The 288358-nt window shown below is 40.2% G+C and overlaps 1 protein-coding gene and 2 pseudogenes across 5 annotated transcripts; 1 reads left to right on the top strand and 2 right to left on the bottom strand.

The window, feature by feature from the left end:
- Positions 1–153543: 153543 nt before the first annotated feature.
- LOC145505379 (mitochondrial adenyl nucleotide antiporter SLC25A24) lies at positions 153544–220897 on the bottom strand. Of its 3 annotated transcripts, none has more exons than XM_081487229.1 (10): positions 220569–220897; positions 195648–195774; positions 191520–191607; positions 183650–183761; positions 178543–178701; positions 175653–175805; positions 169463–169570; positions 167859–168026; positions 157075–157225; positions 153544–155618 (listed from the first exon to the last, which is right to left on the bottom strand). In XM_081487229.1, exons 1-10 carry the CDS (start codon positions 220749–220751, stop codon positions 155434–155436), a joined length of 1434 nt encoding a protein of 477 aa, XP_081343355.1. In that variant the 5' UTR covers positions 220752–220897; the 3' UTR covers positions 153544–155433. The 3 variants fall into 3 exon arrangements, with proteins under 3 accessions (XP_081343355.1, XP_081343356.1, XP_081343357.1); XM_081487230.1 differs by lacking the exon at positions 220569–220897 and adding an exon at positions 211827–211946; XM_081487231.1 differs by lacking the exon at positions 167859–168026.
- Positions 220898–235612: 14715 nt separating this feature from the next.
- LOC145505380 (mitochondrial adenyl nucleotide antiporter SLC25A24-like) lies at positions 235613–287728 on the bottom strand (annotated as a pseudogene). Its single transcript, XR_014052976.1, has 7 exons — positions 287651–287728; positions 260201–260352; positions 254768–254920; positions 245732–245839; positions 243028–243195; positions 237660–237810; positions 235613–236523 (listed from the first exon to the last, which is right to left on the bottom strand). The product of XR_014052976.1 is annotated as a mitochondrial adenyl nucleotide antiporter SLC25A24-like (transcript).
- On the top strand, positions 258338–259893 carry LOC145507838 (small ribosomal subunit protein eS6 pseudogene; annotated as a pseudogene). The gene has a single exon (XR_014055154.1). The product of XR_014055154.1 is annotated as a small ribosomal subunit protein eS6 pseudogene (transcript).
- Positions 287729–288358: the final 630 nt, after the last annotated feature.

The raw sequence follows: 288358 nt of genomic DNA, 5'->3' as shown, positions 1-288358 counted from the left end.
CATTAGTGCTTCAAAATTTGAGCACACAGACCCTCGCTTTAACATATCAAAATGGGTGGGTCCTTTTCCCATCCCCTCAGGACCCTGCCCTCAGCATAGAAAAGTGAGAGTGAGCTAATCTGGAAAACCAAGCATGACGCCAAAAATGAGGCTAAGGGCTTCTCTTCTCATCCAGTTATTTGAGTGCACTTCAGCTTGGCCAACTCAGGGCCCTTTTACATGCAGTTTCCTCTCCCTGGAACGCTTCCCCTTCCCCCAGTCTGGACACTTCAATTTAGCCTCCAGGTCTCAGATGGAAGCTTGCCTGACTCCTTAAGTCTGGATCAGATCCCCTAATGCCCCAGCTTATGCCTTTTATAGCATGTATTACTCTCTGTTGACCTGCCTTTTACCTGTTAAGACCCGCAGTGTCCAAGGGAAGTTTCTCCAATGATGGAGAGCTTCTACGTCTGTAGTCTCCAAAATGGTAGCCACCAGTCATGTGTGGCTACTGGGATGCTTGAAATGTGGTTAGTAGGTCTGAGTAAATAAATCTTAATTTATTTAAATTTAATTAATTAAATGTTAATAGCCACACATGGCTAGTTGTTGCCATACCGGACTATGCAGTCTAGACCTTATGTCTGTTAAACACGAGGGCTGTATTTTATTCACCTTTGAACCATTGGTACTTAGCCAAGAGCCAGACAATAAGTAGAGGCTGGATAAATATTTGTGGAAAAAATGAATTTGGGGGGAAAAACCCTGTTTTTCAGACTGACAGACTTACAGAATGAACTTAAGGTTTTTGCCAGGGGAGAAGGGTGGGGGGAAGAGACAAGGAGGTTGGGATTGACATGTACACACTGCTATACTTCAAATGGATAACCAACAAGGACCTACTGTATAGCACCAGGAACGCTGCTCGATATTATGTGGTAGACTGGATGGGAGGGGAGTCTGGGGGAGAATGGATATATGTATATGTAAGGCTGAGTCACTTTGTTATGTTCCTGAAACTATCAGAATATTGTTAATCGGCTGTACTCCAATACAAAATAAAAAGTTTAAAGTAAAGCTCTGTTATTTCACCAGAATAGCTTTCACAATGGGACCTCTAGGCCAGGTAGAAAGAAAGAGGTGCCTTGATTGACAAGGAGGAAGATTTTAAAGGGCCAGATTGTCACCCAGAAACACCTCTATGCAAAAGGACAAGGGTGCTGTTGGTGCCTCTCTCTTTCTCGCTCAGTACCCTTTATCCCCCACTCAGGCGTCATTAGTTTCCCAAATCCTTAGTCTCCCAAGGCCAGTCCTTCTGGTCTACCCAAGCCCTCACAGGGACTCATCCCAGTATCATTGAGAATAATTGGTTGCAACTGGCAGAAGCCAACTCAGGCTCACTTAGGCAAAACGAAAGCCGAGAAGGATATGGGTTAATTCAAATAACTGAAGAAGAGCGGGAGACTTGGACTTCAGAACAGACAGGAACCAGAGCACCTCTGGAATCTTAGTGCCAGTTCCTAATGAAGAGTTGTGGGGTGGCAGGGGGGGAGTGCCCTTTTGATGATGGGATCTATTTCTTTTCATCTCTCCCAGGATTAAAATCTATGAAGGATATATTTGATTGGCCTGGCCTTAGACAGGAAAAGGAGACAACCTGATGGACTGTTGTTGCTGAACATAAATCCAACATGAGGCAGAGGTTCCCCCAAACCAAAATCAGAGTGCTCAAGCTAGAATAGATGCTGGCAGGCAAAAATGATGGATATCCATGACAACTTCCACTAGCTTCTTTGCCATGTACTTTCTTTTCCTGTTTCATCTTCATCTCACCCCCAATCTAGTCCACCCAAGAAGACCCAAGTATCTCAATTCCTATTGCTTTATGGAATTGAAAAGTTTGCCTGTCAAGTCTTTAACAACCTTGTTTTAATCTAGAATACTTATGGTTGAAAAATTAATTAGTGTGCAAAAATACAAAGATTACTTTCAATTTAAGAAAGGTCGTCTTTAAAACCTCTCTTTAAAAGAGTGGTGTAAGAATATCAGCCACTGTGAGGGGCCAGGTGGAGAAGGATTTGCAGGTAGAGGAACTTTGAGACCAGTCCTTCAAATCCACTACTTGGTCTACAAGTGAGTTTTGTCTCACTTCTCACTCTCATCTCCTCACTATAAGGGGGGAAAATCATCTGCAATTACATCTACAAAGATAATAGCTACAAATATTATGTGTGTATACAATACAGCAGTTCATACATTAAAGATTCTATACTTTTATTTAAATACTTTTAATCCATTGATGAGAGTGGTTAGTCAACTTCACCCATCACCAGAAAGGGACCTGAGAAGATTTAAAGGAAAATCCAAAAAGAAAGTGACCTGTGAAGGGCTAAAACAACTCTGCCAGGTCCCCAATCTCTGCTTTATTGGCTGAAACACTCCATCTTTGAGGTCTGGTTCTCTCAAAGTTGAAAAACAATGCCCCAAATAAATAGCGCCTAGAGCCCAAAAATTATTCTTGCAGGAACTTCCAACCAGGTCTCTGCTGAAAATGTCTACATTCCCTATAGCAAATGGTTCTCCACACCATGACCAAGGTGAAGACTGTCAATTAAGAACCCATTCAGCTTCTAGCTTCCCTATGCCAGCCCTGGAATAGAGGAGCAGCAGAGGAGGCCCGCAGAAGCTGATGATAAGACCTCACCAGACCAACAGATTTGCTCACACATTCTCTGAGGATAATGTAAACCCAGCTGTTTTGTCTCCGGCTGGGTGGTCAAGCCTCTCTCTCCTGCCCACAATTGTTCCAACTGTCAATTATGGCCCGTGAGTCACCACCACAGAGATAAGCATTGTGCTACAGAGACAATCCCAAGGGTCATCCTGGGAATGCTTATCTTTTTTTTTCTCACACCACAAATGTTCCACTTGGCTTCTTCCATCTGGCATTTCAGCACCTGAAAAACTTCAGACTTGGAGTGCAATGCACAGTGGGCTTCTGAGGGCTTTGAATCTCTTTGGAGGCTTCTGAATCTTATGATGTTGCAGGGCACTCATCACAAAGACCAGTGATCACTGTACGTTAGTCAGTGCCCTACTATGGATAAAGCCCTGTGTTATGGTGGCTGTAAAAACAGTATGGCACCCAGCATTGTAATGTCGCAGGGAAAGATGTCGAAAGGTGATAGAATTACATAGCAAATGAGTCTGAAATGAACAATGACTATCTTACATGCTATAGAAATGTAAACAGAGACAGATGTCCCTCAAGATGAGATGACTGAGGGAAACAGGGAGAGTAGACATAAGAAGGACATAACATACCTGAAAATATACTCTGGCATGGATGACCCATGAAAACATCATGCTGAGTGACAGAAGCCAGTCACAAAAGAACTAAATGTTGTATGATTTTGATTTACAAGATATGTCCAGAATAAGCAAATTCATAGAAAGTAATGAGTGGTTTCCAGGGCCTGGGATGAGGGAGGAAATAGAGAATAATTGCTAATGGGAATGGGTTTCTTTTGATGGGGGTGAGGTGCTGGTTAATGAAAGTATTCTACAATTACACTGCAATCATAATTAAAAATTGTCACAATTGGTGATGGCTGTGAATATACTAAAAAACATTGAATTGTACACTTTAGATGGGTGAATTATAATGGTATGTGAAACACATATCAATAAAACTGTCTAAAAAATGTTCTGGGAAATTTAAAAAAATAAACTTTTGATAACTCAAGTTGTTTTCATACTATTTCTTTCATTACTCTAAAAATCAGCTGCCGAGAAAAATCAAATTAATCACAGCTTTATTTTGTATTCTATCAATTGGAACCAGGAAAGGTCTCTGGACACCCACAGCACAGTTGCCAGTGTTACAAGCTGCAGCTTCTAGCCTGTAACACTCACTTTCTTCATCCTCTCACTAATTTATATAGCAGCTTTGTGTGCCTGCAATGTCTAGGTCCTGAGGAGATAGTGCTAAATGAGAGACAAGGTCCCTGGAGACTCAGAGCTTTAATTTCAGTAAGACAGGTGGGGAGAGGTAAGTTCAGTTCAGTTCAGTCACTCAGTCATGTCTGACTCTTTGCGACCCCATGAACCACAGTACGCCAGGCCTACCCAAACCCATGTCCATTGAGTCGGTGATGCCATCCAACCATCTCATCCTCTGTCGTCCCCTTCTCCTCATGCCCTCAATCTTTCCCAGCATCAGGGTCTTTTCCAGTGAGTCAGCTCTTCACATCAGGTGGCCAAAATATTGGAGTTTCAGCTTCAACATCAGTCCTTCCAATGAACACCCAGGACTGATCTCCTTTAGGATGGACTGCTTGGATCTCCTTGCAGTCCAAGGGACTCTCAAGAGTCTTCTCCAACACCACAGTTCAAAAGCAACAATTCTTCTGTGCTCAGCTTTCTTCATAGTCCAGCTCTCCCACCCATACATGACCACTGGGAAAAACATAGCCTTGACTAGACAGACTTTTGTTGACAAAGTAATGTCTCTGCTTTTTCATATGCTGCCTAGGTTGGTCATAACTTTCCTTCCAAGGAGTAAGCGTCTTTTAATTTAATGGCTGCAATCACCATTGGCAGTGATTTTGGAGCCCAGAAAAATTAGTCAGCCACTGTTTCCCCATCTATTTGCCATGAAGTGATGGGACTGGATGCCATGATCTTTGTTTTCTGAATGTTAATCTTTAAGCCAACTTTTTCACTCTCCTCTTTCACTTTCATCAAGAGGCTCTTTAGTTCTTCACTTTCTTCCATAAGGGTGGTATCATCTGCATATCTGAGGTTATTGATATTTCTCCCAGCAATCTTGATTCCAGCTTGTGCTTCCTCCAGCCCAGCGTTTCTCATGATGTACTCTGCATATAAGTTAAATGAGCAGGGTGACAATAGACAGCCTTGACGGACTCCTTTTCCTATTAGTGTGTGTCAAACAGTCTCTGGGAACCTGAGGTGTAGAGAGCAGCTCTGGAAATATTTGACCTGAAAACATTCAGGAAGCCCATGAGATGGATTTTGGTCATCCATTGTTGTCTTCTGCTATGAACTGAATGTTTGTGTCTCCCCTAAATCCATGTTGAAACCCTAATCCTCAGTGGGGTAGTGTTCAGAGATCGGGTCTTTGGGAGAGAAGTTTCACAGATCACATGACCTAGTTTTATGTCTCCCTAGAAGTCTATAACTCCACCTTGTTGATCACTTAGCTTGGATCGTGAGATATGTACATTTATTTTTATTTTAACTCAAAAGTCCCTTAAATTTGAAGAAAGCCATATATATACACTACTATATATAAAATAGATAACTAACAAGGACATTTCATATAGCACAGGAAACTACACTCAATATCTTGTATCATCTATGAGGGAAAGAAATCTTAAAAAGATTATATACATATTAAATTATATATACACAAACACAACTAAATCACTTTGCTATATACCTGAAACTAACACAACTTTGTAAATCAACCATGCTTCAATTAAAACAAATTTTGATGGGGGTCTTAAGCTACATTAATATATTTTTTCTAATTTGATAGAATCTTGCCGTCTTTCATGTTCTTTTGATGCTGCAACTCTTATCCATATTTAAAATTATATTCACTGAATTTTGGACACCTCAGATGGTTCTGACTCTGTTAAACTGTATGAGAGCAAAGTTAACAGTGCAGTCAATGGTGTGTCCAAGTTGAGAGGCACGTGAAGTAGTGGTTGGGAGCACAGACTGGATCCTGGCTGAATAGGTTTGGATTCAGCCATGCCTTTTACTGATTACGTCACCTTGGACAAGTTATTTAACACCTCTCTGCCTCACTTTTCCCATCTGAAAAATGGGTTTGCCATAAAGAAATGAACGAGGCTACATGTGTCTCCACCACCTTTGAGTACCATTCCAACTCCTTTGTGCTGTCCTTTTGCTCTAACTACCTCTCTGGTGAAAGATTTCCTTCAGGCTTGATCAGCTCCCCCTAGGGGTATCGTGAGGATACCTCACTCCTAGAAGTCTTTGTGTATCTACTGCTTCCTGTCACAGAGCTTCCCTGGTGGCTCAGACAGTAAAGCGCCTTCCTGCAATTTGGGAGACCTGGGTTCAATCCCTGAGTCGGGAAGATCCCCTGGAGAAGGAAATGGCAATCCACTCCAGTACGCTTGCCTGGAAAATCCCATGGATGGAGGAGCCTAGCAGTCTACAGTCCATGGGGTCGCAAAGAATCGAACATGACTGAGCGACTTCACTTTCACTTCCTGTCACAGAGCTTCTCTAATGCTCTAGTGGAGAACACCCATGGGAACCCACTCTGAACTGGTGGTATGTGTGCAATCGAAGTTCAGTAGAGACCCACTCTTGATCTGAGAGGTAAAGAAATCATGGATAAGTATCACCACTTTCCTTGGGCAAACAGTCTTGAAAAGCATTTTATAAGGTGTCCTGCAGAGGGCCAATTACCCATGGTGGTCATCAACTCAGTAAGGCTTCCTTGTATTGACTTTCCCTCCTTCTCTATTTCATTGGCCTTTGTGTTCCTGACTCCTATTCTCTGGGATCATTTCCCAAATAAACTACCTATATATAAGTCTTTGGCTCAGCTCAGCTGTAGGGGAACCCAAGTTAAGATCACATGGAAAGTGCTTAGCACAGTGCCTGGTTCACAGTGAGTCCTACATAATAACTAGCTGCTACTATTTTGCAAAGGAGTGATTGTCTTGATGGGCCATGAAACTTAAGCTGGATTAGGTGGGAAATGAGGAAATGATAGAGAAAGTGAAAAAGTGTGGTGCCAGTAGATTGAAGATCACATGAAATATGGAGTGGAGGTAATAGACCAAGTGAGCTCGAGGTGATCAAATACTCACACTCTTGAAATCAGTCTTTCAAGCTGGTACAGTTATTGATGGTAACATAGTCTAGAACACAAACATGGAAATAATCGGTGGCTGAGGTTAGAGGGAAGAGAAGATCATGAGAGGCAAAGAGGTCAGTGGTTCAGAGGCCATGGTGTTTATCCATGAATGAATTATAGAGCTATCACTCCAACAATCCTGTATGACAAACTACCTCAAAACTTCATGATGCTACCCTCAGAAAATCATAATTCAAAAAGACACATGTACCCTGATATTCATTGCAGCACTACTTACAATAGCCAAGACATTGAAGCAACCTAGATGTCCAGCAATAGATGAATGGGTATAAGTTGTGGCACATATATACCACAGAAGTTGTAGAACATATATACAATGGAATATTACTTAGCCATAAAAAGGAATGAATTTTAGTCAGTTAAACTGAGGTAGATGAATCTAGAGTCTGTTATATAGAATGAATTCAGTCAGAAAGAGGAAAAAACAAATATATTAACACATAAATATGGAATCTAGAAAAATGATACTGATGAATCTATTTGCAGGCAGGAATAGAGCTGCAGACAGAACAGACTTGTGGACAGTGAGGGGAGGAGAGGGTGGGATGAACTGAGACAATAACATTGAAGCATATATATTACCATATGTAAAATAAATAGCCAGTGGAAAGTTGCTGTATAACACAGGGAGCTCAATCGGGTGCTCTGTGACAACTTAGAGGGGTTGGTGAGGGGAGGGAGGCTCAAGAGGGAGAGGATACATGTACATTTATGGCTGATTCACATTGTTGCACAGCAGAAACCAACACAACATTGTAAAGCAATTATCCACCAATTAAAAAAAAAATTAATGATGCATACCACCACTGAGCACTTGGCATCATGTTCACAGGCCTGCAGTTCAGCTAGCTCATCTGGTCTGGCCCCAGTCAGCTAGTGTGTTGGGTTTGGTTCAGGTCTGTCACAAATGTGTTTGTTCTGGGGTCCAGGCTGATGGGGTACTACTGACTTGGGGCACGCTCATCTCCTGCAGATCATCATGGCAAGAGCCAAGCCAAACCCTGCAGGCATACTCACCATATCCTCCAACTTTACATGGCCCAAGTAAGCCACATGGTGCCAAACCCAACACCAAAAGTTCAGGAACAAGAGTGAATATTTGCTGAAGGATAATCCAAACTATCACAAAATGAATGCTGAGGTCACCAAGAAGGGCGATGTAAATAGCGGTGAAAAGGAAGACAGTGAACCAGGGGCAATGAAGCAGGATTTCCTCCCGTTGCTCTCATTCAATACATTTCATGCAGCTGTATTTTCCCTTAACTCATTCTGAAATCTTAAGTACACGTTTTTCAGTTACTATTAAATAATAGAGGCATCCCTGGTGGCTCAGTGGTAAAGAATCCACCTACAGTACAGAAGATGCAATGCAGAAGACACCGGTTTGATCCCTGGGTCGAGAAGATCCCCTGGAGAAGGAAATGGCAACCCACTCCAGTATTCTTGCCTGGATAAATCCCATGGACAGAGGAGCCTGGTGGGCTACAGTCCATGGGGTTGCAAAAGAGTTGGGCACAACTGAACACTGACCAATATTAGATAACAGTCTTTTGTTTGCTTTTAACTGCATGATGCTTGAGTTTTAGTCATTAACGTGTCCGGTTCTATGTAATAATCAAAACACCAAATTTTATTCGAATTCAAGTTTCTCTCCTTCCTGATTTAAACCTTCTGAAGGTGGGAAGCCCGCAGCAGGACTAGGGGCAGGGAGTGGCTTCCCTACCTGTCTGCCTCCCCTTCACCTGGCTCCTGTAGGATTGAAGAGGTGGCGAGAACCAAGCAAGGAGATGTGAAGACAAGTAGGGCCTCACCTGACTAGCACTGGTAAAACTGGCGTTGGTTTCCTCTGACCATAGTGGATGTTTAAATCAACTGATATTGACAGATGTTTAAAGTTGCCTCTCTCCAGGACTCTAGTAGTTTCTTTAGAGGCATTCCCACCTCCTGTTTCCTAGCACTTCTGACTGTCAGTTTCTTTATGGAAAGCTGTTCCTCCTCTCAGCTGCTTACAAGTTCCCTCCAAGTTCCTAGTTTTACCCCACACTGGCTCTCTCTGTTGGGATCCTGCTGCCTTGCACATTCAGGTTTCTTAGTCACAGGTCCACCACCCACCTCAGTACCGCCAGGGACTCCAGGGGACACTGGTCAAACTCCCTGAGTGGTTTCCTTGAAGTTCTTCTCAGTAGGCTTAAAGAGACAGGAATCACTTTCACCCTTACTCCATGGGGGAGACTGAAACCTACAGCACACTAACAATTCTCTCCAGAAAACATTCTCTAATCTCTTATTCCTTTCTCAGAACTGGATGACTAGTCTCCTGAAGGTTACAAACCCAGTTCTCAATACTCCTGCCTGGGTGATCCAGAAGCAACTGCATTCACTATCTTGGAGCCTCATATTTTTGGGCCGCACAGCTTATAGGATCTTTGTTCCCCAACCAGGGATCTAACCTGTGCCCCCTGCAATGAAAGCACAGAATCTTAACCACTGGACCACCAGGGAAGTCCTTCAAAGCCTCATTTTAATGTCCTTCTGCTCATGAATGTAGGAGAGTCACTGAGATGGCACAAATGGAGTGTTGGGTGGGTAGAGACATGATTTTCACTCTGCAGAATCAGGATTCCATAAGAGAATTGATTTTCCTCCTTAGAATTCTTTCCCTAGATTCCTCATTAGATTCCTGCAGGAGCCATCAGAAAAGAAGTACAGGGGGTTACAACTTATCTGCTCATATTAGAAAATGTAGAAGGCACTTTTATCATTTGGTGGTAGAAAATTCATTACAATTTGAGCTACAGGAGCTCAGAGGAAGAACTATAATGAAAGTTCTGAGTCATGAGACAGTAAAGACAAGGACTCTTCAGGCCACCATAAAGAGGAGAGGAAACTTATAGCCTGCATATTTTATATATAGAAAACCAGAAATCTAGATCCCATATGAAGTGAAAAATCAGAACCAGCATGTGGGAAAACCGTGGAGTAAGAGAAGTTCAGGTTTCAGGGTACACCCACCACTCCCTTCTGAGGTCACCCTCTCTCACTTCCCTGCACTCAGGAAGTTCTTCATCTAGGCGAAGTAAATCTCTTCTGAGACGTCAGGGGCAGTGGGGTGATAAATTGCTCAGATTACCAAATACACACTACTATATATAAAATAGATAAACAGCAAGCACAGAGAACTATATTCAATATCTTGTAATAACCTATAATGAAAAAGAATCTGAAAGAGAATATATATGAATAACTTTGTGGTACATCTGAAACTAACACAACACTGTAAATCAATTATACTTCAGACAAAAAAAAAGTCAGGTGATAACCTTAAATGTTTCTCTTATCCAAAGCTCCTCACTGACAAAGTCAAAGCCAGAATCAAAACAATGGGAGGCATCAAAGGGGTTTAAGCTAAGTCAAAACATGGTCATGTTTACATTCTCAAATGATTACCTTGGTCCTAGTGTGGAAAAATTTGGGGATCAGTGAGAGGTGGAGAAAGGGACTCTGTAATTCAGACCATGTGTAAATTGAACTCCATGTCCTTTGGAGAACAAATATATGATGATATTCACAAAGCTATTTCAAAACAAAACAATGCCATGGTATTCTTGGATTTTAAATCATTTATATCACATTTGTAAAAGTAGATATGATGTTCTGGTTGTCCTTGAACCCTTGGTATCAAGTATAGTGCCTGGCTGCTAAAGGACGTTCATGAAATTGAATTGAACACATGGAATAATCAATATCTAGATTTTAAAAAAAAGTTTCAAGGTACTGTTTCTTAAAATGTTCCTTTGATGAATTGCTGTATTTGATCTTTTCTGATGGTGAGGGTTATTGTTTACATAGTTTCCCCTTTTGCCTTGGTTATCAGTTAGCTTAGAGACCACTAATTGTTTTAGCCTTCAGTTTCAGTATAATTGCTTCCTTCTATTTTTGAAAAGTCTCAACAGTTCTTCCTATCTAATGAATCTTATAAAGTCCCTTTATATAATTTTGTAAAGGAGGCAGGGTACAAATGAATCACATCTCTGCCTATGTTCTTTGCTCTAGAATAAGGATATGTATCAAGATCCGATTGATGGTCAGCGCCTGGAGTTGAGATGGCTGCTTGAAGACACGGGCAGGGCAGTTTCCCTTCTAAAAAAGGGGAAAAGATTTTTAACAAGTTACTTCCCTTGTGATGAGTGCTAGAAGAAGAAGTACATGTTGCTATTTTTATGACTAGTGAGTGACCTAATTGAACTCAGAGGGTTGAGGAAGAGATATTTAAGTAAGACCAAAGGATGATGAAGAATTAGGTGGAGGAAGAGTGGGACAACTGTTCCTGGTGGAGAACTGTGTGTACCCAGCAGAGCCAGGGTGAGGAGGAATCAGCAGGAGGGATGGAGGAGGCAGGAACTCCCTGGAGCCTGGCAGCTCAGTACAAGTTGCTCTAAAACAATGGGAGGTAAAGGGCTTAGACAAGATACTGACAAGGTCACATCAGGGCTTCCCTAGTGGCTCAGAAGGTAAAGAATCTGCCTGCAATGCAAGAGATCTGGGTTTTATACTTGGGTCAGGAAGATTCCCCGGAGAATGGAATGGCAACCCACATCAGTATTCTTGCCTGCAGAATTCCATGGACAGAGGAGCCTGGTGGGCTACAGCCCATGGGGTCACAAAGAGTTGGACACAGCTGAGTGACTAACACACTGACAAGGTCACATTGCATCCTGAAAGGATCCTAGCGTGGAGCATGAACAGAAGCTGGCAGGCCTGGAAGCAGGGAGAACAGGAAGGATGATCCCTTTATCAAGGCTGGGGATACACAAGAGGGCGAGGGCAGTGAGGGTAGGGAAAGGTACATGGAATAAGGATAGCTTACTGGTTGCACGTGGGAGATGAAGGAGAGGGATGAGTCAAGGATCAGTCTCAGATTTCTAGCTTAAACCTCAGGGCGAAGGGTGAGGTCATTTTCTTAGAAAGAGAAAGAAGGAGGTTAGGAGTGGAATGAGAGGGGAAGACCATGAATTCAGTTTCATACAAGCGGAATTCGAGGGGCCTGTGAAACAGTCAAGTGGATGCATAGCAGAAAAATTTGGACATGGGGGTTTGCTCTGATGACCATTATATCTACTACTGTGGGCAAGAATCCCTTAGAAGAAATGGAGTAGCCATCATAGTCAGCAAGAGAGTCCGAAATGCAGTACTTGGATGCAATCTCAAAAACAACAGAATGATCTCTATTCATTTCCAAGGCAAACCATTCAATATGATAGTAATCCAAGTCTATGCCACAATGAGTAATGCTGAAGAAGCTGGACAGTTCTATGAAGACCTACAAGACCTTCTAGAACTAACGCCTAAAAAAGATGTTCTTTTCATTATAGGGGACTGGAATGTAAAAGTAGGAAGTCAAGAGATACCTGGAGTAATAGGCAAATTTGGCCTTGGAGTACAGAATGAAGCAAGGCAAAGGCTAACGGAGTTTTGCCAAGAGAACGCACTGGTCATAGCAAACACCCTCTTCCAACAACGCAAGAGAAGACTCTACACATGGACATCACCAGATGGTCAATACTGAAATCTGATTATATTCTTTGAAGCCAAAAATGAAGAAGCTCTATATAGTCAGAAAAAACAAGACCAGGAGCTGACTGTGGCTCAGATCATGAACTCCTTATTGCCAAAATCAGACTTAAGTTGAAGAAACGAGGGAAATCCACTAGACCATTCAGGTATTACCTAAATCAAACCCCTTACGATTATATACTAGAAGTGATAAATAGATTCAAGGAATTAGATCTGATAGAGTGCCTGAAGAACTATGGACAGAGATTTGTGACATCGTACAGGAGGCAGTGATCAAGACCATCTCCAAGAAAAAGAAAGGTAAAAGGGTTGTCTGAGGAGGCTTTACAATAGCTAAGAAAAGAAGAGAAGCTAAAGGCAAAGGAGAAAAGGAAAGATATACCCATACTAATACAGAGTTCCAAAGAATAGCAAGGAGAAATAAGAAAGCCTTCCTCAGTGATTAGTGCAAAGAAATAGAGGAGAACAATACAATGGGAAAAGCTGGAGATCTCTTCAAGAAAATTAGAGATACCAAGGGACCATTTCATGCAAAGATGGGCACAATAAAGGACAGAAGCTCTCTACAAACAAAGCTAGCGGAGGTGATGGAACTCCAGTTGAGCTATTTCAAACCCTAAAAGATGGTGCTGTGAAAGTGCTGCACTCAATATGCCAGCAAGTTTGGAAAACTCAGCAGTGGCCACAGGACTGGAAAAGGTCAGTTTTCATTCCAATCCCAAAGAAAGGCAATGCCAAAGAATGCTCAAACTACCGCACAATTGCACTCATCATATACATTAGCAAAGTAATGCTAAGTCAGGCTTCAACAATATGTGAACCATGAACTTCCAGATGTTCAAGCTGGTTTTAGAAAAGGCAGAGGAACCAGAGATCAAATTGCCAACATCCGTTGGATCATCGAAAAAGTGAGAGAGTTCCAGAAAAACATCTACTTCTGCTTCATTGACTACGCCAAAGCCTTTGACTGGGTGAATCACAACAAACTATGGAAAATTCTTAAAGAGATGGGAATACCAGATCACCTTACCTGCCTCCTGAGAAATCTGTATGCACATCAAGAAGCAACAGTTAGAAGTGGACATGGAACAACAGACTGATTCCAAATCGGGAAAGGAGTATGTCAAAGCTGTATATTGTCACCCTGCTTATTTAACTTATATGCAGAGTATATCATGAGAAATGCCAGGCTGGATGAAGCACAAATTGGAATCAAGATTGCCAGGAGAAATATCAATAACCTCAGATATGCAGATGACACCAACCTTATGGCAGAAAGTAAAGAACTAAAGAGCCTCTTGATGAAAGTGAAAGAGGAGAGTGAAAAAGTTGGCTTAAAGATCAACATTCAGAAAATAAAGCTCATGGCATCCAGTCCCATCACTTCATGGCAAATAAATGGGCGAAATGTGGTAACAGTGTCAGATTTCATTTTCTTGAGCTACAGAATCAATGCAGGCAGTGACTGCAGCCTTGAAATTAAAAGACACTTGCTCCTTGGACGAAATGCTATGATAAACCTAGACAGTGTATTAAAAGGCAGAGACATCAATTTGTCAACAAAGGTTCATATAGTCAAAGGGGTTTTTCCAGTAGTCATGTATGAATGTGAGAGTTGGACTATAAAGAAGGGTGAGTGCCGAAGAATTGGTGCTTTTGAACTGTGGTGCTAGAGAAGACTCTTGAGAGTCACTTGGTCTGCAAGGAGATCCAACCAGTCCACCCTAAAGGAAATCAGTCCTGAATATTCATTGGAAGGACTGATGCTGAAGCTGAAACTCCAATACTTTGGCCACCTGATGCAAAGAACTAATTCATTGGAAAAGACCCTGATGCTGGGAAAGATTGAAGGCGGGAGGAGAAGGGGATGACAGAGAATGGGATCACTGACTCAATGGACATGAGTTTGAGCAAGCTCCGGGAATTGGCAATAGACAGGGAAGCCTGGTGTGCTGCAGCCCATGGGGTTGCAAAGAGTCGGCCACAGCTGAGCGACTGAACTGAGCTGATCTCAAAGGAAGAGTCTGGGCTTGAGATAAAATTTCCAGAGTTCTTTGACTATAGGAAATACAGACATACCTCATTTTATTACACTTTGCTTTATGGTGCTTCATAGATACTGCTTTAAAAATAAACAAAACCAAATTGAAGGTTTGTGTCGTTAGATGACAGCATTTTTCAGGGAATTCCCAGGAGTTGCTAGTGGTAAAGAACTTGCCTGCCAGTGCAGGTGACCTAAGAGATGCAAGTTTGATCCCTGGGTTGGGGAGATCCCCTGGAGGAGGGCATGGCAACCCACTCCAGTATTCTCGCCTAGAGAGTCCCATGAGCCTGGTGAGCCTGGCCGGCTATGGTCCATAGGGTCACAAAGAGTTGGGCACGACTGAAGTGACTTAGAACAATACAGCAATTTGTTAGCAATAAAGTATTTTTTAATTAAGGTCTGTACAGTTTTAAAGACATGATGCTATTGTACACTTAACTGATTACAGTGTAGTATAAACACAGCTTTTATATGCATTGGGAAATTTAAAAATTCACTATAGCACTATTTGCTTTATGGTGGTAGTCTGGAACCAAACCTGCAAGATTTCCAAGGTGTGCCCATAAATGAAAGATTCAGGACTGGATGAGTTCACCTAGGGAGTGCAGCTTGAAAAGGGTCTCAGATGAAGCCCTGAGAGTCTTTGAGTTTTAGTGGGAAAGGTGGCAAAAAATCAGAGAAGTAGATGCCAGAAAGGTTTAGATTGGTGTTTGTTCAGGAAAACAGGCATCACTTGAAAGATCTTGCATAGGAAGTTACAGATTCAGGCTGTGAAGGGCCAACTCATTGGAAAAGATACTGATGTTGGGGGAAAATTGAGGGCAGGAAGAAAAGGGGGTGAGAGAGGATGGCATGTTTGGATGGCATCATCGACTCAATGGACATGAGTTTGAGCAAACTCTGGGACATAGTGAAGGACAGGGAAGCCTGGCATGCTGCAGGGGTGCAACCATGCTACAACCATGGGGTTGCAAAGAGTTGGACATGACTGAGTGATTGAAAAACAACAAATAGATCCAGGAAGATGGGTGCTCATAAACCTATCAGAAAGTAGGAGAGCAGGGAAAATTGCTCTCAGATTTATTGCTGTCCTTTAGAAAATTAGAAAATTGTAAGAAATTGCAGCAACTCTTGGGATGGTTACATCTACCTGTGCTTGGAAGTGGTGAATTTTCAACAGTATTGGAGATAGCTACAAACCTCCCACAAGCCACGTGCTGTTGGGGGAAAAATAACTTGTCTCATTTCTGCCTTCCTAATCTCACACAAATGCCTCTCATTGGCAGGAAATTAAGGTACAAACTTTCAGGCAAGGGAATCTGGAAATCTAGTTGCACAGATTATAGCCCTGTAATACAGGGAGAGCATAAAAAGCCCTGGGTTTGGATGCTGAATGCCAAACAAAATCAAAACAACAGCAAAACCAACAACAGCAACAATAACAACAATGGTATCCAGCCTGGATAGAAAAGTGTTGTGTCTCCAACACTCAGGAAAGAGTTTCAAAGAGTGGAATTTACTCCTTCAAATGTTTTTAAATTATCCATTCCCCTGTGCTAAACTTTTTACTGTTTGTAATATCCAAAGTGATTTCTATTTTCCGGAAAAAATGACCTCCCTTACAGCTGCATCTCTGTAGTTCTGCCTCCTCCCCACCCAACATGGTGACCATTTTCCAGAAGAAGGATGAGAGAAACTAAATTTGTGAAGGATTATAGAGCTAGCAGTAGCAAAATTAACATTTTAACCCAGGCTAATCTCAATCCAAGTTCCAGGCTCTTTGGATCACACTAGTCTTTTGTACACAGAGGGTGGAAAACAAAGACCATACAAGAAAGAGAGAGAGAGAAGCACAAGAGAAAAAGTAAAGTGATAGACAACAGCTCCATGAAAACAAAAAGTACAGAAGAAGAAACAATAGCATTCCTTTCTTTTCTCTCCCCACTCCAAACCATCTCCTTGTCTTCATCCTTACTTAATGGTCCCATGCTCACCCTGTATCCACTTACCAAGTTCTTTCCCTTTGCCCTCATCTAAATTCAGGTCATCATTTCTTGTCTAAATGATTGTAAATTCTTCCCTGTTATCCAGCTCTGTCCTCATCCAGTTCATTCTTCACATTGTCACCAAAGTGAATTTTCCAAAGCAGAAAACTGACCTTTTCTGTAACCTTTCAAAAGGGTCTCGTCATCTTTTAATATAAAGTTGTAGTAGTAGTTAGTCGCTCAGTCATGTCTGACTCCTTGCCACTCCATGTACTGTAGTCCACCAGGCTCCTCTGTCCATCGGATTCTCCAGGCAAGAATACTGGAGTGGGTTGCCATTCCCTCCTCCAGGGGATCTTCCTGACCCAGGGATTGAACCCATGTCTATTGCATTGCAGGCAGATTCTTTTACCGTATGAGCTACAGGGAAGTCCCTTATATAAAGTTAAAATTCCTTCAAAAAACAAAGATCATGGCATCCGGTCCCATCACTTAATGGCAAATAAATGGGGAAAATGTGGAAACAGTGTCAGATTTCATTTTCTGGAGCTCCAGAATCAATGCAGACAGTGACTGCAGCCTTGAAATTAAAAGACACTTGCTCCTTGGAAGAACAGCTATGATAAACCTAGACAGTGTATTAAAGGGCAGAGACATCACTTTGCCAACAAATGCCTGTATAGTCAAAGCTGTGGTTTTCCAGTAGTCATGTATGAATGCGAGAGTTGGACTATAAAGAAGGGTGAGTGCCGAAGAATTGATGCTTTTGAACTGTGGTGCTGGAGAAGACTCTCCAGAGTCCCTTGGACAGCAAGGAGATCAAACCAGTCCATTCTAAAGGAAATCAGTTCTGAATATTCACTGGAAGGACTGGTGCTGAAGCTGAAGTTCCGATCCTTTGGCCACCTGGTGTGAAAAGTTGACTCATTGGAAAAGACCCGGATGCTGGGAAGTCTTGAGGGCAAGAGGAGAAGGGGGTGACTTATGGTTGGATGGCATCACTGACTCAATGGACATGAGTTTAAGCAAATTCTGTGAAGGACAGGGAAGCCCGGTGTTCTGCAGTTTGTGGGGTTGTAAAGACTCGGACACCACTTAGTGATTGAACAACAACAACAAAATTCCTTAGTCTGACTCAGTCTTGTCCTAACCAACTTCAGTTCAATTCAGTTCAGTCGCTCAGTCGTGTCTGACTCTTTGCGACCCCATGAATCGCAGCACGCCAGGCCTCCCTGTCCATCACCAACTCCCGGAGTTTACCCAAACCCATGTCCATCGAGTCGGTGATGCCATCCAACCATCTCATCCTCTGTCGTCCCCTTCTCCTCCTGCCCCCAATCCTTCCCAGCATCAGGGTCTTTTCCAATGAGTCAACTCTTCGCATGAGGTGGCCAAAGTATTGGAGTTTCAGCTTCAACATCAGTCCTTCCAATGAACACCCAGGACTGATCTCCTTTAGGATGGACTGGTTGGATCTCCTTTCAGTCCAAGGGACTCTCAAGAGTCTTCTCCAACACCACAGTTCAAAAGCATCAATTCTTCGGTGCTCAGCTTTCTTCACCGTCCAACTCTCACATCCATACATGACTACTGGAAAAACCATAGCCTTGACTAGACGGACCTTTGTTGGCAAAGTAATGTCTCTGCTTTTCAATATGCTGTCTAGGTTGGCCATAACCTTCCTTCCAAGGAGCACGTTTCATTTTCCTGCCATTCATCCATTCCTTTGTATGTGTCCTGTGCGCCAGCTGTACCAAATTCCTCACCATTCATACCCAAGTCAGAATTCCTTTCACTTCAGAGGAATCTACTGATGCTTTGGCTCCACTGATGTTATTCTCTCTGCCTGGAATGTCCTTCCCTTTCTCCTCACTGGTCTGATTCTTACTCCTTCTTCCTTCAGTGTTCTGCTTGGGAAGTTTTCCCTGACTTATTAGGCTGTTGTTGACATCTCTCTTTTCTCAGGCACTTTTTGCTAACTTCTGTTAGAGAACTCACCACACTGCATGGTAACTATCAAGTAGCTTTTCTGGTTTTCCCACAAGCTGTAAGCTCTTTATGGCAATAAATCCTCTGTTTCCCAATAATAGGTATTTTATGTATAGTCAATACTTAACTAGTGGCTAAATGAATGAATGAAGCTGCTCATGAGGATTGTGCAATATGGAAAGACTACTGCCATAGTAACCTACTAATATGAATAAAAATATTTTCATGAGATGATGATTAGTTCAGCGAATGAAATCAATGAAGATATGATGGCATATTAAAAAGTTGATCAAAAGTCAAGAAGCCAAAGAATGGCCATCAATCAGTTACCAGCTCTCAAGTAAGGAGGAATTGGTGAGAGGTCATCTTACATTTATGCACTCTGTTTATGGTAATATAAGAATATAATGAGCTACATATGTTTGTTTTGATTGCTTAGTAAATCTGTTTATGATTTTGTCCATGCTGTATAAATTGAATTATTGTGAAATAACCCAATTTGTTAAAATTTTAAAGTTTAAATCTCTAACTAGACACTGAAATTAGAAACCACCGACTCTAGATGCATCCTGTCAACCATCTAATGACGACATCTTGGCAAGAATAGACTGCTCTACAGGCAGGCCCTTAGGTCACCACCTGGTGGTTGGAGAAGCAGGTAGGGAGGAGGTAAAAATGTTTGTATTTGAATAATAATAACAGTGTGTCTTGAGGACTTTCCAGATTCCAGGCAGTGGAATTTCCACTCACTGTCTCACTAAAGCCTCACCTCAGATCTCTGGGATTGGTGTTATTATGCCATTTTACTGAGGGGGAAAGAGAGGCTATGTGAGGTTAAGCAAATTTCCTCAAGTCAAGAACTGTCAATGGCAGCGCTCTGTTTCCCAGTCGTTCTGTGTTTTCCACAGCTCATTTGCAGCAGAGATGTTTGACTAAGAAAAAACCAGCACGATAAATGCCATATGGATGGGTCGTGATTACTTCACAGTAGAGTCACCTAGGGAGAAAGGATTTTGTTTGGCCTGGAAGGTTGAAATTCACCGCCCAACATTCAGCTCAAGGGGCCCCTCCACTGTGGGTGGGGCCCCCCTCAGTGCTCTTACATAAAGCTGAATGTTCCTCCTCTGTTCGCATTTCTGTATGTCTCTATAAGGAGGTTTTATCATTTTGTTTTTGCTCTTTAACCTTGCATTACAGTCTACATGCCTGTCTCCTTAATAGAACTGTGAGCTTCTTGAAGGAAGAGGTGATGCTTCATCCTCCCGTCCCCAGCACCTCCCACGGTGCCTGGTACTTACAAACCTAACAAATGTTTGCAGAATGATTAAATGCCTGAGTTATATAAACAACAGAGGTGGAAGTACAATCTGAGATAAGGGAAAAAATGAGAACGAGCATCTGCCAGCTTTTGCACACAGGATATGACCTAGACTTCCTCGGCTTGAAAAGTGATGTTCATAATTTGGAGTGTTGCAGGAACAAAGGAAGAAAATAGAAGATACCAGAAGGGCAGAAGCAGGAATTTTCCCGTACCTGGGCTCTCCCTGGGAGGGTGGGCTTTCTGGTTGTGATTATATTTAGCACTTTCTACCTCAGGACACTGCTGCTACACAGAGGGGGCACCTTCTTATGAGATATGTAATATCAATTCTGAAAACAGGGCTCTAAGCGAAATAATATACACACACGAACCCTCACAGAATCCAAAACAAACTCAGCACAACTCAAGAGGCAAGCCAATCTGTTATTTCCACATTTGCCTGCTTTCTCTGTAAACACCTCATGGTCAGATGACACAGGCATTCTTAGAGCTGACAGTCTTTTCAGAGTCAGACATGATGCCAACTTGGAAAACTCGCCATCACCCAAAATGGAGATCTCCTAAATCAACATGACCTAATTTTTAAAGAGAAGGAGAGGCCTTCTGGAGCCCAGGCCTCCCTGGTGTATCCTAGAAAAGCCCTTCTGTCATAGGACTTGGCACAGAGATAGTGCGCTTAAACTGTTTAATGTTACAACCACGGTTTTCAGTCCCATAGACTAAACTTTGGAGAGAAAAAAAAATGAATACTAAATACCTGCTGTCAACTCTGGTACTCGGAGCTGCTGGAAATGAATCTCTTTCCCACGAGAAATAGAAATAAAAACAAACCACTCAGAGAGTCCTGGCCTTTATTTTGGCTTATGGTCATAGTCCTTCTCTGTTTCTCTTTTTCTGTCTCTTCACAAATTCCCTAAGTGGAACAGGTTCACCTTAAGCAAAAGTGGTCTCGACAATCTAATCAAAGCAGAAGAAAGGGCAACCTCCGTCTCCAGGATTTTGCCACATCCAATATAAATGTTATTTCTTATGCTTTACCAGTGCTTCCTTTTATCCAACAAGAAGTACAAATGTATACAGTGCTAGGAACAGCACTATTTTGGAAGTCCTTTCCTTCCAATTGAAGATGAAATGGGACCAAGATTTTTTTTAAAGTAAGTTAAGTCACTTGATTACTGAAATAGTGCTGTTCATAGCACTGTATACATTTGTACTTCTAATGGCTACCCACTCCAGTATTCTGGCCTGGAGAATTCCATGGACTGTATAGTCCATGGGGTTGCAAAGAGTCGGACACGACTGAGCAACTTTTACTTTCAATCACCTCATGTAACAATTGTTCAATCTTTTAGGGTCTTTGCTATATCGATCAATAAACAATACAGTTTTCTCAGTAAAGGGTGGTGCCTAACATTCAGTAAGTGTTCATGAATGAATAAATAAGCAGACAGAGCAGTCAACCATAAAGATAAGGATGGCAGATTTCATTAAAACTCAATAGTATTATTATGGTCTTTTATTAGCTGGAAAACAAACAAGGAAGTGACCTGAACAGAATTGTAATTACAGACCTGCCACAAATTTGCAGGGTTTTATGAGAAATGTTCGGAGAAGGCAATGGCACCCCACTCCAGTACTCTTGCCTGGAAAATCCCATGGATAGAGGAGCCTGGTAGGCTACCGTCCATGGGGTCGCTAAGAGTCGGACACGACTGAGCGACTTCACTTTCACTTTTCCCTTTCATGCACTGGAGAAGGAAATGGAAACCCACTCTAGTATTCTTGCCTGGAGAATCCCAGGGATGGTGGAGCCCAGTGGGCTGCCGTCTATGGGGTCGCACAGAGTCGGACACGACTGCAGCGACTTAGCAGCAGCAGCAGCATGAGAAATGTTATTTGTTTCTTGCATGTCTTTTTATAATGTGAGCAAGGTATTTATCTCTTTCTTCCTCATAAGGATATTATAATTCAGCAGGTTATTGGTATAATTCGTCAGGTTTTAAATTTCAATCTGTAGCTTAAAACTGCCACAAGCTAAAAATTCAGCTAACAGGTAATAATAATCCTGAAGGGTCCTTTATATATTCAACACCAGTTCAAAGATCCCACTGTGGACTCAGTCCCCACAGGTCGCTGGGACCTCCTAGGAGTCAATAAGAAAATCCAGCTCAGTCCCCCCAGGACTCTCCCTGAAAGTCTACATTCTCACAGTGGGCCTGTCCTTGGGCCAAGAAAGCCAACACTCTATAATCTATAACTGCAAGAGAAATTTCAAGACACACTTTCCATGAGAGTTTCACCAACTTCAATGAGCATTATCTGGGGTTACCTGGGCATCTCATTACAATGTGGTTTTGGATTTAATAGACCTAGGATGGGGCCTGAGATTCTCTTTTGCTAATAAACTCCTAGGTGGTGATGATGATGCCTCCAGTCCACGGATGGCCACTCTGTAGTCACAAGAGTCTGGAGTTTTCTGGAGCCACCAGAGTGCCTCCTAACTCACCTCAGGATAGCAATCACAGAGATGCCAAATGGGCTCAGATCAGAGAGAGTCTATGGAACAACTTCCTATCTAAGTAGCAGCCCTTCAGAGCATAGACTCTGGAGCCAAACAGACATGAACTGGGATCCAGAGGCTCCCACGTTCAGGAGCTTTGTCACCTGAGGCCAATATTTTTTGGCTCTGTTTCTCCATCAGTTGTTGTTGTTGCTCAGTCACTAAGTTGTGTCCCAATGGGGAACACATGTAAACCCTGGCTGATTCATGTCAACGTATGGCAAAAACCACTACAATATTGTAAAGTAATTAGCCTCCAATTAAAATAAATTAATTAAATAAATAAAACAAAACAAAACAAAACTTACCAATTGCACCTAATTTGAAACCCAACTCTCCCCTTTGCTCTTACTAGCTATGATACTTTAGAAAAATCACCCAACTTTGCCAAGCCTCAGTTTCTCATCTGAAAAAGCAAAGATATTAATACCTAACATGCAACGTTGTTTTGAAGATTAACTGAAATAACCCAGTGTCCCTAATATTGGATGCATCCCTGAGGTTTGCATTTATTTTAAAATATTATGAATACAGGATTTTAGAGGAAACAAGTCATAAAGCTAAAACATTTACAGAGTAGGTGAGAATGTTGCCATTTTTTTAGACAAGTCAGATCATAGAATATAATTCTCCCTCTCTTTGTCTAATTCTTAGTCTCCTTTAGGTCTCAGTTTAGATGTCATTATCTCAGGGAAATCCTCACCTTGGGCCAGGTTAGTCTTTACATTCTACAGTTACTGACGTCCCAGGTGGCTCGGTGGTAAAGAATCCACCGACCAATGCAGGAGACAAGGGTTCAATCCCTGGCTTGAGAAGATCCACTAGAGAAGGAAATGGCAACGCACTCCAGTATTCTTGCCTGGAAAAATTCCATGGACAGAGAAGCCTGGCAAGCTATAGTCCATGGGGTCACAAAGAGTCAGACATGACTGAGATTTGAGCACGCACCACCACCAATCTTTCCTAACCCTGGGCCAGTTTAATCTCTACACTCTACAGTCATTACGGTGTTCAGTACTTGCTACTATAATTAGGTAATCTGCCTCCCACAATGGTCTCTATGATCCATGATGCTGTCACTGTCTGCTTTGCTCACTGTTGTGTCCCTCAACCCTAGCATGGTGTCCAAGTAGATATAAGCCATTCTCTTCATATTGTTTGCATAACTGAATTAAATAGAATTCACAACTCAAGTGGCCAGCTTTCAAAATATACCTGAAAGGAGATATAATTTTTCTTCTAAAAGTTATACATAAAATATAATAATTTCCATCATTCAAGTCATAGGAATTACCAAAGAGTAACAGCCCTTGAGACCTGCAGGAGACTGAAGGACACAAGCATGAACAAGTCGCAGGTCTGTAACTCCCAGAATAGCAGGGTGATTAGGTGGGATAGGCATTATTATTGAGATCAGTATAAGAGGTTACTGGACCACAGATGGGGCAGCCATTTCTTCTTCAGGGAAGGAGTGGGGAGGAAGCAGAGGGAACTGCAAAGGAGAGGACAGTTGAGCTGGATCTTGAAGGATGAGCAGGAATTAGCTTAGTGAACCTCTAGATGCAAGATTATTTGTTTCATCCTAACAGTGCTTCCGTCCATGGGGTTGCCAAGAGTCAGACACGACTGAGCGACTTCACTTTCACTTTTCACTTTTGTGCATTGGAGAAGGAAATGGCAACCCACTCCAGTGTTCTTGTCTGGAGAATCCCAGGGGCGGGGGAGCCTGGTGGGCTGCCGTCTATGGGGTTGCACAGAGTCAGACACGACTGAAGTGACTTAGCAGCAGCAGCAGCAGCAACAGTGCTTCCAGAGCAGATTCTGAAACCCAGTTCTACCACTTACTATTAGGTAAAAACTTAGACAATTTACTCAACCCCTCTATATTCCAGTCTCCTCTTCTGAAAATGGGATTAACAATAGAATGTACTTCATTAGGTCTTTCATGAAGATTAAGTCAATTAGTACACATCAAGTGCTTTGATGGAGAAGGCAATGGCATCCCACTCCAGTACTCTTGCCTGGAAAATCCCATGGACGGAGGAGCCTGGTAGGCTACAGTCCAAGGGGTCGCTAAGAGTCGGACACAACTGAGCGACTTCACTTTCACTTTTCCCTTTCATGCACTGGAGAAGGAAATGGCAACCCACTCCAGTATCCTTGCCTGGAGAATCCCTGACCCAGGGATTGAATCCTAGGGACGGCGGAGCCTGGTGGGCTGCCGTCTATGGGGTCACACAGAGTCAAACACGACTGAAGCGACTTAGCAGCAGCAGCAGCAGCAGCAGCAGCAGCAGCAAGTGCTTTGAGCTGTGCCTGGTATTTAGTAAGAGTAATATAAATGTTAGTTGGTTTTGCTGTTGCTGCTGTTATTACACTTAGTTGTAGCCAAAATTATTTATACTTACTAATCAAAATTTGTCTTTATATCTGTAATAGATTCAAGTTCACTTGTGTATCTGGGCACACCAGATGAAAGTAACTGATCTAAAAAAACAGAGGGATTTCCCTGGCAGTTCAGTGGTTAAGATTTTGCACTTCTAATGCAAGGTGTATGGGTTCAATCCCTGGTCAGGGAATGAGATCCCATATGCTGTGCAGTGGCCACAAAAGAATCCCAAAGAGCTGGATACAACTGAGTTGACTTAGCACGCATACACAGAAGAATTCAAAGAGCCAAAGCAATCATGAGAAATTAGAAAAAACTGGAGACTTCATACTTCAAGATTTCAAATTCTATTACAAATCTATGGTCATAAAAACAGTTTGGTATTGACATAGAAAAACAAAAAGAATGGAGTAGAGACAAGAGTGACCAGAAGCAGGCAAATTATATATCAGTAGGTGACTGCAGTAATTCAAGTGAAAAATTCGGTCTTCTCCTGGACTGCAGACAGAGCCATCAGCACTTTGGGGTGTTATATTGGAGAGTGCTGGGCTAGTGCTACGTAGGAGGGTGGAGGCCTGAAATCTGCCATGCATATTTAAGTGTGAGTGTCAATCAAGCAAAGAGACCTTCTAAGAATGGTTTCTTTTAATGGTTATTTTTTGCCTCACAATCTTTAAGGCAGGAAGATGGCTTAACACATCAAAGAAACATCATTCATTCTGTATGCATTGCTCTGAAGTAATCTCCTCTATCAATTTTTCATGAAACAGACTCCCCGGAATGAGAGCGCAGACTGAAGGTCAGAGAGGGTTAGTCACTGCAGACGTTGAAAGGCTCATCTGAAACCTACTCATGTCACGTTCAGAGGCTGTTTATAATTGAAACAAAGGATACAACATCCCAGAGCAGAGGTTTAAAGAAAGAATTCTAGAGAGGCATCTATTTTAGAAACAAAAAGCCATGCAGTATTCGTTACATGGTCCTGTTCCCCTACTCCGAATGGTGTTCCCCTACTCCGAATGGTGTTCCTGTTATTACTCAGCTCCTGGCTTTTCCTATTTCCACTGATTAATGGTCAGATGATTCTTAACCATAAGACAATTTTGTCATATATGATGGTCTATGATTGCTACATACTTCCTCCTTCCACATCCAAACTTCACCAATGTGACAGAATAATTTTGGTGAAAGTCTCAGAATTTATGACAAACTCTATCTCAGCTGTTTTCTAAGGCTTTTGGTTTTGTGATTTTTTTTCTTTTTTAATGCGAAGAACAGAAGGTACACTAGAGGTAAACTGAAGAATGGTCAGTTAGGTGTCCCAGCCTTTCCCCAGGCATCATCGTCAACTCCCAAGAACAAAGAGCCACATCCAGTTAGCTCTCCTTGCAACCATCTAGCCCAGGACCTATTCATGCTTCTATTTTTCACACTTGATTTAGATATTTTTTAAAAATCTTTATTATATCTCAGATGTTTCCATTGATACCTCTTGTTTCAATTTCGCCTTATTAATAGAGTTATTCTTTCTGGGTCCTCTCTACGCAATGAACCCTACCGCAAAGCAGTAGTTCTCAAAATGTGACCCTGGATTAGTCACATGAACATCACCTGGGCACCTGTTAGATATGCAGATTCTCCAACCCCACCCAGCCCCACTGAATCAGAGACTCTGGGGAGGGGATCTAGCAGCCTGTGAGTGAACAAGTTCTCTAGGTAATTCTGTTACATACTGAAGTTTGAGACCACTGCTCTAGAGGTATGAAAATTCATTTTCAAACAAGTTACATTGAGTCCCAAAAGGTTAACTTCAATATATCTGTTTTGTTGAATCTTCCTTCATATGTTAGTTTATCTGCTTGACATCTTCTAGTGGTCCCCATTGCCTACACAACAGAATACAAGTTTCTTAGGTTGGTCTACAAAGATATCTGCAAGCTGGTCCCCTACCCAGCCTTGCCTCCCTACCAGTCTCCCTACTCCTGGCCCTCTCTCCATGCTATACAAACACTAGGTCTTCTCACTAAAATACTCTTCCCCTCCTTCTTCACTTGGCAGACCCCTCTCCTTTTAGACAAAGTTCTGATATCACCTCCTTCCCCAACTCCCCCAGGTAGAATTAGATGCCGTGTCCTCCATGTTTCCACATCTTCTTGTTCACGTATCTCTAGCAGTGTCTATTATTTTGTAATGTATCCTCCCAAAGCCACATCCCCTGGGATAAACAGTGAGCATATCAAGAGCAAAGGCTGCATCATATTGGTCTTTGTAGTCCCAGAGCTGAGTTCAGTGCCTGACCTTATCAGACGTTCAACAAGTTTGTTAAATAACTGCCCAATGCCAATTTATCACAGTCACAGAAAGAAGATCCAAACATTTATATATTCTACACTAAGACAAGTACAACTAAGGTCAAGAAGGGAGTTCTTAGGAGTAAATTCTTGTTTTATGGACCTGAAAGTCTGTATAAATGGAATTTAACAGTAAAAAAAAGCAAGCGTTTCCAAATCAGAAAACATGGGTTTTGATTCCAAGTCCTGAAGTTCTTGAAACTTGAGCAGACAAGTCCATTAGTCTCAGTTCCCTGTGTGTAGAATCGGATGGAATAATATCTGCCTTGTTACCTCACTAAGGCTGTTGTGATGATATAAGCTCCTGTAGGCTGTGAAAGGTATGATTATCCTGTAGGGGACTTCCCTGCTGGTCCAGTGGTTATACTTCCCCTTTCGATGCAGGGGGTGTGTGTTCAATCCCTGGTCAGGGAGCTAAGATCCCACTGTGCCTCCCGGCCAAAAAACAAAAGAAAACAAGGCATCAGCAAAACAAAACAGAAGCAATTTTGTAACAAACTCAATAAAGACTTAAAAAAATGGTTTTCACATTCTAAAACTAAAAAAATTACTTTTCACATCCAAAAGCTAATCTTAAAAAAAAAATCAAGTTTCCTCCACATGTGGCTTGATATTATTAAGTATTGCAATATTAATTGAAATACTGAAGTTCATAAAACATGAAGATTTCAATCCATCTACTAAACATGGTGCACTTATAAGAGGACAGACGAAAGGGGAGAAGTTCACAGGTTGAGAAACACTGCTTTGAACTTAACCTAGCAAAGGTGTCTCAATCCAGGAAAACTTCCTACAGATATGTATTCTACAGAATAACCATTTTGTTTTTCTCTATCCCTCTCCATGCTTCCACTCTTCAAATATCCTCTGACTTCTGATTTCTGAAGGTGAAAGCTACAAGGAGGGCTTAGATTTGTGGTTTTCTTCCCCACCTGCCTTCTAAATACTTTCTCTCCTTGTTCTCCACCTCTGGGAAGGCAGGGGCAGTCTGCCAATTAGGTTTATCGTCATTCTCCCAAGAGCCTCACAATTATGCCAAGCTTCAGACTGCCTGCAGTCAGGTTATCAGGCTACTTTCAACTCCTTGCTTTTTGGCAGATATAAGGCATCTGGCCTTACCGGGCAAGGTTTTTAACTCTCAGCCTGCTCTGCCAAAGACAGCTGATGCTTAAGGCAAGAGTAAAGGAATTTGAAATTGACTTTGGCTCTAGAAATTCTGTTTAAGGGATGTCAGCAATTTATGAAATTTAGTCATTTTAAAATAAAGTTTACTCCTTTTGAGGGGTGCTAATCTGTAATCTCCTTTAACAATATTTTCAGCCTATTTTGATAGCCCTGTTCAGACTCCATTAATCATACAATATTGATGACTTTCCTACTTTTCAATGTTGAAGATGTTTCAAGGAAAGTCTGTCTCCCCAAGCACTTCCCTCTTACATTGTAAGCTGCTTTTTACTATGAAGACAGCTGTCAGATCAAATGTGGGCTTTATTATCCTGGCAATGAACACAGATATGGGCCACGCTGGCCTCACCTCCTGCTATAAGAATGGTGAGCAAACAGTCTACGCAAAACGGACAAAACTGAAGCAAAAAGAGGAAATAGGAAAGTGAGAGAATAGAAGTGTGGGATGGAGGGCCAGACAGGCAATGCGTGAGGTCATAGTAAAAGGGAGGTGTTCCGTGAGCAAAGCAAGACCTTTAGAAGGGGCTCAGGTGCACAGACAGAGAACACACAGGACTGTTCTCTCCAGCAAGACAGAATAACTTAACAGAAATTTCTAGACTAAGGTGGAGTCCAGGAAATTCACTGAAGCTTGAATATCCGTGGGATATTTCAACCTGGAACCAAGCAGTGGACCTAAGACCTCTACAAAATTTATGCTTCTTCCCTGAGAAGAATGAGTCATAATAGTTTAGAGTAGGTAGAGGAAAAGAAAGAAAGAGCAGTCTTGGAAGAGTCGGTTGGCCTATTAACTTGTGTTACCTAAAATAAATCATGTAAGATGCTGTCATTACACCCCTCGATGTAGAGCCTCTTGTGTGTACCCTCTGTCCCACCATCGTTTTTACCTTTTAATAGGTTGACAACGGATGTGTCCTGCATCACATAGGACACTGGGCAGCAGCAGATCTCTAAAACAAGTGACAGGAAGCCCTCCTGTCCACAGGATGGTGACAGCAAAGATCTATGTAAATACCGCTTGTCAACTGGCACTGCCCAGACTCTAATAGCTAGACAAGATTGATTCAATTCCCACTACATTAATTGGGAATTTCCATGGCCTCTGTAACATTTCTCAATTCCTAGAGGACCTGGGAGTTGAACCTCTTGTAGTCTCTTCCAGCTCTGAGTTCCCACTTATACTGAAAAGTTCATTTTAGGGATCACCATTTTACAGAGCATCTCATCATGTCAATTATGTGATCTTAATTCTTAATCATATTGACCCAGATATTGAATTCAACCATTTTCCTTAACTTTCATCACCCCTCAATCAAGAAGCCAGCAAAATGAATGAAATCATCACAGAGGTATTTGCAAGAACAGAAGCCTTTGTCAAAGTTTAGGCAATGGCAGATTGTACACAACAGATATGCAACTTAAAAGAATATGTAAATATAGAACTGAATCACTTTGCTGCATATTTGAAACTAACACAACATTGTAAATCAACTATATTTCAATTTAAAAAATTCTTTGATTGATATTTCTATTCCTAGAAGTCTCTCAGCCACTTCTCAGACTTGGCCTCCAATCTTCTGCCATATTGTGTTCCTCTTTTCTCTCTCAATCCCACATTCAAAATATTCTGTTCATTTCTAATGCAGAGAAGGGCAATTATCTCTTTTGTTGTTCTGGCTCTTACCAATCCATCTTATTAGGGGCTCAACTTCCAAGAAGCAAGCTTAGATCACATACATAAGCTATTCTACATTCCTGGTCAAAATGTCACTTCAAAATTTATTAAGGAATTATATATTTAATGTCTCCTGTTTGCCACAAGTTCAAATGCACAAAGATTTTCAGATAACCTCTCTAATAATGCAGAACTAGAAACACTTAAATTCCAACCAGAAGGGAACAGGCAAATTCATTATGATTTTGTCACTCAATAAAGTAGTGTGTTCAGCAGGGATCACAAAATTTAACTCACAGGTATGACTCTTATGTACCAAAAACTCTGATTACTTAACCTCTAATTCCTCTGGTTTTGCTCCACTGTTTGGGAGAGGGGAAAGATAACACATTTTCCATCTGCCTTAAAGTTTAATCTGCACTGATAATTTAGGTGGTTCTTGGTCTCCTTGACGAAAAGGGTTAAATCTCTCACATGGTTTCACTTCCCTGACTTCTCTCATTAAGGAGGCATCTGGGGTAAGTGGGGTGCTGACATGTCCTTTTGGCAGCAAAACTGAGGTGCCCTGGAGCAGTGTTGGCTCCCTCCTCTGGGAGGCTCTGGGTCTTGCTACCATTCCCAGGAGCAGACGGCTGCTCTGCTCCTTCAGCTCAATCTCATCTCTGGGCTTGGCCAAGCCTCCATGCTCTCCTTGGCTGACTAGACCCTGCCTCAGCTTCTTGATGGCTGAACACAGCTAAGCGGTTGTCTTAGGCCCCATCCAGCCCCTGGCCTGCATTCCACCCCTAGGCTTTGCTGCTGGCTTCCCTTGTTCAACCAGAACAAACCATTACAGGCTCACTGGCAATTGAGGGGTTTCCAAAAAGTGCCAACCAGACCCTTTTCTGGTCCAGTCTGACCACACAGTTCCTCTTTGTAATCAGCCAGAACCACTCTGCTATGCACAGAAGTCTTCTCCCCAAATTCTAAACATATGGGGGAGGGGAGAGGTATGGGGGAGCTTCCTGGAGCTGCTTTGCTCCCTCCAGTCATAAAATGCATAGTAAATTAGGACCCATATTTAATTCTTTCACTTTCTTCTCTTCCTCTCTCCTCTCTGCCTCATCTCCCTCTGGGACAAAAAGAGAGTAACTTTTTATTGGATTGGCCAAAAAGTTCATTTGGATTTTTTGTACCATCTTATGGAAAAACCTAAACACACTTTTTGGCCAACCCAATATTTTGCTTCCTTTTGTCTTAAACAAAGCCCTGCATCAGGAGAGCAGAGAGCTTTGTGCTCTGCTACTGAGGACAGAAGAAGTGTCTCCACCCCCCAGGAGGATTCTACAGCCCAGGTCATCCACATTTAGTTGCAATGTGCAAGAAAGGGCATCAGCCAAAAGAAGAGCAAATTCTTTCTCCCGCAACACAATCCTATTTGCATGTCACAAACTAAATATGACCTCAGTCTTCCTCCTTACATGACTCCCATGCCAAGGAGGAAGGTATCTTGGCCAAAGCGAAAAAGGTGAAGGCCAAGTACTCAGGAAGACAAAGGAGAAAAGTATGTCAATAATTTAAAACATATCTCCGTTATAGAGTCACCACTTAAAAATATTCTTATGAAGGTTTAATAACACAGAAAAATTCATATGTTATAATGTTATTAGAAAGAAAGCAGGATAAAAAGTTATGAGAGAAATTAAATCACAACTGCATTGAAACGTATCTAACGGCAAGTTTGAAGGGAAAGATAGCAAAATGTTAACAACGGTGATCTCTGAGTAACCAAACTATCATCCCTAACTTCTCTATTTTCCTGATTTTTCAAAATTTTCATAATGAAGAAATCTGGTTATAAATTAAAAAAATTAATTTAAATATTTCCCTGCAATTTATTCAATATTCAACCATATTTACTGAACACCTGCACATTCCAGCTACTGCTCTAAATGCTGTGGGTCATGGGTACTAACATGCCAAGCCCCTCTTGGAGATGATTATGCTAAGTGAAGTAAGTCAGACACAGACAAATATCATATAATATCACTTACATGTGGAATCTAAAAAAAATGATCTGAATGAAATTATTTACAGGCTTAGAAAACAAAATATGCCCATGGCTCAAGGTTACCAAAGGGAAAATCTGCCAGGGAGGGATAAATTGGGTTTGGGATCAACATGTACACACTACTATATTTAAATAGATAATCAACAAGGACCTACTGTTTAGCACAGGGAATTCTAATCAATATTCTATAATAACCTAAGTGAGAAAAGAATTTGAAAAAGAATACATACACGTATACGTATAACTGAATCACTTCAGTGTACACCTGAAACTAACCCAAGATTGTTAATCAATTATACGCCAATATAAAATAAAATTTTTCAAAGTCCCTGCTCTTGTGGACTTTTACATTCTAACATGAAAGAGGAGAGATGATGGTAGCACCAAAACAGACCAGTCAGCATTAAATGAATTACAGAATATCAGTACAAGAGACTACTACAATCAATGGAACAAAATAGAAAGCCCAGAAATAAATCCACGCACCTATGGACACCTTATCTTTGACAAAGGAGGCAAGAATATACAATGGAGAAAAGACAATCTCTTTAACAAGTGGTACTGGGAAAACTGGTCAACCACTTGTAAAAGAATGAAACTAGAACACTTTCTAACACCATACACAAAAATAAACTCAAAATGGATTAAAGATCTAAACATAAGACCAGAAACTATAAAACTCCTAGAGGAAAACATAGGCAAAACACTCTCTGACATAAATCACAGCAGGATCCTCTATGACCCACCTCCTAGAGTAATGGAAATAAAAGCAAAAATAAACAAATGGGACCTAATTAAAATTAAAAGCTTTTGCACAAAGAAGGAAACTATAAGCAAGGTGAAAAGACAGCCTTCAGAATGGGAGAAAATAATACCACATGAAGCAACTGACACCGAATTAATCTCAAAAATATACAAGCAGTTCCTGCAGCTCAATTCCAGAAAAATAAATGACCCAATCAAAAAATGGGCCAAAGAACTAAACAGACATTTCTCCAAAGAAAATATACTGATGGCTAACAAACACATTAAAAGATGCTCAGTATCACTCATTATCAGAGAAATGCAAATCAAAACCACAATGAGGTACCATCTCATGCTGGTCAGAATGGCTGCTATCAAAAAGTCTACAAACAATAAATGCTGGAGAGGGTGTGGAGAAAAGGGAACCCTCTTACACTGTTGGTGGGAATTCAAACTAGTACAGCCACTATGGAGAACAGTGTGGAGATTCCTTAAAAAACTGGAAATAGAACTGCCATACGACCCAGCAATCCCACTGCTGGACATACACACCGAGGAAACCAGAATTGAAACAGACACGTGTACCCTAATGTTCATCACAGCACTGTTTACAATAGCCAGGTTGTGGAAGCAACCTAGATGTCCATCAGCAGACGAATGGATAAGAAAGCTGTGGTACATATACATAATGGAATATTACTCAGCCATTAAAAAGAATACATTTGAATCAGTTCTAATGAGTTGGATGAAACTGGAGCCTATTATACAGAGTGAAGTAAGTCAGAAAGAAAAACATCAATACAGTATACTAACGCATATATATGGAATTTAGAAAGATGGTAACAATGACCCTATATGCGAGATAGCAAAAGAGACACAGATGTATAGAACAGTCTTTTGGACACTGTGGAAGAAGGTGAGGGTGGGATGATTTGAGAGAATAGCATTGAAACATGTATATTATCATATATGAAACAGATTGCCAGTCCAGGTTTGATGCATGAAACAGGGCACTCAGGGCCATGCACTGGGACGACCCTGAGGATGGGATGGGAAGGGAGGTGGGAGGGGTGATAAGGGTGTGGAATACATGTACACCCATGGCTTATTCATGTAAATGTATGGCAAAAACCACTACAATATTGTAAAGTAATTAGCCTCCAATTAAAATAAATGAATTAATTTTTTTTTAAAAAGAGACTACTACAGTGGAATTGACAAATAGATTTAAGGGACTAGATCTGATAGAGTGCCTGATGAACTATGCACAGAGGTTCGTGACATTGCACAGGAGACAGGGATCAAGACCATCCCCAAGAAAAAGAAATGCAAAAAGGCAAAATGGCTGTCTGAGGAGGCCTTACAAATAGCTGGGAAAAGAAGAGAAGCAAAAAGCAAAGGAGAAAAGGAAAGATATTCCCATCTGAATGCAGAGTTCCAAAGAACAGCAGGGAGAGATAAGAAAGCCTTCCTCAGTGATCAGTGCAAAGAAACAGAGAAAAACAACAGATTGGGAAAGACTAGAGATCTCTTCAAGAAAATTAGAGATACCAAGGGAATATTTCATGCAAAGATGGGCTCGATAAAGGACAGAAATGGTATGGACCTAACAGAAGCAGAAGATACTAAGAAGAGGTGGCAAGAATATACAGAAGAACTGTACAAAAAAGATCTTCACGACCCAGATAATCATGATGGTGTGATTACTTACCTAGAGCCAGACATCCTGGAATGTGAAGTCAAGTGGGCCTTAGAAAGCATCACCACGAACAAAGCTAGTGGAGGTGTTGGAATTCCAGTTGAGCTATTTCAAATCCTCAAAGATGATGCTGTGAAAGTGCTGCACTCGATATGCCAGCGAATCTGGAAAACTCAGCAGTGGCCACAGGACTGGAAAAGGTCAGTTTTCATTCCAATCCCAAAGAAAGGCAATGCCAAAGAATGCTCAAACTACCGCACAATTGCACTCATCTCACATGCTAGTCAGAGAAGGCAATGGCACCCCACTCCAGTACTCTTGCCTGGAAAATCCCATGGACAGAGGAGCCTGGTAGGCTGCAGTCCATGGGGTCGCGAAGAGTTGGACACAACTGAGTGACTTCACTTTCACTTTTCCCTTTCATGCACTGGAGAAGGCAATGGCAACCCACTCCAGTATTCTTGCCTGGAGAATCCCAGGGACAGCAGAGCCTGTTGGGTTGCCATCTATGGGGTCACACAGAGTCGGTCACGACTGTAGCAAGTTAGCAGCAGCAGCAGCAGCACACGCTAGTAAAGTAATGCTCAAAATTCTCTAAGCTAGGCTTCAGCAATACATAAACTGTGAACTTCCAGATGTTCAAGCTGGTTTTAGAAAAGGCAGAGGAACCAGAGATCAAATTGCCAACATCCGCTGGATCATCAAAAAAGCAAGAGAGTTCCGGAAAAACATCTATTTCTGCTTTATTGACTATGCCAAAGCCTTTGACTGTGTGGATCACCATAAACTGTGGAAAATTCTGAAAGAGATGGGAATACCAGACCATTTGACCTGTCTCTTGAGAAACCTATATGCAGGTCAGGAAGCAACAGTTAGAACTGGACATGGAACAACACACTGGTTCCAAATAGGAAAAGGAGTACGTCAAGGCTGTATATTGTCACCCTGCTTATTTAACTTCTATGCAGAGTACATCATGAGAAACGCTGGGCTGGAAGAAACACAAGCTGGAATCAAGATTGCCGGGAGAAATATCAATAACCTCAGATATGCAGATGACACCACCCTTATGGCAGAAAGTGAAGAAGAACTAAAGAGCCTCTTGATGAAAGTGAAAGAGGAGAGTGAAGCAGTTGGCTTAAAGCTCAACGTTCAGAAAACTAAGATCCTGGCATCTGGTCCCATCACTTCATGGCAAATAGATGGGGAAACAGTGGAAACAGTGTCAGAATTTATTTTGGGGGGCTCCAAAATCACTGCTGATGGTGATTGCAGCCATGAAATTAAAAGACGCTTATTCCTTCAAAGGAAGGTTATGACCAACCTAGATAGCATATTTAAAAGCAGAGACATTACTTTTCCAACAAAGGTCCGTCTAGTCAAGGCTATGGTTTTTCCAATAGTCATGTATGGATGAGAGAGTTGGACAGTGAAGAAAGCTGAGTGCCGCAGAATTGATGCTTTTGAACTGTGGTGTTGGAGAAGACTCTTGAGAGTCCCTTGGACTTCAAGAAGATCCAACCAGTCCATCCTAAAGGAGATCAGTCCTGGGTGTTCATTGGAAGGACTGATGTTGAAGCTGAAACTCCAATACTTTGGCCACCTCATGCGAAGAGTTGACTCATCGGAAAAGACCCTAATGCTGGGAAGGATTGGGGTCAGGAGGAGAAGGGGATGACAGAGGATGAGATGGTTGGATGGTATCACCAACTCGATGGACATGGGTTTGGGTAAACTCCGGGAGTTGGTGATGGACAGGGAGGCCTCGCGTGCTGCGATTCATGGGGTCGCAAAAGTCGGACACGACTGAGCGACTGAACTGACTGAATGAACTGACAGAGAGTACAGAATATACCGTAGGAAGTATACTATGTTCTATAATACACTATATTGCAATATACACTAGTATTATGCTATATCATGTAATACACACTGGTATTATGTTATATAATATATAGAACATACTGATCTCATAGTATATCTCTAAATTTCTATAGTTGTTTTTAGTCACTAAGTCAAGTCTGATTCTTTGAGACCCCATGAACTATAGCCAGCCAGGTTCCTCTGTCAATGGAATTTCCCATGCAAGAACACTAGAGTATGTTGCCATTTCCTTCCCTAGGGAATCTTCCCAACCCAGGGATCGAAACCAGGTCTCCTGTATTGGCAGGCAGATTCTTTAACACTGAGTCACTAGGGAAGACCCATATCTCTAAATATAGATATATAAAATATATAAATAACATAGTAGTAAACTATAGATATATAATATACAAACAATACTATGCAGCTCTTAACTATAACAAAGCAATAACCCAGAGAAATTAGAACAATGTACAGAGCACGCTGCACAAACATGTCCTTGTTTGGGTGTATCTCTTTCTGGAGGAATATTTAAGAAGCCAGTTGTAGTGGTTGCTTGGGGGAGGAGTCACAGAGAATTAGAGGATGAACTAGAAGGCAGACATGCTTGGTATATTTGGATTATTTAAGATGTGCTTCCAATGCTTATTTTCAAAAAAGAATAATTTAACATATTTTTTAAAAAATATGTCCATAGGAACCAGGCAGTTTGTTCCATCTCTTTGGAACAAATACTTGAAGATAATTTTAACAGATAAATTTCACTCTGTGAAAAGAGTGCCAATGTTCAGAGAAAGCTATATTTAGATGATGCTAAATATCCATTTAGTCTCTCAAATACAGAAAACTTTTGGACTCTTAAAATTATCTTTGCAGAATATTTTTAGTCACATCTGCCTACTATGCTAAAACACTTCTTGGGCAGGGAGGCAGGGATTCATTTTGGAGGGTCTGAAAAATAGGAACATGGAGTTGGAGGGGACTCTGTGGGGCATGAAATGCAAACCCCAAACCAAGACTCCTGTAACATGCAGTCCTCTATTCTTCAGATGAAGGCCACCAGAAGCTCCCTCGCTCATGAGGCAACCCAGCCTGTCTGGGGGTAGCTCAACTTACCACAAAAGCCCTTCAGACATTAGGTAGAAACCTGCTATCACCAACTGAGTTATATCTGATAACTGGCCCGTCCACCCTCTCTGGCACCACCTCTCAGAGATCTGCCAGTTTTTCTGGATGCAAGCCCAATGTCAGAGTCTGCCTTAGGCTTACACTACATGCTTAGCACATGCGAGCTCAGTTGTTTGGTCAGTACTCTTTGTGACCCCACGGACTGTAGCCCGCCAGGCTCTTCTGTCCGGGGAATTTTCCAGAAAAGAATACTGGAGTGGGTTGCTATTTCCTCCTCCAGGGGATCTTCCTGACCCAGAGACGGAACCTGCATCTCTTGCAGTTCCTGCATTAGCAGGCGGATTCTTTACCAACTGTGCCACCAGGGAATCCCACACACCTTAGGCTTATCACTGGCAACCATGCAGGCCAGAGGCCAGGTCCCTGGGGGTAGATGCACACTTTTTCCTTTGAAGTGCCTTATGCAAGGAGCACACAGTAGGTGCCCAAGTTTTGTCACACTGAATCAAGAGCTCTCTATGTCCCATTTGCCCTCTGGACTTTTAAGCAAATAGCTCAGCAGTGTAGAAAAAGGACACCCCGAGGCAGTGGGACCATCCCAACTACAAGGATGAAGAGGGTGTAACAGACGGGAAAACAGATACTTTCACTCTCCTTGTGCAACAGGGCCACTCACGGGGCATCCGCAGGCCCAGCAAATGGAAGACTTTCCTGCAGCGTCCACACCAGGTGTCGTAGTTAATGCTCCTCAGCTGTGCGACAGAACCCACAAGTATGATCTGCCTTCATCCTTATCTAATCACTTTATGGGGCATTAAGCTGCCTTTGGCTGAACCGGTTGCCAGCTGCAACAACACTCCAGGAAAGGACACCGTCCCCTCTCATGATAAAGCGCGTCACACTAACAGAACCCATCTATATGTAGCTCTGCTCAAGAGCTTATATAATTTATCTTGGGCTCATCATCCCTCTCCTCTCTGGGGCGTGGAATTACACCCACTCAGCTGGAGGCAATTGCTTTTTGATGGTGCCTGTGCTAAAGCATTATTAGGATAAAGTTAGTCAATCTTTTCCCCTTGGCAATGTAACTCTCTCAAGGTGAAATACAGACAGCGAGTTATAGATAGAACTATAAGGCAACAGTTCCCCAGTTTGTAAAAGCTAATAAGCCCAGTTTACCTACAAACAGTGGTTACCTTGTTGGCGGGATCAGCCTCCATCCGTGGAAAGATGCAGAGCCTTCTGGTAACCAAAGGCATCTCAAACGTGTTTTTGCTTGAAGGGGTAATTGTGGCGTGCCTCTCCTCATCCTCACCCTCTTATCCACTTGCTCTGCTTTGCTGCCGGTACATGTTCATTCTGCAACTCCTGGCAGCTGCTCCTCACCGCAGTAGGATTCCAGCAGGTGAGGAATGTATATTATGCAAACTGTGGCAACGAGAAACACCAACATCTTCTGTACTCTGTGAAAACCAGTGAGCACAGTCTTTGCAACAGTCCCTGTATAAGAACACTCCGAGTCCTCAGAATTCTGAGCCATGAGCCTTGACAGCGAGGAGCAATGTGGCAAAGTGCCTAATCACACTAGTATGGGAGCCAGCCTGGATTCGGATCCTGGTTCCAAGTCTTACTAATTGTCTTAACCTGAACAAATCATGGAAGCCCTCTGTTACCTCAGTTTCCCCATCTGTAAAATGGGGGCAATATCTCAAAAAGCAGTTATGGAGGTTAAATGAGTTAATACAAGTAAGGTGCTTAGAACTGTGCCTGGCACAGAATAAACCCTAAATACACATTAGCTCGTCAGGAAGACAATTTCATCTAAGCCCAAGTAGTTATCCTTACAAGCCCGTGATACCCAAAGTTCTAAATCTGGGGCAGACCTCTCCTGAGTGGCTAATGGAACATCTCCGCCAGACTTCTCCGAGGCTCCTCAAACGCAGCATATCCGACACCAAGCTCAGGATCGTTCCCCACCCAATCTGCATTCTCTCCAGTGCTCTCCGCCTCTAGTTCAGCACCACCATCCATCCTGCAGTGCAAGCTGAGACCCCTGCCTCTCCCTCCATCTCCACACCCCCAAATCCAAACTTTCTTCCAGGCTCTGGTGGAGACCACGCCAGCCCCTCCCAGGCTAGTCTTTCCTCATCTTCTCTTGACCCTCTCCAGTCTCTTCGCCAGGCAGCAGCCAGGGTAAATGTCTGCTGAATCACAGAGCTGCTCTTATCACACAGACACCCTGCCCCAAATCCTCCAGCATCTCCCCATCAGCTATTAGCATAAAAGTCCTTGTAAGGCCTTGCATGGTCTGGACCTGACTACCTCTCCAGCTTTGCCTTGTACTTTTTTTTTTTGCTCTTTGGGCTACTTTCAGATCCTTGAACACAACGTGTGCCGTTCAACCCCAGAAACTTTATACTTGCCAGTTCCTTAATCCTACTTAACACTTGCATATCCTTCAAATCACAGGCTAGGTGCTTTCTTGAACTTCTGGTTAAAGGCAGGCTTCTTTGTCACACATTCTCAAAGAACTCTGCACCTTTCTGTCAAAGCTGTGCTTCTAATTAGAGGTACATTTCTTGTGATTATTTGAATAACATCTATCTTCTCAATAAATCAAAAACTCCACAAGAACAGGGACTTAGGACAGTAGCCAGCCCATGGTAGGTCTCAGTAATTATTTTTAGAATTAACCAATAACAGACATTTACTTAGTACTTTCCATACATTATATCATTGAGCCTTCATGCAAACCTTTGAAGTATGATTTTCCTATTTTAACAGATGAGGATACTGAGACTGAGAAAGTGGATGATTTGTTCAGAATCATGCAGAGAACAAATAGATGAACTTAAATCCAAGTATTCAGACTTAAATACCTCTTCCCACATTTACTTTTGATAGCTTCTCTTAAATAGTCCTTTTGCACAGCTCAGAATCTTTGGTTAGGGAGCTCTTCATGTCTGCACTGAGATGCTGAACTGGTCTACACCAGAAGCATATGTACCCCACTCACATCACCGGCCATCCTTCTAACAGCTCCACCATGCTTGCACGTCCTGGCCCAGAGAGGGAGAAAACTCCTGCTAAATGGAAGGCGGGGCCTCAGCTAATCCTGAGTAATCTCCCAAACGTGCTCGCATAGTACTCTCCAGTGCGGACCATCAGTACCCAGGCATCACCACTTTACCTCATTAGTCAGACACCAACCAGGAAAACAGCAAACAACTTTTTGTATTTCAAACAAAATGAATTTGATGCCAGGAATTTGTTATACAAGTGACAAAAGAGACTGATTGGCCAACCTGGGAACAGGGTGGCACCCAGTGGTTAGCAACAGCAGGAAGTCATCACCATCCCCAGGCCAGAAGGATGAAGGGAGCAGGAGCCTTATCGGAAGGCAGGGGCCCAGGTCACCTTGAGTGTGGATGGGGAGAAATGCCTTGGTGTGCAAGGAAGGATAATGCCACCCCCTCTTCCAAAGATGTCCACATTCTAATTGCCAGAAACTGGAAGTATGTTACCTTACAGAACAAAAGGGACTTTGCAGCTGTGAGTAGGTAAGGCTCTTCAGGAGGAGAGAGTATGCTAGATTACTCAGGTGGACCCAGTGTCGTCTCTAGCATCCTTATAAGAGGGATGCAAGAGTGTCAGAGTCAGAGAAGGCAATGTGACGACAGAAGGACAGGTCAGAGTGATGTGGTCACAGCCCAGGAAGGTGGCAGCCACTGGAAAGGAAACAGGTTCTCCTAGAGCACCCAGAAGGAGGGCAGCCCCGCTGACATCTTGATTTTGGTCCCATAAGACTTATTCCAAACTTTTGATCTCCAGAATTGAAAGGTGATAAACATGTCATTTAAGTCAATAAGTGTGTGGTAATCTCTTAAAACAGCAACAGGAAACTGAGACACTTGGCTTGTCCTTTCTTCCCACACTTCAGTCTTCCCACTGGCTGAACCTGACAGGAAGCCAAGTGACAGGAAAGTCAGGGAAACATGGTCTGCCAGGGAAGGACCAGGAGAGGATCTGGGGGAACCTGCTGAAGATCACTGCAGTCACTTTACCACTCCTGTGAGAAGCTCATGCTATAACGGACATCTGAAACTCATTCTTCTGAATCTCATTTTAAAATTCTATGAATATAAATCATCCTGTTGAGCTTGTTCTAATCTATGTGGGGGAACTACTGGCATATTAAAATCTCTGCAGCATCAGGAACATGTGTATAATAAAAACAAGATTTACTCTCTTTTGATTTATTCAAATTCATCATTAATTATTAGAACCAAGGAACCACATCTGGTCAGGGAGTAATTTTAATGAGATGGTCTGGTAATTTTATGGGCTCCATTTGATTTTTCTTATTTTATGAGCATGTAAATCAAAACAGATGACATCACCTTATCTTTCTCAACTGCACCAGGAACAGAACACAATCTATAAAATGAACATATTCCATAAAAACTGAGCACTCCCCAGATTATCGTGGGTGCAGCTGCTGCCCACCGCTCCCTTCTTTGAGCCATTCCCCTGATGTGACTTGGCACCCCATCTCCATCAGCTCTGTGGTTGAAAAAAAAAATGGGTCATTGCACTATGACAAAAGTACATTCACTGCAAATACAGCAATTAAGAAAAGTTTGAGCTCCAATGGTCTCAAATGCCCAAAGGAAGCTTGTCCTTGCTATGTGTGGGTGCCAGAAGCAGACAGACTGACAAAGCAACACAAGTTCCACCAGCAGCAGCAGAGACACGTGTAAGAATTCAATCAGACAGAAGGAAGTGGCTGAAAGCCACTGATGAAGGGGACACGAGGCCTTGAAAAAGGCTGTTTTCTACATTACTAGCATTTAATTGAAACATTCTGGAACCGCCAGTCCCAGGACCTAAAAATAGGGCATTGCAATAAAAGACTCAATGGTAACATTTTCATTTAGAAATTTTTGTGTATGTGTGCCTAAATAATATGGAAGCGTGATTTCCCAGGTAGCATAGTGATAAAGAATCTGCCTGCCAATGCAAGTGACACGGGAGACACGGGTTCGATCCCTGGGTCGGGAAGATCCTCTGGAGGAGGAAATGACAATCCATTCCAGTATTCTTGCTGGAAAATCCCATGGACAGATGAGCCTGGCGGGCTACAGTCCATGGGGTCGTGAGGAGTCAGACATGACCGAGCAATTGAGAACGCATGCACAATATGGGAGTAGATGGGACTCAATATTATGTAAAGGCCAAGTTGCACTGGTTTCCTCACACACACGCAGACATGCACACAAAATTGGAAGAGTTCACAGATGAAACTAACTAGCAAAAAATTGATAATTGTTGGAGCTGCATGATCGGTATATGAGTGTTCATTGCATTAGTCTTTGCTTAGAATTTGTGTTTTAAATTTTCTGTAAAAAAGAAACAACAGTGTTGATTCTTGGATACCGAAGAATTTTCATAGTTATTCTTCTCTCACATGTCTCCTTTTATAAACATTTTCAGCAAGCTTCATCATACCCTGAAATCACAGGACCCGCAGGCACTGCATGCATGCGTGTGAAGTCGTTTCAGTTGTGTCCTGCTCTTTGCAACCCCTGTAGCCCTCCAGGCTCCTCTGTCCATGGGATTCTCTAGGAAAGAATACTGGAGTGGGTCGCCATGCCTTTCTCCAGGGACTGCAGATATTGCTACGTCTGCTCTGATTCTCTTGTGCTTCTGTGGAAAGCAGAATTCTGCTCTGGCAGAAGAAGGGCGGTACCCAGGCACACGGCATGGGAAATGAGTGGGCAGCAGGCTGAAGGGGCCGAAAAAAAACAGGCAGGAGCAGCACCCCCCACTGAAGTGCACTGGGAAGCTACCCAGTCTGGGAGCAGCTCGCCTGCACTAAAGGGTCCCCAGCACCCCACAGAGCAGTTAGACATTAACTCAGGTTCAATTCACAAAGCACAGACTGAACATCCATCATGAGTCCAGTCTGAACACTGAGCACAGAGCATGTGGCTATGAGTAAGTGCTGCCATCAGCAATAGCTAAAGCTACATTGTTTTTAAAAGTTGAAGAACATCAACCGAATCATCTGCGAAGTCAATGTTAACCTGAGGAAGAAAAACTTTAAAAGACAAACTCTCCAAATGTTGCTGCTCCACACCACCTCCACCGAGTGCAGAGCCAGTGAGCTGATGACACGCTGGCCTCCCTTCCGAGCAATCATTTTTAAAAAGCAAGGTCAAGCTTTGCTTTTCTAGAGAGTACGAAGATGGGCAAGATATGCACTGCTGACGGGCTGACTCATTTTCGGTGCTCGTAGCACATAACCATGAAGTGGAACACAGTGAGAAAGATATTCGTGCCAATCCCATTTTGAAACAAATGTTTGAAAAATCACAAGGGTCATTAGCTATGGTCATGCTTGGTTCTGTCGCTGTAGGGAACGGGGAAAGGCATTGAGAGGAAATAAGCCAGGATTGATGGTGGACAGCGCAATGCCTTATCCATCTAAAGCAAAGGTCCCTTCCCCCTCCTTTTCCCTCTTGACAGCTGGCCCAAAGAACCTAAACTTAGCAAGGGCGAGGTGTAGGAAACTAGATAGTGCATTCTACAGTTGGATAGGAAATACTGGGCTCAATGTGTTTAAGGTTAAGATTAATTCCTCACTTCCTCTGAATCTATTTTAAAAACAGAGCAGAGGATGGCATATGCTTTCTTCTAACAAAATGACAGATGATCAAAGGATAAACATGATCCGTATGTCAAACCCTCCTACTGCTGTGGCCCTTTGCCCACAGACTTTTTTTTTCTTAAGTATTTTATCATTGTGGTTAAAACTCGGTTGCCTGTGTTTATTCAGAAAACTCAATAGTGGCAACAGCCAGAAAAAGAGTGAATGGTGATTGGTGGAATTGACTAAAGCCAGTAGAACAAAGGAAAATTTTAGTGGTGTTGTTCTCAAACATCTACTTCATGGCAATAAACAAAGACCACAAAGCTCTCTCTTTCTCAAACCTGTGCGGTATGGTGTCTGAAAGTAGAAATCCGCCCTACTGTTAAAGTGGAGAATCACTTTTTCTGATTTGCAATGGCAATCCTAATTAATGTTGCCTCATTATTATTCCTTGTGTTCTGTAAACAAGAGCTCCCTGTCTGCATAGTCACTCATTAGGGCTGATTTAATTGAATTTCAGAGGGAAAAGCATGACTGCCTCTGGAAGCAGAGAACTGGAAGCTTCTGCGAGCAGCCTTTCACAAGTGACTCATGAGTTCCGTGGTGTCAGACCCGTGGGAGGGAGAAGCAGCAGACCCTCTCGCCTCTCTTTGTTCTCCAGGGTGGTGTACAGGGCTCAGCACAAATTGTTTTCTTCACTGCCAGGCTTCGCCTTCCACCACTGAGGCCATCATTTTTTATGTCCTTCGACCTACGGCTCTCATCGAGTCTTTAGAACTCCACATATCTAGGAAAAATGCTCTTCAATCCAGGATCCTTTTAGTATATTTTTTCCTTTAGAAAAAAAACTAGCTCAGAAATTGACAGTCTAGGAACTGCCTTGGTGGTCCGCTAATTAGGAATTCGCCTTCCCATGCAGGGGATGCAGGTTTGATACTGGTCAGGGAATTAAGATCCCACATGCCTTTACTACAGAGCTCACATGCTCTGGAGCCCACACACGGCAACTAGAGAGAAGCCCACAGTGAAAGATCCCGAGTGCCACAACTAAGACCATATGCAGTCAAAAAAACAAAGAAAATAAAAAAATTAGAAATTGACAGGCTGCAAGATTCTATCGATTCCAAATTCCATCATTAGTACTCCAACTAAAGTGCTTTTTTCCGTATAGGCACTTTTTAACTCTGGTTGAAACAATCTGTCTTTGAATAGGGTATCATATCAAGACCATTCAATCATTCATTCATTCTACAAATACTTCTAGAGTTCCTAACACGTGTTGGGTTCAGCTCTGGACACTGGCGGTTAATGTTGAACGAGACACAAAAGGTGCTTGCTGTCAGGGAGATTACACCCCAGTGCAGAGAAACAGAACAATAATGTGAAATCAAACAAATGAACAGAAGGATGATGCCGCACAGAAAATAAAATAAGACGATGCAGTTACAACTGTCAGGTGGGTTGATTAGATTGGGTCTTCAGAGAAGGCTCCCTGAAGCAGTCCCATAAGGATGATGTGAAGGAGTCGGCCATGTGGAGGAACATTCCAGGTGGGGTCACCCCAAGTATGAAGGCTACAAGGCAATAACAAGCATAGGAAGTTCAAGGGGCAGCAAGCAGACCAGCAGGGCTGGAGTGCTGGAAGTGTGGGGGAAAAGAGGGCTGTCATGAAGGAGGTGACGCCAAACCTGACCAGGCTTTCCTCATAGGCGGTAGCAAGGAGTTTAATGCAGTGAGAGAGCAGTAGTGGAAAATGGTCTTAAACAGGAGAGTGACATGATTGGCTTTGAATGTTTAATTTTCTGGCCACTATATGTAGAATATATTGGAGAAAGAGGAAGAGTGGAAGCTGTGAGACCTACTTAGGAAGCTATTACAATACACAGGAAAAATAATATGAAAATAACAATATAAGAACCATTAGCATGCGTTGTATACTGACTATATACCAGATATCGTGCTAAACCCTTGGTATGTGCCATCTCCTTTATTTCTGCTAAAGTCTCTGCAAGAAGTTGAGAGATTAAGTAATGTGTCCAAGGTCACTAGCTGTGGATCTGGATTCAAACCCAGGCCATCTGACTCCCACATTCACCTGCCTTGGAACTTTAGCAATGAGCACTATGTGAACCCTCGAAATATGTCCATTTAAGACTATCTTTATACCCCTTCTTACATATCTGACACAGTCCTAGAATTGGAAACTACTGATTCTGTCAATTCTGATTTAATTGTTGTTACATTGTATGTCTTTGTGGATATGTGTATAATTAAATAGCTTACACACTTTTCTGCCTAGGAACAGATTAAGCTTTGAGTATTTTCCCGAGACATGCTTCCAGCCTCTGATGGAAGCAGGTGAACACTGTTGGAAATCTCAGCCATTTTTTTAACCCAAACAATCAAAAACTTAACAGTCTCCATCTGGGTAGCACCAAGATGGCAGTACCTGCTTTGGAATTTCCCCTGAGTGTTTCTGGGGTTCTCTGAGGATAGTACATACACTCTGCAATCCCTGCTGGGACTCACTGGTCACCTTGGCTGGCCATCTGCTCTCACCTGGCTCTCTAAGCTGAGACCCATCCCTCTCTACAGCTTCCAGGACCTCACCCCATCTGGGGTGCCTGGCTCCCAACAGCATTCCATGGGGGAGAAGAGGGCTCAGCCTGACTAAGAGAAGACCCAGACTCTCGACACCTGAAAGTCCATCTCCCAAGGAGACAGTAGTTATCAGTTGAGACATTCTTACTGGTATTTTCCTTGTGGTCTAGTGGTTAAGAATGTGACTGCCAATGCAGGGGACATGGGTTCAATTCCTAGTGCAGGAAGGTCCCACTTGCCGTCAGACAGCTGAGCCTGTGCTTCACAACTGAGCCTCTGTGCTGCAACTACTGAAGCCCATATGCCAGAGGGCATGTTCTGCAACAAGAGAAGCCATCCCACTGAGAAGCCTGCTTGCTGTAAATAGAGAAAGCCTTCCAATAGCAACCAAGACCCAAGGCAGCCAAAATAAATAAATAAATGAATACACACTTACCATCTGAGTCTGAAGCATTTGCCTTTGGTTTACAGCACTAATCTGTGGGTTTTCCCAGAATAATCTGTGTAAATTTATTCTAAAATTATGTGACAGTCACGTGATGGGAACTAAACCAGTGGGCTCCTCTGTGACTGACCTCCTCATTCTACGGCTAGAAAAGGCTGGCAACTTTAAAGAAGGCCCTCTCTCTAAAACCCATTTAACAGAAGGCATTCTGCTTCATTCATAATAGAAAAATTCAAAAATACTGCCCAATGAACAAAGACTGGCAAAATAAGTTATGGTATATCTTACAAGAAGAAAAGTAGTTGACCATTTTTGAAGACTGTCACATAACCTAGAGGGGTGGGACAGGGTGGGTGGTGGAAGGGAGGTTTAAGACGGAGGGGACAAATGTGTATGATTCTGCTGCTGCTGCTGCTAAGTCGCTTCAGTCGTGTCCAGCTATGTGCGACCCCATAGACAGCAGCCCACCAGGCTCCCCCGTCCCTGGGATTCTCCAGGCAAGAGCACTGGAGTGGGTTGGCATTTCCTTCTTCAGTGCATGAAAGTGAAAAGTGAAAGTGAAGTCGCTCAGTCGTGCCTGACTCTTAGCGACCCCATGGACTGCAGCCTACCAGGCTCCTCTGTCCATGGGATTTTCTAGGCAAGAGTACTGGAGTGTGATAATTGCCTATTATGTTGTACAGCAGAAACCAACACAACACTGTAAAGCAATTATCACAGAAGAACACATATGCCACAGAAAGATATTTATGACATGTTGGAAAGTATAGATAATTACAAAAAAGTGGTATATATTCTTTCATATATATTTATGTATTCCTGGTCACTCTATTAAAAATTTATAATCCACATTTTCTAGTATTTTATAATGGAAATTTTTTACTTTGTAATATGTAAAAATTGTGTGGTAGTTTGAGCATTCTTTGGCATTGCCTTTCTTTGGGATTGGAATGAAAATTGAACTTTTACAGTCCTGTGGCCACTGCTGAGTTTTCCAAATTTGCTGGCATATTGAGTGCAGCACTTTCACAGCATCATCTTTCAGGATTTGAAATAGCTCAACTGGAATTCCATTACCTCCACTAGCTTTGTTCATAGTAATTCTCACTACTCATCTCACACGCTAGTAAAGGAGTGCTTAAAATTCTCCAAGCCAGGCTTCAGCAATACGTGAACTGTGAACTTCCAGATGTTCAAGCTGGTTTTAGAAAAGGCAGAGGAACCAGAGATCAAATTGCCAACAGCCATTGGATCATCGAAAAAGCAAGAGAGTTCCAGAAAAACATCTGTTTCTGCTTTATTGACTATGCCAAAGCCTTTGACTGTGTGGATCACAATAAACTGTGGAAAGTTCTGAAAGAGATGGGAATACCAGACCACCTGACCTGCCTGTTGAGAAACCTGTATGCAGGTCAGGAAGCAACAGTTAGAACTGGTCATGGAACAACAGACTGGTTCCAAATAGGAAAAGGAATACGTCAAGGCTGTATATTGTCTCCCTGCTTATTTAACTTATATGCAGAGTACATCATGAGAAACGCTGGGCTGGAGGAAGCACAAGCTGGAATCAAGACTGCCGGGAGAAATATCAACAACCTCAGATATGCAGATGACACCACCCTTATGGCAGAAAGTGAAGGAGAACTAAAGAGCCTCTTGATGAAATTGAAAGAGGAGAGTAAAAATGTTGGCTTAAAGCTCAACATTCAGAAAACTAAGATCATAGCATCTGGTCCCATCACTTCATGGCAAATAGATTGGGAAACAGTGGAAACAGTGGCTGACTTTATTTTTCTGGGCTTCAAAATCACTGCGGATGGTGATTGCAGCCATGAAATTAAAAGACGCTTACTCCTTGAAAGGAAAGTTATGACCAACCTAGACAGCATATTAAAAAGCAGAGACATTACTTTGTCAACAAAGGTCCGTCTAGTCAAGGCTATGGTTTTTCCAGTGGTCACGTATGGATGTGAGAGTTGGACTATAAAGAAAGCTGAGCGCTGAAGAATTGATGGCTTTGAACTGTGGTGTTGGAGAAGACTCTTGAGAGTCCCTTGGACTGCAAGGAGATCCAACCTGTCCATCCTAAAGGAGATCAGTCCTGGGTGTTCATTGGAAAGACTGATGTTGAAGCTGAATCTCCAATACTTTGGCCACCTGATGCAAAGAGCTGACTCATTTGAAAAGACCCTGATGCTGGGAAAGTTTGAGGGCATGAGGAGAAGGGGATGACAGAGGATGAGATGGTTGGATGGCATCACCAACTCAATGGACATGGGTTTGGTTGGACTCTGGGAGTTGGTGATGGACAGGGAGGCCTGGCATGCTGTGGTTCATGGGGTGGCAAAGAGTCGGACATGACTGAGTGACTGAACTGAACTGAACTGAATATGTAAAAAGAAAAGTAAAGTATTTTTTAATTCATAAAAAAGCCTCAGCCAGTACAGGAGATGAAGACCAGGTCTGAGATCCACACTGGCCCTGGCAGTCCTCAAGGCAGTGTTAGTCCATAGAAATATAATAACAGGAGGCACAAATAGAAGCCATTTAAGTCATTTGGAATTTTCCAGTAGCCACATTTAAGAAATAGAAAGAAGTGAAATTATTCTTAATAATTTGTTTTATTCAACATATCCAAAGAGTTATTATATTTCAATATGCAATCAGTATAAAAATATTGAGACATTTTGTATTCTTTTTCTTACTAAGACTTGGAAACATTTACCCTTATGGCATATTTCAAGAGTTCCACAGGCACCTGTGGCCAGCGACCACCATCCATCTGTCTGTGAAAGCAGTGAGGAGAGGGGAGGGGAAAGCCGGGCTCCAAGAGCTTCAAAGAAAGAAGATATCTCAGCACCAGAGAAAAGATGCTAAGTAGCAGAAGGAAGCTGAGAGAATGTTCTGACTGCCTCCCAACTCTTTGGTCTTTGGGACCTGGGAGAAACAGCAAGCTCTCTATGAAACCCCTGTCCTTGGCAGAGAGCGGCGTTTCAGTTAAGGTGAGGAAGTGGAGGGAACATTCTGTGACAAACAAGTGTGTGAGGGGGTGGGGGGTTTACAGCTGGATGGGGATTGCAGAGGGCAGGCGGGGAAGGTTGGCAGAGGCACAGCAGTGGGAGGATGAATCAGGGGCTAAACTGCTCAAAACAACACAGGGATAAGTACATTCAAGGAAGCGTGTCCAGAGGGCTTGCGTTTTGGGAGGTGGCCAGGTCTAACAGAGATGAGAGGCAGGAAACTAATTGGGCTTGTGGTTCCAAACAGACCTTTGATGAGCAAGTCTCTCCCAGTCCTGCTGGGGAAGCATTTAGAAGTCTCTGCAGCCAGTTCCCAGTCCTGCTGTCCTTTACCTGCCTGGTGTCAGCCCACATTAGCACAACACACATAATTTACATGCTTGAAAGAGACAGATGTTCCAATGAGCTCTGTATGTATAATCTGAGAATTCTGAAGTTGAATTTTTCAGGCTAATCCCTCTCAAATCATTCTAGATCTCCCTTCTCTCTAGGCCTGTCTTGATGAACAATTTCCTCAAAGGGTATGAACTTAAAATTTGGAAAGTGTGTGTGTGCATATTCAGTCACATACAATGGACTTTGTAAGCCCATGGACTGTAGCCCACCAGGCTCCTCTGTCCAGGGAATTTTCCATGCAAGAATACTAGAGTGGGTTGCAATTTCCTTCTCTATGGGATCTTCGCTTCCCAGGGGTGAAACTTGAGCCTCCTGCCTCTCCTGGATTGGCAGGCAGATTCTTTACCATTGCCCCACCTGGGAAGCCCCAATTCAGAAAGTATTACCAAAGAAATGTGATAACAGAGAGCAGTGGGATTAAATGGAGCTGGACATTGACAAGATGTTTTACTGCTTTTCTAAATTATAGATCTATATAATTGACCCCTAAATTACTTTGCCAATTTTCCCAATAAATTCAGGAACTCACATAGTAATTATTAAGGTAATCTTGGTATATATCAAGTACTCAATAAATATTTGAAGAAGAAATGAAGTAAATTTATATATATCCTATATTTAATCCCATCAAATGGCTATGTTGGTGTTATTGTAGGCTATTGCCATTTTGGGTCTTCTCAGATGGCAATAATGGTAAAGAACCTGCCTGCCAATGCAGGAGACATAAGAGATGTGGGTTCAATCCCTGGATCATTTATTTGAGCACGTTAAACAAGTAAAGAAGTCCAAGTCAAGTAAATACCACATTTATATTTGTTAGCAAACTCTAGTGGAGAATATCGGAGAAGGCAATGGCACCCCACTCCAGTACTCTTGCCTGGAAAATCCCATGGATGGAGGAGTCTCGTAGGCTATAGTCCATGGGATCGCTAAGAGTCGGACACGACTGAGCGACTTCACTTTCACTTTTCCCTTTCATGCACTGGAGAAGGAAATGGCAACCAACTCCAGTATTCTTGCCTGGAGAATCCCAGGGACGGCGGAGCCTGGTGGGCTGCCGTCTATGGGGTCGCAAAGAGTCAGACACGACTGAAGCGACTTAGCAGCAGCAGCAACAGTGGAGAATATTGTTCATTGTATGATTCAATTTTCCTTGCAGCGAATTGTTAAAAAATCAACCTCCCAAATCTATCACTTTCTTGAGGAACTAATATTCCTCTTCCTTCATGATCAGAACAACCTCAGAATAAAGGAATCCTCCTTTACAGAGGAAATGTTTCCTTTGTAATGTTTCCTCCTTTGTAATAATGAGAACTCTTATTTAGACAGTTTCTCTTTTTGCTGTGATTGCCAGGAAACTCTGAGCATGCTCTGATTTTCAAGCAGAAGTTCATGTTATGTTGGTTACTCTTGTCATCCATGCTTCTAATTTTCTATTTCTAATATGTTATTGTGCCTACATATACACAGACATGTGCATATGCAACTATATCTTTTCGAAAGGGATAGGACACAATTAAATGTTTTTAGTTAATTGCTGCATAATGGAAGATGCCCAAGACGAGAGCTGACCACAATGTTCATCTTGCCAGATGCCAGCTGAGTGACTTTGGGCAGTTCACTTACCTTCTCTAGCTTCCTTATCTACAAAATAGCTACCCAGTCTCTCCCTCATGAAGCTTTGAAAATTAAATTAGATGACACGTGCGAAAATAAGTAGCAGATAGTGCTACTTCTCCCTATGTACCTCTCATCCTATTGCAGCCATTCACCTGCCCTGGTTACGCCCCAGGGCCAGATTTCAGCAGATCCCATTCCAGATCTACTGTACCAGAACCCAAGGGTCATGGCTTAGGTATGTGGACGTTTCACGTACTTTACTAATACAAGTACCAGAACTCAGTGTGTTCACGAAATGGGGCCACCTAGAAGCCTCCTGATACACGTGTTATAGCCCCCAACCCTACAAGTCCATGAATAAAGGCTGCTCCCTGGCTCTCTCCAGGACTTCTGGGAAAATCCATATCTTCTGTTTCCATCTCCCTCCTCAGTGAGCAAGAGTCTTAAGCGCTGTGGCCCAACCGAGGTGTGAGGGGCAAGCCTCACCATTAGGTACTGTTACTCCAAAGAAGACTCCCAGTGCCACCCACCTTGATGCCCTGTGCACTGTAAGTTAGGTGCCCATTCTAAGTGCTCACCTGCCCCTGTGCGAGTTTCTGCTCTCATAGCCTTCAAATCTCACATTATTTCCCTCTAAATCTCCCTTCTGAGAATGAGCTCCTTCAGATTGGAGAATGTATCTTAACTCAGAATCCTTAATACATCTATCACAGATGTTCAGTGCATGATAAAAAGTCGTTCCTTCCCTCCATCTTTTCATCTCTTATTACCTTGTCTTGGAATATGGGTTATACTCTTCCTGCTCTTTTGAGAGTAGGGATAGAAGATGCTCCAAAAAAAGAGGGTGAGATCGTTTTGCTGAGGATTTGGGGACATGGTCATTAGGAAGGAAGCCAGGCGAGGGAAGGACACTAATATTTATTAAGCGCACTCTGTCAGGAAACGTTAGGGTCACCCTTAGCTGCATGTCTCATTTAATTCTTCCAACCCCTCATTCCTAAATGCTTGTGCTCTCATTAGAGCACTCACCCATTAACCCACACAATGACTTCAAGTCAAAAAAGTGACTGAGTTTGAGCAAATTACATGAGCAAATTAATTACATGTTACAGGAACACTGAAGTAGGTTTTCGGAATAGAATGACACCCATTCAACTGATCCCCAATCCCAAAAGAGCACATCCAACATCAGAAGTCAGGAGCCCATTATTTGTGTCTGGATCATCTACCCTGGGCAATAAGTCAGAGAATTAAGATAATTATATACTCTCTGGCTAATTATCTGAGATGAAACATCCTACAGATATGTAAAATGTCAGTGGAGCTGTAATCTGGTACAAGCCATCACAGGAATCTGCTACAAATTTCCCTGATGCTCAGCAATGATCAAACAGACCATATATCAGAGTGTGCAGGGCCAGAATCCCATCCACTGCTGCCTGCCCTGCTGGCCACCCTTCTGCTTCCATTAGCTGCAGCCTCACTCTCAACCTTCACCTGGGCCTCCCCCTGTCTGCTCTCTCTGTGTAGGTCTCTGTTCCTTGCACATACGCCACACTACTCATAGGCTCAACTTCACCTTCACCAATCATTATTCAGGGCCCTTGGAAATTAAGGGTAGTGAGCTAAAAGCATGAAGAGGGAGCACCCCCATCATACACACATGTGAACAAAATACCTTCCATCACTTCCCTTCCAATTAGATCTGTGGTCGAGTTTCTTGGCCAGAAAAGATGAGGTGGATATTACTGCCTCCCTAATGCATTCTCATCATCCTCTCCTTTGCTGACAGGATGTAAGATGCTTTTACCCCTGAGCAGCCAGAGGCTCAGGGATATAACATAGTACTTGCCACTAAGAGGGAGTCTGCTGGAAGCCTCAAAGAAAGGTCTCCTCCCTAATAAAAAGAGACTCATGAAGACAAACAATCCTTTCTGCCTTTGGACATTTTCATGTGAGGACCTAATGCTCGTAACTGCTGCAGCCATTTTGTGCCTATGAGGGAAAGTCCAACAAGTATGAAAGAAGCTGACCTGGGACCCAGTTACCTAATTCTGATACTATGTGAGAAAGCTGTTGTTTACTGGTTAAATGATTTTGAGTTGGGTATTCTGTTACCCAAAAGCATCCTTGCTGAATCAGTGGAAAAGCCAGGAACTTATAGTTTGTTATTCATCCTAATGGGCTAGACAGAGAACAAGACTTAAGTAACAGTAAAGTAAATCTCTAATTTTGGCATTTCTGGTCTCATGGCAGGATTTGAGTTTCTTGAGAAAGAAAGCCTTCCTTAGACCAGACCCCTCCGTGGCTCTTGGAAATGGAAAAAAAAAAAAAGAAAAGAAATAGTAACTATGACTAGCCTCTCTCTACCAACCTCAGAATCTCAGAACCCAGTGCAATATTGAAAAACCATATACTGTGCAAAAGTTTTTCAGTTAGGAGAGAATTCTATACCAGAAAGCATCAATTATATTAGAAACTTATTCTTCTGGAGTACAGAAATGATGACAGAAACTACAGAATCCTAGAATTCTAAAGTTGGAAAAAAATGTTGGAGATTATCAATAGCAAACCTTTTATTTTACAGCTGCTGCTGCTGCTAAGTCACTTCAGTCGTGTCCGACTCCCAGCAACCCCATGGACTGCAGCCCACCAGGCTCCTCTGTCCATGGGATTTTCCAGGCAAGAGTCTAGAGAGAGAATAATCTCACTCTCAACTCTATTTCCTGCCTGCCCTCAGGAATCACAAGTTTCTACAGTTGAAGTGAAGGCGAGACCTAAAGAAAGTTTTCAGAGCTGTAACAAGCAACATGGATTAAATTCTTATCAAAATAATAATATTTGTGCTTTGACAACGTACATACATACTAAAAAACTGAACTGAATTTGAGACGTTTTGTAATCTTACATCTGATAAGTTCAGAAACAAGATAATTATAAAGGGAAAAATCTAAAAGTATCATTTACCTTGTACTGAGAGAGGTGGGGGAGCAGGGAGAAGGGGGGCAGTTTCTTAGGTGGTGCTAGTGGTAAAGAATCTGCTTGCCAATACAAGAGACACAAGAGATGCAGGTTCAATCCCTGGGTCTTCCTGACCCAGGAGTAGGGAATGGCAACCCACTCCAGTATTTTTGCCTGGAAAATTCCATGGATAGAGGAGCCGGACAGGTTGCAGTCCATGGGGCTGCTAAGAATTGGGCGTGACTGAGCATGTACATGCACACACACACAGACACACACAGACACACACACTTTATAGTGAACACCAAATTTATAGCCAAGAAGCCACCATCCTAGGGCAATTTCAAGAGTATAAGAATTTGAGAAGATAAGACTTTAGTGCAAATATGCATGCTCATTTAAGTGCATACTCATATCAAATATGGACAAAATTATTTCTGAACTCATCTGTCTAGTGTGGACAGAAGAAAGCCTGAGTTGAGGAAAAGAATATGTAGGTGCTGAGAAGTGAAGAAATGAACAGCAGAAAATGGATCTGAAATAAAGGAATTCTCCTTTCAGTCTACTTCAAGTTTTTAAATGTGACATTCCTCAGGGTCTTCAGAATATGAGTTCCAGGAGCAGACAGTGCATTCCCTCCAAAAAGGTGGTCTGTCTCACCAATCTCTAGGCAGCAAGGCCAAGCCACTTATTTGCATTTATCTCTAGGCCATAGCTATTAGTCAACACTTAGAGGTGTTTCTATGAAGGAGATGAGCAAATGGAATATGTGAGGATTATTACGCAATAATAAAGAATGTATCTAGTCTTTGGTTCCTAGCACAGAGCTTCAAAAACCTTTAGGATTTCCTGAATGTTATGGACTGAATTGTGTCACCTCAAAATTTATAGATGAAGTCCTAACCTTCATTACCTGAGTCTGTGACTGTCTTGGGAGAGAAAGTCTTTAAAGAGGTAATTAAGTTAAATGAGGTCATAAGGCTGGGGCCCTAATCCAATGTGACTGGTGTCCTTATAAGAAGAGAAAATGAGGACACAGACACACACAGAGGGAAGACCTTGTGAAGACAGGGAGAAGAGGGCCATGTACAAGAAAAGGAGAGATGCCGCAGAAGAAATTAAGCTTGCTAATCCCTTGATCTTGTACTTGTAGCCTCCAGAACTATGAGAAAATAAATCTCTGTTATTTAAGCCACTCAGTCCATGGTATATTTTTTAAAAAATTAATTTATTTTTTTATTGAAGGATAATTGCTTTACAAAATTTTGTTGTTTTCTGTCAAACCTCAACACGAATCAGCCATAGGTATACATATATCCCCTCCCTTTTGAACCTCCCTCCCATCTTCCTCCCCATACCACCCCTCTAGGTTGATACAGAGCCCCTGTTTGAGTTTCCTGAGCCATACAGCAAATTCCCATTGGCTATCTATTTTACATATGGTAATGTAAGTTTCCATGTTACTCTTTCCATACATCTCACCCTCTTCTCCCCTCTTCCCATGTCCACAAGTCTATTCTCTGTTTCTCCATTGCTGCCCTGTAAGTAAATTCTTCAGTACTATTTTTTCTAGATTTCGTATATATGCATTAGAATATGATATTTATCTTTCTCTTTCTGACTTACTTCACTTTAGGTTCTAGGTTCATCCATCTCATCAGAACTGACTCAAATGCATTTCTTTTTATGGCTGAATAATATTCCATTGTGTATATGTACCACTACTTCTTTACCCATTCATCTGTCAATGGACATCTAGGTTGCTCTCATGTTCTAGCTATTGTAAATAGTGCTGCAATGAACAATGGGATACATGTATCTTTTTCATTTTGGTTTCCTCAGGGTATATGCCTAGGAATGGGGTTGCTGGGTCATACGGTGGTTTTATTCCTAGTTTCATAAGGAATCTTCATAATGTCTTTTATAGTGGCTGTATCAATTCATATTCCCACCAACAGTGCAAGAGCGTTCACTTTTCTCCACACCCTCTCCAGCATTTATTGTTTATAGACTTTTTGAGATGGCCATTCTGACCAGTGTGAGGTGATATCTCATTGTAGTTTTGATTTGCATTTCTCTAATAATGAGCCATGTTGAGCATCTTTTCACATGTTTGTTATACATCTGTATGTCTTCTTTGGGAAACGTCTGTTTAGGTCTTTTTCCCACTTTTTGATTGGGTTGTTTGTTTTTCTGGTATTGAGTTGTATGAGCTGCTTGTATATTTTGGAAATTAATCCTTTGTCAGTTGTTTCACTTGCTATTATTTTCTCCCATTCTGAGGGTTGTCTCTTCACCTTGTTTATATCTTTTGCTGTGCAAAAGCTTTTAAGTATAATCAGGCCCCACTTGTTTACTTTTGTTTTTATTTCTGTTACTAATCCCAAAGAAAGGCAATGCCAAAGAATGATCAAACTACCGCACAATTGCATTCATCTCACATGCTAGTAAAGTAATGCTCAAAATTCTCCAAGCCAGGCTTCAGCAATACGTGAACCATGAACTTCCAGATGTTCAAGCTGGTTTTAGAAAAGACAGAGGAACCAGAGATCAAATTGCCAACATCTGCTGGATCATCGAAAAAGCAAGAGAGTTCCAGAAAAACATCTATTTCTGCTTTATTGACTATGCCAAAGCCTTTGACTGTGTGGATCACGATAAACTGTGGAAAATTCTGAAAGAGATGGGAACACCAGACAATCTGACCTGCCTGTTGAGAAACCTGTATGCAGGTCAGGAAGCAACAGTTAGAACTGGACATAGAACAACAGACTGGTTCCAAATAGGAAAAGGAGGACGTCAAGGCTGTATATTGTCACCCTGCTTATTTAACTTCTATGCAGAGTACATCTTGAGAAACACTGGGCTAGAAGAAACACAAGCTGGAATCAAGATTGCCGGGAGAAATGTCAATAACCTCAGATATGCAGATGACACCACCCTTATGGCAGAAAGTGAAGAAGAACTAAAGAGCCTCTTGATGAAAATGAAAGAAGAGAGTGAAAAAGTTGGCTTAAAGCTCAACGTTCAGAAAACTAAGATCCTGGCATCTGGTCCCATCACTTCATGGGAAATAGATGGGGAAACAGTAGAAACAGTGTCAGACTTTATTTTCTGGGGCTCCAAAATCACTGTGGATGGTGATTGCAGCCATGAAATTAAAAGACGCTTACTCCTTGGAAGGAAGGTTATGGCCAACCTAGATAGCATATTTAAAAGCATAAACATTACTTTACCAACAAAAGTCCGTCTAGTCAAGGCTATGGTTTTTCCAGTGGTCATGTATGGATGTGAGAGTTGGACGGTGAAGAAAACTGAGTGCCGCAGAATTGATGCTTTTGAACTGTGGTGTTGGAGAAGACTCTTGAGAGTCCCTTGGACTGCAAGGAGAGCCAATCAATCCACATTAAAGGAGATAAATCCTGGGTGTTCATTGGAAGGACTGATGTTGAAGCTGAAACTCCAGTACTTTGGCCACCTCATGCGAAGAGTTGACCCATTGGAAAAGACCCTAATGCTGGGTAGGATTAGGGGCAGGAGGAGAAGGGGACGACAGAGGATGAGATGGTTAGATGGCATCACTGACTTGATGGACATAGGTTTGGGTAGACTCCAGGAGTTGGTGATGGACAGAGAGGCCTGGCGTGCTGCAATTCATGGGGTGGCAAAGAGTCAGACACGACTGAGTGACTGAACTGTACTGAGGAGATGAGTCATAGAGAATCTTGCTTTGATTTATGTCATTGAGTGTTCTGTCTATGTTTTCCTCTAAGAGTTTTACAGTTTCTGGTGTTACATTTAGGTCTTTAATCCATTTTGAGTTTATCTTTGTGTATGGTATTAGGAAGTGTTCTAATTTCATTCTTTTACATGTAGCTGTCCAGTTTTCCCAGCAGTATTTATTTAAGAGGTTTTCTTTGCCCCATTGTATATTCTTGCCTCCTTTGTCAAAAATAAGTTATCCATAGGTGCATGGGCTTATTTCTGGGCTTTCTATCTTGTTCCATTTGTCTACATTTCTGTTTTTGTGCCAGTACCCTGCTGTCATGATGACTGTAGCTTTGTAGTATAATCTGAAGTCAGGAAAGTTGATTCCTCCAGCTCCATTCTTCTCTCTCAAGACTGCTTTGGCTATTCAGGGTCTTTTGTGTTTCCATATGAATTGTGAAATTTTTTGTTCTAGTTCCGTGAAAAATGCTGTTGGTAATTTGATAGGGATTGCATTGAATCTGTAGACTGAGTTTGGTAGTATAGTCATTTTCACAGTATTGATTCTTCCTACCCAGGAACATGGAATATCTCTCCATCTGTTTATGTTGTCTTTGATTTCTTTCATTAGTGTCTTATAATTTTCTGTGTACAGTTCTTCTGTCTTCTTGGGTAAGTTTATTCCTAGATATTTAATTCTTTTTGTTGCAACGGTGAATGGGATTGATTCCTTAATTTCTCTTTCTGATTTTTCATTGCTAGTGTATTGATTTTATATCCTGCAACTTTGATAAATTCACTAATTAGCTCTAGTAATATTCTGATACTATCTTTAGGGTTTTCTATGTACAGTATCATGTCATCTGCAAAAAGCGAGAGCTTGAGGGGGGAAAAAAAGAAAAAAGGAAAAAGGAAAAAGAATCCAAAAGAATCTACAGAACAAGTCAAAACATAAGAATAATAAATGTTTTTCTTGAGTCACTGCTGTCAGAATCCTTTTCCTCACTGGGGGTCACAGTTCACTTCAGCTCCCTAGAATGCCCTCCAACACTGTGCTGATCTCTGGACCTGCTTTGGGGGCAGCTCAGATTGTAACTACTCCTGTATGTTCTTGCTTCCAATGTCCACAGCTATCAGAACTAGTGTGTTTTCTTTTGTGGGAGCTTTCAATGACCTTTTGTATATTCCATAGACGTAGAGTCTGCCTAGTTGATCATGTGAATTTAATCTGCAGTTTGTACAGGAAGGTTTTGGGTCTTCTTCCTTAGCCACACTGCCCCTGAATGTCAATTGTGGTTTTTCTTCCACCTCTATATGTGGATCGTCCACTGGGGTTTGTTCCTAAGGCTGCCCTAGAGGACTTGGTCTTGCCCCTGTGAGGGCCAGATGTGGAGGTGGTGCAGCTGCTTGGGTCACAGGGGTTCTGGCATCACCAGGTACGCAGGGGAGTTGGCGGCTAGGGCAGCAGGAAATATAGTGCTCTAGAAGGGTATGGCAACCAGTATTGGCCAATACACTCCAATATTCTTGCCTGGAGAACCCCCCTGCATGCACTGAACTACAGAGAACACCCGTCCCCAACAGAGAAGCCTGGCAGGCTACAGTCCACAGGGTCGCAAAGAGTCGGACACGACCAAAGTGACACTGCGTGCGTAGATGCAAGATTTTCTTGCCTGTGGCAGTTCTGCCCTGGAGAAGGGGATGGCACCCCACTCCAGTACTCTTGCCTGGAAAACCCCATGGATGGAGGAGCCTGGTAGGCTGCAGTCCATGGGGTTGCAAAGAGTAAGACACGACTGAACAACTTCACTTTCACTTTTCACTTTCATGCATTGGAGAAGGAACTGGCAACCCACTCCAGTGTTCTTGCCTGGGGAATCCCAGGGACGGGGGAGCCTGGTAGGCTGCTGTCTATGGGGTCACACAGAGTCGGACACGACTGAAGGGACTTAGCAGCAGCAGCAGCAGCAGTTCTGCCCCAGTGGGAGTTGAGTGTGACGGTAGCACAGCTGCTTGGCTTGCAGGGAGGCGCCAAGTGTGCAGGGACATGGACTGCCTCTGCCACAAGAACTATGGCCCTATCAGAGTCTTTTTTAAAGCCTCCTGTGGCTGGCGATCAGAAGGCCTCTTTGGCCAGTCTTTCTCTGTAGCTCTGCCCATTCAGGAACTTAGAAGGCTCCCATGATGGGGTCCTTCTCTGTTGTTTGGCATGTCAGGCACGTAAAGGGGCACCCTGGGTGGGTCCTACTCTGTAGTTCAGTGTGTCAGGCGTTTCATGGGACAGCCTCTCTATTGTTCAGCTGCCCAATCTGGTGTGTGGGGAGGGAGAGGCTATGGTGATGGCTCCACACCGTATGCATGACTCAGCCTTGCTTTCATGACTGCCCGGCTTTCCTCCACAGGCATTTCCCACCACAATCTCCTCCCTCACATCCCCTCAATCTGTCTATCTGCAGTCAACAGCAGCCCTCTCCTTAGGATTGCTCCACAATCCGTAAATTCCAGCTCCCAGCCACTACGCCTTCCAGTGGATCTGTTATGTATGTCTGTGGCAAGGACTGTCTGATTCTCATTTCATTTAGGCTACCACAGATCAGCTGTTTCACTCTCAGCCTTAAATGTTTCTCCTCTGACACAGACAATTTCCCCGATGTGGGGGTCAGACCCCTGTTTTAGTTCCCCCACCTGGCAAGGGCAGGTCCAGTCCCACTAACACTCCCGTTTTTCCTCCTAGTTCCTTCATCCTACCAAGTTTTGCATGGTTCTAGATATTCTTTTCCTCTGGTCAGGTACTCCTGTCCACTCTCAGCTGGGGCTCTGCATGCACTTCTGTGTCTGAAGGTGTGTTGCTGATGTATGTGTGGAGAGAGATGTCCATGGTATACTCTTTTACAGTTATCTCAGTTATCTCACATTAATACACAGAGTGAAAGAAGTGTCTTTTAACTGAAGTGGCTCCTGGTGGATGCCTAGATAACTTCAGGGTGAGCGCTGGCCATCAAAAAGAACAATCACACAATTAGAGGGTTGGAACTTTAGGCACCTTGACCTCTGGAGAAGGCAGCGGTGCTGGAGATTGAGTTCAATCATACAGCCAATGATTTAATCAACCATGCCCAGGAAAGAAACCCTAATAATAACTCTGGACCCAAGCTTGGAGGAGCTTCCTGGTTGGTGAACATAGTGGTGTGCTGGGATTCCAGGAGAAGAGGACGCAGAGAAGCTCCATGCCCTCTTCCTCTGACCTTGCCCCGCATATGTCTTTCATTTGGCCGTTCCTGGTCTGTATCCTTTATAATGAAACTGCAATGGTGAGTATAATGCTTTTAGTGAGTTCAGTGAGTCGTTCTAGGAAATTCCTGGATGTGAAGGAGTCAGAGGAACCCCAAATTTATGACTGGTCTTTAGAAGGGAAGATGGCCTCTGAGACTTGAGGCTAGAGTCTGAAGTGAGTGTAGTCTTCTGGAGGACTGAGCTCTGAAGACTGTGGGGCTTATGTTTAATCTGGGTGTTAATATTAGTGTCAGAATTGAATTGCAGGACACCTAGTGGGTGTCAGAGAATTGGTGTCAGAATAGTAATAGTCTGAGAATCCTGTTGTTTGAATTCTTTTCACAGAACACTTTTTTCTACTATCCCAAATGTAAAGCATTCCTTTCTTAGAAGAAACATTTCTCTAAAATTATTTAAGGTTCTTAAGACATTTTAGAAAATACACCTGAGTTACTGCATAAAAACATTATATTGTTAGCTGACTAGATGATTTTTGTGATCTCAAATTAAATCAAATGTTAAACATGAAATACCAATTTTAGATTATTTTAAGAATTCTTCAAACTCCAATAGTTTAACACGAATGGAAATAACATTTACTGTTGTATAATATTTGCTTATAATATCAGAGTGGAATGGTCTTATGACATGTAACTCTAAAATAAAAATCACACATACTACTGCCTTTTTATGATGGTACCTATTTTTCATGATAGTACTTAGGTCATTTTTTTTCTAAGTAAGACACACTTGTGACCAAAATTTATGGTGGGAAACAATGGATTCAAACACTAAGGTAATTTATTATTTATTCAAACAATAAATGTTCATTGTTGGCTTTTTAAAGATAAAATAAGATAGAGAAATGCAAATCAAAACTACAAAGAAGTACCACCTCATACCAGTCAGAACACCCATCATCAAAAAGTCTACAAACAACAAATGCTTGCGAGGATGTGGAGAAAAGGGAATCCTTCTACACTGCTGGTGGGACTGTAAACTGGTGTAGCCACTATGGAGAATGGTATGGACATTCCTCAAAAAGTTGAAAATAGAATTATTGCATGATCCAGCAATCCCACTCCTGGGCATATAACTGGGCAAATTTATAATTCAAAAAGATACATGTATGCCTGTGTTCATAGCAACACAAATGTCCACTGACAGATGAATAGATAAAGAAGATGTGATTTTAAATACACACACACACACTCATACTCACACATACATATACATGGGGCTTCCCTGGTGGCTCAGACAGTAAAGAATCTGCCTGCAAGGCAGGAAACCGGAGTTTTATCCCTGGGTCAGAAAGATCCCTTGGAGAAGGGAATGGCTACCCACTCTAGTATTACTGCCTGGAGAATTCCATGGACAGAAGAGCCATAGGAGAATATAGTTCATCGGGTCACAGAGTCCAACACAACTAAGTATATATCTATATATATATATATATATATATACATACACATATATATACATATATATATATACACACACATACATACATATATTTTTTTTTTTGAGAGAGAGACCCACATATATATGCACACAATGTAATATTACCTAGCCATAGAAAGGATGAAATAATGCAATTTGCAGCTACATGGATACTATAGATGGACCTAGAGATTATCATACTAAGCAAAATAAGTCATAAATAGAAAGACAAATACCATAAGATATCATTTATAACTAGAATCCAAAATGTGACACAAATCATCTTATCTACAAAACAGACAGACACTCAGATATAGTGAGCAGATTTATGGTTGTCAGGGGGAAGGAGGGATGGGGGAGAGTTGGACTGGGAGATTGAGACTAGCAGATGCAAACTATTCTATATAGAATGAATAAAAAGCAGAATTCTACTGTATAGCACAAGGAACTATATTCAATATCCTGTAATAAATGTAATAGAAAAGAATAAAAATAAGTCAATAAAACAAAATGTGTATGTATACACAGATAATTGGAACTGTATTATCTTAAACTCTCGATTTTTCTCTAAATACACCCTTGTATCAGTATAGCCAAAGCATTTGGATGAGAAAACCTGCTTATAGCTTTGCAATAAATGTTGATCTAATCTGAAAAAAGTAAAGATAAAATAAGGATACTTTAAAACAGAAATGGATGAGGTTTTTTACTCTAAATAAAGCCAGGAATTATGCTAAAAATAAGAGGATTACTCGAGACAATAAAAGCTCTAGATAACTCTGTGAAATATGTTAAATGAAAATACTGGCTATGATCATTGGTTAAATAGAAATTTAAAGTCTTGAGATGGAAAGAGGGAATAAAGCTTGAGAATGTCCTTGATAAGAAAGGGATTTACATTTAGAAAGACATACTACTTTTATTAGGATAATGACCATGAGAGTTCTCACCTAGGTGTAGGGTGAAGCTGCTTCCTGAATCTTTATCCTAATTAGAAATGGAGAAAAGCAGGAAGAGAGAGGGAGAATAGTGACCACATCTTTCTCCTAAAGACTTTCTTAAGCAGTATACTTAGCTCATCTAGACAACTCAAATTTCTGGGAAGAGCAACCATCTGACTTACTAAAAGTCAAATTTCTAGCTTGGAGATTTTTGCTGAACTCAAATTTTTAAGTGAAAGACGTGTGATTGGGAGATAATTTGTCACTCTGAAGTCAGAGATTTACAGCAAAAATTCCAATGCTTTGTTTACTTGAAAACTGTATTTTTATCATTCTTATTTTAAAATTGAAATATAGCTGATATACAATCTTATGTTAATTTCAGGTAAACTATATAATGATTTGACATTTGCACACATTATGAAATGATCATCACAATAAGTCTAGTAATCATCTGTCCTCATACAAAGTTATTACAATATTATTGACCTTATTCTTTTATGCTGTATATTACATCCTTGTGATCTGTTTATTGTATAACCTGAGGTTTGTACCTCTTAGCCATCTTCACCTACTTCCCTAATCCCCTTACCCTTCTCCCCTCAGACACCATCTATTTGTTCTCTGTACCTATGAGTCTGTTTTTGTTTTGTTTCTTAGATTTCACACATGAATGAGATCATGTAGTATTTGTCTTTCTCTGTCTGACTTATTTTGCTTAGCATAATATCCTCTAGATCCTTTCATACTATTACAAATGGCAAGACTTCATTTTTTATGACTAATATTCTTGTGTGTGTGTGTGTGTGTATACACACATTACATACCATATTTTCTTTATCCATCTCTCTGTAGACAGGTACTTGGGTTGCTTCTGTATCTTGGCTATTGTAAATAGTGTTGCAATAAGCACTAGACTGCATATATTTCTTTGATTAATGTTTTTGTTTTCTTCAGAGGAACACCCAGAAGTGAAATTGCTAGATTATATGGCAGCTCTATTTTTAATTTGGCAAAGAACTCACTACTGTTTTCCATAGTTTCTGTACCAACTTACAATTTCAGCAACAGTATACAAGAGTTCCCTTTTCTCCAAATCTTTGCCAGCACTTGCTATGTGTTGTCTTTTTGATGATTGCCATTCTAACAAGTGTGAGGTAGTACCTCACTGTGGTTTTGATACTTTAATTATTTTAAGGTTGACATCAGTTGGTTCTAATCATGACAAAAATTTTTGGAAAAAGTGAAAAAGAGTACCCATAATTCCTTTTGTCAGAGCAAGGGCAAAGGAATTGCATAAGTGTGTATTAAGTTAAATTATGTCCAAATTATTTTTTCTGAGAAAGAAACAAAGCAGCCAAGAACTAGCACAAATGTGGTACAAATATGACAAGATAGAAAACATCAAGACCAAAGCAATTACTCCTTTAGTCTCCTAGCATGCAAACATCACTGTAACAACTTGGAATGAGAATTGACCCCAAATTAAATGGAAATTAAGTGACTTCCAGGAAACTAGTTAAGAAATTGAAAGGAATGTAGAGAGTATAGTTATTAAAATAAAATTTAGTCAAAATCAATTATGTGTTTGAAAGAGAAAAGCGATTGTTTACAGATGTTCTAGTGGGGAGAAGGGCCTCAGTTTACAGTGACCTGAAGCACACCGATAGCTTTTAAAGGAGAGAAAACCCATATAAAACAAAATGTTCCCCAACTCCAGCCATAATTTAATGATTCTCAAGAAACAGAAGAAATGATATTAATTGTCTCTTTTTAAAGTCATTGAATAAAAATTGATTATTTGCAATTTATCTTAAAATGAGTCATCCAAAAAATCATGTATGTATGTATATTTTGCTCAGTCTTGGTTGTGAGTATATAGGTAATCACTGGACATTTCTTTCTACAATTCTTTGAAAATTTTTTTATGAAAAAAGTCTAACGTTCAGTTAACCATGCAAAAAGTATTTGAAAACAAATGTACAATGACTAAATAATTCAAACACCCTATCTGTTGTTGTTTAGTTGCTAAGTGGTGCCCAACTCTTTTGTTACCCCATAGACTGTAGCCCACCAGGCTCCTCTGCTCATGAAATTTCTCAGGCAAGAATACTGGAGTGGGTTGCCATTTCCTTCTCCAGGGCATCTTCCCAACCCAGGGATCAAACTCATATCTCCTGCACTGGCAGGTGGATTCTTAGCACTGAGCCACCAGGGGAGCCCAAACACCCCATTACTGGTGCAAAAACAACCTGAATATCATTATGATCCTTCCTAAAACTTGATTAAAAATTGCTAATAAAGACTACTTTCCACCTCAGGCTTATTATGAGAGTTTATATATTTTTATTACATAATGAGAATTGAGACCGCTGAGAAATAAGTAAAGCAAATACATTTTTTAGAAATTAATTAAAATAAGGATATTTTGGTGTTTGTCTTTATACCAAAGAGACAGTACTTGTCAATGAATACAAATTCTAAAACCAATAGCTATGTGGCCAGCAGTGTGGAGGATAGACACCTCTAGGGGATTTATACTTGGACAAGAAAATGAGACTTCCACACAAAATAATTAGAAAGAATATAAAATATGAGCTAAATTGAATATGCGGATTAAACTGTATTACAGATACACAAATATAAGGTGTATCTGGAAGACAAAATAATGGTCCCCCCAAAGATCCCCACATCCTGATCTCCAAACCCTGGGAATGTTTTACCTTCTATGGCAAAAGAAACTCTGTGGATGTGATTACATTAAAGATCTTGAGATGAAGAAATTATCCCGGATTATTCTGGTGGGCCAGCTGTAATCACGAAGGTCCTTATGAGAGAAGAGAAGGAGAGTCAGAGATGTGACAAAAGAAGCAGATGTTGGGAACTTCCCTGGCAGTCCAGTGGTTAAGACTTCATCTTCCAATACACGGGATGCAGGTTCTATCCCTGGGCGGGTAGCTAAGATCCCACACATGCTTGGGAGCTAAGAAAATAAAACATAAAACAGAAGCAATATCATAATAAGTTTTAAGAAAAAAGACTTTTAAAACTGGTCCACATCAAAAGAAAATGTTAAACAAAAAAAAAAAGAAGCAGATGTTGGAATGATGTGGGGAGACAAGCCAAAGAATGTGGCAGCCTCTAGAAACTAAAAAAGGCAAAAAAAAAAAAAAAAAAGGATTCTTCCCTAGAATCTCTATAAAGAATACAGATTTACCATCTCATTTTAGATTTAGTCCAGAACCGTAAATAACAGATTTCTGATATTTTAAGCCACTAAATCCATAGTAATTTGTAACAACAGCAACAGGAAACTAATTAAAACATATTATAAATGGGAGTGCTGCAGTGGTTAAGAAGAAGAGAGATTAATATTTATCAAATAGAGAGGGCGTCATGGGGGAGATGAGATATTTGAAAGGGTCTAAAGGTTGTGTGGATCACAACAAACTGTGGAAAATTCTGAAAGAGATGGGAATACCAGACCACCTGACCTGTCTCTTGAGAAACCTGTATGCAGGTCAGGAAGCAACAGTTAGAACTGGACATGGAACAACACACTGGTTCCAAATAGGAAAAGGAGGACGTCAAGGCTGTATATTGTCACCCTGCTTATTTGACTTATATGCAGAGTACATCATGAGAAACGCTGGGCTGGAAGAAGCACAAGCTGGAATCAAGATTGCCAGGAGAAATATCAATAACCTCAGATATGCAGATGACACCACCCTTATGGCAGAAAGTGAAGAGGAACTAAAAAGCCTTTTGATGAAAGTGAAAGAGGAGAGTGAAAAAGTTGGCTTAAAGCTCAAGATACAGAAAACTAAGATCATGGCATCTGGTCCCATCACTTCATGGGAAATAGATGGGGAAACAGTGTCAGACTTTATTTTTTGGGGCTCCAAAATCACTGCTGATGGTGATTGCAGCCATGAAATTAAAAGACGCTTACTCCTTGGAAGGAAGGTTATGACCAATCTAGATAGCATATTAAAAAGCAGAAACATTACTTTGTCAACAAAGTTCCGTCTAGTCAAGGTTATGGTTTTTCCCGTAGTCATGTGTGGATGTGAGAGTTGGACTGTGAGGAAACTGAGTGCTAAAGAATTGATGCTTTTGAACTGTGGTGTTGGAGAAGACTCTTGAGAGTCCCTTGGACTGAAAGGAGATTCAAGCAGTCCATCCTAAAGGAGATCAGTCCTGGTTGTTCATTGGAAGGACTGATGTTGAAGCTGAAACTCCAATACTTTGGCCACCTGATTCGAAGATTGACTCATTGGAAAAGACCCTAATGCTGGGAAGGATTGGGGGCAGGAGGAGAAGGGGACGACAGAGGATGAGATGGCTGGATGGCATCACTGACTTGATGGACATGGGTTTGGGTAGACTCCGGGAGTTGGTGATGGACAGGGAGGCCTGGCATGCTGCAATTCATGGGGTCGCAAAGAGTCAGACACGACTGAGCGACTGAACTGAACTGAAAGGCTATGTCAGTTGGGATTGTCTGTCTGCATATAAAAGAAAGCTATTACAATGACGCAAACAAATAGAGCCGCTTACTGTTTTCGTAACACAGAGTCTGAAAGTGGGCAAGCAAGACAGATTACAGCAAATCCATGATGTCAAGTCTTTGAGATCATTTTAATTTTTGACTTCTCCATTCCTAACATATGACTTTCAGCTGTATGGTTGCCTTATAGCCACAAGATGGCTGCTCCATCTCCAGCCTAACATCTTTATCCTCGATAGGAAAAAGAAAGCGACAGAGAGGGGAAAGGTGGTACCTATATCAAGAAAGCAAAAATTTACTGGAAATCTTCAGCAGATAAGTCAGAACTGTGTCACCTAACCATTTCTGCCAGGCGCCTCTGTACACGGAATTCTCTAGGCCAGAATACTAGAGTGGGTACCCATTCCCTTCTTCAGGGGATCTTTCCAACCAAAGGACTGAACCCAGGTCTCCAACAGTGCAGGAGGTTGCTTTACCGTCAGAGCCACCAGGGAAGACCTAGCCCTAAAAAAAGCTGACAAAATGTAAAATAATGCCCCAAACAGAACTACTATCCTGCTAGTAATAAAGAAGAGGTTAATGCATATTAGGTAGGCAAGTAGAGGCATCTGAAGCAAGGACCTACAAGTTCTAAACAGAAGCCAAGATGGCATTCTAAACAAGACAGTGCATCACAGACTCAGGCAGAAGTAAACTTTGAAGCAGGTGAGAGAGAAGACTGTTATCACTGTCCTCCAATACATGATTTTCTTTCTTGGCACTGTTTTCAAGTCCATTAATTTGCTATAGTTACCTTTACTCTTTGTGATATTGAATGTCAACAAGAAGGCACCTCCACTTTCTACTCCCCCACCATGTCAAAATCCCCTGCTCAAAGGAAATTTCCAGGATTCTTTTTCTTCCTCAATTTTCTGTCAGTCAAGAGGAAACTTTCCTTTACTTTTCCTCTATCTGATTGTTAAGATGATGCCAACAGACACATGAAAAAAATGTGTGTGCTGGAGCTTGCCACCTCTTGTTTTTGGAACCCCTTTGGCATCACTCAAACAGCCCAAGTCAGATTCTGGAGGAAGACAAACAATTTTAACGACTTAGCTACTCCCGGGCACCCTGGCTGAAATCCCTGATACGTGAGAAAGGCCATTCCAGAACATCCACTCCAGCTGAGCCAGCCTTGACCAAAAGAACTGACCAGCAACCCACAGAATCCCAAAGACTAATAAATGTGTGTTGCTTTAAGTCACTAAGCTTGGGGATCATTTTTATGGAGCAAAAACACTAACTGATGCCTGTAACAGTGAAGAGTATCATTTCCCTGGCCTTGTTCTGTGGATTCTACAGTGGGGTTAAGGAAGAGAAGTACCACATCACAGGATTTAGGTGTTTGGATCTCAGGCCAAATACAACCACTCAATCCATACACTTACAACTATGAGCAGAGTTAATGGGAGAAAATATTGGCTAAGTAAAATGGAGCCAAATTGCATGTATGCATGCTTCAGTTCAGTACAGCTCAGTCACTCAGTTGTGTCCCACTTTGCAACCCCATGGACTACAGCACACTAGGCCTCCTTGTCCATCACCAACTCCTGGTGTTTACTCAAACTCATGTCCATTAAGTTGGTGATGCTATCCAACCATCTCATCCTCTGTTGTCCCCCTCTCCTCCTGCCCTCAAATCTTTCCCAGCATCAGGGTCTTTTCAAATGAGTCAGTTCTTCGCATCAGGTAGCCAAAGTATTGGAGCTTCAGCTTCAATATCAGTCCTTCCAGTGAATATTCAGGACTGATTTCCTTTAGAATGGACTGCTTGGATCTCCTTGCAGTCCAAGGGACTCTCAAGAGTCTTCTCCAACACCACAGTTCAAAAGCATCAATTCTTCAGTGTTCAGCTTTCTTAGTGGTTCAACTCTCACATCCATACATGACTACTGGAAAAACCATAGCTTTGACTAGATGGACCTTTGTTGGCAAAGTAATGTCTCTGCTTTTTACTATGCTGTCTAGGTTGGTCATAACTTTTCTTCCAATGAGCAAGAGTCATTTAATTTCATGGCTGCAATCACCATCTGCAGTGATTTTGGAGCCCAAGAAAATAAAATCTGTCACTGTTTCCATTGTTTCCCCATCTATTTGCCATGAAGTGATGGGACCAGATGCCATGATCTTAGTTTTATGAATATTGAGTTTTAAGCCAACTTCTTCACTCTCCTCTTTCACTTTCATCAATAGGCTTTTTAGTTCCTCTTCACTTTCTGCCATAAGGGTGGTGTCATCTGCATATCTGAGGTTATTGATATTTCTCCCGGCAATCTTGATTCCAGCTTGTGCTTCTTCCAGCCCAGCATTTCTCATGATGTACTCTGCATGTAAGTCAAATAAGCAGGGTGACAGTATACAGCCTTGACATACTCCTTTCCTTGTTTGGAATTAGTCTGTTGTTCTATGTCCAGTTCTAACTGTTGCTTCTTGACCTGCATACAGATTTCTCAGGAGGCAGGTCAGGTGGTCTGGTATTCCCATATCTTGAAGAATTTTCCACAGTTTGTGGTGATTCACACAGTAAAAGGCTTTAGCATACTCAGTGAAGCAGAAGTAGATGTTCTTTTGGAACTTTCTTGCTTTTTCGATGATCCAACGGATGTTGGCAATTTGGTCTCTGGTTCCTCTGCCTTTTCTAAATCCAGCTTGAACATCTAGAAGTTCACGGATCACATACCGTTGAAGCCTGGCTTGGAGAATTTTGAGCACTACTTTGTTAGCATGAGATATGAGTGCAATTGTGTGGTACTTTGAGCATTCTTTGGCATTGCCTTTCTTTAGGATTGGAATGAAAATTGACCTTTTCCAAATTGCATGTATGCATGCTTAGTCGCTCAGTAATTTCCAATTCTTTGCGAACCTTTGGACTGTAGCCTGCCAGGCTCCTCTATCCATGGGATTTTTCAGGCAAGAATACTGGAGTGGGTTGCCATTTCCTCCTCCAGTGAATCCTTCTGACCCAGGGATTGGACCTATGTCTCCTGTGTCTCCAGCATTGTAAGTGGATTCTTTACCCACTGAGCCATCAGGGAAGACCTGGAGCCAAATTATGGAGATATTATGAAGAGCTTGTTATTAAAGAAAGACAGGAAAAGGACATAATAAAAACTATTTGAAGAAGATACATCTACTGAGGCCCTTTAGGGTATATTGGCAGAACTATAAACTACAAGCAAGGAAGCCGTAATGACACTGTCATCATAATCCAGACATGACAGGAGGCAGTGATCAACACCACCCCCAAGAAAAAGAAATGCAAAAAGGCAAAATGGTTGTCTGAGGAGGCCTTACAAATAGCTGAGAAAAGAAGAGAAGCTAAAGGCAAAGGAGAAAAAGAAGGATATACCCAGCTGAATGCCGAGGTCCAAAGAACAGCAAGGAGAGATAAGAAAGCCTCAGTGATGAATGCAAAGAAATAGAGGAAAACAATAGAATAGGAAAGAGTAGAGATTGCTTCAAGAAAATTAGATACTGAGGGAACATTTCATGCAAAGATGGGCACAATAAAGGACAGAAATGGTATGGACCTAACAGAAGCAGGAGATATTAAGAAGAGGCAGTGAGAATACACAGAAGAACTGTACAAAAATGATCTTAATGACCCAGATAATCACAATGATGTGATCACTGACCTAGAACCAGACATCCTGGAATGTGAAGTCAAGTGGGCCTCAGGAAACATCACTACAAACAAAGCTAGTGGAGGTGATGGAATTCCAGAAGAGCTATTTCAAATCCTCAAAGATGATGCTGCGAAAGTGCTGCACTCAATATGCCAGCAAATCTGGAAAACTCATCAGTGGCCACAGGACTGGAAAAGGTCAGTTTTCATTCCAATTCCAAAGAAAAGCAATGCCAAAGAATGTTCAAACTACCACACTATTGCACTCATCTCACATGCCAGTAAAGTAATGCTCAAAATTCTCCAAGCTAGGCTTCAACAGTACATGAACTGAGAACTTCCATATGTACAACCTGGATTTAGACAAGGCAGAGGAACCAGACATCAAATTGCCAACATCCATTGGATCATATAAAACATGGGAGAATTACAGAAAAACATCTATTTCTGCTTCATTGACTACTCAAAAGCCTTTGACTGTGTGGATCACACCAAACCGTGGAAAATTCTTCAAGATATGGGAATACCAGACCACCTGACCTGCCTCCTGAGAAATCTGTATGCAAGTCAAGAAGCAGCAGTTAGAACCAGACATGGAACAACAGACTGACTCTAAATTGGGAAAGGAATACGTCAATATTGTCTCCAAATTGGGAAAGGAATGCATCAATATTGTCAGCCTGTTTATTTAACTTAAATCCAGAGTACATCATGCAAAATGCCAGGCTGGATTAAGCTCAAGCTGGAATCAAGATTGCCGGGAGAAATATCAATAACCTCAGATATGCTGAAGACACCACCCTTATAGCAGAAAGCAAAGAGGAACTAAAGAGCCTCTTGATGAAAGTGAAAGAAGAGAGTGAAAAAGCTGGCTTAAAACTCAGTATTCATAAAACTAAGATCATGGCATCCAGTCCCATCACTTCATGGCAAATAGATGGGAAAACAATGGAAACAGTGACTGACTTTATTTTCTTGGGCTCCAAAATCACTGCAGATGGTGACTGCAGCCATGAAGTTAAAGACGCTTGCTCCTTAGAAGAAAAGTTATGACCAACCTAGATAGTATATTAAAAAGCAGAGACATTATTTTGCTGACAAAGGCCCATCTAGTCAAAGCTATTGTTTTCCAGTAGTTATGTTGGATGTGGAAGCTGGACCACTAAGAAAGCTGAGCACTAAAGAATTGATTCTTTTGAATTATGGTGTTGGAGAAGACTCTTGAGAGTCCCTTGGACCGCAAGGAGATCAAATCTGTCAATCCTTAAAGAAATCAGTCCTGAATATTCATTGGAAGGACTGATGCTGAAGCTGAAGCTCCAATACTTTGGCCACCTGATGCGAAGAACCAACTTATCGGAATGACCTTGATGCCAGGAAAGATTGAAGGCAGGAGAAGGGTATGATAGAGGATGAGATGGTTGGATGGCATCACTGACTCGATGGACATGAGTTTGAGTAAACTCCGGGAGTCAGTAATGAACAGGGAAGCCTGATGTGCTGCAGTCCATGGGGTCACAAAGAGTCAGACACAATTGAGCGACTGAACTCTGAAAATTAAAGCAAAATGCAGAGCTCTCAACAAATCTTATATTTATATCACTATATAAACAATTATAGCAGAGACTGGCTGTCTGTTTACCAATTCTGTTTCTCTTTACTCCTAGACTTAACAGCCAGTCTGCATTTCCCAGACTTATTTGCAATTAGGTATAGCCATGTGGCTGAGTTCTGGCCAATGTAATGAGAGCAAAAGTAATCTACTCCACTTGCAAATCTGACTCAGAAAAACTGTCTGTGGGATTCTTTGCTACTTTCTATCTTTCCTTATCTACAGGCTGAATGGACAGGATTCTAAGAATATTCCACAAGACTGAGCTGACTAGGTTTCCAAACAACCATATGGTAGCCCATCCACTAAGTAGAAAAGTAGAATTATCTGCTATGGACTTTACTGGGCAAGAATTAACCCTTTATTCTATCAAGACACTGAGATATGGTGGTTTGTTTGATATAGCATCTAGCACTTCTTACCCTAGGTAATTTGACTATGTAACTTCAAATCTACTGACTTATAATATTTTAACAAAAAATGCTATATTTCAGAGCACAGTGACTAGGGAACAGCCTTGGTAAACAAGGAATTTTCATGGAGTGTAATAAACACAATCTGAGGCTTATAAAAATGGAACTCATAGTCCAATATTGGAAGTGTTTATCTTATTAATAAAAAGCAACTACACAAGAAAGGAGGCAGAGAAATGGCAACAGTCCAGAGTAAATCAGTAAAGTGCTCTCTGGGAATCCAGGATTCTGATAATACATGCAAATTAGAAAGTATTTAGTTAGGGATAAAAATAGAAAGAGCAAAAATTAAATGGTTGTGGGCATGCTCCGTAGAGCACGAAGCTAGATGAAAGTTACACTTTTTCTAAAAGAGATAAAAAATTCAGGGTAGAGTTCAATTGTACCAATGACATCAACAGCTTCTAAAAGTTCCCTTCTGCTGAAAATCAAGTATCAGATTCAGTCTTTCCTTGCCCTGCTGGTAATTTCATCTCTTGGAAGCCACAGGAAGCCACAAAAGGAACCGATGTTCCAGACCTAATTCTGACAAATAAGGGAAATGTGGTTGGTGATTGGATATGACAGGAAGTGACCACATCATTTTGGAGTCTTTCATATCTTTGAGGTATACCTGTAGGCATCACCATCCATGCATCTTTCAAGTCTTTGATAGTAGCATTAATCCCTACAGTTCCTCTAGGGATTCAATATTACTTTCGGCTCACAAATTTGTCATTTCTACTATACTAAACTACACACCAGAGTGAATATTTTGCTAGTTTCTTAACACGTCTATTCCAAATATTCATTTAGGTCCTAAGGAAATAACTATAAGACTCTGTGGATCCAGGGAGCTCACTGTGATGAAGACTTGGGTAAACTCCATTTAACAGCTACGTCAGTCAAAATGGTCTAGGTTATGCAACAATAGCAAATAACCACAAATATGGGTGTCTTAGAAAAACAAAGCATAATTACTTATTTTCCATATCATCATTGATTAGGTATGACTGTATCCCACAGTATTTCACTCCAGGACTCAGGCTAGTAGCTTCTCTCTGGACCACTGCCTACTTTATGAGACAGGAAAAAGAAACATGCAAAACATTAAAAAAAAAATTGTGTCTGTGTCTTAAAGCTTTTGCTCAGAGTGACATATGTCATTCCTGCCTGCATTTCACAGTCAGAGCAAATCTACATGCCACTCTGGAGTTTTTCATGTTATAATTCTGCCGTCTTGAAGGACTGCAGGGAGAGAAAATGGAGTATTTGGCAAATAGTAATAAAATACACTACGTCATCTGACCTGCATGGATTGCCATGCTAACCGGTAAGAACGTCATGGCATTTTTCATGGTTCTTTCATTCCAAAGAACCCTAGGAAGTAGTGTCATCTCAGAGGCAATATACAGAAATCCCAGAAATGTCTGGAGATTTTTCTGTAGATGTCTTACAATGTATGGTTGTAGCTATGTCACAGGATTCTTCCTCCAGGAGATAGGCCTTTCCTTCTATTCATGGGGTTCAATATTTGAGAACCAGCTCAGGTCTGAGAAAGAGAATAAATAGCATTAATTCCTCATGGTGATAAACATTAAGCCTCCAATCACAGACCTAGAACTTTTATATTTTATATATAAAGTAAAACGTTGTCACATAAAAGTAAAGCTGCTCATCTATTTTAGCCTTAGGGACACCACAATCACTTGGCCATATTCAGAAATGTTTGTAATTAAACCATTCTAATTATCACTATTCAGCTTATCTTGGCTTGGCAGTATCTACTTGGACCATCACTCTGAGATCCATCAGTTCAGTTCAGTTCAGTTCAGTCGCTCAGTCGTGTCCGACTATTTGCGACCCCAAGAACTGCAGCACGCCAGGCCTCTCTGTCCATCACCAACTCCTGGAGTCTACCCAAACCCATGTTCATCGAGTCGGTGATGCCATCCAACCATCTCATCCTCTGTCGTCCCCTTCTCCTCCCGCCCCCAATCCTACCCAGCATCAGGGTCTTTTCCAATGAGTCAACCCTTCGCATGAGGTGGCCAAAGTATTCGAGTTTCAGCTTCAACATCAGACCTTCCAATGAACACCCAGGATTAATCTCTTTTAGGATGGATTGATTGGATCTCCTTGCAGTCCAAAGGACTCTCAAGAGCCTTCTCCAACACCACAGTTCAAAAGCATCAATTCTGCGGCGCTCAGCTTTCTTCACCGTCCAACTCTCACATCCATACATGACCACTGGAAAAACCATAGCCTTGACTAGATGGACTTTTGTTGGCAAAGTAATGTCTCTGCTTTTTAATATGCTATCTAGGTTGGCCATAACCTTCCTTCCAAGGAGTAAGCATCTCTTAATTTCATGGCAGCAGTCACCATCAGCAGTGATTCTGGAGCCCAAAAAAATAAAGTCTGACACTGTTTCTACTGTTTCCCCATCTATTTCCCATGGAGTGATGGGACCAGATGCCATGATCTTAGTTTTCTGTATCTTGAGCTTTAAGCCAACTTTTTCACTCTCCTCTTTCACCTTCATCAAGAGGCTCTTTAGTTCTTCTTCACTCTCTGCCATAAGGGTGGTGTCATCCGCATATCTGAGGTTATTGATATTTCTCCTGGCAATCTTGATTCCAGCTTGTGTTTCTTCCAGCCCAGCGTTTCTCATGATGTACTCTGCATAGAAGTTAAATAAGCAGGGTGACAATATACAGCCTTGACGTACTCCTTTTCCTATTTGGAACCAGTGTGTTGTTCCATGTCCAGTTCTAACTGTTGCTTCCTGACCTGCATACAGGTTTCTCAAGAGACAGGTCAAATGGTCTGGTATTCCCATCTCTTTCAGAATTTTCCACAGTTTATTGTGATCCACACAGTCAAAGGCTTTGGCATAGTCAATAAAGCAGAAATAGATGTTTTTCTGGAACTCTCTTGCTTTTTCGATGATCCAGCGGATACTGGAAATTTGATCTCTGGTTCCTCTGCCTTTTCTAAAACCAGCTTGAACATCTGCACAATTGAGATCCATCATTCACATTTAAATCAAAGAGCCTATTTCTATGCCAGTATCTTCAGCTGGAAGGACTGATGCTAAAACTGAAGCTCCAATACTTTGGCCACCTGATGCGAAAAGCTAACTCATTGGAAAGGACCTTGATGCTGGGAAAGATTGAAAGCAAAAGGAAAAGAGGGCAGCAGAGGATGAGATGGTTAGATAGCATCACCAACTTAATGGACATAAATTTGAGCAAACTCCAGGAAATAGTACAGGACAAAGAAGCCTGGTGTGCTTTAGTATATTGGCTCGCAAAGAGTCAGATACAACTTAGCGACTGAACAATAGTAACATCTTCAACTCTCAGCCCCAGCCTTTAAGGAAAGCTAGTAAAGAACTTTCCAAGAAAGCTGGTGCTCCTGTGGCCAATGTCTTTCCTCAAGTTTTGATAATGGTAGTATTCTCTAAGAGGATGTATTAGCTTTTTAGGGCTGTCATTACACAATACCACCAATGGGGTGACTTAACAGAAATTTATTTCCCATGGTTCTGAAGGCTGGAAGTTCAAGACCAAGGTATTGGCAGGCTTGGTTTCTCCTGTGGTCCCTCTCCTTGCCTTGCAGATGGCTGCCTTCTCTCTATGTCTTCACATTGCCTTTACTCTGCACTCACTCTTCCCTGATATCTCTTCCTCTTCTTATAAGAACATCAGTCATATTGGATTAGGGCCCCACTCTTATGACTTTGTTTAACCTTAACTGTCTCTTTAAAGTCCCTGCCTCCAAATACAGACACATTATTAGTTAGAGGTTCATGAATTTTGGAGTGACACAATACAGTCCATAACACACTCTTTCCTATTATGTTTCAACTTTCACATAGTAGACTTTGTAAAGTAGTGAATTCACTTGTTTTACAATTATTCAATGTGTAAAAGAGCAAACTTTAAGTCTGGTTTTTGGTTACTTTGGTCCTGTAATTCTAAAAGATAAGATTTCTATGACTGGGGGCAGTCATAGAAATATTCTGGTTTTCTGAGGATGTCTTAAGCAGACATTTTTAAATCCTGAGATCATTTCTTTCAGTAATCTCTCCAGTGCCCTAGGAAATATCTGTGGTTCCCACTCCAGTGATATTCACATATTGCAGCAGTTACTTGGTCTTCCAAAACTGTACTTTTACTATTAGGCACTTGATTCTATTCAATTAAGGTGATAATTTATATAACTATTTGATCATTAATTGATATCACTACTAAGTAGGTCATCACTGTCTCAAAGATAGCAACTCCAATAACAAAGCTTAAATTCTTATTTTTGAAGGTCTTTTTCTTGGAGCCACTCTTGTTAAGTGTTCAGTCAAGAAAAAAATCTATTATAGGTAGTCTAAGCAGGAAATGATCTAATATAGTGATATCACACTGTTGAAAGGTCTAAAGAGGTGAGTTGGAGCCACCCAGCAATCAGGAAACCACATAAATCTGCCACTAAAACTGCAACTGCTAGATCTAATAGTGAATATGAGAAAGCCACTTGCAGAAGCTCATGTTAATCTGCCACCATGTCTGACGGAAGAAGAAAAATTCTTTCTCACTTTCTCCTCCCAAATGTTATATGGGCACCTTTCATTAGGCTACACTAAACAAGAACTGTTGGCAAAGAATTCTGGGAAATGTAGTTCTCAGGATTCTAGCCTGTATCATACAGGGAGAGAATGGTACTGAATGCCAATAGACATGTATCTGGCACATATCTCTTTCAGAAGCTTTTGGAGGATATGCCTCACAAAAATGAAAGATTAAATAAAAAAAAAAAGATGAGAAAGTAAGATCCTAAAAACAGAAAATTCAGGACAGAAGAGAGGCAAAGAATTTTCCAAGATAATGGAAACAGGAAGTCCTGGGATGACAGCTGTGTTAGCTGCCTATAGAGCAGCCAGCCCAGATTAGAATAGGAGGATACAGGAATTTAACAAAGGACTCCAAGAAAAACAAATGGAACTGATAGAATAGTTTGACTGTATTCAGAGGATTTGTACAGTTCTGTTGGAGAGATAAGGAAGAATAAAGCATAGGTCTAGGTATATAAAAATCTAAACAAATAAAAAAGCAAGGAAATAATTAACTCCAGGAAAAAACTGTAAAGTGCACTACTTGGTTTAATGAACAATGTTTATAGTCATAAACTATAAATACTAAATATTAGTTTAATCAAAACTGTATATATAATTATGTTGGAAGGAGGGGAGGGAAGGAAAGTCAAAGTGTGTAAAAAAAGTTAAATTATTACTTTCTGTGATAAGATGTATAGGCTAGTTCTAAAATGGATGCATCTATAAATAGCAATATGATCATATTAACTTTAGAGTTGGAGGTAAATATTAAAAGAATTAGCTAAAAGTTGTAGTTCATTCACAGAACTGACTTGTGGGGATGAGGAAGAATAGAAAGGAGTCTGTTGTTTTTTGTTAAGAACCTCATAGAATTATTTGATTGCCTAAACTACACACGTACATGCATTAGTTAGTTATAAAATACAATAATTTTTTTTAAAGTCTGAATGGGAGATAAGGAAATGAAGACACAAGGTGTAGCCCAGTGTCTCTCAAACTTTAATATACATACAAATCATGTAAAAGTGCAAATGCTGCTTCAGTAGATCAGGGTGGGATCTGAGAGTCTCCATTTATTTCAAGCTCCTGGTGCATGGACATACTTTGAGTAACAAAATTATATATTATTTTTTGTCCTAGAGAAAAGGAGAGAGGAAGAATTAGAGAGATACAGAGGATAAAATGAGGTTTTGATTGTGAGAGGTCCTCCTGTACCGCTATTATTTCTTTTTATTCCTTTCTTGCCTGAAAATAAATCATATACCATTTCCTCTGTGAAACTTCCCCAGGTGGCTCAGAGGTAAAACATCTGCCTGCCAAGCAGGAAACATGGGTTCAGTCCCTGGGTGGTGAAGATCCCCTGGAGAAGGGAATGGCAACCCACTCTAGTATTCTTGCCTGAGAAATCTCATGGACAGAGGAGCCTGGTGGGCTATAGTCCATGGGGTCGAAAAGAGTTGAACATGACTTAGCAATTAAACAACAGCATTTTTCCCCTCCTAGTCTGAGTCTGAAGCAAAATTAATTATTTCTCAGGTTTGGAGCTCCCATAAAAATCTTTACCTATAAAGTCTATGTTTCATTGTATTTTTACAGTTGGTGTCTTGTTTGCTTCCTGTACTGAGGTGTGGAAAAATAAATCATGATCTTCCCCTTAAATTTGTATAGTCCTTGAATTTAGCATAGGTATTATAAATTTCAAAGTTTAAATAAGTGCTTAATAGAAATAAATCACTAAGGAACGAATATAGTCACCAATTACAATCATTAGAACTGTTTGGAAGGTAAGTACTTGCTCATTGGTGACATCAGAGATCTTTATATTTCATAGAAAAATGATGAACCTATAATTCTCCTAAGTTTCCATAATTCTATGCCCTGGATGTTATGAAATAAAAATAATATAAATATTTGAAATAATACTTCCAATGAAGATATGTTATCATGCATTCATTAATTTATTCTGGGGAATATTTTTAGCTTTTAACATATCTAATTACAATTGATAATTAGTAATAGAAAAATATTCTCTTATATGATATGTTGTTATTTTAGTCACTATGTCATGTCCAACTTTTTTCAACCCCATGTGGTTCACCAGACTCCTCGGTCCTTGGAATTTCTCAGGCAAGAATACTGAAGTGGGTTTCCATTTTCCTCTCCAGCGGATCTTCCCAACCCAGGGATTGAACCCAGGTCTCCCGAATTGGCAAGCAGATTCTTTAACACCAAGCCACCTGGGAGTGAGTGAGCGAAAGTCGCTCAGTCATGTCAGACTCTTTGCGATCTCATGGACTAAACAATCCATGAAATTCTCTAGGCCAGAATACTGGAATGGGTAGCCTTTCCCTTCTCCAGGAGATCTTCCCAACCCAGGGATCTTCTCAAACCAGGGATCAAACCCGGGTCTCCCACATTGCAGGTGGATTCTTTACCACCTGAGCCACAAGAGAAGCCCTTAATAAACTGTCACTTAATGTGGTAAAAATATCCTCGAATAGGTTTTAGGTTTTAGCTGTCAAGATCAGTTTAGTAAGATTCAGATCCCACAAACAAAACTGACCTCAGCTTGGCAGCTTCTGTACCCTATATTATAGCACTGAAAAGAAAGTCAATACGTGCTAATTAGGGTGATAACCAGCTGTTAGCAAATGGGCCTAGAGAGGGCACACTGCCAGCACCAATTTTTAAATAACAAGTTCATTAAAATGATAAGGAAAGAGCACTGAGGGACTGACACATAGTTCCAGCTAGTCCTGAGAGGTGGGACATGCCAGCCTCAGGCTGAATGTATCATTCCAGATTCTGGATTTAAGGCTGCAGATGTCTTATGATGCAGCAGCTAATGATCCTAATTAGAAAAATAATTAGGAAAAGAAATAAAATAACAAGGGGAAGGAGCTGGGACAGCTGGTAGTCGGTCATCTGTCAAAATTCAGGTTCAATTTGTACTTCAGGTCTGGAAGGGAACCTACAGATCAGTTACTAGTCAGTGGTTTTTGTGCCTGGGTGCACGTTAGAATCACTTGGATTCTTAAAAAAATGACTGATGCTCGAGTCCCACAACCAGGCATTGTCATTACTTGGTTCCCACTGGGGTCTGGGACTCAGGGTCATTAATTTGCTCCAGATCACCCAGTTTTTAGTTAGTTGTAGGCTGGAGATGATCACTGTTGGTATCCAGGTGTGCCTGTGTTTTCTCCTACCCAGCTTCTGTTGTACCCACCCCCTGATATGCTGCAGATGCAATGGACAGCCTTATTCAGCATTTTGAGAACATCTTTCGTGGTGAAATCAAATGCATACTCAAAACCATGTGTGGCTCAGTCCAACTGGAGAGACCATGTCAAAAGAGCCTTGTCTCTATGGGGTAGAAACTTGTCCGTTCCTCTTCTTTCACATCACAGGCCAATTTTTCAGAAACCAGGAAGTTCTGAGTAAGGTCTGGGCAAATAAATAATAATTCTATAATTCCCAATTGGCCTGCTTCATCCTGTAAACAAACAGCTGTTGTCCGCTTGCTGAGTGTATGTGCCTGCCCCCCCCCCGCACCCCCCCGGCACACACACACATACACACACAAACCTTAACTCATACTCAGCTATAATCAGGCAGTTCTCTAAAGCCATTCGCAGCTGGTCCTAAAATCCAAAATGATTTTATCATTGATGTAATAGCACTTACCTAAGAATATCAATACTTAATTGCATCTAACCCTGATAAACACCTTGACAACTACATTATGAAGAAATCTATTTGGCCAATAATTCTTTAAGTATATTCCAAATGGACAAAAATGCATCATGGTAACTATGACTCATTGAGTTACCATTCCATGACAAGGAACCTGCTTCTCAATCTAGCATCAGAGAGCTTCTTGCTATACCTGACCTATCCAGCCAAGTGGACAGATGTCAGAAAAACCACATTGCAAAATTCACTAAGATCTCATGTTTGCTTTTTAGTATATTAAAAAAAAAATACTGACTCAATGTTTGGCAGAAACTAACACAATATTATAGAGCAATTATCCTTCAATTAAACATAAATAAAGTCTTCCCTGGTGGCTCAGATGATAACCAATCTGCCTGCAACACAGGAGACCTAGGTTCAATCCCTTGGTTGGGAAGATCCCCTGGAAAAGGAAATGGCAACACACTCCAGTATTCTTGTCTGCAGAATCCCATGGACCGAGGAGCCTGGTGTGCCACAGTCCATGGGGTCACAAAGAGTTGGACACAACTAAGGGACTAACACGCACATACAATTATAAAAAATATACTGACCATTAAGAGGTCTAGAATTTAAGGCATCTTTTGGCTTTGAAGCATTTTTGATATAAGTGGTTTTCATTCATCAATGTATATCAGAATTACCTGTAGAAGCTAGGAGTGTGTATTTTTAAATTGATTTATTAATAGACTTTATTTTTTTAGAACAGTCTTAGATTTACAACAAATTAAAGTGATAATACAGAGAGTTACATATACATGTGTTTCCCATATACACAACTTCCCCTATTAACAACTTACACTAGTTTGGTACCTGTGTTACAATTAAAGAATCAATGTTGATATCTTATTATTAACTAGTATCAATAGTTTATTCAGATTTCCTTAGTTTGTACCTAATTCCCTTCTTCTATTCCAGGATACCACATTATGCATGTGGTTGTCATGGGTCTTTAGGTCCCTCTTAGCTGTGACAATTTCTTAGACTAGTTTTGTTTTTTTTTTTTCTTTTTTTTGTCCTTTTTTTTAAAATAAATTTATTTATTTTAGTTGGGGGCTAATTACTTTACATTATTGTACTGGTTTTTGCCATACATTGACATGAATCAGCCATGGGTTTACATGTGTTCCCCATACTGAACCCCCCACCCACGTCCCTCCCCATCCCATCCCTCTGGGTCATCCCATTGCCCCAGCCCTGAGCATTTGTCTCATGCATCGAACCTGGAATGGTGTTCTGTTTCACCTATGATAATATATATGTTTCAATGATGCCCTTGACAGCTTTGAGGCATCCTAGGTATTTGGTATTTGAGGTATTTGGTAGGAAGGCCCTCTACTGGAATTTGTCAGATATTTTTTCTTGTGATTGAAGGTGGGTTATGAGTTTGGGGAAGAGAATCACAGAGGTGAAGTTCCAATTTCATTATAGCGTATCAAGGGGACATACAGTCAACATGATTTATGACTGCTGCTGACCTTTATCATCTTCCGAGATAGTGTCTGTCAGGTTTCTCTAGTGAACAGTTACCTTTTTTCCCCTTTCCACGTTGCACTCTCTGGAAGGAAGTCACTTTGGGCAGCCTGTAAGGAAGGAGTGGGGGTTAATGCCCCCCCTTCTTCACGATGAAGGATTCATAGTTTAAATTTGGGTGGGAAATTTGTCTCTCCCCAATTTATTCAATTATTTATATCAGTATGGACCTGTCGATATTCATTTTAATCTATTTTATACTTTGGATTATAATGTAAAGGCACTTTGTTTTGTTGCTAAAATGTTCAAGCTATGACATTCGGGAGCTCTTTTTGTTGGCTTCTGTACACATTTAACATACCCCTTCTGTGTGTGTACATATCTATAAATATTTCTATATTAATCATCTGTATCAATGTTAATATGAGTTTTTACAAGAGCGTTCAATTCTAATCCATTACCATATGGGTCATTCTCTCCCTTTTCTGAAATCTCCCACTCTTAACAGGAAGATACTTGGAACCCACAATACACCATTCATTTACTTAACTGATTCCAACATGCACGTACTACAGTGTCAGAACTGTTAACACTTAGCCTACAGGAGAAACAACTTCTTTGACTAGAGTACGCATATGCACTCCATTTTGCCTTTGGTCTTACAGACTCCATCCATTTCCAAAGTAAGCTAAATCAGGATCTTTTCCCTCATTCCTTCAATGAGAGCATTTCATAGGCTTGTGATACAGTTAGATTCTCTTGTCAAAGTCTGCAGTCTTTCCTGGGCTCTCCTGACCTCCTAAATAGTCTTTCTATTTGCATATATTAAGGTTCACTTCTTGTGTTGTAAAGCTGTTACAGGCTTTGACAAATGTATAATATCATGCATCAACCATTACTGTATCAGACAGAATAGTTTCATCACCCTAAACATCCCCCCTGTGCTCCACCTATTCATCCTTTCCTCCCACTCCCCAAGCCCTTGACACCATTGATCTTATATACTGTCTATATAGGTCTGCTTTTTCTAGAATATCAAATAATTGAATTCATGTAATATGTAACCTTTTCAGATGGGCTTCTTTCACTTAGCAATATACATTTAAGGTTTCTCCATGTCTTCTCATAGCTTGATGGCACACTTCTTTTTATTGCTGAATAATACTCCATTGTATGGTTATATCACAGCATGTTCATCCAGTCACCTATTAAAAGACATCTTGGTTGCTTTCAGTTTTGGTGAATTACAATTAAAGTTGTTGTAAACATCTTTGTGCAGATTTTATATGCATATAAATTTTTGACTCAACTGAATAAATACCTAGGAGTGTGATTGCTGGATCATATGCTAAGACCATATTTAGCTTTGTAAGAAACTGCGAAACTGCTTTCCAAAGTGACTGTACATTTTGCATTTCCATCAGCAGTGAATGAGGATTTCTGTTGCTTTCATCCCCATCACCATTTGGAATCATCAGGTTTTTTTTGTTTGTTTTTTTTTAGTTTTAAAGTTCTGTTGTAGTGATATCTCATTGTTAGAAATTGCAATTCCCCAGATAATCACGATGGTGTGATCACCTAGAGCCAGACATCCTGGAATGTGAAGTCAAGTGGGACTTAGAAAGCATCACTACAAACAAAGCTAGTGGAGGTGATGAAATTCCAGTTGAGCTATTTCAAATCCTGAAAGATGATGCTGTGAAAGTGCTGCACTCAAAATGCCAGCAAATCTGGAAAACTCAGCAGTGGCCACAGGACTGGAAAAGGTCAGTTTTCATCCCAATCCCAAAGAAAGGCAATGTCAAAGAATGCTCAAACTACCGCACAATTGCACTCATCTCACATGCTAGTAAAGTAATGCTCAAAATTCTCCAAGCCAGGCTTCAGCAATACGTGAACCGTGAACTTCCAGATGTTCAAGCTGGTTTTAGAAAAGTCAGACGAACCAAAGATCAAATTGCCAACATCTGCTGGATCATCGAAAAAGCAAGGGAGCTCCAGAAAAACATCCATTTCTGCTTTATTGACTATGCCAAAGCCTTTGACTGTGTGGATCACAATAAACTGTGGAAAATTCTGAAAAAGATGGGAATACCAGACCACCTGACCTGCCTCTTGAGAAACCTGTATGCAGGTCAGGAAGCAACAGTTAGAACTGGACATGGAACAACAGACTGGTTCCAAATAGGAAAAGGAGGACGTCAAGGCTGTATATTGTCACCCTGCTTATTTAACTTCTATGCAGAGTACATCATGAGAAACACTGGGCTGGAAGAAACACAAGCTGGAATCAAGATTGCTGGGAGAAATATCAATAACCTCAGATATGCAGATGACACCACCCTTTTGGCAGAAAGTGAAGAAGAACTAAAGAGCCTCTTGATGAAAGTGAAAGAGGAGAGTGAAAAAGTTGGCTTAAAGCTCAACGTTCAGAAAACTAAGATCATGGCATCTGGTCCCATCACTTCATGGGAAATAGATGGGGAAACAGTAGAAACAGTGTCAGACTTTATTTTCTGGGGCTCCAAAATCACTGCAGATGGTGATTGCAGCCATGAAATTAAAAGACGCTTACTCCTTGGAAGGAAGGTTATGACCAACCTAGAGAGCATATTTAAAAGCAGAGACATTACTTTGCCAACAAAGGTCCGTCTAGTCAAGGCTATGGTTTTTCCAGTGATCATGTATGGATGAGAGAGTTGGACGGTGAAGAAAGCTGAGCACCGAAGAATTGATGCTTTTGAGCTGTGGTGTTGGAGAAGACTCTTGAGAGTCCCTTGGACTGAAAGGAGATTCAAGCAGTCCATCCTAAAGGAGATCAGTCCTGGGTGTTCATTGGAAGTACTGATGTTGAAGCTGAAACTCCAATACTTTGGCCACCTCATGTGAAGAGTTGACTCATTGGAAAAGACCCTAATGCTGGGAAGGATTGGGGGCAGGAGGAGAAGGGGATGACAGAGGATGAGATGGTTGGATGGCATCACCGACTCAATGGACATGGGTTTGGGTAAACTCTGGGAGTTGGTGATGGACAGGGAGGCCTGGCATGCTGCGATTCATGGGGTCGCAAAGAGTCAGACATGACTGAGTGACTGAACTGAACTGAACTAAACAATGAATATTGTTGAGCATCTTTTCACATGTTTCTTTGCCATCTGTACATCTTCTTAGGTAGTGTCTGGGAATGTATGTGTTTTTTAATAAGATTTTTCAGTGGTTTGGATGAAGACCACCGTTATAGGGCCTTCATTCATTTGCCACCCATTGTTTGCCACTCACCTCGACTTAATTCTTTGTCCCCATTACAGTCATCGTAGATAACAACAGGGATATGTTTCTTTTTGTCTGATTTCACAGCTAAACATGTTTTGTCTTTGAAATTTCATCACTTACCTGAAAAGTGATCTATACCCAAAGGCCTGAGATAGAGGTAAATATGAAGGTGCTTGTGCCTGAGGATGGCTTCTTGGTTCATACTTGCTACTTAGAGACACACTAATTTCTATACTTTGACAACTTTGTACCCATGGGCCATCATCACTTGGTCCACCCACCCAGGATCCTCTTAGGTGGGGATATCTGGTACTATAGCTTTCAGTTCATAATTCAGGACACACACTCTTTCTGTGGAGATGTAATGTATTGTGTAAGCCCATTTCATTTACATGTGTGTCACCATTTGTATACAGTGTGACACACAATTTAAAATAAGGCTTAAAATTTAAGAATAAGCAGATAGCTTCTCTTCTTACACTATAAACATCAATTCTTAAACAATGACCACTGAATCAACACTGTTTCTATTTTTTATTTGAAGAAGAAACTTTCTACTTTCTCTGCAGTCAGAAGTCAGAGCCTGTGTAACCCAAACTTCCCAGAGACTTATCATTTCATACTGTGTTTTCAGGAGCATCAGAGACATTATCATCTTTCTAGAAAAGGGGTCCTTCATCTCTTTACCTCTCCTGATCCATAGCAGGGTGTTCTTACACCTGCCCATATCCTCTCACAGAGAATTAGCAGTTTGTTTTATATTCTCTATTTACTCTCTTTAAACAGTGAAGTTGTATGCTAAGTTGCTTCAGTTGTGTCTCATTTTCTGCGACCCTGTGGACTGTACCCCTCCAGGCTCCTCTGTCCACGGAATTCTCCAGGCAAGAAAACTGGAGTGGGTTGCCATGCCCTCCTCCAGAGGATCTTCCTGACCTAGGTATTGAATCCGCATCTCTTACGTCTCCTGCATTGGCAGGCAAGTTCTTTACCACTAGCACCACTTGGTCAGGACAGACCAAAATAATAACAACAGTTTGCATAACAAAACAATTATACATTCCTTAACATCTGCAGGTATCACTAATTGCCGTCTCCTTCCACCTCCAAAAAGGGAAGCTTTGCATTCTTAGAGGTCAAGTTCCTACTCGTCCAGTTACCATCCCATGATTTGCAGTTCTGTGCAGCTGTGAGAATTTTTGCATCTAATTACACAAAATTATCCAGTAATTAGCTCTGCTATATCCTCCTAAGGGCTTCCCTGGTGCCTCAGTAGTAAAGAATTTGCCTGCCAATGCAGGAAATGTGGGTTCGATCCCTGGGTGGGGAAGATCCCCTGGAGAAGGAAATGGCAACCCACATGCAGTATCCTTGCCTGAGAAATCCCATAGACAGAGGAGCCTGGAGGGGTACGGTCAACAGGGTCATAAAGAGTAGTACATGACTTAGCAACTAAACAATAACAACAACATCTTCCTAAAGCCACCCCTGGCTGGTTGTTTTCATTCCACTTTTGACCAGTTATGCCTTAAAATTTTTTTCAATTTCTCCAAAAGTTTAAACATGTTTACAGTACAGTCATTTGTAAAGGGTTACAGTGTAGTTTCTTCACAAGGTCTTAAAGATTCCAGCAAAGAAAAACAAGGTTATATCTACTGCCTCACCCTAAAAAACATAAGCCATCTTCTTTCTGTATTAATTGTCATCTGCCTTGGTTTATGTGGAAATCCATTTGAATAGGAACTATATTTATCTATATGCTCTGTATTATGTATTCAGCTGTTATAACTCTCAGAGCTGTATACCTGTCAAATTATGGCAATTGGTTATTTTTGGCTACAGTGCTGACTTAAGCTATGACCTTCCTCAAGTCACATAAATTTCTCTCTTTATCAAGTTTCTCCTGTAAAAGTACTGACCTACTTATATAGAAACACTGTGAGGATTAACTAAGAAATTGTTCTGAAAATGCAAGGGCCTATAAATATTGTTATTAATGTGTTAAGCTACAGATATACACAATGAAGGAAGCATTTGCTTTTTAATTTCAAAAAAGGACCTGCCAGCTTAAATAGTTTAATAGTTACCTGTATTTACCAACGGAGAAGGCAATGGCACCCCACTCCAGTACTCTTGCCTGGAAAATCCCATGGACGGAGGAGCCTGGTAGGCTACAGTCCATGGGGTCGCTAAGAGTCGGACACGACTGAGCGACTTCACTTTCACTTTTCCCTTTCATGCACTGGAGAAGGAAATGGCAATCCACTCCAGTATTCTTGCCTGGAGAATCCCAGGGACAGTAAAGCCTGATGGGCTGCCCTCTATGGGGTCGCACAGAGTCGGACACGACTGAAGCGACTTAGCAGCAGCAGCAGCAGTATTTACCAAGTGCAATGCTAGATTAAAAGAAAAAGAAAACACTTTGTTTTCCTCAAGACAATGGCCAATATATACCAAGAATTTTTTCAGGTTTTTTGTGTTTGGTTTTTTTTTAATGTTCACATCAAAGAATTTTCTAGAATCTAGGATTAGGACGAGATCATAAAGATGATATCAAGTCTCCCGCTCAAAGTAGTGCTGTAATGTTCTTAAACCTTTTCAAGATCTGGCTGCCTAACCTCTTGGTAAAGTCTAGAAGAAAGCTCCACTTCACACGGTGACCCTTTCAAGTGGGTGGAAGCTAGTTGTTAGAAATGTCATCCTTTAAATGGAGATGAAACCTTCTTTCTTTGAATTCCTACTCTTTGGTGTGCCTTCTGGAACTCAGCACAGTGTCTAATCACTCTTCCACAGGAAAGCCTTTCAACTCCTTGATGACAGTGGTCAGAGCCACTCAAAGCTTTTTCCTTCTCCCAATTCCCAGTTTCTTCTTTCCTTCCTAATGTGACATGACTTCCAGAACTGCCTCCTTCCTGTTTGCCCTCTCAAGACAGGCCCCAATTTCTCATGGTACTTTTCAAATGTAGTAGTGAGGACTGATGACAGAACTTACTAGAAGTAGCCCCCCCGGTGGGAAATATGGCTGGGGCCCGCCTCTCTTCCTGTCCTCCCTCCGGCATGAGCTCCCAGCTGCAGGCAGAGATAAGATGCTCTGCACCCGGTCCCCGCTTCGCTTCCTGTCCCCCAGCCAAACGCTTCAGCTGCAGACAATCCGAGCTCTCCAGATCCGGGGGCCCCATTATACATCCTGCTTAATGAATCCCAAATGCAGATGCCACTCGGCATCTACCCCCCACACCCACCTCCATCTCCCAGAGGCCCCATGTCAGCTTCAGCACTGAACCTCTTTCTTCTCGAGGACTCCCTGCTCACCAGTGATTCACCTGACTGAACAATGGAAATCCCTAGGGGTCCTTTAGAAATTGCTGCTGTTGCTGCCCTACTGATGATGCTGTCAGAGATTCTGACAGCGTTGGGCTGGCATAGGAACTAGGCATGGTACTTTTTAAAAGCTCTCCTGGGAGTTCCAATGTGCAGCCAGGGTTAAAAAATTGTTTAGGAAATCTGTCTCCTTCCTATGTGAACATGTTTGATCTCCCCCACCCCACTGACCATTCAGCAGCACGGGGGTTCCCCAAGTTATGCTCCACCCATGCTCCCAGGTCGCTATTGTAGGCCCTCAATATTGAATACTGAATGAACAAATCACCTCATTTTCCTTTGACCCACACTCACCAAGAATATCAACCTCTTCTCTTCATCCCTGCAATATACCCACCTCTTCTCAATTCTCTCAAGTCCATCATAAACTTGGGGGTCATCATTTTTCTCCAATCTTGTCATCGTCTGCTAGGGCATCAATGCCCACATTGACTGTGTTTCTACGTCTTGGTCTCCACTTCCTTGATTTCAGCTCTGGTGACTTCATCCTACTCACCCTTAGCCCCCCACTGCCAAATCCACACTCAGACTTTGTCGTCATTCACAGCAGCTCTCCTGAAATTCTAAAAGCCCACTGTCCTATTCTAACCATTCTCTATCTAGTTTTCATATTCTCTTTTGACTCCTATCCCAGTCTCTCTCTTTTTATTTTCCACAGTCAAGCTTCAGAAGAACAGTTTTGACCCATCAATACCCATCTACTCCACAACTCACTTCGCTTTGGTTTCTCACCCCAGTTCATCACAGAAATTACTCTTTCCTGTGAGTGAGTGAGTGAGTGATGGTCACTCAGTAGTGTATGACTCTTTGTGACCCCATAGACTGTAGCCCGCCAGGCTCCTCTGTCCATGGAATTCTCCAGGCAAGAATATTGGAGTGGGTTGCCATTTCCTTCTCTTTCTAGGAATACTTCTGAGTCATCCACTTGCAGTACTTGGTGCTTAGTGATGCTTCTCAATATGTGATGCTTCTCTTTTAAAACCATTTCCTTCCTCAGTCTCTTGAGCACTCTCTGGCTTACCTATTATTTCACTGATGACTATCTTAAGGGTCCTTTGCAGGCTCTTCTCCTGTCAGACTCTTGTCGCCCATCCCTAAGGCTTCAGTTCGGTCTCTTAATCACCTTTAAGCTGTTTTAATCATATCCATTACTTCAACTACTGCTTTGACACAAACAACTCCCAAACCTAGATCCCTTTTCTGATGTATGAATTGAATTTCAGTTTATTACATACCTCCAAAAGCAACATCCCACAGTCTTTTCAAATTCAGTGTATTCAGAGCAGAATTTACTATCTTTTCCCCACTATATCAGGATTTTAAGGCTGAAAGGAGCTGTATAGTCTGTCTGATTCAGTCTCCAATCCCACAACTTCAAGTACTCTCTAAGAATACAAGCCTTAGTGCATAAGAGCTACCTGGTGATTCATTCAACGCAGTATCATCCTAGGAAGCGTGCTTTTGGAAAACACACCCCTCTTTATCCCCCTCCCAGGCCCCCTAACTTAGCATATGGCATCATCTTCACCTAGTTGCCAAAGCCAAAAACATGGGGATGCTGCGGGTTTCACCCTTCTGTCTCAATTCCATGTCCAAGTAATCACCAAGTCCTGTTAATTCTGCCTCCCCAAGCTCTCTCATCCTTATCCTTTTCAGTGCTTCATCCAAAAATAACTACTGAACATCTATTATCTTCCAGGCACTGTTTTAGACTCTGGAGACACACAGAGTAGGAAATAAGAAAGTTATAGCCCTGCCCTCACCATCTTTATATATAATATCAGTCAGGATTCAGTCAGAAAAGTAGAACCACTCAGAGTAATAAGAGATTGGAATTTGACCATATGCAGTTTAGGGAACTGATTAAAGAGTTATATACAGTTGATGCTCCTTCATTTGGTGCTGGCTTGAAGTCAGTAGGGCAGGAAGTTGGGAATGAAAAATGGATAGGAAGTGGGAGAGCAAGGACAGATGGGAACCCGCAGGGGTAAGTTGGAACTTAAGAGGGAAACTGGGGTGTTTGTCAGTCTCCCATTACCTGAAAGCCTTCACCTTTTATTTAGAACCTAAACCATGGTTGGCCCAGAAGTCAGAGGAGCTGAAAGAGGAGATCGTCAGTAGTAGAAATAGTTGCCATCCCAGCTGCTACCTCATGCAAAGAAGGTGAACCAGCAGATACTAGACTACGTGTTTGAACTATACCAGCACCCGACCCCAAATCAACTTTCTATGTAAACATGGCTGCTGCTTCACTTTCCCCTTCCGAATCTTTCTCTTGAAGCCAGTCCTAACTGAGAACCATACAGAGGAGGAAATTCTGGAAAGCCAAATTCCAGTTTAACTAAGCTGATTCAGTATAAAACCACTACATAATTATGTGGTTCTGCCCATGATAAATCTGTCCCATTCAATCCATCCTTCACTGGGTCTTTAGGAGATGGTTCTCCCATGTGATTCCAACTATGTTGCTACCTCACCTGCAGCAATTCCCTACTGCCTCTCCATCAGCAATAGCACAAAATCTAAACTCACTTGCATAGTGTGTTAGTCAGGATTTGGTATGTTTGCAGGGAGAAAAACTCAAAAAATTTTTGTTTAAACAAGTTAGATATTTATTTCTGTCCCAGGTAGACATTTTGGTAGGTGGTCTGGGGCTGTAAGGTTTTCCATGGTATCAGAAAACCAGGGACCAGCTTATCTTGTTCTATATGGTTGACATGATTTGCTTTTCAGAATTTAGATGGAGAAAGGTACAGAGACTAAACAAACAAAAAGGAATGTGCTCATGCTCCAGTCTTTAAGGGCCTAAGAGTAGACTTCCTGGAGCAGGTGACACAGTTTACAGAATTAGTTACCTGGTCACACCTAGCTTCAAGGGAGCTTAAGAAATGTAGCCTTTAATCCTAGCAGCTATCTGTCAGCAAAAAAATGCCTGTAGCTAATTGAAGACAAGAGAAAACAAGTATTGGGGGACAATTTCTCTCACATGGGACATATAAGACACACCCATCACCTACCCCTGCCTATTTCTCTAACTGCATTTCCTGCCCATCCACTCCTCATATTTTCATAGCAAAATTAGAATACTTGATGTTCCAACCCAACCTTCCACGAACCAGTATAGTTTCATGACTTTGCACATGATGTTGCCTTGCCTGGAAATCCCTCCTCCACTTGCCAGTTTATCCTCCATCTATTTGCCCTCTAAGACCTCATGGGCTATTTGTCCAGATGTTCCACCTCCTTAACTACCTCCTGCCCTTTGAACAAATATTCATTAAAATAACTATATCCTCATATAACAATTGTTTGTTGCCACGTCTGTCTCCCTTCCCTGAGTTCCTTACATGTGGGACTGTCATTTTAGCCGTGAATCTCAGCATTTGGCCCAGTGACCAGTGCATAATGCATAGGAAATGTTTGCAGGATGAAGACTTGCAGAGCACACAGGGATGGGTGTTTTATTCATTCCATATGCTGTATGTTTAGTAATGCAGTCTGAAGTAGCTGGGGGCAGCAGCCAGTCACAGGCTTTTCCTGGCTGTGGAATCACTACACTGCTTTTTACTGTTTACTAAAGAGAGATCAAGGCAGAGGCTGGACAGAAAAAGAGCTTGCCTGAGGAGAGAAGTAATTGCTTCTTTATCTCTTTAAACACAGTATTGAGGACAAGCACAGATGGTTTCCTCATTCTTCCTGTGCCTTCAGGGAAAAAGACAAAATGTCACAATTCTAGAGCCAAAATACTACAGAAAGTATAAGAAGGATAGAAGAGGGTCCCAGGAGACACACTGAAACCCAAAATGACAAACATCACTCTTCATTAAGACAGAGTATTCTTAAGGCTACATACAATCTGATGGGCAGGAGGGGGAGACAACCAGCCCTACCCCCCCAAATAAATACTTCCTGGCCTCTCATAGACATCTCCCCAACGGGAAGGCCTTTCAGATGTTATTTTGTCCCCACCCTCACCCCATCATATTTGTTGTGCTTTTGAAAGGATATAAAGGCTCTTCCTTTGACACACAAACACTCAGAGAATTAGGGAAAGGCCTTCCTGGCAAGTTATTAGTATTACAGCTGTCATTGTGTTTTGCTGAAAAGCAAATATTAAAAATATATTCAATAAGAGATATTTTGAGACAAAGCATTTAACTAAACTGTACAATCCTAGCTTGTTATTCAGAGATTCAGTAGTAGCCACATGTATGTGTGTGTGAACAATTGTAAGCCTTGATTGCTTTCTCTTACAGACCATTTAAAAGAAAAACCACTGGAGGATGTCTCTTGAATTATTTTAGGTGAGTACTGACAGCCCTTTGCAAAGCCCCCTAAGCTACTGATGTTGGTGTAACTGGAGTGTCCTTTTCCCCAGCAAATTCTTCTTCTAGGAGATCATCCTAAGGAAACAATCAGTGATGTGCGCAAAGATGTTTATAACAGGGCATACATCTTATCATTGTTCATGATAGTGAGAAAATTGAAATAAATGTCTCATATTAAAGGATTAGCAAATTATATTATGCAGCCATGAAAATTATGCTGTAGAAAAACATTTATTTTCATGGAAGAATGTTCATGAAGTAAAAACATGAAAGCTATAAAAAGAAAATATTCAGTGTGATCATATTTTACAAGATACTTTGGCGGGGCAAGTGCTGGCCCAGACTCAGGAAAATGACAGATTTGCGTTATGTCTTGCTCAGTATGTCCATTTGTGTTAAAGCTTGAGAATTAATGAGTGTCTGACCACAATCTTTATGTAGCTATAAATTAAGAAAGAGAGTTAAAGGCTTCTGAAAGTCTCCCAAATCCTTCTTCTTGAAAGATTTGTAAATTGGTTGTAAAAAAATCAAAGTATTTGTAAATTGTCTGATGGATTGAGAATGAGAGATTCTGAGTTTGAACTTAAGAAAGGGTAGTGAAAATCCTAAAAGAACCTAACCGTGTAGGTGGAAGGAATCCAGAGCAGTAGATTGGTCTTGGCATTAAGGCTAAGGCTCAGGATAGCAGCCTCTGACTCAGAACTCCTCCCCAGCTCAGCTACCCTGGAGAAGACTTGTGTTAGAAGGGCCTTAACCCTTGGGGCCCAGGGTGGATTTCTGTGGGACACAAAAGACAAGGCAGAGAGAAGATGAGTCCTTCTCCCCAGGGGGTTCCACTGCTGTCATTTTCCCTCATGCTGGTGGATAATGAAGAGGGGCAATGGGGTCTGCAAAAGTAGGAGCTCAGCTGGCCAGATCCCTGCAGGGCTGCCAGGGCCTCCACAAAGTTGGTAGTGGCCACCCAGTTTGTCTCAGTGGTAGTGGCCAGAGCCACTTCACTACAGAAACAAAATTCAGTGAGCACAAACAACCTTGCTTAGAGGCTTGTCTCTACCACCACCCAGATCTCATTCAATAGAGTCTATCGTAGGAGGAGCTATCCCCATGACAGTGAAATTTGGATCTCTGGGTTGGTAGGCAACACCAACATCCGGGCTCTGCCAACTTCAGAGCAAGCTATTCTCAGTTGGAAGCTAATTCCTATGGTCAGTGGGAGCCTCAAGGAGGTGTCTGAGTTTCTAAACTACCTGCAGGTACAGGTGACCCTTGAATAACACTGGTTTGAACCACAGGGGGTCTTCCCATGTGCTTCAGTGGTAAAGAATCTGCCTTCCAATGCAGGAGACACAGGTTCAATCCCTGGGTCGGGAAGATCCCCTGGAGAAAGAGATGCAACCCATTCCAGTATCGTTGCCTGGAAAATCCCATGGACAGAAGAGTTTGGTGGGCTACAGTCCAGAGCTACAGTCCATGGGATCCAAAAAGTCAGAACAACTGAGTGACTAACACACACACGATAGCACTACAGGATCCCTAGTTGGTTGAATCCACAGATGCAGAACTCTGGGTAGGGAGGAAGTATGTGTAAACTCTATGCAGATATTGAACAGTTTAGAGGGTCAGTGCCACTAACCACCACAGTAATTCCAGAAATACCAGGGAAGAATGAGGCTGGGGAAAGCTGGACTTTTGCTAGTCTGGCTAATGGGATCTGGGGGTCATCTTTTGAGTTATCCATGTAAGAATGACCAGGATGGGGGTAAGCGAGTGGGGAGGGCACTGTCCAGAATGATGATGCATCTTTGTCCCATTTACTTTTGCCCTACATACTAATTACTGTATCTGAAAGAAGAATTGTTTGATGTTTGGAACAATTGGATGCACTTTTAGTGTACAGAAGAAATATGGACTTTCAGAGGTGACAGGTGGACTCCACTGAAAATGAAGTTAAAGGAATATTACAGACAGCTCTCAAATATTTCCTTATAAAAGGATCAAGAGAAATAAGGAAGAGTTTAGCACTATTGGAAAAACAGAAGGGATCTGGTACTCTGAAGGTCTTAACTGGGACAAATGACCATAATTTAAAAATCATCCTGATGATCACCTAAGCCCCTCCCTTTGCAAGCATCCTATGAATGGGGATTCCATGCCCAAGGCCAAATGCTTTCCTCTTCTTCCTGGTATGTGAGGGTGGATCTCCTGCAGAAGGGTGGGGATAACCAGGAGATGGTTACAGCAGCAACTGCATGCCTGGGTTGGGGATGGGTGTGTAAGGGGTGATTCACCAATAGAGGACAACCCAGCCCATCTGAAGGACTTGCCAGTACTAGAGGTGAGAGACTGGGGAGCTTCTGGATATTTTTCTCATCCTTATCTTGAGTGGAGGTTCTAGCGAAAAATAGAAACAGTTTCCTCTCCTGAAGCTTTCACAACTGGGACACTTAGTTTAATTCTTGAGAACTTTTGATTTAAAGACTCTTCAATCCCCAGAGAATGGAGGAAGACACTGAGGAGGAAGATACAAGCAAGGAGTAAGGTTATGTCCTTCCTGAGTGTAATAGCATCAGTGTTGAGGGAAAGAGCATAAGACAGGTATAAGAAACTTGACCCTGAAAATAACGTGATAGAGTGCTCTGCCTTCAGTTAACATCTTGTTACAGCCAGTGATTAATGACATCATCTCAGGTGTGATCATATACTTCATTGTCCAGATCAGGATAATTTGAACATGAAAGGAGACCCTATTAATATTTACACCCAAATAATAGGCATAAAATTGGGTTTGCCTTAGACCAACCAGAATATGTGGGTGCGTGCGTGCGTGTGTGTGTGTGTGTGTGTGTGTGTGCAGGCACGCTCAGTCACTTGGCCATGTTTGACTCTTTGCAATCCTATGGCATGGATTGTAGCCCACGAGGCTCCTCTGTCCATGGGAATTTCCAGGCAAGAATACTGGAGTGGGTTGCCATTTCCTCCTCCAGGGGATCTTCCTGACCCAGGGATTGAACCCGTGTCTCTTGTGTCTCCTGCTTGGCAGGCAGATTCTTTACCACTGAGCCACCTGGGAAGCCTCTAGTATATCTATAGTACCAATTTTATCCTAACCAGAATATATGGTCACCTAATTGTTTCTAAGTCCTGTAGTCCATATGGCCCTGTTGGGTGATTGCAGAAAACAAGAAAAAATTTAAAGGTTATATGAACTACTGCATTCTGAATAGATGTACTGAAATAGACCTGTGTACCAAAGCCATAAATTGAGGTTGCTCCAGACCAAATGCTAGGAAGCCAGTTGTTTTCAAGAACTGTTTTAAGAAGTGAGTGTCATCAAATGCATAGGACTTACGAGGATAAATAAAAAATGGTATTCTTTATCTCATAAGGGTCCAATATAAAAGCATGGCCCAAGGGATCTTGGGGCTACTGCTATTTTCTAGAAACTGATAGTAAAATGATTAATGACATAAAATATATGAAAGTTTATTTATTTGACCTAATTTTATTGGCAAGACCTTGGCGGTTCACAAACAGAACTGCTCTCCATCTGGGAGATTGGAGCTTACAGTTACACCATGACAAATACTGGTCCTGCTGGGTCTTGAGTTTAAAAAAAAAAAAGTAGGAAATCATAGAATTGCAGCAGTGATGAAAATAGCTCTGCCACTGCTGTCAGCCCAGGTTCATCAGTGATAGAGAATGAAAAACCTTCAAGTTCAGGGGTCTGAGTGGCAGCAATCAAGTCATGACTGTGACACTACTGTGGAAAGACAGACAAAAGGGGCAGCCCAGGGACAGGAGCTCCCAGAGGAAACCTGCTGCCCCAGCCCTTCTGGCAGCATTGTGGGGAAAGATTTATGCACATTCATTCAAAGCCTCAGCAAAATTCTAAATCTGAGTTCATGAGCCAGCATTTGCTGACACACCCACCCTCAAATCTTTTATTTTACACCTTAACTCTATCTCTGAGGGTTCGGAGCTGTGCTTTGTCCAGATAATTTAGAGAAGAAGAAGCTCAAGGTTTTTACCAACTAGTCTAAGATTGAAACTCAATAGGATGATCATAAATTAACTTTCCTGCTGCCAAGGTACAAGCACAGCTGAGAGTCAGGAATGTGTTTATGGAGTGCTTCTCTGGATGTGGAATGACAACAATCCCCTAATGTCTGTGACCAGTGTCAAACTGGATATTATTGGAAGGTAGTTGTGTTAGCTGATCTGTCGTGTCCAGCTCTTTGCAACTCCATGGACTGTAGCCCATCAGGCTCCTCTGCCCATGGAATCCTCCAGGCAAGAATACTGGAATGGATTGCCATTCCCTTCTCCAGGGGATCTTCCCGACTTGGAGACTGAACCCAGGTTTCCTGCACTGTAGGCAGATTCTCTACCATCTGAGCCACCAGGGAAGCCCTTACTGGAAGGTGGTAGAATACAAAAGGGAAGGCAGAATCCTAAACCTGATTTAGGACTCTGCTAAGAATGTATAATGCCAAGTCAAGGAAGCAACTCTTTGCACTTTATGTAAATGAGATGAACTCTTGCCTCATCGAGAACAAATGAATAACCTCAGCACAACAACATACAGACAAAGTGAGGCAGATCGCCATGGGAGACTGCACCACAGAAGCAGGGAAGTATCTCCCCAGGGCTTGCTGGTCAACTTCAGCTGAGCAGGTATATCCAGAGCAACAGAAGAAAATGGCATTGGGGACACTATAGACTGAATGTTGGTGACCTTCCAAAATTCCTGTGTTGAAACCTAATCCCGAAAGTGATGGTATTTGTGGGTGAGGCCTTTGGGAAATAATTAGGTTATGAGGGTGGTACCCTCATGAATGGGATTAGCCCTCTTACAAAAGAGACCCAAGAAAGCTCCCTTGTCCCTTCTGTTACATCAGGACCCAGTGAAAAGACAACCATCTATGAACAGACACTGAATCTGCCAGCACCTTGACTTTGGACTTCACAGACTCCTGATCTGTGAAAAATAAATTTCTGTTGTTTAAAAGCTACCCAGTATGTGGTACGCTGTTACAGCAGTCTCAAAGGACAAAGACAGAAAATGAGGCACCTGAGCTTGCTGGGTTCCCAAACACCTACCAGTTGTCCCAGTGGCTCCATAAACAGATGTGTAAGCTTCTTTCAAGCAGTGGAAATTCAGAAAGAGCAAGAAGGATAAATTTTAAAATATTGTCCTGATGTGGCTTTGTTAATACTGGTTCTACAAATAAGACACTCTTTTCTTTCTTTTTCCTCCTACTTGTGTGATTTTGTAAATGATATTTTTAGTTATGATTATATTCAAAATAACTCTGTTTTGATTACCCATTATTTTATCTATTACCAAAACAAAAGCAGACTACAAAGCAGTATGTGTACTGTTAATACAACAATCTAAAAATATGCAAGTGTAAGGACAAAAACTAAAAAAATATAGAATTGTTTTTAACACTTAGAGACATATGATATTTAAAACCAAAATTTGTTGTCTTGATATGTTTCTAATCATGAGAGTTCTGAGTCACTGATATTTCAGAACAAATTTTATTCAGAAATCTTTTATCAAAGAATATAGAAATACTAAATCTTTAGAAAGATTACTTTCTCTATAAAAATGTTAGATTTGGCAATTGATTATATGCTAATATCTTAGTGAGTCCCACCACCCCATCCTCTAAATGTTGGATAGTAGCTTCAAATGTGTCAGGAAATAGGATGTACATCTGAGTGAGAAAAAATGATTCTTAAAGGAAATGGGTTTTTAAAATGTGACTCAGTACAATTGATTATTAAATGAAAGGGCAAACTCGTAACTGTGGTCTCATGTCTCCTAGCCTAGCACCATTCCAAACCCCTCCACTGCTTTTCAGCACAACTAAACCCTCTATTGTTGTGCTGTGGTGTTGTTGTTCAGTAGCTACCTCATGTCCGACTCTTTGTGACCCCACGGACTGCAACACACCAGGTTTCCTTGTCCTTCACTCTTACTTCCAAAGATGTACACATTCCTCATTGGACCATGCCAAACCTGATGGTCAAACAGTACATAGGAAGTATTTATGCCTTTCATGATAAGAGATTCCTAGAAATGAGAAATAGTCATTCAACCCCAGTAGACTAAATCAACTGAGAATGAATGAACCATTTTGGATATCAGTGTACTTAGATATACAGGATTCCTCCAGAGATGATGAACTGGCAAGAAGACTTTCCCTAGAAAAAGTTTGTAATATTTTTCATATTTACATCTGTTTATAATATTAGGAACCCAGAGCACTGACCTTATGAGAAGCAACTTACACCATTTCTCACTTTAGCAAATAGCAAGCCTCAGAGATTGGGTCAACAAATAGGACTCCAAGGAATTGTTTTACATCAGTGCAAGGTCAGGGTCTTCAGACAGCAAGGTATCAGCTGGAAGCTGCACTTGGAAGTCTAGTGTGAAAGCCACCATGCGTCCTAATTCTCTTGCCAAATAAAACCACATACTCTTCCCCCAAGACTCTGGGTCCCTCTGCATCTGTTTGTATACCATATTCAAGAAGTTCCTCAAAATCAGAAATCTAAGACAAAATAAATCGATAGATAAATGAACTGTATTTTATAGTATTCAATGCCTAACACAAACATTTGCCCTTAGGGAAATAAATGAGTGTTCCTGTAGGAAGAGAATGCAAGATCCAGTGAAATCAAAGCTGTTTTCCAGGATAGTGAGGGAAAGGCCCCACCTCCTTTCATCACGCAGATGAGCTGTGACCCAGAGAGGCAGCCAGAAGGATTGGGAAACCAAAATATTTTTATGTTTATGCATAAGTCTACCCAACCCATCTCTCTATCTGAATATTCTCTTCATCTTTCCTCCCACTCCTTGAATGATATGCCCACAATGTAAAAAGGGACAATGGAAAGAAGTTTGAAATTAATCTTTATTGTACACTAATTAAGTGCCAGAAATTTTAATAAGTGCTTCATTCATTCAAAAATATTTCAAAGCATGTTCTAAATGTGGGGCACAGTACTAGATATCAGAGATATCCAAGAAAAAGACACTCACTGGCCTCAAGAAGACGCATTAGAAGACAGACAAATATGCAATTACAATACAATTAATGGCTGCTTTCTGGAGGTATATGTGAACTATGATGGAAGTATAGTAGGAAGGAAGTACCTATACTCACCCTTGGGAAGTCAGGGAAGACTTCTTAAAAGAAGCAGCATTTGAAATGCTATTTAAAGGGTGAGTGGGAGTTTTGTTGAGGACATTGTTTATCAAAATTCTTGAACATCATCCTTACAACCCTGTGGAGTATGTATTTATCATCCCCATTCTTCGAGTGAGGGACCTGAGAAGCAGAGATGTTGTTTAAAGTCCCCCAACTACTAGGTAGCAGAGCTGGGTGAAAAAAAAGTGAAAGTCATGTCCGATTCTTTGCAACCCCGTGGACTGTAGTCTGCCAGGCTCCTCTGTCCATGGAATTTCCCAGTCAAGAATACTGGAGTGGGTTGTCATTTCCTTCTCCAGAAGATCTTCCTGACCCGGCGATCAAACCCTGGTCTCAGACAGATTGCAGATTTTTTACCATTGCAGGCAGATTCTTGACCATCTCAGCCACCAGGGAAGCCCCAGCAGAGCTGGGACTTGAAGCCAATTCCATCAGATGTCAAAGTCTATGCTACTTCTAGGGAGAGCATTTCTCTCTTCAAAGCTATAGTGTCAATGATATGCCCCTGTTGTGTTGGTTTCTTTTTTTTGTCATTATTTTCATTTTGTATTTTTTCTCTTTTATAACTGCTCTTGATGTTCATTTTAATCTAATTTTACTTTATAAAGAATAGAGAAAAGGATGATCACGAGATGTGTTGTATGGTATTGTGCATCTAAAGCTGATGCATTCTGAAGATGACTTGGGCCCTCTATCAATCAACCTAGGAATGATCTGGAATGAAGCATCTCACCCAAAAAACTAAGACTACCTGATGGTGTCAAAGAAAGCTTTACTTACTCCATTTTTCTACCTGGGGACTCCCAGTCTGAAAGTTGACTTTATAAGACTGCTCTCTAAAAATCAAAGAAAATACAAGGCATGCCCTGTAGCCAGATAATTTTTTCCTACTCTCCCCCCAAAATCAGCTCTTCAAATCTCTTACATAATAACACAAGGTCCTTAATATAACAGGCTTAAAAAATAAAAAAGAGGCAGTGGTGATATCTGTCCAGTTCTTTCAGTAACTCTTTACGTAACTTCTACTTTGAGGCTAATGATGTCTTGATATCAGTTGCAAGTAATTTTTCCAAGTCCAGAATCTTTTAGGATTTCTTTTTCACACTGATCAGGAACTACTTCAGTAACCTCTTGTTTTGAAAATTAAACTAACCAAACACTTGCAAGAGGCAAGCGTGATCTAAATTCTCATACAACTATTAAAATAATGAATGCCAAGTCTGCATCACATGACTGTTATTGAAACTTCAGCCAGAGTATTTCTTTAGAATGTTTTCTAGTAGTATACATTTTCTTCATCCCTAATGTGAAAGTCCAATAGGAGAAAGTAAAGAGAACACTTTCCTATTCATTTACCCAGCATAGCTAACTACACGTTGAAGTGGGTAATCAGAGGTAGGAATAGAGTGATAAGAGAAGAAATAGATAGCCTAAAGCTGGAATCCCCCACCCCCTGCACCTCCTCCTCCTTCTCTGCCTCTTCCTCTTATTTCTCTTCCTTTCCTCCTCTTTATCCTCATTCTCTTTCTTCTTGCAACTTTCCTTCTCCTTCTCTGTCTCTTCCTGCTCCTCCTTAAAGTGAAAGTGTTAGTTTCTCAGTTGTGTCCCACTCTTTGCGACCCCATGGACTATAGCCAACCGGGCTCCTCTGTTCATGGGATTTGCCAGGCAATAATGGAGTGGGTTGCTTATTCTCCTATTATTGTCTTTCTTCCTCTCTTAATTCCAGCTGTCGCATAAGATTGATGTCAACTTGGAGTGAAGACTCCTAGATTATGACTCAATACTCTTGGTCACAAAACTTTCTATCTTCAGTCTAATCCCAGGAATGGATTCTGACCTGAATATCCCACTAGTGACCCTGAGTCTCTACCCATATCTGTCTCCTCCCAGATAAAAATACTAGCTACCTTCATTCCCATCTCGAAGTAAATAAGGAGAACACTGGCAAATAGTTAATTCCCCCAACCCACTCTAAGTTTCCTAGCCACCTCAAGTCTTCATGTTTCCATTATAAATACAGTGTTTAAATGATCCGCTAATGCTTCCCTTTAACTACCTGTGAAGGTTCTCTTCAAGAGATAACTAAGAAAATTTTCACCAATAGATAGCGCTCTTTTCTAACACAAAGCCTCTACTACTCCTTACCTCAGCTGCCCTCACCAAACCCCTTGTACTTGTGTTAGCCACTCAGTTATGTCTAATTCTTTGCAACCCCATGGACTGTAGCCCGCCAGGCTCCTCTGTCCATGGAATTCTCCAGGCAAGAATACTGGAGTGGGTTGCCATTCCCTTCTCCAGGGTAACTTCCCGACCCAGGGATTGAACCCAGGTCTCCCACATTGCAGGCAGATTCTTTACCATCTGAGCCATGTGAGAAGTCTAGTCTAGATATACTACACATAATATAGATGTACCTAGTATTGTATAAATAACCCAAAACTTTCAGTCCATTCTCATGCAACCTCCAGTCAGCTCTCAGTTCTCATACTCTCAAGAGCACCCATACTCTGTCGCATCTACTCCACACTTACCCACACACACTCAAACTCTTCTTATTACTTTGTCACTTAACTCCCACAACCCAAATTCCTCAGGACAATTTCTAGTTCTTCATTGCAATATTCATACCATATCCTCTCTACCATCTTCCCCAAACTTTTTTCCCAAGAATATACATGCCAGCTGCACTGCATTCTGTCCCCCCACCTTGCTGTTATTTATTCATAGCCAGGATCACCAATTTTATTATTATCATGAACAACTTCAACATCCACATGATTATACATTCAACAACACAGACTCAAAATTTATTAATATTCTTGGTTGTAACTAATTTCACCCACAATCTACTTTAAGAACTCACTCTGAAAAATAAGGAGACTCTAAACATTTGATTCTGAAGCTCTAGGGAAAACAAAGTGAACTCTTCTAGCCTATCTTTGTCCTGCCTTTTCCGGAAATCAAATGGGATACAAGTTGTCAGAACCTTTATTCAAAGAGTCATGGCCTCAATAGCAATCTCTCTTCCATCAAATTATACAAATAATCACTCCAAGAAGACTCTTCACTCTCAACAACACAATTTAATCAACCACCAAAGTCCTGCTGACTGTATCTCCTAAATATCTCTTTAATGTTTTCCTTACTTACTATCCTTACTTTCATAAAATCAGTTTAAGACTTCATTATCTGTTCACCTCATGATTTTAATAATCTTCTAGTTTGTCTCCTACCTCTACTTTTCCCCCTCAAATCTGTTCTCCACTTAGACATGATCATGTGTATCTGAATTGTATATCTGATCATGTAAATCTTCCTATTTAAGTGTGGTTCTAGACAGCCCAACCCTTGTACTAAGATAAGGAAAAGAATTAAGAAGCATAAGTAATAGCAAGAAAAAGTGACTTATCATTACTTTCAGATGTTATAATTGTCTATCAAGAAAATAAAATCAACTGAAGAGCTATTATAACTAATAAGAAAAGTCACAAATGTAAACAGTTTTAAGCATGGACAGAAATTAATCACTTTCCTATATACTACTAATAGTCAGATAGAAAAACAATAAAAAAATCATGGAAAGGAGATATCATTCACATTAGTAAAATAGATATCTAGACATAAATGTTGAAAGATAGGTACATATTTATAATTTTTAATTTTTTAATTAAAATTATTTTTAGAATTCAAAATAGAACTACCATATGATTTGTCAGACATGACTGAGAGACTGAATTACTGTACTATACTACTATACAATATGATCTAGCAATTCCACCCCTGAGTATTTATACAAAGAAAAAAACACTAATTAGAAAAGATACATGCATCCCAATGTTCACTGCAACACTATTTACAATAGCCAAGATATATAAATAACACAAGTACCCATTAGTAGATGAATGGATAAAGAAGATGTGATTTATATATATTGGACTACTACTCAGCTATGATGAAGAAATGAAATCTTGTCTCTTGTGACAACATGGATGGACCTAGAGGGCATTATGCTAAGTGAAATAAGTCACACAGAGAACGACAAATATTTTATGATTTCACTTATGTGTGGAATCTAAAAAACAAATGAACAAAAAAACAGAAACAGAGTTATATGTACAGAGAACAAACAGATGGTTTCCAGAAGGGAGGGGAGTAGGGGAAAGAAAGAATAAGTGAGGGAGATTAAGAGAAACAAACTTACAAATGAAATTTAGTGAGTCATGGGTATGAAATGTACAGTATGGGGAATATAGTCAATAACCATATATCAAAAATATCTTTGTATGGTGATATATCATAACTAGACCTGTGATCATTTTGAAATGTTTACAAGTACTAAATCACTATGTTGTATAACAGGAACTAACATAGTATTGTAGGTCAATTATACTTCAAAAACAAACACATAGAAAAAGAGATAAGATTTACAGTTATCATAGGCAAGAGGAGTAGAAGGAGGGGGAATTGAGTAAAAATATTTTGAAACAATTTTTTTTTATAAAAAGTCATGAGCATCATTTTTATGAAAAATAATTTTTATTTGTGCTAAAAAAATATAATTTTGACAAAATGTGGTCCACTGGAGAAGGGAATGGCAAACCACTTCAGTATTCTTGCCTTGGGAACCCCATGAACAGTATGAAAAGGCAAAAAGTTTGGACACTGAAAGATGAACTCCCCAGGTCAGTAGGTGCCTGATATGCTACTGGAGATCAGTGGAGAAATAACTCCAGAAAGAATGAAGAGACAGAGCCAATGCAAAAATACCACCCAGTTGTGGATGTGACTGGTGATGGAAGCAAGGTCTGATGCTGTAAAGAGCAGTATTGCATAGGAACCTGGAATGCTAGGTCCATGAATTAAAGCATATTGGAAGTGGTTAAACAGAAGATGGCAAGAATGATCATTGGCATTTTAGGAATCAGTGAACTAAAGTGGACTGGACTGGGTGAATTTCACTCAGATGACCATTATATCTACTACTGTGGGCAAGAATCCCATAGAAGAAATGGAGTAGCCATGATAGTCAACAAAAGAGTCCGAAATGCAGTTCATGGGTGCAATCTCAAAAACAATAGAATGATCTCTGTTTGTTTCCAAGACAAACCATTCAATATCCCAGTAATCCAAGTCTATGCCCCAACCAGTAATGCTGAAGAAGCTGAAATTGAATGGTTCTATGAAGACCTACAAGACCTTCTAGAACTAACACCCAAAAAGGATATGCTTTTCATTATAGGGGACTGGAATGTAAAAGTAGGAAGTCAAGAAACACCTGGAATAACAGGCAAATTTGGCCTTAGAGTATAGAATGAAGCAGGGCAAAGGCTAATAGAGTTCTGCCAAGAGAACACACAGGTCATAGCAAACACCCTCTTCCAACAACACAAGAGAAGACCCTACACATGGACATCACCAGATGGTCAAACCAAAATCAGACTGATTATATTCTTTGCAGCCAAAGATGGAGAAGCTCAATACAGTCAGCAAAAACAAGACAGGGAGCTGACTGTGGGTCAGATCATGAACTCCTTACTATCAAATTCAGGCTTAAATTGAAGAAAGTAGGGAAAACCACTAGACCATTCAAGTATTACCTAAATCAAATCCCTTACGATTATACAGTGGAAGTGAGAAATAGATTTAAGGGACTAGATCTGATAGAGTGTCTGATGAACTATGGACAGAGGTCCATGACACTGTACAGCAGACAGGGATTGAGATGATCCCCAAGAAAAAGAAATGCAAAAAAGCAAAATGGCTGTCTGAGGAGGACTTACAAATAGCTGTAAAAAGAAGAAAAGCGAAAAGCAAAGGAGAAAAGGAATGATATACCCATTTGAACGCAGATTTCCAAAGAATAGCAAGGAGAGAAAAGAAAGCCTTCCTCAGTGATCAGTGCAAAGAAATAGAGAAAAGTGATAGAATGGTAAAGACTAGAGATCTATTCAAGAAACTTAGAGATACCAAGGGAATATTTCATGCAAAAAATGGGCTCAGTAAAGGACAGAAATGGTATGGACCTAACAGAAGCAGAAGATACTAAGAAGAGGTGGCAAGAATGCACAGAAGAACTATCCAAAAAAGATTTTCATGACCCAGATAATCATGATGGTATAATCTCTCACCTAGAGCCAGGCATCCTGGAATGTGAAGTTAAGTGGGCTGAGGAAGCATCTCTATGAACATAGCTAGTGGAGGTGATGAAATTCCAGTTGAGCTATTTCAAATCCTAAAAGATGATGCTGCGAAAGTGCTGCACTCAATGTGCCAGCAAATTTGGAAAACTCAGCAGTGGCCACAGGACTGGAAAAAGTCAGTTTTCATTCCAATCCCAAAGAAAGGCAATGCCAAAGAATGCTCAAACTACTGCACAATTACACTCATCTCACACGCTAGCAAAGTAATGCTCAAAATTCTCCAAGCCAGGCTTCAACAATATGTGAACCATGAATTTCCAGATGTTCAAGCTGGTTTTAGAAAAGGCAGAGGAACCAGAGATCAAATTGCCAACATCCGATGGATCATCGAAAAAGCAAGAGAGTGCCAGAAAAGCATCGACTTCTGCTTTATTGACTATGCCAAAGCCTTTGACCGTGCAGATCACAACAAACTGTGGAAAATTCTGAAAGAGATGGGCATACCAGACCACCTGACCTGCCTCCTGAGAAATCTGTATGCAAGTCAAGAAGCAACAGTTAGAACTAGACATGGAACAACAGACTGATTCCAAATAGGAAAAGGAGTATATCAAGGCTGTATATTGTCACCTTGCTTATTTAACTTATATGCAGAGTACATCATGAGAAATGCTGGGCTGGATGAAGCACAAGCTAGAATCAAGATTGCTGGGAGAAATATCAATAACCTCAGATATGCAGATGACACCACCCTTATGGCAGAAAGCAAAAGAGCCTCTTGATGAAAGTGAAAGAGGAGAGTGATAAAGCTGGTTTAAAACTCAACATTCAGAAAACTAAGATCATGGCATCTGGTCCCATCACTTCATGACAAATAAATGGGGAAACAGTGGAAACAGTGGCAGACTTTATTTTGGGGGGGGGGGCTCCAAAATCACTGCAGATGGTGACTGCAGCCATGAGTTAAAAGATGCTTACTCCTTGGAAGAAAAGTTATGACCAACCTAGACAGCATATTAAAAAGCAGAGACATTACTTTGCCAACAAAGGTCCGTCTAGTCAAAGCTATGGTTTTCCCAGTAGTCATGTATGGATGTAAGAGTTGGACTGTAAAGAAAGCTGAGCGCCAAAGAATTGATACTTTTGAACTGTGGTGTTGGAGAAGACTCTTGAGAGTCCCTTGGACAGGAAGGAAATCCAGCCAGTCTAAAGGAATTCAGTCCTGAATGCTCATTGGAAGGACTGATGTTGAAGCTGAAACTCCAATACTTTGGCCACCTGATGCAAAGAGCTGACTCATTTGAAAAGACCCTGATGCTGGGAAAGATTGAGGGCAAGAGGAGAAGGGCACGACAGAGGATGAGATGGTTGGATGGCATCACTGACTCAATGGACATGAGTTTGACAGCAACTCTGGGAGTTGATGATGGACAGGGAGGCCTGGGTTGCTGCAGTCCATGGGGTTGCAAGGAGTCCAACACGACTGAGTGACTGAACTGAACTGAACTGAACTGAAAAAATATAAATGAAGACCCAAATAGATGGAGATTCAGGCCATGATTATGGTTAGCAACCTGTGGTATCATAACAATTGAATTTACCCCCAGCTTCATCTATAAGTTTAATATAATTCCATCAAAATCCCAATGGGAGAGAAGGACTTATATTGGAGATTGCTAGTTTGCCCCCAACATATGTTCTTTGAACTCTCTTCCTTAGTAATAAAGACTCAAAATATAGGCTGGCACCTGGCCTCATAGAACTTCCCAGATAGCTCAGTGGTAAAGAATATGCCTGCAGTGCAGGAGACCTGGGTTCGACCCCTGGGTTGGGAAGATCCCCTGAGGAAGTAAATGGCAACTCACTCAAATATTCTTGCCTGGGAAATCCCATGGACAGAGAAGCTTGGTGGGCTACAGCTCAGGGGGTCACAAAGAGTTGGACATGACTGAGCACAGCTCTGCTAGCACCTTGATTTCAGACAGCTAGCCTCCAGAACTACAAGTCAATAAATTTTTTTTGTTTTCAAACCACCCAGTTTGTAGTACTTTCCTGCTGCAGCGCTAGGAAACTAATACAATCTCTCTCTTCAAAAACCCATATCTAATAAGAGACGAACAAATATTTACAACATGGAGTAATAAGACCAAGAAATAAAAATTATGCACAGCATTCAAGGGTAGTACCAAGTAGTGGTTAACTCTACTGGGGATCTAGGTTGGGGAGAATTCAGGTAAAACGTGAAAACTTTACAGATACGGTGATGTTGATTTGGGACATGGATAATTTATCCATTCCAATTACTCAGCCATAAATAGAAATGAATTTGAGCCAGTTCTAGTTGAGGTAGATGAACCTACAGCCTATTATACAGAGTGAAGTAAGTCAGAAAGAGAAAAACAAATACTGTATATTAACACGTATACTTGGAATCTAGAAAAATGGTACTGATGAACCTATTTGCAGGACAGGAACAGAAACTCAGACAAAGAGAACATACTATGGACACAGCAGGGGAAGGAGAAGGTGAGATAAATTGATAGAGTAGCATTGAAACGTATACTTTACTATGTGTAAAATAGATAGGTAATGGGAAATTGTTGTAATAGTGCAGGAAGCACAGTGTGGTGCTCTGTGACCCTAGAGAGGTGAGATGGGGTGAGAGGGAGGTTCCAGATGGAGGGGACATGTGTAGACCTATGGCTGATTCATGTTGATATATGGCAGAAACCAATACAACATTGTAAAGCAATTATTTTCCAATTAAAAGTTAATAACTTTTTTAAAAAAGAAATTTATCCATACCAAGATGAAGAAGTGAAAGTCAAAGTAAGTGTTAGTTGCTCAGTCGTGTCTGAATCTTTGCAGTTCCATGTACTGTAACCTGCCAGACTTCTCTGTCCATGGATTCTCCAAGCAAAAATACTGGAGTGGGTTGCCATTCCCTTCTCCAGGGGATCTTCCCAACCTAGGGATCGAACCCGCATCTCCTGCATCGCAAGCAGATTCTTTATTGATGAGCCACCAGGGAAGCCTACACAAAGATGGAAAGCACTAAAGTTTTAACAGGTAGAACATGGTCAGATTAGAAAGGTCACCCTATGGGGCAAAGTGAAGAAGACATTTGGGTAGAATATGTGTCACAAGCCAGACAGAAAGACAAATTGACAGACTGGCTTCTTTTTCCATTCCTCATGATGCTTTCTCTTTCCATGCATACCTTCTACCTCTCACCCACTTGAAGTCCTGAGGGGACCACTGTACATCAGGTTTTTATGTGGGAATAAGATTATTTATTTGTTTCTGTGCTTCTAGGTTGTGATTAAGACAAATTGGTATAAGTGTGAGAGAAGATACAAGAACAAAAGAACTTGTCTCATTAGAAAGAGCTTTATAATTATTGCAGCATTTTCCCAAACATGACCTTAGTGAAGGGCAGGGGGCGGAGTAGTTCCATGGCCAAGTATTTAGAAAATTCTGAGTTAAACAAAACAGAAAATATTCCCCATTAAGATTTTTGCAGAGCTCTTATTACACTACTTTACATGATGACTCTCCAAGAGGGGATAATTTTATAAAATGTTTCCCTGATGTATTTGACCTCAGAACTTTTTCCTGCAAATTATCACTTCCCAAAATAAAACACACTTTGAGAAATGTTGAGGTGAGTTGGAATTTTCTGATGAGGTAGTCATTACCCTTTTGCTGGCATGTTTTAGAAGAGATTAGCCCTCTTAAGGATGGTGTAAAAGGACATTTCTCCACTGAGCAGGGTATTAGATTAAACTACTTCTGAAGTCACTTTCAACTCAACATGCCATTGTTCTGTGGCTATTGATGATTTCCTCATGCCTGAAATCTGATGTTTTACCTCCAATATTTCATTTTATTATTGATTTTTAAAGGGTAAGAAATTTCACCCATTAATTAAATGGTAAATTTAACTGAGCAATGATGATCGGATTTTTTTTTCCCTCAACCTACATAAGGTCATTCAGTCCCAGGATCAGACTACAAGAGTTTTCTTAGGCAAGAAAACCAATCCTCCTCCCACTCCACCCTGAAGAGCGGCCCAGTTCCAACACCATGCTCAGTTGTGTGGCTTCCTTTCAGAAATGCATCTACATGACTCATGTAACCTAAGCTACTCCTGATTTTTTTTCCAGGGAAAATTAAAATCAAATACTTTACTGTTTCAAAGAAATGCTGTCATCAATAATGTAAGGAGGGTTGGGAAGGAACAAAGCCAGTCACTGTCTAAGGAGATGCTAGAAGGACACACCTACCTGTTGCCACTGGAATAAGAAGAGAGGCCATGTGGAATGGAGTCATTCAGAACCAAAGATGAGGGACAGGAAGAAGGGCAGGAAGAAATTGAGGAAGGAAAATCATTTCTGTGCCGACTGAAGAAACTGCTAGTCTTTCACAATCCTGCTCAGCCCAATGATGCTTTAGTCCTTGACCCTCTTTCCACTTAACTCAGTTCTGAGTTACACAAGCACATCTGTTTGGCAAAATCTAAATTACAGCCATAACCTTAAGGGAATCTTAAAAATGTGATTTTTAGCTTTCTAGCCTCTACTGCACAGGAATGCATACTAGAAGAACATTACAATGGCCATGGAGAAAGCCAGACAAACACAGCATTCTCCATACACATAGATACAATACTTCCCTGGTAGCTCAGATGGTAAAGAATCTGACTGTAATGCGGGAGACCCAGGTTTGATCCATGGGTTGGGAAGATATCCTGGAGAAGGGAATGGCAACCCACCCCAGTATTTTTGCCTGGAGAACCCCATGGAAAGAGGAGCCTGGAGGGCTATGGTCCATGGGGTCTCAGAGAGTCGGACACGATTGAGTGACTAACAACACACAAAATGCAAACAGAATGAGTTGAGTGGGGTTCAATGACAAGTTATAATCTACTTCAGAAAGCTCCTGGTGATCCATTTATCCTACCAGCCATTAATAGCCAGTCACACTTAAGGTGAGTCTGAGTAAGGAGGGAAGATGTATAGCATACATTCTTCCACTTTCCCCTCCCACTCCTGTGGCAGACATTAATAATCAACCCCATCACTTTTGTGCTAAATCTAGACTCAATTTCAAATGTCTTTTCAGAACAACACATCAGGCAACTAGTAACATCAATCAGAATTAACAGAAAAGTTGAAAACTGTCATACTTCATTCAATCTTTGTAACATTCTACTTTTAAAAATTTAGGAAACTCCTATCTATCATCTATTGCCATAAAATGGTAAGGAAACAAAACAAAAATCTCCCTCAAATTCAGAGATTTAAAGCAACACTCATTTACTATTGTTAATGCATCTTCATGTTGACTAATCTATATTAGGCATGATTGGGAAAGCTCTGTTCCCCAGGTCCCTTATTCTCCTTGGAACAGTGGGCTAGTCCAGGCATGTTCTTCTCATGGCAATGACAAGGGTATAAGAGGTGCTATGTAAATTCCCTGCCTCGGTTTGGAATGGGTATACTACTACCTCTGTGCATAAGCCATTAAAACAACCAAGTTGAGCCCAAAGTCAGGAGTGGGGAAACAACTTTCAGCCATAATAAGGCTACAGCAAGGGTGAAGAAGCAAGAAGTGGTGAAGAATTGGGTGTAAAAATGCAACAAGTCACAGGTCCTCATCCAGGATCATTGTCAAAATTACATGTAATCTCTAATTTTTGTTGCCAAGAACTTTGAAAACTTCTTCCCTACATTTTAAGACACTGGCCTTTGTCAATTAAGAATGTAGATCCACATAGAAGTGCAGATTGATCCTAGAAGCATTAAGGTGAGCGTGAAATCTGCTAGTTGAAGATGTGATACTCTTAGAATTCGAAGCTACAGTGAGTGATGGTCATACTAAAGTGACCGAGATAAGGGCCATATGTACTTACAGCAGCTCTATTTGCTCTCAGCAAGACACTCACCATAACATCAGAAGCATGCAACAACAATCACTTTCATTTAAAGGCACCAATTTGCTACTATTACTCAGCACTATTTATGAAGGAAATTAATAAGCTTAAATTTGTCATTTTGATAATCTTAAAAACCAAATAAAACTTACTGGTAATAATAAGTACTAGAGTATATAGGGTGCTATAAAAAAAATTTTGTTTTGATGCCATAACTAAAAAAATTTGCTAAAAAAATGTTTTAACCATTCAATATGATGAAAACTAGATATTTTAACTGTAAGTCTTCAAGATAAGCAACTGTATAACTTGATGTTATATATTATATTTATAATCACTATTTTGATATCAGTTAGAAGAAAAATATAAATACATTATGTGAAACCCCATGGCTCAGTGGTAAAGAATCCTCCTGCCAGTGCAACTGTCACAGGAAACACAGGTTCAGGAGACATAAGTAAATGTATGTTCAATCCCTGGGTCAGAAAGATTCCTTGGAGGAGGGCATGGCGACACACTCCAGTATTCTTGCCTGGAGAATCCTCTGGACAGTGGAGCCTGGTGGGCTACAGTCCATGGAGTCACAAAGAGTTGGACACAACTGAAGTGACTTAGAAAGCCGGCATAAAAACATTTGTTGGATCCACCAATGCTATAAATGCCTTTTAATAATTTTGCTATCAGTAAGACTAAATTTCACAACACTTGGTGTTCCTAATTCCTTTCAAGACAGCTTAGTCTCAGTACTTTAATTACAGATTATTCTTTCTTCTCTCTTCTTTTATGCTCACATTTATAAGCACTAAAGCCCATTCAGGGTGGGGAGAAGGAGGAGAAAAGATGTTGGTTTTAAAAACTAGTGGCAGAATCCTTATAAGAGAAAAATATATTATATTTATAGCATCTTGATTGGCCTCTGGCCATAGAAAGACATTCCTTATGAGTGCAGGATGGGCAACAAGTGAAGAAAAGAGGATCAAATTGCCCTATGTAATAAGAAGTTTTTGTGGAAGAGGGCGTGGGGGGTGGAGTCTGAGAACAAGACAGAAACTGAGGAAGGAGCTAAATGAAGATGGCATCAACCAAAAAAAAATAATGCAAGAAGCTGCAAATAGGAAGAGTTTATTTGGGCTCTTACAAATTGTTGTTCCAGAGATACAGATTTGGGTTACCCCCAAAGAGTGTTCTGAGGAAGAGAAAGACCCAGGGGCTTATAAAGACAAAAAGCCATGAGGATGGTAAGGTGCCCAGTGAGACTTGTGATTGACTCTGACTTGAGTCAGAAAATATTCATTCCATGGTTGCAAGGATAGTTCAATGTATGCAAATCGAAGTGAAATACCACATTCACAAAAGGAAAGACAAAACCACATGATCATCTCAATAGACTCAGATAAAGCATTTGACAAAATTCAACATCCATTCATGATAAAATCTTTCACCAAAGCGGGTATAGAGGGACCATATGTCAACATAATAAAAGGTATTTATGATCAATGCACAGTTAAGGTATAATACTCAATGGTGAAAAGCTGAAAGCCTTCCCATGAAAATCTGGAACAAGACATGGATGCACTCTCTCACCACTTCCATTCAACATAGTATTGGAAATCCTAGCAACAGCAATCAAACAAGAAAAAGAAAAAGATGGTATCAAAATTGGAAGGGAAGAGATAAAACTGCCAAGATTCATAGATGACATAATATTCTATATAGAGAACCCTAAAATCTCCACACAAAAACTATTTGAATAAATTAATTCAGCAAGGTAGCAGGACACAAAATTAATATGAAGAAACCTGCTGCATTTCTATATACTAACAATGAAATATCAGAAAGAGAAAATTTAAAAAAAAATTATGTTCAAAATTGTGCCAAAAACTTTTAATACCTAGGAATAAATTTAACCAAGGAGAAGAAAGACCTATAAGCTGAAAACTGTAAAACACTGGTAAAGGAAACTGAAGAGGAGTCAAAGAAGTAGAAAGATATCCCATGCTCTTGGATTGGAAGAATTAATATTGCTAAAATGGCTATACCACCCAATGCAATCTACAGATTTAATGATATCCCAAACCAAAATACCCATGACCTTTTTCACATAACTAGAATAATCCTAAAATTTATATGGAATAACAACCAAAAAAAAAAAGCAAAAAACCCAGAATTGCCAAAGCAATATTAAGGGAAAAGAACAAAGCTGAAGAAGTAACATCTCCATACTTCAGACAATACCATAAAGCTAGAGTAATCCAAAGTGCGGCATTGGCAAAAAAAAAAAAAAGATGTATAAATCAATGTAACAGAGTCCAGAAATAAACTGACACACATATGCTCAATTAATCTACAGTAAAGGAGGCAAGAATATGCAATGGAGAGAAGACAGTTTTTCAACAAGTGGTATTGGAAAAGCTGGACAGCTATATGTAAACCAACGAAATTAGAACACTCCCTCACATCATACTCAAAATGGCTTAAAGATATAAATATGACACTATACCATAAAACTCCTAGAAGGGAACATCGGCAAAACATTCTCAGATATAAATCATAGCAAGATATTCTTAGATCACAGTCTCCCAAGGCAAAAGAAATAAAAGCAAATATAAACAAATGGAATCTAGTCAAACTTAAAAGCTTTTGCACGACAAAGAAAACCATCAACAAAACAAAAAGACAACCAAATGGTAGGAAATATCTGTGAATGATGCAGCCACCAAGGGATTAGTTTCCGAAATATACAAACAGCTCATATAACTCAGTATCAGAAAAATAAACAACTCAATCAAAAAATGGGCCAAAGAACAAAATAGACATTTTTTTTTCTAAAGAAGATATACAACTGGCTAATAAGCACATGAAAATATGCTCAACATCACTAATAATAGATAAATGCAAATCAAAGCCACAATGAGGTATCACTTCACGTGGGTCAGAATGACTATCATCAAAAAGTCTACAAATAACAAATGTTGCAGGGAATTCCCGGATAGTCTAGGGGTTAGGATTCCATGCTTCTACTTCAGGGGGCATGAATTTGATCCCTGGTCCGGGAACTAAGATCCCTCACACCACATGGTGTGGCCAAAATAATAATAATAAATGCTGGAGAGGGTGTGGAGAAAAGGGAACTCTCCTACACTATTGGTGGGAATGTAAATTGGTGCAGCCACTATGGAAAACAGTATGGAAGTTCCTAAAAAAACTAAAAATAGAGCAATCATTTGATCCAGCAATTTCACTTCTGGGCATGTATCCATAAAAGACAGAAACTCGGATTTGAAAAGATACATGCACCCCCAAAGTTTGTAACAGCATTATTTACAATATCCAAGACATGAAAACAACCCACGTGCCCATCAGCAGATAACTGGCTTAAGAAGATGTGGTATACACACAGTGGAATATTACTCAGCCATAAAAAAGAATCAAATATTGCCATTTGCAGCAATATGGATGGACCTAGAGAATATTATACTAAGTGAAATAGGTCAGAGAAAGACAAATATGATATCACTTATATGTGTAATCTAAAAAATAGTACAAACGAATTTACCTACAAAACAGATACAGACTCACGGACACAGAAAACAAACTTACGGTGACCAAAGGGGAAAAAGGGAAGATAAATTAGGAACATGAGATTAATAGACACAAACTACTCTGCATAATAAACAGCAAGGATTTACTGTGTAACACAAGGAATTATATTCAATATCTTGTAATAATTTATAATGGAAAATGATCTGAAATATATTAATATTATTGTTATATTATTTCAGAGTCTGTGTGTATATATATATATATATAGAACTTAATCACTTTGTTATATACCTGAAACTAATACAATATTGTAAATAACTATACTTCAATTTAAAATAAAAATCAATATTTGTCCTTAAGGAATCACAAGTTGTTTTAGGGTAGGGGTCCGGTAAGTAGATAGACTGTCACAAGTAATTTTAGGGTAAGGATCTGATAAGTGTCTTGAGTTTCTGGCAAATGTTCCAGATGACTTCATCAGGTCAAAGGTTCGATTCCATCCAGGCTGAGACGAGCAAAAGTGATGCTTCCTTAATGGCCTCCCAGCTCCATTTTAGAGAGCTCATTTAGCAATACCAACTCCATTTTGATTTTCCTTTCATCATAGAGAGAGAAGGCTGGTAAAGCAACAAGAGCCCAGAGAACAGATAGCTGTGTATAAATTCAAGGTTGTGGGCATAGCTGTGGATCTTGAAGAACAAGTATAGCTAATATCTATTTCAAAGTGCTTCCTGAGCTCTGCTGCAATATCACACAAACCTGACATCAACCTCCGCAAATCATGAGTAAAACGCCTACAATATGTTTCAAAGAAATCAGAGAACTGTTCCCTTTAGGTTAACCAGGAGCAAAGAAAAGGGAATATTCATGAAAGGTGAAACAGAAAGAGGAAGAATTTGTGAGCAGAAAATATAAGCATGAGGTGACTAGGAGAAATGCAAGCAGGGTTACTAGATAAAATAAAGGACACTCAGGCAAATTTTAATTTCAGATCACAATTTTTTTTGGTCTAAGGATATCTCAAATATTGCCTGAAACATACTTATATTTTAAAAAGTAGTGTATTATTTGCTAAATGTAGCAAGGCTCCTCCACCCAAGAATCTTTTGATCTGTTGTAGTAAGCATGTGTTTCTCTTTTTAATTTGAAATCATTAAACATTTCTCCCAACTTTCTAGCAGATAGGAGGACCTGAGAAACTCCACACAAGTGACTAATATGTAACACATCCATTTACCTTGTTACTAGCTAGTAATCTATACTAACCCAGTCATCTATTTCTCACATCTTTTTAGAGTACTTTAAAATGGGGACCATTGTCCCAGCAACTTCTTTCTGGTGCTACAGAAGGAATAAAAAGTAAAGACTAGAAGTAGTCTTCCTTTTCTGGCATTATGGACAGATTAGATACTCTGAACAATCTCACAATTGAATTAACTAAAATGCAGGATAAAATGTTTCTTAAAATACTTTGAATGCTTCTGAGTCGCATTCACAGGAGTCTATAGAATCCAGAAATGAAATGAGAGCAGGAACTCTGAGTGGTAAGCAAGTATGAAACTCTGCCTGGAGGGTTTGTGCTAATTCTGGAGACACATTCAATAAATCTGCAGGATGCATGGTAGAAAGGAAAACCCCAGATACTACCCAAGGTAGGGTATCAAATAGAAGATCTCTGTACCAAGTTGAGATGGCAAAGGTCCACACCCCCAGGAAAAAAGTAATGAAACCAAACCTCTCTCTGCTGGAAGGAGCAATCTACTTCCACCTGTATGCTGGCTGGAAGAGGAAAAAAATTCCGCTTAAGACCTCATAACCAGAGGACTCTCTCTCATGGGTTCACAGGGTAAGTTCACATCAACTCTGTGATGCAAAAACTCAAATTTAAAGTGGCCCCAGGGGAATTCCTGAAAAAGAATGATGGCACCATCATGAAATTATTGATTCCCTCCAAAACTCACCATGAAACTAAATTGGACAAGCTAAAGATGCTGGCGAATTCTCACCACCAAAGATTCCCCACCCAAGTGGAAAGCTGGGAAGCAGACTTGAGAATGAGTGTAACTATGAGGAACCCTCATGGGCTACAAATCTTGGTGCAAAAATGACACGTTGGGGGAGGAAGAGGATTGTAGTCTCTGCCTTTCAGAATCTCGGATACCCAGGAATTGCCCTCTAGTGTCTCCCACTGACAAAGCCATGAGGAAGCCAGCCGACATGGGAACCCATGAAACAGGGCCTTAGGTGTCAGCTCCCTACGTGACAGAGCAAAGCAGGGGAGGGGTAAAGGAAAGGGCCACAAGCAAACATGTAAGTGACCAGTGCAGCCAGCCCTGCCCTTACTGCTGTCATCCTGGCAGCGCCTGTCAAGGAGTGACTATGAGGGGGAAAGCCTCTGCCCATCGACACTGACCTCTCAAAGCTGTGTGAAGCCACCCGACATTTTGAAGTCATTTGGTACTACAGCACAACCCAGGCTTACCTTGAAAGACAGAGAAATTGGTATTCTACCACTTAGAAGGAGGACTCTGCTAATAAGAAAAAACCCTCAATAGGGGACATTAGCTTAGTAATGTCCTTTCCTGAGTAATGTCCTTTTCTAGTAGTCATGTATGGATGTGAGAGTTGGACTATAAAGAAAGCTGAGCGCCGAAGAATTGATGCTTTTGAACTGTGGTGTTGGAGAAGACTCTTGATAGCCCCTTGGACTGCAAGGAGATCCAACCAGTCTATCCTAAAGGAGATCAGTTCAGTTCAGTCACTCAGTCGTGTCCAACTCTTTGCGACCCCATGAACCGCAGCATGCCAGGCCTCCCTGCCCATCACCAGCTCCCGGAGTTTACCCAAACTAATGTCCATCGAGTCGGTGATGCCATCCAACCATCTCATCCTCTGTTGTCCCCTTCTCCTCCTGCCTTCAATCTTTCCTAACATCAGGGTCTTTTCAAATGAGTCAGCTCTTCGCATCAGGTGGCCAAAATACTGGAGTTTCAGCTTCAACATCAGTCCTTCCGATGAACACCCAGGACTAATTTCCTTTAGGATGGACTGGTTGGATCTCCTTGCAGTCGAAGGGATTTCAAGAGTCTTCTCCAACACCACAGTTCAAAAGCATCAATTCTTTTGTGCTGAGCTTCCTTTATAGTCCAACTCTCACATCCATACATGACTACTGGAAAAATCTTAGCCTTGACTAGACCGACCTTTAATGCTATTATCTGAACTAAATATCACTTACTATATGGAAAGCAATATCCGCATATGTCATTTTCCAACAACAATTCTCTAAATCCCTGATACCAGCTGGGTATTCTACAATTCATTCATATTCTGACACTAACTACCCAGAGTTAGCATCAGACTCCATAGATATAAGGGCTCAATCACATTAAGACTGCATTCACGTCAGATACCAGTCACAATTCCTGGGTCCTACCCTTCTGTCAGACTTCTCTAAAATTCAGGAGCTCCCGCAACCTACCCCTACCCTCAGCTTCAGTAATTATTAATAGAATGATTCATCAGTTCAGTTCAGTTGCTCAGTCATGCCCGACTCTTTGTGACCTCATGAATTGCAGCACGCCAGGCCTCCCTGTCCATCACCAACTCCCGGAGGAGTTCAGCACTGGGTTTTCATTGGAAGGACTGATGTTGAAGCTGAAACTCCAATACTTTGGCCACCTGATGCGAAGAGCTGACTCATTTGAAAAGACCCTGATGCTGGGAAAGATTGGGGGCAGGAGGAGAAGGCAACGACAGAGGATGAGATGGTTGGATGGCATCACCGACTCGATGGACATGAGTTTGGGTAAACTCCGGGAGTTGGTGATGGGAGAGGGAGGCCTGGCATGCTGCAGTTCATGCAGTCACAAAGAGTCAGACACACTGAGTGACAGAAGTGAACTGAGTAACAGGGAAATTAATCAGAAGCTAGGATGGCACTCAGTTGCATACAATGGGAAGCATTTGGTAGAACTGTCACTGAAGTAATCTGGAAGGCAGATAATGTATCTAATGAATTTATAACCCTAGGGGAAGAGTTCAAAAAGCAAAATGTTAGTCATATGTTTTAGTTACAATTGGCTACATTCAACAAGTTGCCAGGCAGAAGATAGGAGCTCACAGAAATTTGGCAGGTTTGCAGAAAAGGGCAAGAAAGAACAGAGTCCACAAACTGAGGGATTTGTACAGTGTCTCTCAACCTTGGGGTAAGATAACATTCACGAAGTTTTGGTACAAGAAAGGCCAATTAAAACTCAGCTTTGGGGCAAATACCTAGTCTAGGGACATCTGAATTAGTCATCACTACTTTCAAAATGATAGTAGAGGTTGTCAGTAGAGGTTGAATCAGCAGTGTAATAACCAATAAATCCTCTCATTGGAACAATGGCTCAGGGTAAAGATAATGTGCTTATCTGGGATTTGGGGCTATTTTTTTAAACACAGATTCCAAAAAGAGAATGTGATAAACAGCTTTTTGTAAATTTGAAAAGCATATGGAACAAATCAATCCCCAGGGGGAAATGTCCTTACCAACAATAACTGAAGGAATAGAAAATCTGAATATCCTTATAATCATCAAATAAATTTAATCAATGTTTTAAAACCTTTCTACAAAGAAAACTTTGTAGTTTGTAGTTCACTGGGTTGCAAAGAGTAGAACATGACTGAGCGATTAACACAGACACAAAGAAAACTAGATTCAGAGAAATTCACAGTCAAATTCCATCAAACATTCTTATAAAAAATAATTGTAATCTTACATTAATTCTTCCAAAGCACATAAAAAAATTATTCCCCCCCTCCACAATTCATATTTTGAGGCTACCATACCTAACCCAGACAAAGACAGTACAAGAAAGGAAGCTGATCACCAAGTTAGGCTCTGCTTAAGAACAAAAGAATATCCTAGGGAAAATACTGTAACCCTGAATCCCAAAATTTATAAAATGATGATGTAACATAATCAAGTTAATTTTCCTTATCAGGAATAAAAGTGTGACCTAAAATTAAATATGATTAACCTAAATATTATTTCAGTAGATTTAAGAAGGGGCTTCCCAAGTAGCTCAAATGGTCAAGAATTTGCCAGAGATCTGAGTTCAACCCCTGGTTCAGGAAGATCCCCTGGAGAAGGGCATGGCTCCCTACTCCAGTATTCTTGCCTGGAGAATCCCATGGACAGAAGAGCCTGGCAGGCTACAGTCCATGAGGTCACAGAGTCAGACACGACTGAACAGCTAATACTTTTCACTTTCAGATATAAGAATTAAATAAAATTCAAAATCCATTTATTAGTTTTGAAAACCTTAAGACACTAGAAACAGTCTCTAACTTATTGAAAGGTATCTAAAAATAACCAATAGCCAGCCATACTTAAAGCAGTGGTTTCAGGACAAATATTGGGAATACCCTGGTGGTCCAATGGTTCAGATGCCACACTTCCAGTGCACGGGGCATGGGTTTAATCCCTTCTCAGGAAACTAAGATTCCACGTGCCATGCGGTATGGTCAAAAAAAATTTTTTTTAATTTTAAAGAAAGAACAAATACTGTAAGATTTCACTTACATATGAAATCTAAAAGCTAATAAACATAACAAAACAGGAACAGACTCATAGATACAAAGAAGAGATGTGGTCGCCAGAGCAGGGATAGTATGGGAGTGGACAAAACAGATGGATTAAGATGTACAAATTTCCAGTTATAGAATAAGCCACGGGAATATAATGCATAACACAGGGAATATGGTTAATAATATTATAATAACTTTATATAGTAATAGATGGTAACTAAACTTATTATGGTGATCATTTTGTAATGTAAAAGGACATCAAATCACTATGCTGTACACCTGAAACTAATACAATATTGTAAGTCAATTGTATGTTAATAAAAACAAATATATAAATAAAGATAAAATTTTTAAATGTACTGCTTTCAGCATTTCACTCTCAGTCACTGACTGGCCCAAGACATGGATGCGTACTTACCATAACTTCTATTTAACATTGTATTAGAGATCTTAGACTACAGGTAAGATAAGAAAAATATTTTTTAAAGGATTTGAAAGCAATAAATAGGCCAATATTTGCATATCATATGACTGTCCACATATAAATTCAAAAACAGTTACAAATCAGACAAAATACCCGTGAAAATGTCAATCACATTGCTCTGCACCCTCAATAACCAGTCAGAAACCATAATTTTTAATGGATACATTTTAATATACTTTTTAAAAAAGATACATTTAGCTAGGGGAAAAACTTAACAAAAGATGTACATCTTTTTGTAGAAAAAATATAAAACTTTATTGCAAGAGTGTGAAAGATCTAAAGAAATGGAGAGACATGCCCTATTCCTGGTGAGAAAGATTTAATATCATACTGAAGATAATTCTTATCAAAATGACCTTCAGATTCACTTATACACTTTACAGATTTCCAAAATATTGTTCAGAGAAACATACAAAAGGAAAACAACTAGGAAGAAAATACCTAACACAAATTTTTAAGTATCTATGTTTGGGTGGGGTTGAGAAGAGAATTGAATTGGGAAGGTATTCTTCCCAAGGTATTGGAGGCTTCTGAGGTTTTTGTAATGTTCTGTTCCTTAAACTGGGCCATAGTTCTGTAGGTATTTCTTATTTTTCATTAAAAGGTACATTTGTGAACTTCCAGAGGTTCAAGCTGGTTTTAGAAAAGGCAGAGGAACCAGAGATCCAATTGCCAATATCCGCTGGATCATCGAAAAAGCAAGAGAGTTCCAGAAAAACATCTATTTCTGCTTTATTGACTATGCCAAAGCCTTTGACTGTGTGGATCACAATAAACTGTGGACAATTCTGAAAGAGATGGGAATACCAGACCACCTGACCTGCCTCCTGAGAAACCTGTATGCAGGTCAGGAAGCAACAGTTAGAACTGGACATGGAACAACAGACTGGTTCCAAATAGGAAAAGGAGTATATCAAGGCTGTATACTGTCACCCTGCTTATTTAACTTATATGCAGAGTACATCACAAGAAATGCTGGCCTGGAGGAAGCACAAACTGGAATCAAGATTGCCGGGAGAAATATCAATAACCTCAGATATTCAGATGACACCACTCTTATGGCAGAAAGTAACGAAGAACTAAAGAGCCTCTTAATGAAAGTGAAAGAGGAGAGTAAAAATGTTGGCTTAAAACTCAACATTCAGAAAACTAAGATCATGGCATTCGGTCCCATTGCTTCATGGGAAATAGATGGGGAAACAGTGGAAACAGTGGCTGACTTTAATTTTGGGGGCTCCAAAATTACTGCTGATGGTGATTGCAGCCATGAAATTAAAAGACACTTGCTCCTTGGAAGGAAAGTTATGACCAACCTAGACAGCATATTAAAAAGCAGAGACATTACTTTGTCAACAAAGTTCGTCTAGTCAAGGCTATGGTTTTTCCAGTGGTCATGTATGGATGTGAGAATTGAACTATAAAGAAAGCTGAGCACCGAAAAATTGATGCTTTTGAACTGTGGTGTTGGAGAAGACTCTGACTGCAAATAGATCCAACCAGTCCATTTAAAGATCGGTCCTGGGTATTTATTGGAAGCTGAATCTCCAACACTTTGGCCACCTGAAGCAAAGAGCTGACTCATTGGAAAAGATCCTGATGCTGGGAAAGATTGAGGGCAGTAGGAGAAGGGGACAACAGAGGATGAGATGGTTGGATGGCATCACCGACTCAATGGACATGGGTTTGGGTAGACTCCAGGAGTTGGTGACAGACAGGGAGGCCTGGGGTGCTGCGGTTCATGGGGTCGCAAAGAGTCAGACATGACTGAGCGACTAAACTGAACTGAACTGACATATGTGTTTTACGCACTTTGACTAAAATGAATTTCAGAATTCAAAAAAACAAGAATATTTGCTCAAATTGTCCACTAGCCTATATAGTTCTCTTAAAAACTTCTGATAATGTTAACCCATTAAACTATGTAAGTATTGAGATTTAGTTGGCTCTAAATCTTGTTCTTCATACTTTTTTCCTTATCTAGTACGGGACCTTGGATGAAAAAATAGCTCCACAAATTATTTTAAATGAGTGAATAAACAAAGCCTCATTAACTCTATGTAATGGCATGCATCCATCCCAAAGTCAATTATTCTAATCCTATGAACTATGCTTTGTGTTCACATATCTCTAAGCCTTGCTGGTGTTCCTATAGTTTCCTGCCCACTGTCTACTGGATTTCCTCTGCTGAAATGCTTGACTCACTTCCTCATATAAGTTTAATGAAGCTGTCAGCAAAGCCCTTTTTCATCAGACAGCCTAACTTGTGTTTCACTTAAGGTCTTATTAGCATGCCTATTCTAATTCTTGAAACAGTTAATTAACCTTCTAAATCTGTGCATATGGCCTGGCATCACATTAAGTTTGCATCTACCACCAAGGGAAGTTGGGGAACCCAAACCATTTCCTGGGACTTGAGTAGTAAGGCAAGAGCACCTGGAGCTTTCTGGTGAGTTCATGAAGAACGGATTGAGGCGGTAGTTGGAGCAATGTAAATTGGGCTCAGCTTTCAGCAGCAAGGCAACCCACTCCAGTACTCTTGCCTGGAGAATCCCATGGACAGAGGAGCCCGGCAGGCTACAGTCCATGGGGTCACAAATAGTCGGACACGACTGCATGATTAACACACACTCAGCAGCAACAGTGATAGGAGCTCATCTGCTCCAGCCTGTGGCAGCAAACTCCTGAGTCCACCCTCACTCTGTGTTTCTGGGTTTAGTCCCCATTAAAAGCTTCCACAACACAGGTTATTTCTCCCCAGAAGATTACTACATTTTTTAAAAGAGACTGATGGTCCCCTCCATACCTCTTAGGGGCTCATGCTCATTAGTGACTCTAACATGGGGTTTCTTCTGATGTCTTTGACAGAATAACATCAAGCAACTTGAGGGGGTTGGTTTCATGACATTTTGGGAGAAATTGGGGGCCTGGGGAAGATGAAGCAAAGCTAACAGGTATCCAGACTAGCCCACTCTCAGGCAGCTAGAGAGACCACCTGACTATCAGAATCTCCTACCTCCTGTTACTTCTCCCCTCCCTTCCCTCCAGGGTTAAGAACTACCAGTGTAAACTGAGTTCCTGCAATACACCCAGAGTTCCCCATGGAAGAGGTATGGATTAAACTCTAAATGTGACTCTGAGCTAATTCCATACATAAATATAACACATTCAGAGTAGGAAAATAAACTTAACAGAATTCTAGTTCTTGGGTCTCAATTGCTTCCCAAGGTACTTTATGCCCAGAATCATGAACCTGAGGCTACATCCTGCCTCTAACAGCATGTCCTCTCAAAGCACCAGCAATTTTCAGCCCTAGGGATGGAATGCAGTGGTACTATTTTATCTGGCAACCCAGGCTGCCTTCTGGACCCAGAAGATGCATAACTTTGAGCATGTCATGCAAACTTCTTCACTCTCCCTTTTCTCATCTGTAAAGTGAGGATCACACACTACCCTGCCCCCTTTTTGGGTTGTTGAGAGGGTAAATGTTACTACATATATTAGGTGGTTTGAGAAGAGTATGTACCCAGTAAACTGCAGCTACCTGACTTAATGGGCTTCCTTGGTGGCTCAAAGAGTAAAGAATCTGCTTGCAATGCAGGAGACCCAGGTCTGATCCCTGGGTCAGGAAAATCCCTTGGAGAAGGGAATGGCTACTCACTCAAGTATTCTTGCCTGGAAAATCCTATGGACAGAGGAGCCTGGTGGGCTACAATCCATGGGTCGCAAAGAGTCAGACACAACTGAGCGACTAACAAACATCTCACACACACACACACACACACACACACACCTGACTTAATACTATCATTATTGTTCCATCTCCCTCTCATATCACACACACACACACACACACACACACACACACACACACACACACACACCTGACTTAATACTATCATTATTGTTCCATCTCCCTCTCATATCACAGAGATACTCTCTCCCTTTCTTCCCAGAAATGCTCCATGAGACTAAAGCATTGACTGTGAGTCAGAATGTCCTGGATTCTAGGACTTCTCTGGTGGTTCAGTGGCTAAGACTCTGAGCTCCCAGTGCAGTGGGTCTGAGTTTGTTCCCTGGTCAGGGAACTAGATCCCACATGCTACAACTAAGACTTGGCATACCCAAATAAAAATTTTTTTTAAATGTTCTGGGTTCCAATCACAAATATGCTGATTGATAGAGGTACAACCTTCAGCAAGCCACTTATCTTCTCAAAACCCAGTGGAATAATCACTCCTCAAAAACTTCTTACCAGATAATTTCTGGAAGTCAGTCAGTTCAATTCTCAGTAAACAATACTCTTTATTACTGTTTCAATTTCTCAAATAAAATTGCTAGTATCCCAATGCAGATTATCTTAATTTATACAAAAAATTATTAACATATTTAACCTTCAGAGTCAGTTATTTGTAAATCATGAAAAATTTCTCATTTGTGGGAACACTGGAAAGATATTTTTCAACAGGAGGTCTCCCTGCATCTTTGGGGCTTCGCTCCATACCCACACACTTTAAAGAACAGCTTAACAACTGCTCCTGACTTCTAAGAGGAGCCTGACACCTGCCCTGAACCAAAAAAACATTCATGTTCCTATTCTTAAAAGTGTAGGACAGCATGGGGTGATTAAGCAATTATTTCCTTGATGCAATGCTCTTTTCTTTTTGGTGGGTGTTCCCTCTTCTCTTAATTTGGCAATTTAACATCTCTAATTAAAGTTACTTCTGTAACCTAGAACTACTATAACTTGCGTATCTACCCCGGGGACACATAAGGGTATTTCCAGGACTCGCTTTGCCTGTTGCCCTCTGCCTGATGGGAAATGGGGTGTGGGAGGGTGTCTTTGAGGCTATGTGTGGGCAGACTGATCTGGCTGAGAGCTAGTGACTCTTACAGCACTTTTCCTTCATAGTAAAATTCCTTAACATTTGTCATAAACTGATTTAGGGATTTCTCTCTTTACTGACCTTACTCCCCATTGCCACCTCCAACACACACACACACACACACACACACACACACACACTGGTTATTACTTCTGTGATGCTGGATTTGGTCACCACAACATATCCAGCACCAAGCACCACATTGTGCACCTAGTATGCACTTACTAAGTATCTGTTGAATGAATGAGCAAATTTAAAGTTTCCTGTGGAAGAAGATGCTTTATGTACCTCTCTCTTTTGGAATAAATTTCATTTTAGGGTTAGATTTTAGGGGTCATTAGTTCAGAGCCATTGAGGTGAGGGGGAAGTCATCAGACAGCCTTATTTCTGATGTCACTGGACTGGAGCATATGGTGTGGATGTGTAACTACATGGACTTTCTAAGGCCTGCAGAACAAAGAGACTTACCAGTGACTTACCCACTCCTCACCCCCAGCTGAACAATCATAGGCCTTCCTGAATGGATCAGGCCACATGGTGTATGGCAGAAATCAGATCAAAATAAGCCTATTCTATGGATGAGCAACTCCAAAAGAGTGAAAGTGGAGGGAGGCTGGCTGGGTCAAACATGTTCAGTTCCTTCTGAAGTCAATCAAGTAAGTTGCTTCCTCCCATTCCCCACATATGGGGATGAATGAGCTGAGCCATGGATTAAGTACAAGGCCAGATACATCATTTTGTCCTGGAAAGACCCACCTCCATCAGATCAGCAATCACTTAGCCAACGGTCTGGTGAACCCCAGGCTGGGGTCATGACGCTTAGCCTAAAAAGGGCTAGCCCAGCTCAGAGTGACAGGTGACCAAGAGAAGGCCCTCCACACCAGGCCTGAGCTGCTGCAGCTGTCAGAAAACAAGGAAAATGAGGTTTTCATGTTGTGAAGCAGGCTGATACCGTTTACCGTGCCATCAGAGACAGAAAGGCACACATACACACACAGAGAGAGAGCTTCCAGGCCCCTGTCTAGCCAGCTTGGGAAGTGTTCCCAGGTTCCCAAGTAAATGTCAACGGAGCTACTCACTGGATCGAGTGAAACAGTGGCCACAGTCTGAAGGTCAAGTTTGTCTAGAACTGAGACCCTTATCAGAGGTCCTGAAGGGCGAGGAGGGGGTAGGCAGGTCCTACATACTCTATAGCAGTCAGTCCTTAGCCTCCTTCTCATTCCCCTCCTTCCTTCTGGCACCTCGTCTCCTGCCCCAAGTTGGCAGTATTCTTGCACTTTCAGCTTTCCAGAAGCCACCCAGACCTGTTCTCTCCGGAGTGTCCACCCAAAATCACAAAATTAAGTCTCTATTTTTCCCATCATTATTCCTGACCCCAAACTCAAGCTCCCTCAAGGAAGCTAAACTAGGTATCAGGAAGAAAACATATCATTGAGTTAATTTACACAAAGGCTCTCCTTTTTTTGTCCAAAACACAACTTAGTAGAATTACACAAGCAGGTGTGTCCCCTCTGAATGTAATTTCTGGGATGTTACTGCAAATTATAATCCCATGGGACACTAGCCTTGGGCTGGAGCTGACACTGATGATAGCACAATAGAAGGAGAAAGGAATCTGGGGCCTCAATGACATAACTGAGTTGATGATTATAACATGCCTGGAGCCTACCTTTTTCTTCCTATGGATTTCTTGTCATGTAATACAGTAATTTCTTATTATTATGTTACTCATGTATCTGGTGGTAATAGAAAGTTTGATGCTATAAAGAACAATATTTCATAGGAACCTGGAATGTTAGGTCCATGAATCAAGGTAAGTTGGATGTGATCATACAGGAGATAGCAAGAGTAAACATCAAAATTTTAGGAATCAGTGAACTAAAACAGATGGGAATAGGTGAATTTAACTCAGATGACCATTATATCTACCACTGTGGGCAAGAATCCCTTAGAAGAAATGGAGTAGCCCTCATACTCAACCAAAGAGTTCAAAATGCATCACTTGGGTGCAATCCAAAAAATGACAGAATGATTTCGGTTTCTTTCCAAGGCAAACCATTCAACATCACAGTAATCCAAGTCTATGCCCCAAAAACTAATGCCAAAGAAGCTGAAGTTGAATGGTTCTATGAAGAACTACAAGACCTTCTAGAACTAACACCAAAAAAAGATGTCCTTTTCATCATAGGGAACTGAAACACAAAAGTAGGAAGTCAAGAGATACCTGGAGTAACAGGCAAGTTTGGTCTTGAAGTAAAAAATGAAGCAGGACAAAGGCTAACAGAGTTTTACCAGGAGAATTCACTGGTCATAGCAAACACCCTCTTCCAACAACACAAGAGAAGACTCTACACATGGACATTACCAGATGGTCAATACTGAAATCAGATTGATTATATTCTTTGCAGCCAAAGACGGAAAAGCTCTATACAATCAGCAAAAACAAGACTGGGAGTGGACTGTGGCTCAGATCATGATTTTGTAAGTCTGCAAAATTCAGGCTTACACTGAAGAAAGTAGGGAAAACCACAAGGTCATTCAGGTATGACCTAAATCAAACCTCTTATGATTTTACAGTGAAAGTGACAAATAGATTCAAGAATAATTCAACAAATAGTTCTTCAGAGTGCCTGAAGAATTATGGATGGGGGTTCATAACACTGTATAGGAGGCAGTGACCAAAAACAATCCCAAAGAAAAAGAAATGCAAGAAGGAAAGATGGTTGTCTGAGGAGGCCTTACAAATAGCTGAGAAAAGAAGGGAAGCTATAGGCAAAGGAGAAAAGGAAAGATACACACATTTGAATGCAGAGTTCCAATGAATAGCAAGGAGAGATAAGATAGGCCCCCTAAGTGATCAATGCAAAGATAGAGGAAAATTAAATAGAATGGGAAAGACTAGAAATCTCTTCAAGAATATTAGAGTGCCAAGGGAATATTTCACACAAAGATGGGCACAATAAAGGACAGAAACGGTATGGACCTAACAGAAGCAGAAGATAATAAGAAGAGGTGGCAAGAATACACAGAAGAACTGTTCAAAAAAGGTCTTAATGACCCAGTTAATCACAATGGTATGATCACTCACCTAGAGCCAGACATGTAGGAGTGAAGTCAAGTGGGCCTTAGGAAGAAATTGCTATCGACAAAGTTAGTGGAAGTGATAGAATTCCAGTTTTACTATTTCAAATCCTAAATGCTGTGAAAGTGCTGCACTTAATATGCCAGCAAATTTGGAAAATTCAGCAGTGGCCACAGAGTTGGAAAAGGTCAGTTTTTATTCCAACCCCAAAGAAGGGCAATGCCAAAGAATGTTTTAACTATAACACAACTGCCCTCATTTCACATACTAGCAAGATTATGCTTAAATCCTTCAAGCTAGACTTCAGCAGTATGTGAACAGAGAACTTCCAGATGTACATGCTGGATTTAGAAAAGGCAGAGGAACCAGAGATCAAATTGCCAACATCCGTTGGATCATACAAAAAGTAAGAGAATTCCAGAAAAACATCTACTTCTGCTTCATTGACTACACTAAAGCCTTTGACTGTGTGGATCACAACAAACTGTAGAAAATCCTTAAAGAGATGGGAATACCAGACCACCTTACCTGCCTCCTGATAATCTTTTATGCAGGTGAAGAAGCAACAGTTAGAACTGCATGTGGAAAAATGGACTGGTTCCAAATTGGGAAAGGAGTACATCAAGGCTGTATATTGTCACCTTGTTTATTTAACTTATATGCAGAGTACATCATGCGAAATGCCAGGCTGGATGAAGCACAAACTGGGATCAAGACTGCCAGGAGAAATATCAATAACCTCAGATTTGCAGATGACACCACCTTAATGGCAGGAAGTGAAGAAGAACTAAAGAGCCTCTTGATGAAACTGAAAGAGGAGAGTGAAAAAGCTGGCTTAAAGCTCAACATTCAGAAAACTAATATCATGGCATCCGGTCCCATCACTTCATGACAAATAGATGGGGAAACAATTAAAACGGTGACAGACTTTATTTTCTCAGGCTCCAAAATCACTGCAGATGGTGACTGCAGCCATGAAATTAAAAGATGGTTACTCCTTGGAAGAAAAGCTATGACCAACCTAGATAGCATATTAAAAAGTATAAACATCACTTTGCCAACATAGGTTCACATAGTTAAAGCTACTTTACCAATAGTCACATACAGATGCAAGAGTTGGACCATAAAGAAAGCTGAGCACCAAAGAACTGATGCTTTTGAACTGTGGTGCTGGAGAAGACTCTTGAGAGTCCCTTGGATTGCAAGGAGATCAAATCAGTCAATCCTAAAGGAAATAAACCTTGAATATTCACTGGAAGGACTGATGTGAATTTGAAGCTCCAATACTTTGGCCACATGGTGGAAAGAACTGACTAATTGAAAAAGACATTGATGCTGAGAAAGATTGAGGGCAGGAGGAGAAGGGCGTGACAGAGGATGAGATGGTTGGATGGCATCACCAACTCAATGGACATGAGTTTGAGCAAACACTGATAGATAGTGAAGGACAGGGAAGCCTGGCATCTTGCAGTCCATGTGGTCACAAAGAAAAACATATTACTCATTACAAAATTCTCCCAGGATTAGGGAAAGTGTGTAAATTGAGCAAATGTAAGATCAGATTCTGACTTCATTTAAACTTTCAATATTTTATTCATTGTGGTTTTATAGGGAGAGGGTGAGATAAACAGGGAAGGTAGCAAGGATGCATATAGAATAACATATGTAAATAGATAGCCAATGGGAATTTGCAGTATGACTCCAGGAACTCAAACTGGGGCTCTGTAAAAACCTAGAGGGATGGGATTAGGTGGGAGGTGGGAGGGAGATTCAGGATGGAGGGGGACATATGTACACCTATGATTAATTCATGTTGATGTATGACAGAAATAAAACTAATACTGTAAACCAATCACCAATGAATTAAAAATAAATTAATTAGTTAAAAATAGTTGAAGTGAAAAAGACAAAATAAAAACATTGCATTTAAATGATATTAATCTTTATTACTGATTTTATTATTTCTTTTGGTGCCCTCTCCCAAATCTACACCCAAGGCAAGTCCCTCAGTTACTTCACCCCAGTCGCAGTCCTGCTATTTCTTTAAGACTTTTTTTTTATATGAATTATTTTTTTTTAAGTCTTTACTGAATTTGTTACAGTTTTGCTTCTGGTTTATGTGTCGGTTTTTTGGCCACAACACATATGGGATCTTAGCTCCCCAAACAGGGATCAAACCTTCATCACTTGCATAGGAAGGCAAAGTCTTAACCAGTGGACCTCCAGGGAAGTCCCAGTCCTGCTACTTTCAGTTGCAATTTTGTTACTCACAGCAAAAAATCATTCTCAGATTGAATAAAAGAGAGGGAGAATTGCATAAAGGTAGGGAAATTGGCTACGGATATGAGGTAAATGCTAGTGGAATTCTAACTTCAGATAGGCCTGGGAAATGCCTACATGCTAACTCTGTTTCAGGAAGGAGAGAAAACAAATACAGGGAGGTGAGAGCCACAGCTTTGCAACCATACAGCTCACTGCTTGGTCTTGCAAGATGTCTCCAAAAGGGCAGTATGAAACCACTGTGTCTTAGAACTCCTTGGAGGAGGATGGGCAAGCAATCTAAAGGCTGACTTTCCCCTTCGTCTCTTCTCTGTCTTGGTAGAAATCCACCTGCTGGAGTTTGACTCCCTCACGCTCCCTGGTTGTGTGTCCTGCCAGGCAGCCCCTGGAGAAGTCCAAGCCCCCTCCTAGGTTCCATCTAATCGGGGTGCAGGTATGATGGACTTTCCTCAGTCAGTGCCAAGTAAGAACACCTTAGTCTATGGCCTCAGTGGCCATGGTGTTATGACCATGAGAGCAAAAAGAGCCATCACCAGGGTCACTCTGGCCAGGAAAATGGGGCAGGTGGCCAGATCCAGGCCAAGCCAGGGAGACCAGGAATGGCACAGAAGCTGGCTCTGCTACAGATCTCCACATCCCATTTTACACAAATAATTTCCAGGGCATTAAAGGCTTAACTATTCTTCAAAGAATAATAAACCATAAAAACACTAGAGGAAAATAAAAGAGCATAGCTATGCTATTTGGGAGTAGCAAGGGCTTTCTCAAGATGCAAAAGAGCAAAATCATAATAAAAAGCCCTTTCAATTTAATTGTACTAATAATTAAGCTTTGCCCCCTGGAGGACAGTCAGCAATACATTTTCACCTGCCCAAACTTGGGAAGTGAGGGGGGATAATACTGGCATCTAAATGCATTGAGGCCAGGGCTGCTGCTAAACAATCTACAATTTACAAGACAGACTTCACAACAGAGGCTTATCTAGCCGAATCTGTCAATAGTGCCAAGGTTGAGAAACCCAACCATAAACAATGTCAACAGACAGGTTAGAGAGAGAGAAAAGCTGTTTGGTATATATATCCCCAATAAAAGATTATAGTCTAATATGGAGAGAGACTTACAAATCAATAAGAAAAACATTCCTCATTCTTTTGCTTGGTAAAATTTAAAAAAAAATCTAATAGTATCAAGTGGTAATGAGAATTTAGGAAACAAAGACTCTCATATACAGCTGGCAACCATGTAAATAAGTACAGCTCCCCAGAACAGAAAGTTATTTGACAGAATTATTTTTAGATTTGAAATGGTCATAATCCACCAATGGAGCATCAGTGGAAGTGAAGGTGTGCATTTGTAGGTCTGTTCTTGAGAATACAGGTGTAAGCTCCTCTAGGCATCTTCCTGACAATGGGATTTGAAACTATCTCTGACCTAACTTCAACCATGAAGACAGAAAAAACAGAAGGAAGTTCTGCTATTGGCTGTGTGGACAAAGCCACCTTTCTACCTAAACTGTTCACCTTGCATCTACTATGTGAGAAAATATACATGTCTGGTTTTCTTTAATCAGCTATATTTGGGGTCCTCTTTGCTGAAGTAGCTTGATTTTACCCCACTAATACAGTTGACCCTTGACCAACATAGGGGTTAAAGGTGCCCACTCCCCCTGCAGGACCTCACATCCATGGTTAAACATCCAGAGATTTATGTACATATTTACAGATTCTTTGCTACATATTTAGTGAAAAAAAAAAATCCACATTTGAGTAGACCTGCACAGTTCAAACCCAGATTGTTCAAGAGTCAACTGTACAATGTGGGTATGTGCAGTGTGTGTAAAAACACAAAGAAAGATCTGGAAGACTACACACAAAGCTCACAGTAGTTTCCTCCTGGCTGGGGGATGGGTTTGGGATCAGTGGTCAAAGAACTCTTTCTGCAATGTTTTTCTTTTAAGTAAGAGAAGCTATTCACACAACATGCATTTTTTAAAATATCTTTTAAAAACAATTGACAAAAAAAAAAAAACAATTGACAAAGATCATGTTTCCCAAACCCATTCAGCAAATGGTAATTGCTATTGGTAAGGGCAGGTGCAAGGTAACTGACAGCATATGCCTTGCTCTCAGGAGACCCACATCTGTAGGCACGTCCCAAAGTCAGCTGCCAGACCTTAGTCAAGTTGCTTTATCTCTGAGGCTAAATTTCTTCAGGCACGAAATACGCACAGTAATGCTTCCCTCACATGGCTGTTGTGAAGAATAAAGGAAAGAAAGTATGTAAAATGCTTAGAATGATGCCTGTCATTTGAAAAGCATTCAATAACTGGAAGCAATTACTATTACTATTATTATTATTATTAGGATATGTGTGAAAGCCAAAGAAAAGCTCTCTGTTTTACTAGAAACATATTTGTGAAAATAAAAATGAAAGGGTTATATAGCTGGCAAAGAAGGAAAGTAAAAAAATTTACTTTCATTTCACATGCATGTATTAAGCACCTATTATGTGCTAGATAAGTATGACCTAGTCTCCTGCCACTAAAAGCTCAGAATCTAGTTGTGGAGACAAGTGAAACTGAACCTGTAGATACTATGTAGAACCTCTAATCTATGCAACAAGAGAAACTGGCCATGCCTTCTATAGTTCATTGGAGAGATTGGAACAGAGAGAGCTTTCAAAGGGAAGATGATAGAAAACATGAATAGAAATATGAATAAGAGGCAGAAAAAGTCAGGATAAGGGCAGTATGGCCAAGTGGAAGTCATATGCAAAGAGATGAGAAAGGGCACCACCAATGTCTGCCAGAATCGAGACGTGGGAGTAGTCACAGGGATGAGAGAGAAGACTCTAGAGGCATCAGAGGCCCAAACAAACAGGGAGGTCTTGAATGCCATCTTTAAGACCTGGCAGCCAGGTAGAGAGCAGATATGAAGAGAGTGAAGCTGGGAAGTAGGAGAAAAAGGAGGGAGGTAGATGAAGTCTATTTACAAGCTCGGTGTAAGAACAAGCCAGTCGATTGCTGTGCTGCCAGGTCAGAGGTGTGAATGCTTGGGTGCATTACCAGATCCTGTAGTCTGATGCTGGACAAGACAGCTGCTGGCCTCTGCTCTCCACAGAACCCTGGAATGGCCTCCACCTCATGGCTCATGACCAAGTGCTTAAATATACCCTTGAATGGCTCAGCTCATATCTAAATGCAGAAATGTCTTTCACGAGCATTTCTGCTTTCATTTAAACCTTATCAGCTGCAAGGGTTGCAGAGACAGAGGGAAATGTGTTATCCTGTATTAGAGTGCCTGGTATGCATGCGCCTAATCTTTAATATTTTCAATTAAATCATGAGGAAATAATTATGCCAACCATAATTTCACCATCCACAGGGAAATTATTAGTTTATTATTCTTGAGAGGTTTGTATTAGGGCATCTAAATTTTTAGATAAGGAGCTAATTTAATTTTAGTTCCCCTTCTGCTAAGATTTCATCATACTCTGGGGTAATATATACAAAAAAGGGAAAACATGTGAGGCCCCTGGGTCAGGAATACTATGATCATTAATGAACAGAAATTTAGCTGTTTTACTTCGTTGTTGTTCAGTCTTTAAGTCGTGTCTGACTCTTTGCAACCCCATGGACTGCAGCTCGCCAGGCCTCCCTATGTCTCCAAAATTCCTTCTTACACACAATCTCATTTATTTCTAAAGACAATATAAAGTGAAAGTTTCAAAAACAAAATACCTAAATCAGACTTGAGTCAAATTTTATGTGGGGAAAGCCTTATTTTACATATATATATATATAAAACACCAAGCATATAACACTTTTGAATTGTAGAGTTCATGGCTGAAAGGGACCATTCCACAGAGCATCACTCATTTTAAAAGGGAAATGAAGGCTCAGAGCAGGTGGACAACTTAGTGAAGCTCACACAGTTGGGTCGTCACCAAGAAAGGACTAGAGCCCAGGACTTCTATCATACATTCAGCATTCTCTCCTCCACCCCACCCTATTGCCCTTACTAACATTTTTCATTCTTTTAAAATGCACGTTTCGATTTTAAAACTGAAAATGTTTCATTATCCCTAGTCAGCCAAACCCATCTCTCTTATCTGTCTCTACCCACTGGCTTGAACCTCTGCTGTCTGCTGGGTTTTCTCAAGTTCATAACCTTACCACCTTTTCAAAACAAAACAGCATCCCTCTAATCCTGCCTCCCCCTCAAGTTCCTCCCTCCCCCCTCCTCGCTTCATAGACCAGCTTTCCGAGCAAATGTCTGCCCTCAAGTTCTCCTCTTCCTTCCCCCCAGTCATTCCTCCAGGGCCACCTGGAGCCTGCTGGTGCCATTCCTGGGAACTCCTCTTACTGCAGGCACTTGGGACCTCAGTCCTGGCAATGCCCAAGGACCTGTCTGTGCTGGGCTTCCTGCTGTGCCCGTCATCCTTTGTGACACTCTCTCATCTCAGGTTCTATGATGCCAGCTCTTTGGTGCTTCCTTCTTCCTCAGCCTCCTCCCGGGCCCTCTGCTTTTACGAGTAGGCAGGGCGGCGGGGCATGTGTGAGTGGAGCTGGCAAGGGACGGACGGGAGACACAACCACCCTCATATACAGCTTTTCTTAACATCCTGCATCCATCACCCCAACTCAGTAGTCCTGCCTTGCCTTCCTTCATGTATTCTTCATTTTACATCTGTCGAGCACCAACCATATGGCAAATAATGTTCTTGACCCTGGGGACGCAGACATGAAAGACGAGAGCATAGTCTCTCTGCCTTCAGTTTTTGAGTGAGATAGTGTTAGTTGCTCAGTAGTGTCCGACTCTTTGCAACCCTATGGACCGTAGCCCACCAGGCTCTTCTGTCCATGGAATTCTCCAGGTAAGAATACTAGAGTGGGTTGCCATCTCCTTCTCCAGGGGATCTTCCAACCCCGGGATCGAACCCACATCTTCTGCATTGGCAGGCAGATTCTTTACCACTGGGCCACTAGAGAAGCCTTCAGTCTGTACCTGCCACCAATTCACTCCCCTCCTACCCATCCACCTTCTGCAAAGATTTGGTAGGTCCTGTTACTCCCTTCTGATAGAATTCCTCCAATGGCTCTTTTTAAACACAACTCCTCAGAATGATACATAGCTGGTTGGTTTTAACCTATCTGTCTAGCTATTATCTCCAGAAAACATTCCAGTCACATAGAACAATTCACAATTTCCCAAACACACCATTTCATGCTTATATGTCTTTACACTACCTCTCTCCTTCTCTCTCTGAAACACCCCTACTTATGTTCTCTGTTTGGCAAAATTCTCTTCATCTTTCAAAGACTGAGCAAAAATGTCATCTCCCCTAAGATGCCTTGTCAACACCCCATCTGTTGTTCCCAATGTGCATTGTACAAACTCATTACAGCACTTATCACTTTAAATTGAAATTGTTTTTTCATGTCAGCCTTTTCAATAGACTGTGAGCTCTAAGAACAAAAGCTACACATTATTTATTTTCACACATGTCTAATGCCTAGCATAGTCCCTGGTAGACTGTTACTAGCACAGACATCAATAAAAACGTGCTGAATTAATTATTCTATTTTCAGTGGTACCACAAATCCTTGGTGCTTGGGCTTTCCATCAGCATTTAATATGTCCTAGGTTGATTTCATGTTCTTTACCATTGTCTTCATCTCACTGCTTCCTTTTGTTCTATTTATGTACTTCAAGAGGAAACGGCAAAACCTGACCTCTTTTCTTATCCCTCAGGCTCTTCTTCTTTATTAAATTGAAATCAAAAATATGAAACCACGAAAGACTTTTGGCTCAAGCCCCTCCTCCTGTAGATAGCAATGAGGACAGATTTCCTTTCACTAGATTTATTTCTTCATAATGGAATAAAAATTAACTTCACGGAAACAGTACCTATAGCCAGAGGTAATTCAACAACAAATGAATGAGATATTACATAACAAAACAGCTTAATTGGCTATTCTTGATTTAAAAGGCAAAGCCTCTATAGTTTACAATATTTAATTTCCTTTCATTCTTTCTAATTTTGTCATTGTGCAGTAATTACTGCATATCCCTCTTTGGAAACCCTGTCTTCCGCTCATTTTATTCCTTGTAAATGAACCATGCCCACACACACTAGACCTCATTGGGATTGAATTAAAGAGTCACCGCAAGAAAAAGCAGGTCATTGCTCTGCCTCCAGGATGCTCACTGCTCCCCCGCCCACTTGTGCTCCCATTATTTCTCATGCCATCATGACTCCTACATTTGGGGTTTGTACCCTGGCCCCATACTTTCTTAGCATCGTGAGTCGATGATTTTGCTTGGACAAGCTGTCTCTCTCCATGATTGAACTGTCACTCTCCATGATTGCCACCAAGCGGTCCCCTGCCTCAGGCCACAGAGGAGGACCCCTGGAAGCACAAGCTTCAGGGAGCACCTCCCCCTACAACTGGGCACAGAGACTGGCAGGTGTCATTTCTGAGCACAGCCCTATCTCCACACTTTGAAAATTCTCGCGTCAGCTTCCCGTAATCTTTAGCCTCATAAAGGTCTAACATCACCCTCAGTTTCTCCCTTCCTCTCCTCTCCTACTCCCATGAGGACACACCCCTTGCTCTCCACAAAGTGAAAGGTGGGGTATGTGTGTTCCTCACTGACCACTTCAACTTCTAGACCATTCCCCACATAGGCATCTCCCGTTAAACCCCATCCCACCAAAGGCTCTGCCATCTGAACACTTATTCCCTCGTTAGTCACCATTTTTCTCTATTTCCTGGTCATGTGCTCCCATTCATTAAAGACTTTAGGTAGCTGGGACACGAGACATTGTCAGCTCCCCAAGCTGGTTCTCTGTCAGATTTATAACTCAAAATCTCTGTCTGACCCACCCTCTCTCCTCTCAATTTACATACCAATCATTCCCACCAACTTTGTTCTTCGAGTTCACCAGGACCTCCGACTGTCAACCCTCACACTTCTCTGTGCATCCATCTCCTCCTTTCCGCTTACTCTGCGATCCTGAGGTCAACAACTCCCTCTCCAGTATCTGCAATTCCTTTCTGGTCTGTGCTTTCACAGCACCTACTCAATTAACCAAGCTATCTGATGTCTTTCTTGGTGCTGACATCAGGGATATCAATACCAGAGAAAATCAAGTGTGGGAGGACAGGGTTTTCTTATCTTCTTCGTCTCCTTGCCCAAGCGACCTTCATGGAGGGAAAGCTCTCCATCCCTCCTCAGTCCTCACCTTACCTGGCATCCAACGCCGCCCATGTTTCAGATTTTCCTCCAGTCTCACTGCTGCTCTTTCTCATCACCTGGACTGCTTCCTCCTCATCTCTCTGAACTCTTACTAGAGGGAGGCTTCAGTCTTCAGCCCTTGTCTTCTCCTCCTTATCTGTACTCATTTCTGTAACTATCTGATCTCCTGGCTTTAAATACCACCTGGATGCTGATGACTCCCAAAAGTCTATGTCTACATCCCCTGAATTCCAGATATGCCTTCTTGAATTTTACCTTGGCTATCTCATAGGAATCTCAAATTTCAAATGCTCCAAATCCAATTCTCCACCTTCCCACTCAGTCCACCTTTTTTGGTGTTAACATACTCTTCCCATCTCAATAAAAGGCAACTTCATTGTCCTATCTTTCTTGGTTCAAAAACTTAGTCATCCTGTACTCAACAGTTTCTTTTAAACCCCTATCTAATCTGTCAACAAATCCTGTCAGCTCTCTGTCCTCTTCTCCTCTGTGTAGGAAGGAGGCTGGAGAACATTACTCTTTATCTGTAGGTCTCTCATCTCAACCATTAATAACGTCCTTTATGTGCAGTGATCAGAAGGAAACCAGTTTGCAGTGGTTCTCAAACTTGACTGCACTCTGGAATCATTGAGAATGGGGGAGGGGTAAGGCTTTAAAAAATCCTGGTACCTGTGTTTCACCTCCAGGGATTCTCATTTAATTGGTCTGGGGGGTATGGCCCAAGATTTTTAAATACCACTCCCTGGCCCTCCTACCCAAGTGATTCTAATGTGCAGCCAGGTTTCAAGGCTTAAAGAGAGAGAGAACGAGAGAGACCTGGTGAAAATCATTAGTACTAATCAAGTACTATTTAATTTAATTTAATTGTACTATTTTATTGTTTAAATGTCAAGTAGATTTCAGAATCAGTGTCACATACTAAGAACAATATCCCCCAAATTAAAATAAATAATAATAATAATTAAAACTGGGAATCTATATCAATATGTTCTATTCTTCTTGAACAAGCCTTGCGGCAATCATTTACAATCTTTTCTTTCTCATCTTTTGTAAGAACCTGTTTTATTAGTTCTAAACCCTGATCATTTGAAGAGATAGTTTAACCCTTGGCTAAAAATTGACCAGAATATCACCAGGTCTCAGCTCCAGATTCTTTCTGTGTTTTCTTTTCAAGCCCCAACATTTTTCCAAATTTTGAGGGAAATGAGCTGAAAAATTCACCTCAATTTTAGGCAGGGTGAAAGACTAACAATTTAACAAGACCAATTTTATTACCTTGATTTTCTTTTTCAATTCTCGAGCATTTTCCTCCGAAGCCATCAGGTTGTGGAGTAACCAGCTTGCAGTTTTTTAGTAAATTAACAAACAAGGGGAAAGAGATAACTGAGAATTTTAAAAATCATAGGGAAAAACGGCTCGAAGAGTGGTGAGTGAGAGGAAGGAGGCAGGAAGAGGCAAAGGAGGTGGGGCCAGTGCTTCTCAGTTCCTGTTATCAGTGGGATATGGGAAACAGGTGAGCAGCTGCTGAACGCTGTGAAGGGGGCCCATCATCACATCAGAACTGAGTATTTCTGCTCCTCATCCTAATCTCTCTGGTCAAAATTTATGTTTGTTAGGGTCTGTGCAATAAAGTGTCTGCAGTCATATTTCCCCTAAGAAATTCCCTATGGATGTCAGAACTGTATATTGAACAAATGTTTATATTTAGGTAGTTGCATAACATTGAAATACAAGTTTAGCATTAAAAAAAACCCTGTTTACTAGAATTGAAGGATACTTTACATTAATCCAATAATACAGACTGAATTGTCTAATGGTAATATTAAATCCTTCCCATGATGCTAATCATTCCAGAGATTTATCAGAGCAAGATTGTCTTAATCTGAAACCTAAACTGTATTTCTTTTAAAATACGTCAACCAAAGGGCAATTAAGGAAAACAGCTTTTTGTTTAAAAACAAACAAAACAACCCAAAGGAGAATGGGGCAAAACTCAATTCTGTGGTGCATTTTACTTGTTTGTCTTATTTTATTTTTATACTTATGTTAACCCCCTTGTACTTCAAACTTGAATTATGAATACACTTCTTGAAATATTTTAAGCAAATGAAAAAATATTCATCACACTATGAAAACAAATGTTCCAAAATATTTTCTAAGGTCACAATTTTCATATTGGAACATTTAAATATAACTGTGTATGAGCAGTAGTGCTGGTTTTTTTTTTCCAATCACTTCTAATTTGACTTGCAAAACGGAATTTTTCTATTTTTGAAAAATTGCCTTAAAAAAAGTAAACAAGACTTTCTCTTCAATGCTACACATAAATGAACTTCTTTGTCACCTTCTCTCCTGGAATGGTAACAAACCGAACCTACTTCCCTTCCTTTAAACAAGGCAATGATGGTTTGTGCAGGAAATTCAAATCTGGCCTGAAACAGCTCAGTGATTTTCCAGTTGCCGGCAAAGGGAGAGAAAGCTGAGGCTCCAGGTACCTGCAGGTCTGCAGAGCTAGGAGAAGTCTGCCACCCGGTGGAGGACTAAGGCCATTATACTTATTATTAAACCATGCTGCTGCTGCTGCTGCTAAGTCACTTCAGTCGTGTCCGACCCTGTGCGACCCCATAGACGGCAGCCCACCAGGCTCTGCCGTCCCTGGGATTCTCCAGGCAAGAATACTGGAGTGGGTTGCCATTTCCTTCTCCAGTGCACGAAAGGGAAAAGTGAAAGTGAAGTCGCTCAGTTGTGTCGGACTCTTGGCGACCCCGTGGACTGCAGCCTACCAGACTCCTCCGTCCATGGGAGTTTCCAGGCAAGAGTACTGGAGTAGGGTGCCATTGCCTTCTCTGTATTATACCATGCAATAGTATAAAACTGTAATAGTTTGGTGCCAGGACTTTTGGGGCATCAAGAACGGCTTCCCTGGGGTCTTAGGTGGCAAAGAATCTGCCTGCAATGCAGGAGACCCGGGTTCTATCCTTGGGTAGGGAAGATGCCCTGGGGAAGGGAATGGCTACCCATTCCAGTATTTTTGCCTGGAAAATCCATGAACAGAGGAGCCCGGTAGGCTACAGTCCATGGGGTCGCAAAGGGTCGCACACGACTGAGCAACTAACACACATACGAAGTGCTTCTACAGAGTCCTGGGTCATGGGTTCCATTGGACACATGGTGTACTATCAGGAGAATCCCAACAAGATGCAGTATTCAAACCCAACACACAAAATGTTCCTTCCTGTAAATGACAACTACACAGCAGTTCACTATATAAGCACACAAAATAGTGCCTCTAGGTAAAGTACTGAGTGTTTTAAATATTTAACAAATCCCACCTAATTTCTACAGCGATTACTAATTGTGTGTCTTTTCCTCGGGATCTGTTGTCTTCCACGAAACCAGTCCCTGGGGCCAAAAAGGTTGGGGACCATTGCTCTCTAAAATGAAGATTTCAGACACCATCCCATCCTGTAGTCTCCTACCGCTCAACTTCTGATTGTATTTGCTTTCTCAGTCACACTGTCCTATAGCTGTACTAAGTCCTGGGAATTCAGTTTAGTTTTAAAAGTGCAATTATGTATTTTTCACTGCATACCTAGTGTTCACTATAAGTTCCTTTTTATTCAGTCTTCCTCATTTGTCCTGAAGTTTCTGTCTTTCAGTGTTCTTGCATTTTTGCCTCTATTTCCTAATGATGTTTTTCCTTAACCTCTTTGACTCATCAGGGATCAGGGGTTCTGTTGCACTCCCCTTTCTCCTGCAGAGTTTCTTTTCAGTGCCCTCCATGGTGATGCTCCAATCTGGAGTCCTTCTGTCTGTGTCTATTACCAGCCTCAGATTCCCTGACACTGCGTTCCCTGGTTGGATCCACTGTTGCCTATATCCTGTTCTCCTTTTTCTCCTTTACTCCTTTACTTGATTATATCCTAAAATAGAATGTGTGGAAAGTAAACTTCTTTTCACTTTGGAAATTTATTGTTCTCATCTTCAGTTTAGTAAACAGTTGCTTTGCTTTAGGTTCTCAATTATCACTTTTCTACTTTCTAGAGATACAGCTGCAAAGGCTGATGCATTTTGGTTCTGTTCCTTTGCAGATGGAGGTGTTTCCTTCTCCATTTTGGAACCTATTCAGATCTTTTCTCATTTTCCTTGGTGTCCTGAACATTGCAATGACAGGTCTAGACGTGTGTGTGTGTTTGTATGTATGTATCATGCTAGGTAGCAGCTGCCAAAGGGGCTTCCGAAGGCAGAGGAAGGAGAAGAAATACCCTGGCTTCCTCCTTCCTCTGCCCTCCAGTCTCCTGCCAGTGCCCCCACTGGCCAGCTCCACTTGGCAGCAGCAGACCTGGGAGCAAGTAGTCATACCCAGGAATATAGAGCAAGGCAGGGGAAGGGCAATAAATCTGAAGGCAGACAGGCCCGGGATCAGGACAATTAAGATGACAAAATGCCATACAGAACACAATCTCATTTTGTTTTTTTATGGTTTTAAAGGTTATAAAAGTCAAACATACTAGCTGTACAAATTCAAACAATAAGCGGGTCTACATTAAATAGTGGAAGTCTCATGCACAGCCCACCCATGATACTCCTGCCCCAGAGAATAACACTGTTTCAATAGAGATCCTTATCTGGGCCTTTCCAAGCTTTATAAACACATGCACATGTGATATGTACATAACACATTCTGTTTCTTTTACAACCCCTTTGCTTAATTCTGTTGGGCTGGTTAAGTTCTCAGGTTTCTTTGGTCTTCTTTAAGTAGATTAGAAATAATACAGCAATTTTACAGTTTTGATTCAATATCCCAATGAAATATTCTATATAAAATATATCTCTATATATAAAATATGATGTGTCTCCATTACTTGGCCTAAGATGTAACAGTATTGCTGAAGTATCCACAATGTCCCCTAAATCATAACCCCCTTCCACCCACCAACAACCACTAATCTGAATGTTGCTTTTCTTAAAACTATAATTTTAAACTATATATTACCTTAAATGCTATACTGGTAACTCACTGTGCTGCGTTTTTTAAACATATATGAAAGGTGATATACTATAAATATTCTTATGCAACTTGTATTTTTTACTCAAAATTATGGCTTTTGTTAGAGTCACACATATTGCTATGAAACTACAAAATATTATCAAGAAAATTTTTTAAAATTTATAAATGGAGAGAGATACCGTCTTTATGGGTCAGAAAGATGTCACTTCTCCCCAGATTAATCCACAGATTTAATGAAATGCCAGTCAAATTTCCAACAGGCTTTATTGTTCACATTGACAAGCTGATTCCAAAATTCATATGGAAATGCAAAGGACCAAGAGTAGCCAAAACAACTTTGAAAAAGAAGAATGAAGTACTTGATTTCAAGACTTATGAAGCCACAGTAATGAAGACAGTGTGGCATTAAAACACACAAGCAGATGAACAAAACAGAATAGGGCTCAGCAATTGACCCACATATATATGGATAATCAACTTTCAACAAGGTACAAAGATGACTAAGTAGATAAATAGTCATTTCAACAAATGGTACTAGAACAATTGAATATTCATAAGCAAAAGCTTGAACTTCGATCCACACCTTGCATCATATACAAAAATTAACTCAAAACAGATTGTAGACCTAAATTCAAAGCCTTTAAATTACAAAATTTCTAGGAGAAAACTGTTGTTAAAATTTTAAGAAAATCTTAAAATCTAAGAAATTTTTCTTGGATATAATACCATGAATCATAAAGAACAATTGATAAATTGAAGTACATCAAAACTAAAAATTGCTCTTCAAAGACATAACTAACAGGAGAGAGAGACAAGCACCAGATTGAGAGAAAATATTTTCAAAGTATATACTTGATAAAGGACTTTCTATGCCAGGCTGGATGAATTCCAAACTGGAATCAAGATTGCCAGGAGAAATATCAATAAGCTCAGATATGCAGATGACACCACTCTAATGGCAAAGTGCTGCTGCTGCTAAGTCGCTTTAGTTGTGTCCGACTCTGTGCGACCACATAGACGCAGCCCACCAGGCTCTGCTGTCCCTGGGATTCTCCAGGCAAGACTACTAGAGTGGGTTGCCATTTCCTTCTCCAATGCATGAAAGGGAAAAGGGAAAGTGAAGTCGCTCAGTCGTGTCCGACTCCTAGCGACCCCATGGACTGCAGCCCACCAGGCTCCTCCGTCCATGGTATTTTCCAGGCAAGAGTACTGGAGTGGGGTGCCATTGCCTTCTCCAATGGCAAAGTGAAAAGGAACTAAAGAGCCTCTTGATGAAGGTGAAAGAGGAGAGTGAAAAAGCTGGCTTGAAACTCAACATTCAAAAAATTAAGATCATGGCATCTGGTCCCATCATTTCTTGGCAAATAGAAGGGGAAAAGTGGAAGTAGTGACAGATTTTATTTTCTTGGGCTCCAAAGTCACTGTGGATGGGGACTGCAGCCATGAAATTTAAAGATCCTTGCTCCTTGGAAGGAAAGCTATGACAAACCTAGACAGCATTTTAAAAAGCAGAGATAACACCTTACTGACAAACATCCATATGGTCAAAGATATGGTTTATCCAGTAGTCATGTATGAATGTGAGAGTTGGTCCACAGAAAAGACTGAACACCAAAGAATTGATGCTTTAGAATTGTAGTGCTGGAGAAGACTCTTTAGAGTTCCTTGGACCGCAAGGAGATCAAACTAGTCAATTCTAAAGGAAATCAACCCAGAATATTTATTGAAAGGACTGCTGCTGAAACTGAAGCTCCAATACTTTGGGCACCTGATGCAAAGAACTGACTCATTGGAAAAGACTCTGATGCTGGGAAAGATTGAAGGCAAAGAGAAGGCAGTGGCAGAGGATAAGATGGTTGGATGGCATCACTGTTTCAATGGACATGAGTTTGAGCAAACTCCGGGAGATGGTGAAGGACAGGGAAGCCTGGCATGCTGCAGTCCATGGGATCACAAAGAGTCAGACACTACTTAGCAACTGAACAACAACAATGAGCAATTATCATAGTGAAAATAAGGCTGTCGGTTCTCTTCTCACCTTAAGGGCATGTCCACAGATCTGTACTGAACCAACCTCTCCAGGTCTTTCTTCCTGCCCCTCTTGGCCGAGAGGAACTCCACTGCTGGGTGCTCTGAGAGAGGGAGGGAAATATCTCACCAGCAGTCACCATCTGATTATTAGTTAATTGTACCATAAAAAAATAGAAAGAATTTTGCTGAATCAATGTATGTCTCATGATGTTGTCAATCTTGTGCTGATTGCTTTGTAAGAACATTCAGGGAATTATTAATGCCTGGCAGAGATAGGAGCATTTCCCATAATCTGGTCAGAATTCCCTAAAACAATAGCTGTACCTTTTTACTAGTCAAAGAAGACAAATACACAAAAGAGCAGAACTTTCAAACTACTGCAAAATTCTTCAATTATTTACTTTCTCCTTGTCTTGATATAGTTTTATTATCTTATGGATGATTTTCTCTTATATGTCCAGGAGGGACATCTTTATAAAGAGTAAAGAGGAAGAGAACAAAATCAGAGGAGGAACAAATCACAAGTGGATGAACTTTAAAACTTCTCCTCATCTTGTTTTCTTGCAGATCCTTCTGCTTTAAGAGCCTCAAGCCCCTGAGTCATTATTATTACCTGTAAGTCTACACTTGCAGCTTATCACCCATGTCTTCTGAAGGCTTACACTCATATTCCCTAAATCATCCAGAAACAAAACAGATTTAGAAACGGTTCTAACTCTGAAGAATCTTATCATCCTTTTCCACATTACAATTAATTTTACCCTCTACTTTCCATCACCTCTTAAGCCCTTGAAAAGTATCAACTCTGAAGTATGCTATTGACTTTTCATTTAGGACACTGTTTACTGAACCACCTGGCCATGAAGTTGCATTGCCACTTACCGGTAACATTCTGGGGATTTAAAGATTCAGTAGGCAAATGATGTGTTGTTTCAAGTGAGCAGAGCCCACCACTCTGTGGCACAATGACACTCATTCCTGAGACATAGGGTACAAGGGGTAGAAGGCAGTTACAGAGCTTATGGTAAAATAACTGAGAGATTAATAGATATTCATTTTCCCCTGTATGTTCCCTTCCATCTCATTTCAGACAAGGAATTCAGGCTTTAGTATTGCCTCCCCTCAGTGGTTTTTAAAAATGGAAAACAGAAGTCACTTTCAATCAGAGGCTCTTCTGTCTTTTGCAAGTTACCTGCAGATAAGATGCCAGGAGTCCCAGGGGATGAGCAGATAGGTGCCTTTAAGAGCAAAGAGACAAAGGGGCAAACCCAGGGGCTGGGAAGGAGACAAAGGTTGGTGGATCCCAAGGTAATGAGAGAATCACATTCAACTCCTCCACCTTGCAGAATGCAAAGGCCAGACCTTAGGCTCAGATGTCCCATGTCTTACCAACTACTACCATGCCAAGCCCAGCACAGCCTCTGGATCCAAGGGACCATGCAGGCTGCAACAAAGGGCCCCTTAGCAGCAACTGATGGGGCCAACTAGAGGGGCCAAGATCCCAGGTCACTGGCACAACACTGACTAGAACAGAGCTTCCAGCTGGATTTAAGCTAATTTAAATAAACTTCAGAAATGTCACCTTTTTTTTAACATGCCAGTTGCCACACCAAGATTCATGTAGGGACTTCCTGTGGAGGCTGAATGATGCATATTTGTGGCTGACACTGATCACAGGTGCTGGAATTGAAGCCATTTCATCCTGGACCCATGGTCGTGACTGCATTGTGTGGAACGGTGTGTAAAAAGATGAGTGTAAACTCTTCAAGACACACCTGATTAGCAAACACCAAGGATTTCCAATAAGTTTCAGTTTGAAAGAGTACTTTAGAATGCTTTAGAATCCCTGGCCCTATTTTAAAAGTAACAAAATACCAATCATGTCTTTGGTTACTATTATCTTGACTTCCAGAAAGTAATTCAAAGCAGGACAATATCGACTAATAAAAAATAAAAGGATTGTTTGCAATATTGTACAGCTTGTACAAATTATAAGCAAATCCTGGGCAGATACAAGGTGGTCAGAGAAGGGAGTGAGCACAACAATATAGTCTTGTGTGTTTGCTAAGTGCTAAGATTCAAGTTCTCTAACTCTTAGAAAACCATCTAGAAAGATTTTAAGGTCTCTAATTTCTCTTTTTAAAAAATCAAAATCCTCCCTGGAGAGGGTAAGACAGAGAGCAGCCAACAGACCCGCCACTTGGGGAAGGAGTCACTAGGCTGGGACAGCAATTGCAGGGAAAACCATTCTGTGTGTGATGGACATGATGGTTACAAGAGTACAGCTGTTTCCCAATGATGTTTCCAATAATGTGACTCCTACCCCTAGAGGAGACACATCTGAAACTTGGTTACGAAGCATCACCACGGAACTGCGGCCATTGCAGTACTGGAAATGCTAGGCCGACTGGCCTCCCTCCAGCCCTCTGGGGCTCCATCACTTATTACCCTCCCTTCTGCTCCCCTCACTCCAGCTACTCTGGGCTTCTGGATGTTCTCCTTCACCCTGGGCCTTTTCCTGTGTTCGCTCTGCCTGGAATGCCCTTCCTGGACAGACATCAGTGTGGCCCATTCCCGTGCCCCTTTCAGCCCTTTACTGAAACAGCACCTTCTCAGCCAGCTCTTCTCTACCTAAAATCACCACCTCAGCCTCAGCCCTGCCTTCTGCACTTACCACCATCTGACATATTATGTCTTTTACTCACTTTGTTGTCTGTCTCCACTAGATAATCTCCATGAGGAAAGGTATAAAGTCCTGTTTAGTGCTGTGACCTCAGTCCCAAAAAGAGTCTGACATACAGTAGGCAGTTAACAAACACTCCTCAAAAGCATCAAAGAGCAAGTGAATGTTGATGGAATAAATGCCAAGTGGCCCAGGCCTGGAACACTTCTGCTTTCACAGCAAATAGTGCTGCAGTGGCTGTGGTGGGGCATCTGAATATAGGGCTACGGAGCCCAGTGACAACAAGAGAATGGGCAAATTAGCAGGCAGACAAACAAGACAAGCAAAAAAGAAAAAAAAACACATACACAGAAGGTTGTGAATAGGTGTCTTCAATTGTGGTCAGAGGGCAGCAGCAGGTGCAGACCTAAGCAGCTTGGACCTCGGCACAGCTCTGTCCTGCAGGAAAGCAGGAGGGCAGATGGCACTGTGCAGGGCGTGCTGTCCCATAGAATGGTCTAAATAAGTTCAGCTTGCTCAGTGCATCTCCCAAGTGGGGCATGTGGCAAAGGAGGTGAAGGGGTGTTGTCGGTCGCTCCCCTCTGCACCTAATTATTCCTTGGTGCTCTTCGCAAAAGAGAGAAATTCCATGAGAACAAAAGAACCAGGAATATTCTTATTTGGGGATAGAGAAATGATGCCATGATTTTACATAAGGGACCTGATGTAAAGCTCAAAGGACAAAATAGTCAAAATACAATGTCTGTTCATGTGAAACTTACTCTCTGGATGGGGATACAAGACAAACAGGTAAGAAACAAACTGGTGGCATTTTTCTAATAAAGGGTCCCTGAGAGTCAAAGAGGGCTAATGTGTTTTTTCCAGGAGGCTGGGGAGCATTCAAGTTGGAACACAGAATTTCTCTGCAGTCTAATGTTTTATCTTTTTAAACAAATTTATAATCTGAATTATATAATTGCTTTAATTACTTACCAGTAAACTTACTTGTGGAGAAGGCAATGGCACCCCACTCCAGTACTCTTGCCTGGAAAATCCCATGGATGGAGGAGCCTGGTGGGCTGTAGTCTATGGGGTCTCTAGGAGTCGGACACGACTGAGCGACTTCACTTTCACTTTTCCCTTTCATGCACTGGAGAAGGAAATGGCAACCCACTCCAGTATTCTTGCCTGGAGAACTCCATAGACAGAGGAGCCTGGTTGGCTACACTCTATGGGGTTGCAAAGAGTTGGATACAATCGAGCGACTAACACACACACAAACATACTTAGCTTTTGTTTCCCGCAACTTCAAGACAAACTGATACTCCACCAAATGTACCAAGAAGACTGTAACTTCAGATTCTCCTTGGCACTGTGACCCCCAGATAGGTAAGTATTAGTTGTTTAGTCGTACCAGACTCTTTGTGACCCCATGGATTGCAGCCTGCCAGGCTCCTCTGTTCATGGAATTCTCAGGCAAGAATACTGGAGTGGGTAGCCATTCCCTTCTCTAGGGAACTTTCCGACCTAGCAATCAAACCCAGGTCCCTGCATTGCAGGCAGATTCTTTTACCATCTGAGCCACCAGGGAAGCCTGTGACCCCCAGGCATATCACTCTTATTGGTAAATGTGGAATTTGGACATCACAAAAAACATCATCTTATACCAAAATGTGTAACAGATTTAACAACTGTTGCAGCTGTTCAGAAAAGGCCATAATATTTGGAAAGACTATAATGAGTCTTACCCAATAATACTATAAACATTATTCAAACTGCTGCCAGTGATATAAACTGTATAACAGCCTTTTTTTTTTCTGCTTCAGTTACACTATTTTTTTTAAGTGAGGAAACAAGACATTTCAAAAACAAACATATATGTATTTTTAATTATAAATGTAAAGCAAATATGTAGTAATGCCAGAAATAAACTATTCTTGACTCTGGGCTCTTTTCAAAAAATACAAGATTTTTTCAAAAGATAAAAGATACACAGATAAATCACATTCATACCTTACAAATGTTAAATAGAAAACAATTTAAATTCATAATGAACAATGAATTTTTTCAGTAGCCTGAAATTTTGCTCATCCCATAATTTAATGAGTAAAAAAAAGAGCTAATCTAGTACCTTAATATTGTCATTTATGCATTACTCGAAAGTACAAACACCCTGAAGACAGAGCTTCACACTTATCGTATGTATTATAAAACACTGAGATATTTATCAGGCATAACAAATATAATGAAAACTACACATTAGGATACGTTTCACAAACACAAATTCAACATTTCTGTTTGGTTTAGAAAATACGAGAGGTAGGTCAAATAAAGTAAAGCCTATTATGTCACCAGATTTTCATTAAAATGTTGGCAATTTATGACAGAAATTACTAGAAATCAAACTTGAGTTTAAGAATTACATTGAAAAGTGATAAGAATAATTTCAACTACTAAATAGTTGTCTAAGTTCTAATCACACAAATCAGAAAAGACAGTTGATTATAAAAATGGCTTCAGTAAAATAAGATCATGCTCTCACTTTACTGTAAGTTTTCTAAATCAAAACATGTTCCTAAAACTGGGGGCAAGAGAAAATATGAATGTACTTGTTTGTAAACTGAGCCTTCCATTTCATTATAGGCACCAAATATGCAGAATTAATATATACTATTTTTAATACATACTATTCTGCTAGGTTTGCACTGCCCAAGTTGAGAATTGCAGGGTCAAATAAACGGTAAGGGGGTAATGAGAATGCCATTCACCCATGATCAACCTACTTCATGTAATTAAAAAATTTCAGATAACCAGGAATGGCCTCCGGAAGCCTTCCTGGTGAAAGCAGGAGTTTGATTCAAGTAGGAGACAAAGGACAAAGAGAAGAGTGATGCTCTTTAGAGACTGATATAAGTAAAGGGGTTTTGTCTCCTGATGCTTTTCAAAACAATGATAATAAACAGAATCTCTCAAATAAGTTGCCTTGTGTGGACAATTTACCAGTGATATGCTAATAATCAGTGTATCATCCTGAAAACCAAACAATAGTACAAGCAAAATGGAGAAGTGGCCACTGAAATAAATATTATTTTATCACTCCTCCTTACACAAAAATTATATGAGTGGACTAGGGTATTCACATGCCTTGAAATTCTGCCATTTAACATTCATTCTTATTCTGCTTAAAGAAAGAATATAAACTCTATACCTATTTGGCTGCTGTAAGGTATGTTTTCATGCAATGATTCTCCATTAATGATCCTACAAGGAAATTTTAAGAAATTCAAAACATATGAACAATTTAAGTTTCCAAGTTTTCTGATCATTTTGTTTTTAAGAAAATGATATTTAAGTATAAAGGTGGCATAAACTTGAACCAACCAAAATAAAGATTAAAGATTTATAATTCCAGCACACAAAGCAAATTTAGTTCAAGCAAGTACATTTCTTCAGATTTAGGATTCTGGGCAGAGATTATAGAAAGAACTAATAAGAAAAGATAAACTATAATTTTGTGGCCTTCTCAAAATTGTATGAGCTTATCAAAACTATGGTTTTTTTAGACATTTCTGAATATACAAAATTGAGTCCAAATGTCTGAAATCATCATTGATACGCTCTTCCTTTTCATGAAAAAAAAAATAACAAAGCTTCTTTTTGCCATAGATTTGTTTCAGTTCTAGGAAAAAATGTCACTCTGGAGACAGTTGAAAGTTTCAGTAATCATGCTAAAGCAAAAAATTCAACATGTCATTTCTGAGCTACTCCTAAAGTTTGTTTCATATTTTCATAAACCACATAACTGATGCCTACAGCAGGGAGCACCTTCATAAAGTTTGGAGTGATGCCTCTGTAAAGTCCTGGTAGTCCTTCTTTAGAAATTATTCGTCGAAAGAGCCCAACCATGTTCAGCTGTGGGCTTCCTTCTATCATGGCTAGAAAATTTTAAAAAAAAAGAAAAGAAATCAGGCTAATTTAATATTCACACATTTTATTATGACTATATGCAATTATGATTCAGAATGATACTCTAGAATACAATAAACAGATAAAATTTATCCCAAGGGTCCTCAAAAAGTGCCCCTTTATATAATTCTCCCTGGATAGCACCTACGAGTGAGTGCTCTGGTAAGAATAACAATGGTACTATCACTTTGTGTTAGATGTTGGGTTAATTACTTGATATACCAGTCCTCCAAGGTAAGAGTTATTACATTCATTTGGTAAGTAAGGAATCTTAGAAAGATAGAGAAACTTGTCTCAACACACTTAGCCAGCAAGTGGGAGAGCTGACAGCTGATGGTCTTTCTCCTCTGTAAATGGAATGAAACTGTGCAGTGTTGTAAGAATCAGTAACAACTATGTAAATCAGCTGGCATTTGTCAAATCTTCAGTCAATGGTGGCTAGAGTTTTTATTATTATGGGACCTACAACTTTTGAACTGTGATTCCTCCCCACTGTGACACTGTCTCCTTGACTTTGATTACACCATGCCCCCTAGATCTCCTGTCATCTCACTAATTGTTCTCTTTGTTCGCGATTTGCTGACTAGAATCCGCCTGCTAATGCAGGAGATGCAAGAGATGCAGGTTTGATCCTGGGTTGGAAAGATTCCCCTGGAGAAGGAAATGGCAACCCACTCCAGTATTCTTGCCTAGGACAGAGGAGTCTGGAGGGCTACAGTCCATGGCGTCACAAAGAATCAGACACGACTGAGCACACACACGTGAATGCATTGCATTGCTATATTAAATAGCATGCATTCTGTGCCTCTCTTTTCTGTTTTATCCCTGGCCAATCTCATCCACTATCATTTCTTTAAACAGTACACCCTGAACATCTGCACCTCTATTCCCAACCTCTCTTCCAAATACCAGCCACACCTCCCCCAAGCAAGCAGTCAATCATTAACTAACAAACACTTCTAATGCAAATGATTTGTAAATACAATGTAAAGAGTGGACTGCATGACACATTTCCATTTTACTTTTTGGGACTTTCTGGAGTTTGGGAGTTTTTTCCCTGAGTATTTTCAATCCACGGTAGGTTGAATCCTCAGATGCAGAGCCCACGAATGGGAACAGCCAACTGTACTCTTAAAACATGCATTCTCAACATAAGCAAGAAAATCTTACTCTATTTGTGCATAAACCACAGATATACATACAGTATATGCATAGTGTATCTGTAGTATTAAGATTTCATGAAGAAGAACTGATTTAGAAAAGAATTTCTAAAAAGCTTCCTTAGGGAGGCAATAACGTAAAAAAAATGGTTAAGAAATATTATCTTAAAACCACACTCTGCTGTCTCAGTGGAACTTGAGAGTTCCAGAAGCATGTTACTGATGCTGTACTTTTATCAGTGTCTTGCTTTCATTCAAAACTCACCTTGAGCCTGCATGCGTGTTCTTACCAAAGCCAAGGGGTAGCTGGCCAGCTGACCACAGGTACTGGATAAGGCACCACAGCCCAGCAACACCATGACTCCAGGGTTCACAGAGTCTTTGGCAAAATTATCTAGCCAATGAGACTTTAGGAGCTGCCGAGAAACAGAAAAGAAAAAAAATAAACGGATACTTACAACTGTTTGTACTCAACCGGGACATTCCCACAGCGGCTCTCATCCTGATAGAATCAACAGGTTACACTTCTGCAACGCTGGGCAACCCGTTCCCAGAAGCAGCAGCCACTGCAGAGGCAACAGCTCTGTAGAGAAGCAGGGAAGCCACCAGGGATTCAAAACACCAACAGTTTGCTCTGGGTGCTCCCTTCTTTTAAGTAAATGTGAGGATCAATCACACACCAGCGTAGGGTCTAAACAGCATTCCCTACAGTATCAATGAAAATAACACAATACTATGAAGTGCATCTGATGTTTTACTTTACACATGTGTTATTTCATTCAGTTCTTCTACAAAAGCTCTACAAAAGGTGGAGCTATTCTTCTGATTTTAGAAATGAGGCTCAATGGAGTTTTTTTTAAACAAGGGTGTAGAATCAAGTGCACTGATCCCCAGGTCACGCTTTTTCCCTGTTATCCTGGGTCCCTGTATTTCCACAAGCAGGCCATAATTGAGAGAAACTATATAAAATATATATGCTAATTTACTTTTTAAATAAAAATATCTTAAGTATTAAAATATATGCTAATACATGGGGGAAATCACACACTACTTTAAATATTTTAATGAAAAATTTAATTGCATACTTTGACCTTACAATTATATAACACAAATAGCTTTATATATTTGGAAGCAAAAATTATGTTTAAGTGTTTATTTAATGTTCACTTAGTACTGTAATATATGACAATAAATAGATTCATGAAGGCTGAAGACAATCATGTCTGAATTGCAGAAATAAGAGAAGTGATTGACTAGAAACGAATCAACTATTTACACTGTGAAGACTAGAACATGAGGAAAAAAGAGAGGAAAACATACTCTTGAAACAATGAAAGTTCTATAAAATATATATGATCTTGCAAGTCCTCTCTGTTTATTCCATAATCCATTTTCTTCTCATGCTAATAGCCATTATCATTCCCTCTCAGGTCTCACTATATTTTTTAAATTTTTTACTTATTTATTTTTATTTCTTTCTGTCTGTCTCTCCTTCATTATTAGCTCTGTATCCCTCAAAATTTTATCACCTTATGAAGATTCTCTGGCAACATCAGAGTCATAACAGGGTCCTGATTCAATAGGACTAGTGTCTTTATAGGAACAAAACACCAGAGAATTCACTCACTCACTCTCTCTCCCTCTGGGAACATAGCAAGAAGACAGCAGTCTGCAAGCCAGTAAGACAGCCTCCCCACAAACCAAATCAGCCAGAACCTTGATCTTGGATTCTAGCCTCCAGAACTGTGAAAAAGTAATTTCTGTTGTTTAACCCACCCAGTCTCTGGGGGTTTTTTTGTTTTTTAGTTTTGGATTTTTTTGTTTTTTATTTTTTTGGCCATCCCATACAGCTTGTGAGATCTTAGTTCCCCAATCAGGGATTGAACCTGGGGCCCTGGGCAGTGAGAGCGCAGAGTCCCAACCACTGGACCACCTCAGAATTCTTGGTATCTAGTATTTTGTTATGGCAGTCCAAACAAACTAGCACACTACCCAAAGCAATCTACATATTCAATGCAATCACTATTCAAATTTCAATCATACTCTTTGAAGAAATAAAAAAGAAAAATTCTAAAACTCAAATGGAATCTCAACGGACCCCAGCTAGCCAAAACAACCTTGAAAAAGAACAAAGTTGGAGGCCTCACACTTCCTGATTTCAATATATACTACAAAGCAACAGTAATCAAAATAGTGCCATGCTGGCATAAAGACGGATACAGAGATCAATAGAACAAAAGAGAGCCCAGAAATAACTTCTCCACATTGGGCAAAGGACAGTCTCTTCTCAAATGGGAAAACTGGATATCCACAAGCAGAAAAATAAAGTTGGACCCTTATCTTACAACATACACAAAAAACTAACTCAAAATAAATTAAAGGTCTAAACATAAGACCTAATAGTATACAATTCCTAGGAGAAAACACAGGGTAATAAAAGCTTTAGGACATTGGATTTGGCAACAATTTCTTGGATATGATACCAAAAGCACAGGCAACAAAAGCAAAAATAGACAAATGGATTTCATCAACTTAAAAACTTCTGCAGAGCAAAGGAAACGAGAGAGAAAAAAAGGCAACCTATGGAATGGGAGAATATATTTGCAAACCATATATCTGATAAGTAGTTAATATCCAAAATATATAAGGAACTTCTACAACTAAACAACAACAATTTTAAAAAAACTAATTAAAAACTGGAATCAAGATTGCTGGGAGAAATATCAGTAACCTCAGAAATGCAGATGCCACCACCCTAATAGCAAAAAGTGAATAGGAGCTAAAGAGCCTCTTGATATAGGTGAAAGAGGAGAGTGAAAAAGATGGCTTAAAACTCAACATTCGAAAAGCTAAGATCATGGTATCCGGTCCCATCACTTCATGGCAAATAGATGGGGAAACAATGGAAACAGTGACAGACTTTATTTTCTTGGGCTCCAAAATCACTGCAGATGGTGACTGCAGCCATGAAATAAAAAGATGCTGGCTCCTTGGAGGAAAAGCTTTGACTAACCTAGGCAGCATATTGAAAAGGAGAGACATTACTTTGCTGACAAAGGTCCGTCTAATCAAAGCTGTGGTTTTTCCAGTAGTCATGTATGGATGTGAGAGTTGGACCACTAAGAAAGCTGAGTGCCAAAGAATTGATGCTTTTGAATTGTGGTATTTTGAACTCTTGAGTCCCTTGGACTGCAAGGAGATTCAACCAGTCAATTTTAGGAAATCAGTCCTGAATATTCATTGGAAGGACTGATGCTGAAGCTGAAACTCCAATACTTTGGCCATCTGATGTGAAGAACCGACTCCAGAATAAGGGAAAAGACCCTTATTCTGGGAAAGATTGAAGGGAGGAAAAGGGGACAACGAAGGATGAGACTGTTGCATGGCATCACTGATTCCAGGGAAATGAGTTTTAGCAAGCTCCTGGAGTTGCTGATGGACAGGGAAGCCTGGTGTGCTGCAGTCCATGGGGTCCCAAAGAGTCAGGCACGACTAAGTGACTGAACTGACAAAAAGCTTAACATGGAATTACTATATGACCCAGCAATTCTACTAGTAGGTATACACCCAGAGGAAAAAAGCAGGGACTTGAAGAGATATTTGTATCTCTTTTTCTCAAAAGGGGAAATTATCCTTGAAATTAATTCAATCCCTCAACAATGGAAGGCATTCCAAGTTCCTCAACCTTGTCAGCAGTTTTTGCCCTTAAGACAAGCTCAGAAGCTAACAGAAACTTGAAACTCAAAGAAGTCCCTGAGAGACTTGGCAAAATCCACAACCCACATTGGACAGATTCATCTGAGTCCCCCAATTCAAATTCAAATAGATCACAGTAAGCCTGTTCCTAACATCAAAAAATGTCCTTTAAATCCTGAGGCCTTAGCAAGATTTCAACCAATCATACAGGAATATATGACACAAGACCTCATAGTCCCCTGCACTGCTGCTGCTGCTAAGTTGCTTCAGTCGTGTCCGACTCTGTGCAACCCCATAGATGGCAACCCACAGGCTCCGCCATCCCTGGGATTCTCCAGGCAAGAATACTGGAGTGGGTTGCCATTTCCTTCTCCAGTGCATGAAAGGGAAAAGTGAAAGTGAAGTTGCTCAGTCGTGTCTGACTCTTAGCAACCCCATGGACTGTAGCCTACCAGGCTCCTCCATCCATGGGATTTTCCAGGCAAGAGTACTGGAGTGGGGTGCCATCGCCTTCTCCGGTCCCCTGCACTAGTCTCTCTAATATACCCATTCTCCCTATTAAGAAACCCCACAGAGGAGAAGGGAGATTGGCCCAAGATTTGAGAGCTATTCATAACACTGTCATTAATTGCTATCCAGTTGCCCTTGACCTTCATGCTCTTTTAATGGCAATTCCTACAGAGAGTAGTTTTTCGCCATAATTGATCTCTGTAGCACCTTTTTCGGAGAAGGCAATGGCAACCCACTCCAGTACTCTTGCCCGGAAAATCCCATGGACGGAGGAGCCTGGTGGGCTGCAGTCCATGGGGTCACTACGAGTTGGTGACTATGAGTTGGGCACGACTGAGCAACTTCACTTTCACTTTTCACTTTCCTGCATTGGAGAATGAAATGGTAACCCATTCCAATGTTCTTGCCTGGAGAATCCCAGGGACGGGGGAGCCTGGTGGGCTGCCGTCTATGGGGTCGCACAGAGTCGGACATGACTGAAGCGACTTAGCAGCAGCAGCAGCACCTTTTTCAGCATCTCTGTGGATTGTGGAAGTCAAATGTTATGTGCTTTCATGTGGGAAGGACAATACACCTGGACATGTCAGAAGTATAGACTGAAAGCCCTACTCTTTACAGATCCTAAAAGCAGATTTAGCATCTGTCATTTTTCCATAAGTGCCCACTCTTTGCAATATGTTGATGACCTTCTTCTCTTCTTCTCTTCCAAGGAAGCAAGTAAGCAAGTCAGCATCATCTCCTCAAGCTGTTAGCAACTGAAGGTCATGAAGGTCTCCAAAGAGAAATTACAACTTGTTCAAACACAGGTCAGATACCTAGGACACTTGATCTCAGATTAAGGACTCCTTTTAGACCCTAGTAGGATACAAAGTGTCTTAAATTTCCCACAGCCACAGACCAAAAGACAACTTTAAAACATCTGGAGGGGGCGGTCCTAAGATGGCAGAGGAATAGGATGGGGAGACCACTTTCTCCCCCACAAATTCATCAAAAGATTATTTGAACACTGAGCAAATTCCACAAAACAACTTCTGAATGCTGGAAGAGGACACTAGGCATCCAGAAAGGCAGCCCATTCTCTTCGAAAGGAGGTAGGACAAAATATAAAAGACAAAAAGAGAGACAAAAGAGTTAGGGATGGAGACCCATCCTGGGGAGGGAGTTGTGAAGGAGGAGAAGTTTCCAAACACCAGGAAACCCTCTCACCAGCAGGTCTGTGGGAAGTTTTGGAATCTCAGAGGGCAACATAACCAGGAGAAAAAAAAACACAGATTATGTACCTAACCGCAATTCCCAGCAGAAAAGTAGCCCAGATGCTCGCATCCACCAGCAGCGAGTAGGGGCTGAACAGGGAGGCATGGGCTGCATTGCTTAGGATAAGGACCTGGCCTGAATGCCCTGAGGACAATCTGAGGGAGCTAACATTAGATAGCAACCCAAACTGTGGGACAGCCAGAGAGAGAGAAAAGAGAGAGAGAACTTTCCCACGAAAAGCTCTAACCTAAGGGCCCGCTCACAGAACAAAGGACTGAGAGAATACCAGAGGAGAGCTAGCCAGCTGCAGATTGGCCCATCCCCTGCCGGAGACAGAGAGGCAGGCGGGCGACACCCAGAGCCAGAAGGCAAGGGGCAATCTCAGCCCCAGGGATAGCATCCTCTACCAAACTGCGACCAGGCTCCCAGTTGCTAACCAAGTCTTCCTGGGATCCGGATGGTTGACATCCGCTAGGAGGGTCACAGCCAGAGATCAGTTCTCCAGAGGAGACACACAGTACACCTGAGACGGCGCTCCCGCCGCATACCCAAGAAACTGAGCAGCTGGGACTGGGGAGGTGATAAGATGCACCCCCCCACCTGGGGAGGGTGCACTCACCAAGCACTTGGTCGCCTGAGCTGGTCGGACCTGGGAAGGGCACAAAACTTAGGCCCAACCAAGTCTGTGCCTTTGTGGAGTACCCGAGAACCTGAACCTGAGTGGCTTAGACCTGGGAAGTGCATGCAACCCAGGGCCCACTTTAGTCAGTTCCCCTGCAGGGCAACCTGGAGCCTGAGCAGTGTAGACTGGGAAAGCACACACACCGTGAGCAGGGGCAAACCCAGTGTGACCCAGACACTGTGAGCACTCCCCACACATGCCAGTGATATCTATTTGCAGTATTCTTCCCTCCCCACAACACAACTGAACAAGTGAGCCTAAATAAGTGACTACCTTCGCCACCTTGTGTCAGGGCAGAAATTAGACACTGTAGAGACTTGCAAACAGAGGAAGCCAAAAAAAAAAAGAAGAGGGAACCACCATGGAAGTGACAGGTGCAACAGATTAAAACCCTGTAGTTAGCACCGACTATGTTGGAAAGGGCCTACAGACCTTGAGAAGTATAACTTGGAACAAGGAACTATCTGAAACTGAACTGACCCCACACTGCCCTCAACACCTCCAGAGAAATTCCTAGATATATTTTACTATTATCATTTTTTTAATTTCTTTTAATTTTTAAGTTCTTTATTACTCCTTTAATTTTCACTTTTATAACCTACTATTACCTTGCAAAAAAAAGACCCTATTTTTAAAGCAAATTTCATATATTTTTTATAATTTTTTGTGATTTTGTTTTGTTTTTTTAATATTGTATTTTTGAGAGTCTAACCTCTACTCTAGATTTCTAATCTTTGCTTTTTGGTATTGGTTATCAATTTTGTACCTTTAAGAATCAGGGAGTCTACCTGAAAAAGAATTAAGAATAATGATAGTACAGATGATCCAAAATCGTGAAAACAAAATGGAGTTACATATAAATAGACTAGAGACAAGAACTGAGAAGATGCAAGGCCGCGCATACACATCAAACAAAAACAGAATTGAAAGAGAAACATGTACCCCAATGCTCATTGCAGCACTTTTTACTAGCTAGGACATGGAAGCAATCTAAATGTCCATCAACAGACAAGTGGATATGAAAGTTGTGGTACATATCACAATGGAATATTACTCAGCCATTAAAAAGAATGCATTTGAATCAGTTCTGATGAGGTGGATGAAACTGGAGCCTATTATACAGAGTGAAGTAAGTCAGAAAGAAACACACCAATACAGTATAATAACGCATATATATGGAATTTAGAAAGATGGTAACGATGACCCTATATGTGAGACAGCAAAAGAGACACAGATGTAAAGAACAGTCTTTTGGACTCTGTGGGAGAAGGCGAGGGTGGGATAATTTGAGAGAATAGCATTGAAACATGTATACTATCATATGTGAAACAGACTGCCAGTCCAGGTTCAATGCATGAGACAGGGTACTCAGGGCTGGTGCACTGGGATGACCCTGAGGGATGGGATGGGGAGGGAGGGGGGAGGGGGGTTCAGGATGGGGAACACATGTACACCCATGGCTGATTCATGTCAATGTATGGCAAAAAGCACCACAATATTGTAAAGTAATTAGCCTCCAATTAAAATTAATTAATTAATTAAAAAAAATAAAGTCCAGCAGCCTAAAATAAATAAATAAATAAAACATCTTGAGCTGACCAAACATTATAGACTCTGGATCTTTAATCTTTTAGTTGCCCAGCCTTTTTATTCATTACTCAAAGCTCAAAGACAAGATCCTTTAGAGTAGGAAGAAAACATCTTAATGGCTCCAGAACCTGAGAAGGGGACTTTGTTGTCTCCTGCTTTAGGACATTCTAATTATCAGCCTCCCCTTTTCTACCTCATGTACAAGAGCAGAGAAATGCATTAGGATTGCTTACTCAAAGGCAAAGAGGTCAACACCAATCCCTTGGCTATGACACTCAACAATCAGACCTGTGGCCAGAGGTCTGCCTCCATGCAACTGAGGAAATGGTTATAGTCTCTCCACTTATCACCTATGTTCCCCCATGCAACAGGAGGCTTGCTCAATTCTCATCACACTCAATACCTTTCTGCAAGCCGTCTTACCTCATATGAAATATCATTACTAACTTGGGACATAACCCTTTCCTGCTACAACAACCTCAACCTTGCAACTCTTCTCCCTTTACATAGTGCAAAACTACTCATGACTGTCTGATCCTAACTGGTCAGTTATTAACCCTTAGCAGTGACTTAAAAGAAACCCTTGTTACTGATGGTTCTAGATTGAAAAATGGCAAAGGAAATGGTGCGGGATATGCAATCATTTGCTCCTTTGAAGTAACTGAGGCAGCGCCTCTGCTGAACACTACTTCAGCCCAGCAGACAAGAACTCCCTGAGTTAACTGGAGATTGCACCCTAGCAGAAACTGAAACTGTGAATACCTATACAGATAGTCACTTTGCCATGGGGGTAGTTCTTGGCTTTGGTATGCTTTAGAAACAAAAGGATTCTTGACCTAGGGAGAAGCCAGATTAAAAATAAAAACTGGGTCAAAAGACTGTTGGAATCAGTTCAACTTCCATCTGTCCTAACCATCATTAGGGTACCTGGGAATCCAAAATTAAATTCAGATGACAACACAGTAAAGCTATTATCTTCTAATTTAAAAAAAAAACTTTTTAAATTCAGATGAAACCAAAGGAAATAACTTGGTTGATCAGGCCACAAGGACAACTTCCTTATGAGTCACCAAATCTGCCCAAGAGTCATTTCCTGAGTATCTCCCTGTTGCTCAAATGTGCTCTAACCCCGTGACACCAACCCTTTGAAGTAAGCATTGGAGATTAAAAATTCTCCCCAACAAGGAACATGACTTTATGGCACAGGTCCATCCCAGTGATATGAGACAAAGCAAACCTCTAAGTTGTTTGGCAATGCTTTTAGAGAATGATCTTGATCAAAAGGGCGATATGTGAAATAAAATGGAGTCATTTATGTCAAGGGATTTAAAAGTGAAGCCAAAAGGCCATTCAAGAGTTAGACCTTATGTACGTCTCACCAGGTGGAACCATGAACTTAAGAACTGAGCCACACCACAGATAGTCCAAGGACTCCGCAAGAACACTGACAACTTGTCACAGTAATGAATTCTTACCTACCTCCAGTGATAGCCTTAGCCGTCAATCATGTTTAGCCAACTAAATTTTGCCTTCAGCTCCCTCTAAAATTCTTTGTAATGCAAACTTCCCTTCTTTGCCATTAAAAAAACCCCTTTTACTCCCTAGCAGACAATGTTGAGATTGCTACCCAAATCTGGGTGCACTGAATTGCAATTCTTTGATCCCAAATAAATGATTTGCGTTTGATTATTTCCTCCTAGGTTTCTTCAGGCTGGCAAGTACAAAGAACAAATCTGTGCTACCCACGTCAGTCTCTTGGCTTTATCAATATGAAATTTTTACAAACCAAAGAAAATATGCCATTTTTGCTTATTATCTCTCTCTTCAAAATCCCTAGTATCATCTTCCAAGCTGAACAACTACATATGTAATAACTTCTTAAAAGTATAACTAATTTACAATGTTGTGTTAGCTTCAGGTATACAGCAAAGTGATTCAGTTATAATCTTTTTTTTTCAGATTCTTTTCCATTATAGGTCATTACAAGACACTGAATATAGTTTCCTGTGCTATACAGTAGCTCAGTGGTAAAGAATCCACCTGCCAATGCAGGAGACACAGGTTTGATCCCTGGATTGGGAAGATCCCCTGGAGAAGGAAGTGGCAACTCATTCCAGTATTCTTGCCTGGGAAATCCCATGGGTAGAGGAGCCTGGCAGGCTAAAGTCCATTGGGTCGCAAAGAGTCAGACACTACTTAGCAACTAAACAAAACAAGGTCCATCCATGTTGCTGCAAATGACATTATTTCATTTTTTATGGCTGAGTTTCCATTGTGTATAAATACATATTCTTTATCCATTCATCTGTTGATGGACCTTAGGTAGCTTCCATGTCTTGGCTAAATAGTGCTGATATGAACACTGAGGTGCACGCATCTTTTCAAGTTAAAGTTTTCTCTGGATACACACCCAAGAATGGAACCGCAGAAGCATATGGTTACTCAATTTTTAGTTTTTTTTTAAGGAACTTTCATCCTGTTTTCCATAATGGTTGTGCCAACTAACATTCCTACCAAGAGTATATAAGGATTCCCTTTTTTCCACACTGTGTCCAGCATTTATTATTTTTAGACTTTTCAATGATTGCCAACTGACTGCTGTGAGGTGATACTTCACTGTAGCTTTGATCTGCACTTCCCCAATAATTAGTGATACTGAGCATATTTTCATGTGCCTGTTGGCCATCTATATGTCTTCTTGGGAGAAATGTTTGTTTAGGTCTTTTGCTCATTTTTTGATTGGGTTATTTCTTGATATTAAGCTGTTTGCGAATTTTGGAAATTAACCCCTCACTGGTAGCACTGCTTGCAAACATTCTATCCTAGTCTACAGGTAGTCTTTTCATGTTGTTTATGGCTTCCTTTGTTGTCCAAAAGCTTTTTAAGTTTAATTAGGTTCCATTTGTTTATTTTTGTTTTTATTTCCGTTACTCTAGGAGATGGGTCCAAAAAAATATTTCTGTGATTTATGTTGATGATTTGTTCTGCTTATGTTTTCCTCTAGGAGTTTTATGGTATCCAGCCTTAGCACTTTAATTGATTTTTATTTTATTTTTGTATATGGTATTAGAGAATTAAACAACTATATCTGAATGTGAGTCTATTATCTTCATTAATAAAAATAATTAACAGGGAAATCTAATACAAAAGATCACAGGCATATGGGGTCTCAGAAAGATCAAAGAATACACCCTTGAATCTACTTTCATTTACAAACTATTTCCTGGCAGACATGTACTTCTCTATAAAATGTCAAATTCTAACAATGAGAACTACTTAACTATATTGTTGGAGTCAAAAGATTGCTACAAACTCACCTCATATACAGCAAGATCTATACCTGCATAAGGTATGATGCCTAATAAATTGGGAACATAACCTTTGTAAAAAGCTCCCATGCCTTCATATTTCAAAATCTTCTTGGCACAATCAAATATTCCAGAGTATTGTCCAGTTTTGCCTACAGCCAGCCTGGTTTTCAGAACCTGGTTATGAGAGAATATAACAAATACTATTATTCACACTAATGCTATCATCATAGAATTTGAAAGAAGTAATTTTACAGAAAACAAATACCTAGCATATATCGTCACTCAAATGACTGTCCAATTTGTTGATGTGTAAGAAACTCTTACACAGTATCTCTCTTGAGGGTCTAAGACCAGAGTCAAGAAGATGCTTTAGTTGTAAAGAGCATCTGAATTAGGGCAGTGGCAGAGGAAACAGAAGATAATCTATTGATATCTTAACAAAACTGGGACAAATTAGATACGGAGGGTGGGGGAAATGGTAGTGTAAAGGATGACTCAAGAGTTTCTAGCATGGAACTCAGGATGTGGCCAGCAGGATAGAGGGAAGGTGATGCTATTAACTGAGATGGAGGATTTAAGAGGAAGCTTAGATATTAATTAGGATATTTTTTGAGGGGTGTGTGGAATAATATGAACAATAATATTAGGATGCTTGAAAGGAAAGCTATATTAACATACATACCATAAAGATGAAAATTAAAGGTATTTCTTAGGTCTTTTCAGTTATTAAAAAACCCTTTGTCATATCAATAAAGATATCCTAAAGGAGGAGTTGGTGGACTTTTTCTATAAAGTGAATATTTTAGTTTCTGCAGGACTAAAATACCAGGTTTCTGTTGCAAATTCTTTGGTTTTGTATTTTGTTGTTTTGTTTTTTAAACCACCTTAGCAAGGTAAAAATGCAAAAAACAACAACAAAAAAGGCTGTACAAAATAGTTCACAGATCCATGGTATGCTAATCTATGCTCTGATGGAAGGATGTCCAGTTAGGATTACCATCACCTAATCTAATTCTAAGGTTCCATTATGAAATTTATGGTATAGAAACTCTTTAGAGAGAATTGGGTGTTCTAATTTTTATTAACACTATTGCAACCAGCCTCCAAGATAAACCCCAACTCTCCCAGCCTCCTGGTATTTATACCATGTGTATCCCCTTCCACACTCTACCAAGGGCAGTCTGTGCAACCTACAAAGTAGAGCAGATGTGACTAAAGAGTGCAATTTCCATCTTGGGTATTCTCTTTGATAACTGATTTGGGGAAAAATATAGCTACCATGTTATGAGGATACACAAGCATCCTATGGAGAGGCCCATGCAATAAGGAACTGATATCTTCAACCAATAGCTATGGAGCCCTGGCAACACACATGTGAATAAACTTAAAAGGAGGTCCATTCCCCATTGATCCCTGCAGGGACTGCAGCCCTGGCTGACACCCTGACTGCAGGTTGTGAGAAATCCTGAACCAGAGGCCAGATTCCTGACCCACAGAAACTGTGAGATGATAAATGTGTTTTAAACTGTTAGTTTTGGGATAACTTATTACACAGCAATAGATAAAAATACAAACACCATTAATACGATAGACTTCACAATAGTACTTACCTCCATAGGATAAATAAAAGTCTGTGCAGTTGCTCCAGCCATGGAACCAGATACAAATCTCTCAAAGGTTCCTATTTTCTGTCCTTCCTCAGTAAGCAACTTCTTGTACTGTGTAAATGAAGTTTTAAATGCGCATTAATATTTGCTATAGAACGAACTGTGTTCTTCTCCCACTTCTCCCCCCAACCACCCCCCTAGATTCATATTTTGAAACGGCATTAACCTCCAATGCATGGTATCTGGAGATGTGGCCTTTGGGAGAAATTATGGTCTGATCATGAGATGGGGCCCTCATGACAGGGTTAGTGTTCTTACAAGAGACATCAGAGTTCTCTTTCCCTTTCTCTCACATACGTGTTCAATCTTGTCCTCCCTCCCTCCCCTTCACTTCTCTCTCTCTTTTCCTTTCTCTCTCTCTTCCCCTTTGCCCAACATGCATGCACCAAGGAAAGGCCATGTGAACAGACAGTGAAAGGGTGGCCATCTGCAAGCCAAAATGACAGCCCTCACCAGAAACCGAATTGATCAGCACCTGATAACAGACTCTCCAGCTCCAGAACCATGAGAAATAAACTTCTATTCTTTAAACCACCCAGCACATGGTGCTCTGTTATGACAGCCCAAGCTAAGACAATACCAAAATACAAATCAGCTCCTAGAAATCAATTAATTGACAATGCGATGTTTCTCAAAATGCCCACACCACATTAACAGTATCTAACAGAAAAGCAAGACTTGAATGCTAATAGACTCATTTACTGGAGAGTGATTTTCAAGTTAGAATTCCACAAAACACAGATGGTCCACAGAGGTGACCCCGTAGCTCCTTTGCTGAAACAGAATCACAGCATTCTTTTCCAGATGCACAAGTTAATAAAGTGCTCACTGCTTTTAGATACTGTTCCCATGATTTTCACCCGTACAAACAAAACAAATCAGTAACAAACACATAATAAAACAACTTAGAAAAACAGTTTTTGTAGATAATACATATTATTACACTAACAAACCAGACCCCTCGGCCCACCAGTACTAAAGCAAGTGACAAGGCTGATTTGGCCATGGGTGGAAGTCTGGCACAAGTGTAGCCAAAATACTGATGGGGCAGGATGTTAATATCATGGGCTCCAAAGGCAGGCAGACCTGAACTGGAACCCTAGAACTATATGGCTCTGAGTAAGTTCACAAACATACCCAAACTGCAGGTCCTTCATCTATGATAACAATACATATACCAAACAGGGTTGTTGAAAGAATTATTAGGTAATACATATAACACAGTTAGCACAGTGCTGGGCAAATGTTCAATAAACATTGTTGTTGTTATTATTATTATATAACATCTTTATACAGCTTGGAGAGAAAAGCTCTGCCCAAACATAGACTGTGGTTAGAAGCCAAGCAAATCAGATTCTTTCTCCTAGAATTGTGACATGGGTCTACAGGTGTAATTAGGCACTGATACCAGAGGGAGAAATGGACAAAGTGACAAAGAAGCAGACACACGGAGAAGGGACAGGTCAGCAAGGTTCCGCTTCTCCACTCCCTGAGGCTCCTCCCCTTAATGCCCCAGGCATCCCCACAGTGACCCTTACCGCCACCCTCACCTGGCTTTCCTGAGCCAGCCAGTGTTCAGTTCCTTAAGATCGGAAGAACTTAGTGCAAAATTACAGGAATACTTTGTCCTAGTAAAGCTGTGTTTCTCTGCTCATGATAAAAATTAAATACAATTTCAAAAAGTTCCCCAAAGGGCAGATATCTGCCTCCCCCAAAAGTCAATGTTTCCATGGGCTCTATTTCTTAAACTACATCATAATGGTAATAACCAAAACTCCTCTTCTGCATGGGCCCTATTAATTTTCCTATATGTTAGATCATCACAATCATTAAATATAATTTATTGAAAACCATCCTGCATATGAATAGGAACCTTGAAGACATATCTTTTACATACTGTACCCCAAACCAAAGCACCCATCAAAAATACTAAGTAAATACTTAGTGACTGGTGGAGAATAAATATTTTAAGAGTAGGGGTTTGGGGCTTTTGCATCCCAAAACATACCTTGCACAAAGGGAAGAGTTGAGGACAGAGATACAGGGTTAGGCAAAGTGACAAGGGCTTAACCTTATGTCACCAAGCTTAGTTTCTACCCCAGGGATGTGGTGCCAGGTCACAGAGGCTTTAAGAGGCTTGCTCAAGGCCACAGAATTTGACTTTTTCAAAGGAGGTTTAGATGGGCTCTCAAAGCCATTGAAAACCTTTTCAGGATTTCAATTTCTTTCCTTTCCTTCTTCCAATTTGTTTTTCTTTCCATTCACCCCATCCATGTCAAATCTCTCTCCATTTGTCAGAATATCTATTTCAACCTTCTCCATTCCATTCTCCTCCAGCTTCCAGTACCACTTCCTCCCTCATTCTAAAAAAAAAAAAAGTCCTTTCATGGGAACTCAAGGAAGAACAAAGAGGCCATCAGGCAAGGATATCTTGGTATTTCTGTCCACTTCCCACAAAATCACCCACATTCACTTCTTCCTAAGCTGACATGAGAAGAGTTCTCCATGCAATCAAAGGCAAATCCCGCCACAGTCTGGATAACATTTCTTCCCCTGCCCTTCCACTCCCTACCCCACACACATACTTTCCCTGAATACCTGCAACACTTGTCTAACTCTCTCACTTATATTTTTTAACTTCCTTCTTCGTACTGACATGCTTCCTTCAGCCACAGGCATGCCATGAAAACAAAATATCAAAACCCAACATTCTTCCATTCTGTCACTCTCTCCCTCATCTTTTCTCCTTCCTTTCACTGAAGGTAAATTCCTAACAAAGGTGTCTACTGTCCAGTTTTCTTCATCTCTTGTTCCCTCTAGCTCATCTCAATTGTTTTCTCACCTCATTACTTCTCTGAAACATTTATACCAAGCTTTCCTATCCCTGAGGTGATAAATCCTAAAAGATAAACTTTTTATCCTATTTACTACCCTTCATGAAAGTCTCTTCTTCCTCTGACTTCTAGGCCATCACTTTCTATGAATTCCTTTCTGTCACCTCGGCTGCTCCTTCTCAGTCTCCTTTGCAGGTTTCTCCTTCTACTTCTCCCTGGGCATATCCCCAGAACTCTTCACATTCTGTAAGTCTTCTTGAGTGATCCATTCCAAAGCCTTCACCTCAATAACAACCTATCAGAGATCAATGGTCCTATGGACTACTCCCTCTACATGTTACAGAAAGAGCTCAAACCCAGCCTGTGCAAAATGCAACCTGTCATTTGATCTCAAAATTGATTCTTCTTTTTGTCTTTTCTGTGTATTTGGTTGCTCAAGTTAGAAATCAGAAATCATTCTTGATTCTTCTTTATCACCTCCACATCCACTCAATGAGTTCTGTTGTTTCTATTTCCCCAAATATTTTTCAGTTCACATCAGTTTTTCTCCAATCACTGCAGCCACTGCCTTATACTGATACTCATCATTTCCTATCTGAATCCCTGAATTATCTCCTTAAATAGTCTTCCTGCCTCCAATAGAGCCTCACTCTCTTCCAATACCTCTCTACTTTCCAGGTTGATCTTAAATGCAAATACACTCATTCCACTTCCCTACATACGACACTCCAATAATGTCCTCCCCACATTCAGGATAAAATCCAGACTCCCATCACATCTGGCTCCTGCCTATCTGTCCAGCCTGTTTTCATCATCATCTTCCTGGACATACACTCCATGACACTTGAGCCCAGTGAAACTTCAGCTTCTGTAGTGAATGATGCTCTCCTGTGCCTACATTTCTGTCCACAGGCTGTCACTTCTGTTCAAAATACCCATCTTTCCCTTCATCTTAATGAACTTAAGACTGAGGGCAACCTTGGGCTCCAATCCCAGCTCTGGCAGTTCTTTGTTTTTACTCACTCAACAGGGATTTTCCCACACTGGGAACACACACTGAAAACAAATAATGCCTAAGGAAGCTCACAGTCCTGAATTCAATACTGAATTCTGATGAAAGTGCTAACAGAGGAAAACAAAGGGAAGGTTTCCTGGAGGAAATAACTCTCCAGTAAAGTGTTGAAGCATGTTTACCACCATAAGACCTAGAGAAAGAGGAATGGGATGTGTGTGTGTGTCTGTGTGTGTCTGTCTGTGTGACTAGAGTGGGGGTCGTGGAGGGATGACTGTGAAGTACCCCTGGGATATCTAAGTGGAGACGCACAGATATGCAGTGTACAGGTGGATGCTTAGGTACCAAGATGAATAGAAAAATGCTAGAAGGGAAGGCAGTTAGAATACAGATGGCAGCTGAAACCATGAGAACACGACATCACACTGCCTCCCTGATCCTGATAAAACCGCACTGTTACGCCAGTGAGAACCCAAATGGACCACCGCTTTATCCTGTGCTGATGTGTTTAAGAGATCTACATACAAGGCTGACACTATCCTTTTCTTCATTTTTCTAAACTGTTAGTTTTTCAATGAAGCAAAACCTATTTGAATCCAGAAGGGATCTAGCTAGGTACTCTGGGAAATTTGAGAATACGTATGGCTTAATAGTTATCCCAAAGTAGTTAACAATTCACTGGGGAAAAGAATGGGTTTTCTATTATCCAGTGGAAAACTGGATATCCCATAATATAGTATTCTAAGAAAGTCAGGCAGGTGAGGCATCAGTTTTGGTTGGGATGCTTAAGAAATGCTTCTAATAGGAAGCTGGGCTTAACAGAGCCCTGAGGGATAAACAGACCTACACCAGGGAGAGAAAATAAACAAGTAAAACAGGCCCCAGAGACCACAAGGACACTGCACCACCTTGTGCAGAGAGCTGTCTCCTGATCTCTAAGAAAAGTTACCATGCAGAAATTAGAATACTGTGAAGAAAGGAATCTGTACAGAAAGGAGTCTGGCTGGATGGAAGCAGAGGACAACTGTTGGTGGTGTCCAAGGTAAAAATTAGCCAAGTAGCATAAAGTGTAATATACATATCTGCTTACAATAATACAAACTTCCAAAAATACTGACTTCCTGCCTATGGAATAATGGTTTTATTAATATACTTCAATATTTGTTTTAGGCTCTGGCCTTCCTATCATAAAATCCAGTATGTGGTCAGAATAACCTACAGGTATCTAAAATGCAAGCCCTAACTCATGATTTCATAGAGGGAAAATATCCTTCCCAATGACAGGTTATAATTTAAGTCATAGAGGCTAGCTTTTTTTCAATTTTTTTCTTTGCTTCTCTATTTTTTAAGCCAAGAAAAGACACCTCTAGACTTTGTAACCTTCTCAGGAGTATTCTGTTGCTCAAGAACTAAACATTAAAAAAAAACAAAACTAAACACTCTCAAAAATAATCAAAAATCTATTTGAAATAATACAACATATAAAGTGGAGTTAAATTTCTTTTTTTTTCTTTTTTTTTTTAAGGTGGAGTTAAATTTCAAGTTTCTTATTATTTATGGTTAACAATGACAAACGAAATCATGGAAAGAATAATTTTGTCCATGCTTAACTAGACAACTCTGCTACTGACCATAAAGAGAAGCCAATTCTAAAATCCACTAGTATATTTCCTCTTAACATCAAATTATGCTGATGTAGCATCCAAACATCCTAAACAGCCTAAGTCAACAGAAAGGTTAATTCAGAAGTAAATCACATTCATTCATTTACTCATTCACTCACTCATTCAACACTTATTGAAGACTTATCACATGCCAGGCTCTGTCCATGTGCTGGAGTGCGTGGAGAAGCAGCCAAGCCCCCGCCTGATGGAGCTTTCATTCTAAATTCAACTCAGTTTTATAGCAATGTCAGATTACACAAAGGACCTGAACTTAAAAATTTTCCTTCCAGATTCTGGACGGGGACACTTTCATAAAAACTTATGTTCATGTGCAACTTCTATTCTGAATTCAAAATGAGTAAGCTAAAATCGTGCATTTCCTTTAAGAGCTACTTAGAAAACACAAAATCCTTTCTGATATAAGTAATATGAAATTCAGAATCCTAGAATTTAGTCATGCAAAATCTCTAAATTAATCTAATCTCCTGTAACAGAAATTCTTCATGGAGTATATGTGGAAAATTATCAGGTATTAAAATAATAATCTAAAATGCATGGTATTTTAATTGTTATTGAATCAGTTTGACTCCTCGTTAATAAATTCCATAGGTGATAACTATTACCTGTTCATATGCCCAGAACTTAACAGCTGTCTCAGGAGCAATTTTAATGACGTTTGTACCATTTCCTCTCCAAAGCGAGCGGATACCTCCTTCTTTCACCATCTGTCGAAAGCCGCCATATATGTTCATCTTTGCTGATTTTGATCCATGGACCTAAAAATAAAGCAAAATGATATAAAATACTGGTGAGATGTTATCATTACTATTTCTAAAGCAGCAATACAACCACTCTCTTTCCTTCAATATTATTTATTACTGCAAAAAGATGTATTTGAAAATATAGAAGGTTGAGAAAATATATAGTGGGAAGAACTATTATCACCATTGTAGAAGTCTGATTCTAAGAAAAATCAATATCCTCATTGTGGGAAAGCAGAGAAGACATGATCAAAATTAAAATCGTGAACAACACCCATAAGATAAAATGAACCAACTTAATACTTATTAGGCTATGAAACACCCTTTGGCATATGAGCAAGTTCAAGGTAAGAAAAATTAGAAAAATATAGTGAAGGCAATATATTATTCTTCCTCCCTGAGAAATAATACAGACATGAAATATAAATGGGACTGAAAACAATTTGGATATTATGTTTATCAGAACCATAGAGACTAGGATATACATAGCCTGACACCAAAAACAAAACCTGTACGTTCTATGACTTATCTTAAGGTATCATGTGTGAACACTTGACCCAGTGAGTATCGATAAATTACCTGATCGTACTACCAATGTCATAGTTGTTTAAATAAACTAACCTTATGCTTGCTTCTATCTAAAACTGATTACATATAATAAACCCCAAAAAAAGAAGTCAGCTATTCTTTTTTGTTTTTATTTTGCATTGGGATATAGCCAATTAACAATGTTGTGATAGTTTCAGGTGAACAGCAAAAGGACTCAGCCATACATTCACATGTATCCATTCTCCTCCAAATTTCCCTCCCATCCAGGCTTCTACATAACATTGAACAGAGTTCCACGTGCTACCAGGAGCAGTAGGTCCTCACTGGCTATCCATTTTAAATATAGCAGTGTGCCACATGTCCATCCCAAGCTCCCTAATTATCCCTTCCCTCTGGCAACCATAAGTTTGTTCTCTAAGCCTGTGAATCTCTTCCTGTTTTGTAAGCAAGTTCATTGTATCATTTCTTTTTGGATTCCACATTTAAGGGAAGTCATACAATATTTCTCCTCCTCTGTCAAAAGTCAGCTATTCTTCTGATTGTTTCAGCTTACACAAAATGAGTCACTACTACATTTAAAAAAAAAAAATAAAGATCAGAGAGGCTGAAGATTAAAAGTTAGCCTTGAGGGCAGTATGTGATATAGTCACAATAAAAACCCTCAACACCAAAGACTTAGGTGAGCTTCCCTGACTGGTCTGCAACTCTGTGCATGCTGTCACAGGCGGATGGCAAGAAATAACACATTGTGACTCTTCGGGGAGAAAACAACAGAAATTCTGCATTTGATTCTTCCATGGACTCAGCCCTATGCTCTTTGCCCCTTGGCTGATTTTAATCTGTATCTTTAGTTGTAATAAACCATAACCATAAGTATAAAAGCTTCTAGTGAGTTCTGTGAATTACTGAATCTGAAGGTACTTTGAGAAACTTCCTGAACTTGTAGGAAATAAAGTCAAAATATATCCATTTTATTTTAAATAAACTGCACAGTAAAATATGAGAAAGGAAAGATGAATGTTTATTCAAAATTTCTCAAAGTCAATTTACTACCATTCCTAAAAACAAAAATACATGCCAATTCTCTCTCCTTTTTCTTTAAAGCAGTATCATTACCCCTAAATATATTTTGAGATGTAGGTACATTCTAGATGAATTCTAGTTGAAAATATTGTCAGAAATCATTCTGTACAGAAATCTAAGGACAAATACAAAAGTACTGACCACAGGAATAATAAGGCAACTTTTAAAAACCTTCTTAAAGCAACTACTATATTCTAGTGGGGTGTTCCAGCCTACCAGGCATTTTCCCATAACTTCCACTGTTTAATGTTTTTACCACTCTTGTTAGATAGTCTTACTCCCATTCTAGAATGAAGAAAATGAAGCCTCAGGGGTTTCATGCAGTATGAGAAATATAGTCAAAAACACTCCATTCCTTGTCTAATTTGTTGTGAAGGAAAAGTTATTCAACTCTCTGAGCCAGAGAATATGAGGATAAAATCCCCCTGGCTGCATTATTAGAAGATTAAATGGGTTATCATAATGAGGACCAAATAAATATTAATCCTTTCCTTTTCCTCTTTCTTTCCTCTCTGACCAGCCAGGGTTACACTGCTAGTAAATGGCAAAGTCAATCTATAAAACTAGGTCCTTTCTGCTAACCTCAGATTTAGAATAACTTTTTAAATTACATCCTTGTTCCAAGAGTCTAGATTTCAGAAAAAACCCTCTTTTAAGAAAGTACATAAAATAGAAGGAAGATAGAAGTAGTTTAAGGAGAGTACTACAACAATGGCTAGAGATTTTCCTTTCTAATTAAAACATTTGAAGAGGCACAGGATGCCAAGATTAAAAGTTCATCACACACATGTTCATCACACCTTCCTGGAGAAGGAAATGGCAACCCACTCCAGTATTCTTGCCTGAAAAATCCCATGGACAGAGGAGCCTTGCAGGCTGTAGTCCATAGGGTCATAAAGACTCAGACACGACTGAGCGACTGAGCACATACATACGTACCAACAATTTAAAGTAAATATTTACATGGACTGAATTTAGGATTAATAGCAATAAAATTGAGACACTCCTTTTTAAAGGCATGATTATTACTGAGGTATCTTTCATCTTTTTTCAAAGTACCATATTTCTCCCTATTTCAGAATATTTTGGACACACTTAGACACAAGATCCTAAAGCTCACCTGCATCATGACTTTCAGGCGATCCAGAGGTGCTGTGCTTGTCCGAGAGACGGCCCCGGCAACACCTCCTGCCAAAAGCTGCCGCCACCACTGTCCGGACTTTTTTTCATCTTCTGTGAATTCATCTGGAATAGTTAAACTATCTCCTATGTCAATACCCTGTTAAAATGAAAGAAAAATCCCCAGGCTCCTTCAATTAAAGATAGATCATTCCAGAAGGTTTGTTTCTTTTAGAGAAGAATTACGTGTTATTTTAAAAAGCTGTTTCGATCCTTAGAAAGTATTATACTGAGCCAATCTGAGCATTTAGGATTATAAGCAGCCTATTTACACTAAATAAAGTACAGTATCAGTCCACAGGAAGTGAAAATTAACAGTAATTACAAATTTACAATACCAACAATTACAAATTTTCTTAACAGATTCAGGATAACTCTTCCAGGTCTCAGTTAGAATGAAACAGCAGTGTTTTATCAGATGTAGAGAATCTTACTAGATATAGAAAGAATTATTTTGTAAGTTCTTCAAAGATACTCCTTTTATCTCAAAATTATATCCACATTATATTTTATATCATGATATGTGCTTTAAATATATAAATGAAAATTAAATTAAAACTTTAATGTGAATACCCCTAAACTCATTTCCTGTCTATAAATATTTTTATAAATCTAACTTGCCATTTAAAAATTTAGCTAACAGGGAGGTATTGTTTAAAATTATCTACCTTTCAATCTATTCTAAACATTACAATGGATTACAAGTATAACTTGAAAGAAACAAAATTCTATAATAATATTTTTACAGCTTTATTATCTAAATGGTTCTAGTGTAAAAGATTTTATAGGTAAGAGTGTCAGGGTAAGAAGCTATGCTACAATAGTAACCCTCTACTTCTTTATTTTTACTATCAAAAAATGGATACATGATTATAGCCTCAACTATTAACTATCTCCAAAGATAAAATAATAATTTGATTATATAAACATGATTTCACATAAGCATAAATTTTATCAAGGCAACTGAACTACTAATATAGTATTATTTTATACTCATAGTTGAAAAGGCATCGTTTTCTGTTGTTGTTGTTCAGTCCCTAAGTCATGTTTGACTCTGCAACCCCATGGACTGCAGCACACCAAGTTCCGCTGTCCTTCACTATGTCCTGGAGTTTACTCAAACTCATGTCCGCTGCGGAGAAGGCAATGGCACCCCACTCCAGTACTCTTGCCTGGAAAATCCCATGGACGGAGGAGCCTAGTAGGCTACAGTCCACGGGGTCGCTAAGAGTCGGACACGACTGAGCGACTTCACTTTCACTTTACCCTTTCATGCACTGGAGAAGGAAATGGCAACCCACTCCAATATTCTTGCCTGGAGAATCCCAGGGACGGCGGAGCCTGGTGGGCTGCGGTCTATGGGGTCGCACAGAGTCAGACACGACTGAAGCGACTTAGCAGCAGCAGCAGCAGCAGCAGCAGCAGCAGCAGCAGCAGCAGCAGCAGCATGTCCGCTGAGTCAGTGATGCTATCTAACCATCACATACTCTGCCGGCATTAGTCACCATTAATTTTACAATTTTCTAGGTAAGGTTAGGTATTGTTACTAGTGGCAATGTGAATGCTAGGCTTCATTTAGTACATATAAAATGTACTGAAATCCAGGAAGAAGTATAGACATCAAGCCTGTTAGAAAAATTAAAATTCTCTCAAAGAGTTTCCATTGTTTCCAGGAACAGATTGCACACTGAAATGAATTTTATTTATGTCAAGATATTTCAGCAGGACATTAATGGAATTTAATTAAAATTTGAAAGTTTTGAGGAATACAGAGAGATAGGTGTGCTATGCTGAGCAGATGAGCCAAACATTTGTTTAACCTTCCATGATTATTATGATAGATGCCTTATTCCAGAGATAAATCTGAACAAGCAAGTTTCAGAAGGGATCTTTGGCCATATCAATCATGAGGTACTGAGATTATCTAGGTGATATATTATCTATACAAAGTAACAGCCTGTACCCTTTACACTCCCCTAAGGCACAATCCTTCAGTTCAGTTCAGTCGCTTAGTCGTGTCCGACTCGTTGCGACCCCATGAATCACAGCATGCCAGGCCTCCCTGTCCATCACAAACTTCCAGAGTTTACCCAAACTCATGTCCATCGAGTCGGTGATGCCATCCAGCCATCTAATCCTCTGTCATCCCCTTCTCCACCTGCCCCCAATCCTTCCCAGCATCAGGGTCTTTTCCAATGAGTCAACTCTTCATGTGAGGTGGCCAAAGTATTGGAGTTTCAGCTTCAACATTAGTCCTTCCAATGAACACCCAGGACTGATTTCCTTTAGGATGGGCTGGTTGGATCTCCTTGCAGTCCAAGAGACTCTCAAAAGTCTTCTCCAACACCACAGTTCAAAAGCATCAATTCATCGGCGCTCAGCTTTCTTCACAGTACAACTCTCACATCCATACATGACTACTGGAAAAACCATAGCCTTGACTAGACAGACCTTTGTTGACAAAGTAATGTCTCTGCTTTTCAATATGCTGTCTAGGTTGGTCATAACCTTCCTTCCAAGGAGTAAGCATCTTTTAATTTCATGGCTGCAATCACCATCAGCAGTGATTTTGGAGCCCAAAAAGATAAAGTCTGACACTGTTTCCACTGTTTCCTCATCTATTTCCAATGGAGTGATAGGACCAGATGCCATGATCTTGGTTTTCTGAATGTTGAGCTTTAAGCCAACCTTTTCACTTTCCTCTCTCATTTTCATCAAGAGGCTTTTTAGTTCTTCTTCACTTTCTGCCATAAGGGTGGTGTCATCTGCATATCTGAGGTTATTGATATTTCTCCCAGCAATCTTCATTCCAGCTTGTGTTTCTTCCAGCCCAGCGTTTCTCATGATGTACTCTGCATATAAGTTAAATAAGCAGGGTGACAATATACAGCCTTGATGTACTCTTTTTCCTATTTGGAACCAGACTGTTGTTCCATGTCCAGTTCTAACTGTTGCTTCCTGACCTGCATACAGATTTCTCAAGAGGCAGGTCAGGTGGTCTGGTATTCCCATCTCTTTCAGAATTTTCCACAGTTTATTGTGACCCACACAGTCAAAGGCTTTGGGATAGTCAATAAAGCAGAAATAGACGTTTTTCTGGAACTCTCTTGCTTTTTCAATGATCCATCAGATGTTGGCAATTTGATCTCTGGTTCCTCTGCCTTTTCTAAAACCAGCTTGAACATCTGGAAGTTCACAGTTCATATATTGCTGAAGCCTGGCTTGGAGAATTTTGAGCATTACTTTACTAGCATGTCAGATGAGTGCCACTGTGCGGTAGTTTGAGCATTCTTTGGCATTGTCTTTCTTTGGGATTGGAATGAAAACTGACCTATTCCAGTCCTGTGGCCACTGCTGAGTTTTCCATATTTGCTGGCATACTGAGTGCAGCACTTTCACAGCATCATCTTTTGGGATTTGAAATAGCTCACCTGGAATTTCATCACCTCTACTAGCTTTGTTGATAGTGAAGCTTTCTAAGGCCCACTTGACTTCACATTCCAGGATGTCTGGCTCTAGGTGAGTGATCACATCATCATGATCATCTGGGTTGTGAAGATCTTTTTTGTACAGTTCTTCTGTGTATTCTTGCCACCTCGTCTTAATATCCTCTGCTTCTGTTAGGTCCGTACCATTTCTGTCCTTTATCAAGCCTATCTTTGCATGAAATGTTCCCTTGGTATCTCTAATTTTCTTGAAGAGATCTCTAGTCTTTCCCATTCTGTATCCCACTCAATATCATGGTAATCCAAGTCTATGCCCCAACCATTAATGCTGAAGAAGCTGAAGTTGAACAGTTCTATGAAGACCTACAAGACCTTTTAGAACTAACACCCAAAAAAGATGCCCTTTTCATTATAGGGGACTGGGATGCAAAAGTAGGAAGTCAAAAAACACCTGGAGTAACAGGCAAATTTGGCCTTGGAGTACAGAATGAAGCAGGGAAAAGGCTAATAGAGTTTTGCCAAGAGAATGCACTGGTCATAGCAAACACCCTCTTCCAACAACACAAGAGAGGACTCTACACATGGACATCACCAGATGGTCAACAGTGAAATCAGACTGATTATATTCTTTGCAGCCAAAGATGGAGAAGCTCTATACAGTCAGCAAAAACAAGACCGGGAGCTGACTGTGGCTCAGATCATGAACTCCTTATTGCCAAAATCAGACTTACATTGAAGAAAGTAGGGAAAACCACTAGACCATTCAGGTATGACCTAAATCAAATCCCTTATGATTATTCAGTGGAAGTGAGAAATAGATTTAAGGGACTAGATCTGACAGACAGAGTGCCTGATGAACTATGGACGGAGGTTCGTGACATTGTACAGGAGACAGGGATCCAGACCATCCCCATGGAAAAGAAATGCAAAAAAGCAAAATGGCTGTCTAAGGAGGCCTTACAAATAGCTGTGAAAAGAAGAGAAGCAAAAAGCAACGGAGAAAAGGAAAGATAGTCCCATTTGAATGTAGAGTTCTAAAGAATAGCAAGGAGAGATAAGAAAGCCTTCCTCAGCAATCAATGCAAAGAAATAGAGGAAAGGCAGAATCCTTAAATGCCTATAAAAGCTGAGCAGCTTATCTTCACAAGATTTCTGGAACGCAGTAGCTCTTCCAAGTTTTGTGAATGGTAAACATAGGAACTACATCTGCAGTCTTTATGAAGTCTTGTGTTGTTTTTTTTTGAAGATTTCACTCATGTCTAACTCTGTGACCCCACAGACTGTAGCCTACCAAGCTCCTCCGTCCATGGAATTTTCCAGGCAAGAATACTGGAGTGGGTTGCCATTTCCTTCTCCAGGGGATCTTTCCGACTCAGGGATTGAACCCAGGTCTCCTGCATTGTAGGCAGATGATTTACTGTCTGAGCCACCAGGGAAGTCCCCACACCTAACAGAGTATGCAGAATTCTTACAGGTCAGTGAGCTAGCTACAGAGACTTAGGCACCCTGACCTGCAAGTGTTGCAGAGTACTCCTGGGTGATAACTATACCAATGGCTTACAGGTCCAAATAAGTGTAAATTAATACATAAAGTAGACTCACAGTAGAATGTTTCCAGAAACGGATGATTTCCTCAATGTCTGTAACGGGGTTAAATAAGAAGTAGTCTCGCCATTCATTCCAGTCCACTGTCATCGTCCCATCAGCATCAATGCTGAAAATAAAAAGGAGCTGATTAAAGAATAAAATACAATTTTTAAATAAAAATAACATTATTGGCCATTTTGCAGAATGACAATTTTTCTTCCAACTTAATATTCTTCTAAGGTTTTTGGAAATGGCAAATGGTAACAAGCATTTGATGATCTGTTAGTTTTAACCTTTTTAAATAAAAATGGACTCCAAATTTATAGATCTCACTAAAAGCTACTTTTGGTGCTGCATCAAACTCCAAGTCAATGAGCTAACAAAGATAAAATTGGGGGGGTAGTCCATGTCTGATTCATGTGAATGTATGGCAAAAACCACTACAATATTGTAAAGTAATTAGCCTCCAATTAAAATAAATTTTAAAAAATTAAAAAAAAATTGGGGGGTAGTAATGAATAAACTAAAGATTCATTTTTCTTATGCTGGCTCAGGAAGATAGTTCTTAATGTTCTATTTTAATATTTGGATGTAATTTTGGAATATACTCAAAATACGCTATCAATTTCCTTCTCCAGTTTTCTCTATGTTAAGAAAACTAGCAGTGATTATATATAAAAAAAATCTAGTGTAAAGCAATCATCAATCAATTAAAAATAAACAGAATTTTTAAAAAATCAAACTTGGTGATTGCACGTTTTAAGTCTTAAGAAATCCTAGTACCTTATCTTCAATATTTACAGTTAATATATTGTAGCCTTGAATATTTTTCATTAACTTTTTCCTTGTTTTAGAAGTTTCTTGGCAATAATGTCATTTGTACCTGTTTTTTCCCTAAAAGTGACTCTAAACTGCCCAGGATTTTGACTGTTTTGTTCACTACTGTGAGACCCAGTACATAAAGTGGTCAGCAAAAATAAAGTGCTCAATTATTTGTTTAATTAATGAATATCTCTGAAAAAAAAGCGTAAGCATCTCCTCCAGATTTTTTATTAATTCTGTGACTTGTGTGAAAGTGATGCATAAAGATGACAGACAAATAAACTGCTATTTTCAGATTTTTTTGATATTTTCCAATTCCACTTTTAACTTTGATCTGCATACATGAAATTACACTTAAATTTTCACTTGTTCTAGCACACAGGTATTAACATTTCATATTTGCCTTAGAGTCCTAGTTACTACTGATGTTTATAACATCATTCTTCAGGGTTGCCGTATTTATTACTCTATTTTTAGTACTATTTTCTATTTTAATGCAATTGCTTATTGTCTGATCCTATCCCTCAACCCTCCACATGCAAACATCCTCTACAAGGCAAGGGTTTTTGTTTATTTTATTCACTGATACAGCTGAAGTATCTAAAACAGTGCCTGGCGCAGAGCAAAATACTAACTGAATGAATAAATGAATTTCAAACTCTAGCTTACAGCCACAGAACCCTCAGTGTCACAAACTTCTTAAGTTAAGATAGTCCCGTGGTGGGTTTAAACTGCATATCTCTTCAAATTACTAATGCAGTTGACCAACTTATCCTATTCACCTGCTATTCATTTTTTTCTTCTTGTGAAATGCTTGTTCATATCTTTTGCCCATTTTTCTAATGGGCTGTGTCCTTTTCTTAAATGTGTATAGTTCTTTATATAATTGATTTAATCCTTCAAGTTATAAATTAGCAAGTACTTTGTCTTTTCACTGTATAGTACCCATGAATTATTGTTGTTGTTCAGTCACTAAATTATGTCCAACTCTTTGTGACCCCATGGACTGTGGCACGCCAGGCTCCTCTGTCCTCCACTATCTCCCAGAGTTTGCTCAAATTAATGTCCATTGAGTCAGTGATGCTATCTAACCATCTCATCCTCTGCCGCTCCCTTTTCCTTTGCCTTCACTCTTTCCCAGCATCATGGTCTTTTCAAATAAGTCAGCTCTTTCCAACAGGTGGCCAAAATATTGGATCTTCAGCTTCGGCATTAGTTCTTCCAATAACTATTCAGGGTTGATTTCCTTTAGCATTGACTGGCTCTGATCTCCTAGATGCTCTTAATTTTAATATAGCTGAATTTATCAATCTTTTCATTTATGGTTATTGACTTCTATATTTTTTAAAATAAACTCTTCCCTATACTGAGATATAGACATCTGCTTCTTTTCCCCTTAGAGGTATTACAGTGTAACTTTCACATTTAGTTTGATTTTTTTTAATTGAAATATAGTTGATTTACAATACTGTGTTAGTTTCAGGTATACAGCAAAGTGACTCTGTTTTATATATATCAGATTATTTTCTGTTACAGGTTATTACAAGATACTAAATATAGTTCCCTGTGCTATACAGTAAATCCTGGTTGCTTATCTATTTTATATTTAGTAGTTTGTATCTATTAATCCCATACTCCTAATTTATCCCTCCCCCTACCTTTTCCCCTTTGGTAACCATAATTTGCCTTCTATGTCTGTGATTTCTATGCATGGCGTAAGGTGGTATCCAACTGTATTTCTGTCTGCATGGATAACCAGAAGCACCAGTACCATTTATTGCACAGCCTCTTCTTTTCAAAGGGATTTGCAAGGCTACTTCTCTCATGTGACAAATCCCAAACATGGATGGGTCTGTTACTAAGAGGGTAAGTTCCACTTGTCAACTTGTCTATCTATCTGTGTAGCAACACCACTCACTCTCTTAACTATAGCTTATAACAACTCTTGATAATCTGATGAAGCAGGCCCCCGGCTCCTTATGGTTCTCTAAGAATGTCTTGGTTATTCCTGGATCTGTACAGTTTCATTTTTCTCTGGAAATACTTCATAGTCCAAATGCTGGGGCAAAGAGATCAATTGAGAGGATAGTTCAGCACTGGGAGAAAGCAAGCAGGAATGGTGAAAGAAACAAGAGAAGATGGATGAACTGGTGGAAATGAAGGGGCCAGAGGTCTGTGAGTCAACATGCAAGTATCAGAGGAGCAAGACAGTGTAGAATATAGAGGAAGAAGGGTCTTAAGGTAGAATACAGGTATGTAAGACTTCGGAGGAGGAGCAGCTTCAAGTTATGATACAATTAGAGAGAGAGTGGGCTACTGAAGCAAAATGGAATAAAAGGCTCAGGTGTTGAGGAAAGTGAGGAACATTAATGCGAGAAAGTAAGGGGAGCCACCAGCATGAATACTGCAGTTTCCTAGGACTTTGGACAAAGAGAAAATGACCATTTGACAAGTACCAATGTTCTCGATAGATGTAGAGAGGGAACTAGAGAGGAAAGATGGATGGAGATGAGAGCCTAAAAGGAAAGTGGCTTCTTTACTTGAGAGCAGACGATAAAGATACACGAAGCATATATATTTGGGAGAGACACCCAAAGATATATTCAGCTACTCTCCACAATATCTTCTACTGAAAAAGGAGAACCAGGAGGCTATATTTCAATAGGCTATGGTTCCTGTCTCACACTCTGATGATTCAGCCACAGCTGTTTCAAACAGCACCTTGCACATTTCTTTTCCATGAATTCAGTCTTGGAAACAGTAAGAGACAGTGAAATGGCAGAAAAGAAACTGACATTTGGAGTTATATGAGTCATACTGATGGCTGAGCCCTCAAGGGGAAATCTGTGATTTCTACTACAGAAAACATAATTGTGAGATAATAGAAAATGTACAATTTGGTCTCTGTTCCCTGCTCCTGGTTCAGAGTCCCTACAGCCCTTCTACTTCATAAGTGATAAAAGCTCTAGGGCATCTCTTGTTCTAATGAGGCAACTCTGGCTGGGCACCTGGATGAGGAATGGTCATCAGAAAAACTAAGCCATGATTAGAAGCTTGGAATTTTCAGCCCCTTCCCTCCCAACCCCAGCCCCCAATTCTCCAGAGACTGGAAAGGGACTGAAAATGGAGTTAATAACTGATCATGCTACGTGTGCAGAAGGAAATGGCAACCCACTCCAGTATTCTTGCCTGGAGAATCCCAGGGACAGAGAGCCTGGTGGGCTGCCATCTATGGGGTCACACAGAGTCAGACACGACTGAAGCAACTTAGCAGCCACAGCAGCAGCATGCCTATGTGAAGAAGCCTCCATAAAAATCCCAACAGTATAGGATTCAGGGAGCTTCTGGTTAATAAACACATCCACACACCAGCAGGGTGACATATCCCAACTTCTGTGCTTGGGACATTCCCAGACCTCCTCTTGTGTGTATCTTTTTACTGGCTGTTCACCTGTATCCTTTATAATATCCTTTCATAAACTGATAAATACAAGTACACATTTTCCCAAGTTCTGTGAGCTCATCTGACAAGTAACTGAACCCAATGGGGAGAAGGTCATGGGAACCTCTGATCTGTAGCCAAGTCAGACAGAATATGTGGGTAAGCTAGGGACCTCCTACTCCTTGTGATTGGCATCTGAAGTGGACAGCAGTCTTGTGAAACTGAGCCCTGAACTTGTGGGATCTGACACTACCTCCAGGTCGACAATGTTAGAACTGAATTCCACTGTATGAAATCCAGCTGGCATCACTAAGAATTGCCTGTTGTGGGGGGAAAACCCACATATTTGGTGACCAGAGCTTCAGAAGTAAAGTGTTTTGTGCGAGTAACAAAGGAGTCTCGTAAAAGGGAAAATGGAGCTTCTTCTCTAATCCAAACATATTCTAAAATTTTTCCTGAAAAAGTATAAATGCTAATAATAATAATAGCCTAACAGTGCAAAAGAATATACATTAGCCACTGGGGAAACAAAAAAACCATGATGAGATACCACTTCATAACCACATACCCATGGTTAAAATCAAAAGACAGAAAATAACGTCAGGGAAGATGTGGAGAAATTCAGGCCCTCCATACACTGCTGCTGGGATTGTAAAATGGTGTGGTCACTATGGAAAACAGTCTGTCAGTTCTTCAACCAGTTGAACATAGAGTTACCATATGACCCAGCAATTCTTTACTAGGTATATATCTAAGAGAATTATAAACAAGTTCACATAAAAACATGTACACAAATATTCAGAGCAGCAATATTCATGATAGCTGAATATTGGAAGCAAAAAATACTGGAAGTGGAAGCAACCCAAATGTCCATCTGTGGATGAATAAAGTGCAATATATACATAAAATGGAATATGCTGCTGCTGCTGCTAAGTCACTTCAGTTGTGTCTGACTCTGTGCAACCCCATGGACAGCAGCCCACCAGGCTCCTCTATCCACGGGATTCTCTAGGCAAGAATACTGGACTGGGTTGCCATTTCCTTCTCCAAAATGGAATATAACTTGGTCCAAAAAAGGAATGAAGTAGTGATGCATGCCACAACATGGATGAAGCTTGAAAACACGCTAAGTGAAAAAAGCCAGACACAAATGCCACATGCTGAATGATTCCATTTTTTTTTTATGAATGTCCAGAACAGACAAAGTAGATCAAGTAGCTGCTGGAAGCTTGCAGGGTGAGGAGTAAGGAATGACTGCTAGTGGATACAGAGTTACTCTGGGGGCTGATGAAAATGTTCCAAAATCAGATAATAGTGATGGTTGCATAACTCTCTGAAACTGGTAAAAACCAGTGACCTGTACACTTTAAAAGAGTGAATTTTTTGTATGTGAACTACTTACCAATAAAGTTGTCATAAAATATTTATATATACAATTATATAGCATCATTTAAAAATCCATCCTCTATATTACCTGTTATTTATTCTGGAGCTTAGGCTGGAATTTGCATTGGTCCTAAAGCTATCAAAAGGAATACAGGAATAGGATTTCTGGCAGACAAATCAGAGAAATACTTTCAGTTTCCTGGAAAAATGTGGCTTTGGGGGCAGAACATTACATACCCCATATTCTACTTTAAAAATGCTGTTTAAGGGCCTTCCCTGGTGGTCCAATGATTAGGACTCCATATTTTCACTGCAAGGGGCATGGGTTGGATCCCTGGTTGGGAAACCGCATTTTATTTTTGAGGCCAAAAATAAAAATTTTAAAAATGCTGTTTATCTCCTTTTCATGTTTTAGCTTTACATTTCCTCAGGAAAGCCTTTCTGACCTGATGTTAACAAAAGTGATGCCAATGTATAGCTCTGAGATTTGCGCCTTCTTATTAAGCAGCTGCTTGCTGAAGAAATTCTGAATAGACAGAAGGGAGGAAAATGCTACCAGTGCAGATACAAAAGGAGATAAACGTGACAATAAAGCCATTTGGAAGAAACTTTTTAGGTAATGTTGAAGACTGAAAACACTGACAAGAATACTAATACAATGTAACCATCCTTTTCTATTTTGTTACCATTTTTTTAAATTGATCTCTGTATTGTATTTGTAACAAAAAAGCCTTCAAGGACACTTAGACTTCAGAAATTATCACTCTATTCTGTAAAATAACACACTAAATCTGACTACCCTGGGCAATAATATTCAAACTGTATCTCTATTTTCTGAAAGAAATGGTATTTATTTTTATGTGGGGGGATATTTTCTCTTTTTTCTTTTTTTTAATTGAGGTACAACTGCTTTATAATATATCAGTTCCTGGTGTACAACAGTGATTCAAAATTTTTATAGACTATACTCCACTTATAGTGATTATAAAATATTGGCTTTATTCCCTGTGCTACACAATAGATCCTTGTAGCCTATTTATTTTACACATAGTACTTTGCACCTCTTGTCTCCCTATCTTGCCCTCCCCACCTGCATCTCCCGATTAGTAACCACTGGTTTGTTTGCTATATCTATGAGTCTATTTCCTTTCTGTTCAACAGTTTTTTAGATTCCACATATAAGTGATAATATATAGTATTTATCTTTCTTTTTCTGACTTATTTCACTAAACATAATCCCTCTAAGTCCATCCATGTTGTTGCAAATGGAAAATTTTCATCCTTTTTTATGGCTGAGTAATATTCCATTGTGTCTATCTACCATGTCTTCTTTATCCATTCATCTGTTGATGGATACTTAGGTTGCTTCTTTGTGACTATTGTAAATAGTGCTGCTATGAATTCTGGGGTGCATGCATCTTTTTGAAATAGTCTTTTCTTTTTTTGGATATATACACAGGAGCGAAATTGCTGGATCATATGGTAGTTCCATTTGTAGTTTTTTGAGGAACCTGCATACTGATAGTGTTCCACAGTGGCTGCATCAAGTTACATTCCCACCAACAAAGTACAAGGGTTCCCTTTTCTCCACATCCTCATCAACATTCCTTATTTGTGGTCTTTTTGATGATGATCATTCTCACAGGTGTGAGGTGCTATCTCACTGTAGTTGTGATTTGCATTTCTTTGATGATTAGCAATGTTGAGCATTTTTTCATGTTCCTGTTGGCCACCTGTATATCTTTCTTAGAAAAATGTCTGTTCAGTTTTTCTGCCATTTTTTTTATTCGACTTGTTCTTTTTAAATCAGTGTTTCTTTGTCAGTCAATGAGGAGACCTTCGGGATTTCCCTCTTATCCAGTCATGTCATGCATAAGATAAAGAAGTGATGAATCTGCTTGACTCCTCATCTTAAAACAATGAGTTCTACTGTCACATTAAAAAACAAACAGGAAAAGAGATAGCGCTAAAACTTTTAGGCTCCTTTTGTAGAGATTTAGCACCTTCCTGTCATTCCACCAGTCCTGGAGGCCTTGAGAGAGTTTTCCCATTCATACACTTTAGGTGTATGAGCACACACAAAATGAAAAGGAAGAAAAGCAGGGGAAGATATTGTGAGGAATGATAAGGTGCAGAGAATTGTTTTAAGCCATGCTTACAAATGCAGATCTCTGATACAGGATATTAAAATTAAAAAAAAAACAAAAAACAGTTGTCAATAGATGAAGAGCTTACCTTCGAAGAATCAATTCTGCTTGTTGTTCAGAAATAGTTAGACCTAGTATCTGGAGAGACTGGACAATTTCAGAAGCCTCAATTTTTCCTTTAAAAAATAAAAATTGTAAACTCAGAACTGACAAGGACCTTATAAATCATGAATTTCAAATCCCTTACTTTATAAGGGAAAGCCTTGAACCAATTAAGGTAAAATTATGAATTTATATGAGCTACAGATTTGCTTAAATACATACTGCAACACCAACTCAAACTTTAACAAATATATTAAACAAGTACACATATATTATTTCATTCAAAAATCATAACAGCCTTGTAGGTAAGTAATGATATTCCTTCTAAAGAAGAGATTGAGCTTACATGGCCCTACAAAGAAACCACATTAAGAAGCAACAGAACTGAGGTACAAATCAAGACACTCAAATTTTGAAGTAAATTCAGTTAAGGTAGGGTTTCTTAAAGTATGCATTTACTAAATGATGAACCATTTATTATGCATAAAGATGTACTGCACTGAGTTAAAAAGAAAGTGGAAAAATGACTAAATGAAGCCAAAGAGTGTGAAATATTCTTTTGAGAGATCTGGCAATAAAAATGAAGAAAGTAGGGATAGCAGGATGAGAGAAGAAGGAAAATTATTATGATGAGAGCAATTAGAGCATGCTGTGGAAAGGAGAAGAAACAGAGAAGAACAAAGAGAAAATACAAGCAATAAATTGTAAGACTGCATTTCCCTGAAGCAGTTCACAGACTCATGATGATCCTAAGACGAGTACGAATAGAAAAGGATGAAACAAAACAAAATAAGACAGGGTCTGATGCCAAACCAGGATTAATAGCAAAGTTCTCCAGGAAAAGAGGAAGACAAAAATTACTGTTAGTGGTGAGAGGAAAAGACTGCATTTAAGAGAAGGACTTTGAAGGGAATGACAGGACTGGGAGAGAACTTTCTAGGGAGAAGAAAGGAGCAGCATGAGAATCTGGACAATGTAAGAACAGCCAAAGTCTTTCAGAAACAGCCAGACTTTTCAGCAATGAAAATCTTCAAACACCACTCTGAATAATCACCTTTATAATTGCCCTCTTAAAGAAATACAGTTGATTTTCATTATTCACGCTGGTTACTTTCTATAAGGTCACTGTGAACACCAAATTAAGGGAAATGGAAACGTTGTTCCTAAGGGAAATATGGGTTTAGGTTCCTGTAAGCCTCTAGTTTTCTCATCAATTTTCTCATCAACCAATCAATACAAAAGCTTGTTTGCTGTGTGTTTCTGTTTAAATACACCTTGTTTTATATATATACATATATATATATGTTAATGTTGACTCATTAACAGTGAGCTCATGGTCAATAGCACTATAAGTCTTGTCTGAGTAAAGTGTTTTGACACATATATTTTTCTCCAAAGACACTTCACAGCCTTCCCACATTTAGGAATGCACACCAACGTTTCAGCACTGCTCTTGGGAGCCATTGTAAATAGTGAAATCATCAACAAAAAACACAAAAATGTGAAAGACATGGCACCAAGTAGGCTGTAGAAGGACTTATTTACAGTACAAAAGCTACAACAGGGAAGCAGAGTGTCACCTTATTCTGTCTCAGCTAGAAATGTGCTCACCAAGCAAATGAAGCTTGTGGCTTCTCTATGTAAATCCATGAATGACTGCATAAGCACTGTGAGTACAATTTGGGGGTTACTTCTGGAGTTAAATTTTATCAAGTAGACAAATTCTCAAATACAGAATTCATGAATAATTAGGATAGATTAGATATGCTTTCCTTTGTTGTTGCTTAATTGCTAAGTTGTGTCTAACTCTTTTGCAAGCCAATGGACTATAGCCTGCCAGATTCCTCTGTCCATGGGATTTCCCAGGCAAGAATACTGGAGTGGGTTGCCACTTCCTTCTCCAGGGAATCTTCCCAACCCAGGGATAAAACTCGTGTCTCCTGTATTGGCAGGAAGATTCTTTATCACTGAGCCACCAAGGAAGTCCCAGTTTCCTTTATGAAAGTCTAATAAACAAAAATATGAACCTATAATGAGAAAGTGTTTTTAAATATACAAACAAGATAAATTGAGAGGAAACTGTTTGATCTACTACAAATGTATCATAAGTTTCACCTTTAATACAACATTGTAAGTCAACTATACTTCAATTAAAAAATAAAATAGAAAGACTTCATTTTTATTTCTTCTGGTTCATTTAGAACTTTCTGAAATTAACCATTGATATGTGTACATCATACATACTGGATGATCAGCCTCTGTTTATCTGGAGATGATCCTTAGTTAGCTCTATCTCCCAGCAACTGCCTGCCCTAACACTATATAGACACTTCTATGCAGAGAGTTCAGGGTGGGATGAAAGTTTGTGGGAAGAAACTAAGTTGACTGTAAGAACTGAATTTTGCTATAAGATTAGATTAAGGCACACTTGGGGCATACAATGTAAGGTTTATGGGTGCTAATAAATGTTCTAACAGTACTACTTTCCACCACAAACTCAGCTTTTCCTAGCTGAGAGTCACAGATTTGAACAATCATCAAAACCATTAAAAGGATTTAGTTGTTTGTTTGAAGTAACTTGCCTTGAATCTAACTAAAGTTAAGGTTCAGTATAAATCAGGGCTTTGCTGATACCTCAGTTGGTAAAGAATCCACCTGTAATGCAGGAGACCCCGGTTCAATTCCTGGGTGGGGAAGATCTGTTGGAGAAGAAATAGGCTACCCACTCCAGTATTCTTGGGCTTCCCTTGTGGCTCAGCTGGCAAAGAATCCGACCGCAATGTGGGAGACCTGGGTTCGATCCCTGGGTTTGGAAGACCCCTGGAGAAGGGAACAGCTACCCACTCCAGTATTCTGACTTGGAGAATTCCATGGACTCTATAGTCCAGGGGGTCGCAAAGAATCGGACATGATTGAGTGACTTTCACTTTGGGCTTCCCTGGTAGCTCAGCTGGTAAAGAATCTGCCTGCCGTGTGGGAGACCTGGGTTCGATCCGTGGGTTGGGAAGATCCTCTGGAGAAGGGAACAGCTCCACACTCCAGTATTCTGGCCTGGAGAATTCCATGGGCTGTATAGTCAATGGGGTTGCAAAGAGTAGGACACGACTGAGTGACTTTCACTTTTCAGCAAACTATAACCCTCTGGCCAAATAAGGCTAGTTGCCTGCTTTTACAAATAAAGTTTTATTGGTACACAGCCATGTCCACTCATTTACATATTATCTAGGGCTGTTTCTGCAGGGTGACAGCAGAGACAAGTACCTGCAACTGAAATCACATGGCTCACTAAGCTAAATATTTCCTATCTGGCCTTTCATTTAAAAAAAAAAAAAAGGTTGCCTACCCTGGCATGAACCATATTTTCTATTTATTTGTTTAACTTGTTTCTTGAATAATAAATCTGTGAATGGAATGGCCTCGACCACTTATGCATGGGGAGGGGTCTGAGGCTACATTATACATTTTTAAAATAAATTCCCTCTTCTTATCAAAGGTTGTCTCTGGTGATAAGTGTTTGATAGCTGCTTCCTTTCTCCTAATGTGGCCCTTGCTTTTTGCTCTCATGACTGGGACTCTAACTCCAAGCTATTAATAAATAGAAAAACCATAATCCCAATCAGAAGGTATATATTTAAATATCTATCTGCTATTTTCTTTTCTAACTTTCATAATCAGAGAGTATCTTCTCTGATCACAGGTTAATTCTTTCAAAAAGACTTATCAAACATAAGATAATCTGAAAGTTGTTTAAAGTTTAGAACATAAAACACTTGTGCTTAGTATGAATAAAAATAAATCTCTCTTGCTCAGAGAGCAAGAAAACATAATTATTATTTTTAAACCATAACTTTAAGTCAAATCAGTATAACACTCCATAATTAATATTTTACAAAAGGCCCTACTCACAGTTTATGATTCATTGGACAAAGCTACATATAACTTTTCCTCACTAAAAACATTCTATATAAAAATCATATACTAAGAAAAACAAATATTACCACAAGTAATAATTATCATCTAAAAAAGAGAGACTAAAATATACGTTCTTTTAGACTTTTGAAAACATGAGAAGTGCTTCTTCATAGCTGTTGATAAACAAAAAAGAAAGACAAACCATCATTGTTTTTGTCCAAACTCTTAAATGCCAATTTCATTTTTTTCTCATGGTCTTTAAGGTACTTCATAAATTCTTCAAAATCCAGCTTCCCATCTTTGTTGACATCACCAGTAGTGAAAATTTTCTATAAAAGAGAAAAAAATTAGAGATATTTTATATGGGTTAAAAGTATTGAATTTTTTGTACAAAAACTTTAAGCAAATTGGCTATTTTCATATTAAAAAATATATTTTATAAATTCCAAGATAGAAGACAAAATCTTGACCTAAATTTAAATGTTTAAAATAGTCTTTTTCCTTTTGAATTTCCAAAATTACATGACCTCTTCCTAAAGATGATCCTTATAAAAAGCTGTCATATCAAACTGTCTATCTCTATCAAGAAAAATCATTTGTTTTGAGAAATATTATTTCACAAACAATAATATACATACACATACTATATATAATAATGTATATGGATACAATAATATAATACATATACTATGTATATAATTATATGAATACAACATAAAATGGATACTATATATTCACATATAATACTATATATGTTATACCATATATAATATGTATATACATAACATTATATATGGACACACATATATACAAAAGATAAATGTATACCAGTAATGTCAGGTTAGGTTAACATGGTTTTTTAAATCTTATAATCTACCACAGTAACAGAATAAAAAAGTCATATGACCACCCTAGTAAATGTCGAAAAATTTTTGATGGATTCTACATCTTTATGACTGAAAATTCTGAGCAAACTAAAAACTCTGAGTGATGCTTTCTCAAACTAATAAAGGGTATCTACAAAGAATTCTAGCCTTTTTTGTTTAAACTACTATCAGTAGAAATCTCTTATCTGCAATCTAAATAGTCTTGATTCAAATGCCACCAATCATTACATTTTAAAAGCAAATACATGTTATTGTCACTGAAAAATAATTATTGTTCTTTATTTACTTTCAAAATTAGATTGAGGATGATTTTCATCTAGAAATTATTTTATGATTACTCAACACATACACTGAGGTTTGCATAATCCATGAGAAAATGTCACAGCATTCTGGGACCCCATTTAAGTTCTGAAGTTTCATCTAAGAAGTTTATATTTTGATCACTGAAAGTAACAGTGAACAACTCATTTTAGAAATTACAAATTAAAGGACATCTCTAACCCAATCTTTAAACAGCTTGATTTTTCTTTTTACCCATATTTCATTTGTTGTTATTGTTCAGTCACTAAGTCATGTCCAACTCTGCAATCCCATGGACTGCAGTATGCCAGGCTTCTTTGTCCTTCACTATCTCCTAGAGTTTGCTCAAATTCATGTCCATTGAGTCAGTGATGCTATCTAACCATCTCATCCTCTGCTGCCCTCTTCTCCTTCTGTCTTCAATCTTTCCCAGATTCAGAGTCTTTTCCAAGAGTTGGCTCTTCGTATCAAGTGGCCAAAGTATGGAGCTTCAGTATCAGTCCTTCCAATGAATATTCAGAGTTGATTTCCTTTGGGATTAACTGGTTTGATCTCTTTGTAGTACAAAGGATTCTCAACAGTCTTCTCCAGCAACACAATTTGAAATCATCAGTTCTTTGGTACTCAGCTCAGTTCAGTCACTCAGTCATGTCTGACTCTTTGCGACCCCATGGACTGAAGCACATCAAGCCTCCCTATCCATCACCAACTCCCAGAGCTTACTCAAACTCATGTCCATCGAGTTGGTGATGCCATCCAACCATCTCATCCTCTGTCTTCCCCTTCTCCTCCCACCTTCAATCTTTCCCAGCATCAGGGTCTTTTCAAATGAGCCAGTTCTTCGCATCAGGTGGACAAAGTATTGGGTTTCAGCTTCAGCATCAGTCCTTCCAATGAATATTCAGGATTGATTTCCTTTAGGATGGACTGGTTGGATCTCCTTGCAGTTCAAGGGAATCTCAAGAGTCTTCTCCAACACCACAGTTCAAAAGCATCAATTCTTCAGAGCTCAGCTTTCTTTACAGTCCAACTCTCACATCCATCCATACATGACTACTGGAAAAACCATACCTTTGACTAGACGGGCCTTTGTCAGCAAAGTAATGTCTCTGCTTTTTAATATGCTGTCTAGGTTGGTCATAGCTTTTATTCCAAAGAGCATCTTTTAATTTCATGGCTGCAGTCACTATCTGCAGTGATTTTAGAACCCCCCCCCCAAATAAAGTCTCTCACTGTTTCCATTATTTCCTCATTTATTTGCCATGAAGTGATGCGACCGGATGCCATGATCTTAGTTTTCTGAATGTTGAGCTTTAAGCCAACTTTTTCACTCTCCTCTTTCACTTTCATCAAGCGGCTCTTTAGTTCTTCACTTTCTGCCAGAAGTGTGGTGTCATCTGCATATCTGAGGTTATTGATATTTCTCCCAGTAATCTTCATTCCAGCTTGTGCTTAATCCAGCCCGGCATTTCTCATGATGTACTCTACATACAAGTTAAATAAGCAGGGTGACAATATTAAGCCTTGACGTACTCCTTTCCCAACTTGGAACCAGTCTGTTGTTCCATGTCCAGTTCTTCGGCACTCAGCCTTCTTTATAGTCCAACTCTCACAACTGTACATGACTACTGGAAAAAACAATAGCTTTGACTATTTCATTAACCTTTCTATAAAGAATCCACCTGCAATTCAGGAGACACAGGAGACAAAGGTTTGATCCCTGGGTCAGGAAGACTCCCTGGAAATGGCAACCCACTCCAGTATTCTTGCCTGGATAATTCCATGGACAGGAGAGCCAGGCTACAATCCAAAGGGTAGCAAAGAGTCAAACAAAACTGAGTGACTAAGGATGCATGCACAGTAAATACAAATTATTTATGCACAGTAAATAAGGGTTCCCAGAGTTATAACTCTCTACTGACTCTGAGTTCTGAGTTTTCTTGTCTATTCTGTGAAAATACAGACAAATCACAGGAGAAAAGGAAAGGGTATTTATTATGGGCTTACTATAGCAAGGAAGTCAGCCAATGTCACTTGTGTCTTGGCTCAAAGACAGGAAGAAGAGTGAGAAACTTTATAGTAGGAAAAAAGGAGTTTTCCAGTGTGCCCTGACTGGAGACTGCTGGCCTGGGAAAACTTCCGGATTTAAGTGGGTCATCCTGTGTGATTGGTTGGGGGACATATTTAGCTCTCTCTGGTTGGTCCTAAGTTGGTAGCAGGGACAAAAATTGGGGAAACTGTCAGTGATCAATCAATTCCTGGCCATCTGGGGCTGTTACAGAAGTTATTGTTTAGCTTCTTGGATTGTCACCAGAGATGGCATTCTGGCTTCCAGTAAAATCTGACTTACAGTAGGTTGTCTTCGTGGATTGTTTATCATAGACAAAGTGTTGTCTTCTCAGCAGGTCATGGGTCACAGTTCAAATTTTTTCAAATTGAAATATACTTGACCTACAGTATTATGCTAGCTTCAGGTTACAACACAGTGACTTCACATTTGCATATGTTATGAAATACAAAGTTAAATTTTAAATATGGTCGAACCACTATTTGCATATTCAGTCTCTCACTTTCCATAGCAAAAAAAAAAAAAAAAACCAAACCAAATAAATTATCATTCAAAAAATCTGTTACCAGAATAAAAAGTTGTATCTTTTCTTTCTTGGCACCACATAAGTACCACTTCTATACCTAAAAAATTAAATGAATTCTCAATCTGTATAAATAAACTTCCAACTAGGGAACATGGAGACATGTGAGAGAAAATTCACATCAAAACTTCCTAGAGACATCTCCTTACCTGAGGAAAAGCCACATCATTTTCCCTGAAATATAAGGTTCTATGTGGTTACTGTATTGCTGTAAAGAGCAATATTGCATAGGAACCTGGAATGTTAGGTCAATGAATCAAGGCAAATTGGAAGTGATCAAACCGGAGATGGCAAGAGTGAACATCAACATTCTAGGAATCAGCGAACTAAGATGGACTGGAATGGGTGAATTTAACTCAGATGACCATTATATCTACTATTGTGGGCAAGAATCCCTTAGAAGAAATGGAGTAACCATCATAGTCAACAAAACAGTCCAAAATGCAGTACTTGGACGCAGTCTCAAAAACACCAGAATGATCTCTGTTCATTTCCAAGGCAAACCATTCAATATAACAGTAATTCAAGTCTATGCCCCGACCAGTAACACTGAAGTTGAAGTTGAACGGTTCTATGAAGACCTACAAGACCTTCTAGAACTAACACCCAAAAAATATGTCCTTTTCATTATAGAGGACTGGAATGCAAAAGTAGGAGTCAAGAAACACCTGGAGTAACAGGCAAATTTGGCCTTGGAGTACAGAATGAATGAAGCGGGGCAAAGGCTAATAGAGTTCTGCCAAGAGAATGTATTGGTCATAGCAAACGTTCTCTTCCAACAACACAAGAGAAGACTCTACACATGGACATCACCAGATGGTCAACACCGAAATCAGATAGGTTATATTCTTTGCAGCCAAAGGAAGAGAAGCTCTATACAGTCAGCAAAAACAACACCCGTGGGAGCTGACTGTGGCTGTGGCTCAGATCATGAACTGCTTATTGCCAAATTCAGACTTAAATTGAAGAAAGTAGGGAAAACCACTAGACCATTCAGGTATGACCTAAATCAAATCCCTAACAGTTATACAGTGGAAGTGAGAAATAGATTTAAGGGACTAAATCTGATAGACAGAGTGCCTGATGAACTATGGACGGAGGTTCATGACATTGTACAGGAGACAGAGAGCAAGACCATCCCCAAGAAAAAGAAATGCAAAAAAGCAAAATGATTCTCTGAGGAGGCCTTACAAATAGCTGTGAAAAGAAGAAAAGCAAAAACCAAAGGAGAAAAGAAAGATATACCCATTTGAATGTAGAGTTCCAAAGAACAGCAAGGAGAGATAAGAAAGACTTCCTCAGTGATCAGTGCAAAAAAATAGAGGGAAACAACAGAATGGGAAAGACTAGTGATCTCTTCAAGAAAATTAGAGATCCCAAGGGAACATTTCATACAAAGATGGGCTCAATAAAGGACAAAAATGGTATGGACCTAACAGAAGCAGAAGATATTAAGAAGAGGTGGCAAGAATACACAGAAGAACTATACAAAAAAGATCTTCATGACTCAGATAATCATGATGGTGTGATCACTCACCTAGAGCCAGAAATCCTGGAATGTGAAGTCAAGTGGGCCTTAGGAAGCATCACTATGAACAAAGCTAGTGGAGGTGATGGAATTCCAGCTGAGCTGTTTCAAATCCTAAAAGATGATGCTGTGAAAGTGCTGCACTTTATTAATATGCCAGCAAATTTGGAAAACACAGCAGTGGCCACAGGACTGGATAAGGTCAGTTTTCATTCCAATCCCAAAGAAAGGCAATGCCAAAGAATGCTCAAACTACCACACAATTGCACTCATCTCACACGCTACTTAAGTAATGCTCAAAATTCTCCAAGCCAGGCTTCAACAATATGTGAACCGTGAACTTCCAGATGTTCAAGCTGGATTTAGAAAAGGCAGAGGAACCAGAGATCAAATTGCCAACATCTGATGGATCTTCAAAAAAGCAAGAGAGTTCCATAAAATCATCTATTTCTGCTTTATTGACTATGCCAAAGCCTTTGACTCTGTAGATCACATTAAACTGTGGAAAATTCTCAAAGAGATAGGAATAGCAGACCACCTGACCTGCCTCTTGAGAAATCTGTATGCAGGGCAAGAAGCAACAGTTAGAACTGGACATGGTACAACAGACTGGTTCCAAATAGGAAAAGGAGTACATCAAGGCTGTATATTGTCACCATGCTTACTTAACTTATATGCAGAGTACATCATGAGAAACGCTGGGCTGGAAGAAGAACAAGCTGAATCAAGATTGCTGGGAGAAATATCAATAACCTCAGATATGCAGATGATACTACACTTATGGCAAAAAGCGAAGAAGAACTAAAAAGCCTCTTGATGAAAGTGAAAGAGGGGAGTGAAAAAGTTGGCTTATAGCTCAACATTCACAAAGCTAAGATCATGGCATCCAGTCCCATCACTTCATGGCACATAGATTGAGAAACAGTGGAAACAATGGCAGACTTTATTTTGGGGGGGCTCCAAATCACTGCAGATGGTGATTGCATCCATGATATTAAAAGACGATTAGGGCGGGGCTAAGATGGCGGAGGAATAGGACGGGGAGACCACTCTCTCCTCCACAAATTTATCGAAAGAACATCTGAACGCTGACCAAACTTCACAAAACTACTTCTGAAGGCTGGCTGAGGACGTCAGGCTTTCACAAAAACTGCGCATTATCTTCAAAAGAGGTAGGAGAAATTATAAAAGATAAAAAGAGAGACAAAAGAGTTAGGGACGGAGACCCGTCCCGGGGAGGGAGTCGTAAAAGAGGAGGAATTTCCAAGCACCAGGAAACCCTCTCACCGGCGGGTGTGGGGGAGGATTTTTTATCTCGGAGGGCAACGTAACTGGGAGGAAAAAATAAATAAAATCCACAGATTACGTGCCTAAAGCAACTCCCAGCAAAGAACCCCAGACGCTCGCATCATCCGCCACCAGCAAGTGGGGGCTGAACGGAGAGGAGCGGGCGGCATTGCCTAGGGTAAGGACCGGGCCCGAGTGCCCCGAGGGCAATCTGAGGGAGCTAACGTGAGATAGTAACCTAAACTGTGGGACAGCGAGAGAGAGAGAACTATCCCGCGAAAAGCCCAACTCTAAGGCACTGCCGGCCCGCTCACAGAACAAAGGACTGAGCGATACCAGAGGAGAGCTAGCCGGCTGCGGATCGCCCCATCCCCCGCGGGACACAGCGGGCAGGCGGGGCCCGCCAGAGCCGGAAAGGGGCAAACTCGGCTCCAGAGAGGGCACCCCCTACCAAACTGCAAATAGGCTCCCAGTTTCTAAGCAAAGACTGCCTGAGATCCCGGAGGGTCGACAGCCGCCGGGAGGGTCGCAGCCAGAGACCAGCTCCCCAGAACCGACACAAAGCACACCGGAGCCGGGCGCGCCCGTAAACCGAGGCGGGGACCAGGGAGGTGATAAGCTGCACCGCCCCAACAGGGGACAGCGCCCTCGCCAAACTCCTGGCCGCCTGGGCAGCTCCGACCGGGAACGGCACAAGCCGCCGGCGAAACCGAGTCTGCGCCCTTGTGGAGTAACCGGGAGCCTGAACCTGAGCGGCTTAGACCTGGGAAGTGCACGCAGCTCAGGGCCCGCTCCCCGGCCGAGTAACCTGAAGCCTGAGCAGGGTAGACGGGGAAAGCACACACGCCGTGAGCGGGGGCGAACCCAGTGCGGCCGAGACACTGCGAGCTTACCACACACACGCCAGAATTGCAGTGTTCCTTCCTCCCCACAGCACGATTGAACAAGCGAACCTAAAGAGATCACCTCCACTACTTTGTTGCAGGGCGGAAATTAGATACTGAAGAGATCTCCAAACAGAAGCCAAATAAACAGAGGGAAGCGCTTTGGAAGGGACAGGCCAACAGATTAAGATCCCTGTAGTTAATACCGACTGCATTAAAAAGGACCTATAGATCTTGAAAAGTATAAGCAGGAATAAGGATCTATCTAAAACTGAGCAGATCCCACACTGCTCACAACAGCTCCAGAGAAAGTCCGGGATATATATATTTTTTACTATTATTATTTTATTTTATTTTTTTAATTTTTTTTTGTTTTTAATTAAAAAAAAATTTTTTTTTCTCTTCTTTCCTTTTTCTTCAAGTCCTCTATTACACCTTTAACTTTCATCTTCATAACCCACTATTAACCTGCAAAAAAAAAAAAAAAAAAAACCCCTATTTTTGAAGCAAACTACATACATATATCTTATACCTTTTGTGTTTTCTTTTTTTTTAATGTTTTTTTCCTGTTCTACATTTTTTTACTGTTTCTTTTTTTACTGTTTTACTGTTTTTTTTTTTTACACTGTTTCCTTTTTTCTTTTTTTTTTTTTAGATTGTAAGTTTTATAAGAGTCTAACCTCTACTCTAGATTTTTAATCTTTGTTTTACATATTTGATATCAACTTTGTACATTTAAGAACCCAATCTTTAGGACCCATTTTTACTCAGGAGTGTGATCACTGGCCTGATCACTCTCTCCCCCTATTGATGCTCTTTCTTCTCCCCCAGGGAACCTCTATCTCCCACCCTCCTCCTTCTCTTCTCAACCCAATTCTGTGAATCTCTGAGGGTGTTCTGGGTACCAGAGAACACTTCAGGAACAGGATACTGCCCAGATCTCTCTCTCCCCTCTCAATTCCTCCCTTTCTACTCATGCTCACCTCTGTTACCTTCCTCCCCCCCCTCTATGTATCTCTGTGAATCACTCTGAGGGTTCCAAACTGTGGAAAGCACAGAGGGAAGTGCTTACTGGCTAGATTGCTCTCTCCACATTTGAATTCCCCTCTTCCCCTCCTGGTCACCTCAACCCACCCACCCCCACCTCATCTCTCCATGTAACTCAGTGAACCTTTCTGGGTATCCCTCACTGTGGAGAATCTTTTCACCATTAACCTAAAAGTTTTATTATTGAGGCTGTATGGAAGGAGAAGTCTTGAGGCTACTGCAAGAATAAGACTGAAAGCCAGGGGAAACATTAATTAATAAGAGGCCATCCAATAGCCTCCATAAATTCACTGAAACCAAGCTCCACCCAAGAGACAATAAGTTCCAGAGCAAGACATACCACGCAAATTCTCCAACAACGCAGGAACATAGACCTGAGCATCAATATACAGGCTGCCCAGAGGCACACCAAATCCATAGACATCTCAAAAATTAATACTGGTCACTCCATTACACTCTAGAGAGCAGAAATCCAGCTCCACCCACCAGAACACCGACACAAGCTCCCCCAACCAGGAAACCTTGACAAGCCACCTGTCCAACCCCAACCGCAGTGAGGAACCTCCACAACAAAGAGGAACTTCATACTACCAGAATACAGAAGGGCCACGCCTGACACAGCAATCTAAACAAGATGAAAAGGCAGAGAAATACTCAGCAAGTAAAGGAAAATGAGAAATGCCCACAAAGCCAAACAAAAGAGGAGGAGATAGGGAATCTATCTGAAAAAGAATTTAGAATAAGGATAATAAAAATGATCCAAAATCTTGAAAGCAAAATGGAGTTACAGATAAATAGCCTGGAGACAAAGATTGAGAAGATGCAAGAAATGTTTATCAAGGACTTAGAAGAAATAAAAAGGAATCAATATAGAATGAATAATGAAATAAAGGAGATAAAAGACACTCTGGAGGGAACCAACAGTAGAATAACGGAGGCAGAAGATAGGATAAGTGAGGTAGAAGATAGAATGATGGAAATAAACGAAGCAGAGAGGAAAAAAGAAAAAAGAATCAAAAGAAATGAGGAAAACCTCCGGGACCTCTGGGACAATATGAAATGCCCCAACATTCGAATCATAGGAGTCCCAGAAGAAGAAGATAAAAGGAAAGGCCATGAAAAAATACTCGAGGAGATAATAGTTGAGAATTTCCCTAAATTGAGGAAAGAAATAGTCACAGAAGTTCAAGAAACCCAGAGAGGTCCAAACAGGATAAACCCAAGGCGAAACACCCCAAGACACATATTAATCAAATTAACAAAGATCAAACACAAAGAACAAATATTAAAAGCAGCAAGGGAAAAACAACAAATAACACACAAGGGGATCCCCATAAGGATAACAGCTGATCTTTCAATAGAAACCCTTCAGGCTAGAAGGGAATGGCAGGACATACTTAAAGTAATGAAAGAGAATAATCTACAACCCAGATTACTGTACCCAGCAAGGATCTCATTCAGATATGAAGGAGAATTCAAAAGCTTTACAGACAAGCAAGAGCTGAGGGAATTCAGCACCACCAAACCAGCTCTCCAGCAAATGCTAAAGGATCTTCTCTAAACAGGAAACACAGAAAGGATGTTTCAACACGAACTCAAAACAACAAAGTAAATGGCAACGGGATCATACTTATCAATAATTACCTTAAATGTAAATGGGTTGAATGCCCCAACCAAAAGACAAAGGGTTGCTGAATGGATACAAAAACAAGACCCCTATATATGCTGTCTACAAGAGACCCACCTCAAAACTAGGGACACACACAGGCTGAAAGTGAAAGGATGGAAAAACATATTCCATGCAAACGGAGACCAAAAGAAAGCAGGAGTCGCAATACTCATTTCAGATAAAATAGACTTTAAAATAAAGGATGTGAAAAGGGACAAAGAAGGACACTACATAAAGATCAAAGGATCAATTCAAGAAGAAGATGTAACAATCATAAATATATATGCACCCAACATTGGAGCACCACAATATATAAGGCAAATACTAACAAGTATGAAAGGGGAAATTAACAATAACACAATAATAGTGGGAGACTTTAATACTCCACTCACGCATATGGATAGATCAACTAAACAGAAAATTAACAAGGAAACACAAACTTTAAATGATACAATAGACAAATTAGATTTAATTGATATTTACAGGAGTTTCCACCCCAAAACAATCAATTTTACCTTTTTCTCAAGTGCACATGGAACTTTCTCCAGGATAGATCACATCCTGGGCCATAAATCTAGCCTTGGTAAATTCAAAAAAATTGAAATCATCCCAGCCATCTTCTCTGACCACAATGCAGTAAGATTAGACCTCAATTACAGGAAAAAAACTATTAAAAGTTCCAACATATGGAGGCTAAACAACACGCTTCTGAATAACCAACAAATCACAGAAGAAATCAAAAAAGAAATCAAATTATGCATAGAAACGAATGAAAATGAAAACACAACAACCCAAAACCTATGGGACACTGTAAAAGCAATACTAAGGGGAAGGTTCATAGCAATACAGGCGTACCTCAAGAAACAAGAAAAAAATCAAATAAATCAACTAACTCTACACCTAAAGCAACTAGAGAAGGAAGAAATGAAGAACCCCAGGGTCAGTAGAAGGAAAGAAATCTTAAAAATTAGGGCAGAAATAAATGCAAAAGAAACAAAAGAGACCATAGCAAAAATCAACAAAACTAAAAGCTGGTTTTTCGAGAAGATAAACAAAATTGATAAGCCATTAGCCAGACTCATCAAGAAACAAAGGGAGAAGAATCAGATCAACAAAATTAGAAATGAAAATGGAGAGATCACAACAGACTCCACAGAAATACAAAGGATCATAAGAGACTACTACCAACAGCTATATGCCAATAAAATGGACAACTTGGAAGAAATGGACAAATTCTTAGAAAAGTATAACTTTCCAAAACTGAACCAGGAAGAAATAGAAGATCTTAACAGACCCATCACAAGCACGGAAATCGAAACTGTAATCAGAAATCTTCCAGCAAACAAAAGCCCAGGACCAGACGGCTTCACAGCGGAATTCTACCAAAAATTTAGAGAAGAGCTAACACCTATCCTACTCAAACTCTTCCAGAAAATTGCAGAAGATGGTAAACTTCCAAACTCATTCTATGAGGCCACCATCACCCTAATTCCAAAACCAGACAAAGATGTCACAAAAAAGGAAAACTACAGGCCAATATCACTGATGAACATAGATGCAAAAATCCTTAATAAAATTCTAGCAAACAGAATCCAACATCATATTAAAAAGATCATACATCATGACCAAGTGGGCTTTATCCCAGGAATGCAAGGTTTTTTTAACATCCGCAAATCAATCAATGTAATACACCACATTAACAAATTGAAAGAAAAAAACCATATGGTTATCTCAATAGATGCAGAAAAAGCCTTTGACAAAATTCAGCATCCATTTATGATTAAAACCCTCCAGAAAGCAGGAATAGAAGGAACATATCTCAACATAATAAAAGCTATATATGACAAACCCACAGCAAACATTATCCTCAATGGTGAAAAATTGAAAGCATTTCCCCTAAAGTCAGGAACAAGGCAAGGATGCCCACTTTCACCACTACTATTCAACATAGTTTTGGAAGTTTTGGCCACAGCAATCAGAGCTGAAAAAGAAATAAAAGGAATACAGATAGGAAAAGAAGAAGTAAAACTCTCACTGTTTGCAGATGACATGATCCTCTACATAGAAAACCCTAAAGACTCTACTAGAAAATTACTAGAGTTGATCAATGAATATAGTAAAGTTGCAGGATATAAAATTAACACACAGAAATCCCTTGCATTCCTATACTCCAATAATGAGAAAACAGAAAGAGAAATTAAGGAAACAATACCATTCACCATTGCATCAAAAAGAATAAAATACTTAGGAATATATCTACCTAAAGAAACAAAAGACTTATATATAGAAAACTATAAAACACTGATGAAAGAAATCAAAGAGGACACAAACAGATGGAGAAATATACCGTGTTCATGGATTGGAAGAATTAATATAGTGAAAATGAGTATTCTACCCAAAGCAATCTACAGATTCAATGCAATCCCTATCAAGCTACCAATGGTATTTTTCACAGAACTAGAACAAATCATCTCACAATTTGTATGGAAATATAAGAAACCTCGAATAGCCAAAGCAATTTTGAGGAAGAAGAATGGAACTGGAGGAATCAACCTGCCTGACTTCAGGCTCTACTACAAAGCCACAGTCATCAAGACAGTATGGTATTGGCACAAGGATAGAAATATAGATCAATGGAACAAAATAGAAAGCCCAGAGATAAACCCACGCACATATGGACACCTTATCTTCGACAAAGGAGGCAAGAATATACAATGGAGAAAAGACAATCTCTTTAACAAGTGGTGCTGGGAAAACTGGTCAACCACTTGTAAAAGAATGAAACTAGAACACTTCCTAACACCGTACACAAAAATAAACTCAAAATGGATTAAAGATCTAAACGTAAGACCAGAAACAATAAAACTCCTAGAGGAAAACATAGGCAAAACACTCTCCGACATAAATCACAGCAGGATCCTCCATGACCCACCTCCCAGAATATTGGAAATAAAAGCAAAAATAAACAAATGGGACCTAATTAAAATTAAAAGCTTTTGCACAACAAAGGAAACTATAAACAAGGTGAAAAGACAGCCTTCAGAATGGGAGAAAATAATAGCAAATGAAGCAACAGACAAACAATTAATCTCAAAAATATACAAGCAACTTCTGCAGCTGAATTCCCGAAAAATAAACGACCCAATCAAAAAATGGGCCAAAGAACTAAACAGACATTTCTCCAAAGAAGACATACAGATGGCTAACAAACACATGAAAAGATGCTCAACATCACTCATTATTAGAGAAATGCAAATCAAAACCTCAATGAGGTATCATTTCACACCAGTCAGAATGGCTGCTATCCAAAAGTCTACAAGCAATAAATGCTGGAGAGGGTGTGGAGAAAAGGGAACCCTCTTACACTGTTGGTGGGAATGCAAACTAGTACAGCCACTATGGAGAACAGTGTGGAGATTCCTTAAAAAACTGGGAATAGAACTGCCATATGACCCAGCAATCCCACTGCTGGGCATATACACCGAGGAAACCAGAATTGAAAGAGACGCGTGTACCCCAATGTTCATCGCAGCACTGTTTACAATAGCCAGGACATGGAAGCAACCTAGATGTCCATCAGCAGACGAATGGATAAGGAAGCTGTGGTACATATACACAATGGAATATTACTCAGCCATTAAAAAAAATACATTTGAATCGGTTCTACTGAGATGGATGAAACTGGAGCCCATTATACAGAGTGAAGTAAGCCAGAAAGAAAAACAACAATACAGTATACTAATGCATATATATGGAATTTGAAAGATGGTAACGATAACCCTACATGCGAGACAGAATAAGAGACACAGATGCATGGAACAATTTTATGGACTCTGAGGGAGAAGGTGAGGGTGGGACGTTCTGGGAGAATGGCATTGAGACATGTGTATTGTCATATGTGAAACAGAGCACCATTCCATGTTCGATGCATGTGACAAGGGCTCAGGGCCGGGGCAATGGGATGATCCAGAAGGATGGGATGGGGAGGGAGGTGGGTGGGGGGTCCGGGAAGGGGAACACATGTAAACCCATGGCTGATTCATGTCAATGTATGGCAAAAACTATTACAATATTGTAAAGTAATTAGCCCCCAACTAAAATAAATAAATTTATAAAAAAATAAAAAATAAAAAAATAAAAGACGATTCCTCCTTGGAAGAAAAGTCATGACCAACTTAGACAGCATATTAAAAAGCAGAGACATTACTTTGCCAACAAAGATCTGTCTAGGCAAGGCTATGGTTTTTCCAGTAGTCATGTATGGATGTGAGAATTGGACGGTGAAGAAAGCTGAGCGCCAAAGAATTGATGCTTTTGAACTGTGGTGTTGGAGAAGACTCTTGAGATTCCCTTGGACTGCAAGGAGATCCAACCAGTCCATCCTAAAGGAGATCAGTCCTGAATATTCATTGGAAGGACTGACGTTGAAGCTGAAACGCCAATACTTTGGCCACCTGATGCGAAGAGCTGACTCATTTGAAAAGACCCTGATGCTGGGAAAGATTGAAGGCGAGAGGAGAAAGGGACAACAGAGAATGAGATGGTTGGATGGCACCACCGACTCAATGGACATGAGTGTGAGTAAACTCCGGGGGTTGGTGATGGACAGGGAGGCCTGGTGTGCTGCAGACCATAGGGTCACTAAGAGTCAGGCACAACTGAGTGACTGAACTGAACTGAACTGATGTGGTTACTGTAGGGTCCCCTCGAGTTTTGATACGTAAGCCCTCATCAGTCACAAAAAGCCTTTTTATATGGCTCACACAGTCTATTACCAAGAACAACAGTATGGAAAAAAATTTGTTTTGACAAAGAAGTAATGTGTTTGAAAGACTGAATTTATTTATGGCATAATCTAGAATTCCTTATGAAAGGTTAGTTTATTCCTAATAAATAAATAAAACTCACACTTGAAAATCTAAGTACAAGAGAAGCTTTAAAAAAGCATGAAGGGCAATAGGTTTAAAGACAAAAACACAACTTAAAAATCCAAGTGAAATTTACAGAGAGAATATTTTCGACTGGCCTGGTCTTTAGACAACATCCAGTCCAGGCCTCTGATGTTACAAATGAAGAAACCAAGACACAATGCTTGGCATATAAAATGCACTCAAAATACTATTGATCAATGACTGAATGGATGATTAAAATACAGACTTCCAAAGTTCACACAGCTTATTTCAAGAAGAGTTTTACCAAATCTTAATATGACAGAACTCAACTGACAGTTTTTTGAGCATGAAGTACCAGTTTTTCAAATGAATTTGCCAATCTTTACCTCTCATGGATCTCCCAGTCTTCTGAGCTAAACATACAAAGAGCAAATATAATTGGAAAACAATAACTATACTCAATAATAACTTGGAAACAGAAAATTACTTAGAAATACACTGGTAGAAATGCATGAGGCATCACATACTGAGAAGGATCCTCTAACCTAGGTTGCTGGGGGAAAGATCAGCAAAGCAAACAATGCCCAAGCTCATTTTTAAAAGTCTGATGATTAAAGCAAGTTATAAGGACATATTAGCTTGGGTGAGACCCCAAGACTACAAGCCATTCATACTGATTGCCCTCCTTCAAAATCCAATATTAGAGAAGTTTCAACTACCACACAACTCTCAAAACATACACATAGTGATTATGCCAGTTTCCTGAAGAGCAGAGGGTGCATTCTTGGGGTTGATGCTCATAGTCCACTAATAACAGGTGAGTATTTTGAACAAGGGGACTCCAAAAACCAGTTTGCATCCAATATCTTGAGAGCAATTTGAATTCAGAAGCCGGAGTTCATCTCTAGTTAAGTTATTTTGTCTCAAGACTTGCCTTGATGTCTTTTTCCTTCCCTGGATACTTTTGGAACACTTAGTAATGATTGGTTATTGTATTCCTTATTACATTCCTAAATTATCATATTAGAGCCAGGGAGAAAACTGAAAAAAATGCTTGAGAAGACTGTTAGTAACATTGTTATTCTTCCTACAGTAACGTTAACTGACCTGAAAACTACAGTGGCAGCCCAGATCAAGTTAGGAAGGGGTAAATTTGACTGTAGGCTTCTCTGCCTAAGGCTCCTCCAGAACTCTCAGCCCCAGTCTCTCTCCAATCACAGCCTCTCTGAAGCCCACCTTCCCTCCATCCTGAATGACCCCTGCACCCTGCAGGCCTTCCTGAAGCTCAAAGATGTCCAGGGTCCCGTCTTCATTATGGTCTAGGTGAGAAAACAGTTTTTCATAGGAGGAGTCCATCTGGGATGTCTCTGGCAGCAGAAGCGACTCGAGTGGTCCACGTTGTGACCCCGTGAGTCTCGAGGTGGATGTGAAAGGCAAGATGGCGATCTCTGCCCACCGCAGGCCGAGTTGGAAGAGACCTGAAGTAGCAGCTGTCTCTCTGCTACCAAAGCCAAAGCCCTTCTGCCAGGTACAGAACAGGAAGGCGACCGTGCAGGCAACGGCTCCAGAGCAGAGGCACACGTTGCACGGCACACGGCTGGGGGCCAGGTCTGGCGCTCGAGGCTGCCAAGTTCCCGCCTCCTCCCTGATCATCCAATCAGAAAGCCTGTTTCCACCTCACTCCAGGAAGAGTCTTTTCTCTAGAGGCTTCCTGAAAGGCTTCGGCACAGGTGTGTCTCTAAAGGTAGAACTTCTTTTTAGAGAAAAGTGGGTAGGGGAGTTTTGAGACATGGACTGTGGAGTCGTAATGACTAGTGTTGGTCCAACTTTTTTTTTTAAGTTGTTTAGTCACACCTTTCTAAGACTTCTTCTTTTAAGGTTAAGGAACTTGGGAATCATTGTAATGATGCTTGGAACCTGAATGAAAATCTGCCAGCGTGGGCCTTTCCTTCTGTGATCACCCCCGCGTTCCTACCCCAGGTCATTATCTTCACTGGGTTTCTGCAGTGGCTCCAGAACAAATGTGAAATTCTTTGAGCTGCTTCCCTTCTAGCTCTTGCTAATCCTCTCAGCTTTAAGAGTCCTATGCCTCTTATGATCCTAAGTCTCTCCTAAGAAAGTTACAGTAAGAGTTTGTGCCGGTGAATACATGGCAGACAACTTAAGTTTTAAAATTGTCCATGACTTCAGAGGCCAGCTGAACACAACTGTTAGATCAGTTAGCTGTGAACATGGGTATAGGAATACCTTCATATGCTACATAGTCTGCCCCATTTTTCCTCCACCTATTAATAAAAGAATTACTACTAAATGGTGCCACTATTTGAGCAGAAATAAAAAATACCTGAAAAAATCTGTATAAAAAAAGTCAAGATCTTCCTTTTTTCATTTTATTGCCTTATTCATTCTAAATCTAGATTTTTTTGGTTTTGGTCCTATACTATTACAAAGTCTTCCAAGCCTAAGTTGAATCAAAATAAGAACTTCCAGCTAAAATTGCTGACTCTTCATCAGTTTATTTTTCTGATTTCCATTTCAGTAAATTAAAATTCAGATTATTTCTTCTCCTGTTTGGTGTTCTGAAATTTTTCCTCAGAATATCTCAAATGATATCCAAATATTAATGTCCTTTTAGAAGGTTCTAATGTGGCCTTTGATGAAAAACAAGGAGGAGGAGGAAGGGCAGAAGGAGGAAGAGGAGAGGAAGGAGGAGAGGGGAAGGGGGAAAGGAAGGAGGGATATTCTAAGAAAAAAAAAAAGCAGACAGGGTTACTAGATTCTTATGGGAATATTAGTAATAACTACTGAATTGCCTTGTTTCTCATACTACCTTCTACAAACAATTCCTGAGTCCTAGAAGAACTTAATGTGAATTTTATCTCTTCTAAAACACTAATTTCATAATGAGGCAATTTGGAAACATGTAAAAGCAGAGTCATTCAGAAGAAGAAACTGTAGTGCATTCACCTCTGTCCTATGTGTCAGGCACTGCCTGCAGCATGCTCAGTCATGTCCGACTCTGTGACCCCATGGTGTGACCCCATGGACTGTAGCCCACCAGGCTCTTCTATCCACAGGATTTCCCAGGCAAGAGTACTGGAGTGGGTTGCCATTTCCTCCTCCAGGAGATCTTCCCAAAACCAGGGATCAAACCCAAGTCTCTCATGTCTTCTGCATTGCAGATGGGTTCTTTACCACTGTGCCACTTGGGAAACCCAAGTTCACCTCTGGTTAGTTCTTTGTCCCAGGACTTGCCTTGATGTCTTTTCCTTTCCCTGGATGCTTTTGGAACACGTAGTAATGATTAGTTATTGTATTCCTTAAAATATTCCTAAATTATCATATTCCTTATACCTATTTTCTATATTCTACACTCTTATATTTCACAATCTTTCCATCTAAAGCTTAAAGGAACTTAAATAGAAATCTGCTCTCCTCCACATGCTTCTACATCACAAAAGCTTGGCAATATGGAGAAGAGATCAAGTCAGATGGAAATTTATAGAGATTTCACTTCAGGTTGAGTATTTGTGATAGATTCAAATTATCTCAAAACCTTTCCCTTGAAGAGTCACCCCATAGTTCTCATTTCTAGATGCTAAAATGGATAATCTCCCCAGGCTGTCACATTATATAGACCCTTGATGTACGCCTCTGAAATTCTCCTCCATAAAGACTGACCATGTAATCCTAAGTATTTGATTGGCTGCTGTGGCCCAGGCTTGCCTCCACACCCTCTCTTCCTCCACCTACTTTCCGCCCAGCCACCAGCATGCTCTTCCTAAATCATAAATCTGCTTGTGTCTCCTCTTGCTTAAAACCTCCCAAGTGTTCCCATCATTCATATGATAAAAATCCAAACCATCCAGCAGGTCCTCAATGCCTTTCATGATCTGATGCTTGCCTGGCCCAGATATGACACTATTCCTCAAGAAGACCAACGGGTCACTCAGTGGAAAGTCAGTTATATTGGGTGCCGCCTGTCATGGAAGGGACAATGTGTCTTCCTGGAAGAAGGAAGGTAGGTAGGGGCTTCCCCTTCCTGCTCACAACAGTTCAGATAGCACCACTATCTGGGTGTTGGTGAAATGCCTAATCCACAAGCACGAAATCACTACCTAACACAGCAACTGACCAGGGGATCCCTTCATAGTGGAAGAGGTGTAGAAGTGGGCCCGAGACCATGGGATCCACCAGACATTTCACACACCACACCATCCGGAAGCAGCCACCCTCACAGAATGCTGGAATGGCCTACTGAAAGCAGAGTCAAATCAACCCCTAGGAGACAATTATTCGGCAAAAATGGGCTGCCACCCTTCGGGATGCAGTATCTACACTGAATCAGAGACCTACCACATGGCTCTGTGCCCCCTAAAGGAAGAATACCTGAGTCCAGGAACTAAGAGGGGGAAACAGCAGCAGTTCCACGTTCTATCACTCCCAGTGACTCGCCGGGGACATTTTGCTTCCTGTCCCCACAGCTCTGGGCTTTGCCAGGTTAGCTTCTGGTCCCCAAACAGGATAGTTATACTCTTGTCAGGGAACACAATAAGGATCCCATTGAACTACAAGCTATAACTTCCATCTGGACATTTGGATCTTGTGTTCAGGGACAACAGGCAAAAAAAGAAGTCACCCTCTGAATAGGTGTAACTTGGCCTTGATGAGCAGGAGGCAGGGCTGCTTCTACACCACAGAGACAGAGAGGAAAATTTATGGAATTCAGATGACCCACGTGGACACCAGGAAAGCCACCGAATACTCCCTGGCCCACTTAGCACTGTGAATGGGCACAGGCAACCACAGTGGCCTGAGAAGCTCAGGCCCCACAGCAAGGAAAGTTCAGGTCACACCACCAGCAAAGTCACAAAGACCTGCAGTTTCCAGCTGAGTGTGAGTGGTATTTAAAATAGACAGTCAGTGGAGTAGGAAATGGCAACCCACTCCAGTATTCTTGCCAGGAAAATCCCCTGGACAGAGGAGCCTGCCGAGCTCCTACAGGGCTACAGTCCATGGGGTCACAAAGAACTGGGACACGACTTAACGACTAGACAACAACAAATGTAAAACTCAACCCACCCAATTCCCCCAACATCCTAGTTCCCCCTCCCCACCTCTTCTTATCTTTAGTTAATGTTCCTAGGGTTCAGCCTGGCTAGAGCTGGAGGCCAGACATAACTTTTGGAAGCAGGGTGGTCTCCGGAGCCTCTGCAGAAAAAGGCTGGAGGTGGCTGTGTGGCTCCACCCAGACCCTGCCCCTTCCCCCAGTTAGAAAATAAGTTCCCGGTGTCTACTGGGAGAGCAGTGCGGTGCTTTAGGGTAGGCCAAGCTGGGGCCCGCCTGGACTGGCCATTCCAGCGACCTAGCCCCTGCTTCGCCTGGGGCAGGGAGGTCCCAGGAGTGCTGCTGCCCACCCCCACTCCTATATCCAGAGGCAGGGGTTTACATAGTTTTTGAGTGCCTCCCTTCCCCTGCGGGAGTGCATGGGCCGCAGTACACTCAGAAGGTGGCCCCTCACTCCATCCCATTCCCCCAAAGCAGGTTGGGAGAAGGGGTAGCTGGCTGGACCAGACTAGTTTCCCAGATGACTGGGAGGTAGCGCCAATAAAAAATTAAAATAAAACAGACAGTCAGGAAGAGAAATCAGGAGTGGCAGCTGTGATCAAGTGAAGCAATGGGGACTGTAGTTTGTCCCACTATCCTCCCCAAGGCAGAGGGGCCAAGAACAGTGAGGTGCACTTCCCAAACCTATGCTGAGAAGCAGATACATGGGGGCCAAGGAGTGGCCTGTGGACACCATTTTAGAATGCCTACAAGGGAACCTGCTATAGGAGCAGAGGTGACTGACAGCCTACTTGCCACACCTGTGGACCTCTGGACCCACTGAGCACTCACGCCAAGGCCCCCCTGGTTTGTTCCACCCAATGACTAGCACAGAAGGGGCAGCCACCACAGGGCTCTCCTAACAGATTACCTTTCCTCAGCCATTCTCCTTAGCCTAGCTGAGACTTTCTAAGAGCTATGCTTGAGTCTGAAGTTCCTCCTAAACCTCCTTCTTTCTTGCACTCTTCTAACAGGGGTTAAACTTGCATCATGGTCTGAAGACTCCCCTCAGTTCACCCCTGTCTCCTCTCCTTTACCCTTCTTTTGCACACCCAATCCCATCTTGGTTTCTGCTCCAAGGAAGACCAGAAGTGATGCAGTTGCAATTGGCACCATGGTTAGCCCAAGACAAGAGGTGGGAAGATGGGGTTTGGGAACTGGCTCATTCACCACCCAGAAGGCAAAGAGCCCTGAGTGGAATGTGGGTCAAGGATGATGCCCTGTACAAGGTGGGAGCCCAAACACTGAAGATTTTCCTGTGGTGACCTGGGGAAACAACCTGTTTGTGGGAAACACCCTGGTCAGTGCAATGATTCGGGCATTTGACAAATAAAGGGGGAGCCATGCTACAAGGGTAGGCAAGAAACCATAAAGATAAAAGAAGCAATTCACCAAGAAGATATAACAATGCTAAATCTGAATTCACCAGTAGTACAGTCCGCTATATAGTCTACTTTTAAAATATAAAAGGGGAAAACTGACAAAATTACAAAGTTGGCAAATGTACAATTATAGAGATTTTGACACTTCTCTTTAATAGTGACTGTAATAACAGTATTAGATAATTTAAAGCCTATAATTAGTTGATTGTTTATTAGGTACCAGGTATTATTCTAAGTATTTAACATATTTTAATTCATTTATACTTCACAATAACTCTATGAAATAAGTACTAATATCACCTCTGTCACAGATGTGGAAACTGAGGCTAGAGAGATTTTAAAATTTTCCCCAACATTATCAGGTAAGTAGCACAATCGCAGTTTAAACCCAGATAGTTTGGCTAGACTTTTCTTACAAGTTCATCTATGTGTGTAAGAAGATGTTTATCTGGCAAAACTATGGAAACTAAAGATCAATGGTTGAGGGTGGGAATGAATAGGCAGAGCACAGAGGACTTTTAGGGCAGTAATAGCACTCTGCTGCTAAGTCGCTTCAGTCGTGTCCGACTCTGTGCGACCCCATAGACGACAGCCCACTGGGCTCCGACGTCCCTGGGATTCTCCAGGCAAGAATACTGGAGTGGGTTGCCATTTCCTTCTCCAGTGCATGAAAGGGAAAAGTGAAAGTGAAGTCGCTCAGTCGTGTCCGACTCTTAGCGACCCCATGGACTGTAGCCCACCAGGCTCCTCCATCCATGGGATTTTCCAGGCAAGAGTACTGGAGTGGGGTGCCATTGCCTTCTCCAATAGCACTCTATATGATATTATAATAATGAATTCATGTCATTATACATTTGCCCACACCCATAGAATATACAATACCAAAAGTGAACCCTAAAGTAAGCTATAAACTTAAAGTGATAATGATGTGTCAATGCAGGTTCATCCTTGGTTAAAAAAAAAAGTATCATTCTGTTAAGTGATGTTGACAGTGGGGGAGGCTTATGTATGTGATGTCTAGGGGCAGAGGGTGTATGGGAAATCTCTGTACCTTCCTCTCAATTTTGTTGTAAACCAAAAACTTCTCTAAAAAATACTTTTATACATTTATCTTAGCATTTCTGGGTATCTTACAACAGGAGAACTTTTGGTTTTCTGTCCTACATATGCTGGAAATAAAACCATTAACAACTGCTTTGCAGTTGAATTTTTAATTGATTAATTTTTAATAACCAACTTTTAATTATTTCAAATGAGCCACTGCCTTGTTTAGGGTATTTCAAATCACAAGCCTTAAATCTTTTTGTATCACTGTGCTTAGATCATGAGACATGATCCTCATCTTCAGGATGTTTGGTATTAGTGGAGGACATAGTCAATAAATAAAAATACCTTTTGGAAATTATAGCAATAGTGATACATAAGATAGAGACCTACAAGTAAGGTGTGATGAACTCGTCTATAGAGGGTGGTCCGGAAAAGCTCATCCCAGAGAGATGATATTTAATTTTTTTTAATCCTCTATTTTTTCCTTATCATAAAAATAATAATGTATGATCATTTTTAAAAACTGAAATAATACAAAAATTACGAAGCAGAAAGTAAAAAGGTAAATTAACTCCTACCATCCAAAAGCAATCATTATTAAACCTTTATTGAAGAATCAAAAAAGAGTACTGAGGATAGTTAATAATATCTGGCATGAGCACAGACAGTGATAGTATATATATGTATGTAGGTGTAAAATTTATTTTATGGATATGTATAAGATACATATATTAGGTATGTGACAAATATATGCCATCCTGTTCTATATGTTTGCATACACATAGTTTTATACAACTTATTTTATAATATATTCTTATATAAATTTTGGAAAACTGAAGACATTTTTTTATTCCTGAGTTCTCTCTTTTTCTTAAGCAGTCTTGCCAGAGGTTTATCTATTTTATTCATACATTCAAAGAACCAACAAAGAAAGCATATATTTTGAAATTTAAAGCATACATTTAAATCATTCATGGGTCAAGGATGAAGTCATATTGGACATTAGAAAATATGGGGAGCTAAGTTACAACAAAAATACAAACTTATGGGATGAAACGAAAGAAGTGATCAAAGGGATGTTGTAGCTCAAAATAGGCTTCCCTGGTGGCTCAGATGGTAAAGAATCTGCCTGCAATGCAGGAGACCCAGGTTTGATCCCTGGGTCAGGATGATTCCCAGGAGAAGGGAATAGCAACCCACTCCGGTATTCTTGCTTGGAGAATTCCATGGACAAAGGAGCCTGGCAGGCTACAGTCCATGGGGTCGCAAAGAGTCAGTTAATGAATCAAACATTCAACTGAAGAAATCAGAAAAGGGACAAATGAGTAAACCTAGAGAAAGTAGAAAGATATAAACAAAAGCTAATGGAAGAAAATTTAAAAACAGAAACAATCAGCAAAATTCAGTGTATGAATAGTATAGACAAGGGGGGGGCGGGGACAGGGAAGACTGGCAAGAAAAAAAGATTTGGTGAGACTGAAGGTTGGGGGGAAGAAGAAAACAACTATAGATACAGTCAGAACTTTTTTTAAAACTGTAAGTGAATATAAGTATTACAAACCTTGGACAAAACGGGCAATTTCCTAAAAGTTGTAGCTTACTAAATCTGACTCAAGAAGAAATAGCAACTTGAAGAGGCCTGTAACTACTACAGGCATTGAATGAGTAGCTTAAAATACAACCACTATAAAACAGTTGTCCGTTCTTATAGCGTATTCACTTTATCTCTCGGGATAGAGAATGCCGAAGTGTCCTCTTACTTTTCTGAGGGGCTGGAAAGGTTCCAAGTATCTCCGCCCTGCTGATAGGAGCTGCTCTCAGGCACACAATTATGACTCAGAGAAGCCGAAACTGCTCAGACAACGGGCCAACCCTTCAGGTCAACTTGTGGACTTTGGGTGTTAAGAACGTCTTAAACAATGTAATGTTGCCTCTCCTCCTCAACGGGAAGTTGGGGGAAAAATACGATGGGTTTTCAAACGGTTCTAAAGCAGCAAACTATCTGATTTAAGAAAGCAGTTTCGAAGAGAGATACAAAATGTGAGCCTTCTTACACAACTTGGGGCCACTGAAGTGTGAGAGCTAAAAAAAAAAAAAAATCATTAACTGTTTGCAGAGGCTGAGTGCTACAAAAAGTTGGGGGCGGGGGGTGGTTACCAAAAGTACTGGGTACAGGATTTTGAATTGTTAAGAGTGAGCTAGAGTATCCGCCGCACTCATTTGTTTTTGGAAAAACACCAGTAGCCTTTCAGATCTCTGACGAGCATCCGTTCCGGAGTACCTGGCCGCGGTCCCCATCCCTGAGCTTCTGAACCATTCGCGGGCTGGCCGCCTCAAGTCCGGCCTCTTCCCGCTGAGCCGCGGGCCGCCGCCCTCGTCCTGCAGCGCCCAGAGTCCCCGTAGCCCTCGCGGCCCTCGGGCAGCGCGACTCGCAGCGACCCACCTCCTCGGCGTCCTGGCCCAGGGGGATGCCCAAGCTCTTGAGCCCCTCCTGCAGCTCGCTGATGTCCACCACGCCGTCCCCGTTGCGGTCCAGTTTCTGAAAGAGGGTCTCGTAGCGCGTCGGCGGCTCCGCATCCTGGCAGGCCGCCGTGGGCAGCACGAAGCCCCGCAGCCAGCGCAGCATGATACCGAAGGCGCTGGCCCGCTCAGCCGAGGGAGCTCGGGGGGCCCAAGGCCTGGCGGCTAAGGGACTGCCTCTTGCAGTCCGCCGAGCCGAGACCCTACGAGCCGCCTCGGCGCACAGGGAGTGGCCGCCCTCGCAGCTGCTCTGGGAGGAGCTTCCCGGCGCCGGCCTCCCCGAGAAGCGCGGGGGACGGGCCAAGCGCAACCTGGGACGGGCAGGAAGTGCAAAGGCTGCGGGGTGGGGCCCGGGAGGGGCCCTGGGACCCGGCGAGTGAGCACTGCTCCTTCTGAGTGGAGCAGCCGGAGACGCGGTACGAGAAGGAAGCCCCAGAGACTGTGGGATTCTGCATCAGCGTGTTAAAGAGGGGCGACGGTGTGTGTGTGTCGGGGTGGCGGGGGGGGGGCAGCCTGACGCTCAGGTTACTTAACTTCAAGCCCTCCCTCCCTTTCGGTTTGTAGCCCTGGTGAACTGCCCAGAAATAGTTCTCTCCGCAGGGAAATTGGACCTTCTCGGGCTTTGTTTCGCACACGTCTCTTTTTTTCCTGCAACTCCACAGATCAGTCTCTGAGTCTTGTTTTCCATTCACAGAAGTGAGAGAGTTGGGTGGCTGCACACCTGGGATGGGAATTAAGCTTTAAAAAGCAGGGGGTGGGGGGTCCAGGAAGGGGAACACATGTAAACCCATGGCTGATTCATGTCAATGTATGGCAAAAACTGTTACAATATTGTAAAGTAATTAGCCCCCAACTAAAATAAATAAATTTATAAAAAAAAAAAAAAAAAGCAGAGGAGTTAAATCTGAAAGCAATTAAAAAAATTAAAAAGAACACCTAAAACTAATAGTGTTGTATAATTGTAGCTCGATAAAAGTGGGCGTAGGGGTGGAGGAGACTGTTTCGCAGAAAAAGTCAGCATCCATCCAGGTGGATGGGGCTACTTGGATCTACAGCTTAGTGTGATCTGCCCGATGAGTTTTAGCATCTTAGCACATATCAGAAAAACTTCAGGCCGCTCCTCCTCAAGATGGATGCTGCTACAAGGCTTGGGATTACTGTCCAGGAAATTCAGAGCTCTTACTGCATAACATAGGATAAGCAAAGGAACAGTGGGCTTACAGAGAAAATAGCAGGCAGGGTCCTAATCTTTCAGCTGTGTAAACTTGGAGATGCGGCATAACCTCCCTTGGTAGCCTCTCATCAGTAAAACGAGAGTATGAGTATCTGCCTCTTAACAGGGTTGTATACTGTATGTGAAAGATCCTAATACTCTCAAGTACCAATCAGGTGAAATATTAATTGTAGTAATGCTCTGTTCATCCACAGCTGCTAATAAAAACTATCACTAGGTTCCTATTATCTGCAGGCGATACAGATCTGTTCTTGTAAATAAGGATCTGCCCACATCTTTTGAATTATTAAACAAAGACTAGTTCCAGCTAGTTAATTAGTTCAGACTAATTACTAAACAAAACCCAGAAACTCAGACCTTGAATTTACTTCCCCTCATACTATTTTGTATATTTAAGACATATGCAAATCTAGAGTTTGTAAACTGAGGGCTGCCTGTTTAGTAATAATCATCTTGAAATCCATTTATATGATTTTTTTTTTTACTCCCAATTTCCAGTTTTGTTAGAATTATCCTCTTCCTTTGGAAAGGTCCTCAAACATCATCAAATTTTCTATCCATCCTTGAAAAATCTCTTTTAATCCCTACTATGAACACTCTGTAGTACTTGAAGAGAAGCTCCTTGAAATGGTCATCTCAGACTCTCATTTTTTTTTTCTTTTTCTTCTTCTTCTTTTTTTTTTTCTTGTAGTAAATGGAGGAATTACTTGTCAACATTTTGACTGACAGAGAAAGACAAATACTGTACGTTAATGCATATATATATGGAATCTCAAAAGATAGAACTGATCATCCTACACGCAGGGCAGCAAAGGAGACACAGACATAAAGAACAGACTTTTGGACACAGTAGGAGAAGGAAAGGGTGGGATGATTTGAGAGAACAGCATTGAAACATATACATTGCCATGTGTAAAATAGATAGCCAGTGGGAGTTTGATATGTGACACAAGGAACCCAAAGTCAGTGCTCTGTGGCAACCTGGAGGGATGGGGTGGGGAAGGATGTGGGAGGGGGGTTCAGGAGGGAGGGAACACGTGGATGCCGATGGCTGACTCATGTTGAGGTATACCAGAGGCCATCACAATGTACTGGAGTAATTATCCTCCAATTAAAATAAATAATTTAAAAAATTTAACTGACAAACTTATGTTTGCACAAAATTTGTACAAGAATGTTCATAGCTGTTTTCTTCATAATTACCAAAACCCATAAATAAGCAAAATGTTCTTAAATGGGTGAATGTTAGATAAGCAACCTATGTTGCATTCATACAATGGAATACTACTCAGCAATAAAAAGGAATGAACTGATGCATGCAGCCATACATTACATGACATCCTAGAAAAGGGAAAACTATAGTGACAGAAAACAGATCATTGGTTGTCCGGTGCTGAGGATCTGGGGAGAGTGATGGAACTGTTCTATGTTTTGATTACAGCAGTGTTTACACAACTGTACGAGCTTGTAAAAATGCACAGCACTATGTACTAAAATGGTTTAATTTTCGTCTGTGGAACCATACTTCAAAAAATCTGACTTTTTAAAATAAGTAAAATGGATTAATAATTCTTAGCTCAAAAGATCAGTGTGAAAGATCAAAATAGCCCAGGAAGTACATAAACTTCAAGACATGTTACACAAAAGTGTGGTTGCAGACCAATGGCATCAGTATCACTTGAAAGCTGATTAGGTATACAGAATCTCAGCATGTCCATTTCCACCACCACCCCAGTTCAGTTCAGTCACTCAGTCGTGTCCAACTCTTTGTGACCCCATGGACTGCAGCACACCAGGCCTCCTTGTCCATCACCAACTCCCGGAGTTTACTCAAACTCATGTCTATAGAGTTGGTGATGCCATCCAACTTTCTCATCCTCTGTCTTCCCCTTCTCCTCCTGCCTTCAATCTTTCCCAGCATCAGAGTCTTTTCAAATGAGTCAGTTCTTTGCATCAGGTGGCCAAAGTATTGGAGTTAAGGCTTCAACATCAGTCCTTCCAATGAATATTCAGGACTGATTTCCTTTAGGGTGGACTGTATGTTGGATCTTCTTGCAGTCCAAGGGACTCTCAAGAGTCTTTTCCAATACCACAGTTCAAAAGCATCAATTCTTTGGTGCTCAGCTTTCTTTATAGTCCAACTCTCACGTTCATACATGACTACTGGAAAAACCATAGCCTTGACTAGATGGACTTTTGTTGGCAAAGTAATGTCTCTGCTTTTAAATATGCTATCTAGATTGGTCATAACTTTCCTTCCAGGGAGCAAGCATCTTTTAATTTCATGGTTGCAGTCACCATCTACAGTGACTCTGGAGCCCCCCAAAATAAACTCAGTCACTGTTTCCACTGTTTCCCCATCTATTTGCCATGAAGTGATGGGACCAGATGCCATGATCTTAGTTTTCTGAATGTTGAGCTTTAAGCCAACTTTTTCACTCTCCTCTTTTGCTTTCATCAAGAGGCTCTTAAGTTCTTCTTCGATTTCTGCCATAAGTGTGGTGTCATCTACATATCTGAGGTTATTGATATTTCTCCCAGCAATCTTAATTCAAGCCTGTGCTTCATCCAGTCCAGCATTTCTCATGATGTACTCTCCATATAAGTTAAATGAGCAGGGTGACAATATACAACCTTGATGTACTCCTTTCCTGATTTGGAACCAATCTGTTGTTCCATGTCCAGTTCTGACTGTTGCTTCTTGACCTGCATACAGGTTTCTCAAGAGGCAGGTCAGGTGGTCTGGGATTCCCATCTCTTTAAGAATTTTCCACAGTTTGTTGTGATTCATGCAGTCAAAAGTTTTGGCATAGTCAATAAAGCAGAAGTAGATGTTTTTCTGGAACTCTCTTACTTTTTCGATGATCCAATGGATGTTGGCAATTTAATCTCCTGTTCCTCTGCCTTTTCTAAAACCAGCTTGAGCATCCGAAAGTTCTCCAGGTCTACTAAATAAGAGTTGCACTTACACCAGAGCCCCAGGTCATCTTTCACATGTTAAAGCTTGAAAATCTCTGCTAGTGTAGAGTTGTTCTTGTTTAGTCACCAAGTTGATCCAACTCTTCGTGACTGCAAAGACTGCAGCCCGTCAGGCTCCTCCATCCATGGGATTCTCCAGGCAAGAATACTGGAGTGGGTAGCCAACCATTCCCTTCTCCAGATCTTCCCAACCAAGGGATCAAACCCAGGTCTCCTGCATTGACAGACAGATTCTTTACCGGTGAGCCACCAGGGAAGCCCCTGATATAAAGTGACACCACTCAAAGAGTAGTTTGCACACTGCTGCCAGACTACTATTACCTGTTCACAAGGCAAGTCAGAGGAAGCACTCAGAAATTTTACAGCAGTTTGATAGAGTAATTTCCTATTTGTTGCATCTAGTTTAAAGGAAAAAAAAGAAAAACTCAAGGCTTGTCTTTTACTTCAGTTTTCTAATAATTCATCTTTACTCTTTTAAATATAAGTATCTGTCTGCAATGAATTAAGAAAACACTGTTACCACACCTAATAAATGCATCTTTAACAAGAGCCAAGAGAATGCACTGGTCATAGCAAATACCCACTGCTAACAACACAAGAGAAGACTCTACACATGGATATCACCAAATGGTCACCACCAAAATCAGACTGATTATATTCTTTGCTCCAAAGATGGAGAAGCTCAATACAGTCAGTAAAAACAAGACCAGGAACTGACTGTGGCTCAGATCATGAACTCCTTATTGCCAAATTCAGACTTAAATTGAAAAAAGTAGGGAAAACCACTAGACCATTCAGGTATGACCTAAATCAAATTACTTTCGGTTATACAGTGGAAGTGAGAAATAGATTTAAGGGACTAGATCTGATAGAGTGCCTGAAGAATGATGGACGGAGGTTCATGACATTGTATAGAAAGCAGTGATCAAGACCATCCCCCCAAAAAAGAAATGCAAAAAGGCAAAATGGTTGTCTAAGGAGGCCTTACAAATAGCTGTGAAAAGAAGAAAAGCAAAAGGCAAAGGAGAAAAGGAAAGATATACTCATTTGAATGCAGAGTTCCAAAGAATAGCAAGGAGAGAAAAGAAAGACTTCCTCAGTGATCAGTGCAAAAAAATAGAGGAAAACAATAGAATGGGAAAGACTAGAGATCTCTTCAAGAAAATTAGGGATACCAAGGGAACTTTTCATGCAAAGATGGGCACAATAAAAGAAAGAAAAGGTATGGATCTAACAGAAGCAGAAGCTATTAAGAAGAGGTGGCAAGAATACACAGAACTGTACAAAAAAGATCTTCACAACCCAGATAATCACGATGGTGTGATCACTCACCTAGAGCCAGACATCCTGGAATGTGAAGTCAAGTGGGACTTAGGAAGCATCATGATGAATAAAGCTAGTGGAGGTGATGGAATTCCAGCTGAGCTATTTCAAATCCTAAAAGATGATGCTGTGAAAGTGCTGCACTCTATTAATATGTCAGCAAATTTGGAAAACTCAACAGTGGCCACAGGACTGGAAAAGGTCAGTTTTCATTCCAGTCCCAAAGAAAGGCAATGCCAAAGAATGCTCAAACTACCACACAATTGCACTATCTCACACTCTAGCAAAGTAATGCTCAAAAATCTCCAAGCCAGGAGTCAAAAGTATGTGAACCGTGAACTTCCAGATGTTCAAGCTGGTTTTAGAAAAGGCAGAGGAACCAGAGATCAAATTGCCAACATCTGTTGGATCATTGAAAAAGCAAGAGAGTTCCAGAAAAACATCTACTTCGGCTTTATTGACTATGCTAAAGCCTTTGACTGCGTGAATCACAGCAAACTGGAAAATTCTGAAAGAGATGGGAATAGGAGACCACCTGACCTGTCTCTTGAGAAGTCTGTATGCAGGGCAAGAAGCAACAGTTAGAACTGGACATGGAACAACAGACTGGTTCCAAATCAGGAAATGAGTACATCAAGGCTGTATATTGTCACCCTGCTCATTTAACTTATCAAGATTGCTGGGAGAAATATCAATAACCTCAGATATGCAGATGACACCACACTTATGGAAGAAAGTGAAGAACTAAAGAGCCTCTTGATGAAAGTGATAGCAGAGATGAAAAAGTTGGCTTAAAACTCAACATTCAGAAAACTAAGATCATGGCATCTGGTCCTATCACTTCATGGCAAATAGATGGGAATACTGTGATAGACTTTATTTTGGGGAGCTCCAAAATCACTGTAGATGGTGACTGCAGCCATGAAGTTAAAAGATGCTTGTTCCTTGGAAGAATAGTTATGACCAACCTAGACAGCATAGTAAAAAGCAGAGACATTACTTTGCCACCAAAGTCCATTTAGTCAAAGCTATCATTTTTCCAGTAGCCATGTATGGATGTGAGAGTTGGACTATAAAGAAAGCTGAGCACAGAAGAATTGATGCTTTTGAACTGAGGTGCTGGAGAAGACTCTTGAGAGTCTCTTGGACAGCAAGGACATCCATCCAGTCCATCCTAAAGGAAATCAGTCCTGAGTGTTCATTGGAAAGACTGATGTTGAAGCCTTAACTCCAATACTTCGGCCACCTGATGCGAAGAACTGACTCATTTGAAAAGACCCTGATGCTGGGAAAGATAGAAGGCAGGAGGAGAAGGGGACAACAGAGGTTGAGATGGTTGGATGGCATCACCAACTCGATGGACATGAGTTTGACACCAACTCTGGGGGTTGATGATGGACAGGGAGGCCTAATGTGCTGCAGTCCATGGTGTCGCAGAGTCAGACATGACTGAGTGACTGAACTGTCAAACTGAACAATAGCAACTTCCTATGTGAGAAAAGAAAATGTTACATAGATATTTACACATCTGCATGAGGCAGGGCATCCCTACCCACTTGTATGTTGGTAATTGCCAAAGACTAGTGTTTCTACAGAGGCCAAGAGCAGAAACCCTGAACTCATTCACTTCCTTAGCTCAATTTATTTCTGTAGTCAGGACAGGAGCCTGGGTTCAGCCCAGTTCAACTTGCTTCTGTTTTCCCTGACATCTAGCCTTCTCAGGTGCTCCTATCTTCCATCACAACCTTTTAACTTAAACAGTTTCATCTACTTTGGTCTTCGAAAACCTCTTTCAATACCTGTTTTTGAATACCATATAGTTAAGGGGTTCTGGTTAAATAATCATTTGAGATTTTCATACTTTTTGCTAGTAAACAATCTTACCCCCCCCACCTTTTTTTTTAAACCTACTGGAGCACTTAGTTCCAATAAGAGCAAAGTTTCAGCTGGTCCACAAGGCTCTGATCATATTTCAAACCCTGGTCATTGCTATCTCAAATTTAAGTGTTCACAAAGTGGGATAACTAAGAGTTTGAGTGTGTGTGTGTGTGTGTGTGTGTGTGTGTGTGTGTGTGTGTATGCACTCAGTCCTGTCCGACTCTCTGGGACCCCATAGACTGTAGCCCGCCAGGCTGTCCATGGGTTTTTCCAGGAAAGAATACTGGCGTGGGTTGCCATTTCCTTCTCCAGGTCATCTTCCTGTTGGCTCAGCATAAAGCTATCACCATCACTGGAAAGACAGTTTTATCATACAGTGAGTTTTCAATTTCAATGTTCTAGTAGTCTTTAGGAGACAATAATCATTTTACATTTTGACTCATCACATTAAAATAAGTGAATATTCTCGCCACGTTTTCCAAGGCATCTAAGAGACAGAATCCAGAAAAGAAGATGAATTCTGATCTTAGCCTATCCACTATCCCCAACTCTTCAAAAGGTAAATACAGACAATTCCCAATCACAAAAACATGGCACTTAATTACTGAAAAACTATCATTATTATTAAATCATGTAAATAACTGACCAGTTGTGTCAAATTCAAAATGGATTCAAAGCCACATATCTATCTCAAAACTTTGAAAATATTTCAGTCTGTGTTCAGACTTTCTTCATTTTGTAATCATTTGTGTAAATTTTGTTCTGAAGACTGATAGATTAAAAATACAAGAAAAAAACTGGACATCTATTGAAGAATCAATAATCATTGAAATTGTATCAATATTCTATACTTAAATTTTTGTATGTAAAGCCTCCATTTCCCACCCTCCCTCTCCCCCTTCCTTCTGGAATCACCAGTTAAAAGCTAGGCAGGCTTGAGAAAAGCTGCCCAACATGGGTCAAAACTCAAGGAAAAAAGGAAAAAGGTAGGTAAGCAGGGCAGTAGCCTAATGTTTGTGAGACAGATTACATACAAAATGATAGGGCAAATAAATGAGTATACTGAGGATAAGAGCTAGGCTTCTTGTTGTCAGAGAAGTGAGTTACAAATATACCAAGAGGAAAGCTAGAATGAATCCTACAGAGTTGAATTTGAATTAGTGGTATTGGTGTGAATTCACAGTTTTGAATATTTTTAGATACAGAAATACAGAGGTGGTCTCTGTACTCATGGAACATACAGTTTAGTCAGGGCAGACAGAAAATAAGTTAATCATACCTCCATGATAACTTTAACTAGAAGAAATTTGGGTCATATAATAACAATAAAACTAAGAATCTACAAAACAATAAAAATTTGCTTGTTGTACAGCATAAACTAATACATTGTAAAGCAATTATCCTCCAATTTAAAAAAAAAACCCTATGATAAACCATAATGGAAAATAATATTTAAAAAAAGAACATATATATATATGTATAATGGAATGACTTTGCTGTACAATAGGGATTAAAAACACTGTAACTCAACTATACTTCAATAAAAATAAGGAAAAAATTTGCTCTTCTAACATTCATTTTAACTGTTTCACAGTGCATAGAGAAATTTCAAATGCACATTTTTTTTTATTTTAAAGGGGTCATCACTCATATTTAAAATGAGACTTTTTATTTCTTTCATATATTTTTGCTATGTATACTCAAAAACTAAATGTCTTTTACATTGTTTTGCTTGTATCTTCATAAGACCTTCAAACTCATGATCACTTGTTTCTTTGTAGTGATGTGACTGAATCTGTATCTTTGTAACAAGTTTGGTATAGTTTGAGAGCAATTCAATTTACAGAAAGTCCATCTTTTTAGTACATTTTCAAAGTGTTATTTTCCTTTTGAAGGAAAAGGATCCACTACTGAAAAAATGGCCACAATGTAATGTTGCTACCAACTCAGCAGAGGGTGCTCCAACTTACAGATGAAGAACAGCTTTAGGATATACATTAATAGTAAAAACAGAGGGGAATGCAGGCAGGCAGCAGAACAAAGGAAAGAAGGAAGATTAGTAGGTCTTTATTTTTTTAATCATCAGTATAGTTATGGATTCCTAAAATATACCAAGAAAAACATACAGAACTAAAATATTGTTTCAAACCTGGGTATTACATTTTTTTCTTTTTTAAAAAATATTCTCTGTCCATCTTCATTCACTATGTGCTCCAGTAAAACTAAAGGAATGCTTTATATTAAAACCCATTATGTTAGTTTTTTTAAAATGTAACATATTTACTTAAAAAAATATTTTATATATTGCAAAAACAATCTATTACATCAACATCCTTCCATCAATAACAAAATAAGTTTCCTTTGGAGTCAGGAACTTTATGATCCCTGTGAATGATTTCTCAGTGACTCAGTCATCTATTTAAGCCCTGAAGGATATAATGTAACTTTGTGCTGGGGGGTGGGGAAGGGGGGAACAATGATTAAAGTTCATTTAGTAACCCTTGAAACCTTCTGTTGTCAAAATGTACCACCTTTTAAAGTTGTTATAGTGTTGATTCTTCATTATTGTTGTTCATTTTAATTAACCTTCCTTTTTCATGTCTTTGGGCTTCCCTAGTGGCTCAGCTGTAAAGAATCCACCTGCAATGCAGGAGACCTCAGCTCTATCCCTGGGTCAGAAAGATCCCCTGAAGAAGAGAACAGCTACCCACTCCAGTATTCTGGCCTGGAGAATTTCATGGACCGTATAGGACATGGGGTCGCAAAGAGTCTGACACGACTGTGCGACTTTCACTTTCATGTCTTTAAAAGTCTTCTGGATGTTGACTCTGTATAAGGCATTATATTACATCTGTGTGAATACAGTCAATTTATGGTCATACCCTAATTCTATATTTTCTATTTTCAAAGAAAAATACTTGAAGAAACTTAGTAGGCTATAAAGAGATATCGTTTGGAGAGTCCAACTGCCAGAAACCCAGACTGACTAATTTATGCAAGAAGGGAAGGACTGCAGCTGGAACTCAGGTAAAATAAGAACCATGGGGACTTCCCTGTAGTCCAGTGGTTAAAATTCTGCACTCCCACAGCACAGGTTTGATCCCTTGTTGGGGAACTAAGATCCCACATGCTCAGAGACATGGCCAAAAAAATAAAAACAAATTAAACCAAGAATCATGAACTGGAACAGCCTCAAGATTCTGTATCTTGTGTCTCTGCTCCCATCTGTGCTCCTGCTTCTGTCTTCTCCCACAAAGCAAATCCCTTTCCTTCACATAGTAGGAAACATGGCTGTAACATCTCCCAGTTTCATATCTTACTACCTCAAGTGCCGGAGTCCAGCTCCAGCAGCCAGGGAATCGGCCTGAAGGGATGAGCGGTGTCGGCGGAGAATGATGCAGCCTCTGACTCAAGATGTGGGACCGCATGTTTATTTTAAGCATCAGGTTTTCTTTTATACTTTTACAAAAGCATTAGGTCAGAGGTTTGACATCTTCAGTTCCCCCTCACTCATATTTACTGTCTCCATAAATCATTGTTGCCCTTCAGAGTTCCCTCTTAAGTGTCCTTGTGATGACATTGTAACTCATGTTTTCTCTGGGCTGCATACCACATTCCTCAGTTTATTTCTTGTCTTTCTAAATCCTGCTAGCCCCTAGTATCCTAAGCTCATTATCTCTTAAAAAGGTTTCTAGCTATTAGTAACTCTAAAATTCCTAGTCTCTATAAGCTATAGTAAAATATGCCAACACTACAACATTCCTTAAACTTTTAGCTTCTAACTATTCTTAATTATTCCCAAACCCTAAACTCAGCAAACTTCTTTTGCCATAAACATTTCCCTCACAAGCAGGTCTCAGATAACAATCTTTCCCATGGTCTCAAGCTGCGGCCTACGTGCTCATCCTGGAACATTCTTTGTAAAGATCCTTGAACAAATGTCAATAGTTAACTTTATGGATTATTTCCTGGGCATAACTACAGAAGGCTTTGTGCTTTTTCATGCTCCTCACAAGAACAATAAGCACCTTAACATTCTTCCCAGCCAACTCAACCGAAGAAAGGAAAGGACAAGTCAGAATCACAAGACCTAACTCCTTCATCCCGGGACCGTGCCTGCGGGATGAGGAGAGGGGGTTGGGGCCATGCCTCCATTTTGTCAGTAATGCCTAATGCGGATCCCGACACTCAGGCACCAGGGACAGCCTTTTGTAACACTTTTTCTGGCACTGTTTCCAAATCTTCTTGAGGGACTCCTCAACTTAGGTTAGGTGCTCACCATGAGCAAATAACAATGTCCATGGGCCAGGATTATAGCAGTGCATTGCAGTTCCCAGTGAATCCAAATAAGAAAGGGGAGAAGTGCATTTTGTGGAAGAGTATATAGATGTACAAACAGATTTTTCTTATTAAATATAATTGACTTGGGTTCCAGTATACCAGATGATATATAATTTGTCAAATGTTCAAAAGTTAGTTCCATTTGAAAACAAATCAGAAAAAATTAAGCATCTCTGAAATTGACTTAAATCAATGGCAAACTGGGATTCAATTAACAAAAACCAAATTAATAAGCAACCTTGTAGGGACACAAATTTTATATAAAGTAGAATTAACAGGCTGTTAAACAGAAATTTAGCTAAGATACCAAGACAACATATATCCTAAGACAAAATGAGATACAAGGCCATAAAAGCAGAATTTTCAAAGGTCATGTAGTAGAAAGTCAGTTTTGCGGCCCTTGAACTCCTCACCCATATTGACAGTAAAAGGGGTTGGGTTGGGATTAGAAGAAGCTATTTAGAGAGAGCTGCTACTGTACTGAGTGTCCCCTTCCACTCACCCCCACCTCCTACCCAGGGAAAAGGGTACCTGTCTCTCACCTGCAGCCTAGGGCAAGGAACTTCAGTGAGACTACCTGAAAAGTTTGATATAAAAATCTAATGGTTTTTAAGACACAGTGGACTGGTGTCTGATTCATGCTTAGGAAACATGTGCTAACCATTCTCACAATAAAGTGAAAGAGAAGCTGTGCCTTAGGCAAGTTACACCCTCAGAGTCTGTTGAAACAAAGAATGTGTGAATATTTCTCTTGTACCAGAAGTGGGCTATGAAAAGAGAACCAAGGTGGAGCTGTCTTAGATCCTGTCTGAAAGGACTAAAGGGCTGTTTGAAGAGATTAACTTCAGCAGAAAAAAAAAAAAAAATGATGGAGGCACCATCAGATATCTAGAGATTGAAGAAGGAGACATAAGTGACCAGCATGATATTCAACAAGAAACTACAGAAGAGAGTTTCCTAGTAACTAGGTGGGTCTACAAAGAACCCACAAAAGATCTGATAAGAGAAAGAAAGAGCTTCACAAGATATCAGGGCAGAAAACTCAAGTGCTGCTCACCATGATAGTAGGTAAGAACTGGCCTGCTGGCCCTTTCCTCGCGTCTCTATTCTACTGGGACTCTGATGGGGTTGGCAAGCTAGAGAAAATGAATCCTAGATGGGAAAAAACAAGAAGCCAAAAATGCCTCTCTCTCATCACAGGCCTTTTGTCTGTGGCAGGTCTGAGCAGATGTAGAGAAAGAAATTTTAGTTTAAATCAAGATTGAAGTTTTGATGACTGTGCTAGGCCAGACATTTTATTAATTGAAAGTGATAAGAAAAGTTGTGAGATTTGCCCTGAAGTTCATCTAGAGCAAACAAAGAACCAGCCTCACAAAATGAGTTCAAAGAGACTCTGGGAAAAGTCACAAGGGCCTTTACATCACACAAGTTATACTTGTTCCCATACTTAAAATACTCAGCTACAATACAATCTCACACCTGTTAGAATGGCTGTTAACAAAAAGACAAGAATAACGTGTTGGTGAGGATGTGAAAAGAAGGGAACCCTCATGCACTATTAGTGGGAATGTAAACCAGTGCAGCCAACAAGGAAAACAGTATGGATATTCATCAAAAAACTAACAATAGAACTACCATATGACCTAGTTGGGGCTTCCTAGGTGGTGCAGTGGTAAAGAATCCACCTGCTAATGCAGAAGGTGCAAAAGACATAGGTTCAATCTCTGGGTCGGGAATATCCCCTTGAGTAAGAAAGGGCAACCTGCTCCAGTATTCTTGCCTGGACAATTCCATGGACAGAGGAGCCTGGCCGGGCTACAGTCCATGGGGTCGCAAAGAGGCAGACATGACTGAGCAACTGAGCATGACCCAGTTATCCCACTTTTCGATATTTATCCAAAGAAAATAAAAACACTAGTCAAAAAGATACATGCAGAGTGAGCTCAACAGTCATCTTGAAATTGGTCATGTGGTAGTCTGATCAGCATCATCTTGACTGTTTTAAGCATTAGCTAATCTTCATTTCTAGGACTGATTTGTTTCCACTTTCTTGAGGTCAGTTCTTGGAACTATGCAAGATGGAGCAGCTTATCTCATGGCTATAGTCTGGTTATCATACAGTTAGCTTTTTCTCTCTGTCAAATACAAGGAAAAATTATCTAAAAATTCAACTGAATATATTTTGTCTTACTTGGAGTTCCTGGTTCCACTGAAATGAGGTAGATGCTAAGTTTTTAATTGTTCTACTTCTAGAAACTGGAGGAAAAGTAAAAGGAAATAAAATCCCTTAAATACATTTCAGTGAAAATGGGAGAGAGCGAAAATCTGAAAATTTCAAAATTGGGCATGAGTGCTGCCCTAAGGCCCCTAAGAAGTTGGCATAGGAGTTTGTAACACATATCCTAGGGAGGAACAGAGGACTCAGCAGTAGGAGATCTTGGAAATCTCCACAAAATGCTGTACTCTAAGAGAGGGCCCTACAGGTAGAGGAAACTATGTTGAGCAAGAGTGAAACTGGGTATGACACACGAAGGGGAGAGGCAAAAAGAGAATGCTCAGAAAATGCTGGTGGACTGAGGCTCTGAAGGTGCAGATTTCACCAAGTTCCCACACACTAAAGCTTCTAAGAGTGCAGCATCTGGGACGGTGATTACTTTGTTTCCTGGTGGTGGAATCCTATCAAGAATGTGTGCAAGCCCAGGGGTCCTTAACTAGGCTGGGTTTAAGAACTCAGCAAGAGGAGATATGACTACACAAAGGCAGCAATTTTAAGTAGTCCTCCTTAGCAGTGAATCTTAGAAAGCTACCTTGGCCTCCTCTACCAGAAAAAGATGTGCCCTGGAGAAGGGATGAAAGTATTCTGGTTAATGGAAAGTATTAAGTGCCACTATAGATTAATAACTTTGCATTATGGTATAAACCTTAGATTTGTGAGTAATTTTGGTTAGTTTATCACCAAGAAACTGATCACCTTGAGGAAATGAATAAAATCAAATTTTCGTATCAGCAAAGCTAAGTCTCCAGGCCTGGACTGTAGTCTGTTTAGCCTGGCAGTTCATCTGAGTCTGTTTTGGCCAACCAGCCCATTACCACTGTCTCATCACACTTTTAATTTTAATTCCAGCATAGAATATGTTTCTTTTTTTCATAAAACCGAGGAGAGAGATTCGGAATTTCAACTGACTCAATTAACTCCTAAGTTGAAATAAGAATTGCTTTCATAAATAATGGATTTAATTTTAAAAACTCAAATGTTTTTCAAGCAGAAGATAAAAGAAAATTCCTCCAATGCTAATTTGTTTTCAGTGCTGACTTCCTTTAAACAGCTGAAAGTATCAAGAATAAAAATGAACCAACAATGTTTACATTTACAAATGAAAGTACCCAGAGAAGTAAGCAATGTGTTATCATGTCATCACTATTCCATCTACAATCTGATAGAAGGAATTATGAAACTCACATTTTATTTTGCTTAAAAGAAGGGAAACTAGACTGATCATTCACTACAACATGAATTTTAAATGCATTTTTGATTTTTCTTCTAGTGTATAAAACATTTTCAAACTCTGCCTTTTTAAAAATTGTTTAAATACAAAAAAGCTAACACAAACTGCTACAAATGTTTTATACTGACCAAGTGTTTTATACAGTGTTACTATGGTATCTTCCAACCCAATAAAAACAAGTTTCAGGTTAGGATTCTGAGAGTAGTGGGAAATGTAAATTGAATCTGTGGATGTGAAGGATTTTAAATTAAAGAACTATAACAGGATAATTACTTAATATATAGATTCTGTAATAGATAAAGAGAAAATATTTTAACAATTACTTGCTATCTCTTTCCTTTCAGGAAAAAAGTCAATTTCTCCTTACAAATGAAGGAGAATTAGGTAATTACAATAAATTAGGTAATTATAGTAAAGAAAACAATTTGATATTCCACTTCTAAGTGAATCCCACATGTCGTTTCACTTTTTCAAAAGTCACACAGCTAATGCATACTGAAGGAAGCATCTTTATGATGTTTGGCGTGACACCCCTGAAAAATTCCCTTTTTCCTTCTTTGTTATATATATATCTTGAATGAGCTGAATCATAGAATTTGTTCCTTTTTCTTCCAGTGCTATAAAGGAAAAAAAATCAATGTAATTCAATACTTAATCCAAAGATAGTTCAGTGGTTAAAATGAGAATTTATAGAGGTTGAAATTACTTCAGAGTATGCCTCTCTCCCTACCTGTAGAATTGTCCTGTGCAGTCCAAACTGTAGTCTCTAGACACATGAAGCTACACATTTAAATTAATTAAAATTAAGCAAAACCAGAAAATCAGTTTGTCAATTGCACTAACAACATTTCAAGTGCTTGATATCCCTGTGTCATTAATGGCTACCATACTGGATTGCACAAATAAAAAACTCCATCACTGCAGAAAGCCCTCTTGGACAGCACTTAAAATTCTTTCACAAAGGACCTCAAAGGAGCATCTGGAATTGAGTATGACATACATAGTTTGATAGAGGGATAGACAGATCTTCACCTGAACTGCAATATAAATAAATTTAAAAAATCTCACTAAAAAGAGGAGAAAAAGCATTTAAAAGAAGATAACTTACCACATGACCCCTCGAAAAGTTAACTCAGGATGACAATCAGATTATGTGGGGTTTCTTTTTCTTATCAAAAAGTGACATATGAGTTTGCTTATAATCTAAATTCCTAATATTTCACTTGAGAGAAACAAAACAGATATCCTCTACTTAATATCTCTTGCTAAATGTATTGGAATACAAAATAACTGCATTCACTTCCACAAGTGTATTAAGTTCCTGATGTAGACTATGATAAGAGCAGAACTAGGGGGAAATATGTGCATATTGAGCAAATGCTGATTCAATTTGAAGAAAGAAAAATCTTTTCTATTGTTCTACGTGGAACTGCCTAATTTGAAACTGTGGAAATCGTCAATAATTGAAGGAAATGTGGAGAGTTCCAAATAGAACTTTGGAGAAGAAATAAAATCTAAAATTCACAAAAGACTCTGCAATAAAACAACAAATCCAAGAGTCATGCTTTAAATATCAGAGAATTAGCTTTTGATTTCTTTAGTAATTCTACCATTTTTGTTTTTGAAATCATTAATTTCTACTCATTTAAAACAATTTATTTTTAACAGTTTTAAGTTTTCTTACTACTGTTTCATTAAAATTATTTTAGATAACCTTTAAAACTTATAATTATTTCACTTATATAAGACTCACCTTGAGCCTGCATACGAGTTCTAATAAGGTTCAGAGGAAAGCTGGCCATCTGACCACAAGCATGAGACAATGTACTACATCCCAGCAAAATCACTATTCCAGGGTCTAGAGAGCCTCTTGCATGTTGTTCTAGCCAACGATTCTTCAAATGCTGGCAGAAAAAAGAGTAGTAAATATCGTTTAACTACTATGCAAGTCTAAGCACAGCACAGCAAGTCTAAGTAGAACAAAGTTCATTGCTCACTCAGTTTCAATAAACATTTTTGAGTAGCTTCTTGATTCAAGAATTATAAAGAGCATTTTCATCGACGTCATCTCATTTAATCCCTACAGAAATTTGTTAAGCTAATACTGTCACCTCATTTTATAAATTTTATAAAGGAAGAAAGTAATTCAGAGACTAAAGAAATTATCAGGTCAGAAAGCTGAAAAATGAGAAGTCAAGGTTGGTCACTTGATTTTAGTAACTGTTCTTTCCAAAATCTTCACAAAAGATTGTTCCTACTCTTCCTTGTACAGAGGAGGCATCTCTGGCGTCCTATTGGGCATGAAGTGCACAGATGTTTTCAAATCAATGATTCATACAATCTCAGCGTGAGTTCTCTGTTTGCTCTCTGTTCATGCTTTGTTTATTTTGTTTGGCTTGATTGTTTTGGTCTGTAAGGATTTTCAAAGACCCAAGCAAAATCTGAAGATTCTCAGAGGGATTCACAGGACACTGTAGAGAAGACTGAATAATGCACTCTAAGATAACAAACCCATATTTTCTCAAATTTTAAGGAAGATTCATCTTTCTAGATTTGCTTTTCTGTGAGTAAAAATGGCCAGAAAAATTATATACAAATAATTGGTTGAAAATATCACTAGGGCTTTTAAAACTATTCATTAATTAAAGGATACAACTCCACCATTATATACTGGGACAATTACTATCAAATATATAATTTGACACTTTTGAAAAAATAAATTTCAAAATGTCCTTACTCAGTGTGCATTTATTAGAGTTATGCAATAATAAAGAGAGAAATGTGTAATGGCACTCTGTTACAACAGCAAAAAATATTTAACTGTAAAAATAAAAGAATGGAGGGAGCCCAACATAAACAGGGGCAAAGAATTTATTTTAATGTGATCATAGAAAAGAAAATAAATATATGGTATAATATTGAATACTTTAAATTCTATGAAAATATAACTGTATTTCTTTTAGTGCTAAATGAAATTGGCTATCTTTCACATAATGGTGGTACCACTTACCAGAAATACCACTAGGCTTGTACCTAGAGAGATATTCTTCTTGTATTGAGAAAGAATTTAAGTTAATCTAGTCACATACTCTCAATGTCCTTATAACCAAGGACATTGTTGGTTGGTATATATTGTTATTTACATGGTATATATTGTTAAAATGGTCTACCTGAAACAGATGAAATGACTGCCTGAAGTAAGGGGAGCAACCTACACTTCACTAGAAGGCTATTTACACTATCGCTCTTGCCTCTCCCCCCACGGCCCCCAATTACTACTCTCCTCAATTTTCATTTTCACAACTGTACACTATTATCTCAGTTTTCTTAGTTTTAACTGATATTACACCATATTTTTCTAGGGAGCTAAAAAACCTGAATTCCAGGCCTCTTCCAAGAACAATGAAATCAGAATATCCTAGGGTATAGCCCAAGAATCTTATTTTTTAAATATCCACAAGCAGATGATTCTGATATGCACACAGAGCTGAAAACAACTATTTTATCAGCACTGAGATTCTTAATTATTTTTTCAGACCTACCCCTCCTAACTATGACCTCATAACTATTCTGTAGCTTTTATGTTACTTATAATTCACAGTAAATGTCAGATGTCAACTTAATTCTTCATAGGGATGTTTCAAGTTTAAAGTAACTGGTGCAATAGAAAACTGTGAGACAATCATAAAGAGTAAATTCCTAGGTAAAAAAACGAAGTGATAAGTTTAGAGTAGAATATTTAGAATTTGAGTAATTGCCACAAATAGCTCTGGAGTATGTTCAGCTCAGCTTGGGGGTTTTAGTGTTCTTTCTTTTTTTAATTAAACTATCAGTTCAGTTCAGTCGCTCAGTCGTGTCCGACTCTCTGCGACCCCATGAATTGCAGCACGCCAGGCCTCTCTGTCCATCACCAACTATAGTTGATTTATAATATTGTGTTAGTTTCAGGTGTACATCAGAGTTTTGTATGTATATAAATTTTCAGATTCTTTTCCACTAGACAAGATATACTGAATATAGTTCCCTGTGTCATACAGTAAATTCTTGTTTATCTATTTTATATATAGTGATGTGTATTTGCTAATCCTATGCTCCTAATTTGTAGCCACTTCCCCTTTGGTGATCAAATAAACCATATGTTTATTTTATGTGTCTCTGAGTCTGTTCCTGTTTTATAAATTAAATCATTTATACTATTTTTTAGATTCCACATATAAGTGATCAAATTGCCAACATCTGTTGGATCACAGAAAAAGCAAGAGAATTCCAGAAAAACATCTACTTCTCTTCTGCTTCATTGACTACACTAAAGCCTTTGACTGTGTGGAACACAACAAACTGTGGAAAATTCTTAAAGATATGGAAATACTAGACCACCTTACCTGCCTCCTGAGAAATCTATATGCAGGTCAAGAAGCAACAGTGAGAACTGAACATGGAACAAAGGACTGGTTCCAAACTGAGAAAGGAGTATGACAAGGCTGTATATTGCCACCCCTCTTATTTAACTTATATGCAGAGGACATCATGTGAAATTCTGGGCTGGATGAAGCACAAGCTGGAATCAAGACTGCCAGGAGAAATATCAGTAACCTCAGATATGCAGATACCACCACCCTAATGGCAGAAAAAAAATAAAGTTTTTCACTGTTTCTGTTGTTTTCCCATCTGTTTGGCATGACGTGATGGGACCAGATGCCATGAAGTGATGGGACCAGATGCCGTGATCTTCGTTTTTTGATTGTTGAGTTTTAAGCCAGCTTTTTCACTCTCCCTTTCACTTTCATCAAGAAGCTCTTTAGTTCCTCTTCTTTGGAAAAATGTCTATTTAGGACTTCTGTCCATTTTTTGATTAAGTTGTTTGCTGTTGTTTTTCTTCTCTTTTTTTGATACTCAGGTATTTTTACATTTTAGAGATTAAGCCTTTGTCAGTTGCACTGTTTGTAAATATTTTCTCTCATTCTGTAGGATGTACTTTCATTTTGTTTACAGTTTCCTCTTCTGTGCAAAAGTATTTCCCATTTGCTTATTTTTGCTTTAATTTCTTCTGTCTTAGGAAACTCATTTAAGAAAACATTGGTACAGGAAGGGATACAAGATGGTGGAATAGAAGGACTTGAGCTCACCTCCTCTCAGGAAAACATCAAAATCACAACTAACTACTAAAGAACCATAGATAAAATATGCACACTACTAGATATAAAATCAACAAGGACCTAATGTATAGCACAGGGAATTCTATTCAGTATTCTGTAAGAAACTATATGGGAAAAGAATTGAAAAAGAAGGGATATAAGTATATGTATAACTGAATCACTTTGATGTACACTAGAAACCAATACATTATAAATCAACTATCCTACAATATAAAATAAAAATTTGTAAAAAGCAAAATATTGGTATGATTTATGTCCAAGAATGTTTTGCTATGTCCTCTTCTAAGAGTTTTATGGGGTCATGTATTATATCTAATTCTTTAGGCCACTTTGAATTTATCTTTGTGTATGCTGTGAGGAAGTGTCCTAACTTCATTGATTTACATGAGGCTGTCCAGCTTTGCCAACATCAGTTGCTGAAGAGGCTGTCTTTTCTCCATTGTATATTCGTTTCTCCTTTGTCAAAGATTAATTGATCACAGGTATGTGTGTTTATTTCTGGGCTCTCTACTGTTCAACTGATCTATACATACATACATACATACATACATATATATATATGTGTGTGTATACATATATATATGTTTTTGTGCCAATGCCACACTTTTTGGTTACTGTAAATTTTGTAGTATTGTCTGAAGTCTAGGAGGGTTATGCCTCCAGCTTTATTCTTTTTCTTCAGTATTGCTTATGCAATTCTGAGCCTTTTCTGTTCTATATAAATTTTAGTATTATTTGTTCTAGTTCTATGAAAAATGTCATGTGTAATTTGATATGGATTGCATTAAATCTGTAGATAGCATTGTGTAGTATGACCAATTTAACAATATTGATTTTTCCAATCCAAGAGCATGGGATATCTTTCCAGTTTTTAAATCATCTTCAGTTTCCTTTATCAATGATTTATATTTCTCAGTGTACAGGCCTTTCACCTCCTTGGTTAGGTTTATTTCTAGGGTTTTTTGGCCCCAATTTTAAACAGGAATTTTTTTTAACTTTCTTTTTGTAATATTTCATTGTTAGTGTAAAGAAATTCAACAGATTTCTGAGTATTAATCTTGTACCTGCTACCTTGTTGAATTCATTATTTCTAGTAGTTTTTGTGTGGAGTCTTTAAGGTTTTCTAAATAGAGTATCCCATTATTTGCATATAATGACAAGTTTACATTTTCCCTTCCAATTTCCATATCTTTTAGGTTTTTTTGTTGTTTGATTGCTGTTACTAGGACTTCTAATACTATGTTGAATAGAAATGATTAGAGTGGGCAATCCTTGTTTTGTTTCAGAATTTAGAAAGAAGGCTTTTATAATAGCTTTCACTGTTGAGTATTATATTGCTGAGGATTTGTCATGAATATTCCCTCTATACCCTTTTGGTGAGAGATTCTATCATGAATGGATGTTGAATTTTATCAAATGTTTTTCTGCATTTATTGAGATGACCATGTGGTTTTTGTCTTTTCTTTTGTTGATGTGCTGCTGTATCACACTGATGGATTTGTGTATGCTAAAGCATCCTTCTGACCCAGGGCTGGATCCAACTTGGTTGTGGTGTGTGATCTTTTTTATGTGTTGCTGGATTTGCAACAAAATGTGTTTGGATTTGCAACAAAAATGTGTTGAACATTTTTGTATCTGTATTCATCAAAGATACTGGCTTGCAATTTTCTTTTTTTGTAGTATGTTTGATTTTGGTATCAAGGTGACGGTGGCTTCGCAGAAAGGTCTTTCTTTATTATTACCAAAACTAATTCAAACAAAAAAACACAAAACAAAAAATTATTACTAGACTAGCAGATGACTAACATATAAAAAGAAAAGCCAAATAAAACAAATTCAGTTCACTTCTTGGTTGGAAGCTATTTCATGAAAATTCCTTTATAGCCAAATTTTTAGAATAAAAACTAGTATTGAACCAAATTTTCAAATCTAACACAAAACATCATGTTATAAGAATAAGCTCACCTCATAAACACAAAGACCTATGCCTGAATAAGGTATAATTCCTAGCAAGTTAGGAATATAACCTTTGAAAAAGGCTCTAGCACCTTCTTGCTTCAGAAGCTGCTTGCCACAATCAATAATTCCTGAGTACTGTCCAGTTTTACCTATGGCCAGTCTGGTCTTTATAACCTACATGTGAAAGAATACAATAAAAATATATTGATCAGATTCACTCAACTCACCTAGCAATCAATTAAACTGTATTAGGTTAGGATGTTTGCTAATTATCATAGAAATAAAAAAAGAAAGCAATCTCAAATATAATTTTAACTTTTTGCTAACTCTTAATTATAAACAACTGATACAGTACAGAGGTTTTTTAAATTATTTAAACAGGAAAATATAATTAAGCATTTGTGGCTTTAATTGATATACCCACTCAAACACCTTTCATGTGCTATAAGGCAACATATTCTAAAACAAACCAGCTGAGATAACATTATTGATTTAAGATAAAGCAATAACATTCTCTAGGCAAGAATACTGGAGGTGGTAGCCATTCTCTTCTCCAGGGGATCTTCCCAACCCAGGGATCGAACTTGGTCTCCTCCTGCATTGCACGCAGATTCTTTATTGTCTGAGCTACCAGGGAAGCCCAAAATAAAGCAGCTATAGCCAAAATTCAAGTTTTAAAAAAGTATATGGTCATGGTAAAGTGAACAACAAGTACGGAAAAAACATTCTATAATATGCTAAAAATACATACTCTGGGAACTAAACTAATTTAATATAACTTGGGTTCATTTTGTGCTCATAAAGTAATAACATAACATGGGTTATGAAGACAATATAGCCTCTAGTAGGCTGTCTGTGATCCATATTCCTATGTTTAGTGTAATTTTTCTGATAGAACTTCACTTACTGTCCTTTTAATTTCTATTAATCTAATTTAAGGGAGTTCCAGATTTACTTCTTGGAGGAGGAAATGGCAACCACTCCAGTACTCTTGCCTGAAGAATCCCATGGACAGAGGAGCCTGGCCAGCTACGGCTCATAGGGTTGCAAAGAGTTGGACACAACTGAAGTGACTTAACATGCACACATGCAGATATACCTGGAGAAATGGCTCTCTAAAATACGCAAGACAAGAAAAACACAAACTTTGTCGTGATTGGGCAACTGTATGTCATGATGGAGCTTCCTCTGAGTAGTCAGCTGGGAGCCCTCTGTATGAACTTCTCTGGAGGATCCAACACTTTGGATAACCCCATTCTTAAAAATCTTTGCCTTCTCCAGGGCAGTGCACTCTCTTCTTACCCAAGTAAATTTTTTCTGTCTGCTTCCCTGGCATGTTTTTTTGTTCTTTTCATTCTCTAAACTATGATTTTACCAAAAGGTAAAAATAAAATTATGACTTATTTCTAAGCAATTTCAAGGCTTTAACTAACACTTCTTCACAGATGACACGTCAAGACTTGAAATCTCTCAAGTCTTTGTATTACATTTGCAACTGCCTGTAGAAAATCATAACTCAGTTGCCCACTAGTAACTCAAATTAAATACAGGCAAACCTGAACTCATCATCTTTCAGAGTCTGGCTCACTTCCTCTGTTCTGTACCTCTGTTAGAGACCTAACTCAGACATAACTCTCCTAAACATTTGGGTACAGAACCCAGACAGAACTTTGCCATCTTCCTTTACCTTTCTTCTGTTTTCCATTTCTCAAGTGACCAGTTCTTATGACTGTTCTAATGTGAGTCAATTTCTCCTAGTTAATATCATATGTCAAGTCCTTATTATCACTTCTCTGAATGACAGCAATATCTTGTATCTAGTCATCTCATTCTCTAGTCTCTGCTGCTCTAAAATACTTTACCAGGATTACACTTCAAGCTCCAAAGTCTTTAATGGCTCTTATTTTTTAAGAAATTAAAGCTAAATTTCTTAAACTGCATTGAAGAGTCATTCTGATCTGGTCCCAACCCATTATTTATAGTATTGTCCTATCTACACCTGAATATATGCTCTTATACCCCCATTCCTTTGCTCAAGTTGTTATTTACACTTAAAATCCACTTCCTCATCATCTCCAAACATCCAAATTCTAAGTCAAACTCACACATTCAACTCATGTCCTTCATGAAATCCATTAACTGGAATAATATGTCCCTTCTGAATTTCCATAATACTTGGTACTGATCTCCCTTCTAGAATTTATATTTATATTTGGACCCACTCCAGTATTCTTGCCTGGAGAATTCCATGGACTGTATAGTTCTTGGAGTCGCAAAGAGTTGGACATGACTGAGCGACTTTCACTTTCACTTTTCATCATTACTGATGTACATATTCTATCTCCTCTTCTGGACTATAATAAGCTCCATGACCAAAATACCTGTCTGATTCAACTCTGGATCCAGAGAAATACTTTAAAGTTTGTGGGTGTTCAATACAAATTTGATTTTATTAATGAATAAGTGATTCTATCAATTAATTAATCAATGAAATTATTTATCTTCTTAGTACAATACTAATTTTATCCTAAACCAAAAAAGACTGGGCAACTGACTGTTACTAAGGGCAATTGACACTTCACATGAGACAAATCTTATAGCTACAAAGCTACTTATTGTATAAAATACTGATCTGTGAGTCACTTATTTTTTTAAATTACAATTTGCATTAAAGACATTTCTTTGGTTAAAATTTTGTAATAATACGTACCTCCATAGGGTAAATACAGGTCTGCGCAGTTGTACCAGCCAATGAACCAGATATAAATCTTTCAATAATTCCTGTTTTAGCACCATCAAAACTAAGCCATTTCTTATACTGTATAAATGAAAATATTAAAATGTATAAAATTACTGAAATGGAACATACATTTTTTCTTTGTTTATAACATTAATATTAATAACAATTATTTGAAAAAGTATTTCAGACACTCAACATTAGAATATCTAGTAGAATATCTGATTTTAATTTTATGCAATTAATTGTGCAAGATAATAAGTAAGACCCCTCTATTTTGGCCTCTTTTTCCTCTCTTTTTCTGCAGATGAAGTTAGCTATTCATGAATTCAGTATTTCATAAAAGGCATGCAAATGACACAAAGGAACTGTATTCTTTTATCTCTTTTTAGCCCCACCCCTTACACATGGAACATACTTCATATTGTTTGGATAGTAGATAATTGGGAATAGTAACTTTATGTGAGAGGCTTTTTGTTACAAAGAACAACAGTTTCCTGTTGTTAGCTTAATAACAGAGAGATTATTGAATTACATGTGGAAATAAGGAAAACAGAAATATCAGTGTAAAGGTCAGGCTTCACAGGGACTAAACTAAGTTTCATGAAAATTGAAACTGGAAACTCATTTAGGATCCAAGAAAACCTCAGCAAGCAGATTATCTTGTTACTTCCTAGGCAAAATGTTTTTCCATTTGCCTCTTCTGATGGTCTTTCATCAACATGATTCAGCCACTCTCTATGAACTCTCTGGTCCTCAAATCAGTAACTCCCCATCAGAAAGTGTGATGGTTCACTTAACATGTCAGAGACTGCTATCTGTTCCCATGCGTGTGTGCTAAGTCACTTCAGTCGGGTCCGACTCTGTGACCCTATGGACTCTAGCCTGCCAGGCTCCTCTGTCCATGGGATTCTCCAGGCAAGAATACTGGAGTGGGTTGACATTTCCTCCCCCAGGGGATCTTCCTGACCCAGGGATTGAACCTGCATCTTTTACGTCTCCTTCATTGGCAGGTGGGTTCTTTACCACTAGCACCACCTCGGAAGCCTAGTGCTATCTAATCCCAGTCTTATTTGTTCCCAATACCCTTTATCTTTTTCTTCCTTTTGGTGTAACACAGCTGACTCAGCTACAAACTACATTTTCCTCTTCTTCCTTGCAATAGACTGTATGTTTAAATGATTAATTTTGGCCAATGAGATGTGAGGGGAAGTTAAATATGGACATTCTGAGACATCTCCTTAAACTAAACTATCCTGAACTCCTTTTTCCTCCACCTGGGAAATGGCAAAGACGGGTGCAGCCTTGGAACACATATATTGAAGATGGCAGAGTTGTACAGCTAGCCCCAGACCACTTGCTTCTATCTTACTTAAGCTACTGTATTTTGAACTCCCTTTGTTAAAACATCTTAGAAAGAACCCTAAAGAGTACAAAAATTGGTTACTAGATGGAGGGTGATGCCATAACTAAAACCTAAAATATGTGGCAATGGCTTTATTATTAAGATACAGATATTACAATCTAAGAAGGTGATGATCTTTCTAATGCTCTGTGGAAATATTTGATAAAATTACCTCCTGTGATAACTTAGAAGGAAGATCATGTGCTTTTTGAGCCTGAAGTTACAGGAAAACTAACTGTGAAACCTCAGAATGCTGGACAGTGTTGCCTGTTCCTTGCTGCTTTTAGCAAGATCTGTGAGACAGGAGCTCAAGCATCTCTCTGCCTGTCTGCATTACGGCCTTCTCAAAAGCTAGTTTGTAAGCACAGTTGGAAGGAAATAGAGCTCTGCAAAGGGAGTTGTCACTGCCTGACTTAATAGTCAAGAAATGCGGAGCTTCCAAGTAGGGAAAGTTACCAGCACAGAAGCTGGTAATGAGATTGTCCTAAAGAACTTATCTACAAAAATCACATCGAGGGTGTTGTCATCTGTCAGGCTATTATTTCAGTTAACATCAACATAGCATACTATAAAAAAATGACAAAAAGGAATGACTGACCATAGGAACTGGAAAATAAATATAAGGAAAAATATTTTGGGGTGTGGTTACTTTGCATGGTATTGACTGGAAACAAACAGAAAAGAAGTATAAGAAGTTTTGAAAGAACTATATTGCTAGAAAGCCCATGAGCATAGCCTATAAAATCCTGTATTTTTATTGATCTCTAATGCAACTCTGAGGCCCTCAAACATAAGCAGGCAGATAGCTGGCCATGGCAGATATTTCCAGAAGCCTCCATCACATCTGGACAGTTTTGTGCAGACTCACAGGCAAAATGATTGTCTGAGGAGGCTTTATAAACAGCTGAGAAAAGAAGAGAAGACAAAGGCAAAGGAGAAAAGGAAAGAAAGACCCATCTGAACGCAGAGTTCCAAAGAATAGCAAGGAAAGATAAGAAAGCCTTCTTAAGTGAACAATGCAAAGAAATAGAGGAAAACAACAGAATGGGAAAGACTGGAGATCTCTTCAAGAAAATTAGAGATACCAAGGAAACATTTTATGCAAAGATGGGCGCAATAAAGGACAGGAATTGTATAGATCTAACAGAAGCAAAAGATACTAATAAGAGGTGGCAAGAATACACAGAAGAACTATACAGAAAAGATCTTAATGACCCAGATAACCACAATGGTGTGATCACTCACCTGGAGCCAGACATCCTGGGTGGAAAGTCAAGTTGGCCTTAGGAAGCATCACTACAAACAAAGCTAGTGGAGGTGATGGAATTCCATTTGAGCTATTTCAAATTCTAAAAGGTGATGCTGTGAAAGTGCTGCATTCAACATGCCAACAAATTTGGAAAGCAGAGCGATGGCCACAGAACTGGATAAGGTCAGTTTTCATTCCAATCCCAAAGAAGGGCAATGCCAAAGAATGTTCAGACTACCGCACAATTGCATTCATTTCACATGCTAGCAAGGTAATGCTCAAAATCCTTCAACCTAGGCTTCAACAGTACATGAACCAAGAACTTCTAGATGTATGAGCTGGATTTAGAAAAGGCAGAGGAGCCAGAGATCAAATTGCCAACATCTGTTGGATCACAGAAAAAGCTAGAGAATTAAAAACACACACACACACATCTATTTCTGCTTCACTGACTATGCTAAAGCCTCTGTGTAGATCATAACAAGTTGTGGAAAATTCTTAAAGAGATGGGAATAGCAGATCACCTTACTGTTTCCTGAGAACTCTGTATGCAGGTCAAGAAGCAACAGAATCAAACATGTAACAACAGACTGGTTCAAAATTGGGAAAGGAATATGTCAAGGCTGTATATTGTCATCCAGCTTATTTAACTTCTATTTAGAATACATCATGCAGAATGCTGGGCTGGATGAAACACAAGTTGGAATCAAGATTGCTGGCAGAAATATCAATAACCCAGATATGCAGATGATACCACCCTAATGGCAGAAAGTGAACATGAACTAAAGAACCTCTTGATGAAGGTGAAAGAAGAGAGTGAAAAAGCTGGCTTAAAACTCAACATTCAGAAAACTAAGATCATGGCATCCAGTCCCATCATTTCATGGCAAATAGATGGGCAAACAATGGAAACAGTGACAGACTTTCTTTCCTTGGGCTCCAAAATCACTGCAGGTGGTGATTGCAGCCATGAAATTAAAAGACACTTGCTCCTTGGAAGAAAAGCTATGACAAACAGCGTATTAAAAAGCAGAGACATTACTTTGCAACAAAGGTCCGTCTAGTCAAAGCTATGGTTTTTCCAGGAGTCATGTATGGATGTGAGAGTTGGACCATAAAGAAGGCTGAGAATTGAAGAATTGATGCTTTAGAACTGTGGTGTTTGAGAAGACTCTTGAGAGTCCCTTGGACTGCAAGGAGATCCAACCAGTCAATCCTAAAGGAAATCAGTTCTGAATATTCATTGAAGGACTGATGCTAAAGCTGAAGCTCCTAACACTGGCTACCTGAGGTGAAGAGCTGACTCATTAGAAAAGACCCTGATGCTGGGAAAGAGGAGAAGGAGACAACAGAGGACAAGTTGGTTGGATGGCATCACCAATTCAATGGACATGAGTTTGAACAAACTCTGGGAGATGGTGAAGAACGAGGAAGCCTGGCATGCTGCAGTCCATGAGGTTGCAAAGAGTTGGACACGACTGAGTGACTGAACAACAACAACAGTGGGAGCAGAATCCCACCTAAAGAAAAAGCCTCTCATCTCTCTATTTTTATGCCTTAGGGCCTTCTGAAAAGCTATGGGACACTGTTGAACCTAGAAGTCTGAAAAGTTGAAGTCCTAAGATCATTCTTCATATAACTGGGGATAGAAACTGGTAAGAGCTTCCCTTGTGGCTCAGCAGTAAAGAACTCACATGCCAATGAAGGAGACACGGCTTCCATCCTTGGGGTTGGGAACAACCCCTGGAGAAGGAAAAGGCAACCCACTCTAGTATTTTTGCCTGGGAAATCCCATGGACAGAGGGGTCTGGCAGGCATCATGTAGTCCATGTGGTTGCAAAGAGTTGGACACGACTTAGCAATTAAACAAGAAGAAATTGGTAGATAAATGCCTTAGCCCCTTTCCTCAGACAGATAATCCTGGGGACTATTCTGTCCACTTCTTACAAGTTCTGGAAGAATCAAGCCCCTACCATCTACAGCTGAACCCTCATTCATGTACACTTACATTGGCTTTTCTTCCGTCTGTGTCTTACTGCATCAGTCTTTCCAATGAATTCCAATTCACCTCTGGGTGAATCCAAACATAAACATTTGGTACCACTTCAAAAGTGGTCCTATCTACCAATTAAAGACTGTCAGAGTGGATCAAAAACCAAAATCCAAATGTATGTTGGCTACAAGAAATCAACTTTAAATTTAAAGACACATATGTTAAATGCAAATGAGTGGAGAAAAATATACCATGCTAACAGTAATCAAAACTAAGTGGGAGTAGCGATATTAATTTCAGATAGAGCTGACTTCAGAGCAAGGAAAGTTATCAGGGATAAAAATAAGGGGGTCAATTCTACAAAATGACATATTAATCCTTAAATAATAGTCCTGATAGAACTGCAAAGAGAAATAGATGAATGTATTATAATAGTTGGAGATTTCAACATCTTCTATTAGAAATGGACATTTCCAGTGGGCAGAATATCAGTAATAACATAGCTGAACTAAACAACACCATTACTCAACTGGAAATAACTGACATCCACATTTTTCTCAAGCACACATGGAACACTCACCAAGACAGACCATATTTTGGACCATAAAATACACCTTAACAAATTTAAAAGAACAGAAATCAAACAACGTCTGCTTCTCAGACCACAAAGGAATTAAACTAGAAATTAATGATAGAAAGATAATTGGAAAATACCAAAATATGTGTAGATTAAACAAAACACTTCTTTTAAGTAACACACTGGTCAAAGAAGAAATCTCAAGAGAAATTTTAAAATATTTTAACAAATGAAAATAAAAACATTATCAAAATTAGTGGGAAGCAGTACTTAAAGGGAAGTTTAAAGTTTTGAATGTATACATTAGAATAAAGATAAAAATGAATAAGTTTCCACCTTAGGAAAATAGAAAAAGAAGAGCAAATCAAGCCAAGGGTAAGCAGAAGAAAAGTAATAATAATAATTAGAATAGAAATCAATGAAATTGAAAATAGGAAATCAATAGATAAAATCAACAAAAATCAAACATTGGTTTTTTGAAATGTGGTCCTAGAAGGTAAGCCTGCTCATATTATTAGAACTGAATCGCTCACCAGTCACAGGCAACAAAGACACGATTACTAGTGGTAAATGGGATGATGATAACTTATGGTATGCTGTGGCGTTACCATTACTAAGATTTTTAGTCATAGTGGCTTGGGATGAGGTACTAGTAGAAAGAAAAGCATCAAATCATCAAGTATCATAATACTTGAACAATATGAGGTAAAGACTGTGGACCTGACTGGCTATGATTCACTGCTTTAGAAACTTTGAAGAAAGAGAATGTCAAGTTTAGGTCAGTCAACTATCATTTTAAAGCCTATTATGAACACTAAACAGAGAAGGCAATGGCACCCCACTCCAATACTCTTGCCTGGAAAATCCCATGGACGGAGGAGTCTGGTAGGCTGCAGTCCAAGGGGTCACCAAGAGTCGGACACGACTGAGCAACTTCACTTTCACTTTTCCCTTTCATGCATTGAAGAAGGAAATGGCAACCCAGTGTTCTTGCCTGGAGAATCCCAGGGATGGGGGAGCCTGGTGGGCTGCGGTCTATGGGGTCGCACAGAATCAGACACGACTGAAGTGACTTAGCAGCAGCAGCAGCAGCATGAACACTAAAATGCCTTCCTGGCAGCAATTTAAAGAGACCCTAATCTCCTGCAGGTGAATAAACTGCTGAAAATCAGACCCAGCATATAAATGTAAAGGTACCAGAGTTGCAAAGGAAACTGAAGGCACAGCTTCAAAAGATCTCCTATGCTAAAATGAGGATGCTCACTGGGAGGGAGTGGGACCCTAATGCATGAGATGGGGACATCTGGGAGTATGTGCCTGAGAACCCTGAACTCCAGGATTCTCCAGAACCTTTCAATTCAGCAAAAAATTATCCTCTTCCCACTGCTCAAGCAGAGTAGCCTCTCCTTGTCCAGAAACCATGCAAAGGCCTCAAAGAGGCAGATGTACAAGACGATGCCTGTCTCTCTCACAGTGTGCTCCCACCTCCTCTTATTGCCTCCTAACCAATAATTTTTATAAGGTTAGGTCTCAGATAGCCTGGTGAGGAAATAAATCCCATGTTCTAGGAATAAATATCATTCTGATCAAATTGTTGCATGACCTGGCTAACATAGACTAGAAGGAATCAGTTGAACATGTACAGGAGTGGATCATAAGTCTTGAATAGTGGGCTTATCAGGAGTGGAATATAATGCTGGACAAGGGAGACTTTATTCAGGTTGAACACTCTCCCGTGACACAGGACACCTGAAACCTGTCCTAATATGCCGCTGGGATGGACCTTTAAAGCTTGGACACAATTATGACTGACAGTAAATGAGGTAGAGATGCCAAAGTTTTGGTCGAATGTGGAGGAAGGGATCAGTAGACTCAGGAAGGTGGAAATATCAGAATGAATTTTATCATGAGACTGACAAACCTACTAGTCGAGCATGTTTCTAGGATGAGACAGAGCCCTTGTTGAGAAGTCCAGTGATAGCCGTTATCAGGGTTGACAGCGGAGGATGCTGCCATGGAACTAGATTCAGTGGTATAAAAGGAAATGGAAAGTTCCAGAATAGCAGAGTCCAAATGATGGTACTTCCTCATCAGATGCAAGATGAATATAATTATCTTAAAAGACAACAAGACTGGAGTTGCAACTAGGATACCCTAACCCACAGGGATAATTTGATGGCTAATTACCCATGGACTTCCTAGGGGCCAGATAATGAGCTATACTCAAGCAGTAATAAATACATACTTGAGTACTGTTTGATTTGTATAATCAGACAAAAGAATTTCACCTGGACCATCTGCCTCCAGCAATCTTATTTAATTTCCTCTATCCATTAGCTTTTCCACTTTCCAGGAATACCTACTCATTCCTTCTCCTCCTTCCTCACGCCTCCACATGTCCTTGCTTCCCATTTCATTGAAGAAGTTGAAGCACTAGAAAGAAATCTTCCACAAACCCACCTGCATCTGTGCCCACATAGTAGAGCTCCTCCTCGAACTATGGATGAAGTGCCTACCCAAGGCCAAACCCTTCCATGAGCACTAGTTCCCATCTTCTTTCACCCTCTCAGAGACTCAAGGATAATAATAATTTATATTACTTGCACTATTCTCCCATCCATCCTGTCATTAATGGTCCCCTCTTTACTGGATCTTTCTCCTAAGCATACAAACATGCTGTTGCTTCTTCCATTTTTAGAAAATTCTCTATCCCATATCTTCCTACAGTTACCACTCAATTTCTCTCATTTCTTCATAGAAAAACTCCTTGAAAGAGTTGTCAGTTCTTACTGTCTCCAATTTCTATCATCCGTTTTCTCCATAGCATTTATCAACATCTGATACGCCATATATCTAACTTGTTTCTTTATCATCCCCTCCAACTTATATGCTAATATAAATTCTGTGAAGGCAGGTAGGCTTTTTCTTTTTTTTGTTCTGTTTGCTGCTGTATCTCCAGCACCTCGAATAAGGTCTAGAACACATTAAGTGCTCAAGAAACATCTGTTGCTGAAAGAAACATTTCTTGAATGAGTAAGCAAATCCCAATTTAAATAAGTGATGTATGTTTTTAAGATGTGCATTACAAGTAAGTCTAGTGTCCTATACAACCATCCATTTGCTTTTAAACGATTTGGGTTGAGAAAGGATATTATTTATTTTTTATCTTTTCTTTAAATTTTGAGGCCATCTGACTTTGTAAACCAAAGAAGCAAATTACTGCTATGTATTATTAAATGTTTAAATAAAAAAATTACTATAAGATTTACACTGAAAATGGAAAACTGGAGATGCACAGTGTACTCAGACTCTAATGTGATGCTAATAATTTGTATTACTTGAAAATAAATATAGCTCATCTCAAAGTGAATTATTTGAGCAAAAGTAAAATCCTAAATCAGATTAACAATTTTTTTGTTTTGTTTTGTTTTGTTTTTTCAGATTAACAAATTTTAAAACAAATATTCACACTATTAAAAGGAAAAACAATACTGAAACGTTTTTGAGGGTCTCTCACATGGGGAAACTGAAATTAAAAGAACTACTAATAGACAATAGAATAGATTATATTACAGTTATAATATGGTCCATGGACTACCTCTTGCAAATAAAAGCAATATGAAAATATCAAAAATAAATAAGAATAAATAAAGCCACTTATATTTAAAATCACATCTGTTGCTTGAGTACACTCCAGCAATGTTTTATGTATTCTCTCATAAAAGTCTAAAATTTTTAAAATTTAAAATCTGTCTTATAAAATTCCACAGACAGTAATATTTTACCTGTTCACAGGTCCCAACCTTGAGTGCCATCTCAGGTGCAATTTTTAAAACATTTACACCATTTCCTCGCCAAAGAGAACGAATTCCTCCTTCTTTTACCATATGCTTAAACCCATCCAGCAATCTCATTTTCCCTGACTGTAAACTATGAACCTAGAAATAAACAGCATATTTATCTATTTTAAAATTTATTTTGCTGGTAATATAGCATTGATATTATGACTAATAAAATAATGATACATACATATATGTATAAATTTATGATCTTCAAAATAATTTTCATTTTCCTTTAGAGACATATAAAGTTGATAACATTAATTGGCTGTTGTCCCCAAATACATACTTTAATTTCACACATGAAAAAAAAGAATAAAACAAACAAGTATAACTTAGTTTTCAGAGAATTTTTTCATATACAAGATGTATTGTTGCTGCTAAAATATTACAGGTTCATTAAAGAGTGCATTGAAATGGATGAAAAATACATCAAATTTTCAATACTCCTGGGTAGAGAGGTATTATTGGTTGAATTGTGTCCCCTGAAATTCATATGCATGTCAAGTCACTTCAGTTGTGTCTAACTCTTGTGACCCTAAGGACTGTAGCCCATCAGGCTCCTCTGTCCATGGGATTCTCCAGGCAAGAATACCGGAGTGGGCTGCCAAGCCCTCCTCCAGGGCATCTTCCTGACCCAGAGATCCAACCTGCATTTCTTATGTATCCTGAATTGGTGGGCAGGTTCTTTACCACTATTGCCACCTGGGAAGCCCAAAACTTACATCTTTAAGTCCTAATCCTTAGTGTCTCCGAACGTGACCTTATTTAGAGACATGGTCTTTACTAGGATAATTAAGTTAAAGTAAGGTCATTAAGTGGGCTCTAAAATCTAATATGACTGGTATCCTTACAAAAAGGGAAAATTTGGACACAAGTATGTATGTGTTAGTCGCTCAGTCACGTCCAGCTCTTTGGGACCCCATGGACTGTAGCCCACCAGGCTCCTCTGTCCATGGGATTTGCCAGGCAAGAATACTGGAATGGGTTGCCATTTCCTTCACCAGGGGATCTTCCTAACCCAGGGATGGAACCCAGGTCTCCTGCATTGCAGGCAGATTCTTTACCATCTGAGCCCCCCGTGAAGTCCCTCTACAAGCCAAGGGGAGAGTCCTGGAACAGATCCCTCCCTCACAGCCCTCAGAAGGCACCAACCCTTCCACCACTTTGATCTCAGACTTCTAGCCTTCAGAACTGTGAGACAAATCTCTGTTGTTTGAACCAGTCAGGGGGATTCCTGGGTGGTCCAGTGGTGATGACTCTGCCCCGGGCCCAGGTCTGACTCCTGGTGGGAGAACTAAGATTCCACAAGCCATGCAGTGTGCCCAAGGATCACAGGTCATTTTAATGTCTTTCTTTATATTTTCTATATTTTCCCATTTTTCTATGTATTATAATAAGAAAAATGTTATTTTTAACAAAGTGAAAATCAAAACATTAATACCCTCCTGTCTATAAGAGAATAATAATGAGAGAGCAAAGTGAAATGGGCATTCTCATTTCCTATGAACAGAAAAAGTCTAAAAAACCATTTAACTATACACACACACACACACACACACACACACACAGCCTTTAAGATATTCACATCAGTACTTAAATGTCTCAGAATTCATCCTAAGTAGGCAACTCTAAATATGAAAAAATTCATAAACTATTGTGAATAATAGTTTTAAAATAGCTTTAAAGGAGTTTTAAAAATCCCTACATGTTCAAGAATAGAAAAAGATGGTAAGTAAATTATGACATCCATGAGAATACTACATAGTCATTAAAAACTGTATTTAAAGAATATACAAATATTTTAAATATTTGAAGAATATTTAATGTAACATGAAAACATGCTCACAATAACGCTATTAATCATAAAAGCAATAAACAGGATGTAAATTAATTATAAAGTAAACACTACTGTGTAAAAAAATATATAGGACAAAGGACAAGAAGAAATTCACTCAGTGTTAATAATGATCATTTTGGACAGTGAGAAAGATAATTTTTCTACTTTCTACTTTTTTACTTTCCAAATATCCCCTAGTAAGCACATACTCATTTTATTTAAAAAATACAATTTTTAAAAGACCAAATAAGTGACTATAGAAAGTTGAATGTGGTTTTGCTAAAAGAGTAACACTGCTAGTTCTTCATCTTATTTCTCCACAAAAATGATGGCTCTCATATTTTAAGCACTGATGACAATGACAGGTATAATGCAAAGCACTTTATAAATTTTTTTTTAATTCTTAAAATAACCCTGGCATCATAATCCTCATTTTATGGACCCAATTAAGAGAGATCAAATGGCTTTCTCAGCTATAAAGTAAGTAGCAAAGCCAGAATTAAAACCTCGGGCTCTCTGACTCTACAGAGACCTGTTTTTAAACTACAGTAAACTACTTCTCACCACACAACACACATCCTTCTTTTGTTCACAGTGCTCTTTTCCAGTTGTGTGAAGCTCACAGAGAAATACCTCTATCAATAAAGGAGACAAGTTCTAGTCAACCCATCTCCCTGTCAAATACACGTATGAATGAAAGCTATGAGATCGGAGCCAGAGTGGCACAAAAAGGGCAGCGGCTTGCCTCCTCTTGCCTCTCATTAGATTACTCTTCTCTTCCATTTCTAACCCATTTTTCATCTATCATAGCTTCTCTTCTTTCTCACTTCTTTTCTTCTCTATTTTCCTTTTCTATCTTTCAATCTCCCATCCTCTTCCTCCTCCTATCTATCCAGCCCCCTTAAATCTTTCTCTTTTTTCACTCTTTCTGAAAATACCCCCACTATTTACTCTATACTTTTTCATTCTCCCTAATCCACTCACCTATTTTCATCCTCTAGGAGAAAATTCCTACTCTGTATCTCCACAATACACATCTATCTGGACACATAGCAAGTACTCATAAGTTATAATTATTATTTTTCAGCAGCACCATCAGCATATAGATTTGTTGTCTACATTTCTGTTAGGTTCTGAAGTATAAGAAAACATGCTTTTAATCCAGCACCAAGCATATTAACAATGGGCACTTAAAATGCATATTTATTCTCTTTATTTTCCCTCTGAGCCCCTTTCCCATTTTTTCATCTCCTTATATGTCTCCGTTTCTATGTAGCTCTGTATGGTATCCACATATTTTTCCTTTCCACCTCATTTTTTAATTTTCTACCAGGCCTGGTCACTGAGGAAGCCAGCTCTTCTATTTCTACCTGCAAAAGAGAACTTTCAATTTCTGTTCTTTTCTGAAAGCTAACTGAATTTAGTCACCTGACAGAATACAATATAGGTTACATATGGAATCAAACATACAGAAGAATGATAGGTTATTTGCCTTACTGTCTTACGCCAATTAATTCACAGTGTACAATTATAACTATTCAGCTTATTTTCATAGTATCTTGGAAGCAATCAGCTGCCTCCAGATGAAGCTGAACATTTCCTTCCCAGCCACTGGTTGCTGTAAACTCACTGACGTAAATGATGAACACAAATGTCCTACCTTTTGAGGGAAGCATATGGACATAGAAGTTGCTGCTGGTGCTCTGGGAGAAGAATGGGATGGTTATGTGGGCCGAATCAGTGGTGGGAATGACAAACAAGGTTTCTCCATTAAGCACGGTGGCTTGACCCATGGCCATGTCCACCTGCTACTGAGGAAGAAGCAGTCCTGATATAGACCAGAGAGAAAAGGATAAAGGAAGTGAAATCTGTTCAGAGTTGCACTCTGAATGCCATTGTGAGGGTTCTAAACTTGGTTATTGCAAAAATGAGATATTCCTAACTACTGTGCCTCACTGCCTGGGACACATGCACCCCCCCCCAAAAAAAAACAGCCGAATCTGCAAACTTTTCAGTTACAAAAGAAGATGATGCTCGCCAGTATGTTGTCAGAAATCCCCTGAACAAAGAAGGTATGAAACCCAGGACCAAAGTACACAAGATTCAGTGTCTTGTTCCTCCATGTGCCCTGCAACACAGATACTGGCATATTGCTCTGAAGAAATAGCATACTAAGGAAAATAAGGAAGAGGCAACAAGAATATTGTGAACTTTTGACTAAGAGAATGAAGCAAGCCAAAGAAAAACACAAGCAGACTGCCTAGAGATGGAGGCTGTCCTTCCTGAGGGCCCCTATCTTTAATTCTGAGTCAGTCAAAAATAAGATTTTCTAATATTTTTACTCTTTATTTTTTTTGGCCATGTGGCATGTGGGGTCCTACTTCTCCAACCAGGGATTAAACCCACGTGCCCCCGCACTGGAAGTGCAGAGTCTTAATCACTGGGCCACCAGGAAAATCCCCCCAAATAAGATTTTCTGAGTCACAAACAAACAAAATCATATAGCACCAAAAAATACTATTCATAATCCATTACCAAATATCACCTATGTTACCCAAAACAGACAATAAAATACCCAGGTATGTAAATTTAATTACAAATTTAAATTTACTAGATTGTGAATTGGGCTTCTCTGATGGCTCAGACAGTAAAGAATCCACCAGCAATGCAGGAGATGCAAGTTTGATCCCAGGGTCGGGAAGATCCCCTGGAGAAGGACATGTCAACCCACTCCAGTATTCTTGCCTGGAGAATTCTATGGACAGAGGAGCCTGGCAGGTATAGTCCATGGAATTGCAAAGAGTTGGATGCAACTGAGTGACTAACACTTACTTACTTAGATTGTGTATTATTAATTTTTGTATCATTGTAAAGAAAGTATTCAGCAAATATTAAATTTAAAAATAATTTTTTTGGCCACAGGGCATGTGGGATCTTAGTTCCCCCAGGGATTGAACCCACACCCCCAAATTGGAAGTAGGGAATCTTAACCACTGGACTGTCAGGGAAGCTCGGCAAATATTAACTTTTAATTGACACTTAACAGATTAAAATTAAACTATGCACAATTTTATAACTACTGTTGACAATCCGTTAATCAGTAAAATAAAATTAGATAATATTACCTCTAATGAGATATTAGTAAGTAACACATTCCTTGTAACTTATTTTCCAATTCTTACAAATACTATTAGTACTTAAGTAGATTAGAACCACACTATTATGTTAAGTTTCAGGGGCTCGAGACACCTAATAAGTTAGACTAATGGTACATCTAAACACTTCATTCATAGATTCAGTTATAATCCTGAGCAAAAATTTCTAAGATTGGTTCTATTATTATTTCAAATAAAAATTAATTTTAAAAGCATCTGAAAGAAAATTAAGGCACCTTTTAATATTGAAAATAAGAAAATTTATGTTTTCAGAAAAATGTAAAACTTCAGGGAGAAGTAGTATGAAATGTGCCAAAATATTTCTTTTGAAAATTATCAAGATTTTTTTCAAGTTACTTTAATGCTTAAGGGCTAAAGTGCAACCTGCATCATGACCTTCAAGCGGTCAAAAGGTGCCATGCACGTCCTTGCAACTCCGCCGGCTATCCCTCCTGCCACCAAGCGCTTCCACCAATTTCCAGAACGTTTTTCCTGTTCAGTAATGTCATAGCTATGCTCTCCCCTATGTCAACCATCTGAAAAAACATAAAACAGAATTAGACGGTCAAGTGTAAACACTTGATAAGTAAAAGGATAACTTTGCACAAAGACCAAAAACCTAAAGATTATTTTTCATATATCACCTCCTGTTAATGAAGATTGACAATATCCTCAGCACTTGTACTAGACCAAATAATTTTTAATAGCACATTCATATATTGATTTAATGTAGTATCCCAACTGGAGGTTTCAGTTTTAAATTCTCAAGCTATTTAGAGAATTCTCAAATATTAGATTAATCTCTTTCATGAAAAATCTAAACATTCCATGCAGGGATGATATCCTAGTTATGCAACATAGAGTCTGCCATGCAGTAAATAAGGAATAAATGCTTAAAATTTTTTCTCTATTTTATTTCAAGTTCTCTCAGATTACACTGTGCACTTACTTAATCTGAGTCAAAATTCAAGAGTAGCATTTTATATGTTTTCACTTATTTCTCTGTTATTTACATTGACTCTTCAAATGTCAGTTTTCTTTTTAAAAATCTGAACTCTAACAAGTTTTGCATTTCACTTTACTTTCAGTTATTATACATGATTTTGCTAAGACTATATATTTTTGCTAAATGTTGAGGCAGTGTGGTTCAGTAGAAAAAGGGCCAGATTGGAGCTAGGTTCCATTACTTGTCAATCATAGTGTGTGTGTGTTAGTCACTCAGTCGTGTCCTACTCCTCGCAATCCCACAGACTAAAGCCTGCCAGGCTCCTCTGTCCATGGGATTTTCCAGGCAATCATAGTGAACAAGTCCTTTCTCTGCTTCTTAGTTTTCCCACCTTCATTTATTCATTCACTGAGCACCCTCTTTCCAAGCAACATCTCACCTCAGTGCCTTTATTTTTTGTTTTCCCCCTGCCTAGAACATTTCTCCTTGGCTCTTTCCATGGCTTCCTCCCTAATATGTAGCACAATCTTAATTAGTTCATTTCTATTGCTTGCTTTTTCCTCTAGAAGGTAAGCCTAATAAGAGTATCAAACTGGTCTCTCTTGTGCATCAATAAACCTAGCACCTTGGTCAGTGGAGATAACAGTGTTCCCTAAGTGGTGGTTGAATTAGTGAATTAAAGTCCAGCGCCCTGGGCTACATATTAGTAATGTAATGGTGCAGAAATCAGTTTCTGCCCTCTAGTCCTGAATATTCATTGGAAGAACTGATGCTTCTGAACTGTGGTGTTGGAGAAGACTCTTGAGAATCCCTTGGACAGCAAGGAGATCCAATCAGTCCATCCTAAAGGAAATCAGTCCTGAATATTCACTGGAAGGACTAATGCTGAAGCAGAAGCTCCAATACTTTGGTCACCTGATGCAAAGAGCCAACTCATTGGTAAATGTCATGATGTTGAGAAAGATTGAAGGCAAAAGGAGAAGAGGGTGACAGAGGATGAGATGGTTATATAGCACCACCAACTCAATGGACACGAATTTGAACAAACTCTAGGAAATAGTGGAGGACAAAGGAGCCTGGAGTGCTGCAGTCCATGGGATCACAAAGAGTCTGATACAACTTAGTGACTAAACAAGAAAGAAGCCAAGTAAAGCAGATATTTTAAGGATCAAGGAAATCAAATACAACTGAGAAGTCAAGTAAGCTGAGATGTAAGAATGGACTATCGGAGTTGGAACATGGAAATCATTGCTTCAGAAGTCACTGAAAAGAAAGGTTGTAAAGTTTCAGGTCAGAATGGGGTCCAACAAAAGATTTTCAAAATCATTCAAATTAAAATTACAATGATATTCTATTTAATATTCACAAAATTGTCCAAAATTCTACTCAGATAATAACAACTACTTGCAAGCATATAGAGCAAGAGTAATTTTAATCCATCACTGGTGAAAACAAATGGTACAAAAATTTTGGAAAATACTTTGATGTTACCTAGTGAAAGTAAATACTCTACAAAGCAGCAATTCCATTCCTATATATATGCCCTATATTCCCAGAAAAATTCTTATTCATGTACACCAGGAGACATATACAAGAAAGCTTACTGCATCATTATTTATAATGGCAAAAATCTAGAAACGACACAAATGTTCAACAATTGTGAAACTGATAAATAAAAAATATATATATATATTTATGTATATTTATGTATATATACACACATATATATGTATTCATACACTGGTATACTATATGAGAGAAAATGGATAGAATACAGTTACAAACATCAACATAGTTTAATCTAAATAAATAGAATGTTAAAATACCATATACAGTTCAAAAATAGGCAAAATCAAATAACATGTTGCTTATACATAAATACTTAGGTGCTAAAAGTATAAAGAAAAAGGAGAAAAATGGTTTACAGAAAATTCAGTATATTGGTTAACTCTTGGTGGAAGTAGAGGCATATGACTGGAGAGGACACAAAGGGTTTTAAAGTAAGGAGATGCCTATTTCTTAACCTGGCAGTGAGTACAATAGGGCTAAGGATACAATTTCTAATTGTACTTATGTTATTTATACTTTTTTGTATTTGTGCTGTCTATGTCACAATAACAAAGAATTTTATAAAAACGAAAAGAACTTCTACACTGACTTCTGCCCCATTTGGCATGTGTTACTGCCAGACTAACACTTATTTTCAGACAAAGGCACAGAATTGTGACAGAAGAAAAGACTTAGTTTTGTGAAATAGCAAAAAAGAAAAATAGAAATGGATGATGTGATGAAGTTTAAATAGACACTTTAGAAAAGAGCTTCAGTGAAAGAGTGCAGAGATATGGGCAGTCACTAGAAGAGGAGGCATTGGTCAAGGGTGTATATTTAAATGGGAGAAATTGTAGTGTTTTTGTACGCCTATGGGAATGATACAACAGAGATGCAAAAATTGATTGTGATTGAGACTACTGCTCAACAGACTCTATTCTCTTCTTTTGTTTTGTGACAACCCAGTCACATCTACATTCTGCATTTTGCCTGGGTAATTGGCCACCCAAATAGAAACCACATTTCCACGCTTCCCTAGGAGCTTGTGTAGACACTAGTCTAGATTTTGGCCAGTTAGTTATGAGCAGACTAAATATGTACAACCTCCACTTCACATCCTTAAAAATGAAGAAATGACCCAGCTTCAACTATGCATATGCGGACAACATCTTGGGGAACAGGAAGAACCCGTGGATTTCTCAAGGCTCTCGTGAAACAGAGGTACCCTATCAGCTTAAGTAAGCCTTACTATTACACGAATAAGAAATAGATTTCTATCTTATTTAAGTCACTGTCTTTGGGATGTTGTTGCTATAGGTTCCTATCTCTCATACTGATGATGCAGGAGAGAGGAAACAATAACAGGAGTAAAGTAAATGAGAGTAAATGAGAGGAATCCAATCCAATGCCCAGGTAAAGCACTTGACATGGGAAGTTTTCAAATATATCACACCATAAAAATGACAATGAGGTAAGAAGATTTATGCTATAGAGAGGGGGCCAGGGAGAAATCCTTTGCAGATGAGTCCAAAGGAGAGAGGACCAAAGCATATTGATAACAAATAACACACTCTACTTCACTGGCTTATTCCAGTGCTATAACTCAGAATTTTGAGGCATCCAGGAAATTTCAGAAAGCATCTCTTTGCCCACGGTATTATGAAACAAATAGATACTATTAAGTAGTTCAGTTCAGTCGCTCAGTCGTATCCGACTCTTTGCGACCCCATGAATCGCAGAACACCAGGCCTCCCTGTCCATCACCGACTACCAGAGTTTACCCAAACTCATGTCCATCAAGTCTGTGATGCCATCCAGCCATCTTATCCTCTGTTGTCCCCTTCTCCTCTTGCCCCAAATCCTTCCCAGCATCAGGGTCTTTTCCAATGAGTCAACTCTTCGCGTCAGGTGGCCAAAGTATTGGAGTTTCAGCTTCAACATCAGTCTTTCCAATGAACACCCAGGACTGATCTCCTTTAGGATGGACTGCTTGGATCTCCTTGTAGTCCAAGGGACTCTCAAGAGTCTTAGTCTTTGCAGGCTATAAAAAAAAAATCACAGACTGGTATAATATAGGGACCAAAGCCCCAGCTTGGAGTGCCCTCTGTGTTGTACCTCCCTCCTGATGTCTAGCATGTCTATCATAGCATCCTGGTCCTCACACATTCCTCAGAGATACAACCAACAACAAGGTACACACCTACATGAAATTGCTCGAGGTTACAAACTTCCTCCATCTTGACAAATCCCTTAGTTAAAATCAGTCTTCACCTTATAAGACCTCTTAGCAGACCTCTCTGCTGCTGCTGCTGCTAAGTCGCTTCAGTCTTGTCTGACTCTGTGCGACCCCATAGACGGCAGCCCACCAGGCTCCGCCGTCCCTGGGATTCTCTAGGCAAGAATACTGGAGTGGGTTGCCATTTCATGAAAGTGCATGAAAGAGAAAAGTGAAAGTGAAGTCGCTCAGTCATGTCCGCAGACCTCTCAGTCCTATGTAATAACTCCCTCCTTGAGATATTTGACTCACATTGGCTCCCAAGAGATCATACACTCCTGATTTCCTTTCCCTTTACTAAGTGCTGCTTTTCAGAGTTGTACATTGGCTCTTCCTGACCTCAAAATGTTGCAGTGATCCGGTGCTCAGTCCTCAGATCAATTCTCTATATACACCTTCTAGGGGATCTCATCCAATATCAAAGCTTTGCATATATAATGCTGATGATATACATCTCTAACCCTGACATCTCCTCTGAAATTCAGGCTCAAATACAAAACTACTATTTGATATATCCACTTGGATGTTTAGAAGAAACCTCCAATGTTCACATTAAGAACTCTTTATTAACCATTTGTCCTACCTCCAATTCTGCCTAATTTTAGCAAACGGCACCATTATCCATTCATTTTTTCAAATTGAAAATCCTGGAGTCATCCTTGACTTCCTCTTATACCTCACAGTCCAAATCCAATTAACCAATGACTCCTATCAGCATTACTTTCAAAATTTATCACTGTAGTAACTTCTATAGTGCGCTGCCCTCCAATCCCCCTCAGGACTGAGAGTAGCTGTCAGTATTAACAACTGACAGCTCTCAGTTGAGTCCCTCCCTTCATGTCACCCTGGGCTGAAAAGATTCACCTTGCCTAAAGTCATTCCCTAGGAGCAACCCATGTTCAATAAATGGGGGAGGGGGTAAAGGAGGCAGGGGACAGGTAAAAAAGGCCTGGTCTTCCTGCCTCAAGAAGGGACAACTCTTTTTTTAATATTTATTTGTTTCTTTATTTGGCTGCAAGAGACCTTTGATCTTTCAGACTCTCTAGTTGCAGTGTGCAGGCTTAGTTGCTCCACAGCACGTGGGATCTTAGTTCCCTGACCAGGGATCAAACCCAGAGTCCCCATACTGCGTGGGGGATTCTTAACCACTGGGCCACCAGGGAAGTCCCAAGATATGACAATTCTTAAGGGCTATGTAATAACTCCCTCCTTGAGATATTTGACTCACATTGTCTCCCAAGGAACTCTTAACATCCAGAGTTCCTCTTGAACTATCTGAAGCCTCTGTTGTAATTCCATCACAGTTCAACTTCTCCCTCTGTCCAGTCCTGCTTCCTCCAGCCCTCTCAGGTACTGTCCCTAGGAGCACTTCCCAATAAACTTCCCAAGAATGAATCTGAGTAGTAAAGGCAGTTCTCATGGAATACAACCTATGGCAGCTGGTACCAGAAATGGTCTTAGGAAGCTGACTGTGCATGAAACACCATCACTGGTGGTAGATGGTGAACTGGGATGGGAAGAGAATGCACCGCTGCTGCTAAGTCGCTTCAGTCGTGTCCGACTCTGTGCGACCCCATAGACGGCAGCCCACCAGGCTCCCCCGTCCCTGGGATTCTTCAGGCAAGAACACTGGAGTGTGTTGCCATTTCCTTCTCCAATGTATGAATATGAAAAGGGAAAGTGACGTCGCTCAGTCGTTTCCAACTCTTAGCGACCCCATGGTCTGCAGCCTACCAGGCTCCTCCATCCGTGGGATTTTCCAGGCAAGAGTACTGGAGTAGGGGGCCATTGCCTTCTCCTGAGAATGCACTGGCTAATTATAAAAACTATATAATTGGATGGATGTTGATGGAAGCATCACTGCACTAGAGAAAAACAATGAAAGGCTGAGAATAATATACCACCAAAAATGGGGTACATACATACCATGTAATATTAATCAGTCTTAAAAAGGAAAGATTCTAACATATGCTACAACATGGAGGGAAGTGAAGTGAAGTGAAAGTCACTCAGTCGAGTCTGACTCTTTGCGACACCACAGACTATACAGTCCATGGAATTCTCTATGCCAGGATACTGGAGTGGGTAGCTGTTCCCTTCTCCAGGGGATCTTCCCAACCCAGGAATCAAACTCAGGTCTCCCTTTCCCAGCTGAGCCACCAGGGAAGACACATGGATGGAGGGTGAGGATATTATGCTAAGTGAAGTAAGTCAGTCACAAAAAGACAAATACTGTATGATTCCACTTCCATGAGAAACACAGAGTTGTCAGAATGATAGAGACAAAAAATAGAATGGTGACTTTCAAGGCCAGGAAGAAAGAGGGAATGAGGAGTTACTGTTTAATGGGTATAGCGTTTCCATTTTAAAGATAAAGAGTTCCTGAGATGGATAGTGGTGATAATTGCACAAATGAATATTATTACTAAATGTATTTAATATAATTAAATATAAAATATATTTAATATAAAAATTAAATGTAAACATGAACAAGGCTAGTGGAGGTGATGGAATTCCAGTTGAGCAATTTGAAATCCTGAAAGATGATGCTGTGAAAGTGCTGCACTCGATATGCCAGCAAATTTGGAAAACTCAGCAGTGGCCAGAGGACTGGAAAGGGTCAGTTTTCATTCCAATCCCAAAGAAAGAATTCCCAAAGAATGCTCAAACTACAGCACAATTGCACTCATCTCACATGTTAGTAAAGTAATGCTCAAAATTCTCCAAGCCAGGCTTCAGCAATACATGAACCGTGAACTTCCAGATGTTCAAGCTGGTTTTAGAAAAGGCAGAGGAACCAGAGATCAAATTGCCAACATCAATTGGAGCATAGAAAAAGGAAGAGAGTTCCAGAAAAACACCTATTTCTGCTTTATTGACTATACCAAAGCCTTTGATGGTGTGGATCACAATAAACTGTGGAAAATTCTGAAAGAGATCGGAATACCAGACCACCTGACTTACCTCCTGAGAAATCTATATGCAGGTCAGGAAGCAACAGTTAGAACTGGACATGGAACAACAGACTGGTTCCAAATAGGAAAAGGAGCACGTCAAGGCTGTATATTGGCACCCTGCTTAGTTAGCTTATATGCAGAATACATCATGAGAAACACTGGGCTGGAAGAAGCACAAGCTGGAATCAAAATTGCCGGGAGAAATATCAATAACCTCAGATATGCAGATGTCACCACCCTATTGCAGAAAGTGAAGAAGAACTAAAGAGTCTCTTGATGAAAGTGAAAGAGGAGAGTGAAAAACTTGCCTTAAAGCTCAAGATTCAGAAAACTAAGATCATGGCATCTGGTCCCATTACTTCATGACAAATATATGGGAAACAGTGGAAAAAGTGGCTGACTTTATTTTGGGGGACTCCAAAATCACTGCAGATGGTGATTGCAGCCATGAAATTAAAAGACGCTTACTTCTTGGAAGAATAGTTATGGCCAAACCATACAGCATATTAAAAAGCAGAGACATTACTTTGTCAACAAAGGTCCATATAGTCAAGGCTATGGTTTTTCCAGTAGTCATGTATGGATGTGAGAGTTAGACTATAAAGAAAGCTGAGCACCAGAGAATTGATGCTTTTGAACTGTGGTGTTGGAAAAGACTCTTGAGAGTCCCTTGGACTGCAAGGAGATCCAACCAGTCCATCCTAAAGGAGATCAGTCCTAGGTGTTCTTTGGAACGACTGATGTTGAAGCTGAAACTCCAATACTTTGGCCACCTGATGCGAAGAGCTGACTCATTTGAAAAGACCCTGATGCTAGGAAAGATTGAGGGCAGAAGGAGAAGGGGAAAACAGGATGAGATGATTGGACGGCACCACTGACTCAATGGACATGAGTTTGGGTAAACTCCGGGAGTTGGTGATGGACAGGGAGGCCTGGTGTGCTGCAGTTCATGGGGTCGCAAAGAGTCGGAGACGACTGAGTGACTGAACTGAACTGAATATAAAAATGTATTTTATACCCATTTGAATGCAGAGTTCCAAAGAACAGCAAGGAGAGATAAGAAAGCCTTCCTCAGTGATCAATGCACAATGCAAAGAAATAGAGGAAAACAATAGAATGGGAAAGACTAGAGATCTCTTCAAGAAAATTAGAGATACCAAGGGAACATTTCATGCAAAGATGGGCATAATAAAGGACAGAAATGGTATGGACCTAACAGAAGCAGAAGATATTAAGAAGAGGTGGCAAGAATACCCAGAAGAACTATACAAAAAAGATCTTCATGACCCAGATAACCACGATGGTATTGTAGAGGAAAGTTAAAATTTTACATAACCTCCTGCCCATTCTGCCTTTGTAACTCAGCTTGCTCCTTACAAAGTCTGGATCATGTACGTCATGTAGTCTCAGAAACTGGGGACTTACAATACTAGGAACTGGAGCTTATCTCACTCACCCTTGTCCTGATCTTTGCAACTGCCCAGCCCCTGCAAACCTGCTTAAACATGCCTGTCTGTGTAAAGGTCAGGTCCCCCTTCCTGTCTTAACTGCTGTTCCTGCGCGCGTGAAATCCCTTAGTTTAAACCAGCCTATTAGCAGCTAGTGTTGCCCACTATAGTCTGTCTATAAAAACTCTGTAATCTCTTCATTTGAGGCTCAGAGCTTGGAGTGTTAACTCCCCTGGGCCCGCAGACATAATAAACCCGAGTTCTCCAACTCTCTGAGTGTGCTGCTTGGTTTCTCAATTACTGGTTTCTGCAACAGTGTGATCCCTCACCTAGAGCCAGACATCCTGGAATGCAAAGTTAAGTGGGCCTTAGAAAGTATCACTACGAACAAAGCTAGTGGACATGATGGAATTCCACTTGAGCTATTTCAAATCCTAAAAGATGATGCTGTGTAAGTGCTGCACTCAATATGAAAGCAGATTTGGAAAACTCAGCAGTGGCCACAGGACTGGAAAAAGTCAGTTTTCATTCCAATACCAAAGAAAGGAAATGCCAAAGGATGTTCAAACTACCACACAATTGCACTCATCTCACACCCTAGCAAAGTAATGCTCAAAATCCTCCAACCAAGCTTGAACAGTACATGAACCACGAACTTCCAGATGTTCAAGCTGGATTTAGAAAAGGCAGAGGAACCAGAGATCAGATTACCAACATCAATTGGATCATAGAAAAAGCAAGAGAGTTCCAGAAAAACACCTACTTCTGCTTCATTGACTATGCCAAAGCCTTTGACTGTGTGGATCACAACAAACTGTGGCAAATTCTTAAAGATATGGGAATATCAGACCACCTTACCTGCCTCCTGAGAAATCTGTATGGAGGTCAAGAAGCAACAGTTAGAACTGGACATGGAACAACAGACTGGTACCAAATCAGGAAAGGAGTATGTCAAGGCTGTATATTGTCACCCTGTTTATGTAACATATGCAAAGTACATCATGTGAAATGCCGGGCTGGGTGAAACACAAGCTAGAATCAAGACTGTCAGGAGAAATATCAATAACCTCAGATATGCAGATGTCACCACCCTATTGCAGAAAGTGAAGAAGAACTAAAGAGCCTCTTAATGAAAGTGAAAGAGGAGAGTGAAAAAGTTGGCTTAAAGCTCAACATTCAGAAAACTAAGATCATGGCATCTGGTCCCATCACTTCATGGCAAATGGATGGGGAAACAATGGAAACAGTGAGAGACTTTATTTTGGGGGGGCTCCAAAATCACTGCAGATGGTGACTGCAGCCATGAAATTAAAAGACGCTTGCTCCTTGGAAGAAAAGCTATGACCAACTTAGACAGCATATTTAAAAGCAGAGACATTACTTTGCCAACAAAGGTTCGTCTAGTCAAAGATATGGTTTTTCCAGTAGTCGTGTATGGATGTGAGAATTGGACTATAAAGAAAGCTGAGCACTGAAGAATTGATGCTTTTGAATGGTAGTGTTGGAAAGACTCTTGAGAGTCCCTTGGACAGCAAGGAGATCCAACCAGTCCATCCTAAAGGAAATCAGTCCTGAATATTCATTGGAAGGACTGATGCTGAACAGAAACTCCAATACTTTGGCCACCTGATGCGAAGAGCTGACTCATCGGAAAAGACCCTGATGCTGGGAAAGGTTGAAGGCAGGAGCAGAAGGAGACAAAAGAGGATGAGATGGTTGGATGGCATCACCAACTCGATGGACATGAGTTTGAGTAAGCTCCAGGAGTTGGTGATGGACAGGGAAGCCTGGCATGCTGCAGTCTGGGGTCACAAAGAGTCGGACACAACTGAGTGACTGAACTGAACTGATTTAACACCACTGAACTGTACACTTAAAAGTGGTTTAAGATGCTAGATTTTATAATACATGAATTTTTATCACAATTTTAAAAATCGGTAAAAAACCAGTATCACTTCCTCACAGCAGAGATTAGTACCATCCCTAAAGACTTACCAAGAAATTCATGGATGGCGGTCCCCACCACTTCATTCACTAGTATAAGCCATACAAAAGCTAGATGAGGAGGAGGATGACAGTGGACTACTTCAAACTCAACCAAGTAGCAGACAAGCCAACTGCAGCTCTAGATCCAGATGCTGTATTTACTAGAGCAGATTAACACAGCCTCAAGGACATAGCATACGGCCACTGATCTGACGAATATACTGTTTTCCATTTACCAAGAAGGATAACCAGAAGCAGCTGACATTCACGTGGGATGGGCAATAGCATACATTTAAATCTCTCACGTTCTGTCATAAAGGGATCTGGTCCAACTACACATTCATAGAACATCATGCTGGACCTCTATATTGATGAAAACATGTTAAATGGACTTGGTAAACAAGAAGTAGCAATATGTTGGAAGCCTTGGTAAGATATATGCCTCCAGAGCATGAGAAATAATAAAGATTCAGGGGTCTACCACATCAATTAAGTATTTCCAAAACCAGGGGTCTGGGGTATGTCAGGATATGTCCCACTACCACCACCAAAATAAAGGAGAAATGACTGAGTCTTATACCTCCCTAAGAAGGAAATACAACATCTGAGGCTTCTGAGTTCTGGAAGTAATGTATTTCAAAATTGAGAAAACTGCTCTGACTCACTTCTGAGAACCAGGAAAGGCTAACAGCATTCTATGGGGACCATAATGGGCAAGAGCTCTTCAACATGTCCTAGCTATAGAGCAAGTGGCCCTGCCTCTTGGGCCACCTGACCCAGCAGACTCTATGGTATTGAAAGTATCAGAAGTATGAAAAGATATTATGAGAAGTTTATAGCAAGCCCCTAAAGGAGAGTCTGCAGGAGAAAACTGTAACAGTTCCTGACATGCTATGGGACCCTGGTAGAAACAGAGTGCTTAAATATGGGACTTCAAATGACTACCCAGGGCATCCCTGGTGGCTTAGTGGTGAAGAATCTGCCTGCCAATGCAGGAGATACGGGTTAGATCCCTGGACCAGGAAGGAGGATCCCATATGCCACAGAGCAACTGAGTCCAGGCACCACAACTATTCAGCCTGTGCTCTAGATCCCAAGAACTGCAACTACCAGAGCCCAGGTGCCCTAGAGCCCATGCTCTGCAACAAGAGAAGCCACTGCAACTAGAAGCCTGTGCACCACAGCTAGAGAGTAGCCCCCACTCGCTGCAACTAGAGAAAAGCCCACACAGAAATGAAGACCTAGCACAGCCAAAATAAATATAAATGTAAAAGAAAAAATAATGTGAAAAAATAATAACAAAATTAAATTAAAATGAACACACAGCCATGGTTGACTATCATGAGTTGGGTTCTATCAGACTCACCAAGTCATAAGTTTTGGTGAGTCCAACAGCAATCTACATAATGGAAGAGAACATCTGAGATCGAGCACAAGCAGAACGAGAGTACAAACAAAACAAAGGATGGTTCAGATCTCCAAGCCTCATCACTGTTATACTATCACCTCTCCTTAAACTCATTCCTATAAATACATGGAAGTTCATTATTACCAGCCAACACAGGTGGAAAAAGGATGAGCTTGGTCCTTGGATGCGTTTCTAAGTATGTGAATGCAAACCGAAAATAGCTTGATATGCACTATAATACCATTCAAGAACAGTCCAGAAAGACAGCAATAAGGGGAAAGAGAGAAGAATGTCAAGTTGTGTACCTGACCATTCACTTTATGTAGAAAGATAAGTGGACAGAAATAACAAGGTATAGAGACTTGTGGACAGTGGTGAGTAGCTTGTTTGGATGATCAGTAACCTGGCAAGAAAAAGATTAAAAGATCAGAGACACAGAGGTCTGGGGAATATGCATGAGGATGGATATATGGGAGTGAACACAAAGTAAAAATATTTTCATTTTGTACAGTTGCTACTGTGGAAGAGGTACAAAATAACCAAGTAGATACAGTGACCCAGCCAGCTGAAGTCAGCCAGACTTTCTCATCAGCTGACATAATGAACAGCAGTGCTGACACAGTAGACTCAGGGATGGAACAGCCATGGTGGTAGAGATAGACCCCATCCATGGATGTATATCCATCAGTATGGGTTCCACTTTCCAAGCCTAATATCACTACTGATGCTTCCAAATGCACAACCTACTGCCATCAGAGACCGAAGCACAGACACAACGTCACCCTTTCAGGGAACCTACCAGCCACTGAGCAACAAGTCCATTACCGGAAGCTATTCTACCCTGAAAGGTACAGTGTTTCATCTTCACTGGAATTGACACACTCTAAGTATGTGTTTGCTTTACTTGCCTGCAGAGCCTCAGCTGGCAGGACAATCCAACAGTAAAGGGTGCTTGATTTCACAACATGTGTATATAGACTACACTGCATTGGACCAAATATCCTATTATACTCCAAAGGGGCCATATAATGACAACAGGACCCACCAGGCCTATCACATAAAGCACTAACCAGAAGCTGCTGTCCTGCTGTACAGACAGAACAAGTAAGTGGTGTTCTTCCAAGTGAGGGCTTAAAGGTAATACCTTTCATGAGTGGCATACCATTTTCAAAGACACAGTGTACATACTAAATCAGTATTCATGCTAATGTTCCTATATTCCTACCACTCCTCTCTGATTTCCTACCTCTCTCTCAGGTTTATTCTGATATCCCTTCTCAGGTAAGCAGAAGCCTAACACACTTGACAGACTGAGGTACAGGGTCCTGGGATTCTGGCCTAAGGCTGTATAACCAGAGACTGTCCTAAGAGACAAGATCCAGGGACAAAAGAAAAATAAAGCCAAGGAGACAGTTTGCTTGGCATCAGTCTGAAAAGACTAAGCAGAGTGGGAGGATATAGGATTGAGATGAGATAATCAAACCAGAGCAATACATTTTTGGAGTACAGAACTCAAGGAACTTCCTGAGCCACGGGAACCATTTGGACCTATAATACACACACACACACACACACACACACACCTCACTGGTACAGAGCTGAACAAGTAGGTTAATATCAGAAGACTGTTTTGCACTGGAAATAAAATGATTGTTTTCTCTTGGTATTCTAAAACTTCCATCTAAACAGTTTTTAACTAATCAAGTCAAGACTCATCTAGAGAAAAGGCATCCCTAATTTAGGCAAGGTACTAAAACAATCAGCAGAAGTGTAAACCCATGGATCAAGGTGTGACTCCCCCTCGGTCTTTGGTGTGGGATCACAGCTCTGGGAACCCACGTGTGCCTGTCAAGAAGACTCTGAAGCATGAATCGTGAGTGGTGAATGACTAGACAATGTCTTTGACTCCTGCATTCGCAAAGGCTAATGAGGCCTGTGAAATTCTGTGCCAGTTCAGTAAATGGTGATTGAGTCACCAGAAACCCACTCAGCATCTTCCAAAAACCCCAAGAGAAGGCTCTGGTATTTGTTCAAAGTGATCACTTTAAGAAGATGGAGGTGTTTTGCTGGGCTACCTTCTCCCTCCTGAGAGGCTGAGGGAAGTTATGCCCACCCAGGACCCTTGGGAGCGTCTCTGGAAAGGGCAAGTCTGGATTTGAGACAGGCTAAGACCTGGGACCCTTTGCGGAAGTGCTTGCGTTTTCCTGGACAAACATCTCCTGGAGCAACAAAATACAAAGAAATTATAAGGAACTAAAAATAACTAGGTGGATGCACGCTGGGACAAATTATGGACAAGGTATAAAAAGATGAAAAACCCAACCGCCACTTCTGAAGAGCCTAGAGCAAAAACAGAGATACTGCACAGGCCCCCCCTGCCAACGGGGTGGGCAAACCACCTAAGCCACCCCTCCTGCCTGATGCCTGAACACATTCCTACCCTAACCCCATAGTAGGAATCAGCTTGCTCCCGTCTCTGGGAGCGAGTAAGGAAAACTTGTTTTCACTATCCCCTGTTGCAGCAGTGGCCCCAATAAAGCCTTGCCTGAATTTACTGGCTGACCTCTTATCAATTTTTATTGGTTAGGGAAGCCCAAGAATCCTGGTCCAATAACACTCTACCCTCTGTCCAGCCCTCTTCGGACTGGCGGGGCCACTCACCTTCTCCCGGGTAAAAGAGGGGTTCCAGTTTTTCAGGCCCTCCTGGAGCTCCAAGATGTCCACCACCCCGTCCCCGTTGTGGTCCAGGTCTTGGAAAAGGGTCTTGTAGTGTTAAGTAGTCTTCCTTGTCGGTGTGGCAGCTCGCCGCGGGCAGAAGCCCCGCAGCCAGCGCAGCATGGTCCGGCCGGCGCTGCCCCGCGGCGGCGGGGACCGCAGGCCTCCTCTCCTCCCGGCCCCAGGGAGGGCGTCCCGCCGGCGGCCGCGCCACCTGCCGTCTCCTCGACGCCGCGGCTGCTCAGGGCCGCGGGTCCGCGCGGTCAGCCGGGCTGCCGCAACCGCCCGACCCAAGCCACCGCGGTTCTCAGCCGCCTGAGGCGAGAGGGTCCGCGCCAGTGGCTCTCGGGCGGCGCTTGAAGAGCCTCGTGGGGGAGGCCCTGGACGGGACGCCGAGGGAGGGCGAGGACCCGCCCTCCCACAAGTTGGAAGCTGAGGCGCCAAACGCGGCGGCCAGGACCTTCCAAGCCTAAGTCGACCGCGAGCGAGCGGAGCTTGGGAGGGAGGAGGAACGCCTCCCTGTTTCTCCCGCCGGGCGGCATCTAAAGAGCGCTCCGGCGTCAAGGATCTTCCCGGCAAACTCAGCGCACCTGGGGCAGCAGGTCAGTGAGTTGCTCTGACCTGCACCTCTGCTGAGAGCGCCCAGTGCCACAGCGTAGGTCATCGCTTTGCAGTCGGGGCCCCGCTGACCCAGCGGAGGTAGAGCTAAAGAAGGTAGTCCTCCCGCTAGCAGCCTTCGTCTCTCTCTCTTCCCCTCCCTGGGAACCTGCGGTTGTTTCCAAGAACCTGTCTCCTCTTCACCTCCCACTTTTCTCCTGGATCCACTGCAGTCTCATTTCAGCCACCACCACCTACCTCACTGAACTTCCTCGTCACAGAATCCAGAAGACACTTTAAAATGCTTGCTTTACTTAATCCCACTTCTGTTTAAGACACTGCTGACCACGCCCTCCATCCTGAAATATTTAACTTTTTACTTTGTCTTCTGGAACATCACGTATTTCTGCCATTCCTTATACTCTCTTACAGGCTCCCACAGACAGAGCCTGAAATCATCTACAGTTGAGGCTCTACAGAATTGCAGTAAATAGGGTTGAGGGAGTAGGTAAAAAACCTAGTTCTGTAATTTGTTGCATTGAAGCTTTGCACCCTCAATTCCTAGTCATATCCTTTGAAAGTCAATGGCATAGTCTAATGACAAGCCCACCGGTGTTTTGAAAAGTTTTCTTGTAAAATTCCACAGACCACAGAATAAAATTCACTTATTTTTCAAAATAACAGTTTGAGATGTTATTTATTCAATCAGGTTTTATACCATTTGTTATTAATAAGTGTTAAAGATATAAAAGTAAAGAACATTGAATCTGCTCTCATAGCAGCTCACCATCTAGTGTGCTCTAGGTGTGTAAACAAATAAAATTCAACCTAATAAAGATATGCTTTATATCTAATGTAAAGCATATATAAATAAAGATAACTAAGATGTGACTACACATGATAAAATACATGTTATTTAAATCAATGAGATTTAGGAGTTAATAAACAGAAAGCTATTAATAAAGCTTTTAGAAAATATTCTAATAGGCATATGTAAATATTAAGGACTTTTTCTTTAAAAGATTAACTGTCAAAAACAAAATATATGTGGAACTTATGTAGAAGTAAAATGTATGACAGCAGTAGGAAAAAGGATGGGAGAGGGGACATAGAAGTATACTATTAAAAGGTTCTCACATTATATGTGAGGTAGCATACATTTAAATGGAGGAGGACCTGGCAACCCACTCCAGTATTCTGCCTGGAGAATCCCCAGAAAAGGAGTACGTCAAGGCTGTACATTCATTGTCACCCTGCTTATTCAACATCTATGTAGAGTACATCATGAGAAACGCTGGGCTGGATGAAGCACAAGCTGAATCAAGATTGCTGGGAGAAATATCAATAACCTCAGATATTCAGATGACACCACCCTTATGGCAGAAAGTGAAGAGGAACTAAAGAGCCTCTTGATGAAAGTGAAAGAGGAGAGTGAAAAACTTGGCTTAAAGCTCAACATTCAGAAAACTAAGATCATGACATCTGGTCCCATCACTTCATGGCAAATAGATGGGGAAACAGCGGCAGACTTTATTTTGGGGGTCTCCAAAATCACAGCAGAAGTTGACTGCAGCCATGAAATTAAAAGATGCTTGCTCCTTGGAAGAAGTTATGACCAACCTTGACAGCACATTAAAAAGCAGAGACATTACTTTGCCAACAAAGCTCCGTCTAGTCAAGGCTATGGTTTTTCCAGTGGTCATGTATGGATGTGAGAGTTGGACTATAAAGAAAGCTGAGTGCCGAAGAATTGATGCTTTTGAACTGTGGTGTTGGAGAAGACTCTTGAGAGTCCCTTGGACTGCAAGGAGATCCAACCAGTCCATCCTAAAGGAAATCAGTCCTGAGTGTTCATTGGAAGGACTGATGTTGAGGCTGAAACTCCAATACTTTGGCCACCTGATGTGAAGAACTGACTCATTTGAAAAGACCCTGATGCTGAGAAAGATTGAGGGCAGGAGGAGAATGGGACGACAGAGGATGAGATGGCTGGATGGCATCACCGACTTGATGGACATGAGTTTGGGTAAACTCTGGGAGTTGGTAATGGACAGGGAGGCCTGGCGTGCTGCAGTCCATGGGGCCACAAACAATCAGACACGACTGAGTGACTGAACTGAACTGATAGTAGGAATGTAATCAAACTGCTCACCAGGGAAAAATTTCATTTATCATATTATGGCTGACTATATTTCTATCTGATGACAGGAACAGAGTCTTACTCAATTTCCTGAGTGTAGCAGAGTTCTGGACAGAAAAAAAGACTTCAGCATATGTTTAAAGTTTTATTAAATCTATAAACAAAGTTATACTCTCCAACTTTTTCTAGTATTTTGTGTTTGGTGAGGGACTTAGAATCTCTCCAAAGTTTGTTTCATCTCTCTACCCCTTTATTAACTTCTTTCAATCATATGATTAAAAGCACTAGAAGACACACCTGAACTTGAATCCCACCTCTACCACTTACCACTTATGCAACCTTAGGCAAACTACTTAACTACTCCAAGACTCCATTTTCTCATTTGCAAAAAGGGGATAACAATTATACCTACCTCATAAGATCATTGGAGAAGGTAATGGCAACCCACTCCAGTACTCTTGACTGGAAAATCCGATGGATGGAGGAGCCTGGTGGGCTGCAGTCCATGGGGTTGCTAAGAGTCGGACACGACTGAGCGACTTCACTTTCACTTTTCACCTTCATGCATTGGGGAAGGAAATGGCAACCCACTCCAGTGTTCTTGCCTGGAGAATCCTAGGGACAGGGGAGCCTGGTGGGCTGCTGTCTATGGGGTTGCACAGAGTTGGACACGACTGAAGCAACTTAGCAGCAGCAGCAGCAGCATAAGATCATTATCAAAGTAAAAAAAAAATGATGTAAAGTGTTTGCAACTAGCCCATGGTAAGCATTTAAAAGTTTGCTATTACTACTTTCCTTGTTAGAAACCATATCCTTACAACAAGCAGTTTGGAAATTTCATTAGTGGGATATTTTGGTGTAACAGTATCAGTTGTTTATAGAATTACATGGGGGCTATGGCAGATACTTTGGACTGGCTCTTCCAACCTTCATTCTACATTTTTTCTTTGGAGACTGTGGAGTGCTCAAAACTGCGTTTCTAAACTCCTTTGAAGTTAGGGTTCTATATGAAAATTAGCTTCCCCAAAAACCTTACTCAGAATTTGTAAAGAATAAGTAAGGCTGCTTATTCCTGTTGTTCTCATGGACATTAGAGTTTAGATAAGTTTTGGTGCCTGGACTCAGGAAAAAAAAGGTATTCACAATACATATTGCTAACAAATGACTCCTATGCAGAAGTTTGAAAAAGTCCTAAAAATCAGTAAGAAAAAGGCAAACAACATCTAGATTTAAAAAAAAAAAAAAAATAGACTTGCCCAGGCACTTCAAAGAAAGAATATCCAATGGCTTTTTTTTCTCTCTTTGGCCACTCTGCACAGCATACAGAACTTCCCCAAGCAGGGATAGAACTCATGGCCCTGTAGTGGAAGCTTTGAGTCTTAACCATTGGACCACTAGATGTTTCAATGACTTCTTTTTTATGATTTTATTTTTAATTAATTTTTATTGGAGTATAGTTGATTTACAATGTTGTGTCAGTTTCTGCTATATAGCAAAGTGAATCAGTTATACACCTATCTACTCTTCTTTGGATTCTGTTCCCATATTGGTCATTTCAGAGATTTGAGTCAAGTTCTCTGTGCTATACAGTAGGTTCTCATTGGTCATCTATTTTATGTAGAGTAGTATGTACATGTCAATCCCAATCTCCCAATTTATCCCTCCCTGCTTTCTCCCTTAGTAGCCATAAGTTCCAATGGCTTCTAAACAGAGCTGGGTTTTGGAGGGGGTTTTTTGGCTCCTCTTGCCACGGAGCACAGGCTTTAGGGCTCATGGGCTCAGTAGTTGCGGCTCCCAGGCAGGCTCAATAGTTGTGATACGTGGGCTTAGTTGCTCTGTGCCGTGTGTGATCTTCCTGGATCTGGAATGGAACTTGTGTCTTCTGTATTGGTAGGCAGGTAGATTCTTTACCTCTGAGCCACCAAGGAAGCCCCAACAAGATGTTTTTTTAAGATAATCAAAGGTGAATTCCAGAGGTTATGCTGTGTTTTTAACCCCTGAAAGTCTACAATTGTAAATCTTAAACAGTAATTTATCACTCTGGTAATAATGTTTAAATTGACTTCTCTGTTTTCTGAAGTGTGAAAGTACCTGTTCAAGCTCCTTTGTTTCTTCATTAATTCTGAAGAGACCTTTGGAATTTCCCCCATCCTTTGCTCATAAAAGTATGAAAACCTCTAACATGGGTTGAATTTTTATTTTAAAAATTAATATTAAATTTTTTAAAATAAATTTATTTTAGTTGGGGGCTAATTACTTTACAATATTGTAGTGGTTTTTGCCATACATTGACATGAATCAGCCATGGGTTTACATGTGTTCCCCATCCTGAACTCCCCTCCCACCTCCCTCCCCATCCCATCCCTCTGGGTCATCCCATTGCCCCAGCCCTGAGCATTTGTCTCATGCATCGAACATGGAATGGTGTTCTGTTTCACATATGATAATATACATGTTTCAATGCTATTCTCTCAGAACGTCCCACCCTCACCTTCTCCCTCAGAGTCCATAAGACTGTTCTATGCATCTGTGTCCCTTATTCTGTCTCACATATAGGGTTATCGTTACCATCTTTCAAATTCCATATATATGCATTAGTTTACTGTATTGGTGTTTTTCTTTCTGGTTTACTTCACTCTGTATAATGGGCTCCAGTTTCATCCATCTCAATAGAACTGACTCGAATGTGTTTCTTTTTAATGGCTGAGTACTATTCCATTTATAATATTAAAATTTTTAATTAAAGTTTGAAGTTTTGGCCACATCAATCAGAGCAGAAAAAGAAATAAAAGGAAACCATATAGGAAAAGAAGAAGTAAAACTCTCACTGTTTGCAGATGACATGATCCTCTACATAGAAAACCCTAAAAACTCTACCAGAAAATTACTAGAGCTAATCAATGAATATAGTAAAGTAGCAGAATATAAAATTAGCACACAGAAATCCCTTGCATTCCTATACACTAACAATGAGAAAACAGAAAGGGAAATTAAGGAAACAATACCATTCACCATTGCAATGAAAAGAATAAAATACTTAGGAATATATCTACCTAAAGAAACAAAAGACCTATATATAGAAAACTATAAAACACTGGTGAAAGAAATCCAAGAAGACACAAATAGATGGGGAAATAGTCCATGCTCACGGATTAGAAGAATCAATATAGTGAAAATGAGTATACTACCCAAAGCAATCTATAGATTCAATGCAATCCCTATCAAGCTACCCAATCCTACTTGCTGGGCATACACACAGAGGAAACCAGAATTGAAAGAGACACGTGTACCCCAATGTTCATCGCAGAACTGTTTATAATAGCCAGGACATGGAGGCAACCTAGATGTCCACCATCAGATGAATGGATAAGGAAGCTGTGGTACATATACACAATGGAATATCACTCAGCCATTAAAAAGAATACATTTTAATCAGTTCTATTGAGATGGATGAAACTGGAGCCCATTATACAGAGTGAAGTAAGCCAGAAAGAAAAACACCAATACAGTATACTAACAGATATATATGGTATTTAGTTAATCAGTAAAGATAACCCTGTATGCGAGACATCAAAAGAGACACAGATAAATAGAACAGTATTATGGACTCTATGGGAGAGGGCGAGGGCGGGAGGATATGGGAGAATGGCATTGAAGCATGTAAATTATCATATGTGAAATGCATCGCCAGTCCAGGTTCGATGCATGATACAGGGTGCTCAGGACTGGTGCACTGGGATGACCCAGAGGGATGGGATGGGGAGGGAGGTGGGAGGGGGGTTCTGGAGGCGGAAAACATGTACACCCATGGTAGATTCATGTCAATGTATGGCAAAACAAATACAATATTGTTAAGTTAAAAAATAGATAAATAAACTAATTAAAAATAAATAAATAAAATGTTGGCTATAGTCATATATAATCTTTTATATATTAATTGTGTTGCATATAGTATGTAGAAATACTTCTAGCTCTATTAATAAACAAAATAAAGGGAAGATACATAAACTCACAGGTTAAGATCAGACAGACCATTTATCCAAATCCAGGAATATGGAATGCACATAACAACAGTTCCAATTAACATGCCATGCTGCCATTCATAAATCTTATTCTAAAATATAGAGGAAAAAATTATGGCAAAATACTTTAAATGCTTCAGATCAACTGAAGCATTTATTTTGCCATATGCCATTGTTTTAAATCAATACCTGATCTTTATAATCTGTAGGGTTATTAAGGGATCCAGCTTGCCATTTACTTTTTCCTCTATATTTTAGAGGAAAAGGTCACTTTAAAAACCTCAATTTCTAGCAGTTTTAAATTACAGAAGCCATATTAATTTCACGTGAGGCACGTCCTTTATTTTAATCTTGTTTACGTGAATTTTAGAAGCTGAATTGATTAGAATCCTTCTATTAATATTCTATTAAGAAAAATTGGGAATGTGACTAAAAAATGGCTTCTTTTTCTTACTCATATTTATGCTTTGTGTATTAATTTTCATTTTTAGGAAATTTAACTTAACAATTTAATTCAATCATTACTAGTTTATTAAGTGCCCTATCTCAAGGATCCTATCCTTATCCTATAATAAGGAAGTTCAGTTCAGTTCAGTCGCTCAGTCGTGTCCGACTCTCTGCGACCCCATGAATTGCAGCACGCCACGCCTCTCTGTCCATCACCAACTCCCGGAGTCTACCCAAACCCATGTCCATCGAGTCAGTGATGCCATCCAACCATCTCATCCTCTGTCGTCCTCTTCTCCTCCCGCCCCCAATCCTATCCAGCATTAGGGTCTTTTCCAATGAGTCAACCCTTCGCATGAGGTGGCCAAAGTATTGGAGTTTCAGCTTCAACATCAGACCTTCCAATGAACACCCAGGATTGATCTCTTTTAGGATGGATTGATTGGATCTCCTTGCAGTCCAAGGGACTCTCAAGAGTCTTCTCCAACACCACAGTTCAAAAGCATCAATTCTGCGGCGCTCAGCTTTCTTCACCGTCCAACTCTCATATCCACACATGACCACTGGAAAAACCATAGCCTTGACTAGACAGACTTCTGTTGCCAAAGTAATGTCTCTGCTTTTAAATATGCTATCTAGGTTGGCCATAACCTTCCTTCCAAGGAGTAAGCGTCTTTTAATTTCATGGCTGCAGTCACCATCAGCAGTGATTCTGGAGCCCAAAAAAATAAAGTCTGACACTGTTTCCACTGTTTCCCCCTCTATTTCCCATGGAGTGATGGGACCAGATGCCATGATCTTAGTTTTCTGAACATTGAGCTTTAAGCCAACTTTTTCACTCTCCTCCTTCACCTTCATCAAGAGGCTCTTTAGTTCTTCTTCACTCTCTGCCATAAGGGTGGTGTCATCCGCATATCTGAGGTTATTGATATTTCTCCCGGCAATCTTGATTCCAGCTTGTGTTTCTTCCAGCCCAGCGTTTCTCATGATGTACTCTGCATAGAAGTTAAATAAGCAGGGTGACAATATACAGCCTTGACGTACTCCTTTTCCTATTTGGAACCAGTCTGTTGTTCCATGTCCAGTTCGAACTGTTGCTTCCTGACCTGCATACAGGTTTCTCAAGAGACAGGTCAGATGTTCTGGTATTCCCATCTCTTTCAGAATTTTCCACAGTTTATTGTGATCCACACAGTCAAAGGCTTTGGCATAGTCAATAAAGCAGAAATAGATGTTCTTCTGGAACTCTCTTGCTTTTGGGAACTCCTCAAAACAATTGTTTTTACCAATTATATTACTCCCTCTCCCCCAGAAGTGGGCCAGAAAAGCCATTTTTAATCTCCTTTTGCAGATGAGGAAAAACAAGATCCGAGATATTAAGTGCAGTGGCCTAGTACCCAGATCTCCTGTCTCCGATTTTAGGCTCTCTGCACACCCACGCTCCTCCTCTCTCATAACCCTTACATCCTCCTTTGACCCTTGCCACCACCACTAACATTTTTAATTCTTTTGTAAGAGAAGCCCAGCTACACAACGGTACATATTACCTTCACACAGTCAGAAGCTTTGGATGGTTTCCCAACACACTGGAAATATTAGAAGTGAAATGAAATGAAAGCAAAGTAGGCAACTGACAGAAGTTGCTTTTCCCTTTTGCATTATAGTACTTCAAGTATTATTCTATTGGTCTGTCGAACATTCCACACTGGCATATAGGCTGGCAAATCTGTTAGCTTATGGATCCCTGCCTAAATTTCAGCAAAGAGCCAGGGTGACATAAGAGTTTTGGACATAGAGCCCTCTGTTCTAGGGGCTGGAATATATGGAGGCAGGGACTGAGCAAAGGACTCAATGGGTGGGTGGAGGACACGTTCGGATGATGACCTGTCGGCAGCAGTTGTGGTCACGGTCATCTGTGATAGTAGTAAGAGTGCAGGTGCCCTTAAGAGGTGGAGGGAGGAGACCTTATGCTCCTCTGCGTCTAAGGCAGGGTGGGGTGGGGTATGTGACTGTGAGGGGTCACAGTAGATCTGAGTAGAGGAATCTGTGTCTTCCTGCCAGTCCCTTGGGAGCCAGTTGAGTGATCCTAAATATAATTACTATATTTCATGCCACAGAATTTTCTAAGTAGATGGTCACTTTTTCAAAAGATATCTTTTTCACCTTTTAGTCTCGTCAATCACTGGCTTATGTTTGGGTTTCTTTCTCTCCCCTCCAAGTGGCACTCACACATTTGCTGATGCCTAATTTATTTGTCTGGGATACATGACTGTGGACTGACCAAAAGCTCTCCCGTCAGTCTTCACTTACCAAAAACGATCTCTTCTCTTTTGACAGATGAAGATACATCTATAGGGAATGCAGAAGGATCGTTCATGAAGGTGTTACAAGCCCAGAAGAAGAACACCAGCACGGAGCTGACTATTGAACCCGAGAGGGCATCCTCAGACAAAAGTGCTGTCAGTCTGTCAGCCTTCATGAATGAGCAGCTGGACTTTAACGATGAAAGTGACGTGATCAGCGCACTGAATTACATACTGCCTTATTTCTCAGAGGGAAATCTAGAAGATGTTGAATCCACATTATTGCCCTTCATTCAACTTCTTTTTACAAATGCCCACAAGGGAGATATGCCACTGGGCCATCTCAAAAACAATGCAAAGAACCCTTCTGTTAACCCTATACACAACAATTCAATTTATAAAAATAAATTGAGGAAACTCTATTTTCTGGAAAACTTGTTAAACGCAGAAATTCAAGAAAAAATTGATGAGGTTAAAAAGAAAGAAAAAACGGCCATGCTTATCCGTGCCAACCTTTTGGGTCCCAAATTTAAACGCCAGATCTTTCCAAACAAACTGGAAACAGCCCAACCACAGAAAAACAGCCTAGCTGAGATTGAGAGCCCAGGGCAAAGGCTGCTGAGAGTGAACAGGGTCCTCAAGCACCCAAGGGGCCTACAGAAAAGGCACTTCAAAGATGCGGGAGATGAGAGCAGCAAGAAGAAACAGAATGCCCAGCCATTTGTGGAAAGCACTGCCAAAGAAAGAAGGCTCAGGAGGCCGTCCCCAAGGGAGCTGGATGAGCTGGACATGGTGAGGAGGCCCAGGAAGTTAGTGGGGAACTCCTTCAACACAGAGTCTTCGTTCATAGAGGAACACAAGTCAGCAGCCTATTCTTTGCTGAAACAATACTCTTGGGACAGGCCTTCAGACCCCCTCCCTCCAAAACCCCAACCTGAGGTTAAAAACAAATCAAAAGATTTATCCACATCATTTTCATTTTAGCAGATGCTGATGCTAGAGTGAGAAACATGAAGTCTTCCAAAACAGTCTCGCATTCCAGAAAAAAACACCTCTTCCATAAAACTCGCTCTCGGGTGGCCCACAGAACACCTAAGGTCAAAATAAGTCAAAAGCTGAGAAAGAAAGATTCACTCAATAGAATGATGCTGGCCAGAAGGCCTCCATTCTCTGCAGTGAGGAGTCTCATCAATTCCCCTCCACGACAGGCATTTTCATCTTCAGGATTACTGGATCCTCAGGAAAATCCTTTTTCAGAATTATATTCTCTTTCAGATCCTCCTAAAGGAAAGTCTAGTTCAGTGAACAATACTCCACATGTTTTTGAAGCAGTTATCTCTTCAGGAAACATTACTCTGCCGAAAGAAACCAGGCCTGGAATCACTGCCCATAAGAATGTCTCCAGTGCACATTCTACTGTTGCTGCGGACTTCATGCCACCTGTTCAACACACCAACGAAACACAATGGGAGTACCACAAGTTAAATTCCTCTAATTTCACAGAAAATTAAATCATGCCATCTAACAGAACAAAACAATATCAATCATTCTTTTGAGTTTTAATACTCTTCACAGTAACAGCAGGTTTTAAGTAAATGTTAATAACCTTGAAAAGATAGACCAATTTCAAGTTAGAGTAAAGAAAATCTATAATCTATAAAATGACAGAAATATTTGTGTCCTATAAAACACTTGAAAAGAGTTTGTATTTTTAAATCCAATACAGTTACTAGTTACTGGTTATAATGTAAACTATACTGTGTAGTTTGCTGCTGCTGCTGCTAAGTCGCTTCAGTCGTGTCCGACTCTGTGTGACCCCATAGACAGCAGCCCACCAGGCTCCCCCGTCCCTGGGATTCTCCAGGCAAGAACACTGGAATGGGTTGTCAATTCCTTCTCCAGTGCATGAAAGTGAAAAGGGAAAGTGAAGTCGCTCAGTCATGTCCAACTTGTTGCGACCCCATGGACTGCTGCCTACCAGGCTCCTCTGTCCATGGGATTTTCCAGGCAAGAATACTGGAGTGGGTTGCCATTGCCTTCTCCACCATACTGCACTAACCTTTCTTTATTCTTGAACTGAATTTTAAAATGCAGTATAAAGGATAGGAAATATATATTAACTCATTTCGTAATCCATAACTCATTGCCTTTAAAAAAGAAAAACATAAATTCAGCTACAAGGGCTCTCAAGTTTTCCTGATTTACTTTGTTTACAATGGTAACTTTCTTGCAATATTTGGCAATATTAAGAACCAAGAGGAAGCTAAAAATGTCTGTATCCATTAATAAGAGTGCTCAGTAAATTAAAAAAAAAAAAAAAAGAGTGCTCAGTAAGGGAGCAGCAGGTCACAAGTATTCCATTAGAACAATGAAGTATTCTGATGCCAAGAAATTCTATGTAGGACTTTCTATTTTGTTTTATCCAGTCTGAAGAAGGAAATGAAGCTCAAGCATCACTGTTTTCCTATTAATTATAATTTATAATTTTAATGCCTTGGTTTTCTTTAATGCTTTCAGACAGATTTACAATACGTATGTAAAACAATGTTGGCTTTTTAATCTATAAAGTATAAAATGCTGAAAAACTTCAAAATATTCCAATTTTATTCTATGACACAAAATCATATTAATAATATAATTATGTTATATTAGGTAATATAAATTACATTTTAATCCACTTAAATGCAAATTTCTATTGAGTGTTCATTAAACTATTGAGAAGCTTATATGGATTTTATGAAAGTTAAACATGTTAATTCATAAAGAACTTAATAAACTTTAATTCTGGCTTACATAAAATTAAAATTTAATATTTGTCTAATTTATATGTTTATCTTTTTGGAAAATAGATACATCATATTTTAATACAGACCTCTTGAAGTTTAATGAGAAAGCAAAGGCATTTTCATGCTTATAAATGTACATAAAATGATAGTTCAGGACTTCATTTTTATGCTATTCCCAAGAGTGGTTTTACTGATTCATAAACCATACGGCTTATGCAAACTGAAGGAAACAACTTTAAGAAATTTGGAGTCATACCTCTGAAAAATCCTGTCACTCCTTGTCTTTCATAAATTTTATAAAAGACACTAATCATATTTAGCTGTGGAACTCCTAGAAAATGAAAGGGAAGGGAAAAATCAAGTTAATTTGATGTTGTAGCTTTTTTTCAAACACTGACTCGGGTAAAACATGCTAAAATAGATAATAAAATACAATTAATTAAATTATTTCACAAGCAGTCCCAAAGAAACTATGAATCTCTGATTCATAGTATTATGTACATAATCAGAGACTCTAATGGAATGATTTGATGCTCATCTCTATTTAATTTGCTTTTATTTTAGGAAAAAATTCTGTCTACTGGAAGTGAAATTTACTTGTAATTATCATCGACTTATAATTTTTAAAGACTACCTAGACATACAGAGGTATCTGATTCAGTATCTCATGCCTTAAGAACATCTCAAAATCAGAAACAAATTCAAATGTGTTTCTCATTTGATATTTTTCCCAGGGAATGATTCCACCATTCATCTAGCTGTTGAAACTGGAAATCTGAAAGGCATCCATGACATTTCCCTCATGTTACAAATCCAAACCAGTGCCCATCAATTTTACCCTCTAAATATCTCTCAAATCCATCCATTTACTTCCATGTCCACTGACATGCCTCCAGCCTTCAAACTACCATCATTCTTGTCTAAACTATTGGCATAATCACCCCCTTCATTTTTTTCTGCATAC

Source organism: Giraffa tippelskirchi, chromosome 5 (assembly GCF_054371585.1).
Source record: "Giraffa tippelskirchi isolate mGirTip1 chromosome 5, T2T-mGirTip1v1.2.pri, whole genome shotgun sequence".
NCBI lineage: Eukaryota > Metazoa > Chordata > Mammalia > Artiodactyla > Giraffidae > Giraffa > Giraffa tippelskirchi.
This window is presented reverse-complemented; position numbering and strand designations above follow the sequence as displayed.

Bases quoted from the DNA above. Each gene is read 5' to 3' on its own strand.
- LOC145505379 (XM_081487229.1), bottom strand. From the start codon at position 220,751: ATGCTGCGCTGGCTGCGGGGCTTCGTGCTGCCCACGGCGGCCTGCCAG. The intron at 195,775-220,568 runs GTGGGTCGCTGC...TCTCTTTTATAG, and splicing joins TGGGCCAGGACGCCGAGGAG to AAAATTTTCACTACTGGTGA. The intron at 157,226-167,858 runs GTGAGTTTGTAG...GTTTCTCGGCAG, and splicing joins TAGATCTTGCTGTATATGAG to CTCCTAAAGTCTCATTGGCT.